The following is a 288358-nucleotide window of genomic DNA, read 5'->3' as shown; positions in this document are numbered from 1 at the left end:
ATTAGCATAAAATTAAAGCTAATTCAGTTTTACAGCTTATGGGAAGACTCTGTAAACTTTGACCTATCGACCCGGAAGTTTAGCGAGCACCTCTTGATAATGAGAAAGGCTTAAGTTTAAAATTTGAGCTTTTTAGACCCAGTAGTTTTTTCTACGTGCGTCTGCATGTGCCGGATAAAGGAGAAGAAAATACAGCGTTTTTAGTTATTTTTTCACTTTTCAATCGCTTATATTTCGGCAACCGCTTTATAGAAAGTATTGAAATTTTGCACACTAGCTAAGAAAACAATTTTCTTTCAAATGGGATATTCGGAATTACTATAGGTGTTAAGGGGAGGTGGAGAAATCGATTCCCGAGAATCGGCAACACTGATTCCAGTATATGTAGTCAGTCAGTGACTTTTTTAATTGGCGGAGAGTCATTGCCGTGACTTCTGATAATATTTCGGTTGCATTTATCAGATTATTGTTAAATATTAAAAAATATATATATTCTCAGATATATGCTGATAAATACATTACTTTCAAGATAATGTGTTATTAAAATGTCATTTAAACTTTTTATATTAACGCTAAGAAACAAGTTCACAGGAAGTATACGTGAGTGGAATAAGAGTTTTCAGGAATGTGATACAGCTAAAATGTGTTCTCTGTGCTATGAAACGTTTAATTTTAAATATAAATTTATGTTTAATGAAATTTATGCACGTGATAATCTACCGTTTAATAGTTAATTTTATTTTTTACAAACAAGAGACAAGTCGCTCCAAAATTTATTAGACAATCACCATTTACTCTGATGTTCCAGAACAATTTTATATACAGCTGGACCTTCCTTTTTAGGCTACTCAACTGCCTACTCTTTAAAAAGTTCTTTTAAAAAACACAGAAAAACCAATAAAGTTAAAAAAATCTTTAAAATTGGTATGGTAAAAGGAGCCGAGATCTTGACGAGATAAGGATGACTTAAAGAAGATGTCGTAAGATTACCATACCAATTTTAAAGATTTTTTAACTTTATTGGTTTTTCTGTGTTTTTTAAAGGAACTTTTTAAAGAGTAGGCAGTTGAGTAGCCTAAAAAGGAAGGTCCAGCTGTATATAAAATTGTTCTGGAACATCAGAGTAAATGGTGATTGTCTAATAAATTTTGGAGCGACTTGTCTCTTGTTTGTAAAAAATATATTTATCCATCTGACGAAAATTAAACTAAAGTTAATTTTATTTTCATTTTTTTTTGTTTGAGCTTGAGATAGGTGAATGCACAGAGTATATAATTTTTATTTAGCTAATGTACGCGGGGATGCTCAAGTTATCTTAAGAAAACATAGAATAGGTTCGAAATTTATACGTAGTGTTGTTAAACGTTGGTACACGAAGTAGTTTATGAGTATATATTAATACGTATCATTATCGAATAATTTCTTCCGTCACGTTATCACGAATTTGTCACGGTAATCCTCTCTTAATAAAGTAATTAAGTTCTATTTATGTATCTGTATATAGACTTGTTCCATCATATTTTACAGAAATATTCACGAAAGTTGAAAAATTTTTCTCAAACGATGAAGAATATCATTTTACGCAATTTACCAAATGAATTGCTATATTATTAATTATAATAATATAATTATTATAAAATCATACAATTTAATATTATAGCGTAATTTTTTTCATGGCTAAATTTGTTTTTGTTTCTTGATTAGAAATTAAATAGGACATTTTTCTTTTGCATAGAATTATAGTTAGTTCTGTGCAAAAGTAATTTTTTAGATGTGAAATACAATACTTTCAAAAACTTTTTCAAATTTCACTTCAAGGATTTATTTTATAAAAAAAATCTATTTCTAAAACAAAATTTATAAATAATATTTAAGTACAGATAGAATAAACATTTTAATATATTTTTTTTTTACATGACTACAATCTGACACCAGTTTACGTTAAGATTTTTAATTTTAAATACAGTAGGTATTGCTTATTGTAATCGCGGATATTGTTATCAGACGTCTTATATTATGATGTTGCTAAACATATAAATTTAGATGTTTACTCTTGTTAAACGTCCGTTTTAATCTTGAACTCAATGCTGTATACATTACTATTGTTTAAATTTTCAGTTCTGACACCGGGTGCTTCATTTATAGACTAGCTATTTCCTGTTGTTGAAGACTTGTTCTTCATTATTACTTAATTAAGGCGAAGGTCCTATATTGTACTTCTTAGCATAATGAAAGAAGCAAATAAGAGACACAAAGACGTTCCAAAAAAAAAAAAAAAAATTGAAATTTTAGATTGCTATGTAAACAATGAATCAATGTTGCACAGATAAAAATTTAGGCCAGTTTTATGCAAGATTTTAAAGAACAGAGTGAGTATTAAAATGTCAATAGACAAAATAATAATAATAATAAAAATAAAATAAGAACATGATTCGCAAAAGAAATCAAATAGGAAAAGACAGTGAAGTTGAGTTAGCTTTGAAGCTTTGGTTTAATAATGTTTTTATAAAAACTTTCGTAAATTACTCTCCTTTTTAAAAAGACACTAATAGTTAACATTTCTGCTCTTTTACATAAGTTTTGGAAATAAAGTTTTATTGAAAACGGTGGGTGGTTCAACTGGCGGATAAAAGGAGACAACCACAAGTATAGATGCACTTGTAGAGAGGAGAAAGGTTCTGATTTTGTATCAATTGAATTATGGATAAAGACAGAATGACCAAAAATTATTCCCGAATATTCACCAAGAAATATCTATAATGCACACAAAGCGACACTTTATTTTCGTGCAATACCTGATAACACTTACATATTTAAATATGAACGTCCTAACAGATTTAGATCGCTGAATTGCGTGCTAATATTCAAAGCCAGAAAAAAGATTTCTAGTGATTGTAAAAAGTAAATATCCTACACATTTTAAGGGCGTTAAGCATATTTACTGGTGGATTAGTATTCTGCTGCAAATGCCTAGAAGGCAACTTCATTTTTAACAACTGGTTATTTAAACGGAATAAAAACATAAAACGGAACATTGTTTGTTGGTAGAAATTTCTACAGCATATTCATGTTTTAACAATGTGTCATTAAGAAGCATTAAAATAATATTCCTTCTTGTGGATACAACATTACTGATTAAACCATGTGACCACGTAATCGTATCTAACTTAAAGGCATACTTCAGAAAGGAAATATATGGAAGAATTTTAGGAGGATTAGACGAACTGGTTCGACTACTACTGCTAAAAGAATATTTCTATATGATGCACTATATCTTATGACAGTGTCGTGGGATCAAGTGTCTGCGAAGACCATTGAGAATTGTCTTTAAAAGCATCCCATCATCTTAATGTATCATTTTAAAGTTTATTTAATGTAATTTTCCCTATATCGACAATTTTCGAGTCTAAATTCATTTTAAAATACAAGAGGGAAAAATGTGTCAAATTTGACTTTTCTAAACTGATGCTTCTCGCAACTATTCCCTTAATAAAGCCATTACAAAGTTTCTAAAAATTACTTTCCAGTTTTGTCCATATTTTCGAAAATTTTTAAATTTATATATGAAAGATTATTATTTCAAGTTTTAGGTTTAAAAATTTTGAAGTTTAGACTTTAAGATCAATTCGGTATAATTAATCATATTATATCATAAATATAAGGAATTACATAAATCTTTTTTGATTATGCAATTACTGATTGATATCAATTTTGTAAGAAAACACTTAATAATTACATATATATATACTAGATTAAATCAGAATTTTAAAATTATTTTAAAAATATAATTGATTTACGTAATATACAAATTTAAATTTCATTAAATGTATTTTAATTTTAATTAATCAAATTATTTTAATTAAATATGATAAAACTTAAAATTAGCAATTTGAAAAAATCTAATTTATTAAAAGGTTTTTGTAATTAAATTCTAAAATATATTCGTTTAAAAAACGTTGGATAGTGATGATGATGAAGATGGTGAAGAAGATTAAAAAGTCCTCCAAGGCCACAGTACTTGAATGGTAAAACAAATCATATTTAGTGATAAAAATGAATTTTTATTGTGTATGAATCTAAATAAAAATTTCTTCATCTTTTAACAAAAATAAAAAATAAATAAATTTCTATCAATTAATTGTATTTTTATAAATTTTAAATTTAATCTACATAAATAAAGTACAAATTAAATATTTTTATTCATTTAATATATATTTAATTAAATATTTAATAAATTTAAATATCGTAGATATATTGTTTAATAGCTATTATCAATATAACGAATTATTTTAAAATGTTAGTTATAAATGTATTTTAAAAAATAAAATTACTTTTCTTTCTTTCCTTTCAACACGAGAAATACAAATCTAAAAAAATAAAAATTAATTAATTAACTTCATATTATTGTATAAAATATTTTAAATATTTGAAGAAGTACACGGCATATATTATATAGTAGTACTATATATACATAATATTTTTGAATTTAAACAGTTTTTACCTCAGTTATTTTAAATACTGTTTTAGTTTGTTTCAAGTCAATGTATGCTGATGTTTGGTAACATTGTTTCACAGCATTATATATCTAAAACATAATATTTTTCAAATTTTATTAAAATGCAAAAAGAAAAGCAAGAAAACTATTAAACTGAAATAAATGCAATAAACATAAAATTTATAAAGTACGTATGCTCATAATATTATATACAGAATCGTTTTGCTTTCAGCTATAATTGTACTGATTTCTTATAGATATTTTATTAACAAAAATATTTACGTCATGATCAAGAACTTTACACAATCTTTCGAGTTTTTCTTCTCTTCCCAAACGTTTTTCACCCGGATTATTTGAATCGTAACAATTTTCAAAAACTTCAAACGGCTGAATGAAAAATAATTAATTTTCTATTTATTTAAAGAATGTTTGAATATCTTTAAAATTTAACGACAAAGTATCTATTTACTCTGGAGATATTAAATCTTCTTCCACATTCCACTGCAGATCGCTTATCCTTTAATGCTAAAATTAATTATAGCGTATTAACTTTATATATGTATAACGATCATATAATCTTTGTTATAATAAATTTTAACGTGTGAAAATAGTTAACTTACCACAATAACGATCAAGAAAAAATGACGAGCACTCTTGAGAACCTGAGACACAACATATTGAGCAGCAAAGAAGAGATATATTTAATATAATGGTCAAATAATTCATTTCAATATAAAAGTTCTCTACTCTACGAAGAACTACTTTATACGTTTATAATAGAAATTTAATTTATTAATATTACTTTTCCTTATTTATATATATAACAGAAAGTAGGTTAATTAAATCAAAAAATTTATCGATAATTACATGTTCTTGAAATGTAGTATTTATTATTGACATATGATAGATAATTTTTATGCAAATTAGAGAAAAAATATATTTCCATATACATTTTAATATTTGTCAAAATTTATATTATAATTATAATTTATAAATTATAATCTAGAATCGTACGATATTGTTCAAAATTATTGTTTATTAATAACTAATAATATTTTTATACAATTTACGTATTCTTTTTAATATAGTTTATGTGTATTTTTAAGGTTAACTTGTTTTTATACATGCATGCATTAATTTATATTATTTATTTTTGATAAATATAAAGATAATATTGATTGGTTGTATTTTAAGAATTGGAAACATTTTCAATAATGATAAATATTTTCCTGGAAGAAAATTATTTTAAATAAGTTTTAATCAATTATTTATTTAAATAAGTATAATTAACTTTTACAGTTTATCATAATTAACTCATAGTAGTCTGAATGAGCATGAATTAAACTTTAATTTATATTTTATTCAAATTGATAAACTTTACTCGAATAAGTTGTTAACACTGATTAGAATTCCCTGGGGCAGAAAAATAATAGTAATAAAAAAGTCCTGCAATGAATTGCGTAACTTTTCCGGCAAAAAATTTAAAATTGTTGGTTGAAATATCTGTTAAGAGATTTTATTTTTAAAACTTAATTTATGTTATTAATTATTATTATAAAAAGTGACAAAAAGCTTAATTTTGAGGGTAGAGATGAATTTTATAAAAAACAAACAAACCAAAAAAAAAACTGTAAGTGCCAACAAGTAAAATCTTCATTCAATTAGATAAATGATATAATAGCGATTAAAGAGGAATATGTAAACATTTTTGAAATATGTTATAAGAATATTTGATTAAAAAATAGATATTCCATTAATCGGAATTCGACCAATCGGTATTATTACCAAAATAATAAATAATGTTGTCCTGTAAAACGGGTTCAATATAATAATAATTAATTAATTAGCCATATTAAGCACTAACTTTATAGTGTATTTTCAAGACACATGGCAATTTTCATCTTTATTTTTATTTAGTTGGCATATTAAGCACTAACTTTATAGTGTACAGTCAAACCTGTTTTTATGCGGTGGATAGGGACCGCATTAAAAAAAAACGCATTAAAAAAATCGCACGAAACTTCACGAATGGCTGTAAAAAATAGTTTTCGCAACACAATTAAAAAAATAATTTTTTTATGCGGTCAACAGGGACCGCATAAAAAAAGTCTCACATAGAAAATAACTCAAAACCGTACGAAATAGAATTTATTGACAACAGATGTCAGCACTTGACTGCATCGTCTGGTCTATCGTCTGTTTTACATATTTTTGTCCAGGTGGTGTTTTGTTGACTTAAAAAGTAAATAATTTCATTTTTCGCATATTCATGCAATAATATTACTATAATAAGTGCATTTATGCTATAATAAGTTTATTTAGCTATAATAAGTCAACGTGAGACATGACGAATCGCACGAGACTAGTCGCCAACTATACCGCACAAATTAAAAATTCGCATTAAAAAAATCGCACAAATAAAAATCGCACATAAAAAGAGCGCATAAAAACAGGTTTGACTGTATTTACTATTTAAGTGCACCAAAACATGCAGCTTTTAAAACTCTGTGTCATAAATAAGGAAATAGACATCAGTTACGAGAGAAATATGTACTGTACTTTAAGGACAGAACCTCGCTTTAAAACCAAAATGCAGTATATTAAACTCTTAAAACTTCAAGTAGAAAAACGTTGCACACAACACGTGCACGTGCAACTTTTTCATTACACAGAATACTTTATTGTCGTTTTCTAAAGTGATGAAAATTATTCAATTTTTGAAGCAACGTCGTTCTACACCTTTAACTGAAATCAGTCATTGTTTCAACAGATCCACTTCAATTTAGGGGTTTTACGGTTTTTCGCATTTTTTCTGGAAACGCTACTTTGGCGCTTTCAACGTTATTCGATGCGAACCTTTAATTATGGATACAATTAAAAACACAGAAAAGCGTGTCATTACTCTTATCTAGGACTTTGTTCAAGCCAGCTTGCTGGCGCCATCTTGCGATGCGTTTTATTATTAATTAAAATAAGTAACAGAGAGCGTCATTCTTTACGACATATTGTTATGTTTTAGAGCCATTTTTGTTTTGTTTTCGGTTTCGGGTTACGAATTATGAAAAAATTTTTACTACTATGTGCAAAATGTGAATATCTAGATAACTATCTCAACGTTAAGATGTCTGCTGCAACAGTGGCGCCTTTATAGAACCCTAACGGCGAAAATTGTACTATATTTGAAATACTGTTCATAGTTATCCCGTGTCGAGATAGATTGACAAAACTTTTAGGTACGTTTATATGTAATATTTTTGTCTCCAAAGTAGTCTAAAATAGAATACTTTAACTATAGACACCTTTATTTTAATAATGAGATAAACCCATTTATATAAAAGTTTATTATCTCCATGATCAACTAATAGTTACGGTAGACACCCAAATAATAGCGCGGCGTTATTATTTTAAATAAAATTAAAGCGACGTTTAATGTGGACGACAGGTTCAACGAATCAACTATTTTAATTGTTAAAGTCAAAAAAGGCGATAGGTGGCAGTAGTCGGTACAACTTTCGAAATATAATAATAATATTTTAGGTTCATATTTAAATTTAATATGCTAAAATTATACTTTAAAAATTTAATGTATTGTGGGAATGCTTCCCTTATACGGTATAATAAAACAACTATGCTACTAGTGTCACAGACCAAGAGCCCCTAGGTCTGTCACATTATATTACTAAGAACGTTTTCTAATGAAATTAGAAAAATTACTTCATTGATAATAATATTTACGTCACTAAAAACACGTTTTCTAATGACTTGTAACTGGCTATAATCGGTCTTGGGGTCGTTATTTTTTAAGATTATAATTTTATGAATCAATTTGCTCATTAACTTGAAACTTCTTGTCCTGTAAATGTTGTGTTTCTAAATTATTTAGTACATTGATAATTCAAGGAGTTATCATACAGTCTTCATTTTGATGGACAAATCAAATCCTTGAGATAGTCATTCTGCAAGATGCATTTCGAGTCTAGACTCTCTTCAGTTGCAGACTATAGAAAAAGTTGACGCTGATCCTGAGTAAAACCAAAAGGAACATTTTAATAAAAGTGTTTAAAATAATGTAAAAGATAATATAATTGTAAGAGTAAAATTGATAATGTTAAATCACATGCTGAGTTAATAAAATAAATTAATTAAAATAAAACAAAATAAAATATTTTAACTAAAAAGGGGGTTATCTAAGGATACTGTCACTTAATTATAAATAATTTAGCTTAAATTTATCTTTGTATACTAGTACATTTATCAATTAACAGGACTTATTATACTGGAAAATTATGGATGCAGATATTTAGTCTTACAGATCAGAAATAATATTTTTTTTTTTTTTTAGTTCACCTGATATTTCTGTTTTTAAGTTTATTATTTCTTCAACTGTATTTCCCATTCTTTGCGTTTTCGAATTTTCCAGAAATTCGGCTTTAGATTATTAAAGGACATAAAGGGATAATAATTGAATTATAATTAATTATTTTATAAAGTTATCCAAATAACAGAGTTGTAATTTTATTCAATAGTTTTACAACTCTTTTTGTTGTTCGGATAATTTTATAAAATAATTAATAATAATTAAGTAATAGTATCCCCAGGTAACCCCCCTTTTAGTTAAATTTATTTTATTTTAATTAATTAGTTTATAATATTATCTTTTACATTGTTTTAAACACTTTTAAAAAATTTTTATTTTGATTTTACTCAGAATCAGCGTCAACTTTTTGTATAGTCTGCAACTGAAGAGCAGTCTAGACCCGAAATGCATCTTGCAGAATGACTATCTCAAGGATTTCATTTATCCATCTAATTGAAGACCGTTCCTGTGTGATGAGTCCTTGAATTATCAATGCACTATATGATTTAGAAACATAATTTGCTCATGACTTTAAATTAATCTTTTATTGTATACATTTCTGTTTATATTCTGTCTACTTGGACCTTGTTTATTATACTAGTGCAGTTTCTGTATAGTTTTGTTTTGACTTTTGACAAAGTTCTCCTCTATTTGCTAATCGGAAACTACACCAGTCTAATAAGTTGTATTAATAAACAAGGTTCAAGTAGACAGGATATTAACAGAAATTTATGAGTAAGGACAGAGGTAAAAGAAATTTTATTGTATATTTTGCACTAAATCGGTTGGTAAATAAATAAATATATACATACAGTACATACATTATTACTATTATTATTATTATTATATAAGGTAAGTTGGGAAAAGATGTCACTATAGGATAGACTGGAGAAGTGATGAACATTGAGTTAATGCCTAACAGGGCGTTTTGAATTTACCTCGTAGTCAAATATAGTCTTACTAATGATATCATTTAGTACTAGGTAAAATAATATGCTAAGCATGCGACGTGTTTTGGCGCCATTCGGAATTTGTGTCGTGGTGAATCCAAATTTTGGGCTTTTTAATATGTTATAAGAAGGTTGTGTCTGCTTTGTCGAATAAGTGTTCATCACTCATGTTTTTTTTATTTATTTAGGCCTATACTCTTTGGTATTAAGACATGAGCATTGTTGATGCGTAAATTAATTTATAATGTTTTAGCAATAGGAACAATTGAAGGTCAAACCAGTTAATCACGAAATGTTTGCTATGATAAACTATTGGATCCATTCTGAATGCAGGAGATGGGATCGCTTCAATAGCAAAGCCTACATTTGTGAACGTTGCACAATTACATAAACATTAGTTGTGTGTGTGTGTGAGTATGTTTTTTTAATTTTTTGCATGTGTTTTTATAATATTACTACTAGAAGCAAAATTTTATGTAAAATGTTTTCATTTTCTACACATGTTTGTCTCAAATGGTATCAATAGTTTTTCTTGTAATAGAATCATAAGTTTTTATTGTTTACCTGCTTAAGCCACAAAGCCACATCAAGGCGACACCCATTTTGTGGTAGTTTTTTGATTTCCAGAATTGCTTGACAGAATAGCAATCAGAGAATAAAACTGGATATTCGTAACTATTCAATTTATTCAATACACTGAAATTATTTGCTAAACAAAAAACTCAATGCTTGTCACTGCAATTAATGGTTCTTATTGGAATTTTCAGTACAAATTTGTCATTTAAAATTAAATATAGCAACGAATAAAAGATTACTTTGAAAACGTAAATAATTCATAATAACGTATTTGTATATTAATTTAAAATATATAATTATAAAATACAAAATACAAAAGTATAATATACAAATATATTTAATTTATAATTAAATTCATATATAATTTCTAATCATGATAACAAGGTCGAGTAGGGCACATCAAGTTGCTGATTTATTTAAAAAATATATGTAGAAGCCAAATAGGAAGAACTGTGTAAAATCTCATTTTAATTGAATTCGAAATAGAAAATGGATTGGACAGAACACTTTGAATATCACATAAAAATTACGAAAATCGTAAACACTTATACATTGATTAATCAAAAAACGACCTGGCAGAAGTAGAGACGAACAAAAATAAAACTTGTGATGAACGGAAAGGTCGGACGAAGGTGAGAGTTCGAAGGTCGAGTTACAAAGGCGATTTACTAGCTACTTCAAGGAGTAGGAAATATATTTGATATTCTTGTATTTATAATATTATTTATGATCTAAGCCAGTGTTTCTCAAACTTTTTTGTCTGGTGGCACACTGAAATTATTAAATAAAATTCACGGCACCCCTATTATTATTATTATTTGTTTTTTTACGGTTAGTAAAGATATGAAAAATGAAAAGTCTTTGAAAAAAATAAAAGTTTTTTAAAGTAAGTTTATTTCCAAACAACACAAAAATATTCAAAACAAAAGTTATTATTATAAAGGTATCTGGTGATAAAATGAGCTCTGAATTTTTGATTATCTACTAGTGCTAATTGATTCCTTAGCTTTGCTACCAGTAACCACTTCTTGATCATTAGAATCTTCACGTTTTCTTTTTTTAATGAAAAAAATTATTCATAATATTGAACGACATAATTCACTTCAATATTTTATTATAAAATTTAATTACAAGTTAATAATTTATTTGTTCTTGTTGTAAAGAAGAAAAATATTTGTATATGATGCTTTCTCGTTATTGTCTGAACATATAACAATAATAAAAACAACTACTTACTGCATTCAACGCATTTATATTGCACTTCTACTCGCTGCAGGAACAGAAGAACAGACAAATAGTAACTAGTTAGTTTTTTTTAAAATAGTATTTACGTATCGCCAATTACCGAGTCATTGAGACAAGTGGCGATGTAACAAGATTGGTAGAAAAAACCAATATTCATTTTTTATAATTGTTTTAATTATTTATTTAATTTAATACTTTAATTCCATTATTTTAAGTAATTTTAATTTAATTATTTAAAAATTTCGCGGCACCCTTGTGGCGTACTTGCGGCACCCGCTTTGAAAACCACTGATCTAAGCGATTAATAAAAATCGATACAGAGATTCGTCTACTTTGTAGTTATCAAGTAGGTGTAATTTTTCGAACATTTTTGCTTTTTTTCAATAAATGATATACAGTATAAATAACCAGCAACAAGTTGCTCAACTTTCCCGGCAACATTTAAAAATTTTTTGAAGCAATCTGTTAGCATATTTTATATAAAATCTTTTTATATTTTTAACTTTAATATAAAATGACAAAAACCTTAATTTTGAGGGATGTGTTTTATAAAAACTTGTAAATGCTAATAACCAGTAAAATCGTCATTATATCCAACCCTACTGGAGATACACACGGCCCCTCCGTTGTCTCCCCACCACCTCGACCTTTAACCACCAAAATTTAATAGTATCAAACTCTCTACAAACCGCCCTGTAAAATTTCAGAAAGTTTTGACATAAAACACGGGAGTTATTAAGCTTCAAAGAGGGTGAACAAAATCGTGCTCCCCACACACATTCATACATATAGAAATTACCCCCGAATTATTTTGCATTTCTCGACATTTCAAGGAGTTTAATGACTCGAAACCGTGTCGCGCTTGATTCTTGTTGACTACGAACACAATATAGTGCTTACGACGATCACTTGGCTTTTCTTTTCCCTGTTATTTAGTTGTTCGTAGTCAACATTTCAAGGAGTTCTAAGTCCTTGCCATCCCGCTGCCACCTTAATCGCTGCTCGCCATCCGGCTGACCGTCCAAAACTACTCGACATAAAATTAATTGTTGGTAAATAGCTATTTTGAAAGAAAATCAATTCTTTTATCATTATTGCCAGTTGTCCGCGACTGCTTATTCGTCGAATGTATGTTACATTTGCTTATTTCGCAGCTAACCTCTTTCGAGGTCGTTCCACTATCCGCAACCCGTGGACGCGCTCGGTGGCACCTGGCAGTGCCCAGAATGACCGAGAGGCGCGTGCTTATTTAATGGCGGCACGTACTCGCCATATTGTGGTACCGTCTTAGGATTTTTGTGGCATTTTCTAGAAATAGCGTCGCCACTTCGCTATCCCACCACATCCTGATAGTATCACAATTACCTGAAAAAAGTTCTTATCTGAAAATTAATACCTACGTACTGTATAACTCCAAAATCCTTGCGTGTTTATTTCAAAAGTGCAGCATGATCTCGCCCAAAGTCCTAGAATATAAGGTCGTCTCATACGGAAGAAACGATTCTCATTGGTTGCTAATTTGATGTCATTTGAATGCCAAAACAAAACATTTTGCTATTTTTTTCCGGTAAAAATATTGCAAGTTAAAAGTTCGTTGCTTTAATTGCACGCTAATCTCGAATATTGATATTCTGTACATCGTTTAAATTTATACATTTAAAGTTGAAAGTTGAAACCATGGTTACACTATAGCTTTCTATGGAGAAAGGATATGTGTATAGTCTATTTATTTTTTTAAAACACGAGCGCGTTTAATATAGGAATTGTTATATTAAATAGTAAATACTACAGCGCATCGTACCTTCACACGTACTGTAAACTTATACAGTATATATTTCCTATAGAATGAGACATAGAGACCACATCAGAATGTCAAATTGGTAGAGGAAGTTTCATTATTTCCATAAGATTTTATCAATTTAATTATCAACATATGTTTACTAACAGTAATAACAATAGATCTATATTTACTTTCAAACGGGAAAACTTTTACAAAATAACAACAATAGTCCAATTTGAACATTTCTTTCACTGCTTAACTGTTATAAAGCAGTCGCTTGGCATTTGGTTCGGTAAATCCGTAACCTGGCCGTCAGTTTCTGAGATAGCCTTATATTCTGGAAAACTCGGGTTTCACCATGTCAATTTTCAATTAAGTGCTTGAAAATAAGGAACTTACTTTTGACATTTACCACAAGTGTATGGAGTCGATGGGTTTCATGCTTATTTTAGTGGCGGCGTGATCTCGCCACGTTATGTTACTGTCGTAGGACTCCTGTGGCATTTTGTAGAGACAGCGAGGCCATTCGCCATCCCACCACGTCCTGATAGTAACACCGTCATCTGAAAATAAGGTTCTTAACCGCGTATCCATACTTACACTTACGTCCAATGAGTTTCATGCTTATTTTAGTGGCGGCATGATCTCGCCACGTTGTGTTACCGTCGTAGGACTCCTGTGGCATTTTGTAGAGACAGCGAGGCCATTCGCCATCCCACCACGTCCTGATAGTAACACCGTCATCTGAAAATAAGGTTCTTAACCGCGTATCCATACTTACACTTACGTCCAATGAGTTTCATGCTTATTTTAGTGGCGGCATGATCTCGCCACGTTGTGTTACCGTCGTAGGACTCCTGTGGCATTTTGTAGAGACAGCGAGGCCATTCGCCATCCCACCACGTCCTGATAGTAACACCGTCATCTGAAAATAAGGTTCTTAACTGAGTATCCATACTTACACTTACGTCCAATGAGTTTCATGCTTATTTTAGTGGCGGCATGATCTCGCCACGTTGTGTTACCGTCGTAGGACTCCTGTGGCATTTTGTAGAGACAGCGAGGCCATTCGCCATCCCACCACGTCCTGATAGTAACACCGTCATCTGAAAATAAGGTTCTTAACTGAGTATCCATACTTACACTTACGTCCAATGAGTTTCATGCTTATTTTAGTGGCGGCATGATCTCGCCACGTTGTGTTACCGTCGTAGGACTCCTGTGGCATTTTGTAGAGACAGCGAGGCCATTCGCCATCCCACCACGTCCTGATAGTAACACCGTCATCTGAAAATAAGGTTCTTAACTGAGTATCCATACTTACACTTACGTCCAATGAGTTTCATGCTTATTTTAGTGGCGGCATGATCTCGCCACGTTGTGTTACCGTCGTAGGACTCCTGTGGCATTTTGTAGAGACAGCGAGGCCATTCGCCATCCCACCACGTCCTGATAGTAACACCGTCATCTGAAAATAAGGTTCTTAACTGAGTATCCATACTTACACTTACGTCCAATGAGTTTCATGCTTATTTTAGTGGCGGCATGATCTCGCCACGTTGTGTTACCGTCGTAGGACTCCTGTGGCATTTTGTAGAGACAGCGAGGCCATTCGCCATCCCACCACGTCCTGATAGTAACACCGTCATCTGAAAATAAGGTTCTTAACTGAGTATCCATACTTACACTTACGTCCAATGAGTTTCATGCTTATTTTAGTGGCGGCATGATCTCGCCACGTTGTGTTACCGTCGTAGGACTCCTGTGGCATTTTGTAGAGACAGCGAGGCCATTCGCCATCCCACCACGTCCTGATAGTAACACCGTCATCTGAAAATAAGGTTCTTAACTGAGTATCCATACTTACACTTACGTCCAATGAGTTTCATGCTTATTTTAGTGGCGGCATGATCTCGCCACGTTGTGTTACCGTCGTAGGACTCCTGTGGCATTTTGTAGAGACAGCGAGGCCATTCGCCATCCCACCACGTCCTGATAGTAACACCGTCATCTGAAAATAAGGTTCTTAACCGCGTATCCATACTTACACTTACGTCCAATGAGTTTCATGCTTATTTTAGTGGCGGCATGATCTCGCCACGTTGTGTTACCGTCGTAGGACTCCTGTGGCATTTTGTAGAGACAGCGAGGCCATTCGCCATCCCACCACGTCCTGATAGTAACACTGTCATCTGAAAGTAAGGCTCTTACCGGAATATTATGAAAGTTTAATTTTCTCAATTTATATTTTAATTTTCGTCTTACAAACTTTTAGTTTTTCCCTAAATAATTATTAAATATTTCTTATAAACTCGATATATTGAACGTCTTTTTTAACTATACAGTTTTAATTGTTTACCTAGTCATTGTTAATTAATTGTTTATTTATTGTTAATCAATTAATAATTAATTATATCATATTACATCCGTTTATCATTTTTAATATTATTAATTAATTTTCTATATTTTTTGTTAAAGTTTTTCTATTTCTGAATGTATAATATTATTGAACATTATTTAGAAATGATTGTAATCAAAATTATTTCTATTTCGCGTGTTCTGCTTTGTATGAAAGAAATGAATAATAATTTTACTTGGAGATTAATTCTTATATTTGTGTATTTGGTGAAAATATTTATGAGAAAGTATTATTAAATAATCAGACATCTAATACAAAATATAATGTTTCTCAGTAGTGCGTTATATCTTCAAGGGACCCAGACAAATTTGAATTAAAGACCCCATTTAATAATCAGCGTTGACTTCATACATTTTTCTTCGGTGTAATCTTTTGGGAGAAATATTTTTTTGTAAAAGATTGATTTGCGGTTTCTTGTTGCTAGGGACTCCAGTCAATTGGCCTTTTGCCTATAGGATAATTCGCCACTGATATTTCTACCGTTATAAAATATTCTGTTAAGGTATATTCTAAACTTACGAAATACTTTCAATAAATTTCAAACTATTACGTTATTTGAAATGCAAATGTTCCTTTGTGTTTTACAGGAAAATTTTAGAAAATGATAATTTATATTAAATATAATGTCAAGGAAACGCTTTTATGTAACTGTGAAATTTTTGTATTTGTGAAATATAAAGTTTATACAAGTTTTTAAAATCATTAATTTAAAAGAACTAAAGTCGTTTTAAAAGTTAAGATATTCAGCAAAAATAACAACTGGAATATTCAATCATAATTGAATAATTAAATAACTGCAATTAATTCATTACAACGATAAAGTTATAAATGGTAACTATGATCCACAGTAGAAACGCTCAAATGTCCTCAGAATGATAAATATATTCAACATCCAGAAATCTGAGTAATTAAAATGTATTTTCATTTACGAGGGCCAGCAATTAAAGAAGTGTGTGAATAAGAAGTGTATGTAATTAAAAATATATTACCAGAAAATTAAGACATACAAGGTGAGTTAGAGTTACTGAAATGATTATAACTGTCTATCAGCCTTAAAAATCCGGTTAGTGTTTGTATACTACTTGATTTAAATTATCTATTAATAATCTTCGAATTCCAAGAGGGATGGTCAAGTCAGAAGATCAGAGGAATAAAAACTCAAAAGAATGGAAAAACATCTATTAACAATACACGGTCGTCATTAGCTTATTTGCATCTCTAGGCAGTGTTAAACGTGTTTTTTTCAACTTAATTTATGTTCATGAAAACGTTAAATAATTTATATATTAGCATTGTGCAACTTATAAAATACCATTTTCTTTAAAATAGTTTAATTATATTACGTATACATTTTATCTTAATAAGATTAAAAATAAAAATTTAAAATTACTGCAATTATTGATAGAAACTTTTATCAGATTGGAGTTAAAAAATAAATTTTCTAATAATAAATGAAATCCTATCGAGAAAATTAAAATAAAATTCGAAATATTATTCAGGATTGTCCAATGTTCAGTTGATACAAAGTTGTTTACTAGTGACCGAGTGGACAAAACCAATGATTACTGATCATTGGTAGTTGGCCCTGACTACCAGACTTCTGCATTTTCTTCGCGTGTCTAACGCATAAATACAGGCCAATTTCCCACTGAAATCTATCCTCGGAGTACTCACGCTTCAGAGATCGCCCGGGCGGTCTGCCTTATTCCATTAATTCAATTAATAATACAAAATTTTAAATCTTAACTTTTAGTATGAATTTGGTTTATTCTATAGATCTTAGAAATTGCAACTTTTAAAGTAATTAATTATTTTATCAAATATTTATCAAGTATACCTGACTGATGGGTAGTTGAAGCCTGTCAGTGAACTGCCTACGACTTTGAAGAATTCGGAATCGAAATCGGACGAATACTCCAAGAATATTTCTATAGAGCTGGTCTGTCTCGGATATGTCGGGCCCCGTCTTCACCATCCTGTCGAACCCACAATAGGTATGATTAAAAAGGCCCTCTTACAACCCAAAGGGCGGTAAGAGCCAAATGAGAAAGTATATTTACATTAGAGTTTGTCCGATTTAATTATTATATTAAGAATTTAAAAAAGAAACATCTATTGAAATACTGAATAAATATAGAACAAATCAACAAAATTTTTAAAACATCTTACTTTTTACTTCGTTGAGAATCATCGAAATTAACAATTGTCTTGTCCTCAACAATCGCAAATGTTTTGTTGCACGAAACAATATTTTGTCCATTGTTAACAAGTTTTGTTACTGTAGAAAGCTTTGACATTTATTCGAAAATACATAAAAATAAATTTAAAATCTTTTTTTATCTATAAATAAAGTATAAGTTTTGAAAACTTTATTTCAATGAACCAGCGAAGAGTTGTTCAACTTTCCCGACAACATTTGAAATTTTGGTAGTGCCATCTGTTATCATATTTTATTTTAAAAACTTTTTATATTTTTAACTATTATAAAACGACAAAAAACTTAGTTTTGAGGGTAGGGATGACTTTTAATAAAAACAAAAAAAGAACAAAAAAAAAATTGTAAACACTAATAAGAAGTAAAATCGTCTACCTTACTGGAGATACACCTACCTTTAACCACTAAAATTTAATAGCATCAATCCGTCTGATAAGCAAACCAAACTATAAAATTTTAGAAATTTTCGACGAAAAGCACAAAAGCTTCAAACAGTGCGAACAATATCGTTTCCCCCCAGACACATATACACACATACTAATATCCATACATACAGAAATTACTCCCGAATTTTTCGCATTTCTTGACATTTCAAGGTGTCCTGAGTCCAAAAATGTAAAAATCTTGGGGGGATTATTTTTTTCATCGATCGCCATATTTTTCCTTTTGTTTTACGGTATATTCAGCACCTTTAATATTGTTTTGATATGATTTTTTAGAAAATTACAAACGCTGTTTGACAACAGTTATTTTAAAATCCTTTTGAAATTTCTGTAGGGTGTACTTAGTCTGTGGAAAGCATTATCTGCAAAACTTCGATAAGATCTTCACACATTAAAAAAATAATAAAATTTCAATAAAAGCTATCATATCCTATCATGGAATAATTGCAAATACGCGATATGTAAGGGTAATACCCCATATGTAAGGGTAATGCCGAACAACAAAATATGTACAAAAATATTTAATTTTTAAATATAAGAAAATCCTCAACAAGTTACTTTTGAGGGCAACTTACAGGGTCTTAAATGTAGATAAGTAATCTCAATTGGAAAATATTTACTAACATAATCAATTAATTATAGAAGTACTGAAACAAGTGTTCGCCGTTTTCCAAGCCAGTTGCATAAGCACAAATTTTAGTCCCGTAAGCAAAATATGTTAAAGGTCCTTCCAATGTTTAGAGACTAGCTTCCCCGTATTGACGATAACACTTAAATTGAAAATACAGTAGAATCAACCACTCTCTTCAAAGTCAACACTTTAAATGACCTTGTAGTCTATGCTCAAGGGAGTCTAAACTTAAATCCTAAACAGGTCTCGACACATTGTATACGCTCTTTATTTATTGAAACAAAGTAAATATTGATGTACTGTACACAGGATAGCAGGCATATTATTTACTTTCATGATTTAAAAGTCTGGTTTGATGACTAGTTTTATTAATATTTTTCTTTTATCAGCGTATTAACTTATCAGCACATCGAAAAAACCTAAATTATAGCAGTAACCACGACTACTGTAGCATTTACGTCAAAAATTTTATTTAAATAATGTCCTTGTAATTTTTAATAATTGACATTTCAATGTTAAAGTCATCAGTTTGGTGTCTGCTGCTGATTTATCTTGCCTTTCATTTTCAAGGAACATAATTTAAGCAGCTTTTGTTTCTTAATGTCATTAATATAAATGTTGCTGTACAGTAGATATTATTACGAATTTAGTCTCTGTAATCCAAAAAACTTTTGGTAGACTAATCTCACAGCAATATGGTTGGCAAATTGATTTTATTAAAAACTACATCATATGCATTTCGGGTTGGTCTAATTTGTTCCAACCCCTTTTAAGTGCTAGAACAAATAAACAAAAAAATTTTTTAGAACACATCAATGTATGACAATAACTAGTTTGAAAAAGGGGGGGGACTTACAATATACGTTGGTGTAAATTACAACATTATATTTAGATGGATGGGAAGGCAAACCTTCCTCACCTTGATTGGTATCCTAAAATTACAATTTTTGTATATATCATTATAATATATACAAAAATTTGAATATAATTATCTGCAATTTTTATTTTGAGTAAAGAAAGATTATATAAGCTTTAAAAAATATTTTTTGAATCATTTATATGTTATACTTATTACAAATATCAAAGTAATGGCTAATGTTCCGGCGATATTCGGGTTATCATTATAAAACATGGAACAAGTTTGAAAAGTAGCGTATACATACTTTTGTTAAACGTTAGTACTGAGCCGCGGAAGGGTCGGAGGAAGTCCGACTGCTCCTTCCGGCAACAGGTCGTTGACCTACTCACTTGTCAAGGATGGCTGTTACGTTTTGTTACGCGTTACGCGTTACGCGAGTGGAGGAGAGGTGAAATGGGGTCGACGAGAAGGCGTGGACGACAGTCGAATAAAGACACCATTTTTTAAACAACAAAACAAAGATTTATTAAAGTCAAAAATTATTACTACAATCCTAAGTTCTAAGCTAAAATTCTAACTCTCAATTTCGCGTAGGGGGAGCCCGAGAGAGAGTTTGCAATGATGCATACTCTTTGCAAGTAGACGACGGAATATCCAAATATTATAGGCACTAGGTCAAATTTTCGCGACTCCGATGAACAATTAATTCTCTGTTCGTCCACTAGCACGCACGACTGGCAAATCGAAAGAGACTCCTCCGAGAGGCGGAAAAGACGCGGTTTTTATAGATTCGCCGTGGGAACTAAGTTACGAGATCGTTGTTAGGACGGAAGAATGATGAATTCGGATGTTTAGTGTAAATTTTATTATGTTACAACGTGAGGTCGGTTGCCTTAACAGAAAGAATTATAAAATTTTTCACGAATTCTGTTTTTTCCTTTTAAAATCATAGGAATAATTAATTCGGAAAAACTAGATAAAACCCGAATTTCACAGTACACATGATAGTTGCTAACTATATAGGCCTACGTTGAATAATATTAATAGGATTTTTAAGTAAATACTTTCAAAATATTCACACGTCATTAGCATTTATGTCGGAAATTAAACTGCCAATATTCGGTCAGAGACAGCAATTAATAAATAATTGCTAAAATTTTATTTTTCTGTCAACTGTTTATCAACTTTGCAAATGTCAAGATCATTACTTAAATACGTATTAAAATAAATCTTAAATTTTCCTATAGGAAAATACTTATGGTCATTGAAAACTTAAAATTCTGCAAGTAGCACCAAACGACATTTATTACTTTATACATGTCAAAAAGAAATAAAATAAATTATTCTATACATGTATAAAAAAGAAGTTAACCTTAAAGTTACATTTAAAACTTTATAAAAAAAATATACGCAAATCGTAAAAAGTATCATTCGTTTTTAATAAACAATAATCGTGAATACGTAAATAGGATCATAAAATTCTAAATAATAGTCATAAATTATAATTGTAACATAAAAAAATATTTATCTCTTTAATTTATATAAACATTGTTTAGCATATGTCAATAATAAATACTACATTTTAACTAGGTACTAAAAATATAATTATTCATAAATTATTCACTTAATTAACCTACTTTCTTTTATATATAAGGAAAAAGAATATTAAAGAATCATGCATCTAGTGTAATCGTATATAAAGTACATATTCGTAGATTAGAGAGCAAATTTTTATGTTAAAATGAATTATTCGGCTATTATATTAAATTTAATTCTTCTATGCTGCCTAGAATTATATCGGGTCACAGGTTCTATAGACTGCTCGCCTTATTTTCTTGATCGTTTTTGTGGTAAGTTAACTATTTTCATACGTTAAAATTTATTATAAATTTTTTCACACAATAGTCTTCGTTAATACATATAAAAAAAACTTAATTCCTCAAAATCAATTTTAGCATTAAAGGATGGAGAATTTGCAGTAGAATGTGGAAGAAAATTTAATATTTCCAGAGTAAGTAGGTACTTTGTCGTTTAATTTTAAAGATAATATGCCTTAAATAAATAGAAAATTAATTATTTTCAGCCGTTTGACGTTTATGAAAATTGTTTTGATTCAGTTAATCCAGATGGAAAACGTTTGAAAAATGAGGAAAAACTCGGAAGATTGTGTAGACTTGATCACGATGTAAGTAATTTTACGTATAAAATAATATCTATAACAAATCAGTGCAATATAACAGAAAGTAAAACAATTCTATATATAATATATTAATTTACAATTGTTATATCTATTGCATTTATTTCAGTATAATTGTTTTCTTAATTTACTGTATTTCTGTATTTTAATAAAATAAAGAAAAACGTTTTTTAAGGTATATAATGCTGTCAAACGATGTTATCAAACAGCAGCATACATTGACTTGAAACAAACTAAAACAGTATTGAAAATAACCGAGGTAAAAACTTTAAATTATATGTGATTACATTGTAATACTGTATATATATATAGTATACGAGTATATATACATATTTAGTACTTTAGTACTATAATATATATTATTAATACTACATTTATTTTTAATATTTTAAGTATTTATTTATCATTTAAATTTGAAATATGCAGCTACCTATATATATATATATATATATATATATATATATAGGTAGCTGCATATTTCAAATTTAAATGATAAATAATGTATATATATATATACTATATTAATTAAATTATTTTGGAAATAACTTTGATTTCATGTAAAAATCTTTCGTAGGAATTTTTACTTCCAAGACAATAAGATATTATTTTACTCTTGTATATAACGTTGTTTCGTTAGCCTATGTAAATATAAAATATTTTTATAGGCTATTGAATTTATATTATTTGTGTAATATAGAATATTTATTACATATGCATTTAATGCTACACTTAATCTAACAAATTGTATGTGTTATCTCTGTTATCATTTTAAGGCATAAACATGGAACTATATTAAACTCTTTTTCTTCTATTGTTACGAAATTTCTATGTTATTGTAGTAAATATAAATGTTAATTTGAGTTTTATTTTAAAATATAAAAATGTTTTTTAATTAAATATTGTTGTGCATTCCTAAATATCAATTTTTTAAAATATTTGGTTTTATGAAACCGTTATTGTTTAATGAAAATTCTAATTACTTCGTTAATTTTCTTTTTAATCGATTTTACACGTATTATTATTTAAAAATTTCCCGTGATCCACCAGACTAGTTCACTGAGCCACCATCAGCGGCGCTGTGTGTCGTTTGCTAACAGAGTAGCCAGTAAGGATGATAAATCACTTATACTGGCAACTTCGATTGGTCGCACTTTGGACTATCGTTTTTATGTAAAGATTTTTGGAAGGATGGTCCTGGATATATCGGGCTCTGTTCATCACTACATTAAATCACATTGAATAGTTGTTTAAGTCTCTATTAATGTCATAATGCTTTAGAGATACATGAGGAGTATAATGAGTCGGAGGTGTAATCCGGCAAAATCGATAATCCAGAATGGTTCTAGAACCATGGGTACCGGAAAATCGGTGGTCAACTCGAAACTTTGAAAATATAATTTCTATTATCAAAACTTTTCTCACTGCATCTTACATTCACTGCAATGTGCAGTACATACGCCTTGTATAATGCAGTAGGTTGAGAAGAAAACATTAAGTTTCTTAAGATTTCTCAATTGTTCCTATATAGTTCTGTAAAATATACTGTATTATATTTTATTGTTGATACACTCTTTTTATTATATTATTTTCTATCTTGTAAGATTTAAAAATAAAAAATAATAATAATCGCTGATTTTTATGTAAATATAATTTCACTGAAAATAAAATTTTCTATAAAAGACCGTATAAATTACTTTATATTATTTTATAAAATACTGTGTCTAGTTGATTTTCATATAGACATTGAGAATTTTTCCAATACTACAATATTATTTAACTTGATAAAAAAAAATTATTTTATCACATATTTTAAATTACAATTAATATTTAAAATGTTTTATACAATTATATGAAATTAATTAATTTTATTTTTTAGATTTGTATTTCTCGTACTGAAATCAAAGAAGAAAAGGTAATTTAATTTTTTAGCACATTTATAACTAAAATTTTCAGATAATTCATTATATTATACAGGTAATATCCCTTACAAAATATTTATGGCACTTTATTTAATTTCAAAATTTGTAATTTTTTTTATTTTCATTTCAATAATTTAAAATTATAAAAATAAAATTAATTGATAAGAATTTTTATTATTTTTTTATTTTTATAAAAAACGGTTAAGGAATTTGTTTCTATTAATAAAATAAAATAAAATTCCTATTACTAAATATGATTTGTTTTCCCATTCAAGTACTGTGGCCTTGGAGGACTTTTTCATCGTTTTCATCATTACCATCACTATCCAATATTTTTTAAATGAATATATTTTAAACGAATTTGAATATTTTAAAATAATAACAATATTCTTTTATATAAAATTTTAAAAAATTTTCGAAAATATCGAAGAGTAAAGATAAAACTGGAAAGTAACTTTTTATAACTTTCTGATGAGTTCAATTGAGAGAATAGCTGGGAGAAGCGACAGTTTGGATGAGTCAAATTTGACGCATTTTTCCCTCTTGTATTTTTAAATAAATTTAAACGAGAAAATTGGCGATATAGGGAAAATATACATTAAATAAGCTTTAAAATGATACATTAAGATGAAGGGTTGCTTTTTAAGACAATTCTCAATGGTCTTCGCAGATACTGGATTCCACGACACTGCCATAAGATATAGTGCATCATATAGAAACATTCTTTTAGCAATAGTAGTCGAACCAGTTCGTCTTCTACTATCATCTAATCCTCCTAAAATTCTTCCATATATTTCCTTTCTGAAGTATGCCTTTAAGTTAGATACGATTACGTTGTCACATGGTTTAATTAACGGCCTTAAAACGTGTAGGATATTTACTTTTTACAATCACTACAAGTCTTTTTTTTTCTTCTTCTTTTATGCTTTGAATATTAGTACACAAAGAATCGTAATATGTTCCTTCAGCGATTTAAATCTGTTAGGACATTCATGTTTAAATACGTTTGTATTATCGGGCATTGCACGAAAACAAACTGCTGTTTTGTGTGCATTATAAATATTCCTTGGTGAATATTAAGGAATAATTCTTGGTCATTCTGTCTTTATCCCTAATTCAGTTGATTTAATTTTTCTTCTTGCTACGAGTTCATATACACACGATTCTCTCCTTTTATCCACCGCTTAAACTACTCATCATTTGCAGTAAAGCTTTATTTCCAAAATTTTAAACTAATTCTTTTGCTTTATAACGCATCAATGGCCCTTTAATAGGGAGGTTTTTACAAAACATTACTAAGTCATAGCTTTGAAGTCTTGATTTAATAAAATTTCATGTTTATTGTAATTATTTACTTTTTGTCCTATATTTTAATCAATCTTCTTAATGGTTATTTTTAATTTGCTACAAAAACGAAGATACTCATTGTGACTAAAATTTAATGTCGAATACAAATTAGAAAAGACAAGAATACTTGAAATATAACCAACTGAGGAAGGGTAATAACCGTTCCGAGATGTACCGTACATATTGGTTTAATAAAATCTCAGTGAACTTTCCTATTGAAAACTCTGGTCTGATAAGTCCTTAAAATTTATTACAAATTAAAAGTAGCCATTAAAAAGATTAATTTCAAGTCTATCTTTGAAAGACAATCTTTGTGTTTCTTATTTGCTTCTCCATTATGTTAAGGATTACAGTATAATATTTGTACTGTACTTTAATTGAATAATAATAAAGAACAAGTCTTCAACAACAGGAAATAGCTAGTCTATAAATGAAGTACCTGGAATCAGAACTAAACATTTAAACAATATTAGGCTAATGTATACAGTAGGGGTGGCCAACAGTTTTTGCCCCAGGGCCGAATTGGAAAGTAAAATCTTTTCACGGGCCGAACGAAGTATTAAAATTAAATCATGTTAAATACAAATACGCTGACCCGGCGGCAGGTCAGGTTTGTTCGAACAGAAGTTCCTGACGCATGCGCAATGTCATTTTACAATGCGAAGAAATTTACTGTACAAGAAAAAAAAAGTCGACAGGCAGGCGGCGCTGTGCGTCACACGTCAGCATGAACAGAGTGACATGGCGGAATGGTGAATGAGAGTCGCTTCCAATGACCGATAGAGGGCAGTCTAGTCGGAGAAAGAGTCGCAAGGCTAGTATCTACAAATTAACTGGAAGAGAAGATGGCAGATGAGTTTCAGTGAGTGTGGGGTCTTTCGTTCTTCAAATAGTGTAAATTTATAACAGGCGAATGCAAAAGTTGTAAATCTCTACAATGGAAGTTTTAAAAAATGAAGAAGTATCGCGAATCATCCATTTGACCAATTATTGGAAGTTAAGTAGCTAATATTGATAAATTAATCGCGGGCCGCATAAACCCATTACGCGGGCCGTATGTCGGCCACCCCTGGTATATAGCATTGAGTTCAAGGGATAAACGGACGATTAACGAGAGTAAACATCTCAATTTATATGTTTAGTAATATAATATTAGTGGTCTGATAACAATATCCGCGTTTACAATAAGCAGCACCTCCTGTGTTTAAAATTAAAGGTTTTGATGTAAACTTATGTCAGATTGTAATCATGTAAAAAAATATTAAAACGTTTGTTCTATTTGTACTTAAATATTATTAATAAATTTTGTTTTAGAAATGTTTTTTTCTTTATAAAATAAATATAAAATAACAAAACAGGCAGGAAGATTCATACAAATTCCAATCTATTTCTGAAGAGTTCAAAACACAGTCTATTAATAAAATCACAAATAAATTGGAAAAAATTGTTCACAATTAATACAGAAAAGCCCGAAGGAAATGATTTCCTGTTTATTCGAAAGTCCATTGGAGAAACAATCTCGAATAGACTTTCGAATCTGAGTAAAGTCAAATCGGAAATTGCCTCGCCTCACTATTGCCGAAATCTTTGTGAGGAGAGGGATGAAAAATAAACAAATACTACGAATTCTGTAAAGTAAAATTAATCATCTATCAAATAGAATCTATCAAAATTGTTCCTATCCAAAAAGACGATTCCACAAACGTACGAATATGTTACTCCCATCATCTATACCAGGATCCATTTTTGATGTCTTGTAACCTCCAAAGCAGAAACAAGAACATTTCCTCTCTTTCTTCAGCAATTTCTTTAATTCTGTAGATGCTTTTCCGATAAAATGATCCGGTTGGAGTTTATTGCAGTCGAACTCGATTTCCTCTTAGCTCATATAAACCAATCTCAGTCTAAATATCTTAGACTGATGCCAATGGAGATTCGGCTTCATCCATTCTTTTAGAATCTTCAGAACTCTGAAAGAAGTCTATTAACTTTAGATCTTCCAGATGATGGGAATTCTCCGAAGAATTAGGAGGAAATCCACTTGTTTCTTGATCCTCCAAATGTCGAGGACGCTTTAATAAGTCAGGCGGAATTCCACTGATTTCCGGATCCTTTGAATGCTGTGTGGGACGATCTCACTGCGCCACTCTACTTTTTCTTTGCATGCAGGTCTTCGTCCGACAATCTTTTTCCAAAAATATTCCTTCGCTTCATTAAGTTTTGTATTCTAAAATCGCAAAACCGATTAAAACGTTACGAATGCATATCTGTAACAATCGAGAAGAAAAACTATTGCCGACAATCTCTAAATAATAAATTATCAATTGCGGCAAAACAAAAATAAATATTTGGTTTAGAAATTGCTTTCTCCATCCGTTTGAGCGTATAGAATAAATTTTCAGGAGATTTTCAAACTTACCAACTGAAAACTTTATAGTTTTAGGAAAACAAAATTCCACGTTTCAACTTATTTATTTAAACGAGTTAATTTACATAAATAAAATTTTATCATAAAATGTAAAACTAAAAGAAAAATAAGAGTTTAGAACTGTAAAAACTGAAAAACTGGTTGTCTATAATGAATTGATCAACTGTGAAAATTCAGTTAATTCAATTTAAATCAATGATATATAATCGGCTTGCTGTATGGTAGATTCTTTTGGATTACAGAGACAGATTTACATTTAAATCAATGATTTGAAAGAATAAGTAATATTTCGGCTACATTTATCAGGATGTTATCAAATATTTAAAAAAATTATAAACAAACTTATTTTTTAAGATAGGCTATATGCTGTTAACATGTATTACTTTCTAGATAATGTTATTAAAATGTCATTCAAACTTTTTATATTAGCGTTAAGAAACTAGTATTCAGGAAGTATATGTGAGTGGAATAATAGTTTTCAGGTGGAATAGCTGAAATCTCTGTTCTCTGTGTTATGAACGTTTAATTTTAAATGTAAATTTATGTTTAATGGAATTTACGCATGTTAATATTCTATCATCTAATAGTTGACTTTATTTTAATTTTTTGTTTGAGCTTGAGATAAAAATTATCCAGTCTGTGGTTTTGTCTATCTAGCTAATGTATGTACAGTCACGGTGGTACTCAGGTTATCTCAAGAAAACATCAAATAGGTTCGAAATTTACACGTGGTGTTGTTAAACGTTGATACACATGTTAATCGGTGACTATTCGTATCGAATAATTTCTTCTGTCAAGGTGTCATGAATTTCGCCTTTTTCTTTTAATCCTCTCTTAATTAAAAATTTAGTTCTATTTATATATATCTTTGTATAAATTCGTTTCTTTGTATTTTACAGAAATTTCCGCGAATGTTAAAAAATTTTTCTTAAACGGTGAAGAATATCATTTTATAGAATTTGCTAAATAAATTATAGGGGAAGGTGGTGCAAGATGGGGCCTTGGGGTAAGACGGGGAAGTCTGTTTATTCGTTGTTAACATGCTTTCATCTAGCTGTTATTTAATGTCAACCTCAAAAGGGATCACGGGACGAGAGAACGTCCGAATCGCTCTCTTTGTTTGGAAGTAAGACAGTTTTCCATGTTTCAGCAATACTTGCATCTAATTTTACGCCTGCTACAAAGTTTCTACAAAATAAGTATTATTGTGAACTTTTACATTACCTTTTAGATGAAGATATTATGGTATTCGAAGTAACCTTTAAGACTAACCCTGTTCTCAGCAATAAGGTGTTTTGGATGTTTATAGTATATACATTAAGAAGCTGAGTAACCTTTAAGTGAGTAACCTTTAAGTGAGTAACCTTTAAGACTGAAATTGTTTAGTTTTGAAATAAAGTTGACCCGTGTTTTCAGTCAGTATGAAAAGTGCGCGTTGGGCAAGATGGTGGGGGCAAGATGGGGTACCCATCTTGCCCCACCATCTTGATTGGCCATGAATTCTGCTGCTGGCTAGAGGCACTGCAATATAGTGCAGTGAACTAGTTTTAAATTCGTTGTCATTAATAATTCTATATCACCTTTTCGAATATATAAAATAATAATTTTAAAAATAATCTTTTTATAGAAAATGAAATAATCCACATTTAAAATCATATCTAACTATAATAAATTTATACAGTATATATATACTGTATCACTTTATTATTTATGTTTTTACGTTTTATTTTATTTATGAAAACATTTTTTAAATTTAAATACTATCTTAACAAGAAATAAAATGTGAGATAACAATCGAGATAAAAATTTTTTTCCACGAAAAAAATATCGTTTGCTTACAAAATAGCGAAACTGAGCATGGGCGAAATGACAGTATTGTCTAGTAAAGTAAATACAAGTAAGTTCAAACTTTTATATTTATTTATTCGGAAAATAATAATAAATGTAGCCGTAGTGATAAATGGGTACAAGCCGTTGTTCTTGTGCCAATATTGAAGAAAACGACAGTTTGATCATTTTAATTTGTCCTTCTTGTATATACAAATAATATCCCCATCTTACCCCATGATGGTGCATTTACATATAATTTTAAAATATTAAATTTTCTTGTTTTTAAAAACGTTTTTCAAAAATTAAATTTTATATTATATACAGTATTACCAAATGTTGTAGTTGCTGAGAATAAAAAAATTATTGTTCTCATTAAAGTAGTTGCCATCTTATGACTTTTCAAACCTTAACGTCCTCATCCTGCCCCACCTTCCCCTATTATATTATCAATTTGTATATTTTTATGGCTAAATTTGTTTTTATTTCTTGATTAGAAATTAAATAGGACATTTTCTTTTGCATAAAATTATAGTTAGTTCTGGGCAAAAGTAAATTTTTAGATGTGAAATACAGTACATTCAAAAACTTTTTCAAATTTCACTTTAAGGATTTATTTTATAAACAAAAAACATTTCTAAAACAAAATTTATTAATAATATTTAAGTACAGATAGAACAAACGTTTTAATATTTTTTTTTACATAATTACAATCTGACATAAATTTACATCAAGACCTTTAATTTTAAACACAGGAGGTGCTGCTTATTGTAATCGCGGAAAAGAGCCAGAAAAGTGAAAGAAATTAAAGAATACTGGACATATAAATAAAAAAAATCAAATCTACAAATTTCAAATTAAAATAACATATATTTATTGATTTTGTCGAAACCGTGTTGTGTTTGATTAGTGTGTACAGGCACAATGAAGTGACGTTTATTTTTTCAACACTAGTTTGTTTAGTTAGCTGATGAGGGGCTGAAGCCCGAAACGTCGATGTAGAAAAACACGTTCTAACTAAATAAAGATTCAACTAGCCTAGTGTTGAAAAAATAAACGTCACTTCATTGTGCCTGTACACACTAATCAAACACAACACGGTTTCGACAAAATCAACAAATTATTGACATTGAAACGGCAGTTGACATCGATATATAGGAAGATATGGAGGAGGAAACACACAGAGAAACGAGCTACGCTACAAGGATACAAGGTGAGATTAGAAGACTTAAAGTTGATATAGACTACTTAAAAGCACATATTGCAGAGAATAAACAGTTAAAAACACTTACCCTTCCTAAGTCTATTAGCCAGAACATACCAACATATGAGCGGAATTACATTAATACTAGAATTATGAAATCAACCGTAAAATTTAAATATATTAGAATTAGAAGACTGAAGCGCAGCCTACAAAAATATAAGAAACAAAGAAACCAACATGAAAATGAAGAAGTTAAAACCTTTTATACCGATAGCATTGACAATTACAAAAAGGCTAAAAGTATAAAATTAATAGAAAAGTTTAAATATCCATCTATTGAAGAAATAAATGAGTGGAAAAAGTCCCTTGTGTTAAACAAAACAAATTACGCGATCCCTGAAAATATTTTAGAAATTATGCAAAAAGGATTAGACTTTAATGGTCCTAATAACTGGAGAATAATAGATATAATACCGACCTTAGATAAAGCTTGTGCAGGACTGACTGAAGTAGATTCTGAGATAATGAAAATTAATTTAAGTAATATTATAAAACATCATATTATAAGGCAAAAAGATAGAACAATAATTAGAGATAAAAACTATTATAAATATAATGCTGAAATAGAAAAACTGTACAAGTATTTAAATGATAATAACCTTAATATAATAAAAGCGGATAAGTCAAAACAAATTGTAGTTGTAACCAGAGACTGGATAATAGCGAAAAAATTAGAAATTATAAATAAGGGGAATTTCAGAGAATTACCGATAAATCCAAAAAACATAATATACGAAGAATTAAAAAAACGAATTAATATACTATACAAACAAAAAAAGGTTACCAAAAACGAAAAGATATTTATACTATCCGAGGATAACGAAAGAACCCCTAGATTAAATATTCAGTTAAAAACTCATAAACAAAATGAAAAAGTACGACCAATTGTTGACTTCAAATTTACTGTATTGTATAACTTAGAGAAATATCTAAAAGGAAAACTTAAAGACTACGAAAACTCAATCTGTTCTATTCGAAATATGGAAGGATTTTTACAAGAATTAAAAGAGGTTCAGATAAACAACACATCTAAGTTAGCTAGTATTGACGTTGTTGAAATGTATCCGTCAATTACATGGAAATTGATTAATAATCAGTTAAACAAAATGAATGTAGACCCTTATATTATAGATTTGATTGAGTTTGCTTATAAGAGTAATTACCTAGAATTAAATAATAAATATTACACACAAGAAGACGGCATTAGTATGGGGTCAGTTATAGGACCGAAATTAGCGGAATTAATAATGATTGAAATCGATATTAAAATAAAAAACATTTTGGGTATAGATTTTTATAGAAGATACGTTGATGACATACTAATAGTATATAACGAAGCTGAAACAACAATAGACAAGATAGAAGAATTAATTAACGGTATCCATAATGAAATTAAGTTTACTATAGAAAAAGAAAAAACTGATAATAGCATAGCATACCTTGATGTGATGATAAAACGGAAAAATAGAAAATTAATACTTGAACCGTTTAGGAAACAATGTTCAGTTAATAAGACACTGAATTATCGTTCAAATATCCCTTTACATATAAAAAGGAATATCTTTTATATGGAATATATGAATATACTTAGTAGAACCAGCGAACAGGAAACAAATCAGAAATATATAAACAGTCTAAAAAAGAAATTTAGTTTGAATGGATATCCTACAAGATTAATTAACAATTGGCAAAAAAACATACATAATAAAGGCCCTTTCCCTTCCAAAAAAGATGCAAATAATAAAAAAATTAAATACTTAAGTTTTCCATATATAAAATGTGTATATGAAAAAATTAATAAAGAACTTAGAAAAAATAACATACAGCTTGCACCAAATTATAAAAATTTAATATCTAGATTAAATCAGAAACAACGTTCAACAAATAATATAGAAGATAAAAATGAAATTAAAAATGTCGTCTATAAAATACCCTGTACTTGTGAGAATAATAGTTTTTACATAGGCGAAACCAAAAGAACATTAAAAACGCGTGTTAAAGAACACATATCCGATTTAAAATATAGTCGTTTGAACTCAGCTTTTTATGATCATTGTGTAATCAATAATTGTAATATAAATCAATCAAATATACAGATTTTACATAAAGAGAAAAGGATTTATGATAGAAAATTTAAAGAAAGCGTTGAAATACTACGAAACAAAAACCAAGGTTGTATAAATAAAAACTTAAGTGTTAAAATTCATAATAATTGGTTAAAAATAATATAATGAAAATAATATGAAGAAATGTACTAAATTATTATAATTTGCGATAATCGAATGGTAAAGACAGAATTATTTAATGAAATAATGTTCCGTATTAATGTTATGTAAATTAGATAAAGAGAAAAATATACAGAGTAAACGTTAAGCCAAATAGTGATTTATTGTAATATAAAAAATTGAAAATTAAAAATCTTTGTAATTCCCTTAAGGGTTTCTAAATGTCGGCTAATTAATTTGTTAATAGGTGCAACTTACGGCACACAGTGCTATATGCAAATTGTCGGATTGGTCGATGAGGTAGTAAAAACGACCTTTGGAATTTGTAAATTTTGGTTTTTAATTTTTTAATTTCTACAGAAGTTATCTTATTTATGTAATAAAATGAAAAAACGGTTTGGTTTTTATGGAGTTAAAGTTGCGAGAAAAAATTGATATTGAAAATGTAAAGACCTAAGTGTCGTCCGATTTCTGCTGTGTGTATAGTACCCATGCTAAAGCAAGGTATAGTCTACAAAGAATTTATGTGAGTTTTTAGTTTTTTGATTTTTATTTATGTCATATATAAAAAAAATATATTTTCTACATGTTTAGTTAGCTGATGAGGGGCTGAAGCCCGAAACGTCGATGTAGAAAAACACGTTCTAACTAAATAAAGATTCAACTAGCCTAGTGTTGAAAAAATAAACGTCACTTCATTGTGCCTGTACACACTATATATATTTATATATATTATGTTGTTTATATTGGACTATTACTACATAATTTGTTTACATAATTAAAATATTTACATATTACATTCAATATTTTGAAGTTTTTATCTCAGGAACTTTATATACTGTTTTAATTTAGTCTGTGCATGGTGCTATTTTGTAACATTGTTTCAAAGCATACCTGGAACATAATATATTAGGTAATCTTTCCTATAATAAATTTTAACGCGTGAAAATATTTAACTTACCACAAAACCGATCTACATAATAAGGCGAGCAGTCTTTAGAATCTGAGACACCATATAATTCTAACCAGCATACAAGAAATATATTTAATATAATGGCCAAATAATTCATTTCAATATAAAATTTCTCTAGTCTACGAAAAACTACTTTATACGTTTACACTAGAAATTTGATTTCTTAATATTCTCTTTCCCTCTTTCTCTTTCCTTATAATAAAAAGTAGGTTAATTAGATGAAAATATTCATTAATAATTATATTTTTGTTAACTAATGTAAATATAATTTTTTATTGGTTGCTCTATACGTTAAATAATGTTAATGAAAATTAAAGAGAAAAAATTTTTTTTATATTTGTTAACATTTGTATTTTCATAATTTTAAGATAGTATTCAAAATTATTGCTTATTAACAGCGAATAATTTTTTTTTTTTTTTTTTTTTTTTAACAATTATACTCCTAAACAACAAACTCAGAACACCTTATAAATATGCAGCCGTGTTTATTAGATACTAACTAACGCACCCACAATTTTACTAGAAAGGTTGGTTAACGGCTTCGTTAATAAATATTTACCCCAGAGTCCTTACAGCATAAAACAACCCCTAGACCTTCTACATAAAATGGCTAACATGAATCTGCAAGAAGTTAAATATACGACCGTATTAGACTTCAAGGCTCTATATCCCTTTGTCAAGCTGGAACCATGTTTCTGCCATCTAAGGGATTTCCTTCTAAGCGTGATCAAGTCCCCAGAAAAGAAGAGAAAACAGATACTAGAGATGACGCACCTAACCACATTCTCATCCATCTTTAGCTTTAATGGCGTCACTTACACACAACAGAAGGGTGTAGCCATGGGTAGCCCCCTGGCAGGTACCTTATGCGAGATGGTCCTAAGAACGCTGGAGAATGCACTCCTGCCAAAATATGCAACGCAAATCCTAACTTATGCAAGGTACAGTACGTTGATGATGTGGTTGTCTTCTGGAATGTAAAATACAACTTACACCAATTCATAATGGACATCAACGATAACAAATTCGGCCTCGAGATCGAACTCAAGCAAGAAAACGGTAAGCTTATACATTTTCTAGATTTATCTATACAGCTTGATAGCCAAGGAGCCTTCCGCACTAAGGTATACAGAAAGCCTACTTACAGCCCGATCTTTATCTCATGGAACTCGCATGACCCGCCGGCGTATAAACTCGCAGCATTCAGAGCGCTCGCTGCACGAGCACACACACACTGTAGTAGTACCCAAGACAAAAACGAAGAGATGAATTACGTCATTAAGCTAGCTAAGAAGCACGGGATCAGTCCTAAAGCTGTCACTAACCAGATTACGACACGCAATAAGGGGCGAAACTTCCTAAATACAGAGGAGTTTACGTTGATGGACTACAGAGCGACACTGGGCAGCATCTATAGATGTATAGGAACCGCTACAAACAAAAGAATAATATATAAACGGAATCCCACTATATACCAGCTGTTACGAGCGGATAAAGACGCCTTGGACACTAACTCCCTTCCGGGAGTTTACAGAATCCCTATTACGGACGCACGGAGGGAGAATAAACTATTTTACATTGGAGCCACCAGAAGATCACTCAAGGAAAGGCTGGCGGAACATCAGAGAAACATAAGAAGCGAACAGCCATGCACAGCGTTGGCGACTTACGTCCTGGCAGATCCCCAGGAAGTCCAAGCTGAATGGGCCCAAGCAAGATTAATACAAACAGTTCGCAACATAAAGCACCTCCGTTATACAGAGGCATGGCATATCTGCAAAGCAAGCCAGAAAGGACAATCTATCAACTTCCGAGAGGCTAGTAAAGTATCTGCGGCCTGGCGCTCAGGCGGCACGTAAACGTCAGAAAGGCGGATAAGCAGAAGCTTTCTTAAGGACTGAACCCGTCTGTTATAGTCTCCGCACAGCTCCTCTCCTCCCCTATGTTCTGTGCGCCGTTCGGCTTGCACCGTATTTTTATGTTTGTATTTTATTTTTAATGTCTCCATGGGGCATATTATTTTCATTGTCCGTTATTTATTTTTACTTTATTCTCATGCATTGTGTTATTTAATACTCATCGATGTAGAGATGGCGCACGCAATGTAGTCTCCGCACAGCTCCTCCTCCCCTATGTTCTGTGCGCCGTTCGGCTTGCACCGTATTTTTATGTTTGTATTTTATTTTTAATGTCTCCATGGGGCATATTATTTTCATTGTCCGTTATTTATTTTTACTTTATTCTCATGCATTGTGTTATTTAATACTCATCGATGTAGAGATGGCGCACGCAATTCTATTTAGAATTTCGTTTAAAAACGTTCCAAACGCTTGTTCGTTACTGAAAAGTGTCTTTGTGTTCGATTTTTTGATCTTCTATCCTGAAGAAGGTCGTTAAATACGACCGAAAACGTTAGTTAGTATCTAATAAACACGGCTGCATATTTATAAGGTGTTCTGAGTTTGTTGTTTTGATAAGTTATGCAGTCTACGATGAGTTAATTATACTCCTTTTTGAATAAAGTTTTAAATGAATTTTTAAGGTTATTAACTTCGTTTTATAATGCACGACATGACTCCTATTACTTATTTCTGATAGATATAAAGTAATAAATATCGATTGGTGTTGTTTCCAGAATTCCAAGCGTATTCAATACCGATAAATATTTTCCTGGAGGAAAATTTAAAATTTGAATCAATATTCAAGCAGTGGTCTGAAGATTTGCAAAATTGATAAAGAGTTTATAAAAATGTTATTTTAATACCTTCCAGTTATTATCAAATTACAATATTCGATATCATTTTTTGTTACTTTTACAGTACTTAAAGGAAAACAGGAGAAAAACCGAATGTTCTTCCATTTCTTATATTCGAACAAAACGAAATAGTCTTATTTATTTAAACAGATTATGTAAGAGTAAATTTATTCTACCTCTTCAGACCATTATAGTTAAATAGCTTTTTATCTAATCATTAAATTAGCCTTGTTATAGCCCGATAAATAATCGCGCAGTACGTTTAGCAATCTACTTTTATAAATCAACTTTGCAAAGATTGACATTATGAAAATTTGGTAATTTCGTTTAATTCATACGTCGTTATTTTGATTTTAAGTTTTTTTTATTTAAGTTATAATATTTTTTATTAAAATACATCAAATCACCATATCACCTAATGTTTGCTGAGCAAAAATTTATGTATTATAATAACGTTTTCAACCTCTTTAGTATAGGTCATCCTTAGGTTTTATTGTATTCTAAAGCCTGCGGCAGTAGGTTGCTGAGAAAGCAGTCGATAATTGCTTTTATTAAATGTTCAAACTATTGATAAAAGTTTTTCCTGTAATATTTCTGGTAATTTTCAAATTTGAAATCACAAAATATTAATTAATATTCACTAGAAGTAGTTAAATACCCCTGGGTAATGTTACTATTTGAGCAAATAAAACACCAAGTAACAGGTTTACAAAAATAAACTTTTAATGCAATAAACTCATAAATTAAACCGATACTTGTCTGCTATCTTTTCTCGTGTCGCGTGGCGCATCGCATTGCAATTTCACGTAGTGCCGGCGCATGCAAACGATATACTGTATTTGCTTCAAAATATCGTTTGTGTGCATTGGTACGTAAGCGTCGCACTCTGTCGCATCATATACTAAACGACGTAGACGAATTTGATGGCATGAAATAATTAAATATTGCACAAATCGAAGATATAATTAAGTTATATTTCGGTGGCGGAACTACAATGGTGTAAATTGGTTACGCCGAGTCAGGATTCACAGTTTCCAGGAGTCTGAATGTGTGAAGCAAAAACCTACGACCCATGATCAAAAACAATTGTTGTTTTGATCATGGGTCGTAGAATTATCCGTGATCCATCCCTGAAACACGTGATCTATCCTATGATTAAAAACAGAAGTATCCTTTATCCATAATCAAAACAACTATTGTGATCATGGATTACGGATAATGCTGTTTTTAGTCGTGGGCTTCAGGGCTTTTTGGAGCTGCAGGTCCCATCCTTTACGGCGGGGTAGGAGGAAGGACATTATAGTTTCGAACCACGGTCCGACTGAAGTCGTTCCGCCTCTGATTAATTTGTTTCAATAACATTAAAGGATATATTTTACAATAATATAGTCAGAATTACTATATTGTAAGAAACCAAACATGTAATGTAGTAGGGCTATGAACAAATATTTGAATTAGTCTTCGATTTAAATATTTGTGTTGATTTATCATTTTGCAGAGAATGGATTATTTATTCAATATTTGGAATTTGCTTACGTCTGAAATTTACCTTCGTATTCTGTACGAATATAATATATTATATTCTGTAAACTTTAGCAAAAAAAGATCATATATTGAAATTATATTTAGAGGTAAAAATTCTAAAGTGGGGGTAACAAAAGAACAGAACAGATATAGATGCGAAGTGGTGTATGAACAATTGCATGAAAGATTTATTTTGTAACTGCATGCTAACTAAATTTGTTATGTTGGATTAAGGAATTAATGTCCTTTAATTTAAGTTGAAATTATTATGTTTTGATATCAGACAAGTATTAAGCTTTAAAATAATATATGTATAAGCAATAATAAATATAAATATTTAAAAGAAATAAAAAATAAGTATATTTCTGAAAATTTTTAAAAAGTTAAAATATGAAATACAGTATCCGAGCTAAAATAATCAATCGGCATCGATTCAGAGGTAACGAATTACGACTTGAAACAGTTAATAAAAAGATGTTTATTTTACATTTTTCTTATTCCATTGAATAATTTATATTTATATTTAAAATTTAAGAGTTTGTCATACTTTTAATATTGTAGTAAATAAAAGTATTTGAATGACTGTTTAATTAATATAAAAATAAACCTACAAAATTTTGTAAAATTGGCAAATTTTGTGTTTTCATTTTTGTAATTGAATATTATTTCCGAAATAATATTTCGTATGTAATGTGGCGTGACTTGCAGGAAGGTAATAGACTAGATAAATGTCTACAGCAAATATTATAAATCGTAAACGTCACACAACTAAAATAAAAGGGTTAAAAAATATAAACTGCTTATATATATATAATTATATATATTTATTTATTTAGCTTAATTACAGTTGGAAAAGTTTAAGTAAGACAAAAAGATTTTCACTCCCGTGTAACAATAAACCCCGTGACAATAAAATAAACGACAAATAAAGAAGGCTAAAAATGCATTTAAAAAACGCGAAAAGTAACCAAAAAAAACCTGTCTAAATGAAAAAAATTCTTCGAAACAGAATGATTTTTAAATATTAAATTTTACTTTAAGCTGGAAACCTATCAAACGCAGAACCGGAAGATGATTTTGGTTACAAAGAACTAAACTTAACCTGGATAAAAAGGAAAATTAAATTTTACTTGTGGACAAATCACGCCTCAGGTATAATGGTCTTCGTACATTAAAAAAATAAAAATAATAATTATTTTTTAGCCATTTGAAATCCTGGATAGTTGTTATGATTCAGTTAATCCAGATGAAAAACGTATGACAAACTGAATTCAGAAAATAATTTAAAATTTTGTCATCGAAACCAAGTAACTAAGAAGGGAACACAAGTTCTTTGTTAGGCTACAATTTGAAAAACTGTAGATCTATAAATTCCCACTGTCGTCCGTCTGTCTGTTGTCTGCCCTTTCTTAATCTGGAGAACGGAGTTAGATACATGACAGACGAGATTAAGTGTAGAAAGAGTAGGAACAGGAGGCCCCTATTAACTATATAAAAACTTCCCGGTGCATGGTGAAAGTCACATTATTTCAATTCAAATCTTTCCCTGAAAGCAGTTAATAGATGACTGGCAGGACTCTATCGTTAAAGGAAAAGTATGATGTACAGGGGCAAGCCACTACTAATTTGAGATAACGAGTATATATTTAAATTAAATAAATAAAAAATATAATTAAAAATTGCAGCCAGTTATTATGACGACGCCACAATAAATAATTGCTTGTTAATATTAGTCTAATAGATCAGAGGGTGGATCGAATAGTTTGAAGAATCGATTCGCAAATAAAACGAAATTATTAACCATAAAAATTCATTTAAAACTTTATTGAAAATAAATATTTAAAAAACCATTCACTGCTGATAAACAATAATTTTGAACAATATCTTAAAATCATATAATATAAATTTTAACGAATATAAAAAATAAGAAAATAATATTTTTTTTTCTGTTTAATTTGTTTTTCTGTTTAATTATTCATCTCATAGGCTTACCAATAATAGAAATTATATTTACATCAGATAATAAAGATATCATTAATAATGAATATTTTCATCTAATTAACCTACTTTCTGTTATATATAGGCTAAATAAGGAAAGACAATATTAAGAAATCAAATTTCTAGTGTAAACGTATAGTCTTTCGTAGAGTAGAGAACTTTCATATTAAAATGAATTATTTGGCCATTGTATTAAATATATTTCTTGTATTCTGGTTAGAATTATATTGTGTCTCAGGTTTTAAAGACTGCTCGCCTTATTATGTAGATCGTTATTGTGGTAAGTTAATTATTTTTATGCGTTAAAATTCATTATAAAAAAGATATATATATATATATATATATAAACTAGCCTATAAAGTTAATATACCATAATTAATTTTAGCATTAATGGACAAACAATCTGCAGTGGAATGTGCAAGAAAAATTAATATTTCCAGAGTAAATAGATATGATTTTTTAATTTAGTTTTAAAGCTAATATACATTAAAAAAATAAAAATAATTATTTTTTAGCCATTTGAAATCCTGGATAGTTGTTATGATTCAGTTAATCCAGATGGAAAACGTTTGACAGTGGATGAGAAATTAGAAAAATTGTGCAATCTTGATCACGATGTAAGTAATTTTACATATGGAATAATATCTATAACAAATTAGTGCAATATAACGGAAAGTAAAACAATTATATATATATAATACACTAATTTACAATTGTTATATTTATTGCTTTTCTTTCAGTTTATTTTTTTCATTTATTTTTGTATTTAATAAAATAAAAAACGCAATATTGCAGGTATATAATGCTTTGAAACAATGTCACCAAACGGCAGTGTATATTGATTTGAAACAAACTAAAACAGTATATAAAGTATTAGAGGTAGAAAAGTCTATTAACATCTCTGAGGATATAATCACGCCCCCTTATCTAATTATTAATGTTATATATAATTACATTATTATTACGTATTTTTAGTATTTATAATATACCGCATTGTTTCAACTCGAATCTGGAGTAAACTAAAGATATTTTGTTATTTATATGTTCATGATTCATTGTTTTTTAAAATTTATTTTAAAAACAATGAATCATGAACATATAAATAAGAAAATTATTATTATTTTCGATTTTTGCTACGTTGGTAAAAGTAATTATTTTGAAAATAGAACTCTATGTAAAAACATTTTATATAATAATATTTCTATACATAAATTTATGAACATTTTGATCAACATAAATTTTACATGGGAGAAAAAGCAAAACTTTTCGAGATTTCTCAATTTTTCTTTATATAAGTTTCTTAAATATATTGCAATTTTTCCACATATTGTTCATATGATAATATTATAATGTAAACGTGAAATGAATAAGAACTTAATTATCTTCAAATCTCCTGTTTCTAGTTGCAATTATCAGTTTTGTTTATATCATTAATATTCATATCATTTCGTTAGATAAAATTACTGGTTTGATTTGATTAAATCAAATAAATTTAATTCAATAAATTAAATTAATTTGATTGAAAAGAAATTTTCCAATATTTCAATCTGTAGCTTATGATAACTTAATACAATTGTTTGAGGATTGTTTAACAAATATTACACACAAAAAAAAAACTTAAAAATATAATAATATAAGTGTTATATCCTTATTTAACTTGATAAAACGAATTATTTCATCAAATATATAAATTATAGTTTACATATTCTGAATTGTGTTTAAATTTTTAATGTTTTATATAAATTTATGAAATGAATTTATTTTCTTTTTAGTTTTGTATTTCTCGTTCTGAAATCAAAGAAGGAAAGGTAATTTAATTTACTTGAATTAATACATTTATAATTAAGATTTTCGGATAATTTATTATATTAATGAAAGAACTTACAAAATACATTTATGACGATTAAATTTATTTTAATTTGGCACTTTATTTAATTTTAAAATCTGTAAGTTTTGTTGTTTTCATCATGTCTGTTAAATTTAAAAGTATAAGAATATTAAAATTAATTTTGTCATATAATTCTAACTAAATGCGATTTTCTTTTTAAGTACTGTGGCCTTGGAAATTTTTTTCATCACCACCATCATCACTAGCCAACACTTAAATGAATATTTTATAAATATATGAAGATTTTTAAACTAAATAAACAAAAATATATGTTTAAATGACTAATTTTATCTTTGCCATGTTCAGTTATAAACCAAGAAAATTTTGATTTTATATCTGTATATTAAAAAAGTGATTATATTCTATAAATAAATGTTTATAATTAAAAATCTTGATTTGGATTCAATATACTGTATATACAATTATTGAATTTTATTTCCGTTACGAAATTTGTTTTTATAAATTAAATCGGTAATAATTAATAACATACTATGATTCCAAAAAAAATCATATAATTTACAATATATATAATAAGGAGGAGCCAAACATTGTTACGAAAGGAGCTAATATCACGTAACAGAAATACACGAGTGCTGCATCTTTTATTAGAAAAGTATTTTATATTATATATACTTAAAATACTGTAATTATTGCTGTTCTTTAGCAGATATAATTATTTTATAGTAAATATTACTGTTAACTTTACTGGTACTTTATGAACGGCTAGGCAAACATTTGTGAACTCTTGCACGTTAGATTTCAGTGTCCGTTCCAAGTAAAGTTAGTCAGTGTATACTGTATATCACACAATACAATAGCAATATTACAAAGATATTGCATCTGTGTAAGTAGTATATATAATACCAAGTTTATAAAATGAAATTGTATAATATATAAGAGATGCAGTAAGGATATAGAATAGCTGCAATTTGGGTACTGTGGCTGTTCCTAAAGTTCCTTAAAAATGTCCTAAAGTAAATAAATTGCAATTTGACGACTCACTTACGGCATCAGAGGAGAATGGGAGTAGCCAGCGACTTCATATAAACAGAAAAAACCATTTAGGATTAACGTGAGCATCAAAATTAAGGCGACATCGAACGTCAACGAGTACTGCCACCAATCATTTTTAATTTTAACAATTAAAAATGGATGATTCGTTATTCCTGTTGTCGATGTTAAAGTCGCCTAATTTTGCTCGTGTGCATCCGCCTAAAGTTGACTCTACGTGTCGGAAACAACCGTTAACCTACCGGGTACTTTACTCGGATTCGCGTTAGCGTGCCAGGCCTGGACTTTAAGCGTGCACCGAATTAAATAAAGACAATATTTGTCAATAGAAAAAAACCAAGGATTTAATTAGTCGTTTAGCAATAACTATGTACAATATTTAGTAAAAAAAAAAAAAAAAAAAAAAAAAAAAAAAAAAAATCAAACAATAATTTATTCTAAGAAATTCAATACCCGACAATTCTCGATTCAAATCTATGTCTAACTTAACTCTATTCCCCTTGGGAATCCGACAAAACCAAAAAGCTTAACTTATAACAATAATTCTTATAGAGATCCTAATCGTCACCTCAATAGACTCGGAACCTATTTCCTCAACTCTCAAGACTTTCTCAGACTGTCGATCCAAATTCGAATCACTTCAAATCACCTTGGAACTATTCGAGATCCTATCGGACACCTCTCTATTACTGCTGCGAAGCTCACCAAGCTCGTTGCTATCAGAATTCACCTCTCCGTCTTCACTTGAGACTCGGGATTTATAGTGTGAGGTGACGTCACAATTCTGAATGCGGTCACTCCCCTCATTTACATACTTAAATGCTAACAATAACGTGTTTCATCGTCTGGCAGCCCTTTTTCCGACAGTTTACTCACTAACCTTTTACATTATTTGTTTTTACAATTCTTTCCGGGACGTTTTTATTACTTAAGGTTTAGCGAGTTTTATTTCGTGCTTGTGGGTTCTCCCCCCCTCTTCTTGGTGCGGACCTATTCTTTGCCGCTCGGGGAGCGCAAATGTGCGTGAGTCTTATGGCGCTTTTCTTTCGTCGGTGAGTTGGGTTTTATTTCTTCTCTTTTTAAATACTTAAGGTGAATGGTGAGGAAACCTTCGTCCTAACAAAATATAAGCCCCAAACAAAAATAGAATAATAAGCAAAATAAAAGTAAAATAAAAATAACGCTCGGACTTGGTTCCTTACACCGTTGTCGATGTTAAACGTCGTCTTAATTTTGTCTCCCGTGTGCATCCGCCTAAAGTTGACTAACTTTCAAACATCTTTTAATTGTAGGCTGTAAAATTCGGCGTATTGTATTTGCAATAAATGTATACACGAAGGCCTCACGCTTATATAGAGTTATTGCCCTAAAATAAATTGGACTTTGACGGGAGAAAACTTTAGATTTGTTTTTAACGATTTGACCATTGCCATTTTATTTTTATATCTTATTGCCATGAAAATTAGCGCACCAAGGATCTACAAAATTGTAGGGAAATGTTGCTCAAGTCGTACCCCATGAAGGAAATCAAGTATAAATTGTAGGATCTGTTAAATAAACAAAAATTATTTGTTTTATTAAAAGCTTTTGTGAACATTGTTGTTATTTATTATGATAAAGTTCGAAACATCTCTACATTTTTATATGAAATTAACGAAGATAATTAAACCAAAATCGGTACGACTAAGTAAACTAGTTTCCGCCTACAGCTTGAGTTGTATTTACGAATAAAATTAAACAAAAACAACTAAAGCCTGTATTTCTTAAGTAATGTGTTTAAATAAAAATATTTTTATCATGTCACCGTCATATGTTCACTTATTACACACATCACAAACGTATTTGTTCCTTCTTTGTGAACTCCAGCACATAGATCATGCGCTCATGTCTTACCTTTTAATCACTGAATCGTTTATTTGGGTTTTGAACTTCCAACATGGCTCCATGTAACCTGTTACTATTACATTAAATATTGCAGGTTTGTTTTTTCCCTTTGCAAAAATTTTTAATGTAAATAAATATTAAGCTAATTGTTAAATATAACGAGTTTTTTGTTGTAGCTGTACTTGTGGCTGGAGAGGGTCCACTGAGGACCGAAATGCTTTCCACTAATAAAAGTCTTCATTTCTCGATGTAATCTCGATTGCTTGACTCCATTGCAGTTTGATAAGCCTCATATCTCTGCCAACCGGTTAATTGAGATAATTATTTAATTAACTTTTTAGATGGAAGAAGCTCACAACTATAAAGTATATTACTTTAAACCACTTTGAAGACAAAACTATTAGAAGATAAACGTGCCTACAAACTTTTATCGATCTATCTCGACAGGGACAACTACGAACGGAATTTCAAAAATAGTTTAAATTTTCGCCGCTAGGTTTTAAAAGGCGTCACTGTTGCAGCAGATAACTTAATTTGCGGATAGTTATCTAGATTTTTTACACCTTTCACAGAGTAATGAAATTTTTTCTTTTGGTAATTCGTAACCCGTAGCCGAAAACGGAAAACCAAAATGGCGCCAAAAAATACGTGGTAATGAGTAAGCTATTTATTATTTATTCCGATTAATAATAAAACGCATCGTAAGATGGCGCCAGCAAGATGACATGAGATATAAAAGTAACGACAAGCTTTTCCGTCACCTTTGCCGACAATTGCTATCTATAATTGGTCTAGAAAGTGTCACGTGATAACAAGGTATTATTTTCTGGTCAAATGCTAGACAAAGATCATTGTTGATTGTATTTAGATTTAACGTCATTTCGTGCATTATTTAAGCATGCCGTCTTGTAGCTCGTTTACACGTATTATAAAGTGCATCAGGTACGGTAAAATTATTTGGAATTCTGTTGGAAGAACGAAAGGAGAAAAATATGAATTCAAAAAAGAAGAGAGAAATTCAATCGAGATAAAAATTTATACAACAAAGCCATTGTAGATTATGTGATTATAGGTTCAAAGTCGCGCGTTATAGCTTCATGGGGCCCAGGCAAATTTAAATTAAAGGGCTCCGTGTATAGTGTTGACTTCAGTCAGTTTTATTCGGGAGAAATTTTTGGGGAAAAATATTTTCTTATAAAAGATTGTTTTCAGGTCCCCTGTAAGTGGGAGTCCAGGTAATTGCTCTTTTTGCACATATAGTAACGCGCCAGTAAACAGGTTTAGACAATTTTAATATAATATACCTAATTACTTAAATTAACAAGCAGCATAAGAAATTTATATTTAATAACGAACAATTATTTATTGTGACGTCGTCACAATTCCGGGCTGTAATTTTTAATCATATTTTTAATTTATTTGATTTAAAATGTATGTTTTTGATCTCAAATTAGTAATGTCTTGCCCCTGTACATCATACTTTTCCTGTTAGCAACAGAGTCGTGCCAGGCATCCATCTAACTTCTTTTAAAGAAAACTTTTCCAATTGAAATAACGTGATTTCTGGTGCAAATTGGAAGTTCGTTTATAGTTAATCGGGAGTTCATACCCCTAAGCTTTCCACATCTGGTCTCGGCATTTATCTATCTAACTCCGTTTTTAAGATTAAGGAAGGATAGTGACAGACAACGGACGCCAGTGGAAATTTATCGATCTATAATTTTTTTTCAAATTGCAGCCCAATAATTAAAAAATCCAGCAATTAGTTGCATAACTTTCCCGGCTGCTATGAGTTTTTATTTTAAAAAAGAAATTTTATATTAGTAAGGAAAATAAATAAAATTGTGTGTAGCTCAATCAGTTATCAGATTTTTTTTAATAAAAACTTTTTATATTTTTAATTACTATAAAGAGGCAAAAACCTTAATTTTGATGGTAGGGATGGGTTTTATGAAAAACTATAAATGTTAGTAACGAATAAAATCTTCATTAAATCCTACCCGTCTCGAGATATGACATACGACTCCCCTCTATCTCCCCACTTCCTGGATCTTAAACCACCAAAATTTAATAGTGTCAATGCCTCTCATACAAGCCAAATTATGAGTAGCTAGCTATTTTTACAGCTGTTCCTTTGTAGAACTAATTTATTGTTTAATCGGAAATGATGCATTCTGTATTTTTGAAAAACAACGTGGTCTGAATGTAGTTTTCGTAGGCCTAAATTCTTACCTAATTGCTCAGGTGTGATTAGGTGTGGGAGGATTATTTAATTTATCACAAAATTCTCTATAAGACTAATTGTATATAAATTGACCTTTTTACCAACTCAGTATTTTTTCATCGCAATCCGCCATAATATTTAAACAAAACATTTTCTATTGGCTGTTATTCGTCGTCCTAAATGAGCAGTTGCTAGGCAGGGTTATCGTTTCGAACGTTTTACCTTCAGATTTAGAGGTTTTACCGTTAACTTTAGAAGTTATTTTCTTGTCTAAAGGTGAATTTAGAGATGAGTCATGTTTAGGGATATTCTTAGAGGTTTGTTTCTGAAGGTAATTTTTGCTGTATGTAAAACTCTGGCGTAATTTTACTTTATTGCCATTGGTTAAAATGAAAAAAGGGAGTAGGTTGTAATCAGGAATGCCAGATTTGGAGTTTTTTTTTCCAAATTTAGAGAATTTATACATAAGTTAAGGAAGAAAAGGATCTATTTTGAAAGTTATTATAAATTGAAATTAAGAATATTATTACGAATTTAGTCTCTGTAATCCAAAAAATTTTGGTAGACTAATCTCACAGCAATATGGTTGGCAAATTGATTTTATTAGAACTACATCATATGCATTTTGGGTTGGTCTAATTTGTTCCAATCCCCCTTCAGTGCTAGAACGAATAAACAAAAAAATTTTTTTAAAACATCAATGTATGATAATAACTAGTTTGAAAAAGGGGGACTTACAATATACGTTAATGTAAATTACATTATATTTAGATGGGTGGGAAGGCAAACCTTCCTCACCTTGATTGGTATCCTAAAATTACAATTTTTGTATATATCATAAATATATGACCAGAAAATGGTACCTTGTTATCACGTGACACTTTCTAGACCAATTATAGATAGCAATTGTCGGCAAAGGTGACGGAAAAGCTTGTCGTTACTTTTATATCTCATGTCATCTTGCTGGCGCCATCTTACGATGCGTTTTATTATTAATCGGAATAAATAATAAATAGCTTACTCATTACCACGTATTTTTTGGCGCCATTTTGGTTTTCCGTTTTCGGCTACGGGTTACGAATTACCAAAAGAAAAAATTTCATTACTCTGTGAAAGGTGTAAAAAATCTAGATAACTATCCGCAAATTAAGTTATCTGCTGCAACAGTGACGCCTTTTAAAACCTAGCGGCGAAAATTTAAACTATTTTTGAAATTCCGTTCGTAGTTGTCCCTGTCGAGATAGATCGATAAAAGTTTGTAGGCACGTTTATCTTCTAATAGTTTTGTCTTCAAAGTGGTTTAAAGTAATATACTTTATAGTTGTGAGCTTCTTCCATCTAAAAAGTTAATTAAATAATTATCTCAATTAACCGGTTGGCAGAGATATGAGGCTTATCAAACTGCAATGGAGTCAAGCAATCGAGATTACATCGAGAAATGAAGACTTTTATTAGTGGAAAGCATTTCGGTCCTCAGTGGACCCTCTCCAGCCACAAGTACAGCTACAACAAAAAACTCGTTATATTTAACAATTAGCTTAATATTTATTTACATTAAAAATTTTTGCAAAGGGAAAAAACAAACCTGCAATATTTAATGTAATAGTAACAGGTTACATGGAGCCATGTTGGAAGTTCAAAAGCCAAATAAACGATTCAGTGATTAAAAGGTAAGACATGAGCGCATGATCTATGTGCTGGAGTTCACAAAGAAGGAACAAATACGTTTGTGATGTGTGTAATAAGTGAACATATGACGGTGACATGATAAAAATATTTTTATTTAAACACATTACTTAAGAAATACAGGCTTTAGTTGTTTTTGTTTAATTTTATTCGTAAATACAACTCAAGCTGTAGGCGGAAACTAGTTTACTTAGTCGTACCGATTTTGGTTTAATTATCTTCGTTAATTTCATATAAAAATGTAGAGATGTTTCGAACGTTATCATAATAAATAACAACAATGTTCACAAAAGCTTTTAATAAAACAAATAATTTTTGTTTATTTAACAGATCCTACAATTTATACTTGATTTCCTTCATGGGGTACGACTTGAGCAACATTTCCCTACAATTTTGTAGATCCTTGGTGCGCTAATTTTCATGGCAATAAGATATAAAAATAAAATGGCAATGGTCAAATCGTTAAAAACAAATCTAAAGTTTTCTCCCGTCAAAGTCCAATTTATTTTAGGGCAATAACTCTATATAAGCGTGAGGCCTTCGTGTATATATTTATTGCAAATACAATACGTTGAATTTTACAGCCTACAATTAAAAGATGTTTGAAAGTTAGTCAACTTTAGGCGGATGCACACGGGAGGCAAAATTAAGGCGACGTTTAACATCGACAACAGGAATAACGAATCATCCATTTTTAATTGTTAAAATTAAAAATGATTGGTGGCAGTACTCGTTGACGTTCGATGTCGCCTTAATTTTGATGCTCACGTTAATCCTAAATGGTTTTTTCTGTTTATATGAAGTCGCTGGCTACTCCCATTCTCCTCTGATGCTGTAAGTGAGTCGTCAAATTGCAATTTATTTACTTTAGGACATTTTTAAGGAACTTTAGGAACAGCCACAGTACCCAAATTGCAGCTATTCTATATCCTTACTGCATCTCTTATATATTATACAATTTCATTTTATAAACTTGGTATTATATATACTACTTACACAGATGCAATATCTTTGTAATATTGCTATTGTATTGTGTGATATACAGTATACACTGACTAACTTTACTTGGAACGGACACTGAAATCTAACGTGCAAGAGTTCACAAATGTTTGCCTAGCCGTTCATAAAGTACCAGTAAAGTTAACAGTAATATTTACTATAAAATAATTATATCTGCTAAAGAACAGCAATAATTACAGTATTTTAAGTATATATAATATAAAATACTTTTCTAATAAAAGATGCAGCACTCGTGTATTTCTGTTACGTGATATTAGCTCCTTTCGTAACAATGTTTGGCACCTCCTTATTATATATATTGTAAATTATATGATTTTTTTGGAATCATAGTATGTTATTAATTATTACCGATTTAATTTATAAAAACAAATTTCGTAACGGAAATAAAATTCAATAATTGTATATACAGTATATTGAATCCAAATCAAGATTTTTAATTATAAACATTTATTTATAGAATATAATCACTTTTTTAATATACAGATATAAAATCAAAATTTTCTTGGTTTATAACTGAACATGGCAAAGATAAAATTAGTCATTTAAACATATATTTTTGTTTATTTAGTTTAAAAATCTTCATATATTTATAAAATATTCATTTAAGTGTTGGCTAGTGATGATGGTGGTGATGAAAAAAATTTCCAAGGCCACAGTACTTAAAAAGAAAATCGCATTTAGTTAGAATTATATGACAAAATTAATTTTAATATTCTTATACTTTTAAATTTAACAGACATGATGAAAACAACAAAACTTACAGATTTTAAAATTAAATAAAGTGCCAAATTAAAATAAATTTAATCGTCATAAATGTATTTTGTAAGTTCTTTCATTAATATAATAAATTATCCGAAAATCTTAATTATAAATGTATTAATTCAAGTAAATTAAATTACCTTTCCTTCTTTGATTTCAGAACGAGAAATACAAAACTAAAAAGAAAATAAATTCATTTCATAAATTTATATAAAACATTAAAAATTTAAACACAATTCAGAATATGTAAACTATAATTTATATATTTGATGAAATAATTCGTTTTATCAAGTTAAATAAGGATATAACACTTATATTATTATATTTTTAAGTTTTTTTTTTGTGTGTAATATTTGTTAAACAATCCTCAAACAATTGTATTAAGTTATCATAAGCTACAGATTGAAATATTGGAAAATTTCTTTTCAATCAAATTAATTTAATTTATTGAATTAAATTTATTTGATTTAATCAAATCAAACCAGTAATTTTATCTAACGAAATGATATGAATATTAATGATATAAACAAAACTGATAATTGCAACTAGAAACAGGAGATTTGAAGATAATTAAGTTCTTATTCATTTCACGTTTACATTATAATATTATCATATGAACAATATGTGGAAAAATTGCAATATATTTAAGAAACTTATATAAAGAAAAATTGAGAAATCTCGAAAAGTTTTGCTTTTTCTCCCATGTAAAATTTATGTTGATCAAAATGTTCATAAATTTATGTATAGAAATATTATTATATAAAATGTTTTTACATAGAGTTCTATTTTCAAAATAATTACTTTTACCAACGTAGCAAAAATCGAAAATAATAATAATTTTCTTATTTATATGTTCATGATTCATTGTTTTTAAAATAAATTTTAAAAAACAATGAATCATGAACATATAAATAACAAAATATCTTTAGTTTACTCCAGATTCGAGTTGAAACAATGCGGTATATTATAAATACTAAAAATACGTAATAATAATGTAATTATATATAACATTAATAATTAGATAAGGGGGCGTGATTTTCCTGCGGAGGTGTTGGTGACTTTTCTGCTGAGCTCTTATGGCGACGTTAGACATGGAAGTTTTACAGTACAATATGAAGTGTAGAACTGAAATGAGAAGTTAAATGTTTCACTAACTCGAATACTAATTATTTTTTGCTAATGTTTGCTGGTATAGAGTTAAATCCCGGTCCTCTTCCTCGATTTCCTCCGTTACCAAGTCAAGAAGTTACGCAAAAAAGGGGACGAGGAAGACCACGTAAAGAGCAGACAACGGATACCGAAGAAAATATTCAGACAACCGAAATGTCAGAAAAGGAATACTTGATTGAGGAACATTCCAAGAATACTGCTGATATCTCGAGGTATGCTACGATCAAAGACTTTTTTGAACCGGCAGAAGATCTTCTAGTACCAAGCACTACTGAACCTGAATATTCACTAAAATCAGTCTACGAATTGATCCAAGATAAATTTGATCGTCTGAACCTCGAAATCCGTTCCATGAGAGCCGAAATCAACAATATGAACGAAGAAAATTTAAAGCTCAAGGAAGAAATGAAAGAGATGTGCCAAAAAATACGTACATTAGAAGAAAGAACTGATTCGCATAGCAAGCTAAAAGGTATGGTGGATTTTGAAATTGATAAAATGTTAAACGAGACGACTAAGAAGAATTAGTAGTATTTAATTTTCTATTCAAAACCTCGGAATATGTAGAAGAGTTGAAGAAATTTATAAAAGAAAACTTAGAACTTAACTGTATAGAAATTGAGGGTCTTATTCAACTAGGAAATAGAAAACATAACCAAGTAATTAAGGTTATGACCGAATCGGTTAAAGATAGAAACCTAATTCTTAGTAAATTCTGGACAACAAGGTCTAAAATGACGGACGAAAAGAAAAAAATAATAATATCAACTGACTTATGTTTGAGATCGAGGATCAGGAGAAAATTATTACTAAAAAAGATTAAACTAGAGAAATCGGATGATAACAGGATAAAAATAAGAGATGACTATTTTTTAAAAGAAAATACAATGTATACATATGATTTGAACGCTAAAGAAATAATTCAGGTGAATCATTTTTTAGAGACAAATATAATATAAGATTAGTAAAAACAAAAGTTAACTTTAATATAACACAGAAAAAACGGAGAATGGAGAATAATATAGAAAATAACAATAGAAAAATGAATGGAGATGAATTGATAGACAAAGACAGTGAACTGGGTGAGAAAAAAGTAGGAAGTACAACAAGAGAAAAAAAATAATGTGATGATGAGTTTTTGGAATATTCAAGGGTTAAGAGGGAAGTTATTCAAAACCACGATAAGAAAATTTATAGACGCAAATGAAATAATTGGATTTTTAGAAACCTGGATTTTAAAATTTAGTGATATGGAAATAAAGTATCTAGAACAAGATAATAGCGTAATAATTAGCAATGTTCAACGCAAAAAGAGGTTTGGTCGCCCATCGGGTGGAATTCTGTTACTAATTAAGAAAAGATTAGGTGAAATCTTTCTCCAATACACATCGGACTATGTCATTGCTGTTATAATAAAATTAGAGAATGAAATCAAAATGAGATGGACTTACACATATTTGGGAGTGGTAGGAATATATATACCACCCTCTATTGAGAAGAAACCAATTCTAACTGAAGTACAAAAAGTTTTGGATAGATGGTCGATTCTGACACAACTATGGATATTAGGAGGTGATCTAAACGCACGTATTGGCGAAGTCACTGATACCATATTTTTTCAGACGTTCGAAAATATAGCCAACAAGAGAATATCCAAAGATAAAATGTTAAACACAGAGAGGAAAATACTTCTAGATTTTGTTCATAATAACCAATTAGTAATTCTGAACGGTAGGATGAGGGGAGATACCCCTGCAGAAATTACTTTTGTTTCCCCAAATGGGAAATCAATAGTGGATTACTTTATATGTTCAGAAGAAATGATAAAGTGCTGTAATTCTATGAATGTTCTGGAGGATGACCTTGCAGATCATTTTCCTATACAGTTGGAATTAGTAAAATATCAAAAAACAAGAAATAAGACAAATAATTGTGAACAGCGTCACTCTATTAATTTGGAATTAAGACCATCCTATAATAAACGGAAATTGTCAAAAGATTTTGAGCATATGACTGGGGTGATGTTAACCTTGGAAAAAGAAAATGATCCAATAGAAAATTATCTGAGTCTTACAACTAAACTAGAAGAATACAGGTATAAGAATTGTGTGGTGCGGTATGAAAGAACATTCAAATGCGAATGGTATAACGATACATGTTATAGCTACAAAATTAAAAAACAAAAGAGTTTACAGGCCTTCAGAAGAACAAATACCAGCAAAGCACTAATGAAGTATCTAAAGTATAAGAAAATGTATAATAATTTAATCAAAGCCAGAAAGAAACTATATTTTTCAAACATCAGTAAGAAACTATCAGAAGCTAAAGACTCGAGAGTTTTCTGGAGGATAATCAACGGTTTTCGTAAAAAAAGTCAGGTTTGGACTTACAGACTAGAATAGGATATAATATTTGGCTTAAATATTACAATAAATTTTCAGAAAATTACCGGAAAAATGTTTGTAAAAAATATATGGAAACTAAGACAAGGCCAGAAATTAATCAAGACGAGATAATTAAGACGGAAGAACTTCAGAATTGTATTAAAAAACTTAAAGAGAAATCAACACCGGGACCGGACGCAATACCTAATACACTGATCAAAATGCTGCCACTAGAAATCATTCGATGTTTAACCAGACAATTCAATCAATTCTACACTTATAGTATAATACCGGCCAATTGGAACGAAATTATTTTTACCATGATATTTAAACAAGGGAACAGACAGGACCCAACCAACTGTAGACCAATAGCTTTTTTGTCTTGTCTACGGAAAGTATTTACTGCAGTATTAGCTGGTAAATTCAATCACTGGACAGCTGTTAATAAATATAGAAATGATACGCAATTCGCGTTTGTAGAAGGGGGTGGTACCCAGACAGCCCTCTTTGTGTTGTTGTCACTAATCCAAATACAGTTGCTTAAGAAAAGACATAAAGTGTTCGCTCTGTTTTTGGATCTTGAAAAAGCATACGATATGATTAGCATTACAGACCTACAGTGTAAAATGAAGAGATTTGAGGCAAATGAACTACTGATAAAAATGATAGGGCTGCTGTTTGGAAAATATAAGACAATCATTAAACAGGATACAAATATATGGACACCGTTTATTACCTACAGAGGACTATTACAAGGGGATCCGTTGTCCCCATATCTTTTCAACTTTTATTTATTTGATCTAAATAATTGCTTTAAAAGAGACGAAGATGGAATTCAAATCGAAAATCAGACTATACATACTATATCATATGTTGATGACATTGTGCTGGTAGCTCCCATTGCAGCTGCACTCCGTACAAAGATTCAAGAAATTTGTGAATACTTGGAAAAGTTAAGAGTTAAAATAAATCCAAAAAAATCAACAATAATGATATTCAGAAATGGTAGTAACGTATCCAAAAAGCACATGTCCTTTTTTATTAATAAAGAAGAAGTGAAAATAGTCAAGGAAATTAAATTTTTAGGGATAACGTTTACACCTAACCTCTCGTTTGAGAAACATTATAAAAATTCACTAAACAAAGCAAAAATTGTAATAAGTAATTTAATTGGTTTATTCTGCAAGGCTAAACTAAAGAACTTAGGAACACATTTTCAACTTTTCAATTCGCTAGTGATGAATTCAATGGGCTATGCGGCCTCAATTTGGAGTATGGATAAATTTAATGACTTTGAAAAAATACAGAATATATTTATTCGCAAGATATTCCAGTTAGAATATAATATCCCGGGCAGTGCTTTAAGACTAGAAACAAATAGATTCAGATTAAATACTATACTAATAAAAAGATGTTTAATGTTTCTACAAAAAATTATTAAGGCAGAAGACATAACAACAAAATTACTGTTTTTACTATACCACAAATCAAGGGAAACGGATTTAAGACGAAGCTGGATAATGCAGCTATCGAAGATAGTAAATAAACATGGCTTTTCTATTAAACTGTTTTTGGATCGTACATATAATATGGAGTAGTATAGTAAAGAAATAATATACAGAGCTATGGAGCACTTCATTGTCCAAGGCATTGAAGATATACGAAAACGGGAAAACACAAGCTGGTATACAACAATTTTAAAATACCCAGTGAATAATAACTATATATTGACAAACCTAGCTTTTAACATCAAAAAGTTTTTTATACAGATTAGGCTAAATAAATATGGAATAATTATAAATGACAAATATATAGACTACACTCAATCTAAATGTCCAAATTGTACCAAAAATTTATCTAAATTTCATAATATATGCGAATGCTGTAACGAAAAGGATAAACTACAAAGGCTCCAAATTGGGCCATTGGCTAACTGTACTAACGAGAAGGAAAAGTATAAGATGTTTGATAGGGCTAATACTAACATGATTTATATGTTATATAACTACGTTAAACAATCTACTAAATGATAATTGTGACAAAATATTAATGAAATTCTATAGATCAGTAAATAGAAAATATCAATGTTGTTGAGATGTTGTTGAGATATCAATCTTATAAACACAATCTTTCTATTATATGAGTATAAATATGCGTTTAAATAAAACGCCCTTGTAACAGGCGAAAGCCTTTTACGCCAAATAAAGATTATTATTATTATTATTAGATAATACCCAGAATATATTAAATTTAAAGATTTTTACCTCTAATACTTTATATACTGTTTTAGTTTGTTTCAAATCAATATACACTGCCGTTTGGTGACATTGTTTCAAAGCATTATATACCTGCAATATTGCGTTTTTTTTATTTTATTAAATACAAAAATAAATGAAAAAAATAAACTGAAATAAAAGCAATAAATATAACAATTGTAAATTAATATATTATATATATAAAATTGTTTTACTTTCCGTTATATTGCACTAATTTGTTATAGATATTATTCCATAAGTAAAATTACTTACATCGTGATCAAGATTACACAATCTTTCAATTTTCTCTTCCAGTTTCAAGTGTTTTCCATCTGAATTAACTGAATCAAAACAATTTTCATAAACGTCAAACGGCTGAAAATAATTAATTTTTTTATTTTTTTAATGCATATTAGCTTCAAAACTAAATTAAAAAATCATATCTATTTACTCTGGAAATATTAATTTTTCTTGCACATTCCACTGCGGATTCTTTGTCCATTAATGCTAAAATTAATTATGGTATATTAACTTTATATATATATATTAACAAGACTATTCTATAATCTTTCTTATAATGAATTTTAACGCATAAAAATAATTAACTTACCACAATAACGATCTAAATAATAAGGCGAACAGTCTTTAGAACCTGAGACACAATATAATTCTAACCAGAATACAAGAAATACATTTAATACAATGGCCAAATAATTCATTTTAATATGAAAGTTCTCTACTCTACGAAAGACTATACGTTTACACTAGAAATTTGATTTCTTAATATTGTCTTTCCTTATTTAGCCTATATATAACAGAAAGTAGGTTAATTAGATGAAAATATTCATTATTAATGATATCTTTATTATCTGATGTAAATATAATTTCTATTATTGGTAAGCCTATGAGATAAATAATGTTATAGAAATTAAACAGAAAAAAGATATAATTTTCCTAATTTTTATATTCGTTAAAATTTATATTATATGATTTTAAGATATTGTTCAAAATTATTGTTTATTAACAGTGAATGGTTTTTTAAATATTTATTTTCAATAAAGTTTTAAATGAATTTTTTAGGTTATTAATTTCGTTTTATTCATAAGTATCTTACAAAGTAATGAATATCGATTCTTCAAACAATTTGATCCACTCTCTGAAAATTCTATTAGACTAATATCAACACGCAATTATTTATTGTGGCATCGTCGTAATAACGGGCTGCAATTTTTAATTTATTTAATTTAAAATATATATTCGCCACCTCAAATTAGTAGCGGTTTGTCCCTGTAGGTCATACTTTTTTAACGATATAGTCGTGCCGGTCATCTATTAACTGCTTTCATGGGAAAGTTTTGAATTGAAATAACGTGACTTCCAGTTTGCATCGGCAAGTTCGTACACAGTTAATAGGGGTCTCCTGTTCCTACTCTTTCCACATTTAATCTCGTCTTTCATGTATCTAACTCTATTCTCGAGATTATGGAAGGACAGACGACAGACACACAGACGGACGACAGTGGGAATTTATAGATCTACAGTTCTTCAAATTGCAGCCTAACAAAGAACTTGTCAGTTACTTGGTTTCAATAAGAAAATTTTAAATTATTTTCCGAATTCAGTTTGTCATACTCTACAGACCATTATACCTGAGCGAGATTTTACTTATTTGTCTACAAGTAAAATTTAATATTTAAAAAAATCATTCTGTTTCGAAGAATTTTTTTCATTTAGACAGGTTTCTATTTTATTCAGGTACCGTTTCAAATTGTTTTACTGTATTATTATTATGGTAAATAATAATATACACTATATATATCTGTGAAAGTTCGAACCCACCGGAACTTAACCGGTAGTGATATATCCTTTTCCGCGCGTGTAGAAGGAAAAGGGATATGAATCAAAGGGAAGAAAAATTGCATCAGAAGGAACAACCGGCAAAAATCGCGGGTTGGTGACACTGGACACGTGACCGGGACGATAAAAGGGCGACGAGGGAAGAAAGAGGGGTCGGGTGCGTAGTGTCGATTAGACAGAGCGTGAGCGTCCCGAGTTCCGACGGAACCCGCCCGAACGAAAGGCATACCTTGCCGATGATACCTTGACCTAGAGGAAGGACCGACCCGGATCATGAGGTATGACCCCATTTCCTGTGAACTCTCCCTCCGCGAATCCGAACTCAGGCGACAGACGCTCGCCGTTTTTGTAATTGTCATGTTAGCTTTAATAAATCATTGTTATTGTTATTATCCGTTGTAATGTCCTTTATTCGAATGTCGTCACCGCCGCTCTACCGTCGAACCCATTCACTTCCTCCACTCGCGTAACGCATAAAAACGCGTAACTCATCCGAACCGCCATCTTGACGTGGGCAGGTCTCACGGACCTGTTAGCCGACAAAAAGGAGGAACGAGACACCGGCTGCCTCCCGGCACCCACATATCTATATATATATATAAGCAGTTTATATCTTTTAACCCTTTTTTTTTAGTTGTGACGTTTAGGATTTATAATATTTGCTGTAGATGTTTATCATGTCTATCACCTTCCTGCAAGTCACGCCACATTACATACGGAATAATTCAATTTCAAAAATGAAAACACAAAATTTGCCAATTTTACAAAATTTTGTAGGTTTATTTTTATATTAATTAAACAGTCATTCAAATACTTTATTTACTACAATATTAAAAGTATGACAAATATTTACATTTAAAATTTAATAGTAAATTATTCAATGGAATAAGAAAAATGTAAAATCAACATCTTTTTATTAACTGTTTCAAGTCGTAATTCGTTACCTCTGAATCGATGCCGATTGATTATTTTAGCTCGGATACTGTATTTCATATTTTAACTTTTTAAAAATTTTCAGAAATATACTTATTTTTTATTTCTTTTAAATATTTATATTTATTATTGCTTATAAATATATTATTTTAAAGCTTAATACTTGTCTGATATCAAAACATAATAATTTCAACTTAAATTAAAGGACATTAATTCCTTAATCCAACATAACAAATTTAGTTAGCATGCAGTTACAAAATAAATCTTTCATGCAATTGTTCATACACCACATCGCATCTATATCTGTTCTTTTGTTACCCCCACTTTAGAGTTTTTACCTCTAAATATAATTTCAATATATGATCTTTTTTTGCTAAAGTTTACAGAATACAATATATTATATTCCTACAGAATACGAAGGTGAATTTCAGACGTAAGCAAATTCCAAATATTGAATAAATAATCCATTCTCTGCAAAATGATAAATCAACACAAATATTTAAATCGAAGACTAATTCAAATATTTGTTCATAGCCCTACTACATTACATGTTTGGTTTCTTACAATATAGTAATTCTGACTATATTATTTTAAAATATATCCTTTAATGTTATTGAAACAAATTAATCAGAGGCGGAACGACTTCAGTCGGACCGTGGTTCGAAACTATAATGTCCTTCCTCCTACCCCGCCGTAAAGGATGGGACCTGCAGCTCCAAAAAGCCCTGAAGCCCACGACTAAAAACAGCATTATCCGTAATCCATGATCACAATAGTTGTTTTGATTATGGATAAAGGATACTTCTGTTTTTAATCATAGGATAGATCACGTGTTTCAGGGATGGATCACGGATAATTCTACGACCCATGATCAAAACAACAATTGTTTTTGATCATGGGTCGTAGGTTTTTGCTTCACACATTCAGACTCCTGGAAACTGTGAATCCTGACTCGGCGTAACCAATTTACACTATTGTAGTTCCGCCACCGAAATATAACTTAATTATATCTTCGATTTGTGCGATATTTAATTATTTCATGCCATCAAATTCGTCTACGTCGTTTAGTATATGATGCGACAGAGTGCGACGCTTACGTACCAATGCACACAAACGATATTTTGAAGCAAATACAGTATATCGTTTGCATGCGCCGGCACTACGTGAAATTGCAATGCGATGCGCCACGCGACACGAGAAAAGATAGCAGACAAGTATCGGTTTAATTTATGAGTTTATTGCATTAAAAGTTTATTTTTGTAAACCTGTTACTTGGTGTTTTATTTGCTCAAATAGTAACATTGCCCAGGGGTATTTAACTACTTCTAGTGAATATTAATTAATATTTTGTGATTTCAAATTTGAAAATTACCAGAAATATTACAGGAAAAACTTTTATCAATAGTTTGAACATTTAATAAAAGCAATTATCGACTGCTTTCTCAGCAACCTACTGCCGCAGGCTTTAGAATACAATAAAACCTAAGGATGACCTATACTAAAGAGGTTGAAAACGTTATTATAATACATAAATTTTTGCTCAGCAAACATTAGGTGGTTTGGTGATTTGATATATTTTAATAAAAAATATTATAACTTATATAAAAAAACTTAAAATCAAAATAACGACGTATGAATTAAACGAAATTACCAAATTTTCATAATGTCAATCTTTGCAAAGTTGATTTATAAAAGTAGATTGCTAAACGTACTGCGCGATTATTTATCGGGCTATAACAAGGCTAATTTAATGATTAGATAAAAAGCTATTTAACTATAATGGTCTGAAGAGGTAGAATAAATTTACTCTTACATAATCTGTTTAAATAAATAAGACTATTTCGTTTTGTTCGAATATAAGAAATGGAAGAACATTCGGTTTTTCTCCTGTTTTCCTTTAAGTACTGTAAAAGTAACAAAAAATGATATCGAATATTGTAATTTGATAATAACTGGAAGGTATTAAAATAACATTTTTATAAACTCTTTATCAATTTTGCAAATCTTAATATTGATTCCAATTATAAATTTTCCTCCAGGAAAATATTTGTCGGTATTGAATACGTTTGGAATTCTGCAAACAACACCAATCGATATTTATTACTTTATACCTATCAGAAATAAGTAATAGGAACCATGTCATGCATTATAATACGAAGTTAATAACCTTAAAAATTCATTTAAAATTTTATTCAAAAAGGAGTGTAATTGTTAAAAAAAATTATTCGTTATTAATAAGCAATAATTTTGAATACTATCTTAAAATTATGAAAATACAAATGTTAACAAATATAAAAAAAATTTTTTCTCTTTAATTTTCATTAACATTATTTAACGTATAGAGCAACCAATAAAAAATTATATTTACATTAGTTAACAAAAATATAATTATTAATGAATATTTTCATTTAATTAACCTACTTTCTCTTATATATAAATAAGGAAAGAGAATATTAAGAAATCAAATTTCTAGTGTAAACGTATAAAGTAGTTCTTCGAAGACTAGAGAAATTTTATATTGAAATGAATTATTTGGCCATTATATTAAATATATTTCTTGTATGCTGGTTAGAATTATATGGTGTCTCAGATTCTAAAGACTGCTCGCCTTATTATGTAGATCGGTTTTGTGGTAAGTTAAATATCTTCACGCGTTAAAATTCATTATAGGAAAGATTACCAAATATATTACGTTTCTGGTATATAATGCTTTGAAACAATGTTACAAAATAGCAGCATGCACAGACTAAATTAAAACAGTATATAAAGTTCCTGAGATAAAAACTTCAAAATATTGAATGTATTATGTAAATGTTTTAATTATGTAAACAAATTTTGTAGTAATAGTCTAATATAAACAACGTAATATATATAAATATATATGTTATTTTAATTTGAAATTTGTAGATTTGATTTTTTTATTTATATGTCCAGTATTCTTTAATTTCTTTTACTTTTCCGGCTCTGTTATATAAAACAGAGGGAAAGAATGGCGATTAGTTAAAAAATTACCCTTCCTATGATTTTTAAATTTTTCCACTCATGGGTCTTTGAAAAGTCGAGAAATGCAAAAAATGGGAGGGCGGTGTTTTTTTCATTGGTGTGTGTTTGACAGAATTTTGTTCACACTGTTTGAAGCTTAATAACTCCTATACTATTTGTCGAAAATTTCTGAAATTTTGCAGAAAAGTTTGTGTATTGTGGGCATTGATGCTATTAATGTTATGCTTAAGTGCTTATTAATGTTTAGTAATTAAAGGTCTACTAGATGGAGAGAAAAAAAGGTTCGTGTGTCATATCTCCAGCAGAATCAAGCTAAATGACGATTTTACTCGTTATTAGCATTTAAAATTTTAACACGTCTCTATTTTCAAAATTAAGGTTTTTGCCACAATGAAATATTTTTAAATAGAATATCATAACAGATTGAATTGCATACACGGTTTTAAATGTTGCCGGAGAAGTTAAGTTACTCTTTGTTGGATTTTTACTAGCTTTGATGACCTATACGAAACATATACCAGCCTTGAGAAACCGCCCGAAGGCGAGCGTTTGCCTAAAGAAACAAAAGACTTTTAACCAAAATTGTAGCTAAGACGTTAAAAATGTATAAATAATAACGCACCTCCTCGCGAACCGACTTTCTCTTGAGTTATCTTCGGCTTCTTTTCACGATACCGCCGGAAAGCGAGCGTATGCCTATAGATACAAAAGATTTTCAAGCTAAGACGTTTAAAATATATATTGTTATAATGTAATATAATATAAATTATAAATTACTGAAATTTGTAAATAAATTATTGAGAATATCAATTGTGCTCACTTAATGTTATTTAAATCGCTAGGAATTAACTTAAGAAACCTTAATTTCGTTTGGTGCCAATATGCATATTCGTGAAAATTAAGAACACGGATTTGCGAATCAATATGAGTTGTTTTACCGAATATAAATCTATATTTAACTGAATTTAAAGTTTCCTAAAATTTATATTAAATATTAGCATTTTTACGAATTAAACTAACTTATTTTTATTTATTTTTTACTTCAGTTAGTTATTTTGCAGGGTAAAGTTGCTTCGACCTTATTAATTCATATGATCTACTTTAAACGTTAATTATATCTTTGATTTGCTAGAAATTTAATTATTTCAAGTCATCATATCCGTCTACGTCGTTTAGTGTGTGACACGACAGAGGGCAACGTTTACATACTGGTGCATACGAACGATATTCTGACGCCAAAACCCCGTATCATATTTCTGGCTACAAAATATCACTCGTATTCACCGATACTAAGTGAAATTCCCAATTCTGTTGGGTTTTTAATCTGAAATTGGTTTAGCCTCCTAGCTGGCCAGGTGGAGTTTTCCGGGTTTTCTCCACCTTTTTCCCAAATGGGGGCCAGATTTTCCTCAAATCCTCCCGGAAGGCCAATACTATTCTACTCCTGTGGGGTGTTGTATTATTCCCTTCTAAATTCTTATTTGAAATTTGCTGGACATCACTGTCAATGGATTGCTCACTGCTGCTTTCTTTTCCTCAGTAGCTTTGAGTCGTCCAGAAAAAATGGTTAAGTCTGGTTGGTTAAAAATTGCAATTTGCAAACTTTCTTATCTACCTGTTCTTCTTATGAGGTAATTGACTATGGTAAGTAGTAATAGCATAAACATATAGCCTAATATAACACACAGAATAAAATTTGAAACACAACACATACACGTAATATTATGAGCCCACACAAGTGACTAGTTATTTTTTATAAGCTCTATATGGGACGATTATGAGCCCATCTTGGGACCCATCAAATAACCAACACAGACACTCTCTCAAATACAACATTTTCTGGTCTTTTTGTGCTTTCTGAGCGGTAAAGCTTAAGGGCCTAAAACCAAAACAAAATACTCAGTGAAATTGTCACTCAACATGAGGAAAGAGAGCAGACAAGTTCCGGCTCAATTTATAAATTTATTGCATTAAAAGTTTATTTTTGTAAACCTGTTGGTGTTTTATTTGCTCAAATACTAATATTATCCAGGGGTATTTAACTACTTCCGGTGAACATTAATTAATATTTCGTGATTTCAAATTTAAAAATTTCCAGAAATATTACAGGAAAAACGTTTATCAAAATTTTAAACATTTAATAAAAAACACTATAACTTGAATAACTTAAAATCAAAATAACGACGTATTAATAAAACGAAATTACCAAACGTTCATATTGTCAATCTTTTCAAAGTTGATTTATAAAAATAGATAGATTGCTATAGATTTATAAATAGATTGCTAAATGTACTGTGGGATTATTTATCGGGCTAAACAAGGCTAATTTAATGATAAGATAAAAAGCGATTTGACTATAGTGGTGTGAAGAGGTAGAATAAATTTACTCTTATATAATCTGTCCGAATAAATAAGACTAATCCATTTTTTGTTCGAATATAAGAAATGGAAGAACATTCGGTTTTTCTTCCGTTTCGCTTTAACTACTGTACAAGTAACAAAAAGTGCTATCAAATGTTGTAATTTCATAATAATTCGAAAAGATAAAAAAAATGTTTTTATCAACTGACTATAAACTTTGCAAATCTTTAGATCATTACAATTAAACCTTAAATTTTCCTCTAGGAACATATTTATCCCTATTGAATACGTTTGGAATTCTAGAAAACAAAACCAATCGTTATTTATTACTTTATACCTATTAGAAATAAATAATACGAATCGTGACATTCATTATAAAACGAAGTTAATAAGATTTAAAAGGTTTAAATGAATATTTAAGGTTGTTAACTTCATTTTATAATGAACGAAGTTAATAATCTTAAAAAATTTATTTAAACCTTTATTTAAAAAAATATCGAAGTTTTAAAAACGAAAATAATCGTTTGCTGTTAATAGGCAACAATTTTGAACAATATCTTAAAATCATACCGGTATAATATAAATTTTAACAAATATAAACAATAAACCGGCAACATTTAAAATAAGTGTTTTTAATAAAATATGATAACAGATGTTATATTTTTAACTGTTACAAAATGTCAGAAAGCTTAATTTTAAGCGTAGGAATGAGTTTTATAGAAAACTGTAAATGGTATTAATAAGTAAAATGGTCATTAAGTCCGACCCTACTGGAAATACACACGACCCCCATTATCTGCTCACCCCCTCGATCTTTAACCACCAAAATTTAAAAGCATCAGTCCCACTAATAAACAAACCTCCCTGAAAAATTTCAGAAATTTGCGATAAAAAGCACAGGAATTATTAAGAGGGTGAACAAACACACGTGCTCCCCTACACGCGCGCACACTACCTAACATCCATACATACAAAAGTTATTTCCGAATGTTGCATTTCTCGATGTTTAAAGGTGTCCCAAGTCCAAAAATATAATAATCTTGAGGGATCATTGTTTGACCGATGGCCATACTTCCCCCCTGTTATATATAACAGCCGGGAAAATAATAAGAAATGAATTTTTTCTTTTTAATTTACATTAACATTATTTAATATATAGGCCAACCTTTAAAAAAATTATTTACATTAGTTAACTAAAATACAGTATAATTATTAATGAATATTTTCCTTTAATTAACCTATTTTGTTTTATATATAAACAAAGAAAGAAAATATTAAGAAATCAAACTTCTAGTGTAATCGTATAAAGTAGTTCTTCGTAGAGAACAAACATTTTATATTGAAATGAATTATTTGGCCATTATAATAAATGTATTTCTTCTTTGCTGCTTAGAATTACATTGTGTCTCAGGTTCTCAAGACTGCTCGCCTTTTTTGATTGATCGTTATTGTGGTAAGTTAACTATTTCCATGCGTTCAAATTCATTTTAAGAAAAATTATATCTTCATTATAAAAAGCTAATATATTATAATCAATTTTAGCATTAAAGGATGGAGATTCTATAGTGAAATGTGCAAGAAGAAGTAATATTTCCAGGGTAAACAGGTACTATTTTTCTTTACTTTTGTGGAGAATACATTTTGAATAACTAAAAAGTTAATTATTTTTCAGTCGTTTGAAGTATATGAAAATTGTTATGATTCACTTAATTCAGATGGAAAACATTTGACGCTGGATGAGAAAATAGAAAGAGTTTGTAAACTCGATCACGAGGTAAATAATTTTTTTTATAAAATAATAACGCCTACAACAAATTAGTGCAATAAAACGAATAGCAATACATTTCTCTCTATATAAGATAGTATTATAAATACAGTATACAGTAAAACCTGTGTAAACCGGAATCGCACGATACCGAAAGTTTTCCGTTTTGGACAGGTCTTACTATACATATTTACATTTATTATGTTTATTGCATTTATTTCGGTTTAATTTTTTATTTATTTTTGTATTTTAATAAAAAAAAGATATTATATTTTAGGTATATAATGCCGTAAAAGAATGTTACCAAACAGCAGCATACATTGACTTGAAACAAACTAAAACAGTGTATAAAGTATCTGAGGTAAAAACTTCAAAATATATTATGTTCCAGCAATAAAGTAATAAAATTTTATTTTAAAAATTATTTTATCAAACTTAATTAATCTAAATATTCTGAATTTCATTTAAACTTTTAAAGTGTTTTATATAAATTTAAGAAATTAATTAATTTTATCTTTTTAGATTTGCATTTCTCGTGCTGAAATCAAAGAAGGAAAGGTAATTTAATTTATTTTAATTAATACATTTATAACTAAGATTTTCAGATAATTTATTATATTAATAATAATCCTTAAAAAATATATCTATGACGTTTAAATTAGTTTTATTTTGGCGCTTTATTTAGTTTTAAAATTTATAACTTTTACCGTTTTTCATCACGTTTGTTAAATTTAAAATTATAATTCATTAAAATGATTTAATAAAATTGAATTAACCTAATTAATTTAATTAACGAAAAGTGTGTTTTTTTATTTTAACTTATTAATATGATAACATTATTTTTTTATAACTAAATGTGATTTTTTCTGTTCAAGTATTGTGGCATTGGAAAGATTTTTCATCATTACCATCATCTTTATCCGACACTTTATAAATGAATATATTTTATAAGAATATGAACATTTTAAATTAAATAAAAAGAATTTTTGTATAAATCACTGATTCTAACTTTGTCATGTTTAGTTAGAAATCAAGAAAATTACATTGATTTTACATGTGTCTATTATAGATAATTTTTAATAATTTTTATAATTAAAAATCTTGATTTAAATCCAATATACTGTATATGTAATTAATAAATTTTATTTTTCTTACGTAATATGTATTTATAAATTAAATCGATAAAAATCGATAATAATTAATAACATAATTATTCCAAAATATTATGTAATTTCTTACAATACATAACAGGGAAATTCAAACCTGTCGTGATAGGAGCTATATATCGCTATTAGAAATTCACGAGAGTCGTATTTTATATTATATATATTTAAAATACCGTAATTATCGCTGTGTTTTAGTAGATGTTGTTTTATAGTAAATATCACTGTTTCTTAACAGTACTTTGTGGCTAGGGGTACTGTAATTACGAATAAACATCCACGACAGGAGTTTAGTAAAGAATAAAATTTATTTTTATGAAAATATATTACTTAATCCTTCGTTATAATTCAAGGTTTCTAGTAAGCTTATAAGATGAAAAGGTCAAAGTAAAATACCAAACTTCAAATGTCAGAAATTTTTCGGAAACTTTGATGCAATATTTAATCAGGTATTTCAATTTTTTACATGTGTAATCGACTTAATAATTGTCGAAATGCCAAATTTACTTCATATGTTGATAATATTTCGATTTCGATTCATTAACATAGATATGATTAAAATCAGAGTCTTACTAGACTCTTGATTATCATTCCTTATTAATATTGGTTCACATTGACCTATCAGTTTTTGTAATAGAGGCCTCTCAGACCTTATTTGCTGTTCCGTTAAAGCCACAAATTCAATCCGTGAATGTCAAAAACAACAAAGCAAAAAGTTTGAAAATAATTAAAAGATGTATGAATTATTTCTAATAATTATCTATAAATAAATATATACATAAAAATTCTTCTTTTTAAAACTGAAATAGCATTTTATTATACCAAAAGTTTTCAAGATAAGTCTATTTCAAACTGTGTAAACTTTGATTACTCTGTATTCATTTAAGCAAGTTACTTTTGATTTATGATAATTTGTATTAACTTAAAACAGCAGTTAAATTTAAATTTAATAAATAACTGTTTTATGATGAGTGTTCAAGGCGATAAAATTTCTAAAAGTCGATTTAACTAGCGATAAAACTACTAACTTCGATTTAAAAGTTGCTAAACTGACTTTCAAGACGACTTCGGAAATCAAATTAATTCGATCCAAAATTTTCTGGAATGAGATGATGGTGTGAACATCTGTTACCTGTTTTATTCTTTAGTAAAATTAATATATTCTATATTTTTCTTACTTAGCACAATGCAAACATTTTATTTTAAGACCATCATCATTTCCCATTGTAAAATTATCAACAAAAATTAATCATCAAATTGAAACAACTTTATAAATTATATTTCTGGATACATTTACAAAATATGGCTCTAAAATGTCTTCACATGCATTGTTTACTAAAGAATAAAATCTTTTTAAAGTAAGTTAAGTTGAAAATTCGGTACCCTTTAATAATTATTCTGATTTAAATAGAAAAAGCACTAGTAAATACCACAAAAAGCGTTTTCTTAAAAATCAACACGTTTACAGAGTTATTGACAGCTGTTTGGGCTTCAATTTTCAAATTTCAGACTTATACATTCCCACTGTTGTCTGTCCCTCGCTATTCTCGAGAACGGAGAACATTACGAATACATATCTGTAACAATCGAGACAAAAACTATTGCCGACATTAGCTAAACAATAAATTATCAATTGTTGCAAAAATAAATATTTGGCTTAGAAATTTCTTTTTCCATCCTGTTTGAGCGAATAAAATAAGATTTCAGGAGCTTTATCAAACTTACCAACTGAACACATGCTGAGACACAATACTAGCATAGAAGAAATACATTTAATATAATGGCCAAATAATTCATTTCGATATAAATGTTTGTTCTCTACGAAGAACTACTTGATATGATAATTGATTTTTTAAATATATTTTTCAATATATATAGAAAAATATATTTAAAAAATTAATTTTTAGTATAATCATATCAAGTAATTCTTATATATATATATATATATATATACACACGTGTACTCTTCAATTTACGACCGAGTTCCGTTCCGACGACTACGTCGTTAAGCGAATTGGTCGATAAGCGAGGAGCTTGCGCCGGAAATATAGGATCGTTGTAAAATTATACAAATTATGCAAAAAACTTCAAATTTATTCATAAAAAGACTATTATAGTACGCTATAGCCTATTATAGTGCGCTTAGTGCACGTGTCACATTGCCACTGACCGACACTCAAGCTGAGAAAGGGGATTCCCCGAATTGCAGGTCGAAACTCGATTGGTCGTTAAGTGCGAGTAGTCGTTAAGCAGATAGGTCGTAGAGTGTACCTGTATATATAATATATCGTATTTTCTTGAATTAGCTCCCGGGTCTTTATTCATTTCAACCGATCAAAATCACCGACATAAAGTAGGTTAATGCAAAGAAAAATCATTAATAATTATATTTTTAGTAGATACTAAAAATGTATTGTTTATTATTGACATGTTAAATACTGTGTAATGTTAACCGATGAAAAGTTAGATAGACTCATTTTGGTGCTCACAGTAAAACCAATTAATCAGTGAAACAAAGTTATGTTGTAATAGTTTAAAATCTTCCATACGAGTAAAGTTAATGTATAATGAAAAATAAATAATCATAGATTAAGCAGTCGTTGCAAAAACGTTCACCTCCGTCGCAGGATATTATTCATTAAATAAAAATATTATTTTTAAAAACTAAATTTAAAATAATGGATAGCATACTGAGTGGGTTCTACCTGGCTCATAAAGGGTTGGTCGGGTAGTGTAGAACGAGACCTGTCATGCCCGGAACGGACTTCTATCGCAACACACTTTTGACGGAAGTGAATATTTAAGTTTAAATCACCTTCAAAGCATTTCTTAATTTTTTGTGTACTTTATTTTGAAATCATAACCATCATTTTATAAGGGTTCTGATACTGCTAATATCATGAATAATTTGTTGATTATTCCGTTCATAATACAACATGGATGAATAACAATAAACACGAGGTACTGTACGCCCCTTGAAGGTTTAATCGAAAAAAGATAAGCTACTAACCGTAATTTTTGGCGGATAACCTGCCACGGTGTATACCCTGCAGAAAATTGCAAGAATGAAAATAAAATATTCGTATAATCTATCCTATCCAGCCCTATTTCGTGCCTTTGCTAGCGTCTTGCCCCTGAACATTTTTCTGTGATGAGAACCATCAAATTTACTCATTTGGTTAATTATCAGATAAACTAACTCACACTTGTAACTTTGAAATAAAAATAATATTAAATAAAATTTAATTCTTAGTTATATCTTAAGATTTAATATCTTAATATTAACGAGTTTTGCCAATTTTCTGATTATATTGTCAATGTATCAGCGAGCGACTTACACATGAAATTAATTAATTCATTCAATTAATAAATCGATGAAAACTACATAAAGGATATCTAGATTAAATTTAAGTGGATATTTTCAACAGAAAAATCTTTCCATGTCCGAGTGATCAACTTAATTTTAAAAATTTGTTTGATGAAACCGTGTCTCGTTCTATAATTTAGGCTTAGTAAACACTAGTGCTGTGTGTGTTCCAAAGACACTTGGCAACTTTTTACGAAAATCCTTAATTTTCTTTCTCAATTTTATCGCTGCGTATTATAAACTAATTACTATCAAATTACAACATTCAAAATTCGTTTTAGTTAGTTGTACTTAAGGAATATTTAAGTATTATATCAGAAAAAATTTGTTCCTTTTTTTATCTCTCTCCATCATTACCAATCGTCAGAAATCAAGGTATGGAGAGAGATCAAAAATAGGAACAAATCCGGAAGTTAAAACCATTCGTAATACACTAAAAGTATTTTCAAACAATTTAGGTATGATGGTTAAGCATAATAATAAACTACGGGTTTAATCTTACGTCATCAAAGACTCACTCCATCTCCCTCTCATTAGCAAAAGTCATATACAAACGACTCTCCCTTCCCATAAACTACTAGGGTAATACTTGAATGGTCTCTTAAAGTGAAAGAGGAGAGAAAAACAGAATGTTTTACTATTTAAATTATAAATGAAAAATCATTCTATTATTATTCGGATAGATTAAATATAACATGATTTTTTTCAATCCATTTCGTTAATCCACTTGACTTTAAGCTAACTTTACCAAGATTAACAGTATGAACATTTCAATATTTGGTAATTTTATTTATTTTATACGCCGTTATTTTAATTTTAAACTACTAGTGCAATCTTATTTTTATTGAAATTATAGTATTTTCTATTAAATATATAAAATTTTTCGTAAAAGTTTTTTCTGTATTATTTCTGGAGATTTTCAAATTTTAAATCACAAAATGTTAATTAATATTCATTGAAAGCAGTTAAATACCTCTGGGTAATATTATTATTTGAACTAATAAAATACAAAAAGAATAGATTTACAAAGAAACTTTTAATGCAATAAATCCATAAATAAAACCAGTACTTGTCTGTTAACTTGTATCTTCCTGCAGGTCGGGTCGCGCGTCGCATTTCAATTTCACTTGTTCGTCGCACTTAGTCGAGGCGGCCCTAGGCGAAATTATTTTTAAGATATAGTTATATGGCGATGGAGATAGAGGTTAGATTTATTTACGTTTACAATAATATGAACATTTTTCATAAAGAAACAGAAAGTAAAACACGCAATTATCGAGAGTGTAAGCAGGCTTTAATCTACGTAAAGCTTGCTCACGCACTATCAGTAAACTAGCACACTTCTGCATCCTGCACTCTGATCCTAAAGAAAATTATTTATTGTGTCGGGTTGCAATTTTTAATCATAATTTTAGTTTATTTAATTTAAAATATATGCTCTTCGCCTGAAATTAGTAGTGGCTTGCCCCTGTACTGTACATTACATTTTACCTGTTAGCAACAGAGTCGTGTCATGTATCTAACTCCTGCCAGGAAAAATTTTTTAATTGAAATAACGTGACATCCGTTTCCAAAGAAGAAGTTCTTACTTAGTTACTCGAGGCCTTCTTCTCCTATGGTTTCGATATCTGGTCTTATCCTTTATCTATCGAATTCCATTCTCGAGATTAAGGAAGGACAGACAGTGGGAATTTATAGTTCTACAATTTTTTTCGGATTGCAGTCCAATAAAGTAATAAAAATGTGTACAATACTTTTACTGTCAACTGGAAAATTCAGTAGATGTACAGAAATTCACCTGAAAAATTGCTTTCTTGGTTTTAGCAGAAGACAGAAGATCGAAAGGGAAGAAATTCTCTTGACACATTGCTAATCAGAGATGGTTCTTCATCAATTTTAATTTTAAAAATGATTGTTTTGCAGATGCAACAGTTACCAATATAGTTATATTTTTAATAATTATCAAATAGATGATTTAAGTACTAAAATATACTATTAAATCGGTGAGGCCCATGCATAAAATCCAAAATAATTTAAAAAATTTAAAAAATACGTAGAAGAAGCCAAAATGTCTTCATTTTTCGTCAAATCCAGTCATCAAGAACAACAGAGCAACTTCCATTGCAGAGACCACCTTTTATTAGAAGCTACGAAACCTCTGCTAAACAGTTTTAAAAATTCATAGTACATTTTTACAAAGGGGTAGCCTCTAAAAACTCAGAAAAAGTTTGTATTAATTCTTATTTAGTGAAATTATTGTCTCTCGAGATGCACAATAATTAATTGGTTGTTGTTTCATTAAAAAATAGCAATTTTACATTGATAAATTAAAATAAAACTTCATTGTTAGAAGTAATTTTAAAGATAGGCTAAATGTATGCAGAAGTTCAAACTTAAAAATAGAAAAAAAAATAAAATGAAAGGAAATTTGAATATATTTGAATATTTGAAATACTCTTATTACATCAGATAAATCCATATTCATTTGAATAATTTATTGCTTTTATGATGATTTATATAAAGTCTGTATTAATAATATACGTATACACATGAGAGCTTATCACAACCGGAAAAAAAATTCTATATTTTATTTAATGCTTGCATTATCATTTATCCTTATTTATATTTATAAAATATCAATTAAAAATACACTTGTCCTGAAACGATGATAAATATCATTGATTACAATATACAGTACTTGCAATTATAAAAATATCATATGAAAAGCTGATTTTTATTTTTGTTTCATAACATTTATTTTATCGATATTCACTATCTCACAAATCATTACGAGGAATAAGAATTTGTTTCTTTTGCAGTGAATTTTATATACATTACATTCTGATAAGCAATTATTCGACATACGTTGTATCAGCCGGATTGCCGAAGCTATTCAGGAGTGAGCTTACTTCTATGAGGGAACCAAAGATCGAATTCGGAATTCCGTGTGAGCAATCCCAAGAATTTTTTGTAAAGTGGTCTGTCCGAGTACAGTATTTTGGATTCCCTGCCTCACCAAAATCTGTATGGAACTGGTGGAACCCAGTTCCAAAAAGCTTTCTTAGTGCCCACAGGTGGAAAGAGTCAAAAATGTAATAAACAAATAAAAACACATAAAATATATATACGTATATGTATTTTATTATGATATAGTATATAAGTTTAATAAATAAATTTAGAAAATCACTGTATAACACAAACCTTATAAGAGAAAAAAATGTACCATTCTGAGGAAATTAAGAGAACAATGAATGATGCGGCATGGTCCAAACAAAACCTGATCAAACTAGTGTTAAACCAAAGTGAATTTTGAAGCTTTTAATTTGAAGAAATCTTTGTTTATATCATACTAAATATACCAGCAACGAGTCGTTAAATTATCTCGGCAACATTTAAAATTTTGGTGGTGCCATCTGTTATCATATTTTATTATTAAAAACTTTTTATATTTTTAACTGTTATAAAATGGCAAAAAGCTTAATTTTGAGAGTAGGAAAGAGTTTTATAAAAAATTGTAAAATGGTAATAACGAGTGAAGTCCGACCCTACTGGAGAAACACACGACTCTCCTCGTTCCACCATCTCCACTTTTAACGATCAAAATTAAATAGAATCGCTTCCCTAATAAACAAATCCCCTGCAAAATTTCAGAAAATTTATACAAAAATCACAAGAGTTATTAAGCTTCAAACAGGATGAACAAAATTGTGCCACACACACATAAACACACACTAACATCCATACATACAGAAATTATCCCTGAATTTTCTTGCATTTCTCGACGTTTCAAGGTGTCCAAAAAATGTAAAAATCTTTGGGGGTCATTTTTTCCGGATTGTCGTACTTTCCCTCTGTTATAACAGATGGTAAAGTAAAAATGAACTTTTCTAAAAATAATCATAAATACCTCGTATAGGCTATTTTTCAATGAAAATGTAACAAATTACCTTTTATCAATTTCATAGAACTTAATAAATACTAAATAAAGTGTTTTCTCAATTTCGAGCAGCATTAAAAAATAGTACGCATAATTATATACATTCAAAACATAATTATATTTTAGATTTATATTTAAATTTTATATGATAAATTATCATTTTAAAATTTAATATTAAAGTTAATATTATTTTAAAATTTCAAACCTTATTTTTATCAATTTTTCAAATCTCAAATTCATTACTCGAATATAGAATTTAATCTTAAGTTTTCCTCCAGGAAAATATTTAACCTCATTAAAAAATTTCTAATTTTGCTTTATTACTTTAACGTTTATTACTTTATTTATCATTGCATATCAGAAATAAATAATTCAAATTAATATCTGTATTAATAAAATGAAGTTAACAACCTTAAAATTTCATATAAAACGTTATAAAAACATGTAAATTGTAAAAGGAAACAAAATTACCAGCTGTTAATAAACAATTATTTTTATCGAAATATTAAATTACGTAACTTAAATTTGAATAATTAAATAAAAAATACGAAAAAGTATTTTTCTCTTTAAACTACTGGTATGTTAATTTTTAACACGTGTTACTTAAAATATATTATTTTTATTATCGACTAAAAATATAATTATTAATGATTTTTTTTTTCCATTTAATTAACCTACTTTATATGTATATATACTTGATTTTCTAATGTTCCTTGACGTATAAAGCAGTTTTTTGTAGATCAGAAAACAAATTTAATATTGAAATGAATTGTTTGGCCATTATATTAAATATATTTCTTCTTTGCTGCTTTAGATTATTTTGTGTCTCAGGTTCTAAAGAATGCTCGCCTTTTTTCTTTGATCGTTATTGTGGTAAGTTAATTATTTTCATGCGTTAAAATTCATTATAAGAAAGATTATTTGTTAGCCTCCGTTAATACATATAAAAAGTTAATACGCCGTAATTAATTTTAGCATTAAAGGATAAAGAACAACCATTGAAATGTGCAAGAAAAACTAAGATTTCCAGAGTAAATAGATATTATTTTTTTCGTTTAGTTCTGCAGATAATATATTTTAAATAACTGAAAAATTGATTATTCTTTTAGCCGTTTGACGTTTATGAAAATTGTTATGATTCACTTAATTCAGATGGAAAACGTTTGACACTGGATGAGAAAATTGAAAGATTGTGTAAACTTGATCGCGACGTAAGTAATTTTGCTTTAAAAATAATATCTATAATAAATTATAATGTGAATCGAAACATTTCCTTATATAATATTACGTATAAACGTACATCACAAGTGTTATGTTTATTGTATTTATTTCAGTTTAATTGTTTATTTAGTTTTACTCTTTCATTTTAATAAAATAAAACTCGTTATGTTTCAGGTATATAATGCTTTGAAACAATGTTACCAAACAGCAGCATACATTGACTTGAAACAAACTAAGACCATACATAAAATAACTGAGGTAAAAACTTCAAAATACAGTATTTTCTAATTATTTTATATTTTAAGATATTACTACTACACTTAGAAAGTCGGGGTATAAATTCAAATTTTCTTTTAAAAAAAAGTGTCCCTAGAAAGGTATAAAAGTAAAACTATCATTTTGCGTGCATGAAAGTAGAAGACTAGAATAGAATACAGAAAACTGAGAAAATGATAGAAAATTCAGATTACTCACTTCCGGAATCTGATCCATCCCGGATAACACAGCGACGTGTTATTCACGTAGATTTCTAGTAGTTACTCACAATACTCTTATCAATACCCGTATATTACGCTAATTATATATATCGGATTACGATAAGTAATTTGACTCGCTATTTTATTGTATTACAAAGCAATGCAAAATTCTATGCACAAACACACACATATATATGTGGTACGATCCAAAAGTTCGGGGACTGCAATAATCTATGACAACAAAAGCATGTTATTTCAAGTTACAGCGTATGAAATGGATTCTACCAAACCACCTCTACGTGTTCAAGTTAATTTTACCCATGTCATGTGATTAAACCGCAAGCGCTGCTGTTTTTTTCCGGAGATAGTTACCTTTGTTCTGCGACGTAATAAAAGTGGAGTTTCAAGAACAACCTTCAACATTAAATTTTGTCAGCGTTTAGATAAAACACCTACGGGGACTTTAAAGTTGCTAAGAAAGGTGTACGGTAATTCTACCATGGCGAAGTCGAAATGTTGGAGGTTGTTCTTGAAACTCCACTTTTACTACGTCGCAGAACAAAGGTAACTATCTCCGGAAAAAACAGCAGCGCTCGCGGTTTAAACACATGACATGGGTGAAATTAACTTGAACACGTAGAGGTGGTTTGGTAGAATCCATTTTATACGCTGTAACTTGAAATACATGCTTTTGTTGTCATAGATTACTGCAGTCTCCGAACTTTTGGATCGTACCACGTATTTATGCTTTTAATAAATCATTTATTTGCTGTATGTAAAAAGTTAATACATTTTTTTTTGTTATTTTGTTATATAAACTATACATCTGATACATAAATATGTGAATTTGAATTAATTTGGGAATTTTTGATCAACGTATAAAAGAAAATACATTTGAGCACTTATATTATTTAATCTAATATAAATAATTATTATATATAGGCTTCTACTTAGTACTAAACTCAGTATAGTGTCGTTACTTGTCTCTTCTTTTTGTCATCTTCAAAAATTTCACATCTCCTGTTTTGTCACTGATCTTTAGAGAGGTCCCAATCTTTTACACTTTTGTTACTTCCCCTCTTTTGTCCAAGTCTATTTGAAATGGTTTAGTTCTTCCTTGTTTTTAATATGTAGCCACTAAAAATAAGAAATTAGCTGATTGTAGATGTCGTATCATCGCTGTTTCTGCGCCAGTAGTCATGTTTATTTACACTTTCAATTTAACTACCTAATGTTCTTACCCCTACAGCAGTAAGTTTCATTTTCAATTTTGTGAACCATGTATATACATGGTTCACAAAATTGAATTTTCATCCCATACATAGAGTTACTTGCTAAAAGCTAAGATAAAATCTAGTGAGATGTTGCAATGGGATTATTGCAACATCTCACTAGATTTGCAGTATCCCATCCTAATTTTACAGATTTTAAACAATTACCTTTAACATACAATTAATTAACATGCAAGAAATTAAAGGAAACGATGCATTATTACTATTACTATCAATTTTTAGCAACTTTTATTTATTAGCTAATAGATTTTTTTAAATAAATAATTATCTTTGAAAAATATCATTACTATTACCAGGAGATTTCTTTCATTGCATTTTCTGAACCTACAACAACATACAACAGATTGAGAAAAAGCAATGAAGTTTCTTGAGACTTCTCAATATTTCTTCATATAATTTTCTAAAATATAAATTTCGCATATATTATTCTAATTATAGTCATTTCACGTTTACTTTGTATATATTTAGAAATTCTTTATCTCTACGCCTCACATCCTTTTTTTATATAATTAATATTCTCATCATTTTGTTTAATAGTTACTGGTTTTTTACATTGATTCAAAGAATATTGCCCAATATTTAAATCTATATCTTATGATTAGCGACTTTAACACAATTATTTAACAAATATTACAAAAAAGAACTTAAAAATATAATAACGTAAGATAGATATATTAAATTTTAAACGTTTTGCAAAATTAAAAATAATTATTTTTATATTTGAAATAAAGGAAAGAATGATAAAAAAAGCAAATAACTATCGAGTTCACTTGATTATATTGAGTTGGTGTCGTTATAACTTATTTAACTTGTTACATTAGTTTCCTTATTATATCAGATTTAATTGGCATAATTTTTACAATAACAGAAGTATTGATAAGATGTTATCTGTTATATCGATTCCATTTATCATTTAACATTTTTCTCGAATTTTATATATAATATATATTTATTATTACCAGAATAAAAAAGATGTCTGTTTAATTGCATGTAAGATTAAAAAATCCAGCAACCAGTTGCTTAACTTTCCCGGAAATATTTGGTGGAGCCATCTGTAATGATATTTTATTTAAAAAAGTAATATATATATTACTTTTTTTAATAATATATATACGTGTATATATTATATATATATATATATATATATATATGAAATAATAAACTATATTTCTATGTTAAAATTTTTAATTATCAATATTATAAAATAGCAAATAGCGTAATTTTTGAGGGTAGGGATGAGTTTTATAAAAAAAATTGTTAGTACTAATAACGAGTAAAATTGTCATTAAGTCCGAACCTGCTCGAGATACGACACACAAACCTGTTTTATCTTCCTATTCTCTTGATTATTAACCATCAAAATTTAATAGCATCAATCCCCCTAATAAACAAACCGCCCTGCAAAATTTCAGACATTTGTGAGAAAAAGCACAGGAGTTATTTAAGCTTCAAATAGGGTGAACAAAATCGTACCCCACACACATATATACACATACTAATATCCATACATGCAGAAATTACTGTCGAATTTTTTGCATTTCCTAACGTTTCAAGGTGTCCCGAGTATCCAAAAATGTAAATATCTTTGGAGGTCATTATTTGACCGATCGCAATACTTTACTGGTATAAATAACAGAACAGGGAAAGTAAAACTGTGAACATCTTTGATGCTATGTAATAATATTGTGAGAACCGAGGGGGTTGAGCTCCGAGCTCGTCCCCGCTTACCGGCAACGGGATGGCGAATTCCGTCACTGTGTCTTTTTATGGCGAGAGGGAGGTGAGGTCGTGATAAGTGTCAAGCGTACTCAAGGATGACAGGCATTGACATAAAACCACATATTTAATAAACACTTAGATTATTACAATTCTAGAGTACGAAATAACTAAAGATACAACTAAAAAGGTAAATACTGGTATCGACACGACAATTCTATTTGGAGCGTTTAGGTTCGGTAATACTAGTCTAACTTACAAACTAGGCGAGAGAGAGAGAGTTTACAAAAATAGTTTACAAACTAAGTGAATACCTCTTGACGATTACTCGCTCTTGACGACCCGGGTTCATGCGTTGTCCGGAAGACATTCGCTGATCTGGCGAGTATCGGAGGTGGTCCGTCGGAGATTATGGCGGAGTCAAGCCGGAGGTGACCGGTGTGAATGATGGCGGGACAGGTCCTGTGTCCACTGTCTGCTCGGAGGACTGTGTCCAACCCTTTTTTCGGGAGATCTGACTAATGCATCGGATGATGTAATGCGTTCTAAGTTTGATTTAGGTCCGGGTGTTGCGGATACGGACTGTCAAGAGTCGGACGTGTCGATGAATTATTGACACTTTCTATCCGGCATTGTTACTCAGCTTACCTCATAAAATTGATAACAACTGTCAAACAAACAGAATTAATTGCCGGTAGTGACTAAAGTCATAATTTGTCTTGCGACTTTAGTAATAATTGTTTAAATCGGAGAGACATTTAATCGGTCTTATTTGTTAAGAAATCGGGAGAAATAGGATGTGTGTGGGTTTTGTCCGGGTTAGCCTTCTCTTTCTCAGTGACCTTTTGTTTGCCCCTTTTCCCGGGGGCATGGGATTAAAATTTTACTTTAATTAATTAAATCATTTGATTAACTCAATACTCACTTTTTCACAATATTAAAAAATTAAATTTTCTATAAAATCATATTTACATAAGATCATCTTTACGTAAGTTTTTCTTTCATAAAATATTTATTTGTTTATTGAACAGAAAGTTTTATTTTTATAAATTTCATTTGATAACTATTTCATCAGTCAACAGCAAAGTGTCAAACATCAAAATTTATAAATATTCAATAACATAATAATTTAAAATTATTATGTTAAATATATAAAGTTGGTAATTTTCAGAACTGTTTACAAATGAAAATTAACATATTGACAACTTTAGATTTCATTTATTAAGGTTACGACAATTTTTTAGTGTTATACCCTTATTTAACTTAATAAAAAGACGATTATTTTATCAAATATATTAGTCTAAATATTCTGAATTGTGTTTAAATTTTTAATGTTTTATATAAATTTATGAAATGAATTTATTTTCTTTTTAGTTTTGTATTTCTCGTTCTGAAATCAAAGAAGGAAAGGTAATTTAATTTACTTGAATTAATACATTTATAATTAAGATTTTCGGATAATTTATTATATTAATGAAAGAACTTACAAAATACATTTATGACGATTAAATTTATTTTAATTTGGCACTTTATTTAATTTTAAAATCTGTAAGTTTTGTTGTTTTACATGCGTAATTTAGATGCTAGAATATTAAAATTAATGTGTAATACTAACAAATCGACTTTTAAGTCCGTAACGGTTGATTTTCCCACAGCAACTGCAATTGGATGATAAGACTGTATTTTAACAATTTTAACACAGATTGTGCATATGCATTTCGGGCTGTTGTGACTTCACAGCCCCTCTTCAGTGCTATTAAAAGACAATGGCATGATTAAAAAACCCGACATTGTTATTATTTTCATAAAGATTTTTACAATATTACTTATATGTTTTAGAGAGAAAATAATTTAAAACTCCATTACACATTTGAGTTTTCTCATAAATACGCATAAAAAGATTTTGTAAATGACATAAAATACAATTTACTACAGAAAATTATTACATGAAAATCAATACAACCTTAAATCTTACTTTATAGTTACAGTTACAGTTTTATGTATCTACTGTTTTTTTAACTTGTAAAAAATTAATGGTGACAAGTCGGTATTTTCGTGCGGTTGAAGTACTGTATAAGTGTGACACATTTGTTACAATACAATTTTTAAAAAATATAATGGTATAAAAGGGTACAATTGTATTTACATTTATATTGTGTCATCTATTTATATAGGTTCACAAACATAACACTCACTAATGTTCAAACCAGTATAAACCACATGAGATATTACAGTATAGTTCAACACGATGGTTATGCCATCTGAGATGTTAATTAATTTATTCTTACGTTGTTTTAATATTTCTATATGTTCTTTAAAGTTCCTTTTATAAATGTCTTTTTCGTTGTGTAGTATTTTTATTTTGTTTTTGTTGATTTGACAGTTGTTATTTATTGAATGTTTGAATCATGGAGAATTACTGTACCTGAGGCGTATTGTCGCTTCGTGCTCTTTGATTCTTTTTTCGAACATACGACCAGTTTCTCCTATATAAATTTTAAGGTTATTTCAACTGCATTCAATTTTATAACAGTCCCTACTCTTTTGAGATCATCTTTTCGGGTTTTATTATTATGTTGGTTATTGCTTCCTTTAAATATATTTTGGGATATTTTCTTTGTCAAAGATGGGGCCAAATTACTTTTGTCATGTTTGAGATTGTTATTGCAAGTTTCAAAAATATTTTGAATATATGGGAAGTGTAATAATTTTTGTTCTGTTTATATTTAGTATTATATCCGTTTTTCAAATATTGTTTGTGCCATTTAATTAATTTAAATCTAGGGTAATCATTTAGTATAAATTTGTTATGTAACATCTTTAATTCTTGTTGTTTCTTAAACTCCATAAGGTTCAGATACACGGACACTTGGCAATGTCACGGACACATCCTTAATTCTATTTAATAAAAAAATATAAATACGATTTTTACAAAAAAAAAACTTTACATGTTGTCCTCCTTTTTCACCATTAATTCTATTTCTCTATCTTTAATATATGATGTTCTAATGTATATATATTTTTACTTTCATGATGTAGGTGTTCTTTTTCATATTTTCCAGATTATATGAACTGTAATTGATTGTTTTATTCACATTACAAGGTTTTTTATAAGTTAAAAAAATAAAATTGTTTGAATCATTTATTATAGTTATATCTAAATAATTTAACTTTGTTTTTTTTTCTTTTTCTATATCAAATTGGATATCTTCATTAATGCCGTTTATAGTGTTAAAAATCATTTCTTCATCTATCAAATTGCTGTTATAAATTATTAAGTAATCATTTGTGTATCTCATTACTAACTTTATATTTTTAATGTTATTATTTCATCAATATCATCATAACTATTTCCGCAAGTTTTAGCCCATCTTTGACCCCATACTTATGCCATGAGTTTGTCTATAGAATTCTTGGATAACTTAAAAATAATTTTTTTCATGTGCGAATTTTATTAATTTAATCATTAATTTTTTGTAGTAAATTGTATTTTATGTCATGTAGAAAATCTTTTTATGTTTATTTATGAGAAAACTCAAATGTGTAATAGAGTTTTAAATTATTTTCTCTCTAAAACATGTAAGTAATATTGTAAAAATCTTTATGAAAATAATAACAATGTCGGGTTTTTTAATCATGCCATTGTCCTTTAATAGCACTGAAGAGGGGCTGTGAAGTCACAACAGCCCGAAATGCATATGTACAATCTGTGTTAAAATTGTTAAAATAAAGTCTTGTCATCCGACTGGAGATGCTGTGGGAAAATCAACCGTTACGGATTAAAATGATTTTTTTTACATATTAATAAAACTTTTATTAACAAAAATTTTGTTAATTAAATATGTTTTTATATCTTAATAAAAATCTATTTAGATTAAGTTTTAAAAATTAATTCTTATAACTAATTGTGATTATTTTTGTTCAAGTATTGTGGCCTGGGAAAATTGTTTGATCACCATCACCACTATCCAACATTTTTGAAATGAAGTTATTTTATAAGAATTTCGAGATTTTAAAATGAATTTGAATTTTTTTTAAATTACCAATTTTAGCATTGGAATGTTGAATTAAAAACGAAGAAAAATATTTTTACTTTATATCTATATACAGAAATTAATTATATTTTAATGTAATGTTTATAATTAAATTTATTTATTTTAATCCAACGTATATGTTTCTAGCGAAATTTTTTTCCTTATAAAATTTATATATATAAGTTGAATAGATAACAATCTATAGTAACATAATCTTTTAGGATTATGTAATTCCTTACACAGGCTTACAATGTATAATAATAATAAATTTTTTTAAAATGCTAAAAAGTAAAGGTTACAATTTTATTTTACAAAATTAATAATAATTACAAATATTTCGTAAATAAGTTAAAAATGTCCCAAAAGTTCTTTAAAACATGTCCTAAAATACAATAAATCAATTGCAATTTGATAACGACTTATTTATACCATCGTACGAAAAGACAAGTAGCCAACGTCCTCACATAAATAGAGTTGCTAGAATTACTGTATTAATGTATTGTAGAAATGAAACCAAAGTTTAAATATTAGAATTGGGAATGCATATCGTAACTCAAAATCATTTGGATTTACTTGGTAACAATTAAAATCATTATCTTTTACTACCCACAAGTACGAGGGGAACTAAAAAAAAAAAAAAAGTGGAATTCTCTTCCGATGGCTCCTACTAGCGCAATATTCTGGCGTTAGGTGGGTGTTCAATAAACCCATTCACATGAGTTTATCAAATTGTGTTGTTGTGAGAAGCTACATTTAGTAATAGTGAACTTTTTTGAGACTTTTTCAACGCGTTTTCCTATCTGTTTCTTTGATTGAGAGGGACTGTACATTCGGAATTTGTTTCTCCGGGTCAAACGATTAACCAAAGTTTTTATCTGGAAGTTTTGAAATGGTCGCGTGAGGATTTGCGGAAAACTCGTCCCGAGTTTTGGCAAACAAATGACTGGGCGTTCCATTATGACAACACTCCTATTCATTCTGCGATATATTCATCAGTTTGTGGTCAAAATAGGATAATCCTCTTGTTTCACCTACCTATTCATCCGATCTCGCTCCGTGCGATTTTTTAATTGTTTTTCCGTAGATTTTTCGATGTGGAACAGGTAAAACAACGGCAATTACACTAAAAGGCATTAAAATTAATAATACAAAAACTGTTTCAAGTAGTAGAAAAAAACGTCTTGATAAGTACATTGCATAAAAAGTCATTTTTATTGTTACAAATTGAAGGTGAGCCATCCGGTTAACCAAATATAACCGCTGTCAACAATGCCCATCTTGATTTTGCTAAATTATTTACGCACGCTTCCTACTTTGTGTAGATTTTCAGCTGCCATTGACAGCCAATCACCAGCCTCTACATTAATATAGTGCGTAGCTGACTGCTATTTGCACAAATGAAGTTGACTTTATGTATACAAATTCGCCTGTAAAATAAACCAGCAACGAGTTACTTAACTTTCCCAGCAAAACTTTAAATTTTGGTGGCGTCATCTGTTATCATATTTTATTAAAAAGCTTTTTATATTTTTAACTATTATAAAATGGCCTAAGTCTTAATTTTCAGGGTAAGAATTAATTTTATAAAAAAAAAAATGTAAATGCTAATAACGAGTAAAATCGTCATTGAATCTGACCCTAATGGAGATACACAAGACCCCATTAACTCCCTATCTCCTCGACCTTTAATCACTAAAATTTAATAGCATCAATCCTCCTAATAAACAAACTTTTCCGCAAAATTTCAGAAATTTTTGATTAAATAATTTGTCAGTGGACGGAGGCATTAGGTGCAATCTGTTTTTAAATTTAATAATTATAATTAAATTAAATAATTTAGATTATTCTGAAAGGAAAGAATCGGCCCGGAGCGGGACTCCCGCTTACCGTGCGGATGCGTTGCCAGTTACGCTAATTTGTCACTGCAGGGCTCCTAACGCCACCCTCTAGTGACAAATTATTTAGTAATTAATTAAATATAATCAAAGAGATGTAGTCCGATGTAATCCGATGATCGGCTTTACAAATTTATCGGATTTCGTGATGTCTGTTTATGTCTTTAAACTTTAAAATTACTATCTAAAATATTTTACGGCATATAAAACGCTCGGTGACTTATATACGAAGTTGCGATCGCCCATACACTAATGAATTCCCACGGGAAATAGTCTCAGTGGCCACAGATGATCTCCCAATCCTAAATAAAAATGTTATTGTTTACTTAAATATATTTATATTATTATTTGCTATGGCTAAGTAGCTTTTGAATGTATTGACCATGACTATTTTAATGGTATATTTTAATTGTAAATAACTTATTTTAATATTCTATTTTTCCTTTATAAATATTAGTGTGTGTTCAAAATTTTACTTTTTCAAGCAGTATACAATAAACCAGAAATTATTCATTGTGATATCGTCACAATGCCGGGCTGCAAGTTTTCTAGATACTCTGGATCTTAGTAGAGTCTTGCCCTGCTAATAATAGAATCACGCAGATCATCCATCTTACACCGTTCTGGAGAAAATTTTTGAATAGAAATGACTTAACTTCCGGTTAAAACCGAAAGATCGTATATAGTTAAATTAATAGAGTCCTTCAGCCTCTAAAATTTCCATATCTAGTCTCAACTTTCATCTATCTAACTCCGTTCTTGAGATTAAAGAAGGAGAGACAGACTGACAAAAGACAATGAGAATTTATAGGTCTGAAATTTGAAAATCGCAACCCAAAAACCTTTTGGGATCGTGTGCCAAAGGCGCGGGTTGGTTTAAATACTTTTTCTGATTATTCTGTGCTGAAATTGAATACAGTCCGTCTTATATACCGTAAAACATGATAATTAGAAGTTTACTAAAGCTATTAACGCTTTCAGTGCGTTATGGCAATTATTAATTACAATGAAATATTATAATATTAAAAGTTTTCAACATTTATCTTACACTACGGTTAGACAATATCAGTATATTTGTATCATGTTCGTATCTGGACTCATGCAATAAATTGATGTTTTATAAAAAGTTATTCTTCATTGAAAGATACCATTTTAGTTTTGTTTAATTTACTTCTTTTAGTTATAAAAGCTTTGTCTATCATTTGTGAGTTTTGCAATAAAATTTTTATTTTGCCTGATTATGTTCTGCTTAAATTAGTGTTTTTAGGGAAGAAGCCCGTTTAACTGGTATACGAGATTATATCAGAAACTTAATCAATGTATTCTAATTAAATAATGGTTCAACTTTGTCAATTTTATAATAATGTCTTTTTTACAAAAATTTATGTATTAATGTGAATACTAATATTTATTTTTTATAAAAGCGTACGCTTAAGACAATCAAGTTACTCATTTATCCGTAAGTGAAGTTTATTATTCAATTATATAATATATAATTATTCATGTTACACTTATAATTTATAATTGCAATATTTTAATATTTTAATCAAACTGGAGTAAAATTTTGTAATTTCCCTTAGTACCATTCGACAACTAATTTAAAATTAAATTGTTGTATAAAAACGAATTGTTTAATTCCGTTGATTTATTTTCGTATTATAATTGCTGGACGACCTGTGTAAATAACTGTCGGTTGCTGAACTCTTAAATGTGTTCCTTGTGACCGAAGATTTCTGAAATTTAATCGTTGAACTGGTGGTTTTGATGGTGATAATATTATTACTCGAGGTGTCTGAGATATTCTTCTATTGGGCGTCATAAATCGTTTCGACATTCGCTTTGTTAATCCTACATCTGCAGCAAGATCTGATAAATCGCCACTTGGCCAGTCACCACTTAATCCTAAATCTGGTAAATCTCCACTTAAACCTAGATCGGGCAATCCGCCACCTAAATCAGGCAATCCACCACCCGGAAGAGATGGCAAATCACCACCCCCTCCGCCAGTTGATCCACCGCCGCCATCAGTCACTACCACTGGTCCACCAGCTGGAGAGGTAACAATTGTAGGAGCTCCTGCTCCTGCTCCTCCACAGCAGCCTCCGCCCATAGGAATATATATTGGTTGTGGTGGAAGCGGCGGAGGCGGTGGCGGTGGCGGTGGAGGAGGAGGTGGCGGCGCTGGTGCCGGAGCTCTAGCAGCGGCCATATCACAAGGACTTGGTGCTGCACCACAGGGAGGTGGTGCTGCCGCGCACGGAGAAGCGGCCATAGGACATCCTCCGCCTTCGCTCCTCTTACTTCCTGTAATGCGAATCACTTTGGTACTTCTTCCTGAGCAAGCTCTTTTACTTCTCTTTAGATGAGATACCAGTTCGATTTGCTTGGGTTCTGTTGGATTATCGACTAGGATGCCTAAAAACGAATAATAATTCTATTAAAATTTGCCTACTGTATTATAATTATGTACTGTACATTAAATATTAATTATGTTCGACGTATTAAAAAATATTGATTTATTACAAAAAAAACTAGAAATCGTTCATTAATTCAATATGAATATGTCAGAAATTAATTAATAATTTATTTTTTCACACTTTTTTCAATAATTGAAAATTTAACGAAATTATAATCGTTCATATTAAGGTTTAAGTTTTCATCTCGGTTTTAAAATAGAAATATCGTAAAACCCGTGTAAAACACTTTAGTTCGTCCACATAACGGAAATCTACCTAAACGGAAATCTGTCTAGAATACTATTATAAGCCGGTAATTACCCTGTTTAATGCGGAAAAGAAATACTTTTGGAAGGCAATTGTATCAACATAATCCGAGTAAAGTCAAATTTTTTTCGAGTGACAAAACTAAATTTTTAAATCCTAACTGATCATATAACACGCCAGTTTGAATCATGATCGAATTTACGATAAGAAGAGTTACATTCTCTTATTTTTATCTTCGTTTACGATAATAGTTTTGTTGTCTTTGATGTAGCTGTGTCAAGATAACACCGCCGTTTTTTCTGTATTCTTTTTTTTAAACTTAAAATAAAAAATACGAGTCGCTAACTTTTCCGGTAATAAATTTAAAATTATGTATGGCGACATCTTGTATGAGATTTTATTTTAAAATCTTTTTATATTAATAATTATCATAAAATGGCAAAAACCTTAATTTTGAAGCTAAAGATGTGTTTTATTTTAAAAAGTTGTAAATGCTAATAACGTGTATGATCTTCATTAAGTCCGATTCCACTGGAGACATGACACATGATTCTTTCTTCTCGTCCGTTTTTCGAACAAAATTTCTGTATTGCTTCCCTGCAAAATTTCGGAATTTTTCGACAAAACCCACTGACATTATTAAATTTCAATATGGGTGAACAAAATCGTGCCCCCGAACACACACACAAAGACACTAACATACCTACATGAAGTAACCCCCCTAATTTTTTGCATTTATCCGATTGCCATACTTTTCCTTTTTTATGTATAGAAGGCAGGGAAGTAAAAGTTAAGTAAGAAAAGGCTCTAAAACGAAATCCTGCGAAAATGAACAATTCTAAATGGCACCTTCGTTTTTCTTTTGAAATAAGTTTTACTGTAAAATTTGAATTTCTTTTATTGTGAAATTTGTAAATTTATTAATGAATAAATAAATAGTAACTATAGAAACAGTATAGTGCTCGAAATTAAGTTTAATTTACATTTATTAAATCGTACTAATGACAATACCTCATCTTTAGTAAAAATTATTATAGAGTTTGATTGATAATCAATGGTTCTTAACCTGGGGTCAGTGGGCATGGAAAGGTTAAATAAATATCAGCATTAACTTTCCAATTTTTTAAATATATTGTTGTATATATTATATATTCAGTATATATATATATATTGCATTGTTAATTGTTGTGTTAAGAAAGAAGCATATATATTACTATATCGTATGTTTTTTATTTTTTTATTTTGTTAAATATATTTCTATACAGAGTATTGCAAAAAGTGTTATTCCTGGAAATGGGTGATTGAACTCGTCGAAATAAGCAAAATTAATATTTAAATACTTATAATTTTTTAAAAAATATTGATATATAATTTCAAATTACGGGGCGCTCAGGTCGTCATAGTTGTTGGCGTGAATTTCTCTCCACTTCCATATTTTGTTCAACTCTTCAAGAAAATGAAGAATTTTAAATTGTAAGGAACTGAGTCCGAGCTGTATTTTTATTTTCTATTTTTTGTTTTCGTTATGTATATTTTATTTTGGGGCTTATGTTTAGTTCGGGCGAAAGTTCCCCACTTATCCTCCGTAACAAATAAGACAAAAAGAAAGAAGAAAAAAGAACCGACGAAGCGCCATAAGAAAAAACTAACGCACTATTGCGCGCCCGTACTCGGAAGTTCGAACGGAAGTTCCGACACGAACGGGGGGAGGAACCCACACACACTAGAAACCAGAACTCACTAAATGACTGATAATTTTGAATGGAAGAATAAAAAATGACTACCCTTCTGAATTTACTTGTGTCGCTGGTGCTGGAAGTTCGACTATAAATCTAACGTTATGTTCCGAATTACTGTCTGACTTATGTGTAAGGTCACAGTTTAAAACTTGTATTTCATCTGATCATTTTCCAGTCAAGACTGTCTTTGAAATGTCAAATACCCAAGTAATAATAAAAAATCTCAATCTTATCAATAAATAAAATACGACTATTTAAATTTTCAGTTGCGAATTGGTGAAAAAATTAAAAATTTGCCTAAAATTAATCTGGAAAACGGAATGGAGATATATTCTCAATTGGAAAATTTAATTAAAAAATTTATTAATATAAAAAAGACTAATAATATAAAACTACCACTAGAGGGCCAGAAGCAGTTTAAGAATGGATAAGAACATGGTGAGAAGAATTCGTGTTTTTTTTAATGTAAAAAGTGTCAGATCCTACAGGAAAAGGCTGGCACTTGATCATTTTTAACATTATGGATTTTTTACCTGTTTTTACCTTTGTTTTTAAGAAGTATTGTTTTGAAAAAACCATGTTAACTGTTACGTCTGTGGTGATGTAAAAGGATTAAGATAGACTCAAAAATATTATTTTTGTAAATAGTCTAAACTTAAATTATGAATATAAAAACTAATAAGTTTAAGAAACCTTGGTACGATTTCACTTGTTATATGTCTAAATTAAAGAAAAATAAAGCCTTAAAGCAGTTTAGAAATATATCAAACGAAACAAACCTTATAAATTACAAAAAACTTAAAACAACGTATTATGATTTGTTAAAATCCAAGAAAATAAAATATTTTAAAAATTTAGAGCTTCAGCTAATGTCAAATAAAGATAACACACTGTTTTGGTCAACAATTCGAAAATTACGTAAACAGGATACCGAGAATCAACCACAAATTGACTTCTTGGATATTTATCAGGCATGGTGTCTCCATACCTGATAAATATCCACCTATTTCTTCACACAGTTAGGTATAGATTTTCAAGGTATTCTAGCTTTTTCCCAAAATATGATACACTCGCGTATTACAAGATTTACGCTTTCACTTACAGTTAGTTTAACTTCGCGAATGTTAAAAAACAAAACTGCGAGTACTTGCCGATTTGACGGAAATTTTCCACCCGTGATTTGGTGGTTTATCCCTCCGACTAAGAAAATGTGTTTTTTAGTGTTTCGTAATTCCACTGACATCTTCGAAAAAAACTATACGTGTTAATAGCCCGACAAATTGTGTTAGAATGGCGAACAAAGCGAATACGTGCCACTTCTCTAGCACCATATGTATGGAAATGATTCGATGCAAGTCGGCACGGGTTCTAGTGATCAAAATGAGCTGAAATTTATTGTGGGAATATTTAAGGGTAAAATAAACAAAACTAGACCCTATGCGTTAGAAAAAAAATATTCGAAAAATAAGGGACACCCTATATATATATTATACAGGTATACCTCGCCTTACGTCGGTAATTGGTTCCAGGAGAGGCGACGTAAGTCGAATTTACTTCTGTAGTTACGACGTAAGTCTAAACTACGGTGGAAAACGCCAATAATGAACACTTAAAGACCGCTAAATAAGACGACAACACAGAAATACAGATGTTTTCATGTTTCGTTCTCTAGGATTTACGATGATTATATTAACATTTACTGTAAATGTACATATTTTAATATGATTTTATGTGCTTTTAACGCTTTACTAGTGATATTACAACTTCAATATTTCTGGCGGACTGATGTAAAGTCGAATAAAATGGCTTAAATCTGATTTTTATTTTTCCATGTACTTTTTTGACAAACGACGTATAATCGAGAACGACGTAACTCGAAACGACGTAACTCGAGGTATACGTGTATATATACACAGTACTAGCTCTCTCTATTTTAGCTACATTGAGGTGCACTGCAAGGCCATGGAAAGGCTAGGGCAGAAGAGACATGTGCCCAGGGCGTGAAAATTCCAAAAGTGTTACATGGACGAACTAAATTCAAAAACCAGGCTCAATAAATGTGTACGTAATAAAACTGTACACTGGACGGCTCTTTATAAAATTTATAAAGAAAACGCTAAATAATTTTTTTCTATTGCAAAAAATGAAAAAAAAATACCTTTAACAATAAGCAAAGTAATCAGAACTCCAAAAATCGCCAGGAAAATCTTCATTATTTACCAGAATTCGCCTATTTTTCGTCTAAATCAAACTTCAAATAATAGTTAAAAATCACTGGCGTGCTATAAATTGTAAGGAAAAACCAATAAAATATTTTCTTATAAGCAAATAATATATACATAAAAAATTGATTTCTATCCAATAGCAAAAGAGAATCTATAAAATACTTTTGAGTAAACAATTGTATATTAATTCTAACGTCATACTCTCTTCAAATATATTGGCAATTAAAAATTTACACAGGAACGAAAGAACAAATAATAAATTCTGCAAAATTTAATATTCTGCCAAAGATTTCTGTATTTAAATTGTAAAATATTTTAATGTTTAGATCTCGTATATAATATTTAGGTTTAAACTTTACGTATATTTTTAAATTTAGAAATGTTTATTTTTTTAGTTGAAAATAAAAAAAAGTACATAACGTGATATAAACTACTGTAACATTCTTACATAAATTAAAATTATTTGAGAGATTTATTTGAAATTAACTACTATAAAAATAATTTAACGATTGATTTCTTGATAGATAAATATATTTGAAGTATAAACCTTACTGTAGGCTTTATTTAGAATACTCTTATTTTCCGGATGTTGTAACATAATATCCGGAAAATAAAATATTGTAGTCGTGTCAAATTTCACTTTCTGGGTTTTTTGCAAATTTTGAGACCACTGGATCAAAAACCGAAAAAAAATATAATAATAAAACGGGAAAAATTCCTTGGATGTCTGTTTTTGTGTTAGGTAGGAAATTTGGAATGGTAATTTGTATATAAGAGGCATTGACGCTTTTAAACTTTCACGTAAGGAACTCAAGGGGTGAGAAATAGAAGTGGATGATCGATCCTATATTCAAGGCCTGATAGGTGTGCGTGCACGCAGGCGGCCGATAGTGCACTTTTAAAAATTAAATTCAAATATTATTGAATATTATATTAGTATAATGGTCATGCAAACATCATCCGTTCCATCGCCGACGATTGATGATAAAAAGTTAGTATAGTTGTGCAATTTATGGATATAAATAACGCCGAAGCATACATGCTAAGTGTTTTGCATCAGAAAACTTAACGAGTTGAACCAGAAAAAAATTCATTAGTGAAAATTACATAACCATTACAATTGTTTCTTGTTTTAAATCACGTAAAAAGCATAAAAACTTGAAGTTTGTAAACTACAAGCTTTATGTTAACGTCTTATGATTAAGTTTTTAAGATTATATTTACGTAACTCATTGTGAATGGTTGCATAAATAGCATAGGTTATAAAGTTTTATGTTTATGCTTAATTTTCATTATAAATGGAACTTTATTCCCGTACCGTTTATTTTAAAACAATGGTGTAAGTAATGCCTTAACTGTTGACGGAACCAAAACGGAAAGTTAAATAGAAAAACAGATGCGCACGAATGTTATTAATTTAAACGCCCATATTAAAATTAATTTTTATATACATATACGTATATATTATACAGTATTTTATATATATTTACATTAATTTCATTTTAATTTGGCAGTGCTAAAATATAACTTTGAACAAAGGCGCCTGTTATCTACGAGGCAGCTTGGTTTGAATTAAATTAAAATAAATATATATCAAATATTATATATATATATTTTTTATCCCTATCAACTATATTAAACTGTCCTAAAACATACAAATAAGCTCTCGCGTGTTGGATTAGGTTATAAATTTATTTGCGATCAACATTGATAGGGCGGTCAAATATTTGATGAAGACGGAGATTTTGTCTTATAAAAATTTTTTCAAAATGGTGCACCAACTTTTAAAAAAAAAGACTAAAAACAAGAATTCAGCCACGTGTTGCTTAAATTTCCTAACGAAGCCACGAAAGTGACGAGATACATCGATGGATTGTTTAGATATTGAATATACTGTACACTATTTCGTTTAGTGTACTAAGCGCTTTCAGTAGATTTTAGGCACATGTTAGAAGTAGTTTAAAAGTTCTTAAATAATCAAATGGTAACTATTAATTATTTATTGTGGCATCGTTACAATGCCGGACTGCAGTTTTTAATCATAATTTTAATTTATTTAATTTAAAATACATATATCCTCTCCACCTCAAATTAGTAGTGCTTTGCTCCTCTACATCATACTTTTACTTTAACAATAGAGTCGTGCCAATCGTCTATCTAACACCTTTCAGGGGAAAATTTTTGAATTGAAATAACGTGACTTCCAGTTTACATCGGAAGTTCGAATATCCAGGGTCTTCTGCCCCAAATGTTTCGATACCTGATGTCGTCTTTCATCTATCTAACTCCATTCTCGAGACAGACGGACAGCAGTGGAAATTTCTACAATTAGGTCAACATTTTTTTCAAATTGCACCCCCAATAATAACTCCATTTAAAGTTGACGTGGCTTATTCTATTTACAGGATTAGAAGCATCTTCTAGTTTACTGTGTGTTAAGTATTTAATATATATATTAAATTAATGTAACATTTTACTTTACCGGCTGTTTAAATAATAGAGAGGTTAAGACGCAAGTACAAGACTTAAACTTGTACGGCAAGCAGAAGTACACGTTTGACGTTTTAAGTCCAACTAAAAGACCTTGCGGCGCTCGTTCACAACGTTGCGTGACTCAGTGAACGTCGCGTATTAACTCAAGGAAAATTTGTTGAAAAAATGGTGGATACATTTCACATCGATTGTTACCAGCGAAGGTAAATAAACAAATTAAACTGTTTAAAAGTATTTATAGGATGGTTAATAACACTAAATAATTTTTTAAAATTAGCTTCGTGTCTCCTACCGTACGATCGGACTGCCTCATATCGTCGAGGGAAGTGGCTTATGTAAATTCGAAAGCAGCTCGGAAAATTAATTTTTAGAAAATTTACAAACGTATTACGCTGTTTATGGTGGAAGATGCCGTGGAAGAACAAACCTACCTTAAGATAAATTATTATGAAGACAAATATTTGTAAATTCTATAGGCATTTCGCATCACTTGCTAAAAAATTGAATAATTAAATAATTTCTGGATTAAAATCGTCTGTTTCTTTACAATATTGTTCGTAAATGCTTAAATAATCATTATATAAATAAAAAAGACGTAGTCGTTTCCAAAACTTGGTCAATCACCGTTTATTTCGTTAAAATGTTCTAGAATAAAGATTCGGACGATCCGACCTTCCTTTTTAGGCTACATGATCGCCCATCAATACAAGGTCACCAATTCCAATTTTTACAAATTTTATATTTTTAATTGGATTATTTCTATGTTTTAAAGGAATTGTTTTCTGGGCGATCATGTAGCCTAAAAAGGAAGGTCGGATCGTCCGAATCTTTATTCTAGAACATTTTAACGAAATAAACGGTGATTGACCAAGTTTTGGAAACGACTACGTCTTTTTTATTTATATAAAAAATTTCTCATCCAGCGAAAAAGCTAAGCTTAAATAATCATTATATTTGGTATACTGACACAATAAAGTGGCGTTTTCTTAATCAACACTGGGCGAGTTTTCCATCTTTATTTATAGATATCGTAATAATTATCATGCACTTTTTTGTCTCATGCCAATCCGTTAAATGTTGTTCGCAGGTGTGTTTTAAACCGAGTTAGCTGAAGAGGGGCGAAGGCCCGAAACGCACATGTAAAATAGCGTACTAACTAAATAAAGATGGAAAACTCGCCCAGTGTTGATTAAGAAAACGCCACTCCATTGTGTCAGTATACCAAATATAAATAACTACACGGTTTCGATTGTACCAAATCATTATTTTAACCACAAAAAAAAAACAAAAAAAAAAAACAAATGAAGAAGTTTAAGCCGATTGTCTATTCGCCATTCTAGACGTAGCAAACGCCATTATCGACCGTACAGATTGCCAGATGACTGCGCTCTTCCGTTCGCCGTTCACGTTTTGCGCTGATACGTGCGCCTCAACCTCTCTAATTCTTAAGCCTATACTTATATCTACCTATTTCATGAATTAAAAACAAAGATAAAAGTCATACACATGATTTTTAGGTACAGTACATGTTGCTGAATAAATAGCACGTGGCAAAAACAATTCTGCAGTCACTTGTTGACAGCAAATATTTTAAATACATTCGAATATTATTAATTATTGTAAAACTATTCTATTAAAATTGCTAAAATTATAATATTCTGAACATGTCACTTAAACGAAACTTCTTTAAAATTTGCTTGCGATTTAAATAATACGACTACAAAGTTTTTTGCTTGGTCATTATCTACAGTGTGACGTCGCTATTTTCACATATATATAACTAGCGATTATCTCTTTTTTTCGAAAACAACGAGAGAAAATTATAAAACATTAAGTTTTTAGAATATAAAATGTAAAACGAACACGTTTTACATTTTGCTGAATAAATCCCATTAAAATCATCTATTGGATTTGTAAATAATTATTAGACAAATATTGGAAATGAAGCATTTGCAGTGATGTAGATGTAAACTGAACAGAACGACTAGTTTCTTTTTACGATTGTTTCCTTTATGTCCAAAATTAATATTAAAAATAAAAATATGAACAATTACTAGTAACAAATAAAATGTTCCGTTTGTTTATTTTAAACAAACGAATTACTCTTTAGATTTATTTATTATAATATCGCGTGTAAAAATTAAATAACTTTATGATTTCATATAAACGTGTTTTAAATGCTTACTGTATCGTCGCTGTTTTTCAAACTGTCGTTATTAGAAAACGGGAGTTTACTATTTACAACGTGCATTTTCATTCACATTTATCATTAACTAGAAAGTTAGCCAAAAAATAAAAATAAACATTAAGATTATTTCGTACTTCTACACCTTCTATTATATTATATTATAGTATTTGATTTATAGAGCTACAAAAGTTATCTTGCGTAAGAGTTTATCATACGAAGTGAACAATCTAACACATTTAAACATTTCTTTAAATTGTGTACAGCAGAGGAATAAATAATTTTTAAAATGTGTTCGATTGGTCACTCGGTGAGGTAAACCCTAACGTAACTTTTGTAGTTATATAAATCAAATATTCTAATATAACAAACATTAAAACTAGAACCATATAAAGAAATTGGTTATTTTAGCCTACCGTTGTTACGTTTATTGCGATACTCGGGTGGTACGAAATGATACAATTTTATTGGTCAAGTAGAAAATACGATGTCTTAAATTTTTTAAGACATCGTAATTTTTTCTAATGTTTGCACTGGCAAAACTGTTTCATTAACAACCGAATATGAAATGGTAATCTGACAACGAATCAAATTTCGCAAAAAAAAAAATGGGCCAAATATTTAAACTCGACATCCTCGATAACCACTTAAAACATATTCTGTGCAGGCTAGTAATCTGGTATTATGTAATTTTCCTATTCGAATGCCATCCTACTTATGAGTCAGATAGGAAGAGGGGGTTGTTGAAGATAAAAGTCAAAGTTAATTTGAAGTTAATTTAAGTGGAAATAAGAAAGTAACCCCTTATCTTAGTCTTTGACTATATCTTTCTCATAATCGAAGATCACGTGTACTATGTTAGATATAATATAAGGAAATTGTCCTTTGACCATTAACTTGTCTTTTACAAGTCAATAATCGAGGCTTTCTCCCTAAACTTGTGTTTTACATCTCACAAGGCTCTTCTCAGACAGAAAGTTGCAGATTCCTAATTTAGTTCTATTGTTTTTTCAATTTATATCACTCGTTGACTTTTAAAGAGTAGATATAAAATGAACCTTCGATTTAACAGAATAAAAGAGGTGAACGAGTATCTGTTAAAGCAGAAAGTCTGTAAAATCGATGTTACTAATGATTATTATTATGTTGGGTTAAGTGAGATATACTCGGTTAACACCGGTGGCTGTGTACTATGCCGAACCAGAGTCAAGGCATAGTAACCAAAACAGAAATTAAAGAAGTGTATCAGTGTGTGTGTCTGTATTCAGGAATTTTCTCACAATATGACATGTATTCAATATAGTGGCTTTCTGCAGTGTGATGTATGTGTTTCTATTCAATTCCAATGTGCCCAGGCTTTTGTGTAGTATGTGTGGTATGACACCTGTAGAGGAGAGAACAACAGGTACAATAAGCACCCTATCCATCCTCCACAGATGCCTTATTTCCTGGGCGAGTTCTGTGTACTTGCTAATTTTTTCAGTGCATGCGTTTTGTATATTGTGAGTGTTTGGAATGGATATGTCTATAATGTATGTGATTTTATTGTGTTTGTCAATGAGTGTGATGTCTGGTCTGTTGTGGTAAATTGTTTTATCTGTGATTATGGCTCTGTCGTAGTACATTTTGTGCGTGTTGTTTTCCAATACTGTCTGTGGAATGTATTTGTAGTATGGTTCATGGATGTCTACTAATTTGTGTTTCTTTGCAAGCTCTTGGTGTATTATATTTGCTACTTGATTATGTCTGTGTAAATAATCTGTCTGTGCCAAGAGCTTGCAACCAGAGGTGATGTGTTGTATAGTTTCTGGCATGATGTGACATTTTCTGCATGTGTCATTTGTGAGTGTTGCATCTTTGAGTATGTGTTTTCTGTAGTTTTTAGTATTTATGACCTGATCCTGTATGGCAATCATGAATCCTTCCGTCTCCCCAAAGAGGCATCCCTGAGCTAACCAGCTGTTTGACGCAGTTTTGTCAACAAAATCCTGGGCCAGATCATAAGGATGCCTGCCATGGAGTGCCTTTCGAGCCCACGATTGCTTAATGGTGTCTATGCTTTTTATATGTTGCGTTGTGTCCATATGATGTGAGTGTAAGTTTAATGGTGTGTTATTTGAGTCTGCTAGAGTTACTGCTTTATGTAATTGTGATGTTTCTTGTTTTTTGTAGAAAAACTCTCGCAGTGACTGTATTTGTTTGTAGTGAAGGTTAACTATGTCAATCAGGCCACGTCCGCCATCTTTACGTGGAAGGGTTAATCTTTCTGTGGCAGATTTAGGATGATGTTGTTTATGCTTAGTAAGTGTAGTTCTTGTTTTCCTTTGGAGTTGCTCGAGGTCTGTGTGAGTCCAATGTATAACTCCAAAAGAATATGTGAGTACTGGGATGACATACGTGTTTATTGCTTTAACTGTGTGTTTTGCATTTAACTGTGTTCTGAGAATAGCATTTAACCTACTTTGGTATTCTTTAATCAATCTTTGCTTTATTTGTGCATGTTCTGTTAGTTTGGCCTGTTGGAATCCTAAATACTTGTAGAGCTCACCCTCTTCCATGGATTCAATAATGTCTCCATTTCCAAGTGCAAAATCTTCTTTCTTCAGGATTCCTTTTTCTATGTGAAGTGTTTTGCATTTATCTAGGCCAAATTTCATTTGTATGTCCTTGGTGTATGAATGTGTGATTTGTAGGAGTTGATGAAGTTGTTTTTGTGTGGATGCATAAAGTTTTATGTCATCCATGTACATGAGATGTGACAGTGTATACTGTGTTGTTTTTTCGTGTCTGATATTGTAACCATATTGCGTGTTGTTTAACATGTTGGATAATGGATTCAGGGCTAGGCAGAACCAGAGAGGACTCAAGGAATCTCCTTGAAAAATTCCTCGCCTAATAAAAATTTGGTTTGTTTGTATGGAAGTGTTATGGGCCCTGAGATGCAGTGTTGTTCTCCAGTGCTGCATAGTGTTTTGAAAGAATGCAATGAGTGATGGATGTATTTTGTACATGTGTAGGATATGTAGCAGCCAACTGTGTGGAACACTGTCGAATGCTTTTCTGTAGTCTATATATGCCATGTGTATGTTTCTGTGTTGTCTGTGTGCTTGCCGTAGAATGACTGAATCTATGAGTAACTGTTCTTTGCATCCCCTGTGGTTTCTACGGCAACCTTTTTGTTGTTCTGTTAGAATGTCGTGTTCTTCAACATGTTTGTATATTTTGTTTGCAATACAGGATGTCAATAATTTGTAGAGTGTTGGAAGACATGTAATTGGTCTGTATTGTGTGGGGTCTGTGGTATTGTTGTTTTTAGGTTTCATGTAGGTGATGCCCTGAGTAAGAAAATTTGGCATGTCTTGTGGATTGATGATGATGTGTGTTAGATGTTTAGCTAGTTCCTGGTGCAGTGATGTAAACTTTTTGTACCAGAAATTGTGAATGTTGTCTACACCAGGTGTCTTCCAGTTGTGTGTTCTGTTAACAGTGTATTGGAAATCATGTATGTTTATTTCAACACAGGGCATAGTTGGTATGTTGTGCAAGTTTCTGTTCTCCTCCTCGATCCAGCCTGCATCAGCATTGTGCGTGACAGCACTGGACCAAAGAGAAGACCAATATGTTGTGAGTTCTCCTTCTGGTATTATTATTATGTTGGGTTAAGTGAGAGATACTCGGTTAACACCGGTGGTTGTGTACTATGCCGGACCAAAGTCAAGGCATAGTAACCAAAACAGAAATTAAAGAAGTGTATCAGTGTGTGTGTCTGTATTCAGGAATTTTCTCACAATATGACATGTATTCAATATAGTGGCCTTCTGTAGTGTGATGTATGTGTTTCTATTCAATTCTAATGTGCCCAGGCTTTTGTGTAGTGTGTGTGGTATGACACCTGTAGAGGAGAGAACAACAGGTACAATAAGCACCCTATCCATCCTCCACAGATGCCTTATTTCCTGGGCGAGTTCTGTGTACTTGCTAATTTTTTCAGTGCATGCGTTTTGTATATTGTGAGTGTTTGGAATGGATATGTCTATAATGTATGTGATTTTATTGTGTTTGTCAATGAGTGTGATGTCTGGTCTGTTGTGGTAAATTGTTTTATCTGTGATTATGGCTCTGTCGTAGTACATTTTGTGCGTGTTGTTTTCCAATACTGTCTGTGGAATGTATTTGTAGTATGGTTCGTGGATGTCTACTAATTTGTGTTTCTTTGCAAGCTCTTGGTGTATTATATTTGCTACTTGGTTATGTCTGTGTAAATAATCTGTCTGTGCCAAGAGCTTGCAACCAGAGGTGATGTGTTGTATAGTTTCTGACATGATGTGACATTTTCTGCATGTGTCATTTGTGAGTGTTGTATCTTTGAGTATGTGTTTTCTGTAGTTTTTAGTATGTATGACCTGATCCTGTATGGCAATCATGAATCCTTCCGTCTCCCCAAAGAGGCATCCCCGAGCTAACCAGCTGTTTGACGCAGTTTTGTCAACAAAATCCTGGGCCAGATCGTAAGGATGCCTGCCATGGAGTGCCTTTCGAGCCCACGATTGCTTAATGGTGTCTATGCTTTTTATATGTTGCGTTGTGTCCATATGATGTGAGTGTAAGTTTAATGGTGTGTTATTCGAGTCTGCTAGAGTTACTGCTTTATGTAATTGTGATGTTTCTTGTTTTTTGTAGAAAAACTCTCGCAGTAACTGTATTTGTTTGTAGTGAAGGTTAACTATGTCAATCAGGCCACGTCCGCCATCTTTACGTGGAAGGGTTAATCTTTCTGTGGCGGATTTAGGATGATGTTGTTTATGCTTAGTAAGTGTAGTTCTTGTTTTCCTTTGGAGTTGCTCGAGATCTGTGTGAGTCCAATGTATAACTCCAAAAGAATATGTGAGTACTGGGATGACATATGTGTTTATTGCTTTAACTGTGTGTTTTGCATTTAACTGTGTTCTGAGAATAGCATTTAACCTACTTTGGTATTCTTTAATTAATCTTTGCTTTATTTGTGCATGTTCTGTTAGTTTGGCCTGTTGGAATCCTAAATACTTGTAGAACTCGCCCTCTTCCATGGATTCAATAACGTCTCCATTTCCAAGTGCAAAATCTTCTTTCTTCAGGATTCCTTTTTCTATGTGAAGTGTTTTGCATTTATCTAGGCCAAATTCCATTTGTATGTCCTTGGTGTATGAATGTGTGATTTGTAGGAGTTGATGAAGTTGTTTTTGTGTGGATGCATAAAGTTTTATGTCATCCATGTACATGAGATGTGACAGTGTATACTGTGTTGTTTTTTCATGCCTGATATTGTAGCCATATTGTGTGTTGTTTAACATGTTGGATAATGGATTCAAGGCTAGGCAGAACCAGAGAGGACTCAAGGAATCTCCTTGAAAAATTCCTCGCCTAATAAAAATTTGGTTTGTTTGTATGAAAGTGTTATGAACCCTGAGATGTAGTGTTGTTCTCCAGTGCTGCATAGTGTTTTGAAAGAATGCAATGAGTGATGGATGTATTTTGTACATGTGTAGGATATGTAGCAGCCAACTGTGTGGAACACTGTCGAATGCTTTTCTGTAGTCTATATATGCCATGTGTATGTTTCTGTGTTGTCTGTGTGCTTGCCGTAGAATAACTGAATCTATGAGTAACTGTTCTTTGCATCCCCTGTGGTTTCTACGACAACCTTTTTGTTGTTCTGTTAGAATGTCGTGTTCTTCAATATGTTTGTATATTTTGTTTGCGATACAGGATGTCAATAATTTGTAGAGTGTTGGAAGACATGTAATTGGTCTGTATTGTGTGGGGTCTGTGGTATTGTTGTTTTTAGGTTTCATGTAGGTGATGCCCTGAGTAAGAAAATTTGGCATGTCTTGTGGATTGATGATGATGTGTGTTAGATGTTTAGCTAGTTCCTGGTGCAGTGATGTAAACTTTTTGTACCAGAAATTGTGAATGTTGTCTACACCAGGTGTCTTCCAGTTGTGTGTTCTGTTAACAGTGTATTGGAAATCATGTATGTTTATTTCAACACAGGGCATAGTTGGTATGTTGTGCAAGTTTCTGTTCTCCTCCTCGATCCAGCCTGCATCAGCATTGTGCGTGACAGCACTGGACCAAAGAGAAGACCAATATGTTGTGAGTTCTTCTTCTGTTGGTGTGCCACTGTGCTGTGTATCAGTGTTTGCTTTGTTATTAATTTGTCTGTAAAAGAGTTTTTCATTGTTTGTAAATAATTTATTTTGTTGTTTTCGTAGTGTACATGTTTTGTATCGTTTGAGTCTACGTGCTTTGGCAGCAAGTTTTTGTTTTAGTGTATCAATGTATTCTGTAATGTGTGTGTTGTGACGTTCATGTTTTGTGTGCGTTTTTATTTTCTTGAAAATGTTTTTGAGCTGTTTCCTTAATTTGGGTGTTATGTTGTTTTTAGTGTATTGTGTTAGCCTGCCTAATTGCTGTCTAATGTCATTTATTTGTGTTTCTATTCTTCTCTGCCAGGCAGGTTTGTGATAGAATTGTGTTTTCTGTGTATTTGTCTGTGATTGTACTTTCAGTCCATGGTGTGTCACTACTGTGACTGCCCCAGCATAAACTAATGTATGAATGTCTGCGAGTGTAGAAATTGAATGAATGTAGTGTGGTAGTAAGTGAGTGTTTACATAATTTAGTGTTTTTCCTACTTCCTTTGACGTGTTGATTTTTGGTATTCGTGGTCGTTGTGTGGGATCTGTACCTGTATATTTAGTGAGTGTTTCCTGAAATATAAGTGAGAGCGTATTAACTAAATCCAAGTCTATGTTATCAGTGATGGATGAGGAAGTGTCTGTAGTATCATTAGTGGTAATTGTTGTATGTGTGTTATTATCAATGCTTGTTGCTGGATTATCCTGACAGGTTACATGATCTTCATTAATGTTAGATGTTTCTGTCTGTTGATGTATTTGATCAGCAACCTGTTGTTTGATAAGTTCAAGTGTTGTTTGTGGAATAAGGTTGTTGTGTATAATTGTTCTTTTTTGATCAACAACCCTTTGTTCGGTGACAGTGAGATGAGGATACTGTTGTGTGAATCTATGGTGTAGTTGTTGTCTGTATGCTGTCATGTTTGTTTCGAGTTTTGTGATGGTGTAATAAGTACGGATGATAAACTCGTTCATTTCTACTGTCCATTTCATCCGTTGGCGTGGTTTTCCAGCCTTTGTGGTCTGTGGATGCATTGCCACAGAAACACCAAGGCTGGGTTGGTTCCTCACATCTGTTGAGGGCATTGCAGTAGCCATGCTTGGGCCGGTGCTGCTTTCGCCACCGGTAACCAAGGGAGACTGTGACCTATTTTTCGAACGTGAGCCTCTGCCTAACCCACGAACGCGAACCTTGTTAACCCGGGCGACGTCCGAGCCGGTATCACACTTTGATCTAGTTATTACCATGATGAATATCTCCACAGAATGTGGGCGTGGTCACTCTTAGCTTCATTTCTCCCCATAGACCTTACTGGCATGGGTGTCCCTACCAGGAGCTTATGCTCCAGCCTGCATTGCCCTATGGATCAGTAAAATTACTGGGCTCTCCCACCACGACCAGGTGGTGACCACGGGAGAGTTATTATTATTATTATTATTATTATTATTATTATTATTATTATTACTTGCAAATTCAAATAATTGTGGTGCAAAATATAGCTACAATATGATGTAGAATATAAATTTATTAGAGTAAAGTCGGTATAGTTAGAAAAATAAAGCGTCTATAAAAATCAGATTTGGAGCTATTAGTACTTCTTTTAAAGAAAACTTTTTATAGGTTTGATTTTTGATTTATGAATATTAGAACTTTGTCTTTTCTAATCCGAACCGTTGAAAAAACACTAGCAGATTTTTGGGGATGGTCCAAACGAATATAATAGGTCTCGTTCCTCACCATCGACCGCCCCATTATGTGTCATTTACCCATCATAGGCTTGTTAAAACAACTCTTAATGGCTACAGGTCGGAAAGAATTTTAAAAAGCAGCACATGCACAGCACTATCATGAGAGTAAACTCAACTCGTTGACCTTGAATCAGACGAACTTCCTGCACTGGCGTAACAAGGGCCCTTCTTAATAAAAACGTTAATATAATACTAAATATAGAAAAAATATGTTTAATTAATTGTGGCGTAACTATTGACTTAATAATTTATATATATATATCTATATTGAAATGTATAGTGTTTCATATTAAATTTTAACTTCGAGCCCCTCTTTACGTTACATCTGATTACGAAATTTATTTACCGTCTACTTCCCTCTATACTTTACAAGTTGGTCAAATATAATAGGAAACACGCTGGTGTGGCGATTGAAGTGTTCCTTAAATACTAATCTTTAAAAAATATTAACAATATAAATTTCTCTATATCATATCTATACTAGACGTTTATTTTAAAATTTTGAAATAACTTATTATTCGCATTACCGTTATAATTTATAATAGCAATATTTTAACATTTTAATGCAACCAAATTAATATTAGTGAAGAAATATTCAAGAAAATCTTGTAGTTTTACTTAGTACTATACAGCATCGATAGCTAATTTAAACTAAATAAACTATTCGCATACGAGAAGAAATTTTCGATCTTCTTTGATTTATTTTCGTATTATAATTGCTGGACGACCTGTGTAAAAAACTGTCGGTTGCTGAACTCTTAAATGTGTTCCTTGTGACCGAAGATTTTTGAAATTTAAACGTTGAACTGGTGGTTTCGATGGTGATAATATTATTACTCGAGGTGTCTGAGATATTCTTCTATTGGGCGTCATAAATCGTTTCGACATTCGCTTTCTGAATCCTGCCTGTCCAGCAAGATCTGACAGTGATCCACCTAAATCGCCACTTGGCAAGTCACCATTTAATCCTAAATCTGGTAAATCTCCACTTAAACCTAGATCGGGCAATCCGCCACCTAAATCAGGCAATCCACCACCCGGAAGAGATGGCAAATCACCACCTCCTCCACCTCCGCTATCTGTTCCACCACCCCCTGTCACTACCACCGGTCCACCAGCTGGAGAGGTAACAATTGTAGGAGCTCCTGGCCCTGCTCCTCCACAGCAGCCCCCTCCGCCCATAGGAATATATATTGGTTGTGGTGGAAGCGGCGGTGGCGGTGGCGGTGGCGGTGGCGGTGGAGGAGGAGGTGGCGGCGCTGGTGCGGGAGCTCTAGCAGCGGCCATATCACAAGGACTTGGTGCTGCACCACAGGGAGGTGGTGCTGCCGCGCACGGAGAAGCGGCCATAGGACATCCTCCGCCTTCGCTCCTCTTACTTCCTGTAATGCGAATCACTTTGGTACTTCTTCCTGAGCAAGCTCTTTTACTTCTCTTTAGATGAGATACCAGTTCGATTTGCTTGGATTCTGTTGGATTATCGACTAGGAAGCCTAAAAATGAGAAATAAATTTACTGAAATTTGCTTGTTTATTAGTTTTATACAAGCAAGTACGTCTGAGATGTTAAAAATTGCGCGAGATAAAAAATTAAAACAGTTTAAATGACAGCTAAATTTTTTTGGAGCTTTTCTTTAGTAAAGATGTCTGGTGCTTCGAAGCGGTACCCATAAAATTTTTTTACCTGTATTTATTGTTTTCTACAATTCGTTTCCAAGGATCAAACTTATCTTTACCAAAGAAGTACGCGTAAGAAAAATTTGACTGTCATGTAAATTGTTGTAATGTTTTACTTGGCGCAATTTTTTTACATCTCAGATGTTATTTGGATATAAAACAGTTTTTATTTAATCATTTTGTTACTACATAAAGAATTAACATGACGACAGAATACTTTCAATATGCCGTTTAGTAAAATCGTTATAAAGACTTTTAATTCGCATAAGTTTGATCTTTTGTTGTTCTGAATAATATTTTGAATAAAAGTCATTTGTTCAAATTGTCAAGTGTAAAGTTAAGCGATAAAAGTGAAACTGTTTTATGGGGAAACCCCGTAAACTTTGACCTATTGACCCGGAAGTTTCGCCGGTACCTCACTGATAACGAAAAAAGTTTAATTTTAAAATTTTAGCTTTCTAGACCCAGTAGTTTTTTTCCTTCTAGGAACGTTTGCGGGTTGGATAGACAAAAAGAAAATACAGCTCTTTTGGCGATTTTTGCACTTTTCGATTGATTATATTTTGGCAAATCCTTTGTACAAAAATCTGAAATTTTGCACACTACCTAAGTAAACAAATATCTTTCAAAAGAGATATTCAGACTTATTGTAGATGTTTGGGGAGCGGAGAAACTGACCGCCTAAAATCGGCAACTCTAATTCCTGTATATATCAGTCAGTGACTTTTTACTTGGCGCGGAGTCACTACAATGTCTATTGAATAAAATATAGGACCCAGATTAACGAACAATTTATTTTTCAAGTATGATTTAAATAATTGAAAATTTAGTGGAATTATAATCGTTCATATTAAAGTTCAAAGTTATAATTTTGATCAGAATACAGAAATAACGTAAAACCTGTCTAAATTAGTTGATCTAAAGCTTTACGTAACGGAAACCTGCTTAAACATATCGAATTCTCTTAAGAGAGAACCTTCGGGATGCTCCCTTATTCGGACTGCTTCAATATCTGAAGTAACAAGATAATTGCAGATGTTATTAATGGCATTCGATTTTCTTCATGTTTTCATATCTTATAAAGGCTGTGTAACATAACACAATTTAAAACGTAAAAAAGTACGGAAGAAACTAAGTTGTCTTCCTTTCCGTCCTGCCCAATCACCAGGAACAAAGACAGTCTCTCTACTCGAGACAGAATTCTGTATTTTTGTATTGTGAATATACCGTCTGCCATTTTAATTGAAATTACACATAATTTTACTGTACGTACTGTTCAGTACATATCGGTTTACACTCATATCAGTTTTATTGTTTTACCGAATAACCAGTAAATACTGTATATTTACTAGTCACATTACTTTCACTTAATCCATCTATTAACGTATGGTTCAGAATTTTGTAACCGAATTCGTTAATTTTCTATGAATTTTTATAATCGTAGAAAATTAAAGAATTCAATTTTCGAAATTCTGAACTTCAAGTTAATAGAAGAACTAAGTAGGATTCTAACACAAATGGGCAAAAATTATTGTAACATCGTCACAATGCCAGTTAATCATATTTTTAAGATAATTTAAAATATATGTTCTTCATGTTAGTAGTATCTTGCCCCTGTAAATCATACTTTTCCTAATAACGAAGTCATACCGGAAATCTAACTTCGTTTCGGAGAAAATTTTTGAATTGCAATAGCTTTACCACGTAGCTTTCTAGACCGGAAGTTGGTATATAATTAATTGGGTCTTCTTTCCCTGAGCTTTTACCTGACGAAAAAGCATTAAATTTTAATGCCATCCCCTGGAGATCGCGTGTATAACCAAAGATATTAAGATTAGCCTTAACTGTCAGGATCATCCGGCCATTAAGATTACATTGTCAGTCTCATTCTGTGATTGAAACTATTGATAAATCTCCAAATAAAATATATTTTGAAAACATTTCAAACTCAGTTATTATTTCTTTTCAGTTTGCTAGAATGAAATTTATCTGAATATTTTATTTTTTCTTTTATAAATTCTTTTCCATATGTATAAGTAACAAACGTCGAAATGTTGGGTGTACGAAAAAAACAATATTACTTTATCCTAATTCGAAATAACGTTTTTATCAATATTGTATTGAGTTATTACTTACATAATAATCAAGTGAATGTTTGTGGATATACTTGTTATTAAATTATGAAATTGTTATAGCCTGAATATAATTGTTAACACTACATTTACATTTTCCTAAATAAGTTTTTTTAACCACTTTTAAAATATTTGTATATTAGATCTACAAATTTAGCACTAATGTGGCTTTTTTTTTAACTTCCCTTCAAAAAGTAAATTACTGTTTTCCAAGAAAATTTCCAGTATAAGTATGACATACAAAACGAAATTACTATATTATATGCATAAATATTATTACGAATATACTAGAAAATACTTTACTGTCTATTACAAAATTACTCAAGAAAGAAAAGTCTACCTTTAACAATGAACAAAATAAAGAAAATTCCAAAAAACGTCAAGAAAATCTTCATTTTCCGATTATCTTTCGCCTAAATCAAACTTTAAAAATTAGCTGAAAATTACTTTCCTACTTATGAATAGTAAGTGTAAACCAATCTTCTTATACGTGGATAACAGATCTTAAAAAATTTATTTCTATCCAATAGCAAAGCAGTGTCTATAAATACTGCTTTGCTATTCATATATGTTGATTTTTACGTATTTTGCATACCTTGTCTACTAACAATTGAAAAATCTGTACAAACCTCATATGAATAAATAAGGAATTCTTTAAAAATTAAATATTCTGCTTGAAAATCTTAATATTTTTAAATATTTTAGAATTTTAATATAAAATTTAAATTAAATATATTTTAATTCTAAATTAAATTTTTAATATTCTATATTTTTCATATTGACCAAGATCTGTATAAGAAGGTCAGGACACGCGTGACCTACTTCTTGAGCCGCCATTTTGGGGTATTTTGAGTCGCATGTTTTAAGCAGACTTGTACGAGCAGTCAGTTTTATACGACATTAATTAAACTAAAATTGCATAAATCCAGTGATTTCCAGTCAAAATTATAATAATAATTTCGGATGATCATGCATCCCCAATTTTATGCAACTTTTCGATCAAATAGTTTAAAAGAAACAATCATCCACATCACTCGCTGTCGTGAATGAAACTAATTAAATAGGTGCTAAAACTGATGCAATTACGTATATAAGCACTTGGTAAAGTAATGCAATAACATAAGTTATCCAAAATTTTATTTTAAAGCATTTACCAATACAATATTAATGCATTAAAAAATAAATACTGGACTAACGTTTAATTAATGAACATTTTTGGCTGTACAAAGGCTTAAACGTCATATTTTCCTAATTATATAAAATTTAATCAAAAAGTATAATATTAACCACAATTTGATGATATTTTTAACAGAGCTTATCTGAGACATAACTTCTTTCTCTGTAAACACACAAGATACAAATATAATAAAACACCATTTTCGGAAGTCAGCAGAAGTACGCATAAATGAGCTTTTGCTTCCATACAGTTTTTTTACATTCAAAGTACTGTTCATATCTCTGGCAAAAATATGTAATCTCACTGACAGAAAAGTTGAGATTAACAGTTCTAACTGAGATTCTTCGAAATGAAGCTGAACAACAAATAATTTAATGTGAGCTCACGTATACACTCAAACCTGTTTTTGTGCGGTCTTTTTTTGTGCGATTTTTTATTTGTGCGACTTGTTTTGTGCGGTATATGAAAATTTCAATTAAATTGGAACATAATTGACTCCTGTAAAATTTTTTAAAACTCTATTGGATGTTTTCTATGACATCAGCAGGTTTTTTCATTTTTTATTCGGTAACATTTTTTTCTCACACGTTTTTTTCGGTCCCCTCTCATTTTAATAGCATAAAAATAATAAATATTATGTTATATTTGAACAGATGCGGTAAGTTAGCTCCCCTCCAGCTTTAGACTGCGGGTGTAAAATTTCACGCCTTGTTAAATGAAATAACACTTTCTGCAGCTATATTTATCAAATAAAATCATTTTTTAACGATTATTTTTAACTTTTTAATGTTAGATTGGTATTTAAGTGGAAATAATTAATTAATATAAAAAAAATAAAATTCTTAGAGGATTTTTTCCTTATTAGGGATTGCAGAAAAAGGTCCAAGGAGTTAAAAAAGCAATTCCTAGTTATTTCGTACGATTTTGAGTTATTTTCTACGTGAGACTTTTTTTATGCGGTCCCTATCCACCGCACAAAAACAGGCTTGAGTGTACATCTCAAAGACAGTACCTATAGAAAAATACATAATATACACTACTCTCACATAGTTTAGAATGTTCAGTTGGCTGCCACTTATCCCGTCTGCAGTTCTGCACCCATTTCGCTTTCCTCTGCTTATCTGCAGGAAATCTAAACAATCGAAGGTCGGTAGACTTACTTTTACAATTAGGTGCCACAGAATAACCCATTGTTTAACGTTCTGAGTACGTATATACGTAATAATAGTCGACTCACGCAGGGACCACGTATGGTAATCTCTATCGATATGCCCCAACATGGCCGCTGCCGCATAGAATCACGGGAGCGTGTCCTGATCTTCTTAATATTTTATATTTTTCATATTGACTAAAGTTATTTAAAATATTTTATTGTGTTGATAATTAATTCGTTTAAACATAATTTAACAATTGACTTGTTAAGAAATAAATAGCATTTAAAGTAAAAACCGTATTGTAGATTTATACTTTGGGGTTAATTGTTTTTTAAAAAGAGATTTATATTTTATATTTTAAAAGACAAAGTCTACTAAGAGATTTGTATTTTATTTCAAAAACACATTTGTAAATAATTATTAGACACCATTGAATATATTTCTAATTATTAGAAATTAATCTAGTATTTATTCCATTTTAATTAATTCCATTTTTTTATTTGTCAAATATTATGAATAGGTTTCAATTAATAATCCAGAATCAACATTAAACTTGAATAATAGTATATTTACAATTGAATATAAATAGGAAATTTCTGTATTTGCTTACTTCTGCATGCGACTTTGCTTTATTATTTGGTCTTTTAATATAAAAACCAAGAGAGTTTCATTAACAATTGTTTATTCTTCAAAAACTTTCTTACATAAAATGAGCAAAAATATAGAATTTTAATGAAACAGATATTTTAAAGTAATAAGTGTTACCAAGGAAAAAAATCTATTTATTTATAAAGGTGATTGCTGAAAAGTGTTCGGTTCGATCAAATAGGAAGTTGGTTGGACTATCATATACTGTTGAGTTACAGGAGTTGCTTTGACTTTCTGTCCATTTGGTAAAATGAACGATGGATAACTTCTCATGTAATTTGTATCTTGTGTTCTTTTCGAATTTTGTAAAATATTGTCAAGGTTTGTATCTTGTAAATTTAGGTCACCGTTAAGATTTCCCAGATTAGGTGGGTTACCTGATAAATCTGGCAAATTCGCATTCAAATCTGGTAGATTGTGTGGTAGAGCTTCACTTCCTCCTCCAATCGGTGTTTGCATTATTATAGGTTGACTAGGTGGAGACATTATAACCATGGGACTGGGTTGTATAGGTGGAGGTTGATACGTCGGGACGTACATGATAGGCATCGGTTGTACTCCTGTAGTTACAGGTAAAGCTGGTGATGAAACAGGAGCAATAGGAGCAGAAGCAGGAGCAATAGAAGGAACAGCAGATACCATAGTATCTGGAGAAGTCATCATGGAGCAAGGAAGAGCAGCTGCAGCGCATGGTGAAGTGTCCAATAATGAGTTAAATTTTCCATCTCTCGACTTTCCTGTGATGCGAATTACTTTTGTATTACGATTACATGCTCTTTTATGTCTTATGGGAACTCCAAAAAGTTCTAAATGGATGTGCTCGTCCGAAATCTCGTCAGAAGAAATAGAATCTATAGTAAAAAAAAAATTACTTACAGTATTAGTTACTGATCATAATTAGTATCAATAAATATGAAATATATACAAGTAAAAATATATAATAATTTAGAAAATATACAAACCATCGCCCAAGATTGACTGCAAGGCAATTCCTATTATCAAAAGTAATAACATAAACTTCATATCTAACTGAGTTGATTACTTCGAAGTGAAATTTTGGTTACGATTGGCACAATTGCCAAATTTATAAACGAAATTATAGGATGTTTGTTCACTACAAATTTGCATTCTGATAGAAAACAACTTCTGGTTAAACAATAAACCTTATCAAAATAATTTTCTGCAGTTTACTCAAAGACCAAAATAGTAAATTGATTTCCTGTTTACATGCTCCTGTTTGTTTATCATCGCCTGCATTTAAATTGAATTTAGAAAATATTCTTATATTAAAACAGATTTTAAAGTAGTTTATCTTAAACAATATTAATATGAAGTTTACGTTATTAGGTATTATCCTTGGACGACCTAATGGCCAAGTGACTTCGTACTGCATTGCGGGCCTGGTCAAACTCATGATGGACGTGAAATGAAGGCACAATTACAGAGCAGAAATAGTGCCAAAAGGAATGGAAAAAAATACTAATTATTCTATAAAATAAGTTATGTGTGATATGAAGTTTAGTAAATAAATTAACTTACCAAGTAATAAACGATGCTTATCTTCCAATTATTTTGTTTTTATTTTTCTATATAAATTTTATATTAAAATAAATAAAAATTAGAGTTCATTTTGTTAAATTTGAACGATTTGTCTTTATTAAATAACACGTTAACCTTGCATATTTTTATTATTAATGTTAATAACAAGTTATTAGCTATCAGGAAAAAAATTATGTATGAGCCATGACATTAATTATGCATCTAAATTGAAGACTTGGATAAACAATAGATATGAAATATTTAAGAGACTATAATAGGTTAAAATTAACAATTTTTATAAATTCTAGTAGCCTATATGATTAAATTTATAATTGGAAAAAATCAATCTTTTTCTATTGGTTTAAAACAAATTTAATTCCATTAAAATTGCTTCGAAATAAATTAATAAACTGAAAATGTAATGTGTTATTCCTGTTAGACCCGTATACTATGTTTACACGATGTAAGATTGATTCAGGTAAGTTAACCGGATATTACGAGGCTAGAGGCCAAGAAAGTGTTCATATATGATACGATTTAATTTAGATTAATATGACGACATTCTTCCTGTTGTTAATTCCTGCAGAGAGCTAAGGCTGTGATGTCACGTGTCAGTAATTTACTTAAGAAGGATTAACTCGGTTGTAATGTTAAAATCACCTAATTGGTAGAATATGGGGATTAGCTAACTTTATTCTGTTCGCGTGAGAAAAGTTTATCGGATTTAAAGGCTAATGAGCATATTATATTTTGTATTTAAACTGGGATGATTCATTTTCGAAAATAATAAACTTCTTTTCTTATATTTGCCAAAATATTTATGAAAACAATTCGTATGTATTTACGTCTTTGTACTTATTCGTTAAATTGCTGTACAGATAAATAATAGTTTCAAGTTTGACTTATTTTCTCAGATTTAAATTAGGTGAAGCTTTATGTTCAAAAATTTAAAATAATAATTATTATAAGCGCTATAAACCAGTCTTGAACGTCATCTAGTATTGGCTCACTTCACTGAAGATGATGCTACATCCCGTTTTTTAGAATTGATTCGAATGCAACTGGCATACGTTAATAAAAATTTAATTAGTTGGTAGTTTAAAGTAATGACATTAATTTAATTAAAAAAAATCTCTTTGATTTGCTAATTGTAGGTTTCTGTTAGTAATAAAAAAAGTAAAGAATTTTTTATTTATTTAAAGTAAGTAACCACAATTATAGGCAATAAATATATTACATGTATGTGGGGGGACTTTTGTTCATCCTCTTTGAAGTTTAATAACTCACACAGGAGTTATTTTGTCGAAAATTTCAATTTTGCAGGGAGATTTGTGAATTGAAGCTATTAAATTTTGGTGGTTAAAATTGGAAAATGAGATTAACTTTCTTGGTCCGGAATTATAATACTAATTTCAATTTTATAAGTTGAATCCGGAGAATTTCCATAGTATAGCAGCACAGAATTGTCTAGGATGTCTCTGTAATTCTTTACAATGGCCAAGGGTTTAACGCCGGACCAATTGAAGAACCTCAATACCATTAAGCTACCATTATCAAATTTCACTGTGGGTGCAATGTATTCCGTCAGTAGGCATACTCAAACACGATAATCTAACCGGCAAACAAAAAATCGAGACTCAGTCTCTACAGAACTGTCGCAAATCTCCTTTGGCCAGCTACCTGTATGATGCCCTGTGCAATGTTCGAGTCGACATTCGAGTATTTAGTATACATGATTGCTTTCGTTATTTGAAATCGTGCTTACGTTCTTTGTATGCTTTTTTAAAAACCACAATGAAATGAAGTGTGCAATGTTATAACGTTGTAAATGTCGTTTTTCTCTAAATACATATCATTGAAGAATTGAGTTCTGAACGCAACGTTTTCTACTGCAAAAAATGTTGTCACTGTATGAAGCTATAACTTTTGAAAAGTGCCAAAGTGTAAAGTGCATGACTTTTGGCGTCTAAAACGTTACGGCTTATATTTACATCATTTTGATATTTCCGAGAATTTGTAATCTAATGAATTTTTTACAATTTTATTGTAAAATTTAATGAGTTTATTTACTAGAAAAAGCGTTTTTTACCTCTCCTGAAAAGTTTGTTTTTTGGCATTTACGACAATATGGCATTGAACACTTCAAGTGTTAATTGAAGATTTCTCTTGTTACTTTTGCCTTAGGATCAGCAGACCTGCCAGTATAACCCGTGTAATGCAGTTCAGAACGGATGTTCAGTTGTGGCATAAATTCCCGGGTTGTTCTTTCCAGCTCTTGCATGATGTTGCTTCTCATCACTCGTCAAAACATTCTTCGATCTCTCTCTATCACTTTTTTCAGTATGCTTAAGTACTTCTTTGTAGTTTTCCGTTCTAAAACTTTTTCACTCTTCTGAGCAATATAATATTGATTATAGTGAATTTACGTAGTTCTTCTAGCTTCAGGTTTATGGCGCACACAAAACAGTGACATGACTGACATCCAATAATTGATTCTGTTTGTACTAAGATAGTTCAGCATTTCTAGATATAATGTTGGATTGGAAATGCTTTTGAATGGTTTGACGTATATCTGTATACATAAGTGTAATGGCAAATGGTAAATCTATATTTTGTTTATTTCAGGTGTCCACATAATTACCTCCAAATAGTGTACACACAATATATTATATAAAACTCGTGCGTGTTCTTTGAAACCATATATCGTTATTACCATTATTTATGTTTGACAACGGGAGTCCTGAAATAGAATCCTGTTGTAAGTCTGAAATAGGGTTTCTCATTTCCCGGTCCTTTGCTTGTCCCGGAATTTCGAGGAAAAAAGTGATCTGTTTCCCAGAACACCGGGAAATCCCAGGATGTAATTAAGTATTTTTAAGATATAAAATAAATCTTGAAATAGAATGATATAATTATTTTTTTGTTTTTTAAGTAATTTAATACGTCTTGCAACCTCCAAAATAATAATATTAATAATGCTGTGTAAAATATGTATTAAAAATTACCTCTGAATTACGCAAAAATTTTCACAAATAGAAAAAATTTATTAAAGTTTGATAGAAATTGCTTACAACAAAAAAAAAAGAAAATAAATGAATTTGAACTGAGTTGAAAATTTAAAGAATAAATTAACTTAGAATAAACTTCTAACTTAAAAGGTAATTTTCATTTTTTAAATAAAACATAATACAAAATATTATTGTAAATTTTTATAATAAGATTTTAAAAAAAGGTGATCAATACTCCGATCATTCAATCTGGTTTTTATTTTAGTAATGAAAAGTTCTGCTACCGAAAATGCTCTTTCCGATTCAACTGATGTGGATGGAATCGTCTTTAAAGCATTTAAGAGAAGACAGATGTTATGTGTTTTTTCATCCTGTAGCCTAGAAGATTTCTTGTTCGTTTTCGAGATGCGTTGACTTCTTTTGCCGTATATTATTTTTGATTTGTCTACCTCGGCTGCTTTAATGGCGGTATCAAGCTTATAGCCCGATAATTCGACAGTTGTTTTGGCTTTAGTAATCAGGTTTATGAAGAAAAACTTCATACTTGCATACTTCATACTTTGTATCCTTTCCCAATTTGCGCAACCTGGAAAATTGTTATTGAAACTACTGTGCACGGTTAAAAATTAAGACGGCAACGGCGCAATTATCCAAGATATTACAAGTTCTGACAAGTAAAGAATTTTCTCAGTCCTGCCACGAATACATATTGATAATTGACAGACAATCTGTGAGATGTTATAACAAGCAAAAATTTAAAAAACTAATAAGCAGGCTTAAAATTAATAAATACAAATGTATTCTGTCAGTTTATGAGTTGATAATACTTTCTATTTGCAAAATTTCCTTAATCTTAACACAAAAAAAGAAAAAAGTGAACTTTTAAGAAATATGTAGGATTTCCCTGGATGGTAAGAATTTACCGGGATATATCCCGGGTTAAAAAACAGTCGGAATTCCGGGATCCCGTTAGAGAAAACAGATCCTTAGTCTAAAACTATTATTATTTAAAACGTTTAATAATTAATATTTTGAATTAAATAATAACTGATATTGTTTTATAATTACTATAATATTTATTTATATACACCATATCCTGAAATACAATTTTATGACAAAAATTTCATGTGATTTAATTAATCAAAATCTTTTTTGATATATCAAGAAAATTAATATACAGTTCATTTAGTAGCTGGTGGTTGTTCTACAGTTATAGGCTTTATTGCAGGTTGCCACTTATACCCATTTGTTTGTTGTGGAGACGGATACATTTCTGGAACAATATAATATTGTACAGTATTAGGAGGAAACGAAGATATACCTAGATTAGCAGAACTAACAGGAACTGATGATGTTGTAGTTAAAACACGATCCGGTGACAAAAATGTAAATGGAACAGCTTGTACAGGCCGTACCTGAGGGAGAGTAATTTGTTCTGTATATGAAATTGGTGGTGCAATAGCAACAGGTCGGGTTTGTGCTGTATATGAGATTGGTGGTGCAATAGCAACAGGTGGAGTATAATCATAATTCGATACAGATGGCATTTCATAAGGACAAGGTATTTTCTCTTTTTGACTATTCTTTACTACAAAAATCCGTTGTGTTGGTAGATTATTTGTTGCGCTTGACCTAGTTACCAGTGACCTAGAATTTATTGACGGCGCAACCGCTGGCCTATTACTTTTTGGTACTCTAACCGAAGGCATGTAGACAATCTGTGGCGAACTACAGGCTCTTTTCTGTCTTGGGATGGAATCAATTCTTAACTTGTTATTTGAATCATGCTCTCTCAAAATAGAACCTGTAAAAACTAAATAAATTTAAATAAATATTTTCGTTCGAAACAGTTCAAATATAATATATTTTTCAATAATTATCTTTACAAAATTTAAAAAGAAATTGCAAAATGAAAAGCTCAAAACTTTCTAGTGAATAGCTGAAGAAATCGATACCTAAGCTGAAGAAAGGAAAACAGATCTGGTCCTTTCATCATCCCAGCCGGATTAAACTACAACCAGTCCTCTAAGCTTTTTAATATTGGTCTCACCCTCTCCCCTCCTCCCAGCCTCACCCACACAAATTATCCTATAAACAATTATGATAGACGATAGGCTATAGTATATAATAATAATGTATTTAATAATGCATATAATAGTATGTAGTAATAAAAATTAAAATGTTTAAAACAACGAGTTAAAATACTCAGTTTTCTCCGACTTCGAAGCAGTTGAAACACAAGCGTGTTTCAACTTATTGAAAAAACTGAGTATTTTGACTCGTTGTTTTAAACATTTTAATTTTTATTTCTAATAACCGATCCCATTGTTTTATTTATTTTAGTATGTAGTAAGTTAGACTCTATTGTTAATAATACTATTTGTCTGACTGCCGGAAGCCGAGGCAGTTAAGACTCTGTGGAACCCAAGATAGAATTCGGGAGAGCTACTCCGGGAATTTTTCACGGGCGGTTTATCCCAAATATATCAGGTCTCGTCTCTCACCAATTGATCGTCCCCATTATAGGCCTGGCCGAACTTATGATGGATATGGAAAAAGGCCCAAAAGGCGAAACGAATCAAAAATATTAAAAGTAGTGACCAAGACTGAAAACGCTAACTGATGACGATTGCGGGTTATTTTCCACCCACATATTCATGCTAATAGAGAAAAACGATAGTTTTAAAATGTCTAATACTTGATGATGATGATAAACGTAGCAAAATAATGAATCAAAGCTCTATTAGTGTATTTTGATTTATATATTTTAGAAAAGTATAAATTATGATAACTTTAGACGACTGATAACAATATCCATGATTACAATACCGGATACTATAAGCAGAAATAATAATAAATCGATTGAAAACGACTATTAGACAATTAAATACTCGTATAAGTATCACTGTTTTTTAATCGTTTTGTTATTACTTCTGGCATTCACTTTTTAATTGTAACGTTTAATCCCTAAATACGATAATTGTGACAGTACTCCAAGAAGACAATAAACGTTGCTTATATCGATTATCTATTTTTAATCTCTTAACGTTAGGATTTTTAACTTGACAAATTATTAAGTAATAAAAAGATAAAAATTAAAATAACCAACCTGTAATCGGAATCGAAAAGAAATGAATGTAGATAAAGAAAATCATCGACCAAAACCTCATTGTGGCTAACCTCAATATCTTGCTCTCTTCTCGGATATAACCTTCAATTGTGAAATTAAACAATCTTTTATCTAATATATCAAGTCTTACCGAGTATTTCAAACGACTGTTCAAACAATGACTTTACATCTATAATAAACGTATTCGTTCTAAATCACTTTAAACAAACACCAACGCAGATTTAATAGAAAACTATTTGCAATATTTATTAATCCCAAAAGTTGCTTCACTTTTATAGTTTCTCTTCATAAAAGAAAAAGATTCATAAAATTTTTAAAATCTTTTTATTTATCATAATCCCTAAATACGATAATTGTGACAGTACTCCAAGAAGACTATAAAAGCGTTTAAAAAGTCATTACTTCATTAAAACTTGAAAAAAACAATTAAAATTTTTTTTATTAAATGTGCAAAAATACCTTTTCTTGTAAACATTATTTACTATTGACATTTTTGTGTTTTTTATTTAAAAGATAGTCTGTATTTTCGGGACCTATTCGCAAAGTGCCTTCGATTTTTTAAATAAATTTACACCAACGCTGAACGTATCTAATGCAGCTGCTTTGCTAAAAGACTTTCGTTTTAAATTAGCCGCTGTAGTGCTAGGGCAGAGATGTTTAAAAGATTTTGAAATATACTGTATATGCATTTTCGAATTGTTCATGCCTGTTATGTACTGTACTTATTGTCAAGAAAACCAACTTACGTATAAAAGTTGATTTGTGTAAATTGTTATACTTGTAATGTCTCTGAATAGAGAAAACAATTTTTTTAACTAATTGTAAATGGAAAAACAAAAATATTTAGTAATTATCGGGGTGGAATCGAGTAAACATGATTCCCGCCCTTCCCTGTAGGTCTGGTAACGATTATCGTTACAAGAAGACGGTGGAGGGAGAGACTGATGGAATGTGGACGGGTAAACACCGGGTGGTCATCCGACCCGTAGCCGACGAGTGTGGAGGGCAAAGGTCGAGGCGGGAAGAGGGGAGTTGACGCTCGGAATCTGGGAAAAAGGGGAGAGAGGGAGGCAGGTGGTGGAGCAGTTCGTCTCGTTACGCCATTCGGACGGGAGTTCGCCCACGTTACGCTATTCGGACGGTTGGCGAGGAGAAGTCTCTACGATCGTTTCGGACCCGAGTGGACCCTTCAAGTGCCGAGAGATTCGCAAGGTGTCTTCCCGACGGACCTGGGCAACGGTGTTTTCCGACCGGACACACAGAACTTGATCTGGTGTTATTGGCGCACCGGGTCAGTCGCCAATAGTGTGCATCGGACGTTGTGATTTTGAACTTTACTGGCGCAGAATCGACAGGATTGGAAAAGACCCTCTTCGGGAAGACTGAGCTGCGACGCAAGACAACGCAGAAAGCGAACTTAGGGACAGACAGAGCACCGCCGGCAATCAGAGACCCAGGTACAACATTTTACTCCGTTTCGCACAGAGATGCCGAAACGCGGAAAATCGCGGGGTTTTAGAGCAAGGGATTGGGACGACGATGAGCCGGGGACGTCGGGGCATAACGGAAACCGACAGGAAGATGGGTCGCGAGGTGAAGGCAGTCCGACCATGGGACGCGGGCCAAACGTGACGAGAGACAGCTCTAGGGATGAACTCGAAGGGCTTAGGCTGCAGATCGAACTCGAAAAGATCAAGCAGGAAACGGCGAGAATCGAGTTAGAACGGAATAGACAACGTAACGAGGCCCGACACTCTGAGAACAGTGCAGTCATGGAAAATTTTGACGACTATGCACGGAGAGTAAAAGGGGCCCTTCCCAAAATGCCGGAAGGAGAGGAGGCAGTGCCATCGTGGTTTCGTACGGTCGAAATAGTTCTGGAGACCTACGAGGTACCGGAAGAACTGCGGGGGCAAATAGTTCTGAGCGTACTATCGGAAAGATGGAAAGCGGCGCTAACGAGATTTCGGTAGATAAAGTCAGACACTACCCCTCTTTAAAGAAATTCATTCTCGAAGAGTTGAGGCTTTCTCCTGCGGAATATTTGAAGGAATTCAGGCGGGCCGAACGTTATGTGGGGGAGACGTGGCTCCAGTTCGCGTCGCGTCTGAAGGACCCTTATGAATACTACGTAGATAGTAGGGAGGTTAAGACGAGGGAAGAACTTATCGAGTTAACGGTGGCGGACCATTTAAAGACAGTCTTACCCCACGACGCGAGGACGTACTGTACGTAACCTTGCAAGAGGGGAAGGGATGGAGCAAGCCCGCGGAATTAGCGAAGTTTATCGAGAAGTTCGCGGAGGCATCTGGCGGTAATCTGGGAAGCAAGAAAGAGGAGAGTAGGAACCAACGGGACACCCAGGGAGAGATGGCGAGAAAGCCCGACCTGGTGACCCGGAATACTAGCGAGCGAACACCCAGGGCTAGCTGTTACTCATGCGGGAAGGCCGGGCACTGGAAGAGAGAGTGCCCTAACCGGAAGGCGACTAGCGAGCCCAAACAGGCACGGCTCGTGTCCACGAGCAAGACGTCTGAGACGGAGAACCATTTAGTGGCAAGAGTAACGGCGTACGATCGGCCAGAGGCTGGGAAGTCGCCGAATAGAATTAAGTTAGTATTTGGCGGAAATCGACTTTTGGCTATAGTCGACTTGGGAGCGGAGATTTCTGTCATAAGGGAAGCAATGGTCCCGACGTCGGTGATGGAAACGAAGGGCGAAATCCAACTGGTTGGAGCCTTTGGTCACCGGGTAAACGCGGTTTTGGTAACGATCCCAATAGGGTTGTGGAGGGAAAGCAGCCCAGGGTCGCACGGGCCTGTGCTGGTAACGTGTGCCGTAACGGACAAGTTAAATCAATCTACGGACACGCTGTTATCGGAAGAGGATTACCGAACGTTGTTAGACCGGAAGAGGGAGGTCCAAGGGAAAGGGGGAAGACACATAAGAAACGTAAGAATAAAGGGAAGTGGTCTCTCCCAAGGAAAAGAACCGGAACCCCACTCGGGTGCGGCGGGCGGCCGAGATGAAGACAGTGAGGAGGACGGGACGGATCTGCGGGATGCCCAAGTCCGAGACGATTCGCTCTCCCGATTGTGGGAGGCCGCCAAACACGGGAAAGATGGGCTGGTGGTCAATGACGGGATACTTTACCGTCGGGATAGTTGGTTTGGCCGGCCCATCAAACAGGTGGTAGTGCCCCAAGAGCGGAGGGCAGAAGTTTTAAGTCTAGCCCACAAGACTCCGTGGGGAGGGCACTTAGGTAGTCGGAAGACAGCGGGTCGCATTCGTGAGGTCTTCTATTGGCCGGGAATGGCGGCAGATATTCGGAGATACTGCCCGAGCTGCCACAGGTGCCAAATAAGGGCGCCGGCACGTATTCTGGATAGGACTCCGATTACTCCGCTCACGCGACTCTCTACCCAGTTTCAAGTGATCAATATAGATATGATTGGACCGATAGAGCCCCCATCGTCCAGGGGTCACCGGTACGCTCTCTGTATGATCGACCTATGCACTCGATGGCCCGAAGTCGAGCCTATGAGATCACTTTCAGCGACAGACACTTGTTCGACACTCTTACAGGTGTTTACGCGGACAGGCTTTCCCGAACTCATTTGCTGTGACCAGGGGACTAACTTTACCGCAGGGCTAACGCGGGAGATGACCCGATTATTAGGAGTGCGCATTAGATTTTCGACCCCGGAACACCCACAAAGCAATGGAAGCGTGGAGAGGTGGAATCAGACATTCAAAAATATGCTAAGCCACACCATAGCGGAAAGCAAGAAGAACTGGGACAAAGTCATTCCCTTTCTGCTATGGGCGTACCGGGAGGTACCTCATGAGACTACCGGCATATCACCCTTCGAAATGCTGTACGGAAGGGCCCCAGTAGGGCCGCTAGCCATCTTAAAAAGGGTATGGACCGGATCGGTAACGCCACCCGATAGTCTGAACAACAAAGCCGCGGCATACTTGCAGACCCTGGTGGAGCGTATTAAGGCGGTCAGGGAGATAGCGACCGAGCATACGGCCGTGAAACAAAATCAGTACGCGACAAATTATAATTTGAGGGCACGGCCCAAAGAATTTAGTATTGGGGACACGGTCCTGGTGAGGAAAACGTATCCTGATAACAAAACCGACGATCGGTGGGAAGGACCCGCCATAGTGGAGAGGCGAGAACGTGAGGGCAGCTACCGAATAAGACTAGAGGACGGTAGGACGAAGTGGGTCCACGTGGACCGACTCAGAAAATACCAAAGGCAAATTTGTGCCGTTGGAGTGGTATTTGATTCGGACGCGAGTTTCGGGGAAATAGTGGAGACACCGTCGACGCGGCAGCTGCACGACCGTGGACGAAAGAGCGGAGAGATTGGGGAGATTCCGGCACACCTCCCGGCATCGGCACAGACCGGCCTACGCAAGGTGCTAGAGGAATTCCACTCGGTATTCGGGAGTAAGCCGGGAAAAACAAACCTAGTGACGCACAGGATAACCCTTATCGAGGGATGGACTCCGAAACGGTTCGCCCCGTATCGGATTCCACAAGCTTTGCGAAATAAGGTGGATGAGACCATAGGGGAACTTATAGACGCAAAGCTAATCCAGCCTAGCGTATCGGAATGCGCTCACCCAATAGTCTGTGTAGCCAAAAAGGGAGGTGGAATGCGCTTATGCGTGGATTATCGGCACCTGAACGCCGCCACGGTGCCTGATCGATATCCGATGGTGCCCTCCGTCGAATTAGTCTATCAGTTAGCTGAAGCCAGATACATAACCTCACTCGATCTCTGTAGAGGTTACTGGCAGGTGCGGTTAGAGGATGAATGTAAACACCTTACAGCGTTTGTTACGCATCGCGGTCAGTATGAATGGGAAGTGATGCCGTTTGGTCTGAGAAACGCAGCCGCGACATTCCAAAGACTGATGGATTTGGTGTTGGCCCCTTTCAAGGACTTCGCCGTGGCGTACATTGACGACGTGGCCATCTACTCGCGGAGTTGGGAAGAACACCTGACCCACCTCAAAGCGGTGTTAAGGGCATTAAGAGACGCCGGACTGACGGTCAATGCCAACAAATGTCAGTTCGCTAGACCGCGCCTTCTATATCTAGGACACATTGTCGGCTCCGGACGGCACGCGCCGGATCCGGAACGTGTTAAAGCAATAACCGCTCTAGCTCTGCCCAAGACAAAGGAGCAACTCAGGAGCTTCTTGGGTATATGCGGATATTATCGGGACTACATTTCGGATTTCGCGAAATTGACGAACCCTCTCACCAATCTGCTCGCTCGCCGAGCACCGAAAACAATCGAATGGAATCGGGAGCTCGAGAGGTCATTTGAGGCAGTAAAGACGAAGCTCGGGCAAGCTCCGTTACTATTCTCTCCGGACCCGGAAAGACCTTTCGTCCTATTCACGGACGCATCGAATCACGCTATCGGCGTCTGTCTGGCGCAGTTCTCGCCAGAAGGGCAGGAAAGGCCAATAGCCTTCGCTAGTCGGAAGTTAAAGGGGGCGGAGATCCGCTGGGCTACCATCGAGAAAGAGGCCTATGCAATTATCTGGGGCCTCCACAAGTTTAATTACTGGATCTATGGGAGACCAGTCACAGTGGTCACAGACCACAATCCTTTGAAATATCTGACGTTGTCCACACCACAGAGTGCTAAACTTACACGGTGGGCACTCGCGTTACAGAGGTTACGACATGCGGATCGAGTACCGGAAGGGGAAACTACACGGTAACGCGGACGCTCTCTCACGTTTGGAGTCGGACGGTGAAGGTCGCATCTCTGTGCGTGGAGGGGGTGAATCTCTTCCCGATGTTCCGGAGGACGGGTCAGTCCGATCGGAACGGACCACCGTGATTTGTAAGGTTGTAACGGCAAGGTGCAGGGTATCAAACAGGCTCAAGCGAGCACAGTTTGATCCTCGGCAGGGGAGGTGTCGGGGTGGAATCGAGTAAACATGATTCTCGCCCTTCCCTGTAGGTCTGGTAACGATTATCGTTACAAGAAGACGGTGGAGGGAGGGACTGACCAATGTGGACGGGTAAACACCGGGTGGTCATCCGACCCGTAGCCGACGAGTGTGGAGGCAAAGGTCGAGGCGGGAAGAGGGGAGTTGACGCTCGGAATCTGGGAAAAAGGGGAGAGAGGGAGGCAGGTGGTGGAGCAGTTCGTCTCGTTACGCCATTCGGACGGGAGTTCGCCCACGTTACGCTATTCGGACGGTTGGCGAGGAGAAGTCTCTACGATCGTTTCGGACCCGAGTGGACCCTTCAAGTGCCGGAGATATTCGCAAGGTGTCTTCCCGACGGACCTGGGCAACGGTGTTTTCCGACCGGACTCACAGAACTTGATCTGATGTTATTGGCGCACCGGGTCGGTCGCCAATAGTGTGCATCGGACGTTGTGATTTTGAACTTTACTATTAGGCTTATAGAAAACTTCATGGATCAATCTATATAGTAGATTTCAGAAAAATATTTTAATTTAATTTAAATGAAAGATAAAAAGGAGGTTTGACGCAAAAACAGAAAAAGAGAGAGAGAGAGGAAAGGAAAGGAGAGAATGGAGAATAGAGAGAGGAAAACAGAGGAAAGAGAGAAGAGAGGAAAGTGGAAAAGAGAGAAATTGTAATACAATAATTTCTCCCTTATATCACGCATATCAGGAGACGAATGAGCGATATATCAGATGACGCGATATAAGTGATATATCTATAACGAGTTTTGTCTGTTTTCGATCTCCATATCTTTTTTGTGGGTTATATTTCATACAATGCTAGTTTCAAGGATAATGATTGGAATCAGATAACCAGTTCCTTGATGGTAGAAATTTAAAAATTATTTGGCTAAAGTGTTTATATCTGTGGAAGACAAAAAAAAAAAAAAAACGTGATATATCCGAATGAGCGATATAACAAGAAACTACTGTATTATTTAAGTTACAGATATGAAATAAGAAAAATAATTTCATTTAATTATTTACAGGAAAAAATAAATGATATCAATGAATTAGATTCACCTATATCTTATACTAAATAAGAATAATTATAAACTACCATATTTTTGATATTTCTATAGTTAAAACATTGCAATATTAATTAAATATTTGAATTAATGCAATATATTCCGATTTCATTATTGATTTGTCGTTAGCCAAATATTAGCAAATACAAACCAACAAGACTATTTGTTCATATTTGCTCTTCTAATATAAGACGACATTTATTCTAATATCTAATCAATTACGAAATCGCTGCAAAAAATAAATAATATGAATCATATATTCTTTTTGTAATATATAATATAAAAAAGCATAATTTTTCATTTTTAATCAAGAAATGTTCTTTATTTATATATAGAATGAGGCATTCAGGTACGCTGCTTACGTTTTTACCTAATCTCCATTATTTTTAAAATAAAAAACAAGCATAAAAATAACCTTATAATTTTCTCAAATGACTCTATACTGTCAACAAAAACTATTTTAATTAATAGTTATACTTATTACAACTAGACTATACATTTATCAATTCTAGTTTATTTCTTGAGTGATTAAAACTAGATTATTTTACATTTAATATTTTATTAAATTTTGCTTTAAATAGTAATTCTATGTTAGATTAATCTATTTTGTATGTAGAGTTTACTCTTTTATTTATTTACAAAATAAACAATTACGATTCATTTTCATAATTATATTCATGTTTATATTAATACATCTTCATCATCCTCTCATTGTTTTCTTATAGTTATATAGCAATTATAATTTTTTCATTAAAAAAAATTAAATTGCTGTTTATCACTGTTGTAAATTACTGGTAATGCTTAATTTTCATGTTTATCTGTTAGAATTTCAAAATGAAATAGCATTGCAATTGTGATTAATTTTTTATGATCTGTTATCATTATAAAATCATATTAGTGAAAATATTTTAAAAATTCAAATATTTATTAGCATAAATCATTGAAAATAACTCATTAAAAATCTATATAAAATAATTTGAGATTAAAAATAAAGCATAGGCCTACTATTTTATACCATATCAGGTCATTATTATTAGTTGTTGGCATACATTTTCTGCTGAAAATAGTTATTATATGTCAGTTACTATGAAATAAAAATATGTTTCGATTTATTACGATGTTTGTTTCCAGAAAATTTACAAAATACATATATTTAGTTACAGAAAATTCTTAAATATTAAATTTAGTTAGTTATTAAGTCAGATTATAACTTATAAAATAAACCTTTTTTTAAATAAATAATTTGATCTTTCTGAATATCTTGTATTTTAAAAAGGTATTAACCATTTGTTGCTTTTTAATAAGGGTGAATAGGATAATAAGGATGAATTATTTTAATTATTTTATTTAGTATTCGTCAATAAGAACGTTTACTGAAAAATGATAAAAGATAGAAAAGGAAACAAACAGAAAGATAAAATAAAAATCGGAAATAATTGGGACAGAGAACGAAGTAATAAACCAAAAATACCAAAAATTTACAACTCAAACTTTTAATTAAACGTGGAAACAAATCATTAAAGATGTATTTCTAATTAAGTTAGACTAATAAAAGGGTATTAATGTCAATACGAATAGCCTACCATAAAACATGTTTTCATTATTAAATAAAAGGAAATAAACAATTTCATAAAATAACACAAGTCATTAAAATCTAAGAAAGATCTATAAAATAACAGGAGAGTTACGAAATAAGAATACAAGTTTTGAATATAATAAAATGAAAAAACAATAACAGAATCGACACTTAGTAATGCTAATGTGAGGCCCCGGAATTAGTCATAAAAAAAAGGAAATGTAAAATTTATTAAGTTAAACCATCGTGAAAATAAATTATATAAGTGTCGAGTCGGCGACACCGGACTTTGACATCATCGCTCAAAACGAATAGAGGGAAAAACAAAATTCTAGAATAATAGAAAAGGAATAATTTAAAGGGAAATTTTTAAAACTTAAGACGCAATAAAGTAAAACGAAACGAAAATGTAATAGAAAGGGCGTAGGTGTCATAGCCATCGATTAAGCGCGGTCAGAGTCGAGAGGATGGTGTCGAATAAACCATCCTCGGCTGATCTTTCTCGCAACCTAAACTGGTCTCAATTTTCACCTAGAGACAGGTAAGAGACCAATAGGGGAGCGGAGAAGAGAAAGCCTAACCAATTAGAAATAATTCGATCCCGAGAAAATTATAAAACCTCCGATGACAAGAAGTCAAAGGACTCTTCTTCTTCTAGAGTACACTTGTTGTGATCGCCCTTTTCTCTTTGTGCTCACGCTTGTCGCTATCCTGTGTTTTACATCTCTACAACGAACTTCTTTAACTCGCCGCTGCCCCCAGGGCTCGCCCATCGCCAGAAAAAGAAGTTTTCGAAGACATCGAACAGTTAAAACTGTGAAGCTTAGGATCTTGATTATATGTAAGCATAAACATCAGAAAAAAATAAACGGTTTCTTTGTGAAACACTTGTTTCTTTCTGCCTCCTAAAACCGCCACTCTCATACGCGTAGACCTTAAACCAGGGGTCGCCAAAGTGGTCGATATCGACCCCTAGGGGTCGATATAACATTATTGGGGGTCGATTATCAAGCTTATCCGTCTCACTGATTGTCAGTTACAAAAATTATTAACATAGGTCTATATACAATAAATGAAAAAATAAATAAAAATTTAAATGAAATGTATTTAAATAGTAAGTGCTTTTTTTGGCTTTTAACACAAACTTTTTGGTGGGGGTCGATGTGAGGTTTTGAAAACTTGTAGGGGGTCGACGATCAAAAAAGTTTGGCGACCCTTGCCTTAGACCGTCCCGACGAAAGGGAATAAAAATCCTTCCTATCGGCAACCTTATAGTGGTATCCGAGAAGTGGGATTTTAAGTCCCAATCTCCACCAGGTCGGCGAACCTACACTAATAGTCAAAATTATCATATTAAAGAGTTTTGAAGAAATAAATACAGTATATAAATTTTTATACATAGTAGGCCTATATAGAAATAACTTTTCTAAGCATATAGTATATATATATATAATAGAAGTGGTCTTTTTAAAACATTTTTTTCAATTTTTAACTCTTTTATAACTTTTATTTACTTTCTTATGTACAAAAATGTCACTTATAACATATATCAGATACCTTCCTTACGCCAAATGATAATAACCTATATGTAAAAGTGAGATTCTAAGCTGAAATTTCGTGCAATGAAGCCCTAAAACTGAAGATTTTTTAGCTTATACGGTACATAAATCCGCTCCTAAGTACCTGTACAATTTTTAAAAACTAATTATATATAATTCCCGTTATATAAAAGATAAATTGTGTGTTTTGATTGATTGTATGCTATATAAATTAATTACATATATATATTTAAATTATAGTAATTAAAATAAAAATATATAATTTTATTTCTTTTCGAGTATCATTAATCTTGGTTAATCTTTGAGTCGCCAATTTTTTATAGATATTATTCTTACCGAATTTTTAAGGAGTCAAATTCAATAAAAATAGCAAAAATGATGATGTCTTTTTATGTTAAATTAATAAGTACAATTGTAATAATGTAGTTATAAACACACACACACACATATATGTATATATGTATATATATATATATTTAATTATAAGATTGTTAACTGGAGAAAATGTTCATCAAAAATTATGTTAGCATTTAAAGAGACTTCCTTAATACTATATATAGTGCTTTATTTAATGTGATAAACATACGTTTTTGTTCCGAATCGCAGTTTCATTCATTATAATTACTGATTGTGTAATTTTCATCCTTATTCTAAAATTAACCAGCTATTTCAAAACGTTTATCAATCATTCTCTTACTTGGATGAATGAAGTCGTTCTTTGAATACTAATTTCCATGGTATGTGTACAGGATTTAATAAAAACACATTATTTTTTCATAACTTAGTTTATTAATTTTTACAATATAGAGTAATACAATATAGTAAAGGAATTTGACGGGTGCAAAACAAATATACAGTATACTGTTTTATTTTAATTCTTTTAAAATTATTTTTAAATGGAAGGGACTCCCGATGAAACTCCCATCGTGTGCATGGTTTTGGCCGGAAGTAGGCTAAATAATTTATAATTAACAAATGGTTTGTTTAAATAATATACGAAACTACAGTTAAATGCTCTTAAACAATGGCGAAACTGTTTGTCTCTGGGACCAGTAACTTAGTTGCGAGTGAATTCCCGTATCAACACCAGAAATAATAGCGAGATTGCGGCCGAAGTTTTCAACGCGAAAACGTGTACGTCGGACGTTCAGCGCCGCCTTCCTGTAAGCCTAGAAGTTTGACAATGGCGTTTGGAACGTCAGTGGAATCATACTCGACGTTCCAAACGCCATTGTCAAACTTCTAGGCTTACAGGAAGGCGGCGCTGAACGTCCGACGTACACGTTTTCGCGTTGAAAACTTCGGCCGCAACTTCGCTAATAAATTTTCGCGCACCGCTGTCTTAGGGGAAATCGGAAAACATTTTATTAAAAATTATAAAATGTTTTAATTATTTTTTATAATATTCTGTAAGTTGTACGGAGTATTTAATTTTAATTATTAAGTTCTGTTAAAAGATTTTCTCATTATAATGGAGACTTGAGTAACTGGAACTTATCACCTTTATCACTAGCTACAGGTATTTTCAAGTATTCCCCTGTAAAAATGCCAAGATAAGATGCATGTTATTTTTTTCCACGACCTTACTCAATGGATACCAGAGCCAGATTGGATAGCCTTTGTTGAACTTAATTTTTCAGATAAATTTTAATAACTGTCGAATTTCTAGACATTTACAAATAGCAAATGTGACTGGAATTGTCATACAAAAAAAAAACAAATGTGCACAGTCATATGCAGATTGTGCACATCTTTGTTTTTTTTCACTCTTCCCGCCTTAAGGGCACTAAGAAGGCCATTTAATCATCACCTTTAATGGGGTGGTGGGTTGTGAGGAATAGGCCCGACTTATACGGGATGGATTTATCCCAGAAAATTCCTGGTGTTTTGATCTCCCGGATTTGAACCTGGCTCTCACAGAGTGGTAGACTGACACGGTGGCACGTTATCCTACGAGAAAAAAGAAAAATTGCCTGGGACCACTAATAGGCAAACAAATCTTCAATTGGGCGATGAAAATATTAAAAAATTAAATCAGTAAAAAATACTTAAGATAAAAACAGTGAAAGAAAATATAAAGAACCGTAATGATAAAATATAGATTTTTAAATTATACATTATACAAGGCCTAAACTAATGTCGATAGCACAATTTAAATAATAATTGTTTCAATAAAAAATATATTAAAATATAATTTAATTCTATATAAAGATTTTAATTAGTCAGAAGTAAAATTTTGTTTACAATTTTGTAGTATTGAAACAAACATTACAATAGAAATTGTAAAAGAATACACGTAACATTCATACGTATTTATAGATAACTTGTGCCAGGTAATTGTAGAAAATGAATCATCATTTTTAAATGTTTTATATATAATAAGATTCCTTGCTCAGTTTTTCATTGTTTAAGATGAAAGTTTTTCTTTTGCTTATATTTTTTGCTATTATTTTGTCCTTGGGTACGTAAAATTGTTTTAAATGTGCTTTTTTTTGGAGGAGCTATTGTGTATTGTGTATTTGGAGGAGCTATAAATATATATATATATATATTTATAAAAATTTTCTGTTTTAGACACAGCAGTAGTCAAGGAATGTCCGTTAAGTCACAAGAAAAAACATCCTAATAAACATTCCCAAAGAAAACAAAGGGATATTAATACATTTTTGGGAGTAAGTATTAAAATATATGTATTTGTCTAAATTAAAAATGAAAATAATTTAAATTTTTATTTTTAGGATATGAGAGACGGTGTGGATAAGGTAAGGGTTATTTTAAACGTTTTTGAATATCCCTAGCATATGAATTAAACACGGATATTTGATATTTACTTTCAGGTTGTTTCGGGCTAGAGTTTTTGTAAGTACAGTTTAATTCATTCACACTTAAGTGTTTTAAAATGATTATTTTTTTAAAATTTTTACCCAAAAAATATTAACATATTTTCAATATATTTAAATTAATTATTTTACTTTATTTTATAGGATAGATTAAAAGATCACAACATGAAGTCTCTTGTACTAAAATTTTAAATAATTTCATTTATCGCAAATATTCATATCAATTCTGCACTGAATCTTTTTGTATTTTGCTTATTTTTGAATATTTAGTCATTTTAATCATGAATATTAACTAACTAGTCATGAATATTATAATATTAACTATAAATATAACTAAGAAGTTTTAATTTATTTAATATTTAAATTTAGATAATAAATTATGATTAATGAAAATGTAATTTTTATTAAATATGCGTATAAAATTTCTGTAAATTTAACTGGGAAAAATAGTTATTGATACAATTTTTAATTAAGATAAAAATTTTGTGTAATAAAATTATGTTGAACTAACTTGCACCTTTGTTAGAAATAGAAAATAAAATGTTTTATTTAAAAATAAAAAATTCTTTGTCATTATTTCCATACTTAACACATCATTAGTCTTAAATTAATACATTACATTCGTGAAAAACATTGCAGTGTTTAGCATTGCCTTCCGGTTTTAAAGAATAAAAATCTGTTAATAATTTTTGTAATACCTAAAAGTATGATTAAAACCTGTTTAAAACGGAAACCTGCCTAAACGGAAAAAATAATTCGGTACTGTGCGATTCATCTTTACAAAGATTTTACTCTACAGGGTGTCTCAAAAGTTTCCATACATACAAAGGTAAAATGTAACTTTATTCACAAAACATTAAAATGTCAGCATTAAGATTTGTGTCAGTGAATTGACGCAGTAAGGCAACTGAACACATCTATGATTTGCCAATGGGGTAACTTCTAGCAGGACTTCCTATGTGAAAACTGGATTCTGTTTAAGTGTTAGACACATGAAGAAAACCCAGAACACTGCATGATGACCAGCCCATTGGTCAGGCACGAACCAATGACCACCAGTGTTAAATGGTTTTATTTATTCGGCCACTGGTGGGCTTGATTTGTGTCACTGTATCGGGACACCACTGTATATAAAACATGGCGTAAGTTACTTAACTCACAACATCATTATATGTATTATACATATATTGGTATATAAATCACAACGTAGTCGTGTGTATAATTATATTTGGCATATTTTTGTTATAGTTTTAATCAATGCTTTATAATTAATTCGTTAATCATGTCCTCAATCATTTTACAAGTTTAAATTGCTAAATACTTTTATACTTTATTTATCTTTTAATATATTACGCACAATCATTAATATCAAATATTTCATAAACTATTTAATGAATGTTGCAATGTCGTATTTATTTAAAATATCATTCGCTTTAATTTAAAATAAGTATTTTTGTTTTTTCGGCTATAATTCAAAGCTAATTTCACCAAAAATTATTTTATAAATTATTAATACAGTATTAAAAAATAACAAATTGAACAATGACGGATGCATAGCGAAAATACAATTTTATTTATATTTTTATTTTACATATATTCTTGCCCATCGAAACTTGATGCTAATCGTCTAAAATATGATTCATCGTCTGCTACACTCGCCATATTGTCGACCATTCTGACAATCTCTTCTATGTCTAGTTAATCATGTGTAAATGCATTTCGGTCCTAATTTTACATCATGCGACCCTCTTCAATACCTTCATTACTCCCGTAATATAACGCACAATCATTAATATCAAATATTTCATAAACTATTTAATGAATGTTGCAATGTCGTATTTATTTAAAATATCATTCGCTTTAATTTAAAATAAGTATTTTTGTTTTTTCGGCTATAATTCAAAGCTAATTTCACCAAAAATTATTTTATAAATTATTAATACAGTATTAAAAAATAACAAATTGAACAATGACGGATGCATAGCGAAAATACAATTTTATTTATATTTTTATTTTACATATATTCTTGCCCATCGAAACTTGATGCTAATCGTCTAAAATATGATTCATCGTCTGCTACACTCGCCATATTGTCGACCATTCTGACAATCTCTTCTATGTCTACTCCTTCATCCACTATTATAACGATGTCTTCGGGACATGTTTCTTCAACAGGAGGAGGAGGAAGAGGTATGGGTGGAAGCGGAATAGGAGGAGGCTCTTCAATTACCGGTTGAACGAAGACGTGGATTTCTTTTGAAGGTGGTGGAGGCGGGGGTGGAGGAGGTGGAGGTGGAGGCGGAGGCGGAGGTGGCGGTGGAGGGGCGGCGGCGGAGGAGGAGGAGGAGGAGGAGGAGGAGGTGGAGGAGGTTGAGAACAGGAAGATGACTGAAAAATGAATATTTGTTTATAATCTGTTTACAATAAATTATTAATTAAGACGATAAATAACTATATAAATAACTCTAATTTCGAATTTAAAAACAAGATAAACATAGATTACATAATTAGAAAAATTGAAGTTTTATAGTTCTATGAAAATTAATTTTGAATCATTAATTATTTTAAGATTAATGATTCAAATGATTTATGCATTAGACATTTTAAGTCTAATGCATAAATCAGAGTTTTTCAATTGGGTCGGCTATCGACCCTCTAGGAGTCAATGAAAGTTCGAAAAGGGTCAATGAGCAAATTAAATACATGTATAAATATATATAGGCCTAATATTTCAATATTATTTAATTATTTAGTAATTATAATCATTTTAAAATTCTTGAAAATAATATACTATCATCTTCAAAATTTTATAAATATAAAAATAAGCCTATTTCAAAAAATAAAGCATATGTTTATTTAAGGGGGTCGATGGAAAAAAACTTCCTGAAAAGATTGGATACATTTGTTTGGAAAAGTTTGGAAACCCCTGTCGTTAATAGAAAAAAATGAGAGAGAGAGAGAGAGAGAGAGAGAAATAAAATAAGGAAAACAAATACTTAAAATTATATATTTTTACTTGCTTTCCTGTATGATTCTGATTAATTATGGTTTAACACAAATAAGATTTTGGTTATGTATTCCGAGACCGTGTCTTCTTTTATTTGTTTTTTCCCCACCACTAGGTGTATTAATGGACACAAGACATTCTTACATCATCTTAATATAATGATGTAAGAATGCCTTGTGTCCATTAATACACCTAGTCGTGAGGAAAAAACAAATAAGATTAATTTGTTATACATGTATAAATCAGTATTGTTATAACCCCCTGAACAAGGCTTGCCTTTAATACTAATAAAGAATTTAATTAATTAATAATTATAGTTTAATAAATTTATAATTTTAAACAATTTCAGTATATTTATTATTATGGTATTGGCGAGTGTATCCTACTCGGCTTACAAGAAGAGAGCCAGACTCTCGAGTCTCCTATTCGCACGAAACTTGATGAGCACATAGCCCTAAACACAAAGAGCTTCTTGTTCAAATAATATAACCTAATTCTCAAGCATTTCCGAAAAAACGAGCCTCTGAAAATTGAGTATTTAGCTTATAAGTCTTTGGAAGTTTTGTAGCTATATCCGAGTGGATAAGACGTTAAATTATTTTATTATTTTATCGTATCATTTGCATTATTATTACTATTATTATTCCTCACGTTTAAAGCTTATAAAACAAGAGATTTGAAAAAGTGAAGTCATTTCCCATTTAGCAAAAACGAAGTCTCTGTTGATTTAACTCTTGTATGTCGCTAAATAAAATGCTTATTTCTTTATCAGTTGATAATTTATTTAATATTTATTATCTAACTTGTTTTATTCATTTTAATATATTAATAAATTCATAAAGTAAAATAATGGATATTTTCAGTATTCGAATATTCTCGGATAGTATTCTTCCATCTCTAATTAAGAGTCATCCATGAAATGTGTATAACAGGTAAAGTCGGGAAGACATGAATTAAATAAATATTCTTCTATAAGATAATTAATATTATTGTTTACAGTTATAAATTTACATTTATTGAATGTTAACTAACATGAACTGATTTACAAATTAATTTTTTAAAAATATTTTGTACAAATCATTACTTCAAAATATTTTAGAGTTAGTAAATTAATAAGATTCTACACTGATATCTATGACTGGTTAATTTGCCTAAAGGCAAAGTTAATGCATTAAATATACTTAGGATCATATACTAATAGTCGGTCGCATGCTTATAGTAGTAAGTCTGATCAGCATCCGTGCTGGCCGGATTACAGAGGATAGAGCGAGAAATAGAAAACAACGTTCTGACTGAAAAATTCTTGATAAATTACATAGATCATTGCAAATATTTATAAATTTTTTTTAAAAAATTGAATATATCTTTAAGTGATAAAAAAAAAAATATTCTACGTACCGGAAGAGAGAGAGGCTGACTGAGAGTAACAACAGGAATCTGAAGAGTATAAGTTTGTTGACTTGGCCTGCCACCACTCTGACGTCCATTACAGTTACTCTGTCTACGTTTTACTCTTCGAAGTCTATGCTGGGTCTGATTGATCTCATCATCGATATTTCTTCGTTGCAATCCACCTTTTCAGTTTTTTTTTTTTTTTTTTTTGGAATAAAAAATTTTTAAAACAAATATTTGAAACTTTGGTTAATGTCACTTATGGTTCCAAAATGGCGGCTCGTCTCTGATTCCAGCAAATAGAAGAAAGGAAACAATGGGGACGCACGTTCTAACCTAACCTACCTATTCTAATAATTTTGTTGGTAATAATTATGGTAATTTATTAGAATAGGTTAGGTTAAGTTGGAACGTGCGTCCCCATTGTTTCCTTTCTTCTATTTGCTGTAATCAAAGACGATCCGTCATTTTGGAACCATAGGTAACATTAACCGAAAACGTTAATATAAGTACAGTATTGCTAATCATTTACTTAACATGTTAGCAAATGACCTTGTGTGTGTGTATTACTTTTATATAATTTAGGCCCGTATCAACTATGGTTTACAATAGATGTTGAAAATTTCTCAAAGAGTATTCTAAATATTTATTATTTTCACTTATATTATTTGCATTAAGTAAATTACAAATTTATTATTATTATTTTAGTTCTTAACTTTAGTCTTTCCAAGAATAATAATGGAGCCAATGTCCATTAGGCTACATATGTAAAGGAAGAGAATGTTGAGTTCGTTACGAAATACATAATATAGCATATAATATATATTCTCTATAACATAGAGAACATAATATAGCATTAATATATATTCTCTATAACATAGAGAATATATATTAAAAAATATGTTTAAGTTGTTATAATTTACCTGAAAATTTTTGGAATTTCTTAAGAAAAAAAAACCGAGATTATAAAAGAAACACGAAACACGCGACGGAGACATTTTTCGTGAGGTGGCATTTTTGAGTTGCAATTTGAAAAAATTGTAGATCTATAAATTCCCACTGTCGTCCGTCTGTCTGTCTTTCCTTAATCTCGATAATGAAGTTAGATAGATGAAAGCAGAGACCAGATATGAAAGTCAAAGGATAAGAGGCCCAATTAATAATATGCAAACTTCCGATGCAAACCGGAAGTAGCGTTATTGCAATTGAAAAATTTCTCCTGAAAGGAGTTAGATAGATGGCACGACTCTATTGCTGACAGGAAAAGTATAATTGTACAGTACAGGAGCAAGCCACTGCTAATTTGAGTTGGAAAGCATATATTTTAAATTAAATAAATTAAAAATATGATTAAAAATAGCACCCGGCATTACGACGTGGCACAATAAATAATTACTCGTTTCTTCTTAAAAGTATTCTGAATATTTTATTCTAAAAATGAAAACGTTCGAGACTGTAAACACGCAAGTAGATGTAAATTGAAAAAAATGCAACAATATCAAATTATTAATTTTATGTAACTTACTGTACAATGAGGCAGGGAAGTGTCCTCACTTTATTAATTTTTATCTTAAGGTCACTGGTATATGACGCGGTGTTTGAATGCTCGACGTGTTTTTCGAAAATTTAAACATTGCATTTCGAAGAATCTTAGTTGATTAGTTACAGCAACGGAGTGTTATATATTAGTAAATCGGCTCCATTTTTATTCCTGAAAATACTATCCAAACAGAAATATCTGAAATGTAAAAAATTGCGCCGAGTATAAAATTATAACAATTTAGATAACAGTTAAAGGTTTTTGTTTTGAGCGTTTTTCTTTGGTGAAGATTAGCTTGGCTCTTTAAAACGAATAGTAAAAGATAATAATACAAGTAAAAATCTTCGAAGAGCTAAGCTTATCTTTACCAAAGAAAAACTCTTAAGAAGAAAAAAGTTGATTGTCATATAAATTGTCATAATTTTTACTTGGCGTAATTATTTTACATCTCAGATGTTTATTTTTTATTTTACTTTTTGTAATTCGAGAAAAAGTCATTGTTTATCTGATTTTTCTTAGTTCTGTCTAATTAAAAGCTGTAAACATTAATATATAAATAAATAACATAATAACAGTAATAATAATAATAATATATAATGGATATTACTATCATGGCCGCCCATAGATTTTAAGGTTTCGTGTAGACGGATAATACTGCAAACCCCTCTGTAAGATCAAAATTTATTACCAGTAAAAGGCCATCTAACTTTTACTGGCAGCCCTGACTATTATCTTAATTACTAGATAAAAATATATAAAACAATTCTAACATATGTTAAATATTTTTATTTTCATTACAAAAGAAGAAAAAAAATTTAAAGTCGCAGAAAATTTGTAAAAAATTGACAAATTAAATTTTTAAAATTCTAAACCGTATAGTACGTTAACAGAAGTATTAAATAGCAACTGTGTCCACCAGTGAACGAGTAGATAAAACCACTGAACACCGGTGACGTCGCGGGTTTGGACTTCATTAACAAGCTGATCACTGGCTTTTTATCACGTGTCTACTACCGAAATAGGTACCAAATTTCCTTGGGTGCACTTCCTCGAAGGTTCTCCCTGGAGGCACTCCCCTTGATCGCTCAAATGTGCGTTTACCCTTTCCCATTAATTTAATCCAATTCAATATGAAATTTTATGGTATGAAATCAGATTTTAAAAATAAGGACATTAAACTTACCAGCAAATAAGCCAAAAATTAGTAAAAGTAAACTAAATAAAATTAACAATTTCAAAAACTTCATGATTCATTTTCTCCTTAATAATTTCTAGTAAATCTGTACATTCCATCGATACAGGTATATTTACAATAAAACGCGTTCATATTGGCTATAGAATCGCTTTATCGTCATTGCGGCAGCTGATGCAACAAAGTTAATAGGAAAATCGGAATTTATTACCACTATTATTTTATTTTCTGGACATGATTCAAATTATATTTTATTTAATTTTTACAAAAAGCAATCGCGATTATTAGAATTGATTCAAAATACTTCGCACTTCTATCTCGTCTTGACCAGATTCTTCTAGTTCATCTACTAATGCCAAAATTTCGTCTACGTCAAGTTCACCCACTTCCGGATCAACAGTGACGATCAAGATATCGGGACATTCTTCTTCCGGTGGTTCTGGTGGTATCGGAGGTATAGGGAAGTCTGTTGGTGGCACTATAGGTGGTGCAATTTCTAACGGGTGAATAAAGACGTGATATTCTACAGGAGCTTCGGGTTCTGCCGGAGGTTCTGGAGGAGGAGGAGGAGAAGGAGGAGGAGGGGCAGGGGTTGTTGGTGGTGGCGGTGGTGGCGGTGGCGGAGGAGGTGGAGGTGGAGGTGGTGAACATGGCTGAAAAAATTCTCATGATTAATTTTTCTTAGAAATTTAAATAAAAGGACAGATGATAAAAAAAATTGTCATTAATAAAAGTAAAATTCTAATTTTTTTCAAAACACCTTCTTTTACTCGTTGCTCTCAAGCATTGAAATCTTTAATTTTAAAATAACTTATTTTGAAATTAAAGATTTATTCTGAAAGTTCTGTCTAAAGTTGATTTGATTACTAATTTTTTGAAATTTAGCTTAATATAGTTCAAAAATGATTTTTTAATCAAATCAACTTTAGACAGAACTTTCAGAATAAACCTCTGTATAAATATATGGAAGTATTTCTAATATATTAGAAAGGTTTCTTTATATAATTCTATTATAGAAATAATATGTGTATATATATATACAAATATACACTTCTATATATATATTCTACATATATATATTTCTATAACAGAGTTATAAAAACAGGTCTTTCTAATTTAAAATAAAATGTAAAGAATTCTAAAACAACAAATTTGAAAATAATATTATAATCTTAAATAATTAGGGATCAGATGAAACAAAATAAAAATTGGGCTTTTCTTCTTCAAGTAAAATAATAAATTAATTTATGAATTAAAAACTCATAAATGGATTAATAAATATATGAAGGTATCGAACGTCATTATAGTATGACGTCGTTGAACCACACTGCTGACGTCCTAGAAATGTATTGTGCGATTAAAATTAGCTTATAATTCTAATTATTAGAAAATAATTTTCACGAAAACTTACAGTAGGACACTTATTGCCTCCATTGCACGGTGGGCATTTATTCTCGCTTCCTTTACATTTTTTTCTTCTAGGTGGAGGAGGAGCACTTAGAGGTATAGTAGCCAATTGCAACTCAAATACCGGAAGCTGAAAGTTATTATTCGATTGTCTACGTTTAACCCTTCTGACTCTGTGATCTAGTCCGGTGTTTTCTCTATTATTCTGTCTTTTTCTACCTTCGATGATATGCCCTATAAAAAAGACGATCAAAAATATGTTGTTAGCAAAACTTCGGTATATTAACTAATTTTAGGATACTCCTAACTTTTCACCTTGTATAAAATCGAAAAGTAAGAGAAGAAGAAGAGTAGGCAACGTTCTCTCCAATTTCATTTTGGGTCATGTAATAAAATGTCGCATGACGGAACCATTTCTAAATTCGAGTACAATCCATTCAACCTACAACTGAATAAACATTTTAACGTATTTTTTTTTAAATTTTGGTAAATTTAATATAAGCTTACGTGTCTAGCCTCAACTTTGTCGACGAAATGGATAATATCAATAAAACGCTTCCGGAATATTAATGAAATTATCGTAATTCCTTTTATAAAAGTAAAAACTATTTTTAACATAAATTCAAAAGTTAAACATAGTATATGCTTCTATCTAAAGGATAAAAACAAGATTTAGACAAAAATAAATTTCATTAGCTCTAGAAGAAACAATTCTGTATTCTTTCTATAAGTTTTATGATATTTGTCCCGTATATTTTTATTATTATGTAAATTAATTATGACAATTCCGAGAGAAGAGAGAAGGCAACAACTCTGGCTTAGCAATAGCTTACAAGGAGATGTCTGTTGTGAGATGAGATGTTATGTCCTAAATTAAGGAACTATTTCCCAATTATGAACTTATTTTTATAATACAGTAAAAACCTCGATTTAACGGACAAATTTTTTGGTCCGAATGTCATATGGCTTTTTATATGTAATTAAGTTAACGGGTTATTTTGTTTTAATTTAAGAGTCATCGCTCGTAAAGTATATTTTCTAAAAAAATTTGTTTATTTATTTCGATTTAGATCTTATACTTGTTTATTACGATCTCAGGACGTGAGTAGTACATAAACAACAAAACGTATAGAAAACTTCTCTGTGAAATTAAACTTCTTATACATATTAGTATTTCCTGTGAAAGAACTTCATCACATTACACTTTAATGTTAGTTTACTATTGTTCATTAAAATATTTGTATTAAGATATAATGTCCTTTCACAAGAATTTTAATATTTTTGTAATTTTAATATTATATAAATTATGTTAGGAAGTTTCGGCAGAAGTCGACGGTAGAGAAGACAAAAACTGACTCCAGCATAGCTTAAAATTTCACAAACTGAAGCGCACACCTCACATTAGACCTTTAAGTAAAGGTCTGATGTGAAGTGTGCGCTTCAGTTTGTGGAACTTTTTCATCAGTTTAGACTTTTATTATTGTCGTTTAATATATTTATAATTTCATACACACTTAATTTTAATTAAAGAAACGTACCAACATAAGTGAAAACGAATAGACTAACTAATTTATCAATTTTTAACACGCGCATTCAAAAAAACCTACTTTATTATATATTGGACTTTCGGCTTTATAATTTCGGCTTTAACGGACATCCTTGCCCGAATTAGCCCATTAAATCGAGGTTTTATTGTATATTAAATTTTTTCTTCTTAATCTACAGCTTTCAATTAATTTACATGTTTTGCATTAATGCTATTAGATCACAAGAAAAGCAGGTTTGTTTCGTATGTTTATTAACCGTCTTAAATGTATAAATGTTTAAGCTAGAAATGTTTATATCATAATGGCATAATGGCTGAAATATGTTAACTTTTATTTAAAATACGTCGAAAATTTCGAAATTTTCTATGAATTTTTAAAATCGTAGAAAATGCGATGATAGCATTCGAGTATTTTTAAAATAAAACCATTATAACAAATTTTAATCGTTTAAATTCGCTGTACATAACACGTTTTAAGTGACTATTTCATCTCCTTTATAGCATTTTATAGGTTTATAACAATAAATTATTAACTCTAAGGAATAATTGTAATTTAAAGAATTTTAATTATTGTTGTAAAAATTATTAATAATAATAACAAGATTTCGCTATTGTTAAATCATTTTTTATTATTTGTTCAAGTTACCATATATCAAATGAACTAAAAGCTTCTTCTCTCGTTAAATGATAGTATAATTATAAAAATATTATTTAATTCTTCCCAGCATTCTAGATATTTCTTCAATAACAGTAGGATGACAAGAACTTTCTAATTCAGCTACCAAACTGAGAATCTCTTCAACATCTACTTGACCTTCGAGTTCGGCTGGCAGATGGACAATAATTTCATCTGGACATTCTTGAGCTGGAGGCGGTGGTGGTGGTGGTGGCGGCGGTGGTGGTGGTGGCGGCGGAGGCGGGGGTGGAGGTGGAGGTGGGGTGGAGGTGGAGGCGGTGGCGGTGAACATGGAGGTGGCGGGCAAGGAGGAGGCGGTGGTGGCGGACACGGTGGCTGTAATTGTTTATTATCATGACTATGAATTTTATGTTACAAAGTTGTTTCAAATCAAAATTACTTACCGGAGGAGGAGGCGGAGGTGGAGGACAAGGTGGCTAAAACAATCCGATTTTATGATTCTGAACAATGGTTAAGTAATGCTTTATAACATACTTACCGGGGATGGTGGAGAACAATCATTTCCGTTAGATTCGTCTACTGGTATCGCTATAACAGGTATTGCAATTGTTTGTCCAGCGTTGCCATTATTGCTGCTGGAACAAGATTGTCTTCTTTTCAGTCTTTGCACTCTGTGATCCAACTCGTTTGATAAGCGACCGTCTTCTATACTTCTACGTTTAATCTTACTAACTTGAAATTTATTTTAAATTAATATTCTTATTTAATATTATATATTTTTACAGCTGTTAATATTATCTTTCGCGAGCCAAAAAATTAATAACGGTAAAAATCATTTTACTTACCACTTTCGATAAGGTTGAGCCATAGTAAGTTAAAGAATATTATAAAGATCAACTTATCTACTTTCATATTTTAATAAATTTTAAAAAATTCATTCCTAAACATTTAAGTTCTTTTAATCTAGGCCTAAAAATATTTTACTACTGAACAAAACATCGCCAAATGAAGCCATTAGAATTTGTTTAGATCCGAAATTCACTCCAAAACAAAAAAAGCAAACAAATAACATTAAACTACATCATCCAATGTCATTGTTGGTAATTATTGACTCAGTAGTTATAGTTATTTTAGGATGAAGCGATTTCCTGTGTTCTTGATTTTATGTGAAGCATGAATTCGGTACACGATACAATTACCATATTGTTTTTGATTTTGATCATTTCCTGTGGTGAGTAAAATTAATAAATTTTAGATTTACGTAAATATTCTATAATCAAATAAAAAAAACAAAATGAGAAATTAAACTTCGATTCCATATGATTTTAGGTTGAAACAAAAGGAAAGTAACATAAGACTAAATTGAGGAACAATTGAACACTTTTCTGTGTACGAAATCATTAATTTTCTATAAAATCGGTTTAAAAAAAGAACTTATTTGACAGGAATAATATTTTCTCGAAATGCGATCTTCTTCCTTGCATTCTAAATTTTTTCTCGTTTAAAATTTACATTTCTTGCATTTTATTCTATTTGATATATTAGTCTATACATTATTTTAGAATAGAATCAATACTATGGTAAAATAATGTCAATGTTTATTAAATTACAAACAGATGAACTTGTAATTTAGGGAAAAATTAATATAGGCCTATAACAGTTATATTTGGTTTGATGAGAAACTGCAACATGGCCGATCTACCGAGGGGGTGTCTCCCGGAGGACTTTCTATGAGAAATTGGTTCCTATAGGTGTTAGACAAAGAAACCCCCAAAAATTGATGCGAACCCATGACCTGTGTTTTGTGGTTTCATCTACTAGGCCATTGATGAGCCGAATTATTCTATTCTTAACGAGCTTGACAGTCAGAATATCATCTGATAAGTAAGTGCGACACGGCTTATATTAAAAAATATATATATTACTGTATTCTGATTGGGTACCATTAAATATGACTATTCAGTCAATAAAAAATTGTAATTATTCTATTATATATTACAGAATAATTTGGTTTTTATAATCAAAGCAATAAATAATACTGATTGGATAATGAAAGAAACGAATACAACTCGTGTACAGGTCTTGATATCCTAAATAAATAACCAAAAATAAATTAAAAAACATGTTTTATCTTACTGTTAGGTTTTTCTTTTAATATTTTTTCCTGTATCATTTTTCCTTTGTTTCATCATAAAATGTATGATGAAACTAAGTTTCTGATAGATCCTTATAGATTCATAAGTTTCTGATAGATTCATATAAGAAATTCTGAAATTTTATATTCTTCTTACAGATAATAATGCATTTCATGGTGCCAACTACTAAAATTAAACTTTATTAGTAATATAGTTTCTTAGTTTCTTACATTAGTAATTACAGTCTATCTAATAGATGCCTCTCTCAAATTGCTTCGTGTCTATTTTATTTATATCATAATTTATGTTATTATTATTTTTTTAAATCTAGGATACGATTCTATAACTAATAATGTACGAGTACTGAATTCTGCGATACTGGACAAACTTGGAAATGATCTAATGAAACTAAGAAGAAATACACATTTCTTAAGGATGATGAGTGGTGTCAGTAATGTTCGTCCTCCCAAGAAAAACGATCTGGCTACTCGACAGATAAAAATTATCTCCGCTAATAATCCTTCTTTTCAGCGCACTTTTCGAGTTATCAGAGTTAAATCAATATAATAATAAAATGTAATTCGTTCTGTAAACGTTATGAAAAAATAAATATTATTTCTGATTTAGCATATTTTATTTGATATTCGCTGTTTTTTATTTTCTTGAGAAACTCGTGTTTTAGAGGGGAAAAAAGACTTAATTTGTTTTAGTACAGCGTATTTATTATTTACTGCAGCTAATAATTTATATAAAAATAATTAAATTAAATATATATTTTATGAATAGATTTTAAAACAGAGACTGGATTTTAAAACAGAGAGGAGGTTAAGGAGAGGAAGCTGGGATCAAATTTAGACTATGGGGGATCCGGAATCGAATCTGGATCCTGTTTACTGTTAATTTTAATTATTACTGGAACATCCGTTCTATACGCCCTGATCTAGGAAATCAAATGTGAAAATATTCTGACTGACAAAAATCATTATTGAATTTGTATTATGTATCATAATCATATTTAATGGGTCATAAAAATATTGGTTATCCAAAAATCAGTTAAACCAAAAATATTTTTTAAAGGTTTTAAATATGATAATAACCGATTTGGAACATGTGCATTTTCTATTCAGTTCTTCCTGTTAAACGAATAAATCACGGTTAACTGATTGTCGGACCACCTTATAGACAAATCCTGAGATAAAGGTAATGTCTTAATTTCCGTGATAATGATAAATAATTAAACATTTAAGGAAGCAATTAATATAATAGTCAGCTCTAATAAATAGGAAGTTAGGCCTACGCCTCTCTTGATGAAGTAATTATGATTTTTATTTGCACTTTGCTTGCATAATTGTTCATAGTCATTTCTAAATATTAGTCTCTTGTTTTCCTTTGAAATAAATTTTATTCGGACTAGTGAGAAGTTACAATCATTCCCCCCCCCTTTGTTTATCGGAAATAAAACAAACGAATAAAAACAGCAATATACTAGACGAGACGTCTAATGCAACCACCCGTACATTTGTTTAATCAGTAGTCGGTATTAATATGGATTATAGTTATTTTGATCATATGAACTTTCATTTTAGACATGAATTCTCTACACAATGCCATCGCCATTTTATTTTTGGTAATAATCGTATCCTGTGGTAAGTATGACTTAAACATGATAATTAAAGGATTAGAATTAAGAAATAACATTCGATTCTCTAGAATAAATTCTATTTGCTAGAGATTTTAGTACTTATTATTTACGTAGTTTTGTAGGTTTTCGATTTTCATAGTATTTATTTATTTATTTATTATTTTTTCACTTCGCCCAGCGGGCATTTAAGAGGGTTTTTTAATTATACCAATTACGGGTTTTGCCATGCCCATTATAAGGGCTGCCTGGTGGTGGAGGAAGGGGCCCGACATATCCGGGACGAACCACTCTTTAAAAATTCTTGGGTTTTTCGACCGTTTTCGGATTCTCCAAAGCAATAGTCTGACGCCTTAACCATCTCGGTCACCCGGCCGGTATTTTCATAGTATTAAATTTATAAATTTTGAAATAGAATATAATGTTTGTTTGTTTAGTTATGGCAACGCAACACTCAGGTGATCTGCCTAGGGGGAGTGTCTTCCGGGAGGTCTTTTTTAAGGGAAACTAGCCCCTATTTAGGCGTTACAAACGTGGAGAGAATCCGGAAAACGCCACGTGGCTAGCCCGTCCGAGCGAAGCGTGAATCCACGACCGAACTCCCAGTGTTCAGGGAACGGAACTGTTGACCACTGGTGGGCCAAAAAGAGTATAATTCTGTGTATTTTATTGTTTAAAAACGGGAATTCATAAATTAACGATAGAATAGCAAAAAAGAAAAAAAAATGTTTTATTTTTAAGAAATAGCTCAGAAATAACAAATTACCTGTCGTTTCAGCAGTTTGTTCAACTTATATTATTACTTTTCTGACAACGACATCCACTTACGGCTCAGTGGATAAAACTACTGACCACTTGTCATGGGTTGGGTTCGTGTCTCAGTTTTTCGGGTTTTCTTCGCGTTTCTAACACCTAAATAGGGACTAATTTTCCATTAAAAGGTATCCTTCAAACTTCCTCTAAAGTATCCTTTTTGCCTTGGCAGATCGCCTATACGTTGAGTTACCGTATCCCACTAAACCAACCCTAACAAAATAATTTGTTGAGTTGGTTTTTTAAGTCGCATCTACTTTCAGTTCCTAACTTTATCACTTATTATTAAACATTACAACTTAAAATTTTGTTCATAATTCCTTTTTTTTTTGTTTGTTTGTTTTTGTTTTTGTATAAATGTTAAATGACTTATTACTTAATAGTATAAAAAATACACAATTTTACACAGATCTATAAACTATTTCTGATTAAACTGTATTCAGCTTTCTTATTTTACATTAATTAATTTTCGTTTCAGGTTATGACTCTATAGGTTACAGAAAAAGAAAATTAAAAAATGAAGATTTAATTAGATTGGGAAATGGTCTGATGAAAATCCGAGGAAACCCCAATATGATCACTTTGCTTCATAGAATTAGCAAAACTTATTCGAGGTCAAGCAGCCAGACTCATAGACAGATAAAAATCACATCAAGCAACAGTAAGCAACATTCAAGTAGACCTCTGAGGTTTCACATCACTAGAGTTAATTGATACAATAACAATAATGGAAATCGAAATATAAACGAATTAAATGTTAAAATGGAGTCAGTTATGAATTATTTTATTGTTCGTGCAAAATAGTTCTATATAACGCAGTGGCGATTACAAGGGAGGGTTACACGGGCTTAGGCCCTCCTCATTCAACAAAAACAGTTAAAATTTATTTGTTGGAACTTCAAAACCTTGTTTTTAAAAACATTTACGATGGAAAATATGGTTTATCGGAAGTACAATCGTCGTGTACGTGTTAATAAAATGTCATTTATTATTCAAATATTTTTAATTTTTGAGTTATCCTCACTCTTTGAGTACTTCTGGATCCGCACTGATAAAATGTTTCTTACATTCATTAAATATTAATTGTTTAAATATATAAATATAAATTTCAATTAAACTGACGAAATATTCATTTTCAAATATTTTATTATTTATTACTACTCCTAAAATTTAAATTTCATACTCTATAAATTTACAAAATAATTGATAGACATAGTATTTAATAAAAGTTGTAAACGTATATAACTTTTTTGTTTTCTCTTGTTTACACATGAAATGCTTCGACTTGTTTCCACATAAAACTCTTTGGTTTGTTTCCATAATCCCTACATCCTCCACCATTCCCTCCACCTGTATTCTAAGTGTAACAAGTTGAACGGATAGATAATATATTGAATATTATCTATTATTATGCACACTCCAAATTTATCCTGTTTTACGGTAAAGTATTCCTGTTTTTAAACTGGGTTTCTTGTAATAATTAACAACTTTTATCATTGATTTATAATAACAATAATTAATGTAAATTTACACATTATAAAGCTATAATGATATCGCAGAGTTTCAGACTCAAAATGAATATAAATATTTAATAAATTTAAAATTATTTATTAACTTAATCACTAAATACATAAATTTTCAAAAACTTTATTAATTACATTTTATAAATTTTCTAATTCTATAAATTGATATTTGCTTAATTTACAATTTAAAAGCTTTAACAATAATATCATTGAGCTAATAAACTAATTAAATAACTAATTTTAAATATTATACAGAGTTTACATTTAAAAATTTAAGGTTATATTCACTTCTAATGACTTCATCAATTCATCAATATGAAGTATTTGTCTAAAAAGTTAATTTTTAAGAGTACGGAGTGCATTGGGACATAAAGAGAGCAGAACACGATAAATCAAACAGTTAATTCTAATGTCGGGATAGAGCAAATACTTAATAGATGTCAAATGAAAGATATACAATATAGACTATAGGTGTGACATAAAAAATTATTTTCTTACAGTAAGACAGTTTTCATTTTATCTACAATTGCAACTAGGCTTGCAACGATTACAACTGGAACTGCAGCTTCCAGTCGACGGCCTATTTCCACAACCGCTACCTCCTCCACCTCCTGAACTTTGAACAGGTACTCTAATTGCAACAAGTTGAACGGGTATAGCTAATAAAGCGACGTTTTGTGAAGATCCACGAGAGCTACCTGATCTGCAACCTCCACTGGAACCTCCACTGAAACCTCCATTGGAACCTCCACTTTGTCTTCTTTTCACTCTCCTAACTCTGTGATCTAGCTCATTCTTGCTTTGATTTTCTATGCTTCTTTTCGTAATTTTTCCTATTAATTAAGTAATAATTTACTCTTCTTTGAACATTAGATTTAAAAATAAATTGGACTTACCGCAATTAGAATACCAAATAATCATCAAGATAAAAACTGTGCAAACTGTTAGCCAGAAATTCATATCGTTAGTATTTAATAAAGTACGAATAATTGTAACTCATTTTCTTCTCTAAATGCGAAATTCATGAGAATTAAATATTATTGGTGAATTATGTTTAGAAAAGATTTTCAAAAAAACTTGAAAACTACATTAATTACAAGAATTACGAAACATCTACGCTGTTTGCACAGCTATGGAAGATTCTACATTAGACCTAATTTACAATTGAATCTGATGTTTCCTAGTTAAATTATATAATACGAGGAATTTCTTGACATAATATGGCATAACTTGTCAAACTTTTAAGTATTTGGGCTGTTATGAAAGTATATGTTAATTAAGAATAAGTATTAAATTTAAATACCCGTCACTTAATTAAATTACAACCTGTTAAAATAGTTTTAACTTTGCATTGTATCTGAATACTCAACTAATCCTGATTAATTGCTTTCTCGTAATGTTTTCTGTTCAGCGTATATCTCTTATAATACACACTGAATCGTTCGCTATAATTTAATGCAGGGATCTCAGAACATATAGAGAAACTATGGATTTTCATCCATGGTTTCTCTATATGAATTTCATTTCATGGTTTCTCAACAATTGTTTGCATCGTGGGTTAAGCAATTTTTTTTTTGTCAAGAGTTAAAGACATTTTTGAGGAGATGCAAATCTCGTCCTTAGCGGCGGGAGTGGAGTTGGGAGGAGAACTGGCCTGCATTAGAATTTTGAACCACGGCCCGAAATGGAATTGATTTGCATCTGATGTCCTGATATGCTGAGGCCCGTTCCTCACCATCACAAAGTCCCATTTTAGCTAAACCGTGAGTATAATTAAAAGGGCATCTTACAGACATTGAGATCATGTACGGGGCTAGAAGTAGAGCAGCACTTTTTTGCCTTCCCTCACCAGTGGACGGATAGATAAAACCACTAATCATTCGTCGAGGATACTTGCCTCAGGCGCGTCATCATACAGATTAAACATGGTCATGTTTAATATGTAGACTGGAAAGGTAGATTTTCGGGTTTTCTTCACATGTCTAACACCTAAATAGGAGACAGTTTCTCATAGAAAATCCTCACGAGAGCAGCCCTTCTTGGCAGATCGGCCATGGTTACATTGCCGGATGCTATCAAATCAATCAAACCAATTATTTTGCCTTTTTTGAACAAATAAAATAGGTAAAACTTAAAAAAAGCAGTCTTAAAGATTTTATTTTTTGTTAATAGAGATAAAATTAAGGTAGTGTTTTTAAATCTTTTTCTAATAATGGCACCATCAACTTGATTAATTTTTCTTGCGGCATCTCTATTCCTTTATCAATGTAGAGTTATTGCGTAAGAAGTGTTACGACGCTGCTCAGTAGGCAGTGCCTACTAAGCAGCGCTGTAACACTTCTTTCGTGTAAGTTGTAATTATAAGTACGAAAGATATTCTTCTTCTCAGTGCCTACTATTTCGCGGCACTTGAAGTGTTATTGCAGCACCTCAGTTGAAAACCACTGGATTAAGACGTCAGCCAATCGCTCTCTGGAGGACCCAGAAACGAATCCTGACGAGTCGAAAAACTAGGAATTTTCGTGGGGGGTTTGTAACATATATTCGGGTCTCATCCATTAACATCCAGCGACTTCATTTTACGAACCTCGCCAAATCCATGATGAGTCTGATTAAAAGGTCTTCTTAGTGTCCACAGGACAAAAAGAGTAAAAACAAGACGAAAAGGATTAAGTCTTCTACATTTCTATATTAAAATAAAAAGTTAAGCTATTTTTATTTTATTTCTCAAAGAAATTCACTGCTTAATCTTATAAATATATCCTTCGTATAATTATTAAGTTTAAATTATAAAATTTAATTTTCCTAAAAGCATTACGTAGTCTCATATTTATAAATAATTTATTTTAATCGTGTTTAAACAGCCGCGCAAGAGTCTAGAATTGAATTTATGGAACATTATACAAATACGTTTAATCATGTACACCACACTCTTTTTGGTCATGGCTATTTTTCTGGTATCCGTAATTAATTTTTTTGGTAAGTCTCTTAATTTTTTCTTCGTTTTATTATGGTAAAGTGAATGTATTATTTACTTTTTTTCTTTTTTTTTCTCTCGTAGAAAAAAGTCAATCGTTTAGTTCCGAAATGCAAACTTATTCGTCTGCCCGGTATTATGATCCTAATAGAGATATGATAATTCAAGCTCTTGATTACTTAAATAAAGTAGCTACAAATCCTAAAGCTAAAAGTGTATTCTACAAAATGGCGCGAAGAAAACGTTCTTACTTTTAAATACAAATGTAAACTAAAATCAATTAAAATGTAATACTGTAATTTGGATTAAAATAAAGTCAGACGTTTGTACACCAGTCTTGGATTTCATTCTGTTCTATATATTCTATATAATAGATAAAACAATATTATTTAAGGTCGCATGCCAGTCATTTAGAATATGGCTTTGGAGTAATACGTTTCTATAATTAATGCGGTTTATAATTTAATAGGAATTTAGGGATATAAGAATAGATAATTGGGATATGTAGGAATATATTTAATAGATTTAAAAATTTTAAATAAAGTGAGGAATAATTATTTATTGTGACATCGTCACAATACTGGACTGTAATTTTTAATCATAATTTTAATATATTTTATAATTTTTCATAATTTTATAATAAATCATCATAATTTTAATATATATAAAATGTATGTTTTTGACCTCAAATTAGTAATGTCTTGCCCCCGTACACTATATTTTTCCAATATCTAACTTCTTTCGGAAGAAAATTTTTAAATTGAAATAACGCAAGTACCTTTTTCAAACAGGAAATTCGTATAATTAATCTGGGTCTCCTGCCCTAAACTTTCCATCTCTGTTCTCGAGATTAAGGAAGGACAGACAGTGGAAATTTATATATATATATATATTTTCAAATTGCATTCCAATAAAATGAACAATTAATACTGCTTTAAGTTTTGTAAATAATGTGTCAGTAACAAACAAGGTTCCTATCAAGCCGAATTAACAGCCACATTTTTCTAAATGGATTGTACTCGACCGTACTAATTTTCACAGCTAGTTTTTACCGCTACGGTACTGACAGTGTCAAAAGTAAACACTTTTTCACGCCTAAATTAATAGAAAGAAGATATGGTAGCTTAATTGTTAATAACTAATGTTAAAATTAATCGAAACATTCACATACACCAAAACAATGAGAGCAAGAGCTATAATAAAGTGAGCATGCAGAAAAGCTCGTTTCAGAAGATGTAATGACGTAGAGGTCTACTGGTTTGGTTTATTTGGTTATCCGCTCAGCCAATAATGGGCACAGAAGTCCACTGACTTCTGTTTACTCGATGGTATCGTTTTACATCCTGCTCCTGCAAAAAAATCATGGTCATATAATAAAAAAATAATTACAACTAGTGCTTTTACGTTCGTTTTTACGCTGGTAAAGTCTCGGCCTTAGGACTCTAATTTCAGGAATTTGTTTTTTAATTGTATAAAAGGAGTGTAAATTTTTTTAAATCAAATTTTTGAACTTTTTTAATCTAAATTTTATTCAAACATTATTGTTTTGATTCTGATTACGATATTGAACGTAGTGTACAATACAAATTTATCAAAATGTGAGGATGGTAATAACTTGCTACAGACCCCAGAAATACTTCATCAACGATCTGCTCCGAATATTTCGGGCCTCCACCCCTCATCACTCGACGTCCCATTGTAGGATTGGTCTAATTGACAATGGGTATGAAACAAGTTGCTCACAGGCACCTTTTTTCATGACCTCGTAGTACTCATATGTGGAAAGAGTCAAAAATAAATAAACAATATACAGTACTTAAAGGAAAAGGTTAACTCAAAAATTATAAATATTTGAATAACTAACAAGGACAATGTGCGCGACGATTGTATTGCGGATGGTCCGATAAACCGTATTTGTCATCATGAAGGTTTTTAAAAACAACGTTTTGAAGTTCGAAGAAACGAACAAATGAATTTTAATTTGTGTATTTGTGTGCATACGAATGGAGAGGACTTAAACGTTTGTAGCCCTCCCCTTTTATCCGCCACAGGTTGACAGCCGGATGGTCGAGCGGTCAAGGTGGCAGCCTACCGCTCTGGGGAACCCGGAATCGAATCTGTTGGACGGGTCGAAAAATCCCCAGGAATTTTTCAGGGGGTGGTCCGTCGGGATATGTCGAGCCCAGTTCCTCACCACCGTCCCATTGTGGGCCTGTCCGAACATATGTTGATCTTGTTAAAAGAGGCCCTCTTGGTGCCTCTTTTAGCAAGATCAACATATATTCGGACAGCAAGACTCCCGGGTCTCTCAGACAGGGAATGGTCTTGATAATTTAGGTAATGAATACTCATAAATTCATCCCGGGTCTCTCAGAGCGGTAGGCAGACAGTTAACCGCTTCGGCCACTTCAGTTTATCAAACGAGTATACGCACAAATTGAACAAGACCATTTTATTATTAATAACTGCGTAAAACTGTTCTAAACAAAAAAATAATTTCATTTTAAAATGGTTTTTAAATTTAATTAATATTTTCATGATAAAATATAAATAAACTGTTTAAATTTTACAAAAAAATTAATATTTTATTTTTTTTATTTTAAAATAATAATATATTATGTTTAAAAATAAAATTCTCGTTAAAACTTTCTTGCGGATCGATTAAAATTTGGCTATAAACAGATATAAATTGTGTAGCGATCCGTTCATAGAAGTCGTTTCTTCAAAATGGCGACCTCGAAAAGTGCAAATACTTATAATAGATTGAATTGGGAAGAATCGGTAAATATTAATTATTATTAGCGTTATATTATTACTCCGTTAATAGTTTTAGGAAGTCCGCAACAAATTTTAAAGCGTGTAGAAAAATTTAAAGAAGAAAACAATGTTTAATGATCAGACTTTTGTTCGATGTCAAAACTTTAACTGAAATGTAATTCATTGTTTAAGAAATTTAAATTTCACATATAAAAAATAAAGTTAAATAACATATACATAGAAATTTAAATGGTTTTAAAACTAGAAGAATTACATGACATTTATACACATTAATTTATGAACAAATATAGAATTTTTGGGGTACTGTATTTGTTTCTTTTATTTTTCTCTGGTAATTAAATATATTTAGCATAGCTGTGCTTAATTATTGCCTCATTTTCTCAGATGAGAGGAACCGCATGTTTAATCTTATTCATTTCTGATCATACTTCTCAAAATCTTAAATTAATTAACTGTTTCAGTTAAGAAACTTCATTATAAACTATATAAAGGTTTAAAGTGTGATGGACAACACAGGGATAAGATTGAATAATTGAGCAAAATGTTCAAAAATTAAAATGCTGTAACTTAACCTATTAATTTTGATAACTATTGTTGAAAAAATTATAAGAAAAAGTAGAGTAAGTAAATTCTTGGGTTATAAATAAATTTTCTTTCTAACAAAGATTGTCTACATAATACGTAATTAGAAATTTAATACATGATTAAATTTCTAATCTGAATCTATTTGCTGAATTGATAAGTAGAAATTATACAGTAATATCTCTGTTTTTGTCGATAATCCATTCATAAACAATCGGCGCAATCCAAAACTGATGAAAACCCAGGCAGTTATTTCTGTATGAATCAATGTAAATCCAATTAATTCATTCTAGACACTCCAAAATACATACCAAAAACACACTTTATAGAGAATAAATATAGTGTTTAATACTTAAAACAATAGGAAATTGTCTTTTATATTCATTTTATATTAATGTGATGAATAAATGAACATTTAACATGGCATTTAAAGGGCTGCTGGCTCTGGAAACTTTGTTTGGTCCCTTGGTGGAGCTAAAAGAAAAGGAAGGCAATGGAATTGTTTGGCTAGACGCACGGGGTAATGCTCACACGACGAGAAACAACACACTGAGCAGGAAAATGTGTGGGTTGCTTTTTGTTTTCAGCGAGGTCACATGGGTACACCGACGAAAACTGAGACAAATTTTTTGTGAAAAAATTGACAATAACTGAAGTCGACAAAAACCGAGGTATTACTGTAATTAGTAACATAATTTAAAGAAACATTAGAAGTAAACTAATGAATGTAGCATTGCCATAAATTTACTTTCAGTTTTTTATCACTATTTGATGTTATCCTCGTTGCTAATTAAACAAATACCATCGTTTAATGATGAAATAGTTGATGACCGATGCATTATAGGTATTGTTGTATGGATATGAAGAAAATTGTGTAAATTAAATAAATATCGAAAAGTTTACTAAGTGAAGAAATTAAGAAAGTGATTTAAGCTTTAAAGCTGTTATTGTTTATATAAACTATTGTACTGAGAAAACAGTGCACAAATTTTAATGCATTCTTGGATTTGTGTTGCAAGTGTGAGAGTAGAATGAATTTGTAAATTATAATACAAAGTTAAATGCTTTTAACTGATATTAAATACATAGTTATTTTTTCAGAATTATCACAATTATTGGAGATAAACAAAAAGACAATCTGCAAAAAGTATAGATATTGGTTAATGTTACCTATGGTAGTGAACATGGCAGCTCATCTCTGAAACAGTGGGGATGCTTGTTCTAACCTAACCTAACCTATTCTAATAAATTACCATAATTATTACAACAGTGGTGATTTATTAGAATAGGTTAGGTAAGGTTAGAAAGTGCGTGTCCATTGTTTCAGAAATGAGCAGCCATGTTTGCTACCGTAGGTAACATTAACCCAGATATCTTGTAAGCTTCATCCAGACATGAAAAATCAGTCATCATTAGATATTTTGGTTTCAGATGGGGTTATAAGATTCTTGGTAGACTAGAAAAGGGTTGTGACAGCCATAGAAAGACAAGTTCATCCTAAGGTATACCAATACCAAAACTGGTCTCAGTTTCAATTTGCTGACCAAAGATATAAGCTATTAGACAAAATATAATATATAATCATCATCAGTCTTTTCCAGTACTTTAAATATTTATTATTTTAATTATTTGCTTGTAGTATAGTAGTTTAAATTGAAGCCAATGATTGTCAGATTTCACTGGGCTGTATTTCTTATATATCCAAATGAAATCTGGCAATCATTTGGCTTTAATATAATTATTGGTCTTAGAGGTGTTTGTTTGAAGCTTAAATTACTGGTATTTTTTATTTTAATTATGTGCTAGCTATTATTAAATGCAATAGTAGACAAATAATATGGTTGAATTACATGTTAATAATAGATTTTCAAGTTATCATATTTAAACAAATATGTTACATTTTTTTCAGCTTTCTGTATTTCTGAAAATTTGGCATATCTTGGATTCAAATTACATCATAATAAGAGTGACCTTTAGTACCATATTTTTCTGTTACTAGCAGTTACTGTAATTTCATCGTATAATTTTAATGATTTTATTATACCAATGTTTGTATTATCAAATATTTAAGAAGTAAACTTAGCTTAATCTTGTTAGTCTGTTACAATAATATCAAAAGCACTTGGGTGAAAATCCCAGAAAAAGTAGTGCAGTACTTTTTCAAGGAATACTGAATTTCTGATGTTTTAGATATATCATGAATAAATATCACAATATGAAGAAACAGAAAAAGCCTTTATTATTACGAGCCCTCCTAGAAAATATTCAAAAACAGCTTTCTCGCCTTTTTTAGCAAATTTTAATTAAATGAACTAACATTTTTGGCTATTTTGAATAGCCTACCTCATTGTAGCGTAATTTTGAATGCCCTAATAAATAGCTGAAAACATTAGTTCGTTTAATTAAAATTTGCTAGAAAAAGTGAGAAAAGTGTTTTTTAATATCTAAAAGTTTTAGCTTACAGCACACAGAATTACTCTCCTAGAATAGTTTTTTAGGAATTTTGTATGGAATCAAAGACTTTTGAGTTTTCTATACTAAACTAATATTAGTGTTAATGAATGATGCCCATTACCAGCAACTAAAGTATAAAAAAAAGTCAACTTGATATTCCTAAATCATATTTTAAAAAGTTAGTGTGACAGTTTATTCAGATATTATATTTAATGTCTGAATAAACTTAACATAATAGATAATTAGAAATAATTCAAAAAGCAATCATAATGTGTTTTAAAAAAATGTTATTTTTAGGAAGTACTTTCACAGCCAGTTGAAATTATAGGACTATTCCACTTAGTCTTTATGATGGGTGATGCATTTGTCCCATTGTTGCTCCACTTTTGCAAAACCCTCGTAAAAAAAACTTTGCCACGTGCCACCATTCCTGCACAGCTGTCATCTCGTTGTTGTTGTCATTCAGAAAATATCCTTTTAGATGTCTTTTCATTGTAGGAAAAGATGGAAATTAGATGATGCCAAATCTAATGAGTATGGCAGATGTTCTTAATGTTTCAAAGACACATTCAACAATTGTTTGGAGGCCTAGAATACCTTGTAACTCAATGCATTTTCTTGATGGAAGATGAGTCCTCTCTCCCATTTTACTTGACTTTTTTTCAATTGCATTACACAATTGTTACAGCATTTCTTCTGGGTTTCATAAAAATTAAGGTCACAATCTTGCTGGCCAGTGGCTGGGTTCAGAATTTTTCCAAAGACAGGAAATCCATATGCTTGTATTGTGTTGATTAAGTATTGTTTTGAGGTGAAAATGACACATACAGTTATATCTTGAGTGATGAGATAATTGTCTTTGTTGGCTTTCATCTGCTGCAAATGAGATTATGTCAACACTTCTGAAGTGCATTTCTGACTGATTGTTAGTCTATGGGAATCCAGTATTCTGCAGTTTTTCTTATCTCTGATTTGTTACAGATAATGGACTTTACACGTGTAATATCCATACTTGGTCTGCAATAAACCATAATGTCACACAACAATTCTGCATGACATGGATTATGATACACATGACATTCTTATTGATACTTGCAATTTTTGGCTGCTCAGAACATAGTTCATCCAAGCATCCAAGATGGATTGGTGGCATCTTTTGAATTCAGTTACCGAGTTTTATTTGTATATATAATCTTCAAGAGGTGTCTGATATTAAAGGTACTGGTGGCTGTTTTACAAACTGTGCATGTGCAGTATTGGCACCATATGCATGACTAGCCATGTTCAAGCATGTAGTAGTAGACTTCAGAAGCAAACAAACATGGCATGTGTAATCACAAAGTATTTGAAGTGTGAAGTATGTGGAGTTATCAGATTTTTGCAAGCCGAAGGAGTTAATCAGAGTGAAGTTTATTGCAGATTACAGGGCATTTATGGCCCAAACGTTTTAAGCTGAAAAGAAGTCAGCATTTGGTGCCAAAAATTTAAAGATGGACAAATGGAGCTGGAGCTGAATGATGATCAGGAGAAGAATAGAGTTACACCAAGGACCTCACACACTGATGACAACTGACAATTGTCAAATGTTTGATTAGGGAAGATTATTACATTAAAGTTTGTGAAATTGCTGCAATGGCTGGCATTCCTAAGAGTTGTGTGCATGAAATTGTTTATGACCTAAACTTCTGCAAAGTTTTGGCTCTCTGGGTGTCAAAAATGCTCTCCAATGAACAAAAAACCAATGGAATGAGTTCTTCACTTCAACATCCCACCTGATACCACCAAGAAGGAAATTTTTTTTCTGAAAGCATCATTACCAGAGATGAAACTTGGGTTTATGACGGAGGTGGGCAGGCAACAGTTCAGTGGAAGCCAAAATGTAGGTTTTGCAAAATGCATGGGAGCTGCAGTTCTGTACTGTCATGGTGGATAGTATGGTAAGGCAGGGAAAGATAGGATGTCCCCCATCTGGGTTGAGAACTTGGTTTAAAAGAATAGATTTGAAATGTCAATTTAATTTATTGCACCAACTTGGAAATAAATTACTAAATATTACATGTATATAATTTCATATTTTCACAAAATTGTAAAAATAATAATAAAAAGCAGAAATTAACACTTTCAGCAAGAGCCGCATGTAACTCAAAAAGAACCATTCTGGACTACTTCAAGTACCAACAAGCAACAGTACCGTGAAGGGATATTTAAACTAGTGTCAAGCTGGAGTAAATGTCTCAATGTTTATGGAGATATTATGTCAAGAAATAAACAAAAGTATGTAGTTTTTTGCGGAATGTATTAAATATTTTCTTTAATTACAAATGTTAGTGTAATTTTGGCTTGTACCTTTAATATCGGACACTCCTCGTATATGTTTCCATATTGGTGTGGATGTATTTCATCAATATTCCTTTTTGAAGAGGTATTAGATGATAGCACAATGCACTAAACTTCTGTTGCAAAAATCTCCCATCTTGCTTGCTAGTTTTCTCTGATGATAGTATCTGCTAATAAGTATGAGTAGCATGGTGAAAATTATAGAGATGTACAGTACCATGACAAGTCCATGTACAGATTGTGCAAGTTTCATTTTCATTTCAATCACTCCTTTCTGGTTAAGCTTGAACTTTTCATTCAACCCTCATTTATACATACATAACAATATACTTGTTTCTACATTGTTCAATGTATATAAAAGTGAATATAATTTAATTAGTTATGTATTTAAATTATAACATTTATCATAGATTACTATTGATAAGTTTGATATCATTGTTTATATTATAGTTTAAGGAACTATTTATGTATGTTATAAAGAAAAGATGGTTGAGAATTGACCCTTGCTGAACACCAGTTAAGGGAGAAAAATTCTAAAAATTATAATCAGATAATCTGATAGCTGCAGTGTAAAGAGTAATAGTTAAGCTATTTGGTGTAAAAACCATAAATATTAAATTTATTACTTAGTTTATGTAGTAGAAAAGCTGGGATAACAGAATTGAGTCTTTTTTTTTATATCCAAATACATAATATAGGTGATTATTTATTTTTGAAATTTTAATTAATTTGTATTCTGTGTGCAGTAAATTAGTTGCAGTGGAGAAATATGGACATCAAAGTGTTGATGTCCAAAAGAGGTAATAAGTTCACGGAGGAAGTTGTCTAAACAAATTTTGAAGATTTTAGCATAACAGTGGAGTTATAGATGGGCCAATAATTATGTGGTTTCTTCTTCATCTGTGCCATCATCTGTGAAGAGTGCCATTATTTTGGGGTATAACTAAATTGAAGTGAAAGAGGAATGATATAATAAAAAAATATAGCAATATCTCAACATCTTTGTCTTTATTTGCAATGATGTCATGACAGCAACATGGATTGCTATGGACTGGCAGTGTATTATCTTTAGCTATAAATCATGGTTCTGTTTGGGACAAATGACCACTGGACCACTTCAGTCCTGTGTTTGCACAGGACTGAATGTGGTCCAGACCTGTTGAGAGCACAATGCTCCTTTCCCTGGCATTCTGATCTGGAAACCATCTCATATGATAGTAAATCACCTCTAGTAGTGATACAAGAGACATTGATAGTACAGCAGTACATTTAGGAAATCTTACAATCTTGTGTTGCATTTATGGCAGGTCTTCAAACAGCAATTTTCCAAGTCACATTTAGGATTTTCCATCATGGAATGTCTCCATCATGTTGCCACACTTCTTTAGTTTGCCCTGTCTCCAGATTTGTTGCTTATCGAGCATTTGTGGGATCAGATGGATGGCAGCTTTGGTCATCTATAAGTGTGAGGGATCTGAAGGGACAGTGGTAACATCTGTGGACAAATCTGTCATAAGATAGAATATGGTACCTGTATTTTCCATGCTCAGTTATAACAGTGCAAAGAACAATGCAGGAGATCATGCAAGATACTAAAGGTTTATTTAAATTGTATCATTGTTTAAAAGAAAATTGTTCCTTTGCTATATTATAATGCTTTGATGTAATATTACTGTAGACATTACATTCACATTAATGAAGTTTTATTTAATTCCACCTTTAGTGTGTAACATAGTAATGTGTGTGAAATTTTATCTTATAAGATCAGCTCTTCATTATCATATCTTCATACACCCTGGATTATTCACTAAAAAATGCATCCTTAATTGTTTCTAAAGTTGATCATTGAAGATAATTTGATCTATTATTAAAATACAATGCCTATTTTAGGAAAATCAAAGTATCATTATATTATCTAATTATTCTAATATGTTAATTAATGCAAAACAAATTGCTGTTATTTAAAATTCATGATTTAGAACAAAATCTTTGTATTTAATTGCAAAAAAAAACTTGACAATTACATCTTAAGATGAAGTTTTTAGATTAAATTTCATAAAATTTTCTAAATGAAACATTTATTAGTGATTAATATTATGTAACAGAAGGTTGAATAAATGTAAATTATATATAAATAACTTTAATTTAGTAATGATTTATAGAGCTGATATTGAATCTATGAATAATTATTAAAAAAATAATAATTTTATGTTTCTCTCGTGTTATATTTCAATATCATCTTATAATTTTGATTTAGGAATATAATTTTAGTTTCAAAAAATTGAAATATTTAATTGTTTAATATAAAAGTAATCCCACTAACATTTTATTAATTTTTTTAAAGGAATTTCCTATATTATGTCAAACATGTCTAGGAGACAATCCTTATATACGAATGGTAAGTTAATTTTAATGTAATGCTTTGCCTTAGATATTAATTTACAAATATACTAGAATCTTGATTGTCTGAGCCTTGATTAACTGAGATTCCATATTTGTTATCCAAGGTGAACCTGTAAGCAAATATCTTGCCTTATATATAATTCATAAAAGTTTTGCTTCGAATGTACAGAGTGCATACTGTAATACTTTCAACCTTGATTGTATTGAGGGAATGATTATGCTTCTCTTTTTTTTTAACTTTCTGACCTGTGGACAGAGAGTCTTTTTTCCATGCCTATTGCATAGTTTTGGTCAATCCCACATTGAGGGCAGCATGATGGCGAGGTTAGTTACTTTTCATCATTTAACTTCAACTTGAGACAAGCCATTCATATTAAAAATGTAACTACAATAATGTTTTATTATTTGTAAAACTATTGTATATATTAGCTGAATAATAAATAACATAAAAAAATGTTTTTCTTGTAATTCACTAAAGTATAATCTCTTTTTAAAGAGATTTAAAAAATGTACTATGTAAATTTTTCATATTGGTAATTTTTAATTTAAAATGGCTATGACTGTCCATATTATCCAAGTTTCCAGTCATCCAAGTTAGCATCACTTCACATTACATTGGATACAGCATTCTTGGCTACTGTACCACAAAAGGTACCACTTTATCACAACATTTATTGGTAAAATATGTATAAAGTAATATATAAAATCAAGTAACTGCTAATTGTAGAGTGATATCTTAAATATGCATAACTTAAGTGGATAATCTATTTAGTTTGGGTAATAAAGTAATTTGATATTCAAAGTTGTTCTCATTAAATATATGTAAATTTAATAAAATTCCTAGCTTAACGGTAAAATTCTCTTTGGGTGGTTTGAGTCATGGGTCTATACAGTTTTTTACAATTCATAAAAATTATAATTTTCGCAAACATTAATAGATTATTGGTATTAAAATATGTGTTTGAACTTTAGTTATTCAAATGTACTGCACTAGTTTTGTGGTAATAAAAATGCTTTCATAAAATTATTGGTTTTAGTTACTTTTACTGCAGAAATAAAAAGTTTTTAAATGGAAATCTGGTGAATATATACACATATGTATGTACATTCTATAAATGTACATAATATTTAGGTATTGTAAAAAGATTTTTGATATTTTTGGATTTTATGTTAATTGAAAAACATTTCAGAATTAAATGAACTAAATATATTTTACATAAATTAGACAAAAGAGCGTTTTGGAAAGGAATGCAAGATTTGTTCAAGACCATTTACTGTATTTCGTTGGTGTCCAGGAGCAAGAATGCGTTTTAAAAAAACAGAAGTGTGTCAGACTTGCGGTAAAATGAAAAATGTGTGTCAGACATGTCTACTTGATCTAGAATTTGGTAAGTAATATCCCAATTATTTTCAATTAAAAAGTTTTACCTGTTTTTTAGATTTTTATAAAATCAATTAAAATATTTATGCTGAATTTAATTCATTTAAATTATTAAACTGTAATTTGAATAAACTGTTTTTAAAACAAATTTATATTTTTTAAAAGGTCTCCCGGTACAAGTTAGAGATTATGCCTCTAATTTGAAAGATGAGATTCCAAAATCTGAAGTTAACAAAGAATATTATTCCCAAAATATTGAGCGTGAAGTAAGATTTAATTATTCATTAAATAATTTGTTGATTATAATAATAAAATATTTAAGAGGTTTCCGAAATAAAAACAAAATTCTCTTACTAAATTTTTTGTTTGTAGGTCCAAAACGCAGATAATAATCAACCATATGGTGCCCTTGGCAAAGTTCAAGCACCAAGTGAACTTCTAATGAAATTGGCAAGAACAACTCCATATTATAAACGAAATAGACCTCATATTTGTAGCTTCTGGGTAAAGGGAGAATGTAGGAGGGGTGAAGAATGTCCATATAGGTTTGTATTGAAATTCATCATGACATACCATATGATTTCATTTTCAGGCTATTTACAAATATCATATTTTAATGTGTACAGTGGGTTCAAAAAATTTCAAGACTAATGTTACTAAGAACACAATTTTTCAGATTAATAAAAATTTTTTATTGTTTATTATTCAATATACAGTACATTTCTTTTCTCTTAATACATATTTGAGAACACTTGTGCGACTGCTGGAAGGCATGTGTGTAGTTCTCCTGTGGAATCAAGTTCAAGATGACAGTCACATTCTTCTGAAACAGTCTCCTTTCAGTGCTGTTTCAATTTAGGAAATGGGAAAAAGTTGGCTAGAGCAAATCCAGCAAGTAAAATGGATCACTGTGAGACTAATATTCTAGTAAGAAACTGTGAAACAATGAGCAATGAATTACCAGAAGATTACCATGGAGAGGAACTATTCTCCCAATTTGTATATTTCTGGTCTAACCCTGCAAATACAAGTACTCCTGCAAAGAAAGGTCCATTCACAGTCTGCTCAGAAGGCATGAATTCATTGTTGATAAGTCCTCTTGAATTAAAAAATATAATTTGCATCATTTTTATCATCAGAAATATTTTTATGGCACTTCTATCTCATTTAGAACAAAATTTGATTGTGGCTCTTTGTTCCATCTTGAAAATTGTGAGAACAAAAGAAAACATACCAATTTCAAACCATCACTGGTTACTACAGAATGAGTCCCATTTAATGAAATTTGAATAGAAGGTTAGAAGAAGATTAGTTTTAGCAGTGATATAGAGATGGTGACAATTATGTCTGCAGCAACAGCAGTCCTGGAACTTTTTGAACACACTGTATGTAGTTATTTGTAAAATTTATATGCTGAGTTCATTCAAAGTAAAAACATTTGAGTAATTTTTGTTGTTTTATAAAAATTGTTTTTAAATTAACTTCAAAAAAACTTACTTTTAGAGGATAATGAGTTAACTGTTTAATAACTGTTAAAGTTAGAAACTTTAAGATATTTTAAACACAACATACTTTTGTGGTTAGATATGCAAGATTCTCCCAAAGTATGAATTTTGATATATAAGCTAGCTAAAAACCACTAAAGTAAAAAGTAAGATTCAGGATCCATAGAAAAAATATTCAATTCATAATGTTTTACTTTTCATTGCAGTCATATTTCTACCTGAATTTTTTTTTCAGTGATACTGTTCACTTATACATTGAATGTTAAATCTTAGTGACAGGTTAGCTTCTCAGTTATTTTGTGAAAATTTTTTACATAAATGTAACAAATTATTTTACTTTTGGTATTGTTCAAAATGACTTTAGTTGATGATTCAAAACCTACTTCAATTTCAAAGAACATAATATGATTCAAACAATAAATTATTTTATATTTAAAGATTATATTAACAAGCCTGATAATTTTATATAAATCTAATGTACTAATTTTGTATAAACAAAAAATTTTTAATGTATTTAATAAACTGTAATCCTCTTAATAGATGCCTAAGTATCTATGACAGAATATATTTAGTCCCTGGCATATTTAAGAGACCCAATATCTGTTTAATTCTTGCAGAATTTTGCATCCAAACTAGTGATAAAAAATAGGAGAAATATGGTTGCCTTCTCACCCAAATAATGAAAACTGCAAATTCACAACAACTTTTTTGTTTTATTTAATAGAAATGTATGCTATTACACAACATTATTGCCATAAGCATAGAGTTGTTATTGTATTACCATATTTATGTTTCATGAATTTTTCTAGCCATCCTCTGCTAGCTGTGAACACCACTTTTAGTTTATCACATTAATCTAACGGATGAAGATTTCTCTTGCTTTGTCCATCACCATCTATCTTGAGATCTGTTATTTTATCTCACTGTTCACAAATCCACTGTAGAACCTTTTCTTCTAAATTGATCATCTTCACCATTCTCCTGCCAGCCTCTTTGCTTCACTCTTATTTTTGATAGTCTTAAGAACATCATGCTTGCTCTTCCACTCACTGTTTCACTTCAGATGCATTTTGAATTTTCACACTACTGCTTATCTATAGTGTTCTTTTTGCATATGCAATTGCATTCTATTTGAAGGCAATGATGTAAGGCCTCTTGGTTGTCATTCCAATTAATGTCTTAAGACATTCAATGTGTAAAATAGAGTTTGTAACAGAAAATAAGAGATGTTCTCATTCACATATTTACCATATACTTCAGGAGGTAACTGAAATAAAATTTACATTAAATTTACAAATCTACATTTTCCAGTGCCAGTTTCCAGTAGATAAAAGCAGTAACACCCCCCCAAAGAATGTATAGATGGATGCAAGCAAGACAACTGTATGTCACCAGTTCCTTTTTAAGAAATTATTTATAATTTTAATTGGATGCATTTTGTTTTTTTAAAAAAAGACTTTTTGTAACTTTCGGCGACAAGCAGCCTACAAAGAAAGGTCAGTTGCCAAAAAAAGTGTATAGTCTTGGAACACAGAGAATAAAATGGCGATCCCTTTTGGGCAGTTTTTGTCTTCAGTTTTATTAAACAATAATTCTCCATTGGATGAAAATTCACAGAAAAAAATCTTCCATGTTGTAGTAAAAACATTTTTCAAGAGTTCCCACAGGAAAATTACCACAGCACATACAGACACTCAAGCATTGGGAGTTGAGCATAGGAATTTAATGACACTTGGCAGCTACTGAAAATTTGGCATCTATTTAGCAGTTTATAGGCGACACCAGCTTTTAAGTTTAAACACCAGGTCTCCAACATCTATTGGAGGATTTACAGTGTGTGCATTATATATACAGTGTATATTATTATTCATTATATATTTATATATTACTATGTAGACATGAAAAGCCAACAGATCCTGATGATCCTTTAGCAGATCAAAATATTAAAGATCGTTATTATGGTTTAAATGATCCTGTAGCTGATAAATTATTAAGGAGAGCTGCAGCAATGCCAAAATTGGAAGCTCCTGAAGATAAAACAATTACAACTTTATATGTTGGTAATCTTGGAGAAAGAATAACTGAAAAAGAACTCAGGTAAGAAATTAATAATTTATAAATTAGCAAAATTTCTTTAAGTTTATGTTAAATTCAGTTTGGATTTGTTATGAGTAGTTACATGTAAACTCAATGATGTGATTTCAGATAGATTCTTTATGTAACTCATTTGCACAAAGTTTTTATCACTTTTTTTGGTATAGTGAGCAAATGTTATCAATAAAACACTTATTTACATATACTGACTGAAATAAACTTTTTTGATAAACATTGCCAAGTATCCGTGTATCTAAACCTTATGGAGTTTGAGTCAACTTATTTACATATGATGACAATGTTAACAATTCCTAAATATTTAGATTTACAACAAAATATATAATGTACTTCAAGTCATTAAATTTAGTTGGCAAATGAATAATTTTAAAATTTTAATTATAATTGTTATTGCAAAGTACAAATAAAGGAACTCTTATAATTTTTCATAATATTGATATATATTATCAGATTTACAGCTTCAAATTAAAAAAAAAAAAAAAAAAAAAAAAAAAACAGATATACTGAATAAACAAATAATTCAAAATAAAACTTCATAATCAGCTCTATATTTATAAAAATATTTTTAATCCTCTTAAATGGCCATCATCAGATTATAGAATAAAATTACTTAAAATACAAAAGTCATACGATAGAACAACAAATAATTAATATAAATTTAAAAATTAACAAAAAATAAAAGGCATAAAAATAATAAATAAATGTTCAAAATTAGTCATTTCATACCAAATATTCAAACATTGAAAGTGTATCCACTTCTTGGCAGTTAATGCAGTCCTTCCTGTGCTTATAAATATTCAACATTTTCCCATTCTTGACCAAATTTAGATTTTCAGTATGTTTAATAATGTTTGTGTAAGAGAAATTTAGAAATTTTTATATGCAATATACAAATGTTTATTAAATAATATCTTCGATTTACTTCTGGGTGTATCCTGATTCAAGCAAAAATTAACCACTAGAATCACACACTCATTGAGTGCACATCTAAGAAACACTACTTAGGAGTATTATTATACACCTAAGTAGTGTTTCTTAGATGTGCACTCAATGAGTGTGTGATTCTAGTGGTTAATTTTTGCTTGAATCAGGATACACCCAGAAGTAAATCGAAGATATTATTTAATAAACATTTGTATATTGCATATAAAAATTTCTAAATGGCAGGAAAAATCAATTTACTATAGTATGAATTCTCAGATATTCTAACATTTGCAATCATGAATATTTATTATAGAGTTCTAAGGAAGAAAAAGAAATTCTTTCCATTTTATTAAGAATTCTGGTAATGCATCAATATATTTCATTTATCCAGGTGCACATACTTATATTGAATGAAAAGCATTATTTTTGATTCTTCGTGCAGACTTTACTTAAAATCTGAAACACTTCCATTGATTTTCATTTCTCATCCTAATCTTTGGAATTGTTCATTAGTTTATAATTTGAAATTTATTTTCAGAATATTTGTGTGCAAGTGACAAATTGGTACTATTTAAGTTTACTTCCATGATATTTGATCTTCTGCAAGAAATTGAACCCTTTTCTGTTTTTGGTATTTGTTTGTTTTTTTATTTTTACTTTTTTATTCTCATATATGTTTTGGCATGATATTTTCATTCCTGTTTTTTTATATCTTTACGTAACTTTTTATAATAATCTATTAGGTTTTTGAAATCTTATCAGCAGTAAATTTATTTAATGATACTAATTATAATATATACAGGAAATCCTTGTTAATTCAAACTTAAATAGTTTGAAATCCCATTAGTTCATAACTGTACTTTTGTCCTTGCTGGGGATTTAGAGATTTACATGCTAAGGAATTCAGTTATTTCAAAATATGGCTACTTCATAATTTGAAGTGAAAATTCTGCCTGAATTGTGATATGCATATGTTAATTGGTTTGTTTAGATCATAGTGCCTCCATGCTGTAAGAAAACAATAAACTAAGAACAACTCTAATCTGGTTGATATGACTTTGCTTTGAAATAACACATTTTCGGCTGTCACCTTACATATGGATTATTATTTTTCCCCCCTCTCTTATTTCATAAAATATGGCTAGGTTTTGGGATTGCAAGATTGGGCTATAAGTAGCAGATTGAGTTAATTGTAGGGATCTAGACTATTACATTTGGGTGACTTACTACTGTTTGGCCACTTTAAAAAATAATTGAGGCTACATTTCAAGGAATTCTTTACTTTTTATAAAACCTATCTGGCAACCTGTGAGGTTCTCACCTGACATATGCTGTTTACCTGCAGTGTATATTATTATTATTAATTATTAATTAATGAAAATAGTGTTCTGTGTATGTATCCTTATTCTATTTGCTTAATAAATTACATCAGTTACATGGCATTTGGCATATTATACAGAAATGTGTAAATCTCAGATAATTTGAAGTTGCAAATATTTCATCCCCTGAATTTCAAACTAATGAGGTTTTCCTGTAACTTGTTTCCTTTTCAAATTTAAAGAAAAGCTTTATATCATTGGTTGAATGTATTATAATTAATGAATGCATTCATTTCTTTATTACAAAAGTTTAGTTTAGCAAGAACTTTTGTAAAAGATTTAAAATATTATTTTATTGTGTCATATTATCAATAATTTTGCTCTATTTATTTTTGAAAATATCATTTTTCAGTAAACCATTCATTTCCTCTTCATTTTCTAATTATTATAGGCCATCAACCAGATGGCTGAGGTAGCAAAGTCCTCAGTCTGTTACTTTGGGATATTGGATTTGAATTTTGATCCATAGGGTGTAGCTGGGATAGATAGAAAAATCACTACATCAGTCCCTGAATCTGTGCTGCACTTGGAAAAAGGGCTCTCTTAGTGCCCACAGGGCAGAAGGAGAGAAAAATATAGATCATCAATAGATACTTGATTTGTTTTTTAATTCAAAGGATAGATACATTATAAATAAATATTAGGCTTCTTTAATCTCCAGAATGGAGTTAGATAGATGAAAGCAGAGACTAGATATGAAAGGATAGGAGGCCACAATTAACAATATGCAAACTTCTGATGCAAACTGGAAGTGACATTATTTCAGTTCTAAAATTTCTCCTGAAAGGAGTTAGATAGATGACTGGCACAACTTAATTGCCAAAGGTAAAGTATGATGTACAGGAACAAGATACAGGGACAAGACTACTAATTTGAAGGTGGAGAACATATATTTTAAATTAAATAAATTAAAAAACATGATTAAAAATTGCAGTCCGGCATTGTGATAATGTCACAATAAATTAATAATATATAAGTTTTTTGTAATAAAATCTCATACCCAGAAGGTTACACAACACTTTTCTGGATTATTTTATTTTTATATCATTTTAAAATTTTATGAATACAGTCAAACCTGTTTTTATGTGGGGGATAGGGACCGCATTAAAAAAAACGCATAAAAAAAATCTCACGAAACTTCACGAATGGCTGTAAATAATAGTTTTCGCAACACAATTAAAAAAATATTTTTTTTTTATGCGGTCAACAGGGACCGCATAAAAAAAGTCTCACATAGAAAATAACTCAAAACCGTACGAAATAGAATTTATTGACAACAGATGTCAGCACTTGACTGCATCGTCTGGTCTATCGTCTGTTTTACATATTTTTGTCCAGGTGGTGTTTTGTTGACTTAAAAAGTAAATTATTTCATTTTTCGCATATTCATGCAATAATATTACTATAATAAGTGCATTTATGCTATAATAAGTTTATTTAGCTATAATAAGTCAACGTGAGACATGACGAATCGCACGAGACTAGTCGCCAACTATATTGCACAAATTAAAAATTTGCATTAAAAAAATCGCACAAATAAAAATCGCACATAAAAAGAGCGCATAAAAACAGGTTTGACTGTACTTTGATATACTTGGTTAGCTTCAAACTCCTAACTCACTTCACCTATGCAATTCCAATATAGACTAGTAATAATAAAAACTTCTATTTCTTAATTTGTGTAATTTTGAGTGAGGACTCCATAACATTAACTAAGTTCAGATTCGTTTCAAAATGCACATCCAAACAAAAATTAATTGTGGATTAACAGTTTTTATTCAAATTGCATAAAAATTTCTCCATTAAAATCTAACATAAAACAGCCTTCATATTCCAGAACAGAAACATTATTGATTTGTGTTTTTTTCTTTTTTGCCCCCTTTTATTTGAATTGGTCAAACATTGTTTTTTCGAACATTCTACAGAAAATTGTTTCCATTCCATGGTTTGATACTTTGCTTCACTCGCTCACCTCATAGGCTTGGCTCACTTGTTCCCAATAAAGATTAGTTTTTATAATGCCTTAAATTTTTTTATAGTATTCTTTTTAGTTTAGTTTATTCATACTTCCTGCTTCAATTTGGAAAAACTTTAGACCTGTAAATTCCCACTGTTGTATTGTCCATTTGTCTGTCTATTTCCTTAATCTTGAGAATGGTGTTAGCTAGATGAAAGACGAGGCCAGATATGGAAACCTTAGGGGCAGGAGGCCCCGATTATTTAATTTTGTGATCTCAATATTGGGAAAACTTTTATAGTAGTCTTTTTGAAATTTAGCATATATAAGACATATAGCAAAACATCTTTTTATCAATTAAATATACCTGTGAAATAGAAAAATAATTTATTTTTATTTTATAAATTTTGTTTTTATCTTAGAAATACTCAATTTTTTTCATGAAAAAAATCTGAAATTAAATTTCTAGCAAAATTAAAAGTTTTATATAGCTGTGTAAATGAACTGCTTCATTTTAATTATAATTACTATATTAATATTAAATATTATATATTTTTATAAATTAAAAAAAAACTTTGTTTACCATTTATCATCTTTACCATTTATTTATTTATTTATTTCACTTATTTTCTTGTATAAGATTATTTTTATTAAAAAGTCAGATTTTTACTTACATTAGAATTTCATACAATGTTTTTTAGTGTATTTTAATATTGAAATATATATATTTTTTTAGTTAGGTATTTGCTTTTTAAATTGTTTTATGCAGTCATGCTTTGTAATATTACTTTTAAAATAATAAAAACATTTAAAATTTTTATTTTAGGGATTATTTTTATCAGTTTGGAGAAATTAGGTCCATAACTATGTTGGCAAGACAACAATGTGCTTTTATACAGTTTACAACAAGAACTGCTGCTGAATTGGCTGCTGAAAAAGCATTTAATAAACTTATTTTATGTGGTAGGAGATTGACAATTAAATGGGGTAGGTCTCAAGCAAAATCTTCTGTACCCACTACTAAAGAAGGAGAAGGGAAGAAATTGGAACCAGTTCCAGGACTTCCAGGAGGTAATATTTTTTTCTGAATTATAAATATCAAGAATTTGTGATAATATAATTCTGAATCTTAAATTATTTTTCTCAGCTTTACCTCCACCACCTGATGAATTAACAAACAATTATTTCAATCTTGCACCAACTGCACAAAATTTACCACCGCCACCTATTCCACATCCAGCAATGATGCCCCATCCTCCTCCAATGGGTAAGTTTTCAAGTTAAAATTTTAAGAGATTTAATATTTGATACATTACAAATTTTAAAACTTTGTATGTACTCCATATTCATAAATATATTTGTACATCACATTGTTGCATGCCATGCAGCAAAACCAAAATGAAAAAATTTATTCTGATAACACAAACCATTAAAATTGTAAAATTTTTGTTCATTGCAACATGTTGAGGCATCATGACAAATGCATTAATTTCATAAAATTGCCACAACATTTTAAGTTATAAATCTAGTAATTTATGTAGTTGACAACATATGATCACTAGCAAAAGTTTTGATGGTCTATGCATTAATTCTTTGATTACTTCATTTCTCATACAGAAAACATTCCTGCTAAAACATTCAGCAAAAGATTTTGATTTTTTCTGTAAAGTTTTGAGCAATATATTTTCGGATTAAGATTAATTGCTTTTCAGTAACTGCATAAGTACCTTGTGTGAGGTCAGCCAGGGGTAGGAAGTCAGGAAAGTACTTTCTACCACTTAATCGGCTAACTTGTTGTAAAACAAGTCCTTGGTCGTCTAAGGTATGGCTTCCTAAGAAGGAGTAACGAGTGCTTTGGAGGAACTTATTTGTGTGTGAAAAAATTCGGAGATCAATGATCGCAAGATCACCTTCCTCCTTACGTCAGGGACCCAACACCAGGTTATCGGTTTTATTTAATGCAGATAACTACACGTTAATCAATCACATGTAAAGTCACAGAAATGTCAAGCAGGAGTGCAATCGAAAGGATGAGTCATGCCTTTAACAATAAACAAATAAACTTATTAAATCAAATTAAACAATAGATACAAAAGTTATACAATTGAACGATTATTATAATAGGATATACACATAAATAACACTATTCCCATCAAATGTACTATGCCTAAATCAATGGCTATTCTATCTATCTTACAGCTATGTCTAACTCGCATGTGGTGATCAATTCTATCTTACAACTATATCTAAGTCGCAAGTGGAGAGAGAGTTACAAATATCTAACAAGACGTGCAAAAAAAAAAACCTCAGAAGTATTTTTGTAGTCTTCGGGTATCAATGTCTTCTAAATATAGAGTTCTAAATGTCCGTAATTCGTTGTGGACTTGATTATTCACCTTGATATGGGAGCTGACTTGTAGAATACAATTCCTTGAATATCTTCCAGATTCTATTGGATTCTTCTATCTATGGAGTGGCTTTCTAACATATTCTCTTCTTCTGAGAGGTGACTCGTCGCAAACTATAGGCAGAACACCTGATACTAGATTATAGAGTGCTTTCTTTCACCTTCTCAGTTCATGAGAGGATACTGGCGATTCTCATGGCATTCTTGGAGAGATGTCTTCTGTGTACTCTTTCACTATGGACAATCTTATGACATTCTCTCTGCTTCTGAGATACTTTGGCTGACTCCTAACTAAAACATATGGAGAACTCCTAGTTTACTTCCTCTTGCGATGGAAGCTTTCGGCAAACTCCCCAATTTTGGTGCAAATTGCGTTAATATTCTTTTTCAATGTCCAATTAAACAGATGGATTTCTACCACATGAAAGGATGCACGGGGGCAATCTTGAGGGGTAAAATCGTCAGTTGAGTCTGTGATGAGAGGAGTTGATAAGACTCCACAAATGGGAAGTTGATTTCCGTCGAACCGGAATTCTTTCCCCTTCACTGTTGAAATCGTTGAGGGTTTTTGACTCCTTCTTCAGGTTGACTTTAACTTCCATTTGGTATCAACACCTTTTAAACATAATGCTTTACATTTCTATATCTCTCTTGTTACCAATTATAGAGAATTTACACATATAATATGGGAAGTGAAAGTTTGTTACATCTTCCCCTTCAAATGAAGTTCCAGGTGACGCATCCTCTGATAAAATTTCATTGAAGTTTAACAGAATATTATTTTCATTTTAAACATAAATTTTATAATTTATTCTATAAAATATCGATTCTAAACTGCAGATTTTCACACTTGCATTAAAAAATAAAATTAAAATATTCAGTTCTGACAAAACTGGTTGTTACATTTTAAAAGAAAACATTCTTTTGCATTTCTTTTCAATAAATAATTTAAAATTTGATAAATTTTTAATTTTTTAACGTAGTTGCATTTAGTATATTTTAACTACTTTTGATGATATAAATGATACATGAAGTGTTTATGCTTCAAAACTGAGACATGATGGTAAAACACTTTATGTATGACTGCATACTAAAGATAAACTTCTTGTATAAAAAATATACTCCACCTACAAAATATCTAATTTTATTGTTGTGCTGTAGCAGCAGTGATACACAATGTTGCAAACCTGTTAAGTAAAAAATGGAATTACAAAATTTAATCAAGACTAACATTGAACAATAAGATGGGAGGAGAAATGAAACCTTTCAATTTTGGATTGAAAATAATTTAATTTTTTGAATTGAAAAAGACTAGGTTTAATAGTTAAAATTTAATGATGAAGTGATTAACAAATTTAATATAAGAATAATTTGAATGTATTCATTTTTATTGCAACTATATTCATTTCATCAATAAGAACCAATTCATGTAGATTTCTAACTGATACTGATACTTTAACTGATCCATCAGTTATCAATGTACAGTACATGCACAGGATTTTAGATTTTTGTTAAATTGCATTCATATTGAAACTTGAATGAAACTTATTATGGAAACAGAGAAATTAGTGTGTGATTAAATTTATATTAGTTACATTTTATAAAAAGTTTCATTAATTTTGAATTCTATATCCCTGTCGATTATTATTTTTCATTTATTTTACAATAATTTTATGCCAATAATTGTATAAATTTTTTTAGGAATGAGATTTCCAACACCTCCATTTATGGGACCACCAGGTGTTCCTCCACCTGGACCACCACCACCCAATCCACCACAAGTTCTTAGACCTCCAGGAGGATTTCCACCACCACCGATGCCAGCACCTCCCGTGACTCCTGCAAACCGTTCAGGAATTCCAATCCATTATCCGTCACAAGATCCACAACGAATGGGATCAACGGGTATAGGTGCAACGTAATTACAATGCCAAATATTTTTTTTTATGATTCATGACATAATGCTCTGTAACAATAAAAAGTGCAAAGTTATTCATAGTGGATTTTATGAGACTTTTTGATTTGAAAAATCATCTAATGTATTCATATGGAAGTATTATAAAGTAAAATATATATATATATATCATCACTTAAGATTTTTAATTTCAGTTTAAAATAGTTATAAAAATATTATTTCTTTTGTTTTACATACAGAATGTCTTTACATTTTCTGATAATATTATAACCAAAATAATAATTTAACTTTTTTATTAAGGATATTTAATATTTTATTTTCTGTAGTTATTGTTGCTATTTATTATTATTTTTTAGCATGTTTTTATTAAAGAAAAAATGTTTGAACTTTATCATAATGGAGAATTTTTAATTTTTAAACACTCCTCTGTAGAAAACTCAGTTTTATTTTTAAATTGAAGAATCATTTTTATTTTCCTGCTGTTATATATAACAGAGGGAAAGTGTGGCAATAGGTCAAAAAATAACTCCCCAAGATTTTTACATTTTTGTACTCCAGATCTTGAAATGCTGAAAAATGCAAAAAATAAAAATAAAAACAAAATCGGTTTTTTTTTCTGTATGTATGGATGTTAATTAATTAATGTGTATATGAGGGGCACAGTTTTTTTCACTCACTTTGAAACTCAATAACTTTTGCGTTTTTAACTATCCCAAAATTAACAATTATACATAAAGACAAAGACAATTATATAAAATTAAAACAAAAAGTATAAAAGTTCTTCGAACGAATTTGTTTTCGAAGAACCGCTTTGATGTTTTTTGTTTCTGACAAAATAATTTCCGATGCTACACTGTTGTTCTAAAACATTTCCTAACTTGGAAATAACTCGTAAGTCTTAACTATATTTATATAGGCCTATATATTACTAATATTTACAAAAAATAAAAAAATATCCGCCAAATCGTATGATTGCTAAACGTGCAAAATTTTTTAAATTTTCTGTTGTCTACTTGATTATGGCCCAGTTGTGTAACCAATAAAGGAGGGTTGTGTCTCCAATAGAGTTTTTTTAACTCCGACTAAGAGGTTCTTTTTTAGCAAGTCCATTATGGATTCGGGGGCCCGACTTATCCGGACGGACCACCTCCCGAAAAATTCCTGGGGATTTTTCGATCCCGGGTCCCCCAGATCGGTAGGCTGCCACCTTAATCGCTCGGCCATCCGGCTGTCTATTCAGTAGGGTCAGACTTAACGATTTTACTCATTAGCATTTACAGTTTTTTTTATAAAACTCATCCCTACTCTCAAAACAGCTCTTTGCCATTTCGTAATAGTTAAAAATATAAGTTTTTTTAAATAAAATATGATAACGGGTGGCGCTACCAAATATTTCCGGGAAAGTTAAGCAACTCGTTGCTGGATTTTTTATATTAGCACTAAGAAACCAGTTTACAGGAAGTATACGTGAGTGGAATAATAGTTTTCAAGCATGTGATACAGTTTAAATCTCTGTATTATGAAACGTTTAATTTTAAATTTATGTTTATGGAATTTACGCGCGTTAACATTCTACCGTCTAATAGTTAATTTTATTTTCTTTTTTTTTTTTTTTTTTTTTTTTGAGCTTGAGGTAACGAAGACCATAGACTGGATAATTTTTATCTAGCTATTGTACAGTACACGGTGGTATTCCAAGGTCCTAGAATATAAGGTTAGCTCATACAGCCGGTTTAGCCACTTCCTGCCAGATTCCGGATATACGTCATTTGTAGTTGAGCGATTGCTTCACAACAGCGAGAGAAAATTTTGGAATTTCACTAGAGAGGTTGCGGCCGACGTTTTCAACGCGAAAATGTGTACGTCGGACGTTCAGCGCCGCCTTTCCTATGAGACTAGAAGTTTGACAATGGCGTTTAGAACGTGGAGCATGATTCCACTGACGTTCCGAACGCCATTGTCAAACTTTTAGGCTCATAGGAATGCGGCGCTGAACGTCCGACGTACACATTTTCGCGTTGAAAACGTCGGCCGCAACCTCTCTACTATTTTTGTTACTTTGTTGAGTTTTTTTAGATTATTAATCTTCGAAGATAAATATATCTATCGTTATTACTATTATTAAACATAATTATGTTGATAATTATATCGATAAAAATTGTGCGGAAGTAACAAAAGTGTTCCTAGAACCGTTTGATATTCTGTTGTAGTCTTTACACTTCGTTCTGTAGAAATTACAGAATCTGATTACGGATAAAATATATTTATTACTAAAATACTTTAACATACTAAGAATAGTTTTCTGCGTGATGAAATGACGACTACAAATAATAAGCTGGTCCATAACAGGATAGTAACACTTTTAAGATAACTTGAGATGTAAAAAAACATTGTGTATTATTAATTAATATAACTTTTTAAAAATATGCATATTTACGTAAAAATGCATAGAAATGCAAAATATAAAAATGTTTATACTGCTCTTTTCCATTTCAGAATATTATATCTTGATTAGATTTATTTGGGAAAATTAAAAAAGAAAATAGTTAAATTTTATTATTATTATTATTTTTAGATGCTAGGAGCATCATGTGCTGTTGCAACTTGTAATAACAGCTATCATAAAACAAAGTTATTAAACAGGAAAGTTAGTTATTTTAGATTGTGAGAAAATACAAAAAAAAAGAAAAAAAAATCCAAATTTAGGAAGTGCCAGTCACCAAAGTAAAAATGAACATAATTATACAATAATGCCCCTTGTTCAGGATATATCTTTTGGTGTACTATCACAACTATTAGACGATTTCTTTAATTTAGTTTAAAAAAAAAAATGGAATTAATTTTTACAAAAACTGTGAAACAGAGTTTCAAATGTAAAACCGTTTCGTCTATAACATCATTAATTAAACAAATAACTGACTTTCCAGAAAACGTATGTGAACGTATAAGGATTAAATTGAAAATTTTGAACAATTTAATTAAATACGATCGTTCCTCTGCGAAAAGTAAATTGTAATAACAATAGAAAATTTAAAAAAAAGTTTGTACCTGATTTCTTTTATTCTGTTTTTTTAATTTGTATATATTGATATTAAAAATATATTAAAAATATTTTTAAAAATGTTTATGACAGAAAATTCTTCTTTTGACGAAGTTACTTTTTCTATGTTCAGTATGAGTAAATAATATCGTTTTCGGTATATGAATATTAAAAATTACACCAATAAAATTTTTCGTTAAAAAAAAAAAAAAAAAAAAAAGTGGTTTGACGATAGATATTAAATTTTAATTTCAACTTTACACGTAGAAATTACGAAGATTTGCTCAATATTCCTGATTTTTCTTATTTATAATCCATTTTTATTTATATTTAATTAAGTATGAATCGTGATTAATAAAATATTAGCGTGTAATTAAATTTACGAGCCTCTGATCGGTAATGTTTTTACCATAAAGACATAGTAAGATGTTTCCTTTTCGATTACGAGTGAAGTCAAATAAGCAACTAATGAGAAGTGTTTTTTCTCTATGAGCCAACCTTGTATTCTAGGATCTTGGTGGTACTCAGGTTATCTTAGGAAAACATCAAATAGGTTCGAAAATTACACATGGTAATCGGTGACTATTCATGTCGAATAATTTCTTCTGTCACGGTGTCACGAATTACGCCGTTTTCTTTTGATTCTCTTTTAAAATATCAATTGCGATTGAATTTATTTTCGCAGCGAAATGCGTTGTTTTACTCCTTCCATTGTTCTTGAAACTACCACTGCGGTAAACAATGAATTCATCAAGATGGTGGAGCAAAACGTATGATGGTGGAACAAGGAAAACAGGTGGAGAGATCAATTATCATTTATGTTTCCTTTTGGTATTAAAAGTTGTTTATTTATTGGTTTTAAGTTCTGTCTCCTCATTTACAAGATTTTGTGAATTCGAAATTTCGTACCTTTATGCGAATTGAATTGTGTTTCCTGTGCAAACATCGCAAGTTTCAAAAAGAAAATAAATCCAGCGTGAAATTTCTATTTCCTATAATACACAAAATACTACTTTATACGTGGAGAATTAATGTACAAACAGATGTATCCATATTAATTGTTCCAGAATAGCATGCAGTACAACGGAAAGTACAAATTTTGTTTTAATAAAATAAAAAGAAATGAATTTATTTCGATGGAAACCTGGTTCAAACAGAAATTACTATTGTGGAATAAGTGATTAATACGGGCATTGTGAATAATGACAAACAAAATGAGCACTGTAATAAATTTCAGATGTTTTAACATAATTTATCAGATTGACCAGTCATTATGAACACTGCAATCGCCCGGTCAGGCAAAGTGTAATAATACGTTGAGGGGTAATCATCCAATATACGCTAGCCAATCGGCACCCACATCTGACTTGTGAGTTGCGCTTGTGTATCGCGTTTAGTATCGAATTTGCAGTCGCAAGTCGATGAGCAATATAAATTTATACTCGTGTACCAAGACCATCCGACTAAATTCGTTCAACTACGACCGTTAAATACCAAAAGGTTTGAAGATATAGCGTATGTTCTTTTAGACATTTTTACAATTTTCGGTATTCTACAAAGCCATAACGGCAGAGAATTCGCCAATAATGTCATCAAAGAAATGTGTAGTATGTAGCTTGAGTTAAAAATTGTGCATGAAAAGCTCAGGCACTCACGAAATCAAGGTTTAGTAGAAAGATATAATCAAGACGTAGAAAGTATGCTTAGGAGACTAACAACACTAACAAATGGTCGGAAAGGATTATGTTTTGTACAACTGATGAAAAATCGAGCGTATCATACTGGTATAAACTGTAGTCCCTATGAGGCCATGTTTAGAACAAAATTAAACGTTGGATTAAAGAATTTTATATCCAACGAATCGTTGATCAACGTTAATAAGGAGGAATATCTAGAGACTTTTTAAAACTATCGACGAAGTAAGTCAACTCTGAAGGATCAGGTACTGTCTAAGAAAACATTATAAAAGATTATTTGATAATGCCACCCTCACATAGCAATATAACTGAAGTTCAAAGATCTACGTCGTCTTCACGTGAAAAAGATGTAATTATGCTGGTCTCCAAAAGCCAGGATGTTATTAGTATTACACAGTCGGTGGATGACGAAGGAAAAGTCCAAACAGTTGATCCAAAAATAGAAGAAAAAATAAGAAGTGTGTCTCTAAAACAAGAGAAATGGCTTTGTCTACTCTTAAAAGCAAGCAGAAAAAAATGATTGATACATCGAATTCCAAATACCTAGCAGCCTATGTTGATGATACAGTAAGGATTCGTGTACCAGATGTAGATGAAGCCTGCAGTAACAGAAAAAATATTTTAGGTCGTTATTGCAGTTGAAGATAAAAACCTTTAATAAACTGGTATCGAACATGGCATATATTTCAAAAATCAATTTACTGTTTGTAAAGAAAACTTTATTTCTGTTGGAAATGTACCGGGTGCAGAAATTTCTCTTAGAGAATGTGCAAGAATGTCATCAATTTCTGCAGGCCGTGGCTATAGTCGATGCTGCTGCAAAATTGGTTGCAAATCTAATAGATGCAAATGCTACAAAAAAAAAATTGTCATTCCAAATGTCATCAAAATCTTAATTGCTCAAATAAATAAACTATAAAACATTTAATATTTTATATAATTTATATCAAAAAATGGAATCGTGCCATATGTGACCCTCCGGTTTTCTATATATCCTATCCGTTTTTGAGAATCCCCGAACCCAGAACACGAGAAAAATTTCTATGGGCGTGTATGTGAGTGTGCACGCACGTGTTTGTGTGTGATGGCGTCTATTTCGTTTATTATTTCAGGATGAGGTAAAGATTAAGAAACGAAATTTGACGTTAAAACCTGTATATAAGGGTTATTGCTATTTAATTTTGGTGATTGAAGTTCTGGGGGTGAAATAGAGAGGTATCACGAGTGGAGCCGGAATTAATACTAATTTTACTCGTTATTGGCATTTGGAAAATTTAAAAAAAAAAAACAAAAAACTCATCTCTACCCTCAAAATTAAGCCCTCTGCCTTTTTATAATAATTAATAATATAAGTTATTTTTTAGAATAAAACCCCGTAACAGATGGAGCCACACACAATTTTAAACTTTGATGTTTCTTAAAAATAGATATTTTTCGTATGAAAGTTACGCAACTTGTTGCTGGATATTTTACCATGTTCTAAATTCTGGTATTTTTATATGATGTTTACATAAATACATTGCCTTATCTTACGATTATAATCGTCAATAAAATGTAATTCTATATTATAAACTTAATTCCAGTGTATAATATGTCGACATAGACAGTTACAGTTTATATACGTGTTAACCGGCCAGTTTTTTAGTAGGTTTACTGACGAAAAAGTATGAAACTCCTCATTTTCATGATCGTTCCTACTCTTTTGGGTAAGAAAATTTCACTTTCATTTCCGAATACAGTAAAACCCCGATTATCCGAGATAATGTGGATTGGCGGTATTTCGATTCGCCTCGGATAATCGCAGTTCAACTACGTTGATTATTATATATGCTACAGTCAAAACCCGTTTTTAGTTAGAACGCGTTTTAACTAGTTGAAACTAGTTTATACTGGATGTCTTTGTTAAAAACCCGTTTTGTCTAGTTAATTTACTGCTGTACATGTTTTGATTTTAGATAAAATTAGTTTTAACTTTTAACATTAGTTAAAACTAATTTTAGCTACATTCTAGAAACATTTCACAACAAAAACTTCGTTCTTATCTTGCTTTTATTCTTCTCGGATGTACAAAATGAGGTAACGGTAGCCAACTACAGCTTTCCGCACTCAATATTGGCCCAACGATTCATCATACAAACACATGACAATATCTGACGTCACCGTTTGAAAATATCAAAAAGTAGGTATCTTCCTCCCTTTATCATCTTACCCCGAATCACTCTATATGTTGCAGTCAAAACCAGTTTTTAGTTAGGATGCGTTTTAACTAGTTTATACTGGATGTCTTTGTTAAAACTCGTTTTGTCTAGTTAAAACTAGAATTTACTGCTAGTCAAAAATGAATTTGAGTTAAAACTAGTTTTAACTAGACAAAACGGGTTTATCAAAGACATCCAGTATAAACTAGTTTCAACTAGTTAAAACGCGTTTTGACTGTAACATATATATATATATTAGCAGCTTGTGCCCGGGCTTGAGAGGATGGGGGAGGATTGGTGAGATTGGATTGAGAAAGGGTGATAAAAACAATAGTCTTAGTAACTAAAATGTACTGAACATTTATTGACCTGAATATACAAATTAAACTGCAAAATACAAAAAGTTGCACGTGGTTAAGTTAAGAGGATGGGCTATAGGGTAGGGCCCCCACAGTATTTTTTCTAGCGTGGCAAAGAATACTCATACCAAATTTGGTGCAGATACGTTTAACGGTATAAAATCCTCTACCTAAACTAAATACAGTAGAGCGTCGATAAGTGGAACGTTGGTAAGTGGAATGGCCGGAAAGTGGAACGATTTTCAGTCGGACTGTGTCGTGCTGAATCGAATGTTTTTGATACTAAATTTACTTCTAAAGTATAATTTTCATGTTTTTTATATTCTTTAATATATTTATTTTGTTTGTACAAAATGCAGAAATAATTTTTAACGATACGATAGCCTCGATGATTATTATAAAAATTTTCGTTAGGCTTAAAATCGACGAAAATTCAACACGAAGCGACACGCAACGGAGAAAAATTTGAACATCGGACAGGTTAATGTATTTTTTCGTACAAAGTCGGAAACTGGAACAAATCATTAACTGGAAGGACCCCAGTCCCCAATTGGTTCCACTTATCGACGCTCTACTGTACATAAAAACTTTGATTTTATATATACAGTAAAACCTGTACAAAACGGAACCTTAATAAAACGGAAACCTGTCTAAAAATTATCCAGAATGCAGCGATTTTCTGCGTTAAAATAAACCTGTTCAAAACGGAAACCTACCGAACAGGAAAAATATACGGTTTACACGGGTTTTATTGTACTTGTATATAGATAGGGTACCTCAAAAATGTTAACACTACTACATAACTTGCTACGTAGGATTTGTAGTAGCGGGTTATCCTCTACTTAATATTCCATCGCGTGCAAGAAGTTATGAACCAATTGTGCAGTTTTCAAAAATGTTTGGCTTCAGTATCCGTTCCTCAATGGCTGAAACCTTCTCCATACACGTGTTAACATTATTGATGCACTCTACATAAAATGTCACACATACTAAATGACTTATTGTATTATGATTTGCAGCAAACTTCAATGAGGCAACCGTGGTAAATAGTACAAACACATACATAGATGAGGTCCTCCATGATAAGTTTCCAAAAGTAATGAATCATGGATCATTCGATTCTTTTTTCTTGCACTACATTTTAATGGACGATACCAGAATCAAATTCCACAGTGGGAAAATAAAGAATATGGTAGATCTGAAGAGAGACGGACCTTGCGCTAATTTGACACAATCGAAAGAACTTCTCATAGTTTGCACTTTAACTTTCCACTATTTAACAGTGGAATACTTTGCAGAATTGGAAATTGCAGGACATACGACTTTGAACTTTTTTACAGTAAGTGACGTCGGTCCTACTGACTTAACTATCAAAATTATTTCCACTCCCCAACTTGATGATGCCACTCTATTGATAATAAACATAGGATTCATATCTGTGAAATTCTCGTATCTGGAAGATGGAAATGAAATATTCAGAAATCTAATAGAAAAAAATTTAAAGGACCAGGTAAGACACGAAATATATGAAATGTTGAATGGTTATTTATGGAATTCCTTCAAATTTGCTTTATCTCATCATTTTTACCCCAAATAACGCAACTACTGCTTATAAAATTTAAACTGTATCGGAAAATAAAAATAGCATCTCGTGTAAAATTTAAAAAGTTCTCTATGAAACCTTTAAATATTTTAGATTATTAATTTTTTTGGTTCTTTCCTCCCTGTGGACACTGAAGTCGGGTATACACATACCGATACACCTGAATAGGTGCGCTTTTTTTAAACTCTGTCCATCCTGTGGGCAATTAGAGGGTTTCCTTTAGCAAGCCCATTATGGGTTCAGTCAGGCCTACAACGGGGAGGCCGGTTGGTGAGGGATGGGGTCCGACATATCCGGACGGACCACCCCGGGGATTTTTCGACTCGTCCTGATTCGATCCCGGATCTTCCAGAGCGGTTAGCTGATATATCTGTCAGATACACAGGTACACTACGTGTACCTGGCAGTACATCTAACAGGCGTTTTCCATGTTCATCGTGGATTGCAGCTAGATGATGCGGACGGGATTTGACATATCCAGGACAGATTGCCAGAAATTCTTGGAGTTGTTCGCCTAGATTCGATCTCGAGAACCCCACAACGCAGGTTGTCGTTACCGCCTCATCAATCCGGCCAAGAGCCCTCTATTATGGAGCTCTCTATCCATATGCTCTTACATTTATAAAGTAATCTGTATAAAGGTGAATATTAACAGATCCGGAAAATAATTGTATAAAATGAGCGTTTTATAATAATTAATAAAACATCTATAATTTAATAAATGTGTAATTTCACACTCGCTAATTACGATCGCGGTCGCAACCCACCAGTATCCCATTAGATAAAACCACTGAACACTGGAAGTTAGTCATGAATTCGCGCCTCTAACGGGCCGGTTTTTCGGGTTTTTTTTCACGTTTGTAACCCCTAAATATGGGTCAGTTTTCCATAGACAGCTCTTTCCTTGGACAGATCGCTCACGTGTCGCGTTACTGCTTACATACATACATTTATGGTTGTTGTTCGAAGCGTGGTTACGAACCCACTACACGATTAGGATCAAGTTTCGCTCATTTTTAAAATCAAATTCGCAATGTAATCGTTAGAGCAATAACACCTGAAACCGAACTACCCGTGTTAAATTGTGAATCCTAATATACAATTGAAACTGCTGAATCTAAAACAGGAATATTAAATTTGAGTCGAGAAATTTCTATCTTTTTGCATAGAATTTTAAATACTTTACACAGTTACGAAGCTGTTTATCGTCTCGATTATTTTTCTAAATGTAAACACGAAACTTCCTCAATGTAAGCTCTTTCATACACAAATATTCTAGAATTCGTACCTAGAATAATGGAAGACGTCGTTTGGAAGTTAGATAAAATTTTGTCTCTGCAACTTGTGTAGAATTTCTTGCATCATATATTATATAATTATTTTACAAGTAAGTTAACAATTGTAAAGACTGAATATTTTTTAAACACTAAACTGCTTATGAACTTCGCAAAAATTGTTCAAAATGCTTCTTGTTAATTTACATTTACAAATATATCTGCTACACGAACACTTAACTAAGCAATTCTGTATATAATGTAATCACGAGATTTATCGGGAAAGTTTCGATCTAGTCTTTTGGTGACAATATCGATAAATTAATATCGAAACTAGCCACTTTAGCATTTTTAGCGCTGCAAACAACGTTACAACCGTTTTATTTGCGGGGACACTTAAAAATTATGGTTTATCGAAGATATGTTGAAAATTTGGCAGCCTAGAAAGACATTACACTGCCTGTGAGAAGATCAGAGGATCAATTATGGCCAGCAGTTGATCACCTTCAAGTTTTTGTACCTTCAGAATAGGGATCCATATTGAGGAGTATTGCCCTGTATCGCTAAGGTCTTGTACAAATAAAATGTCTGTTGCTTGCAGCGCGAAATGTTCCTTTTGTATGAAAACGTTTTCTGCATGTCCTGAAATGTCACTATACCAGATTTAGTTGTATTTGGACTGCTAAATATCCTTCTACACAGTGTTGAATAGAGGTAAGTACTTTAATTACGATCACCCAGTATGTTATATTGTTACAAAAATATTCGAATTTCATCGAGATTACACAATTAATTATTCCAATTTTTTGTCACTTTATGTGATAGTTATGCAAATATTTTGAAATTCTGTTCTTTAGAATAAAGAAACGTATGAAAAAATTTGAGATATTTTAATCTTATCAATTTTTACAGTGCCTAACATACCTGACATCTGAAATTTTGTATTGATACTTGAAGTGCAGAACAAGTGTTAAGAGCACCGTAACATAGTTCTAAAAGAAAACGAAGTTACAATAAATTTTAAGTCTTCCTCTTAACTATTACAATCTTGCTCCTATATTAATTATTCAAATTTTTAATACAACCTTATTATATCAAATAATATGGTAATAATAAAATAATACTACCTACTTTCTATATACCTATATATTTAAAGCTTATAAATTGATCTATTTAACCTTTATTATATAAATCAATAATTGTAAGGTTAAACATCCTTTAGACCAGTACCAAAATGCATTTCGGCCCTCTTCAGTTACAATTTTTGGTGTACAATTTATTACTTTCCTGGCTGTTGTATTGATATATTGTATACAGAGGGGAAAGTATGGCGATCAGTCAAAAAAAATGACGCCTATTATTTTTATATTTTTCCTTTTTTTTTTTTTTTTTCCTTTAAAACTAAAACGCAATGTCACTTTTGGAAGGGCCGACGAGGCCGCAAATGGCCGTCTTACGGACGTGACACTTTTCCTTTGAATGCCACGAGACGGGAGAACTGCAGACAGTAAAAGCATACAGATATTGCATGTTTAGCATATAAAAAGAATGCCTGTTGAAAGTAAGTCCGAATAATAAATTCAATAAAAGTTGCCCAGATCTATATAAAGGTTAATTTACATTTTAGAGTCTCATATAATGAAGAGCCTACTGTATCGGACAAAGTTTGTTAATTATTAAATGCAGTCTTACGTTAATTTCATAAAAATTAAGATATATTTTTAAATTACATTCCTAAATATTTCCATTTAGGCCTATTTATACTACACGGCGCGAGTTGAATACTGATTGACGGAGCAAGGTGTGGCATTTCAAAACAAAATTTCATTTTATATAGGGGATAATGGGAGTCAAATAAACTCCCGGCTATGTCATTTGGGGTTGAGAAAGATGATGATATCAGAACAAAAATTGATTTGACCAGTGAAACCCTAAAAGTTAAGATCCGTACAAGTAATCGAAATTCGTGTCAAATGGCGTGAACTTTGACATTCTGTAGTTTGTTTGAAATTCATATTCAATGCTATACCAAAAAAGAGCCTCGCACTGTAGGTGTAAATAAATTGAAGTTCGGATTAATGATCAATTAATCATCAATCTGTTATAGTTCGCTAGATCGATAGATCGATTACAAAATCTATAACTAAATTTCGGTATAGAATTGGAAACGTGCTGTTAATAACATCACTGTATCCAGGTAGTCTTTTAAAACTCTTTCCGCCCTGTGGGCAATGTTCCCTCTAAGGTGCGCGGCCGCGCACGAGAATTTATGTGCCGCGCAGGCGAGCATGCACACTGATTTGAATTGTTGTTTACTTATTTCTCACTCTGTCTGCAACATGATTATTGCTACGTATATTTCGTCCATTAAATACATTAAATCATTGACAAAAGATAATATTTTGTATGGAAGTATGTTTTAAAATAAATTTTAATCTCTACGTTATAATTAATTATTTTAATTTTTATAGGAAAAAAATAAGATTTTATATATATATGCTCAGGAAAATTTTCTGCTCAGAATCTGCTCAACAAAAATTTTTGCTCAGAGAAGTATATGTTCCGCTCATCTACAAAAAAAATTAGAGGGAACATTGCCTGTGGGTACTGAGAGTTTTTTTTAGCAAGCCCATTATGGATTCGATCGGGGATGAGAGACGGGTCCCGATATATCCGGATGCACCCGTCCGGGTTCTCCAGAGTGGTAGGTTGCCATTAGGGATTGCAATCCAGCTGGATTTTTGCTGGATTGAAATCATTCCAGCTGGATCCAGCGTGGATGTATTTTTGGTGCAATAAAGTGTTATCTGTCTATCTATCTATCCTGCAATTTATGTTTTTTTTTTTAATGAAATAAAACATTTAAAAAAAATACTTAAGAAGCTTTTATTATTTAGACTGGTCACTATAAATCAATGAAACTTCTTACACATTTAGGTAGTAAACTTAACTTTGGTTCGGTTTAACACTTGAGATAGAGATAATTAACTTTAAATGTTTAGTTAGATTATAATTATAATGTAATCTTTAAGTTAAATAATAGCAAAGGTAATTCTACTGATTAATTTATATTAATATATTATAATAATGTAAGGACGGATAATCAGTGGCTAAGTGGCTATCAATCTTACCAGTTTTCATATATAGCAGTGGTTCCCAACCTTCTTTTGACCAGGGACCACTTTGATTTCATTGTTGTTAGCAGCGACCACAAGATTTAAGAAAAATAAACTTTAATCAAAACTTTTAATATAAGTAATCGTTAAACTCAAGACTTTTGCTTTAACAGTACCATTATAATAGAAAAATTAAAATTACAGTTTATATCAATATAGAAATAATAATTTAAAATAAATAAAAGTTTTAAATCTTTCGCGGACCATATTTTAGCTCTTGCGGACCACTGGTGGTCCACGGACGACTGGTTGGGAACCGCTGATATATAGGCTCTACATATTAGTCTGTAGTTATTTATAAGTATATAAAACTATGTACTGGAAGTAGAATAAGTTAAATAAACTACACCTTTATCAATCCAGCAAAATTTAATAAAATAATAACGTTTTCAATCGTTTTTAACGATCTTCCTCGGTTACAAAAAAAAATAAAATAGAACATAAAATGTGTTCGGAATGAATATAAAAATTAACGGAAAACGCCCAAACGGACAAAATATAGATAAATAAACAAAATAAATAGCGGAAAAAATATATACAGGGTGTTTTTTTTTAAACTGACGGTACTCAGAAACATCTGTAGAGCAATCCACCCCTACCGGCAAATTTGGGTACTACTTTTTTCTTCGCGGAATCTCTTTCCCATGTCGTCCTTAGTCACTCTCCCAAATTAGGCGACAGTCCGGCTGTTAGATTGCTCTACAGATGTCTTTGAGTACCGTCAGTTTAAAAAAAAAAAACACCCTGTATATAAGATCCAACGAAACCAGCATTGTCCGTTAATAACATTAATTAATGTAAAAGGATCTCCACATGGTAAACAATGAGTCCGCATCTCTATGGTTTATACAACCAGTTGTCATGTGCGCCTTGCAGATTTCCAATCTCTCAAGATGTTTGACCGTTTGCCTATTCGTCGTCGTTTTTATAATCGCCGCTTGATCCCATTGGACGTTAGCATCTTTCTGTCTTGCGTATGATGCCAGCGCAGTGTTGTCAAGGTTCTTACTGATTGTATATTTGTGCTCTTGAGCCTTTGTTTTAAACTGCGCATCGTTGCACTCACATAAACAAGCTTGGAATTGAAACGTTGGTTGTGTAAAAGCACCGAATATATACCCGCTGTTGAATTCCGATTCTCTTTCTGTTTGTCGTTTCTTAAAAGTTTGAAAACAGTGGGATTACGTCGGTATACAATACAAAAATTATCAAACCTGGCAGTACATCTATGTATCTTGTTTAAAAAAAAAAAAAAAAGGGATGTAATTAAGCACTGTTATTTTTATATTTATTCCAAACACATTTTATGTTCTATAGTTAATGTTGTATTTTTTTGTAATTGAGGAAGATCGTTAAAAGCGATTGAATACGTTATTATTTTATTAAATTTTGCTGGATTGATTAAGGTATAGTTTATGTATAAGTAATTTAATTATTAGTGTTAGTAAAGTAGTGAGTAAGTAATTAGTAGCAGTCTAGTAGTTAGCAAAGCGGCAACGCGACGACGTAGACTTTTGTGCAATTGTTTAGAAAGTTAATTGAGTATTTGCGGATCCAGCAGGCCGAAGAATGCGCTAGATCCAGCTGGATTGCTGGATGAGGGATCCAGCAATTGCAATCCCTAGTTGCCATTGTAGTTACTCGGTCATCCGACAGTCAAAATTAGCGTCTTTTAAATTCTGAGGATTTGCAATATACCGCATATATTATTGGACAAATTCGTCGTAGGCGTTAATAGATTGAAATAGTCACAATATCATCAAGTGGCTTCAAATATCTCAAAATCTAACGATATAATACGAATTAAAATCACTTGTAATACATTGCATAAATGTATTTACCACCTGCTTGAACCAATCACGGCATAGTAGTAACATCTGGGATATTTTCAGAGTAACAAATTACCATCTTTGGACAACGTAAACTTTTCTGTACTGATTTGAAAATAATTGGCAGTAAGGTTGGTGGCAATATTTTATCTTGGATTAAGTTTATGGAGTGTTATATAGGCCACAGTTTACATAGGAATCTTTCTCGTCCTTATCAGAGGATCACAAGTTACAGTCGTGTTATCTTTCTTGATTTTCTATCGTTGTCCGCCTTTTTTTCTAAACTTATCCCTTATTCTAGTTTAGTGTTCCGGTCAACAAAAAATTCGAAACCTCACAAGGTGGAAGGAATCTTATTATTGTGCCTTTCCGGAATTAGTTTATTGTTTTATGTCACATAAAACAATAAACTAATTCCGGAAATGAGATTAAATTTAGTGAAATGGTCACGATTCAGGTCTTCAACATTTCAATTAAAATTTCGCCGTTATCACCACACGATGCAATAGAATACCAGTTTGGTAATCCATCAGATCGAAAACTACTTGCGTCATTCGAAAAATATTGTATAATTTTGTGGGTCGCATCTTACCCGTTGTATCTATATTAGGAGTATGTTTGGATTCGCCGTGTCGTTAAATATCCTCTCAACTTCGGGAAATTTTTTTTTCTTCACTTCCCTGCAAACCTGTTCTAACATTTTATTTAAAAAAAAAAACTTCATAAATTTGTCAAATAAATTTAACTTTAGAGTGTCGTTACGACCTACAGAACAAATCGCCGTGAAGACCACATTTAACTTATTTACATTTGCAAAGCGGTAAATTAACAAAAAAAAAAATTATTACGAATTTTTGAATGACAAGATGTTAAGTAGCAAAGGTTATTGCAGACTCTGTTTATGCTACTATATTTAAAACATCGATTTAAGTATTTGTTGTATACAAAATGTACAAATCAGATTTGAATAGTTTCAAAACACTTTATTAACTTTTAAGTTGTTCACTGTACATGTTCACAAAACTTGATACATTTTTTTTTCTTCTTCTTTTTTTGGAAAATTTTTATCACTAGCACCTCCTAGAAAACACTGCTACAAGTGAGTTATAACAATGCACATTACAATTTTAAAGTGAATGCATAAGCATATTAAACAAAATTAAATCTGTGTATATATGTAAAATTCTCGGTATTTTTTTTCTATTGTCTTTTCCTCTTGACAATTGTGTAACTGTTATCCAAACAGGAAAAAAAAAACAGGAAGAATGCTTATGCTGATAAAATATCAAAAGCTTTCAACACAGGTGCATAATGAAATGTTTTAAATGAATAATAATATCAAATATTTAGAATTAACTGATTAAAAAAATAGCATTTTGTTTCTCACGACATAATCAGTTAAAACAAATTTCATAAAATTTAACCATTACAAAAAGTGATTTTATATACTTCTCAGTATATATTAAAAAAAACTTTTCCTTGTTTTCATTCTCTGAAACTACATATTATCTACTAAAAAATAAATTTTATGATTTGATTGACTATATTTTACTCAAATAAATATTTTTCCAAAAACAAAAACAACAAATGTAACTTAAGATATTAACATATATGAATGTACAGTATATATTTTCATATTATATACTAAATAACTTGCAGAAAAAATTTTCTGTTTTAAAATTCAATAAAACTTACAACTTTAGGTGATAACACGATTAATTTTTTTTGTTTTTTTTACACATAAGCACATTTTTCTTCTGTTCACAGTTAGTGCGATTTAGAGATTTTGGCATTTTTTTTCTTTTTTGTTTTTTTTTTTATAAATTATGACCATTCTTATTGAAATGCGATATCCAAAAATTACAAACTCGGTGTTTTCTATTCAAAAATAGGAAACTATGAGGTGCAGATTTATCTGACCTTATTTAAGGACACTTGAAACCTAAACAACACCCCTATGCTCTGTACTAGAAAAATTGTATATCTGGTCAAAAATGTAATTCCTAAAATCAAATTTTGTTAGAAAACATTTCTTTTCACTTTAAATTTAATAAAATAACCTGAGAAATGCTTTACGATTGCACTAATTCAGATATCTGAATGCTTGATGTGTACAATTTGCAGTTTAAATTTAAATTCTTTAATTTGCATACAAGACAACATTTCAAAAATGGGACTGTCAGTGTTGGGATGTATTATCTTTTTCTTTCTCACGATCCTTGCTGGTCAGTTTTTCAATTAATTCTTGCAGTGGTGCAAGTTCTCGTTTGTCAATAAGATTAAATTCCTGAACAAAAAATATGAAATGTTTGAAACTCGTGTTTAGATGAGCTTCTTCTCCGAGCTGAACAACTTCAGAAAAATGTTGATGATATATATGTGCATAAACTCTGAACAAGCGTTTTAAAATAGTCTTTGCAATGGAAAGAAAATTCTTCGGAAATGGAACACCTGCAAAAGAAAGATAATCATTAAAATGATAAAGTTTAAGATTTAAAAAATTTTTAAGATAAAACTAAAGAAATTTTATTGAATTCTTATTTATATAGAATTTACAATATATTTTCTAGGGAACACTAAGATTATATCTAAAAGTTCACATGGAAAACTCAGACTCAAAACTAGTAGAAAAATGTGGACAGCCCTGATTTTATTACAACATGGGGTACCATTATACAAGTTGCTAAATATTTTTTGTCCAAAATGATCAAAATACAACTGGATCATTGAAAGTTATATCTGATACTTCAGATTCAGACATAACTTCTAATTCTGATAAACAGAAATCTTCAATTAAAGCATACCATTATAAAAGACCTATGAAAACAAACAAAACTAAAAGAATTTTGAGCTCTTCTAGGCTCATAGAACACACGCTCATAACTTCACAAAGCCTATTTTTTCTACAGAATGCAAATAATACTGTCTTTTAGCTTGGCTTTTAAATGCATCTAACTATGATGTCAGAGTAATTCAATAATTTTGAAAGCAATCATGAATCACTTTACATAGATTTCAGTATGTTATGCAACTTGTTCATGCACTAAGAATTTTTAGATTGACCTAAATTTTATAGAATTTTTTTCTTTCAATGGCAAAAAAACAATGTTGTTTTCATCAAGTTTTAATTTATATGGTATGATTTATGTAAAATATAATATAAAATTTTATTGTTCATTGTTCAAAATTTCAGCTGAATACTAATCCAACATATAACATTATGAATACAAATTATCATCATGATCAACTTAACAAATTTATAGTTGAAATTTGCAATAATATACTGCAATATCATCAGTTCTTCTGCCATATTTTTCTAATTTAAAAACAAGCAATTATTTATTGTGACATTGTCATAATGTCAGACTGCACAATTTTTAATCATATTTTTAAATAAAATATATGCTCTCCATCTCAAATTATTAGTGGCTTGTCCCTTTACATCATACTTTTCCTTCAGCAATCAAGATGAGCCAGTCGTCTATCTAACTCCTTTCAGGGGAAAATTTTAGAATTGAAATAACGCGACTTCCAGTTTGTATCGAAAGTTCTTATATAGTTAATCAGGGCCTCGTGCCCTGAAAGTTTCCATGTCTGGTCTTGTTTTTCATCTATCTAACTTTTTCATCCATTCTTGAGATTAAAGACAGATGGGTGGACAGACAGCAGACAGTGGGAGTATATAGGTCAACAATTTTTTCAAATTGAAGCCCAACAATAAGGAAATCTAGTACAAAATAAATTTTATCACAAATATTACTAATTACTACTTCAGCATTATACATCCATTTAAAAAAACACAAACCTATTTTAGATGGAAATAATGTCTCGTCATCTAATTGATCTTGTACCCAAGTCATAAGATAATCAATATATTTTGGTGCAGAACATTTTATTGGTTTTTTCACTGTGAGGCCATCAGCCCAATGATATTCATATTTTGGACCTGCAGACATCACTGGACAGCTTTCCTCTGTACAGAACTCTGTTATTGTGCCATACAACATGTTGATCTGATTAAAGAAATCAACAGCTAGAAGATAAAAGAAAATTGTATAATATATCAAATATATAGTTTTGACGGTTTAAGAATTACTCACTATTTACTGCAACCCATTCATTAAGATCTTCTCCTTCTGGCAACATTACAGCCAACCGTAGATTTCCACTACCAAGAGTTGCAGCAGCATGTTTCATGAGATCATATTGATGTGTTCCTTCTGGAATATTTTTCTTTGGTTTAAAGGTTTTTGAAGAACGACCACCACTGAAATGCCAGTATGATAAAGATATTTTTATTTATTTTGAACTAATTTGAATAAAATCAATAAAAAAAAAAGCCAGTGTAAAACAGAAATGATAAACTCTGTACAAAGCAATAATTAGCTAACCATTTCAATATTTTCCTATTTGAATGATTCAACTCAGATTATAAAAATTACAACATTTGGACAAAAATCTCTAACTTTATTAATTTGTGTAATATAATGCATAAAATAATCACTTAAATTTGGTCTACTCAACATTGATGTTTTCTTATTCCACAAAAGAATATAAAGTATAATTATACTGCATATATCCTTAAAAAAAATCTTAGAAATATATATAATATATAATTAAATTTTTAACAATATGAAATATGGTAAACTGTTGAACAGAAGTTAAATTATTCAATGTACTAACCAAATAAAATAAACTCATTCTATCAATATATCTTTCTACCATATGAAAAAAACTAATACTTAAGATTGTGCATTAACTACATATTAAATTAAGTGTAACATTATAAAATGAAAATATATTGATAACAATTTTGTTTAACTTAAAGAAGGCAATTTAAAATGGCCGAAACATTAGTTAAATTAAAGAAAGTGCTAGATAAAAGAAAGGTGTTGTGAAACTTTGTATAACAATTTACGATTTAAAGAAGTTGTTTATCCTATATAATGTTTTTGAAGCAAGCCAAGAAACCTCAAAAACAATTGTAGAAAAAGCAGAAAAATTCTTTAAATTGAAAATATAAAAAAAGCCAGTTACGTTTTGTAATCTTGAGAATTAAGAAAAATGTCGTTATCTCTGGTAATGCTTCTGCACAATTTTGGAAATAAGCTATGAAAATTTAAGCCAAATTGACTAGGGTGTTATATTTTAATTTATAATTTTTAAATCACACATTAGATATGCATAACAATTAATTGCTACATTAATAATAGAAGTATGGTATCTAATGTCAATATATTGTCTGAGATAAAAAAAGAAACTGTCTTTTGATACGTATTTTAATTAAAATTTTGAAACCAAAACTCAATTCAAATAAATAATTCAAAAATTTTGAACTACTTAATATTGTTCTACTCAAAGTTTATTTATGAACATTACTGGACAGCAGAACAGTTAATATACAAAAAATACAAATATTTTGTTAATTTACTTATTGAAAATATTTGTATATTTTGGTGTTTTGTGTTTTATTACTTCAATTAAAATATTTGAAATGTCAAACAGTTTATTTCATATTTTAGACATTGATAATCTTTACTACATTAAATTATTGCTCTATCTAAATCAACTGCAATAGATCTGTTTTTGATGCCTTAATGAAATATTTGAAGCATACTTTTAGGAATAATTTTTTATTATAATATAAATGGAATACTCAGCTAATACCAATAATATGTGCAACGTGAACTGAAGTCAACTTATGAATGACATGATAAAACAATTTTTAATAGTTGTATGATAGTGGATTTCTGTGTTTAAAAATTCCTGACTAACATGAATTGAATATTTCTGCTTTCTGAAGTGTGATATATTGTAATTAAGATCCAATATTTCTAAACGTTAATGTAATGTATGCAACGTGACATCTGAAAAAATACTGCAGAGACAAAAGCATCCGTTTTTTGAAAAAGAGTTCAGTTCACTTATAAATACCTATGCTAATAAAATCAATGTTTACAATGTGAGATGGATATGCCTACAATGCATGTGATTTTATTGCCAATAAAAGTGAAGTCTGTTGTCTTGTAAAGATTGTATTGTCTATAATAATAGCTCTGTAATATTATTAAAGTAACACACAAAATGTACTTAAATTTAGCCTTCAAGTTCCTCTTTCACTGATCATATCTCAAGGACTTCAAAACAATATAATACTTACACATATATTATATATTTATTGTAAAAGTTAATATTTATATAATTTTGTTTGTTTTTTTTTGTTGGTTGTCATGATAACACAAGAATAAACAAGAAAAGTGTAAGATTTAAAGTGCAAAAAGGAAGAGAAAATGTGACTGTCAAATCAGACAACATATAGAAAAATTTTGTTTTGTTTTTGCAATAATTTTTCTGGGTGAAGAACAGTGCTAGTTTACTGTTTTGTTTTATGAATTTCTATGTGAAAATAAAGGACTTTTAAATTTGTAATTCAGAATATAATGAACATAATCATACACCTAGTTGTGATATACTGTCTGTGGTCCATCATATGTATTTTTAGTGTAACAACAAAAGTGTGTTAACAATAAAAGTTTTTGTGGGACAGTAAACCTGTAAAATAGATTCTCTTCAAAATAAAAATTTGCTATTTTTAATTTTCTAAAAATGTTAGAAATTTGCTGAGATTTTAACAGAAAATAAATCTTGGAACATAATGCTTTGCTATGAAACCTTTACTATTATAAACCTGAAATCTTTCTAACACAAACAGAACTTTTTTGGTTATAAATTGCATAACAACTTAAGTAAAGTAAAATTTTTCAGTATAAAAGTAGTTAAAGTCTAAAGCATAAGTGAGCTGTTTGAAGGGAAAAAATGATAAGCACCAAAATGAAAATTTTAAACGCAAGGAAATAAAATTGCAATTTAGTTTTAATATCTGTTTTATATTCAGTGTATTTAAGCAAGAAACAAACATTTCATCTTTATTCCATATTAGAAAAATGTAGGAATGTACTCCAAGATAAAAATTTAAGATTAATGTTTTTTGGCATTAATAAAGTTTTGATGAGTCACACACAAAATACTTTATTAATGCTGAAAGGCAGCTATCTTAAACTTTTATCTGATAGAAATCTGACTTGACAAATGAATTTCTTTATACTCTGTAGATACATCATTTCCCTGAGCAGCTTAATAATATAACTTGAGGTCTTGGATCATGACAAGTGTTTACATCTACCATTTTTTTAGTTGAGATTACTGAATCATAATAAGTAATAATACTTTGTGGTAAAAAAAGAGTTTTTCCTACAAAATACACGTACAATAAATTTTGTGCATTCTTACATTTTGTAAGTATTTTAATTACTGATTTTATTTTATTTTATTTGTTGGCATAGTAATCTAATGTGGGAACTCTAGTAAACTAAACTAAACTCACTCTAGTAATCTCCAGTCTGAGTAGACTGGAGATTACCATCCCCACTTTGGTTTACCATAATAAAGAAGAGTATAAACTTCTTTTCATGCCTTGAAAATAAAATTTTAAATTAAAACCAAAAGTTTATCCATAACAAGTCTAAATATGTATGCTAAGACTTTTTCAATATGTTTTTCTGCATAAATAAAAACATAACTTATTATAAAAACAGAAAATTCTGGCTGGAAAATGTTGTATACCAATTAGACAGATTCTACTATAGACTGTTAAGTTTGCTATTCAATAAATTATACAAGTTGCATGCACTAAGAACAGTTATCCTAATGTAATATGTTAAATTGTTTAGAATATTATGCCAGTCTCTACATATATCCTCTGTAAATTTGTTTATGACCTAAACTTTTACAGCAATCATAAGCTTTCAGTCTTCATAAAGAGATGGCCAGCTAGCCATGGCAGGTTAATTTCAGCCATTAAGTCTATACAGTATCATCTGACAAAAGTTGTAAGAATATCTAATGTAAAACTCTTCCTAAAGTTAAAGATACATTATAAAGCCATTTCTAACTATGTTTTAATTATCATGCTATTTCCAGATTAGTTACATGAAAATGAATTATGTATTCTGCCTACTAGAGTTCTTACCTTATGAAATTATGATGTTTTGCATTTGTAATACTTCCTGTAGAATTTGTACTTGTTTATATTGGTGATATATTATGTCAATCTCCTGAGAAAGCTTCAACCTTGATTTTAGAGATAGTATTTATGTTGTGTTAATATTCACATTTTCCTTTGGAGTTGTTTGAGTTCTATGTGCGTATATGCATATAGTGAAATAAATATATAAGTATTGAGATGCATACATATTTATTACCTTAGTGATGGTTAGCATTCAAATGTGTTGTTAGTAAGCAGTTTAACATGTGTTGTTAGTAAGCAGTTTAACTTATTACTGTATATTCTTCTATTACCCTTGAATCTGTGTGAATCTGACCTATTGGAATCATAAATACAACAAAAATCTGATTATAATACTACAAATATTGTTCTTAACAGTTATTTAATGTGCATTTTAGAATGTGCTTATTCTACTAACAAGATAAAAAAATGCTATAAAAACTTCACTTGTGTACTCAGAATTCAGAGTTGCATATCTTTAGGTAATAGTGCAAAAAGATAGCTTAAAATTGTCTATTGGCTTCAACATATGAATAACAATACATTGACAGTTTTAACGTTACAGTGGAACTTTGCTTAACGAGCACCTCCTTGCACAACGAGCATTTCACATAACGAGCAAAACAAATTGTAAAAATTTGTCTTGCTTAACGAGCGATGTTTCACATAATGAGTGATGAGATGAGGGGAAGTCCCAAATTGTGCACATGTGGCATGCTCCATCAGTCTGTGTTCAGCACTCATTCCGCTAGCATCTTAGTGTCACTTATGATCACATATTTTTCCAAACTTGTGTTCACACATATTACTTATAAACATCAGCAACCACAGCCCGTTATATAATAAACATGCCAAACGATATGCCAAATTCTTGGGTCATTAAATTTAATGACAGATTCCAAATTAAATTTTAGAAATGTCTGAATTAAAAATTAACTATTTATAATTATTAAATTTAATACGAGATGGAAACACAACTGCCTACTTTTAGTCAAATTAATTAATTTCTAATATTTAATTATAGCCTTTACATAACCCAAGAATTTGGCATATTGCTTGGAGTGTTTATCAAACATATTAACTATGATTTTTTTTTGTTTCTGCAAATTGAATTCTCATTTCAGGATGGTTCATTCTGCGCTAGAAAAAAAGATGATTCATGCTCCTTAACAGTGTATATTGTACAGTTTTGAATAAACATTATACATAAAACATTTGAGCATTTTTTTCGGCATGAAATGCATTATCGTATTTTACAATAATTTCTATGGAAAAAATTGTTTCGCTTAATGAGTGTTTCGCATTACGAGTAAGACTCTGGAACAAATTATGCTCGTTAAGCGAGGTTGCACTGTACTTCCTTGCAGTACAGTAGCTCAAATTATTTGTATTTCTTACTTCAACTATACAGCAGCTGTTATTAACGACAACACTACAACTAGAACATAGCAAGTAAATAATACTAGAAGAATTACTATTAATTAATGATAATTATAATAAATTTTATAATATGAACATTTATTAAAGTTATTTTAGCATGTCCTTTTAATGTCAGAATCAATAAAATCAGAATTTTCTAATATATTCCCTCAGCACAGCTGGTTGTTCAAAAAACAAACCGGTGCGAATTCAGAATTTTCATTAATTGCAGTCATATTTGCTGAATGTTATCATTAATGTTCACACTTAATGTTATCATTTAGTTATTTTATCAGTATGGATAAATCCCAAGTGATTATAAGAAGCAAACTATACTATATAAAAACCTTTTCCTCAATCATATACCATTTTGGAATGCAAAGTTCATTCTTCAAAAATTTCTTTTTTTATATATTAGAATTTGTGTGTAATTTTTATATAATCCATGTAAAATTTAATAATGTATATTGTGTTATTTTGTTATATTTGATATTAGGCCTATATTTTATACTGTCATCTTAAACAGTAAGAAACATAGATATCAAACATAACAAATAATGAATTATAAAACAAAATTAATAACTAAGCAGAACCAACACTGTTAAAGAGCCTCTTTTCTTCCATTATATATATTTATAATACATCTGTTAAGAGAAATCAGTTTAATGCATAGTACTATTTTTTAGAAACATACAGAGATATTTCTATAAAACAATTCATTGTGAGTTTTTGTTGTTCATATATTTGTCACAGAACAGCTGACTCTAACAAATAACTTTTTTGTCCCTATGTGATTTTTATAATAGCTTCTTTTGTTATTCTGTAAGAATGTTATATTAATTACTGTGTTGATATAATTTTATTTGCAGTGCAAGATAAAAGTATTTGATCTTATGTTAGGTATAATTTGTCTGTATTGTATGAGATCTTTTGCATTATTGTTTTCAGATTTTAACATACAGTAAATGATCCCATGTATAATGAACTTTTTCCTACATATTGGTAATTGTATATAACCTTATATTGGTAATTACATACATAAAATATTTCTGCCAACTGCTGATGAACGGTTGAATATTTGTATCAAAAGTCCTAGATATTGTTTTCTATACCAGATATTTTTCAACACTAAAAACACAATGTTTTAAAATATTGTTCTTGTATAATGTGCATAAAGACTTTTGTTTTCCAACAGCACGTTTCTTTATTGTTTTGAATGTTGTTTATGTTTATTTCTATACAGGGCATAATTGGTATCTTTTGTATAGTTTGTTTCTCTTTCTTGATCCAATCTACTCTATTGTGTGGCAGTACTGGTACAACAAGAAAGGATCAATATAAGCACTGAAATATTTTTTTTGTGGTTGTTGAGACTGTGTTGTTAGAAAAAAAATTGCCATCTTACAAATACTAGTCAGATTGTAAATATTCAGTCAGTTATCAAAGACTACTATCTCTGCTTTTATTTAAGGGAAATACATGATAAATTGTTAAATTTGATTTCTCTGTTCACTTTCTTTATGTATTCTATGAGAGATAAACTTTCTAAATTGTCACGTCTTATTGTGGCATGATTAAGATTATAGTTAGTTTGCCTTACTTTCCAACTACAAGTAAACTCACCAAAGGACCCACCAAAACTGATAAGCAAAGACATATGCCAATGTTAATTTCTAAATTATAATTTTCTGCATATTTTTATGCTATAAGAACATTATTTCTATAGACGGGACACAGATTGCAGTCATAGTTCTGACAGTGATTTGCACCACTAATAGTAAATTTCAAAATCTAAAAATAGCACATTGATTTTTCAGTTGAGTTATCTGTCAAGTAAATTTCAATATTACAAAAAATAAATATTTATTTATTTAATTTATCTATATAATTTTATTTTATAGTACTTTTTGTGTTATTAGTGGCTGCATACCATATCTTTCACCTCTATTTTCTACTGTAGAATATTTATAATATAACAGCTAGCTTTATAAGTTATATGAGACTATACATATGAAAAGATTGCAAATCTCAGCAGCTAAAAGCTTCATTTGCAGTAAAATTTATCAGCTGTATTGTTTACATAGAAACAGGTGAATCTTATACATGAAAGAGGATAGCCAATGGAAATCTCAAAATACAAACTTTAAACAAAAGGTTAGAAATACATACATACAAACATTTTTCCCCATGAAGAGGAAAATTTGATATCTTTTCATAAATAAATGAAACCAATTCCTATTTTGAATGCTTCATTTACATTTCCTGAAATTCCATCATATATATTATAAAAATCTAAATTAAAAATGAATACTATTTTATAGAAATACTAATTCTGTCATTTTCAAGATATTTTAAATCAATCTCAATTATGATATAGTATGTTTGTATGAATGCATACATTTTTATATCATCCATATATGGTATATGAAATGTAATCAATATTATACATTATACTGTATCTTTATTTTGTAGTATTTAAATTTTTTATAATTAAAGTAAACAATAGAAAATACACAAAGCATAAAAAAATGGCTTTAGGACTAGACAGAACTAGTAGTGCTAAGGACCCTTATTTCCTCATCTTATATGTATTTGATTGCTTTTAATGGATGAATTAGCTCAATTGATAAACTCTTAAGTGTCTTAAATTATTTAAGATATTTTTAAGTTATATTTCAAAATAAAGTAAGCTATTTATTTTTAAATTATAGTACAATCTCAATAATCAGGCTGTTTGTTAGCATGACATGTCCAGTAATCTAACACTAGCCAACTCTTTACTAAAACTGTTACTTACTAACTTGTAAGTCATAGACAAGCTTCCCACTAAACATGGCATGATATTGAATGTGAACTTGAATACTTGAATCTGGATACAATATTAAGATTGTTAGACTCATCCTCATAGGCTGCTCAAATTGATTGCTCTCTCAATGATACCTCCAACCTATTAACCAGAGTAAAACTTGTTCTAAAATTTGCTAACGTTTTCGTCGCCCCTTCTGTGCACTTCCTCATAAAAGATAAAAGACCGTTGCGAGCTGTATATTGACCTTCAAACCTCCCTTTCAAAAGGTGTCAACGGTCTTTTAGCTCGCAATGGTCTTTTATCGAAAGCCTGAGGAAGGGCCCGGAAGGGGTGATGAAAACATTAGCAAATTTTAGAACAAGTTTTACTCCGGTTAATAGGTTGGAGGTAGCATTGATTTATCATCCTGGTGTATCAGAAGGATTAGAAAGTAGATTGATTGCTCTCTTTTCATAATTTTCTTACTATTCTACACACTTTTGATTAATATGATATAGTATCATTTAAATAAACAAATACAGATAAACCAGTCTATCTCTAATGTTTATCTTAAAAACCTCTATCTTAAAATTTGTTTTTTCTCTTTCATTTTTAGTCTAAATTCAATCTATCTTCCATCTTTAGCTCAAGTAATTTTCTCCCAAAACTTTTATCTCAAATTATAGACTGAAGTGTCAATTACAATTTCAAAGCCCAGCAACTACATTTTGATAGCATAAATTGTAGTGAAGAAAAATCTCTTGCAATAGACACACAGTAGCAAATAACACTGTTTTTCTTTAATTGGCTACAAGTTGAGCTTACATTTTATTGGTTAAAGAAAGTCAGAAACTATTGACAAACTATTTAAGATATGTCAAAATGTTTTATTTATACCTAATACAGGTATTTTATATACATGTTATATATATATATATATATATATATATATATAAAATCGAGACGAGTTGATAATAATAATGATAATCAGCGCAGAGCCCAAACGGTTAGGAGTTGAAAGTTGAAATTTGGTACATAGTTAGGGTACGTCACGAGAAAGCACGCTGAGAAGGGATTTTTCGAAATTCTTCCCCACAGGGATTAAGTCTTAACACTTCCATCGTTGGTGGAAGTGTTACGTAACAATGGAAGTGTTAAGAGAAAGCGATGTGCAAGACGCAGATGCAGTTTTTTTCATTTTTACGGGAAATCGAACATATTTTTAGACCTATCTAAAAATTCTGTAATTAGTCTGGAAACAGGGAGGACCCAATTCTCGCATTCTGTGAAAACGGGTAAGGTTGACTATAATGTAATAATCTTAATATTCACTAAAACAGTTAGGAGTTGAAAGTTGAAATTTCGTACACAGTTAGGGTACCAGATTTAAGTACCAAAGTGTTAAGTAACAATGGAGAACAAGAGAAAGCGACGTGCAAGATTTATGGGCACTGGAAAAAAAAGAAAAAAGAAAAAGAGTAATATGTTGGAACATATTCTATTTTCAAATTTAAACAGATTAGTTCAGTTTTTCTCGACCTTTCTTCTTTAGAACATTCGATGAAAATCGAAGGATACAATCAGAACACATTGTGAAAATCGAACAATATTAGAACATTCGATTTTCAAATTCGACCTTTCTTTAGAAAAACTTAGTTCATTGATGAAATTACTCTTTTTTTGTGACTATAATGTAATAATCTTAATCTTCGCTATCGTTACTTTTGCCCGAGTAACGCCGGGCCTACTTGCTAGTTGTATTAATAAAATACTGTATCTCCAATCAAATCTATGACTATTTATAATTTAGGAACCTCTATCTCAAAACCAGTCTATCTCATATTTTTTTCTTGTCCCTTTGAGATACAAGTTCAACTGTATTTTCTTTCCAAATGATTAAACATTTGAATTCATTTTATATCCAACAATCCAACAATCTCCTCAATTCGACACTGTTCCGGTTCCATTTACATTAGATTACAAAGATTGTATTGTATTCTCAGAAATCATACTTATTAGTTTAATAAGAATCATCTCATATAATGAAAGATATTTTAAAAAGTAATTATATATCAAATTTTTGTGTTTTGTAAAGTTTTCATGTAAAAAATGAATGTGTTAAATGAAATTATTTAACTGTCAACAATCACTTCTATTACACATAATACACATTAAAATTTATAATACACATTTATAATACACATTATAAAATTAAAAAATTTCGAAAAAAATCATTTCAGAGAAACATGTTTTCGAATCAATTTTAAATATCACTTACTTAAAATTTTCCATAATTTAATTATAGAATATTTAAAATATATTTTGTACCCTGACAAAACTTAACACAAAAGTAAATAAATTCAAAGACGTTTCTGTACTGTACACATAAGCATTGTTATTGATCAAATACTAAAAATGGCTAAGAGATATGTAAACACAGAAAAGTGTTGTTATAATTGTTTCATTTGAATGACAAATGAATAAAATATCTAATTTTACCAGTCAAATTTTAAACATGGAAATTTCGAATAAATAAACCTATTTATTTAACAAAATTAAACAAAATCTCTGTGTAAACAGCCAAGAAATATAATTGACACGTCGCTATGTTATGCAATATTTTTCTTGGATCCAAATCAGTCATAAGGAGAAGTTAAAGGTAAAATGTAACTCTGTATACATGTGTAAACAGAGATAACTTCTACCTTAAAATTCTTCAATAAAATAAAACAGAGGGTTTATATAAGTTTAAATGTAGTTAAATATGTTTAATGGTTGTTTAAATTGTTTGATTATAAAAGCCTTTATCACACATTCGAGGGATATTTCATCGCACATACTTTCTCATAATAATGAGTCATCAAAATGAAACAGGATTTGTGGAAAATATACATAAAAGATAATAGTGAACATTTTATAATGAAAATAAGGTATACTTACAATAAAAAACTCATATTTTTCACACTTCTATAACCTTATAAAGTCCTTTTGAATAACTTGTTAAAATATAACAAAATTATTTCCTTTACAAATTGGAGCAGAATTTCAAATACAAAAACGATAGAAAGTGGAATGATAACTTCCCCATCTCGCATACAACTATTAAAATGGCCGCTAACGAAAGTTATTTTCACTTTCTTTTGAAAAAGTATATAAATCTAATATAATATTATTACCTTTAATTTAATTTATATAAATAATAACCATAATTAATTGAATTCGATTCGAAATTTATAATTTTTTTTTCAAAATAAAATTTTAAATAGTAATTTAATTTTATTAATATTTATATATTTGATTTAAAAATTTTTTCGCATTAAAAATGGTATTAATTATTTTTACATTGAGAAAATATTATATTATTATTTTTTATTTATTAGGGAAGATTACTGGCAACACTGCTTTTGATTGATCACCTCCGAATTTTGCTTTTGTTCGTGTTAGGCCTTGCTTATTTTATGTAAATTTAATAAATCCTTGACAGATATAAACTCTTTCCTTTGATCGGATGTAAGTAATAACGGTTTTAGTTATTAATTTTATAGAACAATTTATATATTGTATATTTATGACGTAATTTTGTTAATATTCGGTATGACGCATTTGTCGAACTGAGTCCCTCCCGAGAATTTTCTAAACGGTTGAATTATCACTCTTTTAATGATTTAAACGTTACCTGACTAAACTAAGGCTTTTATTCTTCTCTCCCTCTCTTTTTTTTTTTTTTTTACTCTACTCTAGATCTGATCTTTGTAATGAAAATTTTATAATTTGGAAATTTAAGTTCTAGCTTTGTTTCATAATGGCGCTGGTTTACTTTACTGATTTGTTGTATCCATAATTTAATACATTGTACGAAATTAACAAATAATTTCCACGTGTTTATCAATTGCACATTTACATCCAATTACATCTGATAATATTTTAATAAAAACATAATTATGATCATGTGAATCAGAACAAAAAATATGCAATTATTTTATTTTATTAGCCAAATAATTCAGTAAACTGTTAGTTTTTATAAAAGATAAGTTATATGAAATCCAATGAGATGTTTTAAAACTCTCATTCTTATTTTGCAGTATTTTAAAATCTGATGATAAAGAAATATTCTAAATTTATATTTATTTAAGCTTATTAAAAAGAGGCCAACCAGTGGCCAAGTGGTTCCATTCCCTGAACACTGTGATAGTTTGGTCGTGGGTTTGTTCCTCGCTGGGATGGGCTGGCCATGTGGAGTTTTCCAGGTTTTTTTCATGTATGTATTGCCTGAATAGGGGGTCAGTTACCCTTAAAAAGATCTCCAGGAAGGCATCTCCCTAAGCAGATTGCCCAAGTGTTACGTTGCTATAGCTTAACAAAACAATTAAAAAAGAGAGAGAGAAGGGAGGAGACAACAGAGCTATTATATGAAGTTTAATATTAAAGATATTAAATTTCCTATTTTATGAATTTTTCTCTTAAGTTCTATAATTCTATTTTTTTGTTGTTGTTGGATTAAAATAAGGGTGTACTATAGATTACCCCCTATGGAATTTCAGGACTTTGATTATATATTGGAACTCAGGGGACCGAGACGAGTTCAACGGTATCCTATTTTTGGACCGGAGACGAAAAATAAAAAAGTTATCATACTTTTTCACTTACCATACTTTTTTAATGCTCTCATGAAGACGGCACCATAGTTGCTAGTACTGCCATCTTGCGGTAAAGTCTGCAAACCATGATGTCGGACTACGGTCATCTCCTGGAGGGTTAAACACACGATACAAGAGCGGAGAGAGCAACGCGACTTCCGATCATCATGCAATCGCCGTTTCGGTTATGTTACTTATGGCAGCGAACATGGCGGCTCGACTGACCTCTCGTATGGGCGCCACCACATGCCGCCATGTGCTAAACTAGTGATCGATTCACGGTAGTTCTTGAACAAAGTAAAAAAGGGAGGAAACATCTACTAAAGGCAATTTTAGCGGCAAGCAATGGGACTCCCGATCGTGATAGCGAGGCCGACTTAGCGAGAGCGACGCGACTCCCTATCATCGCGCGATCGCCGAGAAAAGTATTGATAACTTTTTTTATTTTTCGTCTCCGGTCCAAAAGTAGGGTATCATTGAACTCGTCTCGGTCCCCTCAGTTTTCAGATATATACTCAAAGTCTCGAGATTTCATAGGGGGTAATCTATAGCAGGGGTGGCCAACTTTTGTTGCACGTAAGATCTACTTTTTATCGTAAAAATGTGTCGCGATCGACTTGTGTCATCGGCATAGTCTAAGTGTGGAGGGGAAGTGTGAAATTCATACTATGTTTATACACTGTGTTTCAGTACGAAGTGCACTCACTGCTTATGAGTCGAGTCATAACTGCATGCATACAGTTGCGTCGGTTACAAATATAATACATTAAGTCAAGATATCGCTAGCGATCGATCAAAATTGGCTTGGCGATCGACCGGTCGATCGCGATCGACTTGTTGGCCACCCCTGATCTATAGTATCCCCTAAAATAATTGAATGTTTCTAAAAGAACAGATATTTTGGTTTCTTGAATGTAGTAATTACTTTCAAGATATTAGAATAGGGAGTAAAACTATAGAAGCTTACCAATATAGCTTATGTGTCTTTTTTTAGACATATTTCATAGTCTTTTCCAATATACAGAATTTTTTAGGGTGGTGCACATAAAAAGTGCTATTAAAAAAATCTTAGGACTAGTTACTGAATTTGCACCATTTGAAGCACCTTTGTTTAAGCTTGTTTCTGTTGTGGACAAGCACGTTGGGTGTCACATGCAAAACATGTCATGTGACCCCATTTCAATGTCATGCCATCGTGTGACATTGAAATTCTCATTAGCCACATGATATCTGACATATTTCATGAGAACATTCTTCTTGTGAAAGAGTTTGTTCTTTCAGGCTGAACTTTGAAGGCCCATGTGATAGAGCAGTAATATCGGTTGATGTTACCCTTGGTGCCAAGATGGCGGCTCATCTCTGATTCCAGCAAGGAAACAGTGGGACACACATTCTAACCTAATCTACTAACCTATTCTAATAATTTGATTGCTAATAATTATGGTAATTTATTAGAATAGGTTAGGTTAGAACGTGCACCCCACTGTTTCCTTGCTAGAATTAGAGACGAGCCGCCATCTTGGCACCAAGGGTAACATTAATGGTAATGTCATATTTCCAAACATGATTTGTGGACTCTTTGGTTTGGTTCACTAGATCATGTGATGCCTCCAAAGTTTAGCCTGAAAGAATGAAGTCTTTCACAACAAGAAAGTTCTCAGGAAATATATCAGAGATGTCACATGACTGAGACAAGTCGTGTGGTGGCATGGTATTCAAATGAGGTCACGTGGCATGTTTTTTATGCATCTGCCATTCAATGTGCTGTACCACAACAGAAACAAGCTTAAGCAAAGGTGTCTCAAATGGTGCAAATTCAGTAACTAGTCTTAAGATTTTTTTAATAGCACTTTTTATGTGCGCCACCCCAAAAAATTCTCTGTTTTGGAAATGAATATCATGTATGTCGTTTTCTTTTACTTATTTAATTTTTTTTATTTTTTTGAAAAAGTGTAATTGTAACTTCTATAGTTTTACCGAAGGTTTATTTGTAAGGTTTCTAAAAGAACAGATATTTTGAGAAGAACAGATTATTTCCCATTGAGAAGAACAGAATAAAATTTAATTTGTAAAGGAAATTATTCTAGTTCTTGGTAGAATATATAATAAAATTGCAGTTCAGAATGTAAGATTTGGACTGTCCAACTTTAGACTCTTCCTAGAAAACCAAAATAGTGAAAAGAATCACATATCTAATTGTGATCCTTGACAAGATTTATTTTCAAATGTTTCTGTTTGTTGAACATGTGATAGGGTTAACAGCATGTGCAACATGATGCCAATTGTGCCCTGTAAGTAGTCTGTGCAATTGCATTTCTCTTGTTTTATGAGGTTTTAGTTCTCTCTGGTAAAGTGGGAAAACAGTTGATTTTTAACATTGTTTTGAGAAATAGTTATGGATTTTTTCACTTCTAAAGTTCCAGATAGGCTGATTTGGGTCTATATCTCAAAGGGTCTATATAGACATTCAGTTCCTTTGACTTTTTCTTACTACTATGAGCATTGGTCTACAGCTCTGATGAGCTGCATTTTTACTGAATATATTCCAATTTACTTCATAATTCTAACAAATTAGTCACTGTAATTAACTTAATAAAATGACTAATATATGCCTTTAACAATGGGCAAGGTTAAAGAAGTGCTAATATCTTTGATCCAATTAACAAGTTAACTTCAGACATGAGCAGATATAAGAGGTATTCTCTTATGTCTGTTCATAGGTGAAGAGTGCTCCTTTAACTAGATTGGAAATATAAGCATTTCTCTAGCCTTGCTAACTGTTAAAGGCATATTGGCTCATGAAATGAATGTAGCAATACAAATTATTTGTGTTCAATGCTTAATTTCAGATAGCCAACTATTTAAATTTACCACAAAGGAATGTTTTTTCCTATTTTAGGACAGCTTCAGATTCTTAACAAATATAAATCCTGTTTTTGTTAAAAACCCGTAAAAAGGATGAAAACATTACTTTGTGGAAAGTTTAAACAGTTTGCTACCTGAAATTAAGCATTTAATGCAGATAATACTATAGAGCCAGAAACACATGAGGTAATGTTTGAGAATGCAAATATTTTGTTATTTAAACGGTTTGATGTTTGAACTGCAATTTTCCAATTGCAGTTTATACATTTCCACTTTGTTTATCTGATGTCTGTTCATCTCTCTTTTGTTAATCTTGAGAACAGTTACATAGATGAAAATTGAGACCAAGGACTGTATTCTGGTCATTGTCTTTCGTCTCTCACAAGCCAGTCACTGATTGGCTAATCCTTTGTTTATGTCTCGAGAGATCATCACGTCTCTCCAAATGCAATTGTAGTGGCTAGTTGTTTTTTGACCAATCTTTCGTCTTTTGTCTTGATTTCATTATATTTGAACAGCATGAGTAGCAGCTGATCATCCAATATGGACAACTGAATGCTACTTGCACTGTACAATCATATTAGAGAACATTCTCTATCTCAGTAAAAAATATTTTGAGAGAGTAAATGCTTCTGATTTTTTCCAGTGCATACTCAGAAACACTACTGATTCCATTTTTTTATTTTTATTTATTTATTTAGTAGCTGACCCGGCCACGCGTTCTTGTGGCTCAAAATGTATCTATTATAAATGTATAACATTTCCCCCGTGGAAGAATTTCAAAAATTCCTTCTTAGTGTGCATTCTCTTGACGTACCCTATTACAATGCAATCAAAAAAGAGTCTAAAATAGTATAATAAAAGCCGAGTTCTTCACAGTAAGCCTTAATCCTGTCCCTCTCCCCCGCAAGGAAATATCGAAAAATCCCTTTTTAGTGTATATTCTGTTGACGTAACCTATTAAAACGCAATCAAAACCGCATGCAAAATAGTATAAATAGAAGCAGAGTTCTTCACAGTAAGCCTTAATCCTGTCCCTCTCCCCGCTGGGGAATATCGAAAAATCCCTTTTTAGTGTATATTCTGTTGACGTAACCTATTAAAACGCAATTAAAAACGCAAAAAACCGCATGCAAAATAGTATAAATAGAAGCAGAGTTCTTCACGGTAAGCCTTAATCCTCGTCCCTTTTTAGTGTATATTCTGTTGACATAACCTATTAAAACGCAAAAAAAAAAACCGCATCTAAAATAGTATAATAGAAGCAGAGTTCTTCATGGTAAGCCTTAATCCTGTCCATCTCCCCCAGTGGGGGGAATTTCGACATGTATATTATATAAAAACACGTGCGTATTTGAATGCAATGTGGTGTCAAAATTTCAAAAGAATCGGTAGGAACAAACAAACGTTATATTTTATTTATATAGATAGATAGAAAATGATCTGCTTTAGTTCATTCTCACAGAAAACATAATGCCTCACAGAAAAGCAAACTTAGGTCGTCGGAAGTTAGCGCCATCTGTTGGACATAAAAGCCTTAATCCATATATAAATATATTTTTGAAAGGGGGGAAATGGTGGTCTTCACATATGCCAGAAACCTTTGCGGGAATGTATTAAACAACTTCCCAAAGTTTCATGGCAATCGGATAAATGGTGTAGTAATGCATGAAGGACAGACAGACAGACAGACATACATTCGTTTTTATATATATAGATTTATTTTTTAATTATCTTACATCAATTACTGAACTATTGAATATGATGTTAATCTTACTTAGATAGTTAAAGAGAAATTAGATGGTAATATTTAGAAAAATATCTAACAGATAATTTGAACATGTATAATCAACCTAATAGTCGTGATGTCATCAACGAAGACTAGATCGTTAAAAGTGACCAGAAGCTCCACTGTCTCTGAGAGATGAATTTTGTCTCTTGTTTTGACATCATTCATCTCTGAAAGAAGAGATGAGAGATAAGTGACCAGAATATGGCCCCAGCTATGGAAAGCTTTGGCCCAAAGGCCTGATATATGAACTTTTGGTCTGGACCAGAAGTTGCATGATTCTGCCGCTTTTCCTTGCCGCACTGCATGTGTGCATCCGGCTTTAAGCAATCAATACATATGCTGTTTCAGTACTAACATATTCATGTGGAGTTTATACTTGGGCATACAGAGTTAGAACCAACTCCAAAGGAAAACACAAATAATGTTAACAAAATGCAAAAAAACACTACCCTAAATCATCCATAGAAAGGCTGACTCTTCCTCATAAAGAGAAAAGACAAGGCCTCACAGATATTTTAAGCCTGCACTACAGACAAATGTAGATACTGCAAGAGTTTTTCTATAGAAAACATGAAACATCACAATTACACAAAGCTGTAACTCTTGCAGACAAATATAACACACTATTAAATTTATACAACATTGACCTTGATTTAATGCAAGATACAAAATTCAGACACCACCAGGCAGTCTTGGACTCAGGAGCTCACACTTATTCCCAGTCAGGATCACTTTTAATACTTTATAATATACTTTTTAAATATTTTAATCAAATAAAATGAATAAATGAAATTCTGCTAGTATTTCTAACTATTTGACTCAATTTTTTGTTTTTATTATGTTAGTAAGATGACAGATCATATTATTTCTGTATCTATTATATAAGTAAATTGTCAGGATTTCTTTAATTTACAAATATTAGCTCAGTATTTACCATATTTACTCGCATATAAGACGAGGTTTTTATTCATTTATCACAGCTTCAAATTTAAATACAACAGCATCCGCTAAAAAAATAACTTACTTATGTAAAGTAAACTTATGTACTTATGATATGTAAAATAACTTTACATATCATAAGTATTTTATCTGGGTCATTTGAATTGTTCTTGTATATTATCAGGAGTAAAAACGAATAGCAAAGGAAGCAGTTTTGAATTGAATTCCAATTTGAAATACCAAAATCACACAGGATCTCAATATGTTTTAATCCATTCCCACGTGAAAATAAATGACTATTCAGAAATCAGAATTCAAAGAAATTCATAAGTGTAATCGATGGAGAGTGGATTCGAATTTTAAGAATTGGAAAAAATGGTTCCTGGTTGTCCAGCTTTACATGAACAAATTATTTTGTCGATTTTACAAGACTTTTCCTTAAAGTTTAAAAATGACAGTTATTTTTGCGGGACAATGTTTGCATTTACAATCATTGGATATTTTACTTGTGATTAAACAAAATAAAATTAGAATTGTATTAATAAATCTAATTCTCTTTATTTTGATCTTTAACCTATCCGATGTTGAAATTCTTCTCTGTTGCCTGACACCACATTGAATTTTTGTCGATGTTAATCCTAACAAAAATTTTTCTTTTTAAATAACAGTGTTTACTGTGTCGTTAAAAATTATTTTTTTTATATCGCACAAACAAAATATAATGAAAAATATAAAAACAAAAAAAATTATATTTCAAAAGTTCATTCTAATATAAAAATTATGACACAGCGACATCTAGTATCAAAATGTTCTGATGCAGACACGGAAATATTCGGGGTCACCAACACACGTCAATGAGGTCAACACGGAAATTTCCAGGAACAATGCAGGACAGGTTAAAGTCACACCTCATCCTATATGCGAGTAAATATGATAAATAAATTTTTAAATTTTCAGAAATATTTACTAAGTTATATAACAAACAAATCTGGATTTTTATTATCAAATCTAATGATGGCCAATGAGATTAAGGTGTCAATCTATCATTCTGGAGACCTGGGTTGAATCTAGGTGGGCAAAAAATCCCAGGATGTGTTGAGTCCTATTCTTTACCATCTGACTTGCTTCCAAAAAAGCAAAAAGAGTCAAAAATAAAAATTTATATACAGTCAAACCTGTTTTTATGCAGGGGATAGGGACCGCATTAAAAAAAATGCATTAAAAAAAATCTCACGAAACTTCACGAATGGCTGTAAATAATAGTTTTCGCAACACAATTAAAAAAATAATTTTTTTATGCGGTCAACAGGGACCGCATAAAAAAGTCTCACATAGAAAATAACTCAAAACCGTACGAAATAAGAATTTATTGACAACAGATGTCAGCACTTGACTGCATCGTCTGGTCTATCGTCTGTTTTACATATTTTTTTCCAGGTGGTGTTTTGTTGACTTAAAAAGTAAATTATTTCATTTTTCGCATATTCATGCAATAATATTACTATAATAAGTGCATTTATGCTATAATAAGTTTATTTAGCTATAATAAGTCAACGTAAGACATGACGAATCGCACGAGACTAGTCGCCAACTATACCGCAACAAATTAAAAATTCGCATTAAAAAAATCGCACATAAAAGGAGCGCATAAAAACAGGTTTGACTGTATATATAAGTTGGATTACTTGGTAGACGTTTTCTTTCAGAATATTCTAAAATTAATGTAATAATTATTAATATTAGGCTGTTAAGCTGCCATCTTATACTAATATTGAAAATTGTATTAAAGATAATGGTCTAACAATCTAACTTCAGTCTCAATTATTTAGTTTCAATGAAACCAAGCAAAGTATAGCTGAAAAATAAATATCTTGAAGAAATTCACCTTTTAAATATTTGGTTATTAGCAAATTACAAAACATAGTAAACAATTCATCCAGCATAATTTGAATATTTGCACTCTCTACATATGTCTATTATTTTAGAATGTTTCATTTAAATTTCATTAAAATTTAAATGAAACATTCATTATAATTTTATTTCATTACAAAATACTTAATATTTCAGTTTAATTTGAAATAAAGATGTCTAATGATGAGGATGAAGGTTTCGTTCTTCGAATCCGTGGACTTCCTTGGTCTGCAACTAAAGAAGAAATTGAAAATTTCTTTAAAGGTATCTTTTACCCCTTTTTTTCTTATGAATTTTCTGATTTTTAAATACTGTAAAATTGAAGTTAAAGACTGTTGTAAATTTGAAATTTTGGAATCGATAAAATTTATTTATTTCTAAATTGCTTGTAAAAAGTTACACAATAGTATTAAAATTTAGAATATCAAGATGTATAGTACATAAAAATTCTTATATAACCAAAAATAAAATTGTTGTTGAAAATTGTTTAAACTATTCTTAAAAATCTCTTTAAATTAAATTTTTAAAATGTATATAAAATGTTTGGATTTGAAAGAAGATGTAGTTCTTTTAACATCAAAAAGTTCTCTTTTGCAGTTTTGGTTTTGTATAAGCCATTTTTTATGTCTATTATTTTTGATGATAATGATTACATAAAATATCTATTTTTTCATTTATATTTAAGAGATGACTAGCAAGAAAGATTCTATATTTGAAAGAGTTATAACTGAATTAATTGATAATATTGAAGTTAAGTTTTGCTATCCAATGACAATGGAATGCTTACATTGCAATACTCAACATCAAACCACTCGTAAGCATCTAAGAAAACTAGTATCCAATATAGCACATTTGAAGTCCTGTCACATGTAAATTCATGTGACAGGATTTCAAATGTGCTACTCAAGCATCCTGTTTTCCTTGAATACTGATACTTCAGTATTAATGAAAGTAATTAAGACTTGCATCCCCAGAAAAGATGTACTGTACTTTCCTAACAAAGTAGATTGGGGGAAATTTTCAGGTAAAAAATCTTTTAAATCTAGTCATAAAGATAAATGCTAAAATTTCAGTGTAATTTATAGTTAGGTTGATATTTTTTTATTAAATATCTATAATTAAACATTTGTAATTCTGAGAACATTTGCTTTAAATTTAAAATTGGTGAAATTTGGTTATGAAATTATCATCATCATTATTAAATCTCATATTACAATAAATTTTTTAATTAACAATGTCATTTTTTCATAAATGTAGTCTTAGAACTAAAATATTAACTTTTTGGACTGGTAAAGTCCACCAGTAGCCAAGCGGTTTTGTTCCCTGAATACTGGTAGTTTGGTTCTGGGTTTGCACCTCACCAAGACAGGTTGGCAATGCAGAGTTTTTCAAGTTTTCTCCATGTCTTTAATGCCTAAATAGGGACTAGTTACTCTTAAAAAGATCTCCTGAAAGGCATCTCTCCTTAGGCAGATCACCCAAGTATTATGTTGTTGTAACTAACAAAACAAACAAACAAAATTTAAACTCTAAAAATTTCTGTTTTCTATGTACTTTGAGACTAAATTCTTTTTATTCCTCAGGCTAGGAGGGGAATTTGTATAGTAAAATCAGTTAAACAACTTTCCTATCAGCCAATTTTGTTTCAAATATATTTAAGCTGATTTTGGCCAATTTCATGTTTAAAGAGTTGAGCTTAAAAATTTTAAAGAAATATCAAAATAATGGTACATTCTTATGTTGCATCAACAGTTGTTGTTTATTTTCAATAGGAAATGATATTATACTGTATAAATAAACTGAATTAATTTTTGATTAAAGAACAAACTCCACTATTTCACCTACCATTGCTTTGATATTAGAGCAGTTATGATAATTTTAGCAAAAAAGAGTGAAAAGCTAGTGGCAGGCTGGATAAGAATTAAACAAAAGGAATTTTTGTGCCCTTGGGATCTCTTTTTGTTCAAGATCCCAAGCATACAAGACCCCTTTTTATATTGTTTTTTATAGACAGAGACTGTTTTTCAATTTCCCACACCACTGGCAACGTGTGGATTTGACAATGACTAAATAAATAGTTCATACCTACCTGTATTATTCCTAATAACAGGCATCTTCTAAAGATGATATCTGGGCTTGCCTATCAGTGTTTAGTGTGGTGAGATGCACATGGAGGCAGTGAATGGTACAAAATTTGTTTGAAGTGCTGGAATGGAAATTGCTGCATTCTGAAGCTGAGCTTTTCCATGACAATGACTTCATTTTTATGAATGATCTGAACACATTCAAAATGATGACTTTATGAGTGATTTTAGCAGAGAAACATCTAGAAATTCTCTTCACCTGCTTAATCTCCAGATAATACTTCTATTGAGAAATTGTGGAAGAGGCTGACTGCAATAATATGGAAGAAAAGCCCCAGAAACAAAATACAGTCAAACCTGTTTTTATGCGCTCTTTTTATGTGCGATTTTTATTTGTGCATTTTTTTTAATGCGAATTTTTAATTTGTGCGGTATAGTTGGCGACTAGTCTCGTGCGATTCGTCATGTCTTACGTTGACTTATTATAGCTAAATAAACTTATTATAGCATAAATGCACTTATTATAGTAATATTATTGCATGAATATGCGAAAAATGAAATAATTTACTTTTTAAGTCAACAAAACACCACCTGGACAAAAATATGTAAAACAGACGATAGACCAGACGATGCAGTCAAGTGCTGACATCTGTTGTCAATAAATTCTATTTCGTACGGTTTTGAGTTATTTTCTATGTGAGACTTTTTTTATGCGGTCCCTGTTGACCGCATAAAAAAATTATTATTTTAAGTGATTGTTAGCAGAGAAACATCTAGAAATTCTCTTCACCTGCTTAATCTCCAGATAATACTTCTATTGAGAAATTGTGGAAGAGGCTGACTGCAATAATATGGAAGAAAAGCCCCAGAAACAAAATATTGAACTTATTGAAGTTGACATCCATGCATGGCTTAATGTTGGTCATGTGACTGGGCTTGTAAAATTAGTTGATACATTGCCCAAGCACTGTAAAATGGTCATCAAAGCAAAGGATTATTGAGTATTTACAAAGTGCACTTAGCAAAGAGAGATGCCAATCTTACACTATAACACTTAATGCTTGCTGTTTAATGAGTAAAAGCTGTTCATTGAACAAATGTTTTCAAAATCTGAAGATGGCATATGTTAATAGGTTCATTTGACTTAATTTTGAACTCAATTGTAAATTGCTCTAAAAATAGAACAGTTGATTATCAAATATTGATTTGTCTTAAAGATCTAATGTTCCATTATGTAATATCATGTTTAGCAATAGTGTTTCTAATGAATTTATTGTTGTTTATAGTTTTGTAATAATTTCATTTAACACATTCAAAAGGATAAAATCTTTTGTAAAACTGCTAATTGTTAATTTAGTTGAAATCCTCATTAAATTTACTTTCAGATAGTGTGCAGTTTACCTATTTTTGCTTTATATTTGATTTTAAATAGTGCTTCAAATTGAAAACTCAGTATGCACTTCCCAAGTGTTGCACTAATTATGGTGGCCACTTAATTATGTAATAAAGTATGATGTCAAGCATACAACATGATTTTCAGTGGTTTTTTGAGATAGTCTTTTGCCTTGGAGCATAGTAATATTTTTCCTGATTTTAGGACTTATTGTTTTAAATCAAATGATGTGTATACCTCTCTCATCAACAGTTATTGATGTATGTTTGAATATTATTTGTAAATTCCCTGTTGGGAATGTCAGTCTGACAGAAACAAACAATGTTCCAGTTATGACATTATGCCAACAAATCAAACAAAAATGTACATTTGTTTACAAAATTATTAGGGGAGGAGTGTCTGGACATTCTTACCATCAAAATTTCACATTTACAGAATCAACTTTGTTGTTTTTCTTGATGATGGACTTGGTTGCTTGAAATTTATTCAAAAAATATTACTTAATTTAAGTTAGTAAGCTTCAGCAGAGTTGAATTCTGAGTTGAAATGTGTTAAATTTTAATATGAATCTGAATTTTTATTATTATTAATGGCATAATTATAAATCATTTTAGGTAGAATAAAGCTTATAAGCTTGGGTATCATGTCTGTGGAAAGTTTATTTGCTAATTAGACATTGAGTAATACTATTATCAAGAATGAAATATGTTTAAATGTATATGTTTTTATTTAATAAGAGTTATCTTGAAGTCAAATAGGTGTAATTTAGAAATTAACTTTTAATGTGCCATATTACTGATATTTATGTAATTTTGCATTAAACAATAGAATTCCAAACTTTATTTAGTCTAAATTCAGAAATTTCATATTTAAAAACATTGATTTTTAAATTTTTTTATAAATGAATTGATACAAAATTTTCATAATATTCTGTTTATTTAAATATGATTTATATTTTTAGGTTGCACCATAAAGACCAATGGTATACATATGACATTATCTAGAGAAGGAAGACCTAGTGGAGAAGCTTATGTGGAAATGGCATCTGAAGAAGATTTCAAGAAAGGATTAGATAAAAATAATCAGCATATGGGCCATCGTTATATTGAAGGTTCAGTATTTCTGTTGTGTGTTGTTATTCTGATTAACAGTGTTTATGTAAAAATGTGTCCCACTTTTGTTGTCAATATTACAGGCTATTCACAATCAAAAAAGTTTTATTTATTTATTTATTCGGTAGGACTAGCAGTTATGGCTCATTCAGATGCAAGGCTGAAAGAAAACGATGGAATGTTGGCACTCACCTCTTTATTAACACTAGTGTAGTCTGTTGTTAAAATATAAATTTATTACATTGTCTCTTAATAAACTTGAAGAAACCTAATTAGAAATTGATTTTTTTGTTACACAATCAAAATTATTATAATATAAATTGAAAAATGGTAAACAGTACACTTTAAATTACATTTATTTACTATCATTTTTTGAACTTTTATTTTAATTTTTGCAGTTTGTAGATAATCTTTTACAAAAAAAATATCCATTTAATCACTTTCTTTTGTTAGATAATACTTGCTTTAGCTCTTCTAATTCATTCATTCAAACATGTCTAGACATTCTTCATGAAGACCACATAAAAACAACAAAATAGAACTAATATGCAAAGGAAAATTCCACATGAGCATGCACATTTTTACAAAATACAACACCTGCCACCTAGCTTTGGAACTAGGAAGTGTTGATGGAAGAATATAAAAGAGATGAAATAGCCTAACTCCACTTCTATAGAAATAAAAATAAAAAAATGACATTGTGTACTTTTTACAATAGCACAAGTGCCAAAAGGTTAAATACTTTCAAATGCTTTCAAAATAACTAACTTCAGAAATAATTATATACATGCAGTAAAATTAAACATTCTGAAATGATTCCAATTAAAGATCATATTAGAGTTGAAATATTTGAAAAAATATTGAGTTACAGAAATGAGACTATTAGAGCAAATTTCAGAAACATTGAGAAAAAACAATGTGAATAATAAATAAAGGCAGAGAATGAGGGTATGATATACATTTAGGAAATAATAATTACAAATTTTTATTTTATGTCATGTATAAAATCAACAAAATTTTGTATTTAATGTAAATACAAAATTTACAAATGTAGCAACAAAATAGTCTTAATGTTTTGATAAAAAATCTATCTAAGTGATAGATTTTTATCAAAACATTAAGACTATTGTATTTATAAAATAATAATATGGATTTTTAATAATAGTGTTAATTATAATTTAATTGTTTAGCATATTTATCATTACAAATTAGAATAAGAAAATGTTTTAAAAAATTTGAAATTCAAAAAGAAAGGAAGAAAATAAAAATTATATTGAATACATATTATGAATTTACTTATAAATTTTATTTTAGTATTCAAATCAAAAAAGAGTGAAATGGAATGGGTCATTAAAAGAAGTGGTGCCCATCAACAAGATTCACTTAATGATGGCTGCATACGTTTAAGAGGTTTGCCATTTGGATGTTCAAAAGAAGAAATTGCTCAATTTTTTTCAGGTAAAAATTAAAATTCATGGTATTAAGTCATATGAAATGTTTAATTTGATAAAAAAAATTTTGTTTACCCTATTTAATAATCATATTTTAAGTATGTTAAATGCTATATGAAACTTATATAATACTTTTTTGGATGCAAAAAGAATTGTTTTGATTTGATTTTATTACTGTAAGTGAAAAAAGCAGGCACAAAAAAAAGACAAAGAAAAGATTTTGATTAAAAATGTATAATCATTATTCTTTCAAATTTTTTTATAGTTCAAAACAAATTTGCTTGAAAAACATATTTTTTAAATATTTTGCTTAAAATTTCTTAATTAAAAAAATTACATTATTTAATGAATTTAAAAATATAAATATTGGATGTCCAATAGGTAATACATTGAAATTTCAAAATGATAATATGATTGTTTATTATCTGAAAGTTTGTCCCATTATTTCAATGAATGGTTGCTGCAAGTATATAGTAGTTGGTGGAATTTGTTTTTTAGCATAATTGTAATACATACTACATGGAAAATTGATTAAGTTTCAATACATATTTACTTTTTGGACATTTAGTAATATTCTCATGAAAAGATACAAGCTGATAGTTTAAAGAAATATATGTGCTTAAATCTATAAAAAGAAAGAAATAAATTAGGTATGTAGTGTTACTTGAAATTTTCCTAGTATCAGTTGCTATTTTATTTTCCATTTAAAGATCTGTTAAAAAAAAGTAAATATGTTTAAAATCATGAAAGTATTTTAGTAAATTTTACATAATAGTTATTTTCTGCTTAATAAAATAATAATCCTCAGTAATTTAAATAACAAATATTGTAATGTATAATCTAAAAACATTTTTTTCAATTCTAAATTTATAAATAAGATAATTTTAAGAATAAATTTGAGAAGTAATCAAAGTTGTCTTTCAGTTTAGTGATGAATATCAAGTTTTGTGTAGATGGCAGACAGCTTTGTAGTTATAACACATGTCAAATATAAAAGCTGACAATAGTTCTTGGTTAAGTTTCCAGCATTTGAATAGCAGGAGGTTAAGGGCATTAGAAGAAAGTCCAATTTTTTAGTTCAGTTATACTATATAAAATTTAAATAACAACAAAAACACAAAAAGAGTCATTTTGTTAGTTTTATTAATGGCCATCAACATTTGTTGTAAATACTAGATTTATTGTACACAGAATAGGAAATTTAGCTCGATTAAGATATCAATGTTTATTGGTTTATATTAACTGGGGAATGCATTTCAGACCTTCTTGTCTCTCATCAACCCTACACAAGTTATACATTGTAAATAATTGTGTATCTTTTTAGACACATGAATATACATACATAGATAAGAAATTTCAGACAACCAGACATAAAGCAAATTCAAGAAAGAATTATTTTGTTGAATAATAATAAATATTTTTTAATAGCGATTTTTAAGCTTAAAAAATACTAATACATTTTAGCTCAAAGTTAAAATTATGTATGATGTCATGTTATAAGATTTTATTTTTAAAATAATTTTTATATTATTAATTATTATAAAATAGCAAAAGGTGTAATTTAAAGGTAGAGATGAGTTTTAAAAAAAAATTGTAAATGCCAATAATGAATAAAATGCACTTAAGAAGAATTTTTTTTTTTTTTTTTTTTTTTTTTTTTTAGGTATATATATTGAAGTTTGTGTTTGTGTGTGTAATCTCTTAAATTTTTTTTTATATGAGTAATTTTTAAAATATATGTATATATTTCTATTGAGGATTACTATTGTGATTTGAAATGCTTTTAAATAAAATTTATTTTGCATCATTGTTAAATAATGATTTTAATAATTTTTAAATTGGAATTAAATGAAATTTGCAGTATTTTCTATTAGACATCAAACTGCAATAATTATTTTAAGTATTTTGCTGTGTGTAGCATTTAACAAACTTAATTTTTATTTTATAATTTCTTTATTTGAAATAATTTTTTATTAAAAATCATTTTAAATTTGATATACTATAATTATATATTTATATAACCATAGTAACCTGCTATTATTTTTAGACAAAACAGTTGAATATTATTCTTTTTGTATAAATATATGTACAAATCTGTTTAAAATTTCACAAGAAGACTTTTATGTATATCCTAATAATAATTTATTAAATATTTCCTACATTATACATTCTTCATTAAAATACTTTCATCAATTAGTAATTTAATGGCCATATTCAAATTAAATCTTATATAAATGTATTTAATACATTTGATTAATATTGCTCAAATTTGAATTTTGCATTATCATCATATAAATTATTTGTATCAAATTTCAACTAAAACATATGATAATTTCTTTTTGATTTTATAATTAATTTTTGTTTTTCTTGAAAACATTTATACAATTATGTATTTTTCAAAAATATGTTATTTTATCAACTGTCTTTACATTCAGGAATCTCAATAAAATATTTGATAGTGAGTAAATGTTAATTTCATTTAGTTTTTTATGAAATGACAATAAAATTTCTGAAGTATTTCAGGGATACAGAAATTTTGACATTATTGTAATTGTCTCTGTCATTGTCATATTGTGGTTAAAGCTTAGTATACTTTTTATTTGTTAGTGTCATATAAGAAAGTTTTTATGTAAAAGTAGCTTTATTTCATAGATTTATAAATTTTCAAAATCTTGTTGTAATTTCCTTGTTCTTGAATTTACAATAAATTCTGATCTTTTTCTGATCTATAGTTGATCTTTAGTGTTAATACATTTTAATCTTGTTGCAACATATTTAGTATTAAACACAATGTTATAACTTCTTTTTAAAATAATTTGCATGTATACTTTATATATATCTATAGATTACATATTGAATCCTTCCAGAAAAATTTTGAACTTTAAACCTTAAATTTTCAATCTGTTCAATTTGTTGCATTTGGTGATGATATAATAATTATAAATATTAAAATCTGTAGTTTTTTTTCTAATTCTATTCTCTTATCATCACTACTGTTCTTCTTTCTCTTATAAGGAGAGAACACGGCTAGCTACTCACTGATTTTGATCAACTTGGACATAGTGAAAGTACATCAAAAATGAATGAATATGTGTCTAAGATTTTCATCTAATGTACCTTGCAAATATTAATTTTGATGTTTGAAAATTGAAAAGCTTGTAGCAAATGTTTATAAGCCGTAATAGATGATACATTCCACAAGCACTACATAGCATAGTCTATTAAATGATCATTAATTAACGGCAGCTGCTGAACAGGTATTGTTGTGGCATTGATTCCCAAAAATTTTTTTAATATTTTTATTTTTAATTGAGTAAAAATTACAGAATTTTTGATTTGTATATTTAATAAAATACTTGTATAAATAATCAGAAATAAATGACATAGTGTATTTACCATATATCTTATTGTTAATTTTTAAACTTTATTATAATGGCTAACAATTTGTTGGATGTTATGTATTGTAAAAACATGTAAGATATAAATATTTCTTACATGTTTTTACAAATATTTCTTACATGTAAAACTGCTTCACATTTTCTCTATTACCAAATTCAGACTTTTAATTTTTGTGTTAAGTGATATGTAGTCTGCTTTCGATTTTTTTAGATTCCAGCTCATAATCTTTACTATCCAACACAATTGAATACAAAGTATTACTAGATGGAAGTGATTTTTCTGGTGAATATGATTCAGAACTGTACAGAATATCTTTTCCATTATCGTTTTCTGGGATGTTGTCTTCTGGCAGGAATAATTCTTCTATCTTGTCAAAATCCCATTTTTTCAAAATGTCAGTAATAGTTATGGCAAATTTTTCATCTAAAGCTGTTGCTTTTTTTGATATGGTTTCACTTGCTGGTCCTTTGGTAACATTTAACTTTTCCAAAATTTGAGTACAAAATTTCAAACCATCCGTAATAACCTGTTTTTCATACGATGCAATAAATGCAAAGTCATCGCTTTCAATGTTGGTTGTTGGTAATTTTTTACTCATTGATGGTTAATTACAAAGATTTTCTATGACACTGCCATTTCACAAGTTTTAATACTTATACTGCTTTCTAATAATTCTACTACTATTACTACTACTATTTTGAATTTTACAACTAACCTCAGATCCTGCTTCATCTTACTTCAAAATAAAACCAAAACTGAAACTTCTAGAAATATGAAGGTTAAAATGATGGTTCCAATTGTTGACATGAATATTTTATTAAATATGCAAATGTAAAAATTCTATAGTTTTTCCTCAATTAAAAATATTAAAAATTAAAAAGAAATATTTAAAAAATTTTTGGGAATCAATGCCAGAACAATATCTGTTCAGCAGCTGCCATTAATTAATGATCATTTAATAGACTATGCTATGCAATGCTTGTGGAATGTATCGTCTATTAAGCTTATAACCATTTGCTATAAACTTTTCAATTAAACATTAAAAATTAATGTTTGCAAGGCACATTGGATGAAAACCGTGGACCATGTACTCATTCATTTTTGATCTACCTTTACTATGTTCAAGTTGATTACAATCAGTGAGTAGTCAGCCATGCCATGTCCTCTCCTTGTTAGTTATCTTGTGTCATAATATTCCTGCACAAATAACATACTGAAAGATATTTTTGAATGGCAGTCTTCAACATTCATATTACCAGATAAAGATTCTTCAAGAATCATTCTGTTTAAAAACATCATGCACAGACTATAAGACATTTATTATTTAAATATTTAAAATAATTCTACATTAAATATAATAGATATTAATATTAAAATATGTATTTAGAGATTATATTTAAATATAGTTTTAAAGAAATTATGTTAGTAAATAATTCAATAACACATTTGAATTGCTAGTTTATTTTAGACATTTATAAGAGTAGTGTTGATCTCGGAAACAATAAATAGAAAATTTTAATTATAGTGTTTACAGCAGTTTGTGGCTTTAGAAAATTCTTATATTTTTAATTAGGATAAATTTCATGTTTAAAATATTATAAAATATTTATGTTAATTGAATTAAAATTAGCTTTGAAAAGGTAGCTTTAAATATAAATGTTAATTTGTTATATATATCAATTACATAAATATTTGAATTTAGAAAAATAAATTTATATTTGTGGCTAGTTTAGTAAAATAGTATTCATTAGATAAGATATATTAAAATTTTAAAATTGAATTTCCTTCAATAATTCATAACCTAAGTCAATAAGTTAGTTTTTATTTATAAAAAACAATGTCTAAAGATAATAGCAGGTTTGTTTTATTTCAAATGATTTTATCAATTATTTTTTTTTATAAATTAAAGATAAAGATGCACAAAACTTTATTTTATAACCTAAATATTTTGTTACTGAATTTAATGTAAATAATAATTACTTTATAAAAATTTTATTTCAATTATTTTAGCATTGCTTGTAAATAATTTTTCTTTATTGTGCATCTTCTATCTTTAGATATAATTAGAATAGTTTAAAAATTATATAAATATTAAATTTATATCATTTCAATTGTCTACAACAAGATATTTCTTAATTGTTAACTATCACATGAACTTCTGTTGGGTTGGATTTCAATTAAAGGGTTGGAGATTGTACCAAATGGGATATCCCTACCAACTGACTACCAGGGGAGAAGTACTGGGGAGGCTTATGTGCAGTTTGCTTCACGGGCAATAGCTGAAAAGGCGATGGGGAAACACAAGGAAAAAATTGGGCACAGGTGGGATTTTCGGGCTGCAAGGCGGGTTTCTTACCGTCATATGGGCCTGTTGTTTTACTGTTTATGATTTTCAAATGTTTAATATGACTTAATAACTAATTATATGTCTTTCGTAATGATTTATAAGTATATTTGAAATACATCTTAAAATAATCTTCAAATACTTTGGGAATCATTAAATTGAGATTTATTACAGATACAGCATGGTGAAGTTCTCTTTTGTCAATGATTTCTTGGGTATAGAATGAAGATAATTTATGTTTGCAATTAAAAATATTAAATTTTTTAATTTATATTCTGAAATTTTATTTAAATTTATAATGTAAAAAATTCAAATTATATTTTTTAATGAAAAAAATTAATCAGTGAAATTAAATAAATATATCTTCATATATTAATAATAACTGAAGTTGATTGTCTTGTCTTTGAGAATTGTTTTATTTAATAATCATTGTTACAAAACTATCAATAATGAATGAATTTATATTAATTAATACTATTATTATTAGATTTTAATATATAACGATAATTCAGATAAATATAAATAAATATCATTCACAGAAAGAATTAAGAAGGTTTTAATATTTGATTTTAAATTTCCTTATTAGATAACAATTGTTAACAACAGTTATTAGTCAACTTATTAGATAACAAATAGGAATAAAAATGTACCATATTTAAAATTTGACAATAACATAAAAATGGTAATACATAATACAGAAAAATTAAGAAATATTTTTATCAATATTCAGAAATGCTACAATAATGCAATAAACAAAACAATTACTTAATAGACATTGCATTTATGTAATAATTAAGAGCATAATATATTGTAAGAGTATAATATGTATTATAAATAATAATGAAACTGTAGTGAAAAGAATAAATTATTTAATATTGAATGATTTAAAAAATTTAGTGGCCGTATTGCAATTTTCCATCTGTTCTTTTATTTTAAAAGTATTACAATCAAATTTTTTTGCATTAATACATTATTTCTTTCTTATTATATTTTTATCTTGAAGAATAAGATTAATTAAGTAATAAGTTGGTTTTTTTTCTTGGATATTCTTAGTTTCAATATTGTTAAAAACTAAAGTTGTATTAAAAATTTCTGAAAGATGAGGCTATATAATTATTCATAATGTATAATATTCAATCAGCTTGATGCTAAAACTTGAAATTAATAGTGAAATCCTTGATATGAAAACTCATGAACACAACACAAAAGGGATTATTGCTGCATAAAACTTCTATATGTTGTAGATACTGTATTAAATTTATCTTGAAAATATTGACATCTTCACTAACAAATAAATACTTTGTATGAAAAAACAATCACACAGAATCATAAGGAAAAGAAAACAATATAAATTTAACAAAATTAACAGGCATAATATAAATAGAAGACTTCTATATATATTTTTTTAATGATAAAACATTATGTAGAAAGTTGTCTAATTATTTTATTCTTAATTAACTATAAACTATGGCAACGTTGAATAAATTTTGATTTTCATAATTTTTATAATGATTGAAAAGAAATCAAAAAGTTTCTATGGTAATTGATATTTTATAAGTTTATAAATCAACAAAATGATTTATAGTCATAGTGTTACTGTAATTTTTTTTTTTTTATTTTAAAGAATTTTTTCAACAATTAAACAGTTACAACACTGAACAATGTGTTCTCTTTATTTAAAAATAAAAATTAGCTCATCACAAGTAACTTCTAAATGAAAAAATTATAAACTATTATATGATGTTTAATATTTAAATTTTTAATCTAGTTGCTTCACACAAATGATTTTACTTTTAGATAAAGACAATTGGGATTGTTCCTATCTAAAAATAACTTGATATTGAAATATAATTTCTGTAAGGTGGTTATGTAAAAATAGTTGTTATAGAACAGGAGAAATTGATATCAACAGATCAAATATTTTCATTAATTTATAAAGCATTAATAAGTACATATATGAATCATTTACCAAATTTTACTTCTCACTTAGAAACTGTATTTGATCTTATTGTGTAATAAGATAAATGTCAATTTTTGTTTTAGGAGTTAGTTATTTCTATTTCTTTCTTTATTTGATTCTTTTTTCGAAAGAGGTTTTGGAATAGTTAAAAGAGAGGTTGAGGTGCACGTATTCAGCCCAAAATGTGAATGGCGGAGGGACGAGTGCTGCCATCTGGCAATTCTATAGGGTCGATAATGGTGTTTGCTATGTCTAGAATGGCAAGTAGATGATCGGCTTAAACTTCTTCATTTTTTTGTGTTTGTGATTAAAATTATGATATATTTTATTAAAATAATGATTATTTAAGCATTTACAAATAATATTACAAAGAAACAGACAATTTTAATCCAGAAATTATTTAATTATTCAATTTTTTAGCAAGTGATGTGAAGTGCATATAAAATTTACCAATATTTGTCTTCATTATAGCTTCTCTAAAGGTAGGTTTGTTCTTCCACAGCACCTTTTACCATCAACAGCGTAATATGTTTGTAAATTTTCTAAAAATTAATTTTCCGAGCTGCTTTCAAATTTACGTAAGCCACTACTTCCCTCAACAAAAGTATGAGGTAATCCTATCGTACAATAGGGGGGACAACGCTAATTAAAAATAATTATTTAGTGTTATTACACATCCTATAAATACTTTTAAACAGTTTAATTTGTTTATTTACCTTTGCTGGTAACCCTCGATGTTAAATGTATCTGCCATTTTTTTTCAACAAATTTCCTGTGAGTCAATGCACAGTGTTCACTGAGTCACGTGATATTGTGAACAAGCGCCGCAAGGTCTTTTACTTGGACCTAAAACGTCAAACATGTACTTCTGCTTGCCATACAAGTTTAACATTTGTACTTGCATCTCAACCTCTCTAATTTGTTTTTAATCTGAAATATATTATGTTTATACTGTAATAATTTACAATCTCTGAGAAAGATTTTCCCCCTTATTTTTTAAAGTTAATGATTCATTTCTGTAATTAATAATGAAAAGGTTGTCTAGTAGGGTATCTTATAAAATTAATGATTTAATACAGAGAAAAATGTTTACTGTGTAATTTTCACTCCGTACATTAGCATTTGTTATGTTATTATACATAGTAAATCAAACAGATTCAGAAAAGTATACAAGCTTTTGTTTAAAAAATATGGTAATTTAAATTTTAACATACAAAAAAAATTTGTTTCTTTATTAACATAGATCAGGGGTGGCCAACTTTTGTGCACATAAGATCTACTTTTTATCGGAAAAATGTGTCGCGATCGACTTGTTGTCATAGGCATAGTCTAAGTGGGGAGGGAGAAGTGTGAAATACATACTATGTTTATACACTGTTTCGGTACGAAGCGCACTCACTGCTTATGAGTTGAGTCATAACTGCATGCATACAGTTGTGTTAGGTTACAAATATAATACATTAAGTCAAGACATCGCTAGCGATCGACCAAAATTGGCTTGGCGATCGACCGGTCGATCGCGATCGACTTGTTGGCCACCTCCTGACATAGATTATATGATCCTTTTTCTGTTTACATAAAGCAAATGCTGAGACATACCTATTATTTTTGATCAACTGAAGAAGCACAAGACAGTAAATTTTAACAGACTAAATAAATCTATTTATTTAGCATAAGTGTTTTCAGAACCAAAATATTTTGTTTCCAGGTACAAATTCAAATTTTCATTTGAAGAACTTAAGAACTTTGAAAATATTTATGCTAAATCTGTTAAAATTTTCTGTGTTGTATTTATTAATAGATATAGTGGATGTATTTTTGATTTCTTTTCCTTCAGATTATGTAATGAAAATTTATATATATTATTTAAAAACTCACACAAATATTTTTACATTGTCAAGTAATTGCATATATAAAACAAGTTATTAAATATTATTTATGAAATATTTCTTTCTGAATATTGGTTATCATTTTCAAAATAGAATCTAATAATAATAGTATTCTACTAATATTATTATTTCCAAAGTATGTTTTTTATATTAGTTATGTATATAGTTGATAACTGTAATGTGTCACAATTATCTATAAATTTGGACTTATTAATATTATTATTTTTATTTTTCAGTGATTTATATATCTGATTTTATAATTAGAAATATTACATCTTAACTATTCTATTTGAAAGATTTACTATTAAATTTTTTATTTAATAAGAAGCATTTTAATGTTCAATTTAACACTCAAACTTTTAATCTTTGAATGTAAGAATTATTATTGCACATTAAAATCAGAATTTTAGAGAATAATAAATTTCAAAGTGCGCACACACTTCTTAAGTATAAAAATAATATATTGTTTTTTATTCAATGGGAATAAAGATATTTTATTTTACATTTAAAAGTACTCTAATACTTTTATGTTAGCTATTAAATTAATCTTAAGTGATTAGTAATCTAGTAGCTATACAGAATTTAAATATATATTAATATATCAATATTGAACATATAAACTAATAGAATAAATAGTAATTTATTTATTACTAACAATTATATTAATATTTTTGTATTATAGATTGCTTAATGTAGTTGCTGATATGAGAAGATATTCAATAAAAATATAAAATGTTTAAATACAGTAAGACCCCGCTTAACGCTGCCTCGATTAACGTTGATTCAATATGATGCGGTCTTCTCAAAGCCTAAAAAAAGCTCAAAATTTATGCGATTCAAATTAATGCGACATTTTATTGATTTGTATATAATACGATTATTCCCGAACACAAACCAATCAGTAAAAGATGGCAATTGGTCGTATTTTCCTTCAATATATGTTTGTTTGGTGTGCTATTGGAAAAAATATAATGTCATGGATGCCATAGGCAATATCGACTTTGCTTGGCAAGAATTAAGTGACAAATGCATGAACAGAGTGGGGAAGAAGTTGTGATTGAAAGTATCCAAGAATTCTCAATGAGAAGAACCTATTGTTGACCAAATTGTCAACCTAAATGATACAGCAGAACTAGGAGATGTAGATGAGCAGGATATTGAGGAGTTATTGCAGGTTTCTGTTGAGAGCCTTACCAACAATGACCTTCAAGAACTGGCAGAACAAGGAATTCATATAGAACTGGAAAATAGTGATTCTGAAAATGAAAAACCCAAAGAATTTCTCTACAAATTTCTTTAGTAAAAGTTTGGTAATGATAACCAAAATCATTGATCAAATTGTAGCGAATAATCCAGATTTTGAAAAGTGCAAAAGCAAGACAAGATGTTTTGGATGCTACCAACATTTGCTTAAGGAAAGAAAAAGAAAGTGAAATGAAACTACACAACTTTATCACAAAAAACAAGAATTTCAGAAGAGTCAGAACCTTCATCACAAACAATGAACTTCACATTTCTGTATGCATATGATTGTGTGTTATTTAACATATATTATTATGCAAATTAATATAAAAATAACTTAAAATGAAAGTAAAATCTATTTATTTTTGGTCGCATGTTCCCCTTTCCCTATTTAAAATGACCTCGTTTAACGCTGTTTCATTTAGCACTTTGTCATCTAGGAACATATCCCCCGCATTAAGCTGGTCTTACTGTATTTTTATACTTAAGTTTTTAAGACAACATAACCTTATAATCTTAATTGTAATGGAAATATCTGCTTCAGTAATATTAAATTAAATTAATTTCAGTTTGTTAATATAACAAAAATAGAAACTAATTTTGTTGTTAATATATGGCATTAGTATTGTTATTCTTCATACAATAAATATTTCTTATACTTTAGTTATTGTAAAGCAAGTTTTTAATAATTTAAACTAAAATAACTTTTAATCTGTAAATAAGTAAGATACAATAGAATGATGATAAAATATATTCATATGTTTCTTTTTAATAATTTATTATTAGCTAAATGATTAAACTGGTATTTACCAGGTTTAATAAACAAAATCTGTTATTTTAAGACTATTAAAACTATATTTAAAACAAAATTGAAATGTTTTAGTCTAAAGTTAAGTCATTCTAACTTTGTAAATAAAACTGAACTATTCCTTTCATTTATAAAATTTGTTAATATCTAATAATATGCAAGAGTTCTGTTTGTGGCAACATTCTATTTGTATGAGGTCTTCGTGGACATTTGTGTTCTGATTAGCAGTATTATTGAGTTTTCTTCCAACATTTTCAAGAAATTGGTCTTTATACTTATTTATGCACCTAGCTGAATCCATTCCATCATATTTTACAGAAAAATTTCTGAAAGCCCATAAATTTCTTTAAATGACCCTAAAAGTTTTTTTATAGCAAACATAATTTTCGTTCATCACTTTTGATGCAAAACTTAATGATGCCTGAATATTTTGAATAAATTTACTTAAAAATTTTTGTTTTTCACTTACTTTCAATGTTTCTTTAAAATATGTTTCAAGAGATGATAATTATATTATTAATTTAATAATTGTTTTGTTGCTGATTTCTGTGCTAAGAATAACTTTTTGTTGTTTGAGAGAAATATTTTAATCTTTGTTATTTATGTGACTATTTCTGTAAAATACAATGGAACAAGTCTGTGCAAAGATGTGTAAATAAAGTAGAAGATTTAAAAAGAAATGATGAAATTTCTGCAACTGTGACAAAGTAATTATTTAGTGTATACAGTCATTAACTACCATGTGTACTAACAAAACCTTTTATCCAGTAACAGCACTTCAACAAAAAGTCTAACTCAAGCATTGGTTGGTACATTAGCTATTAGTGACTAAACTATGATTTTTCTAACAGAATCGAAAAATTGCTTTATTGGAATGCGCAGAATTTAGAATAAAGACCAAATTTTGTTATAAAAGTCATTAATAATTATTCATTTACACTCAAATTTGTGCGGTATATGAATTTCAATCAAATTGATATACCACACAAAAAAAATTGCACAAAACAAATCGCACAAAAACAGGTTTGAGTGTATATCATCATGTTCTTAGTTCAGTATTATGATGTGAGTGAATGGTACTAATGATTTGATTGGTTAAATTTGGATGCAGTTGTTCTGTAAAAGGCTTGATTCCTCAAAAGTGCTTGAGAAGCAGTTGTTAGATGGCTGAAGATGGTTAAGTTTAGACAAAATTTTTGGGTTTTCTTTTAAATACAGTTTTGGTAGCCTTAAAGTATTTTTAGGTATTATATTAGATATATTTAAAGGTAGATTTTTTTTAATGTTATGATGCCAAGCTTTGTTTATTTTTCCTCTTTCTCTCTCTTAGACTTAATTATTTTTAATAAAAATTAGTTTTTGATGAAATAGAGAAAGGAAGATTTCTAGTAATAAAAATTTAGAATAGAATATATAAACTGATCATATTGAATATTAAGAATAGTATATAATTGAAGCATTTCTATACAAATATAAATTTATACTACTAACATATTGCATGCCAATAAAAATAAACATAATTGAAAACTTATATAATATTTCAAAAAATTTTATTTTTTTACAAAATTTAATCCAAATTTATTTTTAACAATTAATATTTATAATGATATTATTGTTTCTGTTAATACATTTTAGAGTATGCTTAGATCTGTGATTTAATAATTTCTTTTAAAATTAAAGGTAAAATATGAAATATAGGGTTTTTCCCTGTATTTCATATAGGCATATTCATATTTCCCAACTCTCAGCCTGTTTTGAGTGTAGTGATTATAAACATTCAAACAACACTTAGATAAAGAAAGGATTATTTTATTTTTACACTTTACCATATAATTATAAGTTACCTATCAAATGTGATTTGCCCAAGTTATTTATTATTGAACATTTTTCAATATTAAATAATGAAAATATAAATAATATTAATTTAAATAATGGCATTAATGTTAATGCATGTTGGAATAGATTTGTAAACTATAAATACACTGCACACAGATTGAATTGTATTATCATTGAAGAGCCGAAATGTCGTCACTATATTTTAAAGGTCTTGTATTCATTTGTCATTTTCTAATATGTCAACATTTCGCTATTAATTGGTTATTTCCAGGTAATCTGAGATAGCCAAGAAATTTGAATATTGTGTATTTGTCTATCAACAATATTTATGTTGTATTGTAATTTTCTAAACATCTACTAGAATTATTAATTACAGATAGTTCTTAGGAAATCACACACAGTTATAGTTCTTAGGAAATCACACACACAGTTATAGTTCTTCTACAAATAGTATTATCTTATAAAAACATTTCAATAAAATTTACAAAAATGAATACATAAATTTGTTTTCATGTTTAGAGTACAAAAAAAAAAAAGAATAAATGCAATCATATTCATTTGAATATTTTAGAGGAAAAAACTAATTAAGAAAACATTTTACACAGCTAAAAGAATTTTATAAAAAATTTTTCTTCCTTTAAGAGCTTCCAGAGATAACTTATGAATCTAATAATAAAAATTGTATTTGTATTATCTTATGCTTTAAATAAAGCTTTCACTACTTACAATAATAACTTACTATATCTAAATACCAACAATATGAACCAATTATGCCAAAGTGAAAACACATCAATTTTTCTTCAATGAACCAAACAGTTAATCTCTTAGAATTATCATTACTTTCTTGATAAATAAATAAATATAAATATATATATATATATATTACTTTCATAATTTCATATTTTTAAAGATTTAGAATTCTCTCATGCCAGTTTAAAGTAGTATTGAAGTATATTATGATAAGCATTTTAATTTAACATAATTATACATAGAAAACATATTCTGATGGAAAAAAAAAATATATATATATATATATATTATATATATTTATACAAATTTAAATGAATCTTAAAGAAGCATTTGTATGAAATATTTTAATAGAATAATATCATAGATGTGTAACACAACAAATGGCATAACAAATTATTTAAAGAATAAAAGGAATAATAATTTTGAATTTTTAAAGGTGAATCTAGATCATTTTTGCATGTTCTTATTTTGACAGTTCTTAGAATTAATAAATTAAAACTGATTCAGGTGTAATATTTAAAGGTGGAATATCAGACAGACATTAAGTTCAGTTATTAATTTAAAAATTTTACTAATGAAATAATATAACTAAGTCTTACATAGCTTTTTTGCAAAATCTATTAATGATTTATTTTTAACTTATTTTCATTGATTTATTTAAGTATATATTCAAGTTAATAAGATTTATATTTGATTTGTCTTTCAATATTAACAATACACTTTTAATTAAGAGTAAATAAGAGGACAATGTCTTGTTAGTTTATTAGTGTATAATTATTGATAGTAGAACAATAAATTTAATGAAAATTATAAATCAGTTTTATCAAAAAACCAAAAAGTTCCATGTTTTTCAATTAGAATGTTTATATATATTAAATTTTTATATAACTTTTCTCATATAGATAAGATTAAATTCAAAGTAAAATGTATCGACTGTAGTTTATACAGCATTTTATCATAAAATAAAAGCACATTTATATAATTATATCAAACAAATAAATATAAATTATTGTAGATTTGAATATATGAATTAAATTTTCCTAATAGAATTCTCTCTTAATTTAGTAACAATTTTTTTTAAATTTATTAAAAAAATATATTATATTTTATAATTAACTAGCATTATATAAAATGGATTGTGACATATTACAGAATAGATGCTATTTAAAATAGTAATGAATAAATATTTTCTAAGAAATCTATTAATTTAAAAAGTAAGTTATCATAAATGGCTCATATATTTTATTAGTAATATTTAAATAAAGTAAAACTTATAAAGGTAAAATTTTAAACATATATCAGTGAATAATAATAAATTGTTAAACTTTTGTAATGATTGATCAAATTATTAAAAAAAATTTATAGTAATGATAAAACAAAACAATTATTGAATTTTGTAATTCTCCTCTTTATGTTTAGGTACATAGAAATTTTTAAAAGCAGCTTACAAGAAATTAGATCAGCTTTTGGAGCTGGACCTCCAAGAATGAGACCCAGTTTGGGTTCTAATAGGCCAGCACCTTATGATCGGAATGACAGATTTGGAGGGCCATCAAACAGATATGGTGGAGGACGAGGAAACAGAAATTTCCGTGGTAAAGAGATAATAAATGCAATTAAATATGTGTTGATTTTTTTAGTCTAATTTTTTTGTTATATGTTAAAGGTTTTATTGATGATGGTGGTTATCAAGGTTATGGTGATATTGATTATGGAAACAGTGGAAATTTTGGAGGATTTGGAAGTAAGCACTATAAAACTTATTAATAAGAAAAAAAATCTTAAGTTTGAAATGGAAAATTGCAGTAAGAAATTCTAGTTGAGAATTTTCTTTTATCATGAGTTTTTATTTCATTTTATTAACATATGACTAAATTTAAAAATTTGAATAAACAATGTTAAAAATAAAAGTATAACATTCATATAAAAATAAATATCAGCATTATCATAGTACATTAAACATCAAATGAAATTTGTTCTTCAATGTTATAAGCTATACATTGAAGAACTAATTTTTTCAAACAAATATTCACTACTGAAATTTTTAAAAAGTGATCTTTAAGTGAAAATTACTTCTTACAGTTTTAATATTAAAAGTGTAAGTAAATTAATCAATAGTGAACATTAAATGTGTTTGTTAAACAAATTTTTATTTAATATGAATAACATGTTTAAAGTGAAGTTAATGATAATGATAAACAATATATTAGTTTAGGGATTTTAACCTATAATCACATGCACTTATTTTTTAACATGCTTAAGGCAGTTATTTCTTGATGATTTTTATGTTTAATTAAACTACATATAATTACTGCTCTTTGAATTTGACCATTCTGAAAAAATCCTGAAATTACTCTTCTCTGTACATGTCAAATTTCAATGTCATGTTTTGTTTATAGAACAATGTCCTTGACCAGACTCCATAGGGAGTCTTTTAAACTTTGTGATAGCACAGGCTAAAGTGAGTTTGACTGGAAATAAATGATAAGAGAGCTGGGGTGTTTCTCAGAAACAGCAGAAAAAACTATTTTTCTGTGGTTTTTTGGGCATGAAAAAAGCTATGCAAACATTTAAATTGTTGAAGGTCATAGCATCCCAGGCTATCTTATGGAGACAAGTGTTCAAAATAGTAATGATTTGCAGACTGCCATACCATTGTGTTATGCATAGCTAACAAATATCCATGATCTCATGGTAACCTTTTATGACAATCATATGAGACCTCTGTGATGTCATTTTTGGCAATGTTGAGTCACCAAAAGTGGTTTCAGAGCAGAAAATTTCACACTATGATCGATTACAGAGACTGTACTGACCCATCAATCCTATAATCTGGCTGATTAATAGCAAAAGCATTCACGTTGAATACACTGACAAGTGTATTCAACGTGAATGCTTTTGCTATTAATGGTCCATTTTACTTATTCTGATTGATTTATTACAGCCAATCAGAAGGAGTAAAACAGATCAAAACACCAGCCAAACATTGTTTTTCTAATTTTTTTTAAAATATCTTTGTAATCTGCTTGACTAATATTGTAAATTTGGCATAGTACTTTGTTTATTAATTCTTCATTACTGATAAATTTGACTGAAGAGGGAGACATTAGGCATCATGTAATAAATTAATAATTATTAAAGCTGATATTTAGCCTGATGTCATTATGACAGTGATTGTTGCTTTATTAATTCTTCTGAAAAGTATTTTTTGCCATTTTTTCTTGTTATGCAGGTTTTCAGTATAATTGATTGTAGCTCAATGATTGCTCCAGCTCATCCACAAATATTTAACTTTTTAAATCTGGACTGAAGTGCTAGTTTGCCGACCTATTGCTGTTGTCTTATAAACACAACTTGGAATTTGTTCAGTCAGTAATAGTGTGAAATTGTCTTATACATGCAATCATGTGACAATAAGAAAAAAGTTGTATGCTATCACATGAGTACGGGAGTGATTTTCCACAGCAGTTTTTTGAGGGCCTGTGATAAATGAAAAAATTTTTCAACCAAAATTTTTACATGGATAGCATATAGCATAATGATATGGAAACACAGCTAAGTAAGTCAATTTGATGGAAAATGCCTGTGAAAAACTAGTAGGTGTAGAAAATTACCACTAATACATGTGATTGTGGGTTAAACATATATCTTTGTAGCTTCATTTTCAAATATAAACACTAAAAAATAAGCTAAATTCTAAGCTTTGAAATCAATAGCAGCAAGCATAAAGAATGTCTTATCAATTTTATCGCTTATTCGTGCTCTTTAATGTTAACATCAAATGCCTTTCAAGTATTAATTACATATATAAAATTTATGATTTTATTGTCAGTGGAAAACTAGGCACTTATCAACTCTAGATTTCTTGACTTCTTTTTTTTTTCTCAAGGAATGGGTAAATCATTATGTTGTTTAGTGTTGCCTTTTATCAGTTGGTACAGCCTAGAGATTTTACATTCTTCTATTTCAACTTTAAATTACATTTAAAAAGTTGCACATTAAAGATGTGATGGAAAGTTCAAACTTCATATAACTTTTACAAGTAAAAGTTATGTGAAGTTTGAACTTTCTTTAATATAAGATTAATAAAATTGTTAAATTAAGATACATGCTTTCGGTCCTTTGTGTTGAGTATAACTTGTTTACCTAGATTTTTTTTTTAATTGGGATTTATTACATTGAAGGGAAGAACTCACATAATCAGCAAGGCAACGAATCATATTGAAAAGCCTTTATAAGAAGAAGAAGGGTATCAGCCCAAAATGCTAATCAGTAGTAACATACAAGTTAAGCTTACAATAAAGACTTTTTAATATAATTTGGTCTTTGCTGTTTGTGTGGATTACTTACTTTGATATAACAAGTTCTAATTAAAAAGCAAGTCCAAGTAGACAGGTCATACTCGAAATTGTTGATTTTAAACCACTAATTTGTTTTTTTTTTTTTTACAAAGAATGGTTGTTATTTCCAATTTCATTATATTTTTGAACTCACAAGATAAATTAAAACCTTAACAATGATGATAAAATATTTTAAAAATATAATAAAGATCAATTTTTTACAAGACACCACTAAATGAAGATTTGTAAGCCAGCTTTTTCAAAATTACAAATCAGTGTAAAATAAATACATAAAAGATAACTATATTGAAGCAGTTTTCAAAAATAAATTATTTTAAATTAAGTGGAATGGTTAATTACATGTCAGGTCGTGGATTAGGTTCCTCTGGTGGGGGAAGAGGAGGACAAGGAGGAGGAAGAAACAATAGATTTGGTGGTGGCGGTGGCGGCGGCGGCGGCATGATGGGTAGAAGTAGAGATGGATATGGTAATTCAGGAGGTCATTTTGTTCACATGAGAGGACTACCTTTCCGTGCAGTGGAACAAGATATATATGATGTAAGTTGAGAGTTATATTTTATGTTATGGAAGTATTTAACATTTTCTCATAATCTGAATTTTATTTAGTTTTTCCGTCCATTAAATCCTATAAATATAAGAATCCTTTATGAAAATAATGGTCGACCTTCAGGAGAAGCAGATGTAGAATTCAGTACTCATGAAGAAGCAGTAAAAGCCATGGGAAAAGATAAAGCAAACATTCGTAAGTTTATAATACAATTTAGCTTCGTTTTTGGACATGAAAATGTTTTACAGTTTCTTAAAACAATATTTTTATAGAACATAGATATATTGAATTATTCCTGAATTCATCACCAAGTCCGATCAACTGTAATATGGGATTTGGAGGTGGTATGCCTAATCCAATGGGTGGAAATGGTGGAAAAGGACATATGATGGGATTTGATAGAAATATGGGTAATCATATGGGAGGTGGTGATAATTTTGGTGGAGGAAGATTTGGAGGTAAGGGTTAAAATACTGTTTATATTGTTGTATGCATGTTTTTCTTTTTCAGACATGGCTCTAATGGGAAATTTTAAGTTGATTATCCAGCAGCAGAAAAATACAGCTGTTAAAAAATTGAGGAAAAAAGGCATAAAAACATATTTATATACAGGATGAAAAAATAACAAATAGAAGGATAGCTATAAGCAAGAATAAAAAAAAAGGTTTTGATTATGGCTTGAACCTCATCAGTAGTCACATATTGCCATCCCTTAGGAGATTTATCTGTTTCTGAGAGTAAACTATGCAGCAGCCAGATTTAGGGATTAGGTCAGGTATAGGAGCACAGTAACCCATCATTTTGCAAGAAGGTTGGTAACAACATGAGTCAGATTTGTATCATAAAATGCACGTGAACATCAAATTTTTTGATCTCCCATAACTTTAGATGTTTGTGAAGTGAATCTCTTGGATAAAAATATCCTGGTACATTGTTTTGATGAAGATGATGTCCTATGGGATGAATATCTGGTGAACAATACCCTGACTGTCAAACACCACTTCAATATTGTCTTCACAATCATCAGATTTCCATTCTATTCTGAAATCATCAATACCACTTGTACATACACACTTGGCTATGCATTTATCTTGCTAGCAGCTCTCATCATTTACACTGTTTCTATTCTGGGCAGTTTAAGACAGTTTGAAAAATGTGTCATGTCAACATCAAGTTTCTGTGACAGTAAGCTCAACAGTGATATGCCCACACTTGATCAATTTTAACTCCATGTGATAAACACTCTGAATATCACATGATAAAACACTCTGAAGAGTTGTTTATCACATGAATCGTCAACATATTTAGAAGACATGTACATTTCTGATAGTGAACAGCCACTAGTTTTGTAATTTGCAATTAAGTTAACTTTTCTAAAAGTTTACTGTGCTTAGCAGTTTGAAAGGAATATATTTACTTTATCACATATCTTGACAAATGATTATTACAGATATGCTAGTAATTTTTGTAATGAAAATTAATAACTATATTATTTTTGCATACACTACAATGATTTACTTCTATTAATATGTCTTATACTTAATTTTCCCCTCTTTTTGCAGGTGTTGGTGGAAATGGCCACTTCTATGGAGGACCACATGACATGGGAGGTAATTATGACAGTCATCCCATGGAAGGTGGAATGGGAAGCATGATAGGTGGTAACAACTACACTGCGTTTTGAAAAGTTGGATTCTTTTTTAATGTCGTAATTTACATCATGTCCCAGAAACATATTCATCAGTTTTAAGATTTGTAAACTGATGTAATGTAATGTATATTCATCAATGTTGTTCTGATCGTTAGACTCATCAGTGGAAATTGGTAATGATTACAAAATGGAAAATTCTTATTTTGGGCAAATGACCACAGTAGTAAGAATCTTCAAAAATATTAGTTTTTTTATTTTATATACTTTAAAATGCACAATTAATATAATTGCATTTATATCATTCCATATTTCACAACTGTAAATTACTTCATCAAATTTTAATAATTTAACTGGACAGTTTGCAATGTGTATCTGAAGGATTAATCAAATGTACATTTGAGAAGTCAAAAAAAAAATTCTTATTTTGTTCACACAGACCCTGTTTTTATATTTTGGTGCAACAGTCAAAATGGCTGATTGAACCAATTACACACTGTACGTTTCCTTTTAGAATAAATGTTAAACTAAACTAAATTACTGTAGTATATTAGAGCAATGCATTCATTTTTCAATTGATAGCAAATTAATAAAGTTTGCTTGAAATTTCAATCACTCACATAGTTAATTAAAAATACAAAATGATTTGTACCATTTGTTAAATTTTATTTTATATAAATTACTCAATAATGTAATTCTGAATAATGTATTAACAGTTAAAATTGTTTACATTATTGTTGTAATTTTAATTCTTATTAAAGATAAGAAAATGAGATAATGGTTTGTCAGTTTAATATTTTGTCTTTCAACAGAGGATGAAACGTTAGTGGCAATTAACTGCATATATATAAATTTCTTTAAAAATTACCAACAGTAATTTTTAAACTTTTGCATAAATCTTGACTAATCTGTTTTAAATTTAAAAAACACTTTATTATTGCCACAAACCAGAATAAACTGAAGTGGATTAATACAGTCCAAAAATTTTATTTAATGTTCTTGAGATGCATTAATTCACAGCAGTTTGAATAAAATATGCAGTTTTGCATAACCCAGAATTCTCAAATTTCAACATGATTATAATTTTTCAAACCTATCTTTTTTATTCTGAAAGTATCAGTTTGCTAATTCATAAGATTTTTCACCTTTTAGAACAAATTTTAGTAAAAACCGAGATGATTTTAAAGTGACTATTATCTCTCTCTTTAATACTAAATTTTCTTACTCAATTAGATAATTGGAATACAAAATTATCACTTAATTCCTTAGAAGTTCTTCTGTTTTTCACATGTCTGTCTCTCAACATAGAAATCTACTTCTGCTTATTACTAATTAGCAATTTACCTATAATCTGGTTTTGTTATCACTTACCTACTTTTGAAGTGTTTTTAAAAAATTTTTCTCTCATTGTGGGCCTGGCTAAAATCCATGATACTTATCAAAAAAGTCACTTTAGTGTCCATGGGAAAGAAATTATATGGTGCATTTTCCTCTGCCCTATGTTTATTTTCAGCAAGTTGCTTTGTTCTCATATATGCTGAAAATGCAAATTTTTTTTTTGTTTTTAGATCTAATCTGTTGTGCAGTTAACCAAGAATATTTTTCAAATTAAAAAAAAAAAAGCTCACAATAATGGAGTATATATAGTACACTTATAAACAGTGTTGTGGAGTCTGAGTCAGAATCAATAAAATTCTTTTGACTCCGGTGACTCTGACCCTGAAGTTTACTGTTGGTAAAGTGTAAAGTACAAAAAATACTTTTTAATTAGTATCTAAAGAAATTTCTTAGAAAACGGACACTTCAATAAATTTGGATATCAAGAGATTCATTTATAAAGGGCATTTCACCAAAATTTTTTTGTATTGCACATGACATGCTCTATACTTTAAAAATAGCTTTTATGAAAATATTTGTTTCAATTTGACATCATGAGCATGCACAATTGTTTGGTGCCATCTTTGTGGTTTGTTTATGTTTATGTTTTATTTGTGTTTACGTGTGCTTTAGCTGGAGTTCTTGTGTTTATTTGTCAAGAATATCACTATGGTAAATTTTGTAATTGGATGTAATGCTAGTTCACTTAAGAACAAAGAATATCATTTTTTAAAATTCCGAACATTATTTGTCATCAAGGACATCAAACTGAGGAACTTTTACAATGAAGGCAATCTGTATGGCTATTGAGAATTAACCAGAAAAATTTCAATACAGATAAAGTGAATATCAATACAAGAGTTTGTCAGAAACATTTCATTTCAGGTAAGCAATAAATCAGATTGCTAGTTATCAATAAATGATTAGAAAAATTTTGCATAATTATCATATAATGTGTACAAGCCGCTTGCATAAATCCTTTTGTTAATAACGACAAAATAAAGCTAAACAATTTTAATAACCACAGATTTTAGTTTGAATAGATAATAATTGTGTTCTTTATTTTTCAGCTTTCAGTTTATTTTCTTAGTGTCTGCTTGTAATAAATATACAGTAGACTTAATATTAAAGCATTAAGTAAAGATAATTGCTTAGCAGATGAAGAATTAGAAATTAATTTTAAACCAGTTGTCCTTCCAGTCTAATTTATGTAAATAAAAGTGTGTGTATTTTTAAGGGAAAAACCAATAATTTTCATTGTTCATTTACAAATAGCGAAGTTAGGTTATTTTGGTGATAACATTAACATTTGTTTAAGATGTTACTTTTTACAATGATTTTTTTACATTAGTAACAAATAATCATTACATAGTAACCTTTAAGTTGTTCCTGACAAATTCTTATTTATTATTTATATATAACATACCATGATAAGTTCTTTTTCAATAATATATTATTAATATATATAAAACTATTAATATTAAAAAGTTTTTTACCCCAAAGGAAAACTTTTTCATTGTATGATGAGTCCTCACCAGACTGGGTGCCAACATTATACATGCAGTATGAGTGGCTATAACCCAACTTCATATTGAGAGCATCATGAAAGAGCACATAATCAGAAGAAACACAGCCATTTGTAAGATAGTTATGGGCATAAAAAGATTCATAAGCTTCCTTTGTGAAAGAGAGTAGTAATTTGTCATCAAAACCAAATAGTTTATGTCGTCATCAATTTCTACTTTAGGCCACAACTCTTGGTCTACAACAAAGGTGCTGGCTTATATAAGTTATGATATTAATATTTGTTTTGAGTAGTTTGTATTCTATGCGAATTAAAATTATGCAAATAAGTTGAAACTGAGTAGTCTACAAACCACTCAAACAGCAAATAATTTTTTCAATGTGCTAGTGTATCAATTGATTGATTTTAGATTTTGGCAGGCAACATGATCTGTAATTGAGGGAATGTGCCTTCTGGGTGGTGGTTTAAGAGAAAGTGGTCCCTACTCAGGCATTATTGAAATCAAGAAAATACACTAGTCAGCTTGTCGGCCTAAATACAAACCTAAGCCGACTACCACTGTTTAGGGATCAAATCCACTTAGCCACTGATGCAGTATGGATGTTGGAGAAACACAGATGATTCTAAGTGAAAAATTTTTTGAAGGAACCTCAACAGGAATTTGATCCTGAATCCTTTATGGCGACACTGCTGTAATTGTCTGTCCAACTTCCATTGTATGAGAAAAACAATGAATGTGTGTAATAGCTCATATAAACATCATAGTAGCTCCAAATATACATGAAAAGACAGAGCCTGTACTTTACTAACAAAAGATAATAGGATCTCAGATCATTTTAGGGGGAAAAAGAAAATGAGTTTCTAAAATTAACAATTCCCTTTTAGAAAATTAAAACAGCCATAGATCTAATATATTTTTAGAAATTGTTTCAGATAAAACCAATAAAAGGGAGAATGTGATGAAAAAAAAAATTAGTCTTCTGTGAATTTGTAAAAAAGGTCTCTTGTTGTCCAAGTGAAAATATTTCAAAAGGTGTGATAAGTCCTCAGACTAGATGGTGATATAAAAGCTTATTCTTTATTTTAAAATTTAATGATGATTATCTTTGGAATTTGTTCTTGAAAGTTTTACCATATCACTATGATGTTTAAGCAAGAATGTGAAGTGCACAGACAATAATAAGTTTATGGATGGCTTCGAAGTGCCGAGCTTAACTTTACCAAAGAAACTCCCAAGAAAAAATTTTACTTTCATTTCAGGTGCCATAATTTTTACTTGGCACAATATTTTTTATCTTGGATGTTTTTCTTTGGATATCAATTGTTTTTCACTGCCTTTCTATTATAACTATTTATTATTGCTTCTACAACATAATTTGGTCTTAGTCAATAGAAACGCAATGAAAAAATAAAACTCGGATCAGAATTTAACTGCAATAAACTGGAGGAGGAAGTGAAAACTGTATGTAATATGTAATTAATACGATTGTTTCAGCTTATTATTCACCAGTTTAATTTCTTGGGAGAGGAATGTGTGCTCAATGTGGGAGAGGAATGTGTGTTCAAGATGACTGGTATATTTTTTCCAAAATTCTACAATATACTTGAGTTTAGTCAACTTTTGGTAGGAAATTAGTAGCTGGAGCAAGAGAAACTATGAGAATAGTTACTTTGCAAACCAATTTATTACATCATTTGTTAATCAAATCATTGTTTTTTATTTATTGTTTTTAAATCTTTTCTTGAAAATAATTAATCAAAAATTTATTTAAATTTAACTAGTAAAAGTGGAATTTTTTTGGCTGATTAAGGTGTATGTTTCTTGATGTACTCGAAAGTTTTTCTGAGGTAAATTTGTTATATCCATTTTTTGATTCTCGTTGTCAATTTTAGTACAACTTTTTATAGAGAAATTTTAGATGAAAGTATTCGGATAGTGCTGTCTTCCTTATGAAAGAAATTTAGTGTGACAGGTTGGAGTTGGAATATTTATTTACCAACCTTACCACACTGCTTATAAAAACTTGTAATGTTCCTGTAAACAATAAAAATGCAGTGAGAGTTGTGAAATAGTACATCTATTTTTTGAAAATGAGCTCGTATTTGTCTAGCATCCTATATATATATAAACAGATATAGAAATCATAATGTTTTGTTAGTTACGGCAATGTAACACTTCAGTGAAATGCCTTCTGAGAAGTCTTTTGAGGGTAACTGGCTCCTATTTAGGTGTTAGACATGGAGAAACCCAAAAAATTCCATGTGACCAGCACATCCAGGTGAGGTGTGAATCCAAGACTGAATCACCAGTGTTTGGGGGAATGGAATCTCTTGGCCACTGGCAAGTGCAGATATAGAAATCTCAAATGAATCATAGACTTTTTAATAAAATGATAATCTTTTAACTATAACTGCCTTTACTTTAATTGATTATTTTTGTTTTTGTTTGTAACCCAATGTCATATTTTACAATTTTTTCTTCTTTAGGAGCAAACTATACAATCCACTCTGCAATCAAATACTTTAAGTCTAGTTTCAGTTTTTGCCAGACATTTCTTTACTAAAAGCTTCTCATATGAAAATTTCTTTGTCATCATCATGAATGTATTGTAAAAAAAAATCAGCAGGAACTAAGCTATGATCCTGGTAAGTTGTTTGATTGGTAATAAAAATTCTATCACAATAATGAAAATGTAACTGACAATGTTATTGGAGGTTGGATGTAGGGTTGCCAACTGGAGAAAAATCTCTTTGGGAACATGCTAGTAAAAATTGGGGAATTTTCAATGAAAATGCAGGACTCTTAGGAAACAATTTATTTCTTAAGCATATATTTACTTTGAGGTTGCATAAATCTATTGACAGGATTCCTTTGAATTTAACTTAATTATCAATTCACTATTTATTTATTTCACAGAACACCTGTTTCGGTTTTTTGTCCAAAACATGATTATAAGAGAAAACACTTTCTACAAAAGCATTAGTAGCTGGAATACTCGGACAAAATAAAAATTTGACTAAGTTTGGCAGTGGTTTACTACAATTCAAAATTACATCAACTATAAAAATTAATTTTTCTATCATGGTGAGATCATTTGTTGCATTCTACTTTGCATATAAAATTAGTGTTCTCAGCTTATCAGTAAATTACAGTTTATGCATGTATTTTGAGTTTTGTGATACTTATTTTGGCAATTTACAGGTCTATTTTGGGCCTGAAATTGGCTGAAAACATCTGTTCTGTGATTAAAGTTATTGCTGGAAAGTATGGAAGGTGTCTTTTTTGATTTTACCATCAAATTCCAGGTTATTTATCAAAAAAGAATCTGTTTTCTGAGTTGGCTAAATTTTGTCTAGAAAAGCTAAAAACATCTGGAAACTCTGAAAGCAGGGTCTAATTCTGTATACAAGTAGAGGCATGAATCCTTACATTATCAGTAATCGATTAAGCTAACTTCTCTGGTCAATCTATCACGTGTCCATGGTCCACACTACACTTAAATTTCTTTAATACTATCGTTTAAAAATATGTTATGAAACATGTATTTCATTTTGAATAAATATTTTGTGGGATTTTCACGTGTCATTACATGTTACAGGATTTTGTTCGAAAATACATGACAATCCCGCACAATGCAGGATAGTTGGATGTATATACCAATATTCATACTACTATTTACAAATAACAATCTGCATCAAATTTGAACTATTTGTGATAAATACAACAAAACAAATTTTATATCATATCAAATATATATGAATGTATAATCATATAATATGTTGTAGAAAAACAAACAGTACTTAGACATAATGGAGTTTTATGCTATTATTATTTGCTTAATGTCCTACATGTAGGACATGCTTCACCAAACCAAAATACAAACTATTGGATTCAATATAACAACCATTCCTATTGTCGGTATTATTCTCAAAACAATAAGTATATATTATACTTTACATATTCATGATAAATGAACTTAGAGCTGTTTAAAAACCATTGTGAAAAAATTGTTGTATAATGTATCAATTAAGCTAACTAATGATCCACATATAGTATGATTAGTCAAATCAAGTAGCATGCTACCATCAGGTGAGAAAAAATAACATTTAGCAACTAGTGTACTATATATAGGATGCTATGCATGTGTGCTAATAAATTGGTTATCATCTATCCCATCACATAATCTGTAGCCTTCAAATTCCATTTTAATAACATTTATATTTCATGTAGATAACTGGCAGGAATGAAACATAAATCTGTTATATTGCTTCTTACAGTATTTTTTATTTATTTTTTTTTTTTGCATGTATACAGTTGTTTAAAAATTCAAGAAAATGCAATGTATTTTTAAAAAATCTGTCTACAAATCAAAATTTATATTAAAAAAAGTTTTATTTGCTGTTATTTTTAACACAGTGATACAAACTAGTTCAAAACAGCCTTTTAAATGCAGCTTTATAGCTAAACACAAGATTAAAATCATTCATTTTATTTGTATTTAACATCAAAAAGTTGTTAATAATTCATAACAATGAATGTCAGGTAGCTTATAATACATCAAGATTTGTAAAACCTATAGATTTTTACAGAAATTAAATTGAACTATTTAATACTATGAGATTTTATTCAATTTTACAACCACAGAATAGTATACTTTTTGTGTGTGACTAGGTTTACTATGGGAACTTGTCACATTAATTATTTGGTCTATATTAAGATTCATTGTGATATGATCATGAAATTAACAAAGATTTTTCATGGATATTATCAAATATATTAAACAAAATTGAAATAAAATAGTTGCACTTTAGCTTCCTTATTATAAATATATAACATTTTGTTTGAAGTTGCATAAATTTTGAGCATAATTGAAGTATTTCTAAGTCATTGTATAAATGAACAACAAAATACTGAACTCAAGTTTAGCATATTGCTCTTGGTAGTGGTTTTTATATGGACAGATTAAATTATACTAAATTTTTAATTTTTGCTTTGTGTCAATTTTTTTAATCATGATCTAGTAATATACACATTTCATCATCAGTTTAACTGCATAGTGGAGATATCAGAGACTTGCACAGTTAGGTAGAAGTGTCCCTTTGATGCTCTTGGTAACAGTGGGATAAGTCTCAGATATCTCTGCTATGCAGTGTATGAGATACTTTTATCAATGTTGATGAAACTTGATAATCTTATCCAACAATAATACAATTAATTTAAAATCATGTTTATCTTGATCAAAATATATATATCCACAATATGTTATGTATTGTTTTTATATTATAACTTCAGTTTTTGCTATCTTTATAACATAAACAAATGAAAAATTGGTATTATGTAAAAATAGCTGCAGCAAGAATTTAGCAATGTTAAAATTTTAACAGTAAGTAGTTTATGATTAAAAACTTAAGTTTTATTAAAAATCATTTTCATCTGAAATTGCAAAGCATCATTTTTAAAAATATATTATGATACTCTGAATTTTCATTACCTAATTGACACACTTCCATTTTAGGCAGGTAACAACGATAAAGGTTATTGCATTACAAATATATTCAAGAGAAAAAAAGATTAGATTACAAACAACATATCAGAATTATTGAAATAATTGAGAAGTTAAAGTTTTTTTAAAATTTACAGGAATGCTTTTACATTATACTGGTACATTTTGTTCCCTAACTGCTTCAATCATACCATAATTTTGACTTCTCCAAATTATTCTGGCCTGATCGTGTTGCAATTAACCTACTTTTATGAATGAGTCGACAATGCTCACTCTCTAAATTTGCAGACGCCCGAAACGGTGCAGCCCGATTGCATTATCACTTCTTGAGCCGTATAAATGCCACATTTGATGCATGTAGCAATTGGCTTTCCTTGAATAAGTTGAGCCAAAAAACCTAAAAATTAGAGTTTAATGATTTAGATCACATTAAGAAAAATATTTTTTATAATAATTGATCCTTCTAATCACCTCCGACAAAAGCATCTCCGGCTCCGTTTGAATCTACAAGCTCCTCTGGTGACAGTGACTTTACTGGAAATTCTGTAATCTTATTATCTGAAAGTTAGCATATAAATTTATTTAATATTTAATGTAAATAAAAAACCAAATACAGTGAGTGATCAGCTAATGAACAAATCGGATTACGAACACTTTCACAAAAGATTTTTATGTTTGTGTGTGTTATCCAAAAAGAAAAGACATAAAATAATGAATAGTGATTAGTTTTTCCTTGTCTACAGGTAACGATTCAAAACCTTTCGGAGCACGGGAGATGCTCAACCTGATACCAATCAGATATTATTCTTTCAAGCTTTGAAACTCTCCATTGTAATTTCGGCCTTTTGTTTACCTTTAATTTTTTATAGTCTTTGTGAGACTGTTTTGGGCACTTGTTAAGTTTAGAAAAACTCTCACCTTTTGCGTTAGTTTTTATTAACTGTCCTATTGGATATTCGTTAACAGTTTAACACAAAAATTTCATTCAGGCCTCACATTTACATAATTCTTTCATGCACTAGTTGATTTCTGTTCACTGAATTTTTGTGAGTGCTTTTCTGAACTTTTTATTTCAAAAAGACATTAATAATATTATGAAGCCTAAAAAGGAGTGGAGTGTCAAGAACTATGCTCACCTTAGAAACCAAGCAAGAGAGTGGGCAGATGTCTGATGGTGCTAGGCAGTATGGCTTGAACAGGTCTACAGTAGGCACAATCTTAACTAAGAAAGGTATAATCAAGAAGACTCAAGCAGCTAAGGGAGTAACAAAAATCACATCTGAGAAATAAAGATGTGCCATCTATGAAAAAATTATATAATTTTTTATTTTTGGGGGTTTCAGAACAAATTAAATTCCCATAAAAATATATGGTAAATTGATAACTGATTAACAAACAATTCAGATAGCGAACAGTCTTGAATGGATTATGTTTGTTAACTGATTGCCCACTGTACCTGTAATCTATCTACTAAAATATTTGGTTGGCAAAATTTTACATTAGCTAAAATTCAAATTATGCTTTAAAAGTTCTACCCAATGAGCTCATAATTTTGACAAAGCTGAGCTGAGCTGACTAGGTTAATTTCTAATTTCTCTATCTTGCACTTAGGCAATCTACAGCCGGTTTTGCTTCTGCTATAATGCAGTATTAGTTTGGTATAACTTTCTGTATCATCCCATACATAAAAATAAAAAATATTAAAACTTGCTTCAACCTCAGTCCAATCAGGTAAAAGAAACTACCCCAAATTACAAAAACTCTAAGTATACAAAATAACAGGAAAAATCGGAAGACCTGTCCCTTCTGCTTTGAATTATTGCAACTACAGTATGTTGGGATATATTAAGCCATTGAAACTTAAATGCAATAACCTGGTCAAAGTATTTGTCTTTAAAATTTCCCCCAATTACAAAAAATCTGTCCTGGGATTCTTTGGAAGAAGTAGATGACATAACTTATTTGAAAAGTAAGTAAAATGGAAAAAAGAATTCACCGTGCAATTTTAATTATATATATACAAAATTAAAAACTTACCACATGCAAGAATTACAGGAAGTTCACCCTGAGTAATGACTACAAATCTTGGCTTTTCATTATTTAGTTTTGGTAGATCACAAATTCTTAGAGCAATCTCTTTAACATCCGTTGTCTGAAATTTTAATAAAACATTTTATGTAGAATTATTTTACTATCAAAGAACTGAATGATTGCAGAAACAAATTATTAGATAATTCCTTTTGTTTCACTCTTCAAATGTTCAGTTTCATTAATAAGATATCTAAGTATGATAATCATTTATTATATTTCATAACGTGTTAGTCTGTGTTTACAAGTGAAGCAATCAGATTAATTTATGATTAGAAGTTTATATGACTTACGTGTAAAATTAACATGATTTGTGGCATCTGAGACCAATGATTATCACCTACACATAGAATTAAATAGTAATAATATGCAATTGTAAATTCTCCTATTGAACCTGAATTTTGTCTTCAAAATAAAATAGAAATATTCATCTGAAAATTTCACAAACTTTACTATTTCAAATTCTCCCTCATTAGAGGAAAAAAGCATTGTAAAACTGGTCATAAGTTACTTGAAAAGTTTATATAATTCAAATGTAATAAGAACTATTAGAAATATAATAATCTAAGAAATAAGCCACATTCAAGTATTCATTTGTGTCACCAGCATCATTTTTGGTTATATTTCCCAACAGATTCCAAATCTGTCCAAAATAGATCAATGGACAATTATGCAGATTCTGTTGGCTAAGTCTGTTTGTAATTTTACTTATTTTCTCCTAATATAGCAGCCTTAGTAAATGTTTCTAAACAATTACTTATGTAAAAACGTTCTATTGTGTATTGCTACATTGTTGTCATCGAGATAATCTTCTTATACATTTATAATTATCGTACATTATTTACTTTCCTTTAAAATGATAAATTCATTATACTGATACAATTCATCACCAATTTGAGATCAACAACAACTTGTATTAACACTGTAAAGGTAAATTTAGTCTTTTAAATTAAATTGAGAAAAATTCTAGAATTTCCTACTTTCAAAATTAAACCATTTGATTATATAAGTAACTGATTTTGTGGACACTTAAAGTTTCTTTGATAAAAATCCAGCATATTTGGTTTTTTCTAACCTAAGTAAATTTTGGTTTATCTTGAAACTAAAAACATATTGTCATTTTTGTAATTTTCTAACACACCCATCAAACATTTCAGTTGAACTTGCATCCTTTTTTCTAGTGATTTTACAGATTTGACTACAAAATTCATGTAATGATATAAAAAAAATATAGCATTAACTTTCAGAATAGCTTATTTCATTTTTAGGTAGGATTTCATTTCTCTTAATTTTAAAGAAACTCCAAATAACAGGATCTATATCTTCTTCATTTTCTTGAAGGAAATAGGATTTTACTGAAATCCAGTTAAACCCATAAATTAGTAAAATCCTATGGGTTTAACTGAAACCCATAAATCTCTCAAGAGCACCAAAAAATGATGCATACATGGAATTATATTTCAAGCATGTAGAGCACTTCAACATAGCTCCAAGCATCAGAGTCCATACAGATGTGGAATTGCATTAAAAGTCAAGGAAGCTGCAAACACCACAGAATCCATCCATTGCTCTCGCTCCTTTTTGAGCTGAATAAGTCTTTAAATTCAGTTCATAACGGGGATGGCTACGAAAATTGGAGCGACCAAACAAATGGCAAGATTTGTCATGCTATTTAATATCTTGTAAACTATAAATGATAATCTAACAATTTAAATTTTGTTGGATAGAAGGTTTATGTCCATATTTAAAATGGTGGGTAGTGGGGTGGCAGTTGTGCATGAACACAAACTGGTGATGCAATGAAACTTTGGGATCGCAAAGAGACAGGTCATTGAAATTGGTGTTGATTTGTACAAAATGACAGGATCTACAATATTATTTACAAATTCTGTTTTATCAGTTATTATTGCTAAAGTTCTAGGATAATAACTGCAAGTTGAAGAAAATTTTCATAATGTTGAAGAAATTGCAAAGGAAATTTGAACAGAAATGTATATTATTAGAAAGAAAAATTTAAAAGGAATCAGAAAAGCCAAAATGACTTTACAATCTGCATCATTCAGCATTAGAGACCATAAGAAAATTGAATGCATCAACTCCGACATAAATATTTCAAGTGTGCGACTGCCTGAACCAATATTGACTTGGAATGTGATAATCACCAAGACTAATAACTCAAAGATGTATTCATACATTAGAGGAAAGATAAGATGTAAACGAATAAACAGTTGTGATTGTCTCTCGTACACAACCCTCCCAATTTTTTATTGACCTTCATAACATTTAGTCAACTTACTGTAGTCAGTTGATGCTGCGGAGAGGCAAAGAACTGTCAGTTGGCTTAATGATACTGTATACAGGACATTTTGAACTGCAGACCTCATGCAACTCATATTTATTCATTGTGTTCTTCATTGCAGGCCAGGATTATTATCTCCATATTTGGAAGTGTGTGGAAATGATAACCCTGCCAATTTTGAAGGATTGATAACCTATGATATGTCTTCTCTCTAACTGCAAATTTTTGTCTTCAAATGGCCTATGGAATTTAAGAAGTCCACATTTTTCCAGAAGTATACCAAAATGTCACCAGAGTTAAAATTGAGTTTTCAAAAACATCATTGACAAAAACCTGCTTTCCCACCGAAACTCTGCTGCTCCCACTAAAGTTTCAGGGAGGAATGGGAAGAAATGTAACAATCTTGAATGGGTCCATGCTGGACTAAAAATAGCATGCAATAAGCTAATTCTTCATCTCGCAAAGTGCACAATTTCTTCTGTTTAAATTATTTTGAATTTACCACCTCCTCTCTAAGAAAATTTAATTTTAAAATGCAACACAAATCTTTTTCTTATTTAAATAAAATTTATGAATTATAATTTTAAATTAATTAAAATTTCCTAATTTAATTTATATTGCTGTAGTTATTTACATAATGGATTTTACACAAAGTTTTTCATTTTGTGTAAGTGAATAAAAAAAATTTATATAATTAAATAAGTTAGAAAGAAGAAATATTAATTTTTTATTACGTAATATTTGGCCAAATCTATTTAAGCCCATTTTATACATTAAACTCAAGGAATAATGTCATAATTGTTCTGGGAAACACAAATGGAATTACCCATACAGACATCAATATTGATTAACCACGAGATGAAAATTGTTTAAAGATTGACTAGTTGATATCTAATTCATGTAAACAAAACCTTTATTCTGTAATAAAACTAATGCTTTTATCAAAGCACTTAATTGTCCTACTATTACTGACATACCCTGTAGTTATCAATTAAAAAACTTGATCTGCTGGTTTTTTGTCAAATTTACTAATATTTATTACAAAACAGATTATCCTATAATTAATTTGGTTCCATCCAACTGTAGATTATGACATAGAATGTTACTACAACTTAAAATGTGTTTCTGCCATCATCTCTATTACTTATGATTAAAATTAAGCTACTTACATTGAAATTTTGTTCTGTAGCAAATGTTTGAGCTTCCTATATGGAGGGAAAAATAAGTAAATTAGTCTATATCACATGTATGATATTAGTAAGTTAAATTTTGAAGAAATGATAATCATATATTACAAGTTACAATGATAAATTGAGATATCACCAAAATATATATATATATATTATCCCCATATCATCTACTTGTATAAGCTATTGATCCCACTGTTTGTACATCTGTAATCTGTCAGGGAATGTCTAGAACGTGCACTAAGGATGATTTTCAGCTATTATTTAAATTAATAGTATAATTTATTTATTAACAGTATATATTATTATTTTTATTTGTAATAGGAATTTATTAATTATATGAATTTTATTATTTATACCATGGAATGACACCACTGCTGCTAGAATGCCCACTAGGGGATCCCGGGCTACTTCTTAAACATAAATCAATTTTAGATACTCTTTAATTAAAATATACAGGGTGTATCAGTACAGTGGTTACAAACTTTCAGGAGAAATAGAGTACACCTAGACGATGGAAAATCACATAGCAATACATGGTCGGAAATGCTTTTCTGGTGCGGTAGTGACGACACAAAACACAAGAAAGGAAGGACACAAACAGGGTGAGAAAACATGTTTATTATTATTAGTACAGCAAAAATGCTGGGACATCTCTGGCTGGCGTACGCGATACCGTATTTTATGGACTATAAGACGCACCTTAATTTTTAAGCAATTTTTTAAAAAAATACCTATAAGACGCTACAGACCATAAGACGCACCTGAATTTTGGAGGCAATTTTTCGAAGAAAAAAGTGCGTCTTATAGTCCGTAAAATACGGTAGATGTCGCTACATAAACTGAAGCATCAGATGACATTGCATGTGCACACGCAGTTGTTACAGCCGTGCTTGCTGTGAAGCTTCATTTCGCCTGCCGACAGAGTGGTAGTAGGATGGCACGTCATATGAACGTGGTGCTCGCTGATATGCATCTGGCATATGGGGCCACTGATTACAATTTTTGCTGTATCAAGAATAATAAAAATGTTTTCTCATCCTGTTTGTGTCCTTCCTTTCTTGTGTTTTGTGTCATCACTACCAGCACCAGGAAAGCATTTCCAACCATGCATTGCTATGTGATTTCCTATCATCTGGGTGTACTCTCTCTCTCTCCTGAAAGTTTGTAACTGCTGTACTGATACACCTCTGTATATGTATATACTATATTTATTCCATAAATATAGTATGTGCATATACTGATTATATATATATAATCTATTTTATTATTTTATTTTAAATTCTATATATATATTACTGTAATTTATTTTTTGGATTCAAATAGCTCAATATTTCAAAGAATTTTGTACAGGTATACCTCATCTTACGTCAGTAATTGGTTCCAGGAGAGGCAACGTAAGTTGAATTTACTTGTGTAGTTACGACGTAAGTCGAAACTACGACTTACGTCGTAACTAAACGCCAATAATGAGCACTTAAAGACCGCTAAATAAGACAACAGCACAGAAACACAGATGTTTTCATGTTTCGTTCTCTATGATTTATGATGATTATATTAACATTTACTGTAAATATACATATTTTAATATGATTTTATGTGCTTGTAATGCTTTTCTAGTCATATTACGACTTCAATATTTGTGGCGGATGGATGTAAAGTCGAATAAAATGACTTAAACTTGATTTTTATTTTTCCATATACTTTTTTGACAAACGATGTATAATCGGGAACAACGTAACTCGAGGTCTACCTGTATTTTAAATGTATTCTTAACTGTTCTTTTTGTATAGAACAGTTATCAATATTCCATGACTTTTAAAAACCTGAAAGTGGCCTGTAGAACAGGTTGAAAACGTTCATTACAATTAATAAATAATTCTCAGTGAGATAACGTGTTGTATAGGATAAGAAGCATCTAGTTGGGTATTAATTATATAAGAACTTCCAATGTAAACCAGAAGTCATGTTATTTCAAATCAAAAATTTTCCCTGAAAAAAAGTTAGACAGATGACCTGCACGACTCTATTGCTAACAGGAAAAGTATAATGTACAGGGGAAGCCACTACTAATTTGAGCTGGAAAGCATATATTTTAAATTAAATAAATCTTAATGCTTTGAAAAAAGTATAAAATTTGATCATGCAGAATAATTACAATATTTTCTTATCAATAGCAATTAATATACAAATCTTATCAGTATTCCACCTAATCAACTATTATTTAAGTTTAAAGATTAGCCTTAACCTTAAATCCTTAAACATTTGAACATGAAAAAATAATATTAAGACTTACCGTTTCATTACCAAATAAAATATCAACATATGGTAGTGCCTGCGTCATAGGTTCCTTAAAAAACTGACTTAAAAATGGAGCACTAAGATTCATTATAAAAGTTTTGTTATTCTTGCAAGCATGTTTTGCTACTTCCAAAATTGTTTCTGGACTTACTGTCAAAAAGAAACCCTAAAAAAATTTACAGAATTAATTTTGAATTGGAAAACACATTTTATGAAGAAGAAATCATAAAAAAAAAGTTCTAAAAATATCAAGAAAGTAGATTTTGGGGAGACAATATATTTACATCAACTAAAAACTAATTTTCTGTCATATAAACTATCTTAATATTATGGTTATTAGACAAAATTTTTATGTTTAATTTATATAAGTACTAAATTCCAATTCTAGTTTAATTTAATAATTTAGATTTAAACATTAAATTAAAACATAGCAGATTTCTAAAAAATTTAAAACAAATATTTCAAACATGGATTATATTTTTTAGTAGGATATATCAAACATTAAAAAATTTCTAGAGTAAGAACTTTTAATTTATATGCATTCCTTATTTATCTATTAGTTTATATTGGCAATGCAAATAAAAGTAAACAGGCAAATTATTCTATTATTGTATCAATAATAGAACACTGTGTATCTTCAAAGAGTTTGAAGATACATAGTCTTATTATTTGATTTGTGTGTTCAGAATCACATTTTTCAAATTTCATATATTTTTTTTATGTAGAGTTTGAAAAACAGAATCTTAAGTCTTTTGTATTAATCTTAATGTCAATCACAAAATCATTTTACTTAATGGAAGTAAAAAATTCTTAAAGTAGAAATAATTTTACAACTATATAAAATATTTAAAAATTATTATTTAATATTTAATACAGTATATATTGTCATCAGAAAGTTATAGATTGAATAAAGATATTCAAACAGCTTTAAATTAAGGATAATTTAAATGATTTTCTGTGTGTTATTTATCTTAAATATTTTTAGTTTCTATATTTATTCAAAATAACATAATATACTGTATAGTACATTCTTTCAGAAATAAATCTAACTAAAATATAGTAATTCTATTATTATGTCAGATAATAACACACCTTCAGTTTCCGTATATCGTCAGGCTATATATACGGCAATTGAAGGTGTGTTATTGCAATGTACCAAGAATAATTAAGATGATTATATATCAGATAAATTTCTTATAATAAATCCAAATCTATTTAAAACAAACTGAATGAAAAAGAATATGTCAGAGCTGAAACAAAAATATTTACAGAATTTAAACAAATTTTATATGAATAATTTTTTCTTCAACTTTTAAAATTAAAATATGTAAAGCATACAAATTACTTAAATCACTTTTAATTAATAATATAAAATATGGTCAAATTCAATAAAAAAATTTTTTGCATTTAGAATTTCATCCTTTTATTATTATATATATCATTTTATTATTTTACTTAAACATTTTTAAGTGTGTGTCATGACAAATGGAAGTTATTACATTACTGGAAAATTGTCTAGAATCTACTCCTATTGAATAATCAGTAGGAATAAAATGAATCTTACCAAAAAATATTTAATTACAAAACAAAAATATATACCTGTAGTTTAGGCTATACAGATACAGCCTAAATTCATTTTTTAATCTTAAAAGTTTAATGCTTTGGATGTCTTAACTTTCCATTGCTTTTTGTTTAAAAGTAGATATTTAAATGCTTTCTCAAGTAGCAAATTGTTTTTATTACTATATGTAATATATTTAAAAACATTTTCATCTTTTCAGCCATATGTTTTTTAAATTTATGTATGAGTTCTCTTGTTTGGGAAGCAACACTTAACTCACCGGGTTTTTCTTTCTTTTTTTTTTTTTTAAGGTAATTAGGGATATGCATTTTGGGCTTTTTACTCCTCTTCAGTCCAATCCTTTATTTTTAATTTTATAAACAAGAAAGACAAACCAGATTACAAGAAAAAATTAAATTTATTTATAAATTATAATATTCATTAAGTGATTTATAACAAATAATAAAAATAACTTAATAAAATTATCAAACTTACAGTTATATAAAAAAATTCGGCATTTTCTATCAGCTGTCTATTTTCCGGCTTTCTTATATGATCAACTTCAAAACAATTTGCTGCAGCTAGATTAGCACATAAAGACCTAAAATATCAAGATTTTTTGTATCGTTACTTCCGATTAACTTATATAAAGTTTAAAGGAAACAATTTCAATATATACAACGAAAACAAATGGTGAGGTTTACAAAGAAAAGGAAAAAACTTTAATAAACATTAAATTTTGCAACACTTTTCATTAACTAAGAATTTATCAGAGCTGAAACAAAAAATATTTACAGAATTTAAACATAAATTTTATATGAAGAAAATCATGTATAGACATTATCATGTTACATAATTACAGTTTTGATTTAATCAACATTGAATTGTTAACTAGATTGACTCCATAGTCACAGTATAGTCCTCTAAAAGTCAATAGTTCAAATTCATTGCTTAGCAGTTGTCTTTTATATCTTTTGACAATATTCATGTTACTTATTATACTCATTTTCAATGTTTCATTAAACAGCAGACTCCAATTATCGTAATCTGAGATATTGTTATCAATCAATTAACATTATCAAAATTTACAAACATACATCCCAAAACATACATTATAAAAACTTTGTTTATTGTAATTAAAATCTGTTTATTGTTATCATTCTCTTCAGTTAATAAGCCTCTTTATGCTTCCTTTTCTAAGCCCCAAAATGCAACTGACAATATAAATTTGTTATTGATCTTAACCAGAGCTTTTATTTTATTATTTTAATTGTTTTAATTTGCTCACTAAACATTAGTTTAAATTGCTGGCATTACACATTGACTGTTCATAGCAGATAAACAATACTGAATAAAACTATTATTAATTAATAATTAATTAAGTTATCTATTTTCAAATTGTTTTAACATTTGAATGATATCAAAATTTCTTCTAATTGTAGTTTTTCTTACTTTGCATAATGTTAATAGCCAGTTATTGTTATTAGTTTAGGAAAGCCCCAAAGTGATTACAATAAATGGAGTCTACTGTATTAGATGAGATGAATTAATGTAATTAATTTCAAACCAAAGTGTATTAAATAGTAAATTATAATTTACAAATATTTGTTTCAAATTCAAACAAACTGAAGTTATTTTCAAAACTGAATTAAAGTTCAGTATCAACAAGTTTTGCTAATGAAATCAAAACTTCATTAAAAATTATTGTTAATAAAGTAGTAACAAATAATCTCAAATCAAATAATGTGCAATATAATTTATATTCAAAATTAAAATTCACATGCTACATTTTTATATTTAATAAAATTTAATAATATAAATTTTATTAATGTAAATTATACTTTTATATTAAATTTTAATATGTATATATAGATTATTAAACTTAATAGCATTACAGATAAATAAACAATTTAGTTTTACTTACTGTTTTCATTGTTTTTTACAGTCAAACAAGAGAAATTTTGATTACTCTCTAGAATGCTACGTTAAGAATCAAAACATTGAACAATTTTTACAATGTCTCAATACATTTCAATTCTATAGTGAAAATAATGTGATTATTAACAATAACATTCAGAAATTAATCAATAAAGTTAATGAGTATATTTGGATAATGTATTCATTATAATTAATCAGTTTTTTTAGTGTTAAGAAAAAATAGATTTATGACAAAATTAATAAAAAGGTATTTATTCTTAAAATGGTTTTGACAAATTCAACACTGTCATCTTCAGGTTTCAAATATTTGGAACACTTCTAAAGCAAATACTTTGAAAGAAGAATGTTTTAAAATTATAATTTTTCAAAACAAATATTTTAAGGATTGAATGTATGTAAAAATTCAAATAAATGGTATAGGTTACAAGTTTTTAAACTGAGTGAATTTGCAAAATAAAATATTATAAAAATGAAGTGTGTTAGTAATGTTAAAATGTAAGAAAAGTCTATTGTGATAAAAAAAACAATGAAAGGAAGGAAAACTCACTGAGTATGGTGTTAACAATTTTTTTACTACTACTAGTGCTTTCAATGATCTTATGTTCATTGTTGTCAGGTGAATGAAAATTTAAAAATATAGAATGCAATGTTCTAACATGAGTGGAACAGACATTATTTAAATTAAAATTAAAAACTGTTATGAGTGTGCTACAAACTTTGATTACACTCGATGTTATGACATCACACAGCATGTGTGTGAATATAGATTCACGTTAAAGGTGTGATAGCAGATGTATATTACTATTTAACTGTTTATACAAGGTAACCCATATGTTGGGAGGTCAAACATGGGATTGTTGCACAGTTCCAAGGTTGTTGTGAGGCGAGATTCCCATATAAATGAGTTTACAGCATCAAAGAAGTGGTTGGCATTTACTGAACTTATGAAAGTTAACAGATTCAACTCCTGAAATTTGCAAATTTAGAACATCTAGAACAAAACAAATCACTTTTCAGAACTTTTAAAGTTTTTGCAGAGGAAACAGATGTTCGAACAATGGCTCACCATTACTCTCTGCTATTACCCTCCATATGGGATAATATTTCATGTATGTTATCCTATATAACAGAGGTGGCCATACTGTAGCTTATGAGCTGTGAAAGGCTCTTTTAGATCCTTATTGCCACTCCCGCATACTTACACAATTTCTTTTTATGAACTTGGCACATACTACTTTCACATATATGATATTTTTATAAGATTTCTGACTATTGTATTGTGTATACACACAGAAATTGTGAAACTTGCAACTTAACCTCAAACAGAAAATGAAAGTTTAGGTCATATTCATAAAGTTGAAGTAGTAGTTAAATGAATATAGATACTTTATGATGACTAGATAAGTAAACTAACAGTGATAATTACCTTACATATAGTTAAAATACTATAAACAGAGAAAGTGGTTCTCCAATAAGTATTCCAATAGAGGATGTGGCTCTTACAGGCATTTATTTACATTCATTACAATAATTTCTCTTCTTAAGCAAATACTTTTATTATTTAAAACAATTATAAATATAGAATCTGTTACTATCACTACAAAAATACCATTCCAAGAGATTGACATCAAATTTATCAAGTAATAAAAATATTGATATTTACCTATTGGTTCCATTACCCGTTAATACAACAGCACAAGTTCCTGTAGGTGTCTCTGAACTATACTGATAACTAACATTGACTCCTGCTTCACGAGCTTTTTTCTCTAATGTTTTTCCAAATGAATCTTTTCCAATACATCCCATGAAACTGCATATTTCTGGTGTATTTAAAACCCACTAGAAAAATAAGAAAATTACATAGATATGAATTTTATTAGTAATAAGAATTAAATTACACTATTTACTATGTCCTTAGCTTGACGACATAAAATTTTATGCATGAATATATTTATGATTATATTTACATTTTTTTAAATGCAAGTAGGCACTTGTACTTTATATTAATATTAACATTAGGAATATATATAAATTAATTTCCTTTTTCAAGCATTTTAAACAAAAAATAATAATAATAATAATTTATTTTAATTGCTATTTGTTCCCAAATTACAAACAAACTTTTGTTATTTGTTAGTTAATCTTTAAAATATAATCTAGAATAATGTTCATTTTTATCTCATTACTTTCCCATTACTTTGACTTTAAAACATATTGTATAATTGTTTAATATACAATATATAGCAATAGTATGTATTATATGTGCAACCAAAACTATTTATAAATATATACTGGTATATTTGGTAATGATAAGGATGAAAGTCATCCCCAAACAGACAATAGGTTATAATGAAATGTGACTATGGAATATAGTAGTCTATAGCAAAAGTGTTCATAACATCTTCATCAAAACTTTACTGAACATAATACTTTTTAATATATGATATATATAATGTATAACCCATACAAAAAGAAATATGAGCAATAGAGTACATACAAGATCTCACAACTACCAAACGTCTTCAACAAGTTACCTTGGTAAAAACTATATTGTATATCAGGTCTACCAGTGACCATATTTAAGCAAAAACAAACAATTTCAACAAAATATTAATAATTTACACAGAATCATACCGTGTTCAGACCTGCTGCATACAATATATGATGATAGAACATCAGTATGCTTCATGCTCCATCATTTGGATCAGTAATATTAAACAAACAGTCAATGGCATCACCAACGTTATGAGCGACCTTTGAAACTACAAGACCATTACACTCTCAGCATGTTCTCTATATTAAATAAGATGATTAAGCATAAGTTTTAGTTGAAAATATTTATGACAGCTTGATGGAGTTACAGCAAGCAGTACACAGAATTGTTAGATGTGCTATTCCAAAGCAGTAATAGTTTGTATTTTACACTTATTCTATAAGTCAATTTACATTGCAATATATATAGTATCATTGTAGATATTAAGTCATAAGACAACAGTTTAAAATAACTTGATATTTCCATAGTTAAAAAATTTTATTTATATAAAGTTTTTGCATTTAATATCATTTGCTATGATATGATAAATAAGTTTGGTTCATATAGGCCTATCTTAAACTGTTATTTTGAAAAAATGGAGTCATTAATTGTTGTATACAGATCAATTTGTAATTTTTTATTTATTTTTTAGCCAATATTTTCGCTTAAATATTACAAATGCAGCATTAATTATTTTATGTTAAATTTTTTAATTTATCAAAATCAGTAATCTATTTAAATAGGAAAAAAAAACTAACCTGAGCAATTCTCATTGTATTCTGACAAGCACCTCCAGCAGTATATTCAACATCATAGTTTACAATCATTTCTTGATACCTAAATTTAGTAAAAACATTTTCATAATTCTTATGGCTGTTATTATCATTACAAATAGATTATGAATAAATGAATTGTACAAGAGTAAATTATTTTGATAGTGTGAAAATTAATTTCACTATACTCACATTGACTGATGTTTCTCTTCAGCCAATATTGCATTATTTGCCTTCAAGTCATATCTATTTATATATTCAAAAAATTTCAAATATTTTTCTAAAAATAGTTCAACAAAACATATATATATATTGATTAAATTTAAAAATATATTTTTTAAGCAGACCAACAAAACTATTTCAATTAATATAATCATTGTGATTTTCTAATAAACCAAAATTATTTGAATAAATATTAAAATTTAATACTTTTTAAGTTGTTTATAATTATTGAATTTTTAATTTTAAATTATAATTATTGTAAATCGCTTGTATTTCTATCTTGTCTTTTTTCAATGAGAAAGTTTGCTCTTTACTGTTTTTGTTTGTATATGTAATGTAACTTAAGAGTGATCTGCCAAAGGAGATGCCTCCTACAAGAACTTTACATGAGAAACTGGCATCTATTTCAGTGTTACAAATGTGAAAAAAACCTGTGGTCAGTCCATTAGCAAAGCATGAACCCATAGCCAATTACCAGTGTTCGATGGTTTTATCCATTTAATCACTGATAGACAAGGGTCTTTATCTATTGCTCTTTATCTATTTAATTCTGAAAATAATATAATATATGCAAAAAGTAACTATTTGTTATTATTTTAGAAAATCTTCCTTCAAATACTATTCTCTCTCTCTTCTGGTTTATTGTAATTACATTTAAAACTACAATGTGAAAAAGATAAAGGACTAATCAATGTAAATAGCATACTTCCTTATTTTTAGATTAGACTAAAAAGAAAAGCATTTTTTTCATTGAAAAGAACAGTTCGTTAATGAAACAAAAAATATTTCAACAACTAAAAGAATTATTTTTAAAAATTTAATTTCATACATTAAAAAAATTTTTTTTGAAAACTCTATCAAATTTCAGTACAATATTAGTAAAAACTGAATCAAAAATAGATGACAATTTGAATACTTAACATTAAATCTTCAATTAATTACACAAATAGTTGTAATTAGTATATAGTAAGCTTATAACGAAGAGGAAACTGGAACACAGATTGGTGTAGAAAATGAGAGACGGGAGAAAGTAATGGGAAAATTCAGGTATGGTGACAGAAATGAAAAAAGTGGATGCTCCTAGAGTTTGCTACAGAACAAGATCTGCTAATCTGCAATTAAAAATTTCAACAAAAGCCATGCTAAAAATAGTCATGGAGATCAGTGGATGGAAAAACTAAAAATTTGATTGATTTTATCTTCATAAGTAACAGATGGAGTTCAGTCATTCAACTATGTATATCCTTCTAAGGTGCTGATATTGAATCAGATCATAGCCTAGTAATAACCAACCTTAAGCTAACTCTAAAATGAAGACACCAAGAAAATTTCTTTAAGAAAATGAACTTAGCTAAATTGAGCTTGGATAACATAAGAAATAAATATCAAGAAGAGCTCAAACAAAAACTAACAAACCACAACCATACACTTTGCCTCAATCAAAGGATGAAAACTCTCAAAAGATCCCCCAAAGACTCCCAAAGAAACCATCCTATAGACTACAGAAGGAAGCTATAACTATTTGGACATGTATGCAGAATGAACTCAGAAAGAAGATTAAAGACCTTGGTATTCAGATTCATAGATAGCAGAAACAGGACTGGTAGACCTCACAAAAAGTGGATTGATGACATCAGAGACTGTGTGGAAGAGGCCTCCAAGACCTCCTATCATGCTGCACAGGATCGGACAACATGGAAGGAACTGACAAGGACTGCATCAGATTCTAATAGGCACTGGTCTCAAGAGTATTGACCAATTGATTGAAGCTTTTACCATTGATTGTCCTATTGTTTATTGCTTATATTAACAAAATAAATCACTGCAAACTAAATGCTATCAATCAATAAATAAATAATTACTATTTGTTAAATTGTTTAACATAAATAAAATTTTTTGAAATATAAAGCTTATAAATGAAACATGTAAAAACAGTTATCCCATTCCTAAACTGTTAAAAACTGTTTAAAAAACACAATCCTAAGAAACAAGAACTTACTGTAATTTTAAGAAATACAGTGGGTGATCGGTTAACGAACATAACTCATTCCAAGATTTTGTTTGCTATCCGAATTGTTCGTTAACCAATTATCGATTTACCATAGGTTTTTATGGGAATTTGATTAATTCGTTCTGGAGACCCCAAAAAATAAAAAAATATATACTTTCTTACTACATTTATTTATATGTAATAATAAAAATACACATATACACAGTCTTGCATTTTTATTAGTCATGTTTTTTCCATTTGTGGGGGTTAAAGAATCTGTCTAATGTTGTTTGCTTTTCTCTCTTCTTAAGTATTTTTTAGATGTAATTAATAGCATTGTAATTGTAGAGATCCCCAACCCTATTAACCTCAAGCTGGTTCAGATGCCATTCTAAGACAGTTGTTCTGACATCCACCCACTCCTTCAAAAGATCTTTAATAGTAGATATCGGCATTAATCCTCTTTCAGGAGAAAGCATATCTCACCAAGTCTCTTGGTGTTCTTCATTCAACAGTTCTTGGCGTTCTTCTGTCGTCAGACAAGTTTCATGTTTCATTATGAGCTCTTCAATGTTCTTTATTTCTCAGATGTGATTTTTGTTACTCCTTAAGCTGTCTGATTGATAATACAGTATCTTTCTTAGATAAGATTGAGCTGCAGCCTACTGTAGACCTGTTCAAGCCATACTGCCCAGCAACATCAGACCTCTTCCGCCCACTCTCTACCTTTACTATTATACCCTCATCTTTCGAAAATAAAAACCGATGCAAAACTTAATGAGTGCCCGCCCGACAGTCTGGCAAATACTATAAAAGAATTGTTTCAGCCATTTATTTTTCTGACAGGAGAGTTTCAAAGTTCGGAGGAATACTATCCAATCAGTATATACTGGGTCGAGCGTCAATGTTGATGTCTCCTGCACTCCAAAAAGTTTCAAACTGTTGCCTGAAGACAAGGGAAGACCAATTGGTATTCATTATTTTATGTCGCTTCTTCTTGTGTTTGTTCTTTGAGGTGTTCGTTGTCTGAACATATGTTCATTGTCCGAACATAAAAATCTTTTTGCGAAAGTGTTCGTTAACCGATCACCCGCTGTATATGTGTAAATAATTAAATAATTTTTAATAATAATAAAAATAATAATATTCATTAACAAATAAAATCATCAAAAATATAATTGCATAATGTATTAAAAGAGTGTGGAATGTGCATGTGTGCATGCATGCATACACTCTCCACATTTTAGAAAATCAATTTCACATTTTTCAGTAACAAAAATCTGTGGAAATCAAATTTGCATTCTATCTACCAAAGAAGTTAATTTTGTATTTCTTAAATATGGATAAACAGATGATTGATATTACACATATATTATGATGTTAGAATGATATTTACACTGTAAGAATTGTTTATTTTTATATTTCTAATTGAATTATTTATCTTGTTGATTAAAACAATTTATTTTCTAAATTCAAACAATAAATAATCTTTATTAAATCTATTCTTGATTATCTAAATCAGATTCATCAGATAAATGCTAATAGATTTCTTGATTTTATTCAGATAATTATATTTTATATTACTACAGAGAAATGTAATAATACATAATTTAATGATATTACAACAAGAAAATGTTATAGTTCAATGCTAATGATAATTTAATATATTAGTGAAGATCCTTTCTACTCGTCTCGTGATCTTTACAAATGTTCCGTCCCGAGTCGTTCTTTACGCCTCGAGATTGTCCGTTTGATGGTCCGTTGAAAGTCACACCTCCACACTCGATAATTAGTTATATACAGTTTATTTACAAATATCTACAAAGGTATACATTATGCAATAACATTACGTACTCTACTGTATCGAAGCCGTGGTGCCGCACGTCGACTTAGCTGGCCGGGGAACACGAGTCACTCTTCCGGAGATGGCTTAACCTCGTGGCCGTCCGTCTCTACAACAACCTTTTTCCAGAGGACTTTCTAAGAGGAGAACACTCTCTCTATCCGCCTCAAAGGTCTGCCTGTTGTTAGAGACCGCCACGTACCAGGTCCCTCGCCCTTTCTCCTCGCTTTTTTGCCACCCTTCCAATTTAAGGGATTCTGGCACTGCCTCCTGCGACCAATCACTTCCTTCCCCTTCTTAGAGCCTTCCAAGACGTCCGCCCTATCTCCCGCCGACGTAGCTCACATTTGCGTCCGTGCTTTATTTATTCTTGTTTTCTCAAGCTGGCCGGCACGTGGCCAACACATTGTCCCTTAAGTGGAGACGCTCCACCTTTGATCCTTCCGGCCGTTTATGGCCCCGACCCCAGGTGGGAGCAATTACCTCAGTCGGGCGGTTTCTTTGACACAGGCCACCAAAGGCGACCTTTACACCTCCCACCGACAAGGTTCAAACTGCGCTTCAACAAAAGCCTGTTTGACATAAACAATACTACCGCGACACACAGCAATCTTTACCGTACAAATTATTTTGTTACACTACACTTCCTCCTTTCTTATTACAAGGATCAAGTTACTACAAATAATAAACTATACTAACAATATACAGTATTTAATATTTTACAGAAAAAGATATTTTACACAGTCAATAACATCTTCGGCAAATTGTCCCGTCACATTGCATTCAGAATCGCCTGGTAGATACTGATTACATCTATCCGAAGGACTTAATACCGAAATTAAACTGCCTTGTCTGTACGATCTGGGGGTTCCGGATTGCTCCTGATTTCCCGTCTGGATAGTACGTCGATCTCATTACGATTTTTCCCTCTTCTGTGCGCGATTTTTGCCTTATTATCCCGCGCTACCAATGCCCTAGGGACCGATTGTTCCTTAAGAGGCGTGCGGTCAACTAGCCGAAGGGGAACGCTTGCCTGCCGACTATGACCCGCCTTACAATATTTTCTAGCATCGCTCTTTTTATTTGTCGTGGGGCTCGTCCTATTTTCCCCGCTTTCTTTCGCAACCGTAACCTTCGCGACTGGTTTCCGTCGCCTATTCGTTTTCGTCCGTTCGACTCTCCTCAAAACGCAATAATCGGCTGCCGAAAGTAATGCATCTGTACCGCAGCTAAGTTCGTCAGTTAATGCGCAAGTTATCAAGGCTGGAGCGTAATCATTTTTCTTTTTACTCGACCTCCCTTCTAGTCTTACAGGTATTGTCGCTAACACTGCTGATATCTGCTGCCCAAATGCGCTGATTAACTTAACCTTTCTCGCTACCCGCGACACGTAAACAGGCACTACAGACTTCCTAATAACCGTCATATCTACCCCCGTGTCCACTATTGCAGAAAATTTATTATCTTTACAAGCGAGCAGGAGATTTTTGTTTACACTAACGGGTACGTTTCCGCTGATCGTTTCCCTGTTCACCTTTACCCTAGCTACTAGCTGCTCGTCCGATTCTACCGTTTCGTCTATTTTAACCGCTCGCGTTGCTTTAGGCTTTGGTCCTTCCTCTTTAATATTTCTCCGAGGACAATCCCTTCTGAGATGACCCATTTGGTCACAGACATAGCATCTCATTCTTGATCCTCCATTGTTCGCGCTCATGCCTCCAGTTCTAGTGACTGTTCTATCCCTTTCGCGTTCAGGTATAAGTCTAACGTCACCCTTTTCCACAGCCTCCGCATGCTTATCTGCGTATCTGGCTAACTCTTCCGGTGGGAACCAGCCTTTACCTTCTTGCAACAAAACGTAACGCTTAGTGTCGGCATCTAACTTAGTCTTAAGGTGATCCGAGACCACTAATTTTGTTAGCTGCCCAAAAGAATCTACGCCTCTACTATTCAGATAATACCGATACAGATCCTCCATTCTAGCTGCAAATTGGGGCCACGTTTCTTTGCTTCCCTTTTCAGCGGAAGTGAACTCTTTGAGGTACTCAGCGGCAGACAGTCTCAGCTCGTCTAGTAGGAATTGTTTTAAGGTTTGGTAATCCCTGATCTCGTCTGCCGTAAGCCTATTTAACGCCGTTTTACATTTCTCCGATAGCACCGTTAAAACTAGCTGCCCCTGAAGTTCTTCCGGCACATCGTACGTTTGTAACACTACCTCTACGGCCCGAAACCACGACGGTACTTCCGCCTCCTTGTCTGGCATTTTAGGTAAAGCCCATCTGATTTTTCTAGCTAGGCTATCCAAGTTACCTCCCAGCTCAGAGTTATTACTAGTCCTAGAATCACTTCGTAGACGATCTCTCTCTAACTCTATTTCGGCTAGTCTAATTTCCATTTCCATTTCTTTTTCGCTTCTTTCTAATGTCCATTTCTTTCGTTTTTAATTCTATCTCTTGTTTTTAGTTTCTATCTCGGCTAGTCTAATCTGCAAGCGTAATTTCTCTAACTCGTCAGACTCATGCCCCTCTACTTCGTTTCGGTTATCCATAACCTCGACCTCGGAATCCAAAATTTCCCTTTCTGGCTCCGTATCCATTTCCTGGGATTGACTAAGATCAGCCCGACCTCCCTGATCCTCAGAACATGGCATACCCCTTTTTGACCCTTGAGTCCTTCCGCGTCCCGGCATTCTGAATACAAATAATCAAGAACAACTTACCAATGTTGAGTTCTGTTCCGCCTTGATTTCCGGCTACTCTTCCTTCCGTAAGTATCCAAAGTTCTCAACTATCTCGAATGTGGGCTCAGTACTTTCCTGTCGTCTTGCGAGAATCTCCTGAAGATTTGCAAGAAAATCCTGTCGAAGACTGCGCCAGTGAAGATCCTTCTTACTCGTCTCGTGATCTTTACAAATGTTCCGTCCCGAGTCGTTCTTTACGCCTCGAGATTGTCCGTTTGATGGTCCGTTGAAAGTCACACCTCCACACTCGATAATTAGTTATATACAGTTTATTTACAAATATCTACAAAGGTATACATTATGCAATAACATTACGTACTCTACTGTATCGAAGCCGTGGTGCCGCACGTCGACTTAGCTGGCCGGGGAACACGAGTCACTCTTCCGGAGATGGCTTAACCTCGTGGCCGTCCGTCTCTACAACAACCTTTTTCCAGAGGACTTTCTAAGAGGAGAACACTCTCTCTATCCGCCTCAAAGGTCTGCCTGTTGTTAGAGACCGCCACGTACCAGGTCCCTCGCCCTTTTCTCCTCGCTTTTTTGCCACCCTTCCAATTTAAGGGATTCTGGCACTGCCTCCTGCGACCAATCACTTCCTTCCCCTTCTTAGAGCCTTCCAAGACGTCCGCCCTATCTCCCGCCGACGTAGCTCACATTTGCGTCCGTGCTTTATTTATTCTTGTTTTCTCAAGCTGGCCGGCACGTGGCCAACACATTGTCCCTTAAGTGGAGACGCTCCACCTTTGATCCTCCCGGCCGTTTATGGCCCCGACCCCAGGTGGGAGCAATTACCTCAGTCGGGCGGTTTCTTTGACACAGGCCACCAAAGGCGACCTTTACAATATTCTTTAATTATTAATATTAAAAAAAAAGATATGAATTAAACTTACTTCTTAAGAAAATCTTCATCAGTATTAGCAGAAATATCAAGAAGGGGATTACCTAAACCTAACAGAATTCCTTTCCTGAAAAAATATATAATTAGATCAAATTATTGAAGTACTATATATATATATATATATTTCAAAAGCAAATTTGAAATGCATGATTGACATTATATGATTCAATTTTATTTAGTGAAAACTGTCTAATCCCTACACACTATAGTTTACTGGTCTACTCTATTTCTCTAATAAACTAAGTGCAGTTATGAATTATCTGTACAGTACATATATCAGTTACTTATTCTGTTTGAATTAGCTAGATCTAAAATTTACTAGCCATAAACTAATGAAAAATTAAAACAACAAGAAATTTTTTTATTTATTGTTGATTAATAATTGTCAAAATAACATATTTCAGAGATACAATTTTATTTAAACTAGAATGCTTAATGGCTTTCTTATAATAATATTTATGATTAAATTTTCCAAATCTATTTATTATTTTAGCTTATGCTCTTGATTCAAAATAATAAATATGAATGAAAAGAATTTTTGAAGTTTACTATATCTAATAATTCACTTATGTATTCTTATAGAGAAACTTTTAGTTATGTTTTTTTATGAAATTATGAAAAATGTTAAAAATTATTTTATTTCATTTAACAATGGTTACAGTATCAGTGTTCTCTCCAAGAGAAATTTTACATGGTCAGTATACAAACTGTTAACTGGCTGCTATTGAACTTCTTTACAAACTTCAGTTAATGACACCGTCTGTACTCTAACCCTAAATTGTTAGTAGTCTCTGGTACAGTTATCTTTAAAAAATAATAATTGCTAAATAAATACTTTTTAACTGGCTGGGGTAAATATTTAACTGATTGATCAATCAGCTAAAACTGACTTGGGGAAGAACACTGCAATACAATGTAATACAAAGAACTTGCTTGCATAATATTTGCTGCATCCTGTTAGTTTACACAGTATAAGCAACATTCAAACAGGAATTTTACTAAATTTATGAGTACTAAAGTCTATTCAAAAATTTGCTGTTTCTGTGAATATTAATTGGAATTGCAATTAAAAGATAGAACTAAATATTTAAAATATATGTAGAATTTGATCATTTATTATATGCCACATGAATGAGCTTGTCTTAAATAATTCAACATCACTAAAACATTAAAAAGATGGTCAACATAGCAGCATCTGCATATGCAGAGGAGGATGGCATCTGGATCAACTTTGAAGAGGCTAGTCTATTACATCACATCGTGGCCTGCAAGGTGATTAAGGATGGCAGAGCAATTAATTTTAAAAAGAAGTGTATTCTGCAGTTTGGTGGGCATTGTTGAAATGCACTGAGAACTGTGGTGTCATTGTGCATATCCATTCTTGAATTTTCATTTATCTTCTTAATTTTCTTGAATCCATTTAAAAAATATGTTATGTTCAGTTTGTATTTGATAGTACCCGACAAGGCCCATTGTAGATGAATGTAAACATTAGTATGTAAAACTTTTGGTTTATTCATAGTTTCTTTGGTTTTTGTGTTATTTGTGACAAATACAACAAATTTCTGTTGTGATACTTTATGAAAAGTATTTTTCCATAATAAACACTCTTGCTGTACTTTATATTCTGCCATTATGTATTTGGCCACTATCATTAATAACAACCTCACAGAGCTTTTAGAAACATTTTGCCTTCTCTTTTCCATATTCTTTTGGAGCATCTGCATGTCCTTTTCTGCTGTCTATTCATAGTCCTGTTGATTAAATCTCTTCACATAAGTAAAAAAAGTTTAAATAAATAACACCAATAATATTCCAGGATAATGGCATACAGTTTTTTTTTGTACAATAATTGATGACTTAGATTGAATGTATTTTTCCATAAAAAACACTTTTTGCTTACATGGACGTGTTCTTCGCAGGCTTAGAAATATCTTTTTTCCTTGCCTGAAACGAAAAAAGTAATGTCTTTCTCAATGAAAGCTGTTCGCGAATTACAAAATAATAATTGGACATAATTGGCTACAATTTACAATATATTCTGCCTTTGTGTATTTGGTCATCATCATCAATAGTGGACTTCATAGAACTACCAAATCATTAGTAACAAGTAATTTTTACCCTATTTCATGTCTGTAAATTTTAAAGTAAAAAAGTTGTTAGTATCTGAAATAGGCAAATAAACTCTGGAAATCTGTATTTTATGAGGGTTAATTTAAATTTCATTTTTTCTACAAACGATTTATTTCATTAAATTTACAGGAAAAAGTCTGGATAGACATTTGATTTCTGCCCCCCCTACAAAAACATATATCATAAAAACAAATTAAAACCCCTTAAATTAAAACATAAAAAATCAAAACAAATAAAAACATGTAACAAATCTTAAAAGAGATACAGCACTTTTTTACATTTAATTTAAAATCAGGGAAATCAAGATGTAAAAATTCTTGATAACATAAAATCCACTGGAATATTTTGTGGTACCATGTCTTCAGGTTGGTAAGAATCCAGTCTATCATGGATTGCTGCATCCTGTTGCTAAGATTCAAGATTAAGAATCCACTTGCTAAGATTTCAGAGTCAAGTAGAAACAACAAGTTTTCGGTTCTGATTTTGACCAGGAAACAAATTTATTCTCAATAGAGAATAAATTTGCTTTCTGGTTGAATGAATGGCTCTATTTAAGTACATCATCTTCACCTTCTTAAGGAGAGGTTTGCTACCAGGTGGGAGATGAATACGAAAAATCAACATCGGTAATACTCTGTTCTTTTTGCAATCCATCAGGAACTCTAGTCAGGCTCTTGCCTTAGTTAGGCTAATGAGTGTTCTACTATATATTTTAGCTGGCATCACTAAATAAAAAATACCACCACAAAACTCCGGGATGTATTAAATAATGTACTCTGAGAACCTATATCTGATGTAACGAAAAAAACAAAAGAAAACGTTCACCACAAATGTTTCCATACTGCTGTGAGTTCTTCAAGTGTTAAATGGAATTTCTGATGGAACAGAGCGATTGGTTAATGAAATTTGGAAAACATTCGAATCTGTTACATGAGCCTTGAATGCGTATTTGTGCAGGTGACAGATCTTGACATTTAAAGTTTGGAGTCCATCAATGCCTGCCAGGCTGCAGACAAAACCAACTCATCTTTATAATTGATGCAAGTGTCGTTGAGGGTCGATTTACATATGTGAATGGCCTATAGCCATTTTAGGTGTTCCGCATGTGACGTAGTGCAGATGAGCTTTGCCTTGTTAAAAGCCACCACTATGTCAGGATCGGCAGCATATGTGGCAAGGGCAGTGGTAATTTCTCTTATGATGTATGTCGGCTATGTGTTCCTGTAATCTGACCCCCAAGGAGCATTTGGTCAATCCAATGTAAATGAGGTCCCTACCAAATCTGTTGTCCCTAATGGGGATACTGTACACACCAGGGAGTCTGTTCAAGTTGGGAGAGCCTTCCCATTGAGAAGGATGTCAAAGATAATAGGGCATCTCCTGAACATGGTCTGAACACAGTGTTTCTTGGTAATCTTGATACATAGCATTTTAACATACCAATTGAACGTGATAGGAACCCATTGTACACTGTTGGGATGGTTGTCACTCGGCATGTCAGCCGTGTTGCTGCATTGTGAGTGTGTCTGATGATAGTGACAATCAATTCATGCGTAAGCCTAGGGAATCCATGGGTGGATGCAACACGTATATGCATTAGCTCGGTGGCATGCGCTTGTGTAGAAGATGAATGAGTAAGCAGCCTCCTAATTAAAGCATTGTATGCTGCGATCTTATATGGAAAAGGGTCACATGATCCCACTGGTATGTATGTGGATGTGAAACCCAGTTTGCAGTACATGGATGTGTGGATGCCCATCTCCTCCACTCTGATGTTTATGTCCAGGAAGTGGATCTCCTTGTGGTTTGCTTGTTTGAGTTCTAATGTTAAGCCGTAAAGGTTGTCATTAAAAGTGTTGAAAAAGGCCATTATATCTGGTTCTGTCCTCCAGAAAACAATAATATTGTCGATGTATCTCCTGTATAATAGGATGTTGGGGAGGAACTGTGGAAGGACTTTGCTCTCTAGCTGTGTAATTACCATTTCACATAGGTCCTCTGAAATTGGGCTGCCCATGGAGATCCCTCTTCCCTGCATGTAGATTGTGTCATTAAATTGGGAAAAGGAACTGTAGCAGATTAAGTGGGACATCTCCAGTACGTGGTAGTGTAGGGTGTTATCATCCATGATACGGAAAAGGATGTCCCTGAACGCACAAAAGGCTGGAGGAAGCTCATTCGAGGGGTAAAGAGACTTAAAGTCCAAGACAGTGATAAACTGGGGGGAGGTAATATCCTTCAAAAGAGATATGATCTCCATAGGATGAGTCACGGTGTAAGGGTACCCTTCAAGGAGAGGGTGTGGGTGGCGTTTTTGGGCTCGTGTGGGTGCTCTAGCTTTGTCGACAACCAGGTGGAGTTCGTGCCCATTTGTGTGTCTTCACAAAGGCAAAGGGTCTAGGGGAATTAGGGGAGTCAACCACAATGTTACGAAGAGTGAGGCAATCAGTTAATTTGGTATGGCAAATCGTTTAACCCTGGACTGAAGGTTGTCGATCAGACTTTCGTCCACCCTATCACATTGGGTTAATCTAATGAAATTCAGTAAACACTGTTCATAAGTGTCGCGTTTCATAAGGACCAGTGATTTGGTTTTGTCGGCCCTGACTAGGGTGACATCGTTCTGTGGCAACCAATGAGAAGTGCGACGTAGTTTTCCCCTCAATTCCACAGCTTCGGTAGGTTCCTTAGTTTTCTTAATTTTGAGGGTGGCCATCCACTATAGTATTCCTTTTGCCTGTCAGACAGGCCCTGCAGTAGAATCTCCAAGTCAGGGATGAGATTACCTGTTTCTGCCTTAGGAGGGGGAGGTGAGAAGGCTGGCAACAAGGAAATCAAGAAAAGTATAATCACCTATTTTAATTTTATAAGTTCTTAATAAGAAATAATTGTTGAACTAAGATTGAATCACAGGATCAATATATTTATGTAGTATGTTAAGAAGGATATTAGGTAATACAGAATTGAATGCAAGGGCGTCGCCAGCCAATGGGCCGGGGGTGCAAGATGATATAAATTGATAGAGGATATGAATTGTATGTAGGTAAAATAAAAACGATTCATAAATTTTAAGAAGCTTAAGAAGATTATTTTAATTAAAACATAATCTTCTTGGATTTTTCGCGCGGGAATTATAAATCGGGCAATAAATGACTTAGCATTTAAATAATTTTTTTCGCATGTCTAGGGAGGGGCAACTGCCCCTCTGCCCCCCCTCTGGCGACACCCTTGATTGAATGCACTGTTTATATCAATATATACTATGTAACATAGTTGCTTATTTTCAAAATCGTTAATTATATAAGACAAAGTTTATAATAAGTTTGTTATTGTCAAATGGTGCAGATGCAACAATATTGAAAAGGAAGAAGTTTATTAAATAAAGGAGAGTAGGAATGTTCTAGTGCTATATATCTCATATGTATCCAGCCAAAATACATATTGTAAGCAATTTTAAACATAGAATTTTTTGAAAAATAAATGTGGATCTTTGATAATAGTGCCTCCTGTTCATTGTTTCAATAGTCTTGATTAGAATGTGGCTGTAGAGTATAATGTGTGATGTATTAGTCACATTGAACATTACAATTTTACTTGATAAAAATTTGCATAAGCTACTCTGAACATAAAAAAACCATAAAACAATAGAAACTAAAATTGTTTTAAGTTATATAAAATAATGCTAAAAGATTATGCATTATATAATTAAAACTTATGATATATTGCAGAATTCATTCAATTATAAATTTAAGAATATTTAAATAATTTAGTCTAAAATTTCTAGCATATTTAATTTGAAATACACTAAAACATCTATTTAGATGTGGCACTGGAATTCTGATAAGTACTCTGATATTAATGATACTTTATTAAATAGCATTAAAATTTACTACTCGCACAACATACACAAAATCATAACCAATATTGTCTGACTACATTATTTTGGAATGGAGATTACATATGTAGAGAAAAGATGACGTTCATGAGATACTGACGGACTTTCCTTGCTCACAGCCAATCACAGGTAAAGGGGATGTAATGTTTGCTAGGGATAACTACTCAAGCTTTTTTAAATCAGTGCAACTTTAAAATTACATACATATTTGAAATCAGAACACAATCTTTAAAATCAGTACATCTGACCACTTTAACTATAAATAATGCTTTTAAAAATATTATCTATTAGCACAATGAAACATAGTTTGCACTTATGACACTATTTATTACCAAGAAATATTTAATTCTTTGAGTGATAATTTGATAAGTTTGAATTCTTTTTTACACCAGAGTTGTAACATATTTGTCTTGCAAGAAAATATATCCTCTTTACTCTATTATAGGAAATATAAAAAGTCCAATCTTTATTTATGCATATGGTATGGTAAACATGTGACTTCTAAATACTGTATATACAATAACTTAATGCAAGTACAATCATTCATAGAAGTTTTATCTTATATAAATATATATTCTGCTTCCTCAATTTTTTCTTCACTAAAGAATTTTTATTACACAATTTTTTAAATTTTAAATATCTGTTCAGTAATAATGATCATCGGTACTGCTTCAAGAACAGCATTTGTCTTCATGTCTCTAAAAACTGATTTTCTTCTCTTTATTGTAGGTCAAGACATATTAAGATCAAATCTAGAAAAAAAATTAAATAGGTAAAACATATTTAAAAAATTCACTATATTGCTGTAATTTTTCTTAAAGAATCTATTAATTTATTTACTCTAATATAGTAAGTGATAAAATAATATTAGTTTAGTAAAATATTGGAAATTGGAAATATATCAATATTTTACTGATACATTTTCAGCTTCTATTATATTATTAATGCAATCTAAAATTTTTATTTTTAAACATTATTATAAATAGTAATATCAACAATTCAACAATTTTTATATTATAGCCTTGAAATACTTCTTAACAGCTATAATGGAACAATTTGCGTAAACTGGAGAAGTACGAATTACTTGGAGATATCGGAAATTTATAAAGCTAACAGTAAATATAGCTATGTACACTACAACACAGAGATGTATTTACAAACTCTAACTTAGTCAAGCTTTTACTATTTTCTCACCAATTTCATGTTTATTGCTAATTTATTGTTAATTTTTTATTTTCCATAGTACTTAAATTTTATATGTACTATTTTATGTTTTAAATTTTACCTTGTGTTCTTTTTCATTCAAATTTTAGTATATTCAATAATTTGACAACTGAAGACCTCTCAATTTAGGTTGAAAATGTTTTTTGTTGTTAAACTTGTTGCTAGAGTGTATAAGGTGTGAATTTTATTTTAACATCTATATTAGATCAGATCCTATCTCATTTGACAGATTTGATAGAAAAACAGGAAGTAATTTTATATCTAGTTTCTAAATACTTTTAAACAATACAATTAATATAATATTATAGTGAAGATCTAGTATTATTGTTTCCCAAACTCTGTCTCGTTGGGTTGGTTTCCAGGTGTATCAAGATTTGATATAGTAGATTCAGGTTCAATGAAAGCACACCTCCACACTCAATTCAGGGAATATTTACAGTTTATTTACAAAACAAAATACATCAAATGTACAAGTTTGACAATATAATATATACAGGACAACAAAGTGTGGTATCTCACGTACCAGGTTGGCCTTCAGAAACTATTACATATCAGACTCTGTAGAGGGCTCAGTCGGCTTGTGGAGTTGGCTCAACTATATGGTCCGTCCAGTCTCTGCACTCACCTGTCCCTGAGATCATTATCAGAGGAGTTCACTCTCTATGCTTAACAGGCTTCTCAAGTGCCAGAGGCTACTGTATTATCAGTCTCTTGCTCTTCTCTTTTCCCTCTCCCATTTGCTCTGCTATTTAAGGGTTTTTTGGACGGAGAACTTGCAACCAATTACAAACCATTCTTTCGTGAACAGCTTACACTTAAGTCTGCTGTTATCCAACAAGAGTGGAGCTTACATTAACATCCACCACTTGTTCATGTTTAGTAGTTTTTTTTAAATATGGCAAGCGGCCTATCATCTAACCACAAGTAGATCCAATTGACAAAGTTGGCACTTCCTTTGTTTCCCTCTGTTTACATGTCGACATCTTACAAGTGGTATATCACCTGACCACATGTGGGTCCAATTGACAAGGTCGCACTTCTTTTGTTCCCTCTCTGCTAAAAGGCCAATACTTTATAATTATTATTATTAATTGTTGATAACACCCTCTTGTATTAACTCTTTTATATTCAATTAGTGTTTAACTCTCATATTCTCTATAGTCTATCACTTGCCAGTCCTGTAACGTCCTTTCTAGACCTGGAAACGTCCTAATGGTACAGATACTAAACAAACAAAAATAGAGGGTCAGTCGATAGTTTGTCTCTAAACTTGGTGCAGGAACCAATGCAAAATGATTACATTCATTGCAGAAGAATGGGCAAATTGTTAAATGCAGAGAACTCAGAACTGACAGGACTAACTGTCAAGACAGAAAAAAATAAAGTTTATTCACTTCTCAACAACTTACTCTTGATAGTACCAAAAAAGAAAATGAACTGTACAAAAGCAGCCTGTAAGGTATGAATAGCAATGTCCCAACATGTTTTCTAAACAATTGAAAGTTTTCTAAATATGAAAACTGAATTCAATCTCCACCCCTTGTCAAACTGACTAATTTCTAGATTTAACAAGAAGGTCCTATGCTCCAATTTGTTTCTACTTGTCAGGAAGGTCAGTTGTCCAGTAGTCCAGTACATTTGTAACTCACAGGGCACTGTCGTTCCTTACTTGCTACAGCTCCACCTGTCGAGGCTCACTTCCCCAGGACTTTTATCCTTCTTATGGTGATGTTACACTGTACCACACCGCCCATTCATTTACATTTGTGTGTGCATCCGTTTACATTTTTGTGTGCATTCATTTACATTTTCATACAGGCTCATTTACATTTTCGGTTATTTTCTCACGGAATCTTTTTCTTGCAGAGCACTAACAAAATATATAATTTAGGATCCTTACAGTCCAACATGTCCAGTAATCCAACACTTCATAGGCAGTGCACATGAAATTTTTTTTATCCTTGTTGATGTATGTGAAAGAGACAAACTGATGTACATATTTACTATCAGTTGCATGTGCAATAAACAACATGCAGTCAGCAAAACAGTCACAATCATGATTAATATGATAAACTAACCTGTAAACCAAGTGCATTTTTTACTGTACAGTAAATACATACATACATACATACAAAATTCAGTAATTCAACAATCTACTGTAATCTGACAATCCAATGTATGTCAAATTACAGAGACTACTAAATAATCAATTATTTTTCCTTTTTTTTTCTTTTTTTACTCCTTCTGTCTTGTGGGCACTATGAACACCTTCCAATCACACCCACCATGGGTTCAGTCAGGTCCATAATGGAAGCAGCTGGTTAGGTGCAGAATAGAACTAGTCACCCATCAAAAATTCCTAGGTTTTTTTTTTTGGTCTGCTTGGATTCAATCCCATGTCCCCCTGCCTTTATTATCACAGCTATCCCTATATTCAATTTCTAATTTTTTGGATATCATATAATAAAAGTTGAAATAGTAATTTGATAACAACACACCAATCATTTCACAAAATCTTCTGTTAAATCCAAATACCACAATTTTCCAAAATACAGTTAAAATCAAATACAGTAGAACCCTATTATTGAAGTCCCAATTAACTGAAGTTCCTTTTTATGTAGCACAATCAGTAAGTGATAATACACCATATTTCTTATATTTCATAAAAGCTTTGCTGTGAATTAAGCATGTTAATATTGTAGTACTTTTAACCTCAACCACTCAACTACACTGAGTTAGTAGCCAAGGAGATGGTGACTGTTAGGATATGAGTGTGAGTGCTCATCCTTTTGCAACTGCACATAACCTGTCTATTCAGCTATTGTCAGTGTCACTAGCATTTATCACATCTGCTAGTGTGTTGCTATATCTTTAAAAAATCTTTATAATCTTCATCTTGAATATAACAATCAGCAGAAAAAGTAAGCATACTGTGGTATCCTTTGAATCCAAAATCACTGCAGCTACATGTTTTATTCAATTTTTTCATTTACCCAATATAGCATCAGTTCACATTAGCTTGGATAATCAAGGTTCTACTATAATATTCAAAATAAATTATTAAATATTAAAAAATATGTTTTTAATTAAGAATGTATGCTAATTTAACTTGTTTTCATGAGAAATCAAATGCAATTGGCTTTATAGCTAGACTGGATTCTAGTTACTATGGATAGACCTAACATGTAAAGAAATCAACAAATATGATGACATGATATCATCTGAAATGCCCATAAAAAAATTACAACAACTTTCAGATCAGAATGAAACCTAGATTCCTATCCTAATTGTTTTCATTAATAACCCCTCGTTTCTTTATGCAGCGCTCGAGAAGCGCTTTACAGCGAACACACTGAAACTGGTTTCTAATTGGCCAACACTGCTCGTGATGTCATTTCGCTACACTCTCGCTGCATAAAGAAACACGGCCTAACTGACATAATGTGTTTAAATGAAATTGACAAGTCAATATTTTATACAGGGTGGTTATAATTAAAGTTGCCCTACTCAGACCTGTATAGAGTCCATTCTCGTTGATGTATTTTGATGAAACTTGGTACATACATTATATGAACCATGGGGAAAAGGAAAATGCAAAAAAAAATAATATAGTTCAAATTTCTACCATTAGGTGAAAAAATGGCGCATGAAGAACAAGAAACACAAAATGGAAACACGCAAAAGGTTTTATTCACGACATTTGTTCAACGTGCAATCCATTTGCATCACATGTTCAAAGAGCTTTACAGCGTGTACAACAGTAGCCCAATAGGTTTCTTGAGAAATTGCAGCAATATGGCATGTTATGCTTGCTTTCAATTCAGCAGAATTCATATGGTTGTGGGAATATCTGAAAGATCGTGTCTATAGAGAAGCATACAAACTCTGCCTGAATTGAAAGCAAGCATAATATGCCATATTGCTGCAATTTCTCAAGAAACCTATCGGGCTACTGTTGAACACGCTGTAAGGCACTTTGAACATGTGATTGACACAAATGAATTGCACATTGAACAAATGTTGTGAATAAAAACCTTTTGTGTGTTTCCATTTTGTGTTTCTTGTTCTTCATGCACCATTTTTTCATCTAGTGGTAGAAATTTGAACTAATTATTTTTTTTTGCATTTTCCTTTTCCCCGTGGTCCATATAACGTATATACCAAGTTTCATCAAAATACCTCAACAAGAATGAACTCTATACAGCTCTGAGTGGGGCAACTTTAATTATAACCACCCCGTATATTAGAAAAATGCTCATAGCAAACTAAAATCCATAATTCTCAAAATTTCACCCAGACATTGAGAGCTTTTCTACTTTTCTGTAAGAATTCAAAGACATAATTCTAGATGATAATTTTTGTGTAAGAAATACTTATTTAAAATAATTATTAACTCTTTCAATTTTTATAAAACAAAAATAAAATATAAAAATTTAGCATGCACAATCATTAATATGTTAAATTAAATGTGTAAAAACTATATTTATCTACATAAAAATTAGTTATATTAATGTTTTCTCAAATACTTTACTAGAAAAGGAGTATAGAGCTAAGCCTGCCTAGTGGCAATGAATGACATGACTTATCATCCTTCAGTATGGATTCTTTTTTGGAGGCAGACAGGCAAATAATACAGTGCTCTGCAATGCAATAATGTACAGAGAAATAAAACTTCAGTCAACAGGAAAACAGGATGTGTGACACAACTAACATTTACATGAAAATGGAATCACAAATAATCACACTGGAGGGTATGCAAATAATTTTGAGACAAGATTAGCAAGAGTCTACTGTAATAAAATTACAGTAGACTCTTGCTAATCTTGCTACATCAAAGATAAAAATATTACAAATATTTATACATAAACTGTTGAAAATCATCTGCTATTAGAGCTTTTCATACAAATCAAATGCCGTATTTACCAGGGTAACATCCAGAATCAAGACAAAAAAGCAAAGAAAATCCAAAAAACCATAAAACCGACAAGTCAACAAATAAAAATTTAAGAGATTCTACAAATTTTGAAATGGCACATAACATACTGTATATCGAATGAATTTTATTTAGAATAATTATGCAAATTTTATTAACAAGATGTTCCAAATAAGTTAATCAATAGATAATAAATTTTATAATCCTTTCTTTTAAATATTATGCAAAATCATGACAGCATTGTTTTATTATTGAAGTTAACAATCAAGGTTATATTTGTGAAAATGCACTAAACACACAACAAAAAATTTAAAATCTGAATTTTATTGTTAGTTAAATGTTTAATTGTGTGTTTATTTATATTAGTAAACATTTTCTAGTGCCATTTATTTAATCAAATACATTATCATTATTTCAACTGCATTTTAAAATGATTATAATAAATGATATCATCCACATTAAACATTAATATAACATTAAAACTTCATTAAAAAAGGAAATGGATTTACCTATTTTCACTTCATATCTTCTTTATCAATTATTCTCATTCTTTCTGAATTAACACATGAAGATTGCCTTGTAAAAAATATTATGATAAGGTTATGTGAAGATAAAAATAACATTTCACATCTGGAGAATTGACTATAGATGTATTCATTTTCTTTTAATAACAATAATAATTTTATAAAAATGTAAATAGGTCAAATGAAAGTTATATTAATAAAAATGTTCCTTAGTTTGTCTTGATTAACACTTTCTTTTTGAAGTAACACAACCCAGACTTTGGACTGAACTATGAAAATTGTTTAGTTTCGTTATCTGTGTCATAAAAACATAAAAATCATACATTTATTGTATTTGCACGTTAAAAAATATATAAAATTTTAATTATTAAAGGATGTTATCTTCGATTCGATAACTATCTTATCCAAATTTATAACAGAGATCATCGTACTGTATCATTAAATACACGTAAATAAACTTAAAAACAGTTTCTCGTCTTAAAATAATTACATTTTCCCAAATCTTACCTTAAACTACTCATTTTTGTGTAGTTGAACACGTGGTCCACAGCGCCAAGCGGTTGGATACAGCTGAATACTTTAACAGGAAATGACGTAAAGGAAGATGTCGACAGACCATCTTTGATTCATGTGACCGACAATTTTTTTTTTTTTTTTTTTTTTTAATAGACATTCGGAGATGACCACTTTAAATCTTTAATTATATAATCAGATAGAAAAATGACCCTGGATATGTTTATATTATTTTTGATAAATCGAATTTTGTAATATGATATTTTTAAAAGCCGGTCACGATTTTGTAATTTAATATAAATATTAAATAACAAAATCGTGATTTACTAAGAATTTCTTGTTAAAATCTATTAAATAATAACCTTTGGAATATTAAAATGTATTTCGTTACACATTTTCAAAGTTTGTAAATAAATAAAACAATAATAAAATATGAATTATTATTTCTTTATAAACTTTTTTTTATTATTATTTACGAGAATTTTGTTCTTTTAAATATATTTAGAATTTAAATATAAAATAATAATATTATTATTATTATTAAAATATATCATGAACAAAGTCTGAATTTATCGATGTTTATTCTAAATAACCCTAACGCGAAGAAAAAAAAATGCATTTACTAAATTCCTTTAGTCTATAAAATAAATTTAAAATTATTAATTCAGAATGTTTTAAAATACTTCAAAACAACGTATTTCTGTAATTTGAGTCTACTTTAAAAAATACAGTTTTTTTTTCTTCTTTTTTTTTTGCTGCTATGGAATATTTGAACAGTAGCGGGTTGATTCTTCTATGAGATCTTGAGAATTTGCTTAGAATTTCTGAGCAGAAATCTTAAATAATTTCTAAATAGAAATAATTATTTATATATGAATTAATAATTGGAGAAATTAATTAATGCCTTAGACCAGTTCGTGTGGATACTATTGTAGAAGAAACTACACTATCTGAAAGAAAAAATCCATTCCAAGCGAAAGATTGAACACATCCAGAATGTTGAATGAAAATTAAACCAAATGACGAAATATATTCTAAATATTCTTAAGACCTCGCGATGGTATACTTTTATATATATATAGGCCTACACACATATATATATATAAGTAAACCATCGCGCATTATAATAATTTCGAACAGAACAGCATTTTTCGTCTTGAACGCGGTAATTCGATCAGTTAATAGTGATATATGAAACAAATATAACACTGATACGGGCCAAGTATCCATAAACATTTGATTAATGTTATCTTCTATTTAACCCTGAAGTGTAGTAAAATTGCCAAATATTATCTATAATTTGATCTCTGATTTGCTTGTTAGATAACACAAAATTTCGCCAATTCATACTATAAATTTTTCATTGTTATATAGGAAATGCAACCGTAAGCAAATATGAACCAATTTAATAAAAGTATTTGCATAACAATAAAAACGATTTTGCAATGAATTTTGTAAATTTATGATGTTTCATTTTTGTTTAGAAATGTTGGAAAGGTA

The 288358-nt window shown here is 30.3% G+C and overlaps 9 protein-coding genes and 5 long non-coding RNA genes across 15 annotated transcripts; 8 read left to right on the top strand and 6 right to left on the bottom strand.

The window, feature by feature from the left end:
* Nucleotides 1-3923: 3923 nt before the first annotated feature.
* Nucleotides 3924-5101, bottom strand: LOC136986339 (uncharacterized). Its single transcript, XR_010882461.1, has 5 exons — nucleotides 4965-5101; nucleotides 4778-4882; nucleotides 4502-4585; nucleotides 4332-4367; nucleotides 3924-4017 (listed from the first exon to the last, which is right to left on the bottom strand). It is a non-coding gene; the product is annotated as an uncharacterized lncRNA (long non-coding RNA).
* Nucleotides 5102-21758: 16657 nt separating this feature from the next.
* On the top strand, nucleotides 21759-24475 carry LOC136986384 (uncharacterized). The gene is made up of 6 exons (XR_010882470.1): nucleotides 21759-21820; nucleotides 21926-21981; nucleotides 22054-22155; nucleotides 22343-22426; nucleotides 24044-24079; nucleotides 24362-24475. It is a non-coding gene; the product is annotated as an uncharacterized lncRNA (long non-coding RNA).
* A 6377-nt stretch (nucleotides 24476-30852) lies between these two features.
* Nucleotides 30853-33183, top strand: LOC136986292 (uncharacterized protein MAL8P1.12-like). Its single transcript, XM_067283788.1, has one exon. It carries the CDS (start codon nucleotides 30853-30855, stop codon nucleotides 33181-33183), a length of 2331 nt encoding a protein of 776 aa, XP_067139889.1.
* Nucleotides 33184-40598: 7415 nt separating this feature from the next.
* Nucleotides 40599-42627, top strand: LOC136986195 (uncharacterized). The gene is made up of 6 exons (XM_067283678.1): nucleotides 40599-40707; nucleotides 40813-40868; nucleotides 40943-41044; nucleotides 41223-41306; nucleotides 42200-42235; nucleotides 42477-42627. The coding sequence occupies exons 1-6, from the start codon at nucleotides 40599-40601 to the stop codon at nucleotides 42519-42521; spliced, it is 432 nt and encodes a 143-aa protein (XP_067139779.1). The 3' UTR covers nucleotides 42522-42627.
* Nucleotides 42628-50661: 8034 nt separating this feature from the next.
* On the bottom strand, nucleotides 50662-56801 carry LOC136986223 (uncharacterized). The gene is made up of 3 exons (XR_010882444.1): nucleotides 56718-56801; nucleotides 51040-51075; nucleotides 50662-50798 (listed from the first exon to the last, which is right to left on the bottom strand). It is a non-coding gene; the product is annotated as an uncharacterized lncRNA (long non-coding RNA).
* Nucleotides 56802-66206: 9405 nt separating this feature from the next.
* LOC136986291 (uncharacterized) lies at nucleotides 66207-67565 on the top strand. Its single transcript, XM_067283787.1, has 6 exons — nucleotides 66207-66315; nucleotides 66405-66460; nucleotides 66535-66636; nucleotides 66905-66988; nucleotides 67150-67185; nucleotides 67503-67565. Exons 1-6 carry the CDS (start codon nucleotides 66207-66209, stop codon nucleotides 67563-67565), a joined length of 450 nt encoding a protein of 149 aa, XP_067139888.1.
* A 19808-nt stretch (nucleotides 67566-87373) lies between these two features.
* LOC136986290 (cleavage and polyadenylation specificity factor subunit 6-like) lies at nucleotides 87374-92459 on the bottom strand. The gene is made up of 2 exons (XM_067283786.1): nucleotides 92349-92459; nucleotides 87374-88143 (listed from the first exon to the last, which is right to left on the bottom strand). The coding sequence occupies exons 1-2, from the start codon at nucleotides 92401-92403 to the stop codon at nucleotides 87374-87376; spliced, it is 825 nt and encodes a 274-aa protein (XP_067139887.1). The 5' UTR covers nucleotides 92404-92459.
* Nucleotides 92460-121852: 29393 nt separating this feature from the next.
* Nucleotides 121853-125236, top strand: LOC136986289 (uncharacterized). The gene has a single exon (XM_067283785.1). The coding sequence runs from the start codon at nucleotides 121853-121855 to the stop codon at nucleotides 125234-125236; it is 3384 nt and encodes a 1127-aa protein (XP_067139886.1).
* Nucleotides 125237-132046: 6810 nt separating this feature from the next.
* LOC136986308 (uncharacterized) lies at nucleotides 132047-132784 on the top strand. Its single transcript, XR_010882457.1, has 4 exons — nucleotides 132047-132120; nucleotides 132234-132331; nucleotides 132398-132518; nucleotides 132644-132784. It is a non-coding gene; the product is annotated as an uncharacterized lncRNA (long non-coding RNA).
* Nucleotides 132785-134476: 1692 nt separating this feature from the next.
* Nucleotides 134477-139751, bottom strand: LOC136986233 (uncharacterized). The gene is made up of 3 exons (XR_010882450.1): nucleotides 139622-139751; nucleotides 136905-137080; nucleotides 134477-134887 (listed from the first exon to the last, which is right to left on the bottom strand). It is a non-coding gene; the product is annotated as an uncharacterized lncRNA (long non-coding RNA).
* Nucleotides 139752-154962: 15211 nt separating this feature from the next.
* LOC136986179 (pre-mRNA-splicing factor RBM22) lies at nucleotides 154963-176518 on the top strand. Its single transcript, XM_067283657.1, has 9 exons — nucleotides 154963-155088; nucleotides 162803-162856; nucleotides 164087-164249; nucleotides 164408-164508; nucleotides 164615-164787; nucleotides 167644-167844; nucleotides 172946-173190; nucleotides 173267-173386; nucleotides 176228-176518. Exons 1-9 carry the CDS (start codon nucleotides 155035-155037, stop codon nucleotides 176446-176448), a joined length of 1332 nt encoding a protein of 443 aa, XP_067139758.1. The 5' UTR covers nucleotides 154963-155034; the 3' UTR covers nucleotides 176449-176518.
* Nucleotides 176519-192585: 16067 nt separating this feature from the next.
* Nucleotides 192586-207028, bottom strand: mats (MOB kinase activator-like 1). The gene is made up of 4 exons (XM_067283931.1): nucleotides 206830-207028; nucleotides 195718-195884; nucleotides 195423-195650; nucleotides 192586-194068 (listed from the first exon to the last, which is right to left on the bottom strand). Exons 1-4 carry the CDS (start codon nucleotides 206841-206843, stop codon nucleotides 193797-193799), a joined length of 681 nt encoding a protein of 226 aa, XP_067140032.1. The 5' UTR covers nucleotides 206844-207028; the 3' UTR covers nucleotides 192586-193796.
* Nucleotides 207029-207285: 257 nt separating this feature from the next.
* LOC136986337 (heterogeneous nuclear ribonucleoprotein F-like) lies at nucleotides 207286-243394 on the top strand. Of its 2 annotated transcripts, none has more exons than XM_067283841.1 (11): nucleotides 207286-207399; nucleotides 216190-216297; nucleotides 220472-220621; nucleotides 221937-222080; nucleotides 227656-227794; nucleotides 237721-237896; nucleotides 237968-238045; nucleotides 241021-241199; nucleotides 241269-241404; nucleotides 241482-241667; nucleotides 242772-243394. In XM_067283841.1, exons 2-11 carry the CDS (start codon nucleotides 216207-216209, stop codon nucleotides 242891-242893), a joined length of 1401 nt encoding a protein of 466 aa, XP_067139942.1. In that variant the 5' UTR covers nucleotides 207286-207399; nucleotides 216190-216206; the 3' UTR covers nucleotides 242894-243394. The 2 variants fall into 2 exon arrangements, with proteins under 2 accessions (XP_067139942.1, XP_067139941.1); XM_067283840.1 differs by having other exon boundaries at nucleotides 241009-241199.
* An 8046-nt stretch (nucleotides 243395-251440) lies between these two features.
* Adk2 (Adenosine kinase 2) lies at nucleotides 251441-287042 on the bottom strand. The gene is made up of 11 exons (XM_067283936.1): nucleotides 286853-287042; nucleotides 273629-273703; nucleotides 266136-266189; nucleotides 265929-266007; nucleotides 264301-264476; nucleotides 261195-261300; nucleotides 259134-259304; nucleotides 256820-256855; nucleotides 253301-253415; nucleotides 251735-251821; nucleotides 251441-251660 (listed from the first exon to the last, which is right to left on the bottom strand). The coding sequence occupies exons 1-11, from the start codon at nucleotides 286864-286866 to the stop codon at nucleotides 251533-251535; spliced, it is 1041 nt and encodes a 346-aa protein (XP_067140037.1). The 5' UTR covers nucleotides 286867-287042; the 3' UTR covers nucleotides 251441-251532.
* Between the last annotated feature and the right edge of the window lie 1316 nt (nucleotides 287043-288358).

This window comes from Centruroides vittatus, unplaced genomic scaffold, assembly GCF_030686945.1.
Source record: "Centruroides vittatus isolate TY-2023 unplaced genomic scaffold, ASM3068694v2 scaffold_1015, whole genome shotgun sequence".
NCBI classification, from domain to species: Eukaryota; Metazoa; Arthropoda; class Arachnida; order Scorpiones; family Buthidae; genus Centruroides; species Centruroides vittatus.
Note: the sequence above shows the minus strand (reverse complement) of the source record. Positions and strands in the feature narration are given on the sequence as shown.

Bases quoted from the DNA above. Each gene is read 5' to 3' on its own strand.
- LOC136986292 (XM_067283788.1), top strand. From the start codon at position 30,853: ATGGAGGAGGAAACACACAGAGAAACGAGCTACGCTACAAGGATACAA.
- LOC136986195 (XM_067283678.1), top strand. From the start codon at position 40,599: ATGAATTATTTGGCCATTGTATTAAATATATTTCTTGTATTCTGGTTA. The intron at 40,708-40,812 runs GTAAGTTAATTA...AATTAATTTTAG, and splicing joins TTATGTAGATCGTTATTGTG to CATTAATGGACAAACAATCT. The intron at 42,236-42,476 runs GTAATTTAATTT...TTTCTTTTTAAG, and splicing joins CTGAAATCAAAGAAGGAAAG to TACTGTGGCCTTGGAAATTT.
- LOC136986291 (XM_067283787.1), top strand. From the start codon at position 66,207: ATGAATTATTTGGCCATTATAATAAATGTATTTCTTCTTTGCTGCTTA. The intron at 66,316-66,404 runs GTAAGTTAACTA...AATCAATTTTAG, and splicing joins TTTGATTGATCGTTATTGTG to CATTAAAGGATGGAGATTCT. The intron at 66,637-66,904 runs GTAAATAATTTT...ATTATATTTTAG, and splicing joins TTTGTAAACTCGATCACGAG to GTATATAATGCCGTAAAAGA.
- LOC136986290 (XM_067283786.1), bottom strand. From the start codon at position 92,403: ATGAAGATTTTCCTGGCGATTTTTGGAGTTCTGATTACTTTGCTTATT. The intron at 88,144-92,348 runs GTATTTTTTTTT...ATTCGTTTTTAG, and splicing joins TACTTTGCTTATTGTTAAAG to GCATCCTAGTCGATAATCCA.
- LOC136986289 (XM_067283785.1), top strand. From the start codon at position 121,853: ATGGCGAGAAAGCCCGACCTGGTGACCCGGAATACTAGCGAGCGAACA.
- LOC136986179 (XM_067283657.1), top strand. From the start codon at position 155,035: ATGGCGACCTCGAAAAGTGCAAATACTTATAATAGATTGAATTGGGAA. The intron at 162,857-164,086 runs GTAAGTTAATTT...TACATAAATTAG, and splicing joins ACAATCCTTATATACGAATG to ACAAAAGAGCGTTTTGGAAA. The intron at 173,191-173,266 runs GTAATATTTTTT...TATTTTTCTCAG, and splicing joins AGTTCCAGGACTTCCAGGAG to CTTTACCTCCACCACCTGAT.
- mats (XM_067283931.1), bottom strand. The intron at 195,651-195,717 runs GTGAGTAATTCT...TTTATCTTCTAG, and splicing joins TGAATGGGTTGCAGTAAATA to CTGTTGATTTCTTTAATCAG. The intron at 194,069-195,422 runs GTTTGTGTTTTT...TTTCTTTTGCAG, and splicing joins ATTATTTCCATCTAAAATAG to GTGTTCCATTTCCGAAGAAT.
- LOC136986337 (XM_067283840.1), top strand. From the start codon at position 216,207: ATGTCTAATGATGAGGATGAAGGTTTCGTTCTTCGAATCCGTGGACTT. The intron at 227,795-237,720 runs GTGGGATTTTCG...CTTTATGTTTAG, and splicing joins AAGGAAAAAATTGGGCACAG to GTACATAGAAATTTTTAAAA. The intron at 241,200-241,268 runs GTAAGTTGAGAG...AATTTTATTTAG, and splicing joins TGGAACAAGATATATATGAT to TTTTTCCGTCCATTAAATCC.
- Adk2 (XM_067283936.1), bottom strand. The intron at 261,301-264,300 runs GTAAATATCAAT...TTGATATTTTAG, and splicing joins ACGGGTAATGGAACCAATAG to GTCTTTATGTGCTAATCTAG. The intron at 253,416-256,819 runs GTAAGTAGCTTA...TTAAAATTTCAG, and splicing joins CTACAGAACAAAATTTCAAT to ACAACGGATGTTAAAGAGAT.